Below are 210,774 nucleotides of genomic sequence, written 5' to 3'. Positions count from 1 at the left end.
AACTTTCTTTTCCTTTGTTCGTCTTGACTACATGCTGTTCTGTTTCCTTCCACCTCAGAGATCTCTGTTCTGCAATCCTGGCAAGTTGTATTCCTTCCTACTCTACAAAATATAATTGTAATTCAAATGATAATTTGGGCTGCCTGCTACTTCTGATGGTGATTGTAGCCATGAAATTAAAAGACGCTTACTTCTTGGAAAGGAAGTTGTGAAACGAATTGCCAGTCCAGGTTTGATGCATGATACAGGATGCTCGGGGCTGGTGTACTGGGATGAACCAGAGGGATGGGATGGGGAGGGAGGTGGGAGCGAGGTTCAAGATGGGGAACACATGTACACCCGGGGCAGATTCATATCAATGTATGGCAAAACCAATACAATAATGTAAATTAATTAGCCTCCAATTAAAATAAATAAATTAATAAAAAAAGAATAGATAAAAAAATAAAACCAGTCATTTTTAAATTTAAAAATAAATAAATAAAAGACGTTTACTCCTTGGAAGGAAAGTTATGACCAACCTAGACAGCATATTAAAAAGCAGAGACATTACTTTGCCAACAAAGGTCTGACTAGTCAAGGCTATGGTTTTTCCCGTGGTCATGTATGGATGTGAGAGTTGGACTGTGAAGAAAGCTGATCGCCGAAGAATGGATGCTTCTGAACTGTGGTGCTGGAGAAGACTCTTGAGAGTTCCTTGGACTGCAAGGAGATCCAACCAGTCCATTCTAAAGGAGATCAGTCCTGGGTGTTCATTGGAAGGACTGATGCTGAAGCTGAAACTCCAATACTTTGGCCACCTCATGCGAAGAGTTGACTCACTGGAAAAGACCATGATGCTGGGAAGGATTGGGGGCGGGAGGAGAAGGGGACGACCGAGAATGAGATGGCTGGATGGCATCACCGACTCTGTGGACATGAGTTTGAGTGAACTCCGGGAGTTGGTGATGGACAGGGAGGCCTGGCGTGCTGTGATTCATGGGGTCGCGGAGAGTCGGACATGACTGAGAGACTGAACTGACCTGAACTACTTCTGATACCGAAGGAGAAACGTTTTCATTCAGTTACTCAGTGATCTACAGAATTCCTAAACCACGTCTCTAGCTGTCACTGCCCCTCTCAGCTCCAGTACCTCCTGTCGGACACTTCCAAATGGACGTCTCAAACTCCCCATGTCTGGAGGAGAGCTCCACTATGCCCCCTAAAAGCTAACTTCTCTCAGCTCTGCCACATTTCTCACTGATCCTATCATTTTCTCAGTTCTTGGGATCTAAATTTTGAGTCATTCTCGATTGTCTCCTCTCCTCACATCACTGGCCCAGTTACCAACATACTATCAATCCTGTCTTTAAAAATTCTCTCAAGTCTGTCTCCTCATATTTCTTTCTACTGCCACTACTGTAGACACTTAACACTTCTCTCATAGGTACTTTCAACACTGTTTTTGTGCACTGTTTTACTGCAGTGCATGGGCTTTCTTTAGTTCCAGTGTGAGGGCTTCTCTTGTTGGGCTTAGTTACCCCGAGCCAAGTGAGATTCACCTGGACCAGTGATCGAACCCCCATCCTCTGCCTAAGAAGGCTGATTCTTAACCACTGGATCACCAGGGAGGTCCCTCCAACACTTCTGAAGCAAGTTCTTCTTTTATCAGTACACTAAACACTTTAGTTGGGGATACTAATCTTCTGAAACCTTTTTGTTGAAAGTATCATTTCCTGCTCAAAACTCTTCAGCTAAGTTCCAACCCACCACAGGATAAAAATTTAAATTTCTTAATCTGGCATTTAATATCCACCACTCTCTGTTCTTTGCTTGCTTCTATTCTTACCTCACACACATCCTCTACACAAATTCTCATCTCCAGCTACAGGGATCTTCTAATTGTTCCCCAAATAAGACACATCCTTACAGCCAACACTTGCATAATCCAGAGGGCTTCAGGCACAGAGACATAATGTGAACAGTGTCCCCTGGAGCTGGGCCATGGCTATCTTTATCCCCACATCCATGGTGGTACCTTTGCTCTAGATACTCTTGTAGAATGCTCTCCTCTTGGCTCTGTCAAGACCCAACTCAAGTTTTGCCAGCTCCGTGAACGCCCCATCAACTGCCTTACCCACATTTAAGGACTCCCTCCCCTTAATTCCTTGACCACTAGTCTATACACAGGGTGACCATATAATTTACTATCTAAACTGTGACGTTTGTGAGTTACAGAGGGTACAGTTACTCTGCAACAACAGGCATAAGCTGGGGCAAACTGAGGCGTATGATCAGCTACTTATATATTGCTCATTTAGCACTCAGTCTGTGTTGTCTGACAGGTTTTGTTTGTTTGTTAAAATGAATGGATGTATTTAAGCGTATGTGCTTTATCTCAAGACAGACAATCCTCTTAATACAAATCATGTATTCTCCCTCTTTGTTCACCTGCTGTCTGGCCAGTGTCTTACACATAATACACAAAGAATTGTCTGTTCATCGTGATGATGTTTTCACTGTTATTTAGCAGTGAAACTTGGGCGACGAGCGAATTTACAAAAGCTGTAAATTCACTCAATTATCATTCTGGAAGGGAGACAAAATTCTCTTTGTCCCTAGAAAGAGACAGTAACATCAAAAAATTTCTTCAAGATTTTGGTGAGGCCTGGGTCGTAGCCTCTGGCACATGATTCTGCCTTGTGGCCTTGTTACTTAGCAATGTCCTTGCTCTCTATCTTGACAGAATCTCCTTTCCATTGCTCTGTCATGATGCCACACAGAAGAAAGCTGACAGTCTCAACCAGAGGCCTTATGTAACTCACATCAAAATAAAACCACATCTAAGAAAATGCTGCTAACTAACCTGAAACCAAATATTTGGAAGTTTTGACCCTCTTGACTTGTTTTGCTTAATTAACATCTGCCCCCTTTTTAGCATCATCCCTGCTAATCTAGCAATAATCAAAAGAGGAAAAGACTAAGGCCTAAGAACAGAAAAAGGCAGCAGGCAGTCATGATAGCTTAGGTTCCAAAAATAAACCAGAATACAAACTGAAAAATGAAAGACAAGTAGAAAAGAAATAATTAGGACAGAATCATCTCTCAGGAGTAAACACATGACAGAGAGTCATGTTACAAAAGAGCATCAAGGCAAAAATCTATGGAGGTACTTCCCTGGTGGTCCAGGGACTAAGACTCCGCGTTTCCCATGCAGGGGGCCCAGATTCAATCCCTGGTCAGGGAACTAGATCCTGCATGCTGAAACTAAGACCTGGTGCAGCCAAATAAAGAAATATATATATATATTTTAAAAAATCACATGAAGGTGCACATGATGGTGTTAGGGGCTTTTGGAAAGCTCCTGAAAGGAAAACCATTTCATTCAAACTACTGACGGTTTGGATCTTACTAAAATGCCTCCTGCCATCTAGGTGACTAGTATCAGGCAGCATTCATCTGTTTTCAAATGGAATAATGCAAGGAAGTTTACTCTGGATTGCTTTTCTAAAATTTGGTTCTCAGAGAGATTTCATCTGTGAACCTTTGTCCTAACATTTTCCCTTCTATTGAGTAGCAATCTCTCAGCCCTTCCTGACATCAGTGGTCTTAAAAACATAATATTCTACCTGCTGCTGATAAGTCACTTTAGTCGTGTTCGACTCTGTGTGACCCCATAGACGGCAGCCCACCAGACTCCCCCGTCCCTAGGATTCTCCAGGCAAATAATCTACCTAGCGAGTCTCTAAGTGTTCTCTAAAGTTTGAGGAAGAGCTCCTTGGAAAAGATGACTCTCAAATATTCCCAGAGATGCCCCTCTTCCTTCTACTTAGGATATTTTTATATCTAGCCCTCTCTGGTACTGCTGAATATATAACCTCTTATTGTTCCCCAAACTTTCATTTCATTATCTCAAAGTCACCATCTCTTTCAGAAAGTTTAAGCCAGAAATAGGCAACTAATGGCAGATGTGCCTCTGAAATGTGTCTCCTATACCCTTTGTCGGATCATTCGGCTTCCTTTTCCCTTTCTCTCTCATTTCCTTTTTTTTCTGCTTGAGATTTTATTTTATTCTATTCCCTACCTCATCTTTCCTCAGATATACTTAGGGCCTTTGATAGCAGGCAGGGTCAAATACTGTTGATTTAAGCATTGATCTTCTTAGAGGCAGAGTTCTATGTTAGCTTCCTGACAGTCCTTTTTCCTCTGGCATACTCTGGGCTGCAGTTAACTACAATACCTTGATTACCGCCCACTTGTTCTTATATCTTTACTAGGTTCTCTGGACTCATTTTCATCAATATAGCTAACTGAGTATGGATATCAGACCTTATGCTAAGTAGATTATCTCTTTTGATTCTTCCAATAACTTGATGAGGTAGATGTAGTCCCAGTTTGCAAATGAGGGAAAAGGCACAGAGAAGTTAAATACCTTAAATATATGTCACAGCTAATAAGGGCCAGAGCCAGGACGTGAATCCATATCTGTACGTCTCCACACAACAAGTTGGGTGAAAAATGTGATGCTGATATATACACCCGGAAGAAAGGTGAGCAATTAAAAATGAATCACATGTTAACTTCCACCAGGGCTATATTATACATAATTATGAAGTTAGTCTTCCCTGACATTATGGTCAAAACTTTATCCTTCACTTGATTGCTGCGTACTTCATACACCAGCCTTACAAGCTTGTTTCCACATGCCTCTGTATCTTTGCACATGTTGTTCCCCGTCTAGAGAACATCCTGTCCAATAACCCCTAATGTCCACCCGTTCTTTCTTTCTTTTTTTGAACTTTTTATTTTGTATTGGGATATAGCTGATTAACAACATTGTTATAGTTTCAGGTAAACAGCAAAGGGACTCAGCTATACATATACATGTATTCATTCTCCTAGGTTGTGCTAGTGGTAAAGAATCTGCCTGCCAGTGCAGGAGACACAAGAGACACAGTTTGATCCCCGGGTTGGGAAGATCCCTTGGAGGAGGAAATGGCACCCCTCTCCAGTATTCTTGCCTGGAGAATTCCATAGCAGAGGAGCCTGGTGGGCTACAGTCCATAGGGCTGCAAAGATTCACATGTGACTGAGCACAACTACTAATTCTCTCCCAATAATGAAATATCAACTCTTCTGGATAATCTTTGCTGACACTGTGTCCCTTCTCTCTCCAGCCTCTCCCAGGGTGAGATGCTTGCCCTTTCTCTGGGCCCCAATAACATCCCTAAGAGCAATTATTACACTATATTGTGATAACTGGGTTTTATTTCCCCCCAGATCGCAAGATGCTGGTGGCTCAGACGGTAAAGAATCTGCCTGCAATGGGGGAGACCCAGATTCAATCCCTGGGCCAGGGAGATCCCCTGGAGAAGAAAATGGCAATCCACTCCAGTATTCTTGCCTGGAGAACCCCATGGACAGAGGAGCCTGATGCGCTACAGTTCATGGGGTCGCCAAGAGTCGGACACAACTGAGTAACTAACACACAATGAAGGCAGGCATGGGATAGGTACTCCAAACATTATATGAATGGAACCAAATTGAATCCCTGAGCTTTAATGTTATAATATTACTTCTTCCAGATATTTACATTTTGAACACCATTTAAAATTTTGTGACGGAAGGTTCTTTGATGTTAACATCTTAAGTATTAACTGAATTGGTGAGAGAGGACTAATGAATCATGCTGGTAGAAGTCACCTACTACCTTCAACCCAAATCAACAGACCATTGTGGATCTAATTACCTATAAAAGGAAAAGCAGTGTATAGAATCAATTTAAGTCAGAAAGACATTGTTAAATTTCCAGGAATGAGGTGACAAACTGAACTCTTAAGTTTACAGATCATTTCCTAGAGAGCAGCAATGAGGTGTTAAATTGAATGATATTGGGGCACTTTTCTTTTCCTTGTTGAGTCATCTGTTCCTTAGGCAGAATCTTCCTTTTGGTGGGCACAGCATAATGATATGACTTAGCAATAAATTCTTGGTGAGTAAAAGAAAAGGATATTAGACTTAAAAAAACTTTTTTAAACCAAAACTCCTTCTCTTAAAAAATGTTTCCTTCTCACTTTTTAAAATCATTTAAAGCAAATGACCTGGAGTGAACAGAGTGAAGTCTAAATGAGACAGGTGGAATGGTGACTGCTTTTGGCCGTGGAATTTGGTATAAGGTGGTAGGTGGGATGAAACTGTGTGTTCAGGTTTTACAACCAATCAAAAAACATTACTAAGCACCCACTATGTGTCAGGCATAATGCTAAAAGCTGGGAAACAGGCATCGTTCTCAAAAAGTTCAGAATCAAGTGATGACCGTGGCTTCCATACTGAAGAATGAATTAAGTGTGATTGTAAGAAACTAATATTCAGTCTTCTTAGAAGAGGTTATGTTCGAACTGCATCTGAGACACTGAAAATAACTCCAACAGGCAGAGAAAGGGCCATTCTAGGCAGAGGGAGCAAAATACAAAAAACTTGAAAGAAGACCTGGAAGAAGTTAGTATGGTAGGGCTATGAGAAGTTTGGGGAGACTACAAACAGGAAATGTGTATGATGAGGAAAGGACAGCAAAAGGAGAGGTGATCATGCAGTGAGAAAAGTAGACTGGGACCAAATTTTTAAAAAGGCTTTGAATATTGACGTAAGCAGCTTGGTCTTTATCCTGAAGGCAATAGGGAATCATGAAACTTTTAAAGTGACATAATAAGGCTGATTCGGTTACAGTCTCAGCGCTGACTTGCATGAAAGTGAAAGTCAGTCAGTCATGTCCGACTCTTTGCAACCCCATGACTATACAGTCCATGGAATTCTCCAGGCCAGAATACTGGAGTGGGTAGCCTTTCCCTTCTCCAGGGGAACCTCCCAATCCAGGGATCGAACTCAGGTCTCCCACATTGCGGCGGATTCTTTACCAGCTGAGCCACAAGTGAAGCCCACTGACTTGCATAGTTGTTTAATAATATGCCTCAGTTCCCTCAGACCTTGGGATACACTTTCTCATTAATTCTCAAAGATGATTTTTTCAAGAGAAAAAAGTACAAGGAACCAGCAATAGGGCTGGGAATTGTTGATTAGGTATGAACCCAAAGTAGCGCTTACACAAAAAGCTGCTGCCTCTTTGTAGGTGTGTGTCAGTCACTCAGTCATGTACGACTCTTTGTAACCCCACTAGGCTCCTCTGTTCACAGTATTCTCCAGGCAAGAATACTAGCCATTCTCTTCTCCAGGGGTGTCTTCCTGAACCAGGGATTGAACCTGGGTCTTCTGCATTGCAGGCAGATTCCTTAACATCTGAGTCACTAGGGAAGTGCCTATCTCTTTGGACCTTTAGGTAACTTTCTAAGACCGCTTTCTGGAATAGCCTTTTTGCTCTCTATTTCCTGTGATTTCCCTCCCCAGCACAATTCTTCCCCCACAGCGTCCTCTTCAAAGCAACATGCTCACTCAGTCTTTCCAAGTGCACACAAACCACCTTGCACAAATTAAAATACAGAGTCTCATACAATTCAGCTAGATATAGATTCACACATTGGGCAGGCTGTTGAAAGTGAAAGTTGCTCTGCCATGTGTGACTCTTTGTGACCCCATGGGTATAGTCCATGGCATTCTCCAGGCCAGAATACTGGAGTGAGTAGACTTTCCCTTCTCCAGGAGATCTTCCCAATGCAGGGATCGAACCCAGGTCTCCTGCATTGCAGGCGGATTCTTTATCAGCTGAGCCACAAGGGAAGCTGAGCAGGCTATTAGTCATTACCCATCCCCTTTTCCTAATTTAATATCCTCTCTTCTACCACCTTGTGCTTATGGCCAGAGTTCTTTTTCTTAGGACGCTTGAATCATGTGTATTTACTCATATATCTAAAACATTTGTGTACCATTTTAAAAAGCAATCCTGTACAGTAGTTATATTCATTGTTGTCATTATTTTACAGATAAAAACACTGAAGCCCAGCTAGTAAGAGACTTGCTTATGACCCTACTTTTATTAAGATAAGATTAGGACTGGAATCTAAACTTTTAACTTTATATCACTAAGTTATCTCCCAAGTATATCATGCAGTGTTTATGTACTCCTTCTCCATTCCAAGCAAGTCAAAACTACCCTTTTCATAGAATTCTCTGGTGGTCTAGTGGTTAAGACTCAGGCTTTCATTGCTTTGGACCTGAATTCAATCCCTGATAGAGGAACTAAGATCCCACAAGCCTTAGTGAAGTGAAGTGAAAGATGCTCAGTAGGGTGGCCAAAAAAACCCTATCTAAGCCTCTTGGTTCCTATGGCTTTTGTGTCTGCATTTCCTTGATGCAAACCCTTCCTCTGCTGGCCATTGTCCAGGGCAAAACAGGAGCCTCTTGGCTTCCCTTTCCTTACTCCCTTGACTTTTCTGAAAACTCCAAACTCATTGGCATCTCAGAGCTGATATAGGTAGCAGTGAATAAAAGTCTACTCTGAGACTTACTATACCCTTGGGGCATACATTAGAAATAGATTAAAATAAAAGCATATCTAATACCCAGTTACATAGATTTTGATTATTAAATCCATGTAAGATTTGAGTGATAATATTTTCCCGAAGGCTACTACATCTTAGATTCTGACATAAATCATGAAAATTGCATATGGAAATGATCATCTGCGCGTGAAAAGAGAGGAGAGCTGAGAAAAACAGAATAAAAAGAAAGAGTAGCTAGTCCCATGCTTTTGAATGCCATGTATTTAAAAGCTTGGGTTTATAACCTGAATAGCTATGAGAACCATAAAAGGAAGAAAGTCCAACTTGGCTACTGAGATTAAAAAAAGAGGCCAGCCCTGAACTTTCAGAAGCTCTGTTGTACCTGCCTTCAGCCAGGCTCACCTGGGCTTACAGGGTTAACCCAGGATTGCTGCTAATTCATTCATCCCAGGGAGGTGAAGTCAGGTAAAGACACCACTCCTATTTCATGACTTCCCTCAGAGACAATGGAAAGAATAACACATAACTTCACCCAGCAAATGAGCTCCTGCTTGGAGATGAGCTTCCCTCCACCTGTGAAATTAAGGCTCTGGGGTGCTTCCTTATCCCTTTCAACAAAGGATGAAGAGGACAGGCATGCTCAGCACTGCATCCTTGCAGCCTCTGGGCTTCAAGCATCATAAAAGGCAAAAGAAAAAAGGTACTAGAAAAGAAGGGTGTTAAAAAGAGATTCAATTTGCAGTCTTAAGGGAAAACTTAAATCTTGCCCCAGAAATGTAGTTTAGCATAGGAAATTGAACCATTTTAACATTTAATTTCCTAAATGGATTCCTTTTACCAAGAGATAATATCATGCATAAACTGCAACACATGGGCATGTATGATTTACATTATTGACATCACATATTTATTAAAGATTCTTGTGGGTATTGTCTCAGTGAAAATGCTATTAGAAAGTAACCCTTAAATTGTTATAGCAAACTTTATTTTATATAGTTAATGTAAAAGAAAACAAAATACATTTCTTTGCAACTGTTTTATTGTTTTGCTAATTTTATACCACTACTTGATCCATTCCTTTCAAGTGCTAACCTGCTTCTGTTTTGCAGTCTCTATTTTTTTTTCTTTCACCTGTCAATCTCAGAGACTTTCAAGTTCTATTACCATAATCACACTTCAGTTTCTGGTCCTGCTCACCTCCTCCCACCGGTCTCATTTGCTGCCTCTCTTCCCTGGACATAATCAGATTTGGATGGAAAACTTCACTGGGTGTGAAGCAGGAGATAGATGGGACTCAGGCTGAGCAGCTGGAGTCGGCCCCTGTGGACAGATACTCCAAGATGAAGCAGAGGAGGAGCTAGTTCAGTTCAGTCGCTCAGTTGTGTCCGACTCTTTGCGACCCCATGAATCACAGCACGCCAGGCCTCCCTGTCCATCATCAACTTCCGGAGTTCACTCAAACTCATGTCCATCGAGTCGGTGATGCCATCCAACCATCTCATTCTCTGCCGTCCCCGTCTCCTCCTACCCCCAATCCCTCCCAGCATCAGACTCTTTTCCAGTGAGTCAACTCGATGCATGAGGTAGCCAAAGTATTGGAGTTTCAGCTTCAGCATAAGTCCTTCCAATGAACACCCAGGATTGATTTCTTTTAGAATGGACTGGTTGGATTTCCTTGCAGTCCAAGGGACTCTCAAGAGTCTTAGCCCTGCCCAAATACAGACAACATATTTCTCATTCTTGAAGTCGAGAAGACCTTCCTAACTATGCATGTATAGACAGGCTCCTGGGAGATCAAAAAGGGAGTGATGTCAACCTATCTACAAGCCTCTTAGAATCCATCTTGGTTAAGAGATGCGTGCACACATATGCAAGCCCTGAGATAAATCACATGTGGATGCAGAACTGGGCTTCCCTGGTGGCTCAGATAGTAAAGAATCCACCTGCAATGCAGGGATTGCAAAGGGAGACTTGGGTTCGATCCCTGGGTTGGGAAGATGCCCTGGAGGAGGGCATGGCAACCCACTCCAGTATTCTTGCCTGGAGAATCCCCATGGACAAAGGAGCCTGGTGAGCTACCATCCATGGGGTTGGAAAAAGTCAGACATGACTGAGCAACTAAGCACAGCACATGAGGGCGTGACTCTCTCTCTGAGCTGGCCTGTGTGTCTATTCACATTTACTCTGCTTTCTCCTGATAAACACTTTACTTGTTTCACTACTTTCCATTTCTTTGTGGAAGTTCATTTCCTGCAAAACTGTTCAGACCTGGGTCTTGTTATACTCTCACTGCCGCAGTATGACTTCAGTCTCTGGCTGGGGAACTGAAAGCCTGCTTCAAGCACTGCAGGCTGAGACCACCCAAGATCCGGTGGATAGCCATCAGCTCTTGAATTTTTATGCCTGTGAATAAGATGGCCTTTTACTCACTTGTTCATTTTAGTAACAAGATACTATCTCACTCTGGGAAGGTAAATGATGCTGGTAAATATGAAGATAGTCTTTCATGCCTCAGAAAATTAGTTCACGCTAAAAACTGAATCTTTGAGATCTTTGACTGCAGCGTAATTTTCTATTTGTTAAGGTTTTTTTTTTTTAATCACGCGTGTTTTCTATTATTGATGAGACAGAAAGCTATATATCTCCCCCTTGTGGTTCCTGTTAGTGCCTGCCTTTCCATATACAATTTCTTCCAGTCCTAATCAACCCCAATAAAATGCTGCTAAAATAATCTTTCTAAATCACATTCTGTTATCCCTCTCCTGCTCATACTTTCAGTGGCTCCTTATTACCTGCAGGATAAAATCCAAATGCCTTGGCATGGTCCACCTGAAATTCATATACTAAAACTCTGCATTTTGAAATCTTACACATTCTTCACGATCTAAATTCCTCTTTCCCAATCCACCTGGAAGTAGTCTCTCCATTTTATGCGCCTACATCACAATCTGCCAGTTAATTATACGTATTTGTCCTCATTTTCTCTCTCAGACTCTCTTGTGAATACCTGAATAGTAGGAAAGAACAATGTATTTTTCAACTTCCTATTGTCCCCACCGGAGAAGGCACTGACGACCCACTCCAGTACTCTTGCCTGAAAACTCCCATGGACGGAGGAGCCTGGTAGGCTGCAGTCCATGGGATCGCTAAGAGTCGGACACGACTGAGCGACTTCGCTTTCACTTTTCACTTTCATGCATTGGAGAAGGAAATGGCAACCCACTCCAGTGTTCTTGCCTGGAGAATCCCAGGGATGGGGGAGCCTGGTAGGCTGTCGTCTATGGGGTCACACAGAGTCGGACACGACTGATGTGACTTAGCAGCAGCAGCATTGTCCCCACAATTCTTTGCATAGTGAAGGCATTCAACAAATGTCTATAGAACTGAATAAAATAGATACAGTAGTTAGTAAAATTGTTGGCATTAGGCTTTAAAAACAGATGACACATTTAAAAACGGATCAAGAGAGAACTGCATAGGCCAACCCCAAGTAGTAGAAATATAATGCAAGTTACATGTGTAATTTTCAACTTTTTAGCAGCCAGATTTAAAAAACAGGTGAAATTCATTTTAATAATTTTTTATTTAGCCCCATTATTTCAACATGTAATCAATATAAAAATTACTCATGAAATATTTCACATTTTTTCCATACTAAGTCTTCTAAAGCTAGTGTGCGGGATGTACTCACAACACTTTTCAGTTCAAATTTGCTACATTAAAAGTGCTTTTATAGACACACGTGGCTACTGGCTATTGTAATAAAAAGGCGCAGAGCCCAGGGTAGGAACCAAGTCCTATCTTGGTTGGCTGAGTAGCTTTGTTATCCTAGATGAGACCTTTAACCACTCATTTCCTTGGTTTCCTCCAGAGGGCTCTGGGATGGTCATTTCTTATCAACACTTTGTGTTCTTTTTAAGAGATTCTCTGCAGAGATATATCTGGAGAAGGCACTGGCAAGCCACTCCAGTACTCTTGCCTAGAAAATCCCATAGATGGAGGAGCCTGGTAGGCTGCAGTCCGTGGGGTCGCTAAGGGTCGGACACGACTGAAGTGACTTAGCAGCAGCAGCAGCAGAGCTATATATAAGTGGTTCTTCCCAAACAGTTCATTTATTGCTTATTCACCTGCCAAGACCTGACCTATCACTCTCACTGCCCTAAGAAATGGTATAAAAATGTATCCAAATTATAATTTCAGCTTTATGTATACGGAGTAAGTCGAGGAAGTGAGAAACAATTCCCTCTCGTGAGTATTGTGACTTGCCTTTCTGTCAGTCTAGCCTCAGAAAGGCACCTATTAGAATTTTGCTTGGTCCAAGATCCCTTTCCCCTTCCCGCCACAAGGTCCATGGTCCCTTCCGCTCCGTTAGGAAGGTTTCCTAAGTCCTTTTGGCTCTCAGCTGTCGTCTGAGAGACCAGACCCTGCCCTAACCACAGTTGCTAAGGGGCGGAGACTTGGAATTGGTTCCTGAGACCGAATTCTCCAGGATCTAGTACTGTGGGCGCATGCGGAGACCTTTTTTGAACTCTCGCGAGGTTTCGTCTTCCCGGAAGCACCGAAGGATCTTCGCTGTTAACGGCGTCGAGATGTGTGTGGACTGTGTGGAGAAGGAATATCCGAACCGGGTGAGCGAGTGGGCGCCGAGAACTGCCCGCTCCCTTGGCTCATGGCCGCCCCTGAGGCTTCTCGTACCCCTGGGAGATCTGGCGTGGGGCTGACTCAGCCGCTCCACCCCATCCAGTGACCCGGTAGTTGTATTTAGGCACCTGACTGTGGGGCCGGCCTGCAGCCGTCGTTTCCTGCAGATCCCCACCCTGGAAACTGGAGCAGCCGTCGCTTCATTTCTCTTGAGCTCTAGGGGAGGGGAAAACAAACAAACCCCTACCACCACCACCAACCCAGCCGAGAACAGAGGAAGCCCCCACCCCTGGTCTTATCCTCGACCTTGATTTGATGGCATTCAGTGCTCCTCCCGAATTCGAGTGCTAGAAAGGACCTCTGAAGTCATCTGTTCTAACCCAATTTTGCTGATGAACTTAATGCCTGGAGGCGGGAAATCTCTTGCCAAAGTTCACATTCTAGTTAGTATGAGAGGCAAGACTGGAATTATGGTTTCCTTGCTGTTAACTTTCTTTTAAATCTCTGTTCCTTTCAAGCTCCGGAAATTGCGAAGCTTGTTTACTCTCATTTCGTTCAAAGTATAGTTACTGAACATTACAGGGTCACGTGGCTAGCAAAAACTGACTAGTACCTAAATGCTATTAAGGTGTAGAGGAAGGGGGGAGGAATAGGAAATAGTGGTGTTCTCCCCAAAGAAAGGTGGAGTTCATTTGAGACTTAAAGGATAGTTGTGACTAGAGTGGAAAAGGAAAGGAAGAACTGAAGGCTGGGGGAAATAACAAGGATTCTTATATAGGCTGCTTCTGTCTCTAATAATTTGAGTAATAGTCTTTTGGGAGTGTTTTATAATACATCATGAACACTCGTATCGTATAACCTCTTTGAAAGTAAAGGTCTAGCATTACAAAAAATAAAAAGTTAAGTATCTTGAATTACCTGGCAGTTCCAATTCTAGAGAAATAAATGCATGTTCCTGGAGACTGGTATAAGAATGTTCGCAACAGCATTGTGGTGGTGGTGGTTTAGCCGCCAAGTCGTGTCCGACTCTGTGACACCGTGAACTGTAGCCTGCCAAGCTCCTCTGTCCATGGGCTTCTCCAGGCAAGAATACTGGAGTGGGTTGCCAGCCTGGAAAAATGTGGTGTGGTCATAGAATGGAACGCCATGAGTGAATAGAGCAGTGACTCTCAACTGGGAGCAGTTTTGCCTACTGAGGGACATTTGACAATAGCGGGAGATATTTTTGATTATCACAACTGCAGTCCTACAGGCATTTAATAGGTAGAGGCCTTATGCCATACCTTTACATTTCACATACTTTTCTGTATGGTGGTCTTATTTCATACTTTTTTTTTTTTAGTTTAAAGAGAGATTTTTGTGAATCCAGTACTGAAAACTGCACATTATAAGCACCATGAGGAAGATGTTTGCTGTGGATAATATATTAAATTGGGGAATTCCCTGCTTCCTTTCCACTTAAGGGGAAACAGGTGCAATCCCTGGTCCGGGAACTAAGATCTCATATGCCCCGAGGTGAGGCCAGGAAAAAATATATTTATTTATATATATATATAAAAGATTGGATTTTTAAGAGTTGAGCTCATCAAAAGACAAAAATTATACTGAAGTTTAGACTATACACTTTAGGCTTTGGGCAGCCATCCAAAAAAAAAAAATAATAAGGAAATGACTCTGAAACCTGCTATATAGGAAAGTGGATCATATGGTTGTATGTTGAGATGATGGGATGGGGGAAAATGTAAAAGGACAGCCCTCCAGAGCATTTGGGGAAACCAAATGGCAGCTATAATATAGGCATGAGATGATGAAGACGTCATATCAAAGAAAGAATTAACAGGACCAAACCAATTTAATGTAGGAGGGAAGAAGGGAAGAGCATTAATAATCTCAAGAGTTTTCTACCTAGGCAGCTTTGGAACTATTACAGAAGTTTGAGACATATGGGAAGGAGAACCAAAATTGGGGGAGCAAATGATCAGATTGCTTCTTTTTTTTTTTCAATCATGTTTCATCTGAGGTTGAAACTGTAACACTCCAGGAATAGGGTAAAAATATAGGAAGACAGTTTGGGTAAGAGACTGAGACAGATGAGTCAACCAAATAAAGGAGTCAGGAAGAGTTTGTTCACTTAGGAAAAGAATGTTAGAGAATCAACCAGTATCGAGAACTGAGCTTCAGGTATTAATTTAGAAAGTGAAAATAAAAGTATAGGAAGAAATAAAAGCTTCAAAGATTAAATTGATTTAGCAAGTGAAAATAAAAGTAAAGCTTTGAGGTGATTGGATAACCAGGAAAGTGCCTGAAGCAGTTTTCTCTGATTTTTATTCTGTTCTAAAGTGATTAAAAACTGTCATGAGGAAGGATTGGACTTTTATTTGAAATTCCAGAAGGCAGATTCAGAAATAATTAGTGGATGGATGTTAGTGGGCTATAGGCTTTATATCAGAATAAAGAACTTTCTAACAGATTTTTTTTTTTTAATGGAATGGATAACCTTAGAGAAATTGAACTCTTCCTTTCATTCAGTAGAGGCGAAATGATGTCTTGAAGTCTTAGGGATCCCTCTAACTCTGGGATTTTTTGAAGTCATGAGATGTTTTTAAGGATAGTAAAAGCAGAAGCCATTCTGCTTGAACCTAGCAAAGGAAAAGGTGCTAAGGTGGTAGTAGCAAGTATAGTCCACTTATTCAAAAAATTTGGCAGAGAATAATAATGGATTAACATGTTCAGTTCAGTCGCTCAGTCGTGTCCGACTCTTTGCGACCCCATGAACCACGGCACACCAGGCCTCCCTGTCCATCACCAACTCCTGGAGTTCACTGGGATTAACATGTTAGATAGGTCTAAATGTAGAATGAGTAGGTAATAAATATTTATTTATCTATCTTTGGGCTTCCCTTGTGGCTCAGCTGGTAAAGAATCCTCCTGCAATGCAGGAGACCTGGGTTCGATTCCTGGGTTGGGAAGATCCCCTAGAGAAGGGAAAAGCTACCCACTCTGGTATTCTGGCCTGGAGAATTCCATGGACTATATAGTCCATGGAGTCACAAAGAGCTGGACACAACTGAGGGACTTTCATTTCACTTGGTTTCCTAAAATGTCTGGACTTTGGTGGTGAATGTTTTTCACAGCCTAGAAGATTTCTTACAGAGCTCTGGCCCTCTTGTTTGTAATATTACACCAAGAACTTAAACTCAGACTTGAATCAAATTGGAAATGAACCATACTAATTTTTTGAATGCAACTTTTTTTACTCAACTATGCACCAGATTACTTTTTTTCATTTAGAAAAGCATTTAGCAATCCAGTTAGAACTAGAACTCTACTGCATTTTCTAAAATAACTGATTAGGCACAAAATTGTAATAAAACATTTCTATATCAAACTAAAAATGAAACCTATACTTCATATAGTTCAAGTTTCGGCTTTAACATTCTTAGAAATGTAGCAGCAGTACAGAAATAGAGCATAAATTTAGACTAATCAGAGGGAAGTAATCAGTGTAAATTAGTTACATGTTTAAATTAGAAATTATGTTTTATATACTTTACTTTAAAATTAAACTATGAAAGTTCATGTACTCAGATTGTTGTGTGCATGTGCGTGTTTGCTTAGTCATGTCTGACTCCTTGCGACCCTGTGGAGTATATAGCCTGCTAGGCGCCTCTGTCCATGGGTTTCTCCAGGCAAGAATACTGGAGTGGGTTGCCTTAGCTTACTCCAGGGAATTTTCCCCGACCCAGGGCTCAAACTTATGTCATCTCCTGTATTGGCAGGCAGATTCTTTACCACTGCACCACCTGGGAAGCCAAAATTGTTGTTTAGCATCAAACCATATTTAATTAAATGCTGAGTCTGATATATAATTTATAAAACAGTTGTACGGAAATGGATGCTTTAAAAATGATGTTCTGAATTTTAAAATGTCTATATTAAAAAAAAACAAACACAGGGGACTGTCCTGGTGGTCCAGCAGCTAAGACTCCTCGCTCCCAGCGCAGGGGTGTTGGGTTTGAACCGTGGTCAGGGAACTAGATTCTGCATGCCACCACTAAGACCTGGAGCAGCCAAATAAATAAATATTTTAAAAACAATCTGGAATCAGTAACTTAACTTTCCACTTTAAGACGGTGAGAAAGCAAGAGCAGACTGAACCCAAAACAAGCATAAGAAATGATATAGATTAGAGTGGCAATGAATGAAATAGGAGATAGAAAATAGAGAAAATCAGCAAAATTAAAATTTGGTTCTTTAAAAACTTTATTTTCCAGTTTTAAGTGCTCCCTGTCAGAACATATATACTGATGTTATACCATCTGAAATAATAGTTTTTTGAAAGAAACAAACTGGCCCAATCCTTGTCAATATATTTGCAGATTTCTCAAATTTGTAAGATTTTATCATAATATACTTTCATATTAATTATCATCATAGTATTTAACCATTTCTTCCTGTGTACTTGTATACCTTTACAGATCTTCAACCAGGATTTGGCTGAATCACATTTTCTAAAGACTGTTAACTTTTGACTTTTTTCCTGTCTTCTTGAAACTGTTACAGCTTACTATTGCTACTGCGGAGTTGATTTAGATTTTATTCTTCTCTTTCCTCCTGCTGTGAAACCTCAAACGTCTCTGAATACTGTATTCTTTAATTTTCTTTCCCAAATTTATACATTAATAATCTTGCTTCATCCAATAAAATAATTATGCCTCACTGATGAAGGTTACCCTCACTTTCAAATGACCTGGGCCCTTAGAGAAAGCCCCATCAGTTTCTTAGGTACTTTACTTGCATTTTCCCGTTTCAAGAATTTATTTCCTTACCTCACAACATGTACATAGGTATCTTTTCTCTTCCTTCAGTATTTAGAGTTTCCATTTGGCCTGCTTATATGGTCAGATTACAGAGGTTAGACTGTATTGTATAAAGTGCCTGTGTTTATATGTGCACTTCTGCTCAGAGTTCTGTTAATAATTTATTTGAACATGGTATCTAGATCTTTATTCTCTTAACAGTTTTTTAAAAATTCCTTAGTTTCTTGGAGTCTTTGACAGTCAACTTTTCTGGATTCAAGGCAGTACCAGTTCAGACCTCAACAGGCTTTTTGTCAAAGTTTATTAATTCTAGCTGAGCTGTTTAAAATCCTAAAAGATAATGCTGTTAAAGGGCTGCACTCGATAGGCCAGAAAATTTGGAAAACTCAACATTGGCCACAGGACTGGAAAACGTCAGTTTTTATTACAGTCTCAGAAAGGCAATGCCAAAGAATGTTCAGACTACCATAGAGTTGCCCTCATTTCACATGCTAGCAAGGTAATGCTGAAAATCCTTCAAGCTAGGCTTCAACAGTACATAAACCAAGAACTTCCAGATATATAAGCTGGATTTAGAAAAGGCAGAGGAACCAGAGATCAAATTGCCAACTTTTATTGGATTGTAGAAAAAGCAAAGGAATTTCTGTTTCATTGACTACACTAAACATCTATTTCATTGACTACACTAAAGCCTTTGACTGTGTAGATCACAACAAACTGTGGAAAATTCTTAAAGAGATGGGAATACCAGACCACTTTACCTGCCTCCTGAGAGACCTGTATGAAGGTCAAGAAGCAATAGTTAGAACCGGACATGGAGCAGTGGACTGGTTCTCAGTTGGGAAACGAGTGCGTCAAAGCTGTATATTGTCACCCTGCTTATTTAATTTTTATGCAGAGTACATCATGTGAAATGCCAGGCTGGGTGAGTCACAAGCTGGAATCAAGGTCGCCAGGAAGAATATCAACATCCTCAGGTGTGCACATGATACCACTCTGGTAGAAGGCGAAGAGGGACTAAAGAGCCTCTTGATGAAGGTGAAAGAAGAGAGTGAAAAAACTGGCTTAAAACTTAACCTTTAAAAACCTAAGTTCATGGCATTTGGTCCTGTTACTTCATGGCAAATAGTTGGGGAAAAAGTGGAAACAGGCAGATTTTATTTTCTTGGACTCCAAAATAACTGTAGACAGTGACTGCAGCAACAAAATTAAAAGATGCTTGCTCCTTGGAAGAAAAGCTATGACAAACCCAGACAACATATTAAAAAGCAGAGACATTACTTTGCTAACAAAGGGTGTATAGTCAAAACTGGGTTTTTCCAGTAGTCATGTATGGATGTGAGAGTTTGACTGTAAAAGAAGGCTGAGGACTGAAGAATTGATGCTTTTGAATTGTGCTGGAAAAAACTCTTGAGAGTCCCTTAGACAGCCAGGAAATCAAACCAGTCAATCCTAAAGGAAATCAACCCTGAATATTCATTGGAAGGACTGATCCTGAAGCTAAAGGCCCAATACTTTGGCCACCTGTTGCAAAGAGCCAACTCATTGGAAAAGACCCTGATGCTGGGAAAGATTGAGGGCAGGAGGAGAAGTGGGCAACAGAGGATGAGATGGTTGGATGGCATCACTGACTTAATGGTCATGAGTTTAAGCAAACTCCAGGAGACTGTGAAGGAAGAGGAAGCCTGGCATGCTGCAGTTCATGGGGTTACAAAGAATGGAACATGACTTAGTAACTGAACAGCAACAACAATCATCTAATTAGGAAAAGAACTTAAAAAACAATAGATACATGTGTATGTATAACTGAATCACTTTGTTGTACACCTGGAGCTAACAATTTAACAATCAACTGTACTTCAATATAAAATAAATAAGGTTAACTAGGTTGCTTATGAATTAATTAAGTTCTGAACAATTACTAGTAAGGCTTTAGCAAAGACCTCACTTGAGCCAGGAACATATGTTATTTACAGTTTCTTAGTTACAGTTTCTTTCTCTTAAATATCATGGTGTCAGTCTGATGAATTGCAGAAATTACCTTCTCTGCCTGAATCACACATATCCTAAGGACTGATATCTATAAGAGCTGAAAGTTTATTTCTCTTTATTTTCTGATGTTTTTAAGTCTTGAGAAAATGCTTGCTCAACAGTCAACTGAGCATCACATTGCATAAGATCATTTTTATTATTGGCTCAGAGTTTCCATTTTGATTAAATTTTCATTCTAGTTTTATGATACCTCATTTAGTGATGTTGGCTATTAGATTTTCTAACTTTTCCTTTTCATATGTTATGTTAAGACTTCATTAAGTAGTTTCTAAATATCCAGTTGTGTTTAGTCTTCTCTTAAACACAGTTGCAGACTTCAGAGACTTACAGCTCTTAACACTGCCTCAGGTTTATTTACTATGAATAATACTTCTAGAGGAAAGCTAGTAATTTAAAAAATTACTTGGCATAAACTTCAAGCAAATAAATTTTGGTCATGTTTTGCCTTTAGAGACTTTGTCTATTAATCATTTTTCTCCAAGGATTTCAAAATAAAATTAAATCTTCCCCCCCCAAAAAAATTAAATCCCTATTTTTCTTATTTTAGGGTAACATCTGCCTGGAAAATGGATCTTTCTTGCTGAACTTTACAGGCTGTGCAGTGTGCAGTAAGCGAGATTTTATGCTGATCACAAACAAATCTTTGAAAGAGGAAGACGGAGAAGAAATAGTTACGTATGATCGTAAGTAGACTCTTTTTTTAACATCTAAGTCTGTTAGTAAGATGTCATCTTTTGGGAACTAGGATGTGCAAAGTATTATGAGGTCTATATTACTATCATTGCAACACATAATCACTAGTTTTTTAAGAGGAGAATATAGGTAACATCTCATGTATCTGGCAACATCATATATTCCACATAAATGACTTGCAGATAGCTGAAGCTTATGATGTAGGCACCAGTTTTCTTTTGTTTATCTTTAAAGACTATGTCTTCTGAAACAAAATATAGGGACTTTTTTTTAAACTTAGGGTCATCCATGTGAATTTTCACCTTCTACTATAGTATAATGCAATGATATGCTTCAGCAGCTCTTAAGTGTTTAGGGCTGTTTGTCCTTATACTAGATAGCTCTGAGAAACTGCTTTTTTAAGTCTTATTTCTGCTTTTATATCTTTTGTCTCTTTTGTTACTGTCAGTCTATCATTTCTTTTGCTGCTGTAAGGATGGATGCCATCTTCATGTGCTGTTCCTCATCCTTGATACTGGGAAATGAAATAAATATGTATAATAAAAAATCAGTTCTGAGGTTGGCACTAAGAATATCTGAGTAAATTTACGTACATGTGCACTTTAGTATTCAGATATTGTGGCAGTTGTTTTAACTATTCACATTTTCTTTTTGATTGTCTCCTGATTTTTGGTATGTTCTGACTATATGAAATAAATGTGTAAATAATGATATTTTTATAGAAGGGTGTAAAAGACACTAAGCCTTTAGAATAGAGTCAGAAAATAGAAGAATGTTCTACATTAGAAGAATCTTCTTTCTTTTAGCATATTTTTATTTTTCTAGATAGAGGACAGTGGTCAAAAGCAAGGTCTCTGGAGTGAGAAAGTTTGGGTTTGAATTCTGGTTCCAACACTTCCTAACCAGGCATGCTCTTCCTAGTTACTTAAACACAGTGTGCTTTTCTTTCCTTATCCTTACAAAGGGCTTCCCTGGTGGCTCAGCTGGTAGGGAATCTGCCTGCAATGTGGGAGACCCGATCCCTGGGTTGGGAAGATCCCCTGGAAAAGGGAATGGCCACCCACTTCAGTATTCTGGCCTGGAGAATTCCATGTATAGTCCATGGGGTCGCAAAGAGTCGGACATGACTGAGCGACTTTTAACTTCACTTCACCTCACAAAGGTGATAAGAATAGTATCTACCTTGTTGGGTTTTTGAGAAGATTAAGTGAATATACAGATAAAAAGTGTTTAAAACAGAATCTGGCACACAGTAAGCACTCAATGTATCATAGTTATTATAATATTGTTTTTACTAGACTCTTGTTACTGTTAAATTCACTTTAATGTCTTGTGTTAGCTTTTTGTTTATGTTTGGGTAGTAGCACTGTTTCTATCATTCCTGAGAATAAAAGCTCCTATATAATTAGGTAGCTCCAGCTGGTTTAAAAAATACACATATCTGTTCATTGATTACCTTAGCTTCCAGTGGGAATTGCACATTAAGTCTCTGAGTTCAGGCCCTTAATTATGTAGTGTTGCTGTGTAATAGAGTCTATTTTTTTTTTATCAAAGGGGACATTACAGTGGGTTTCCTTTGTGTTAAATTTGACAGAGTTAAGACTCTTTTAAAGCAATACCATGCTAAGAATAGAAATTTTACTGTCTTCAGACACCATCTAAGATTTAATTATTTAAGTCTCTCTCTGTTTCAGCAGATCTTTGTAAGAATTGTCATCACGTAATAGCCAGGCATGAGTATACGTTCAGTATCATGGATGAATTTCAGGTAAATGTATATATGTGAGTGTGTTATTGAGGGGAAGGAGGATAAGAAGAGTATACTTGAGAAATCTAGGTATAATCTCTGTAAATGAAGTGCTCGCAGATGTTAGAGACAGTCCGTCTCTTCCACTTGTATAAGTTGAGACAGACACTTTAGATGTGGGTGGATCTGTTCAAACCTGTCTTCACAAGAGTCACAAAGCAAAATGCATGCCTTACAGATGATGTCTCTGTCCTGTCATTTTTGCTTATGAAGAAGAGCACCTTACGGCTTCTTGAAAGGTTACCATTGTGCCTCTTTTTTCTCTACCCAGTTATTTGATTGCATGATTGTTGGCTTTCAGTGTTGGTCTGCCCACTGCCACCATTCTTGTAGAGCATGGAAATCGTGATAATGAGATTATCTTTGTTTCTGTTGTAGGACTGTAGTCAGCAACTCTGTGGTCTCAATTTTGATAGGATATTTGAATATTATTTGATAAGTAAAATAACACGATAGGTGTATCATGGTTGGAGGAGAAAAGCTGAACCACTGAAAGGGTAGAGGATAGGGCTCTATTAAAACGTTAGTCCTTATACAACTGTGAGAGCGTGTGAAGAATTCTGCAAAATCCTACAGGCTGCTATAGGCCTGCAGTTGCTGAAGATTCACAGATCTAACGGTGAGGAAGAAAAGCTGGACAGTGGGGGAGAGCCAAGGACAAACTGGAAAGCCCAAGGACACACTCACCTGTGTCCGTCCCTCACTGCCTCCGCTTTCAAGGCTTCAGATTGAGTTACTTATTTCCTGTGAACTACATGTTCATAGGATATAAACATCAGGTAAGAGCTTTTTACTGTCAAGGGAATTTTTTTTTTTTGGTACTACTATGATTAGGGAAAAAATCTTCTACAGTAGAATCTTATAAAATAGTACAAGAGAACCACTTTCATTTTTACTTCAGTGTGGAAGAAGGCACTTAGTCACCTGTCAGAATCTGGTCTAATATCTTGTGGTCCATCTAAATAACATCCTGACCACATCTCCCCAGCATCCAAAAATTATGCCTCAAAGGTTCTTATATGATAGGTGTCTCTTTGGGCAAAATCAAGATCTCAGTGAATGAGTAGTGGCCACATAGGGGAGTGAACATGTCAAAGAAGCATCTCTCTCCATTCATGGGAGGACAGGTGTGCTTATAGCTATTTTCCAGTGGTTCCTGAAGCTCCTGTGAGGTTTTTAGAGTCCCTAAGTGAATCTTGAGATTGCCTGTTTATGCCCTAATTGAGCCATAGTCTGTCCCCACCATGAGACCACAGCCTAGCAGATTTTCCTTTATGACTGAGCACAGCCATTTTCAAAGCTGTCCCAGAAGTACTTTGGGGTGGGAAGAAGGGAAAGGAAGATGGCTGTAGTCACAATGCCTAGATAGTGTGGAATTCTCTTGGGAAAAACTCTTAAACTGGGCTCTACCTCCAGTCCTCTCTTTCCCAACATCCACTCCCTGCCACCCCCGTGTTCTTTATTTTGCTATCAGCATATTTGTCTTAAAATGGTGCTTTCAGACTACCTCTTTGGCTTTTCCAGAATAGCTATCTTTAGCTCCAGTATACTGTCCAAGCTTCCCATCCCAAGGTTCTCACTGGGTTGGCAGCCTCCCTTTCTCTCATTTCTCACTGCTCTCCTTTTGCACACCATTCATAGCATTGTCCCAGCTTTAGTCTCTCCTCCTTCCCTCCTGTTGTAGAAATTTTTATTTCCTCCTCTCTGTTATCCGTACAATGCATTTCCTCAGGAACTTCATGTTACCTTCTCTCCTCCTAGCTTTTTCTCGATGAGATTTAAAGGATTTTTACATTAAATATATTTAGTTCTTCTCTATTTGTTAAAAGTAAATTAAAATCCTTTTGTTTCACTCAGCTACTTCTTTGATTCATCCTCTGATCATCTCTCTCCTTCCTTTTGCTTCTTTACTTGAATAGCTCTTTACCCTATTTTCCTTATTTCCCTTTTTTCCTCCTAACAATCTCCAAATTGGTTTTCACTTTACTTTCGAATTTCAAATTTTGCTTTACTTTCAAATTTCATTTTTACTTTACTGAAACTGTTCTCTCATAGATTCCCTATAATGTAGCCAAATCCTGTGACCTTGCCTTCTCATCTCTCTTAACAGCTTTCTGGATCTAGTTTTGTTAACCATTGTCTTTTTGGAGCATTTTATCCTCTGGGGTCCATAGTGCTAGATTTTTTTCTTTCTTTTTAAATCATTTTGACAGTTCCCTTTCTTTCTCTGTGGTTTCCTTTCCTATTTCTCCCTAACATCTTTTCTCCTGAGCTTTGGTCTCTGGTCTAGGAACCTTCTCTTTACTCTCTCAGATACTGAGCACACATGTACTCAGTCTCTGATGAAACTATAGGGATCTCCTTCTCTAACCCTAATGTTCCCTCTGCCCTCCTTTCTCTCTTTGTTTCTCTCTCTTTTGTTTGGCTCCACTGTCACGCTTCATGTGAAGGACCATACCGCTCAAACCTAAAATACTGCAGCAGTCTCCACACTGTAGTCGTGCACACTGCCCTCAAATTAATCTTCTGGAAACACACCGTCCTGACACTCCTCTGCTACTCATGCGATGTACTTGCCCGGTTCCATATCACTGTCGGTATTCATGCTGTTTCCTTTACTTAACTTGTCCCTTTCACTATGTTCAAGCTAACTAAATCTTACCTCTTTTAAGCTGTACTTAAATTGTGTCTCCTTCTGCTTCTTAGTAATCCAGCCTTTTTTGGAACTCTTCTTGTATCTATTGCAGCCCCTGATTCGTGACTAGCCATTTGGTAACTTCCATCTCAGCCTGATGACCCCAAGGACTCTTCATTCTCAGCTGCTGTGACTTACTTTCCTCAACCTCCCCCACTGCAGTCCCCATCTTATTCCAATAGCATTTCAGGTTCAGGGTGGGATTCCCACCGTAATATTTTGCTTTGTTTGAAATGTCTTATGAGAAATTTAAATCTGAAGTAGGCAGACTAGGACTTGGGTCCTGTGGTTAAGACTCCGTGCTTCCACTGCAGGGGCCTCAGGTACACTCCCGGGTCAGGGAAGTTCTGCATGCCACGGGGTATGGTCAAAAGAGAAAAAGGCAGAATAGTGTATTAATCTTCAGTTCTCAGCTTCAGTTTCTTTTATTTGCACCTCTCGGGATTACTTTGAAGCAAATCCCAAACATTTACTACTTCTGTAAATATTTCAATATGAAGCTCTAAAAGATAAAGATTCTGTTTTTAAACAGATCCATTTTTAACAGTATTGTTAAAATAAGATTTTCTGATGGCAAGTGTCGAGGGGAAAGTAGAGACATAAGTACAGAGTTTAAATGGAAAATAAGTTGTAAGTGATTACAGGCATCCTGTATTTTTTATATCACCCTAACATCCATTAAAAGGGCTATATATTTGCCTCAGGAAATAAGAGGGAAACTGAGACTGCTTTTTCTTTGTCTGTGGACCAAAAAAGGAGAGGACTGAGGGTCAGAATTAGCAGGTAGTAATAGAGGGAAGAGGCCCATGGGACCCTCAGCGTAAAACACAGGATCTGATCTTGCCCAAAGGGGATTCCACCCATTTACCATTTCTTCCAGATCACTCCCCTCAGGCTTTGCCCAGGTGGAGCCTTTGAAGATCTCTGTGAATGACTCGGGGGGATTCTGATTCTCCTAACTTGGCCAATTTGGGTGAAAAGTGTCCTGATCCCACCATATTCCTGGCAGCACGAGAAGATATGTTCCTGGCATCCCAAGTGAGAATTCTAGACATATTTTCCCACAGAAACACTTCTCTGTGTTAGAGTCTATAGGACTTGTGCAGTATAAATTTAAAAGACTCCCTGGATTTCCCTGGGAACCTAACTGCTTTGTGTAATGTTACTTCTGTGGGAAACTGCTTCTGCATTCCAAATAATTGACCTGCAATGAAATTTGGATTCCAGACTGCCTATAAATTAAAGATTATAGGTATAATCAGTCTTACTGATTTAACAGTTTTTCTAAATTATACCATATGTTAGGTTTTTTCTTTCTGTCAAGTTGCACTGTAAATTTTGCAAGGTCAGACCTTGTCCTCGCCTTTTCCCATGTCTGCCATTGTACCCGGCATATTACAGAGCCTTTAGGCATTTAATGAAAACGTGTCATTGGGTAGGTTGGTTGAAAATTCAAGTAGTTGTATAGCTTCACACATTTTCCCATATTGGCTTTATTATTTTTTTCTTCTTCTTTTCCAGTGAGAGATTGACATTCTACTAGTAATGTCTAGTGAATGAAAGCAGAATTTGAAAGCAGTAAAAACCTTGGAGAGAGTGGATTTTAACTATCGTTGCTTCATGAGACTTGTATTTGTTTGCTGAGCTCTAGCCTCTATTTCTACTGTGTGTGTGGAATAGACTTTAAAATTAAATGTGGTCTTTTAAGAAACAGTCTTTCTACTACTATAACTAAGTCCTCCTACTGAACTCTGGCAAGAAATGGTAAGGCAGTTGCTGGTTCTGAGTCTTTGTACTGTAGTCACTGTTTACCTCTGTGACCCTCTGACTGTTCAGACCCATGAAACTCAAACTGCCTTGACTGATCAATTTCCAGGCAGCCAGCAATCTCAATGTCAGGTGTGGAAATACTAATAGACTTAATATAGATGCTTGTTTTCCTAAAGAAGATAAAAATTTTTAAGTAAAAGGTTTGAAAGAAATATGTTTCTATAGTTTATGACCATATTACAAATTCTAGAAAGGAACAGCTATAAAAACAGAACTTTGCCCTAAGAATTTTGCTTAAAACAAAATACCTTCTGTCGCCAGTCTGGACATTTGTTAAGCCCAGGAAACATAAAACGCCTTAAAAAGATCAAATTCTAGAAAACTAGCTATCTAAATATGAGACATGAGATACTAGTGGATTTAACATACTTGTTTATTTTTTCTGGAGTAGATAAAAGTAGCCTTTTGGGTTTGGAAATTTTTTCCCCTTTTTTGTTGTTTTAAAAATCGTTTCTGTTGCATATTACTGTTGAATATCTTAGAAAGAAACAGCTCTGAGAACAGAAATTTGTCCTTGGGGGCACACACTCAAATTGTTTCATTACTTTAAATAGCAGCACTAAGTAAGCCCAGTATATGTGTTTTCTAAATCCAGGAAATAGCCATGCCTTTCCAAGGTGACATTCTTGTATACATAGTAAATAGAGCATAGAGCATCAGCATGTGTTCAATTTGTATAAACAAAATGTGGGATACATAGACTAAACCTAAGACTTCACTTATAGGAAGAAAGTTGAAGAGATTGATCTACTGTACAGATAGTCTATCCATGACAATTTACAGAGGACAGGTTTACCAGAGAAAGTTATGAAGGCTGTTTCTGCTGGTTCCTCAAGGTAACTGTGCATTTTCTCTTGTTCCAGGAATATACCATGCTGTGTCTGTTATGTGGTAAAGCCGAAGATACTGTCAGTATTCTCCCGGATGACCCCCGACAAATGACTCTGTTATTCTAAGGATCCTTCTGCAGTTCTGTAATAACACTGTTGTGTTGGTTTACAATACAGCAAGCCTGATGATTTGTCTTAGTTTATAATGGAAATTATTTGCATATTATTTTTTGCTGCTTAGACTCACCTGTTGTTGAAAGAAAAAGAGTTCCCTGGCAGTCCAGTTGTTAGGACTTGGCACTTTCACTGCTGTGGCCAGGGTTCAGTCCCTGGCTGGGAAACTAAGACCCCACAAGCTGTGTAGTGCAGGCCCCACTGCCCCCACACAAAAAAAGTAATTTAGGAGATTGCTGAGCTCTTCTGCTAAAGTTCCCAGTGCATATCAGTGCAGCCAGAATGAGGCATCTTTGTTAGCTGTTATGTGGCTGAAAAATAACTAGGATGGAAAATAACTAGGAAAGCACATCTAGTGCCCAGATCTTGGTTCCAACAAAAGGAATCTAGGACTCCTTGGAAAAATGACTGAGTCTAGGACTAGGGCAGTAAATATACAAGATGAGCTTGGGAGTATTTTGAGCCACAAAAAAAGGAAGTACTCGAAGGGAAATCACAATGATTGGGAGTATTTCAAAGGGACAGGAGAAACCCCCAAAGAACCTCCCAGTGACCAAGGCTGGAACAATCTGAGCAACAAAATAAAGTAGTATTGGATTATAACCCAAACTATAAATATTCATGAGTCCCTACATGAATGACTGAATAAATACATACATTGGAGAGAATAGTTAAGTCCCCCACATAGGAAAATTTCAGATAATGTATGTAGATACTCCTTACTTCTTAACTATGGGTTTGCATGACTTCCTTCCAAAGAGTAGAGAATGGAAAGGAGGAAAAGTAATCTAACTTTTATTTCAACGAGAGATCTGATAGACACTAGCCTGGTGATCAAGATTAACATCACTGATGATAAGCCATGTTGATAGCATTACCCTTGATATGTGATAAGAATGACATGTTACCTTTGGAGTCTTCCTCCCCAAAACCCAAAACTTCAGTCTAATCTGAGAAAAACTTCAGACAAATCCCAGTTGAGAGAGCAATCCCAATTGAGGAAAATACCTGACCAGTACTCCTCAAAACTGTCAAGGTCATCAAAGAAAGGAAATCTGAGGAGCTCTCACAGCCAAAAAGAGCCTAAAGACACATGACTATTAAATGTAATCTGGTATCCTGAATGAGATCCTGTACCAGAAAAAGGACATTTGGTAAAACTAGGGAAATCTGAATAAAGTACAGACTTTAGTTAATAAAGTAGAAAGGTTTCAGTTGCTTCAAAGAGATCTTACCTTGCATAGTTGAAAGAACACTGGCTTGGGTGTCATAAAACCTGGCATTTAGGCCTCTGCCATTTGGTAGCAGTAAAACCATTAAGCAAAGCGTCATACTAGACTTTATTGTCCCCTTTCTATAGAATTGGTGTAATATAAATTGATACCATACTTCAAGGTATTGTTAGAAGATCCAGAAATCATCTAAATGTAAAATGCTTTTGAAGGCATATAAAGTACTAAATAGGATGAGATTGTTTTAGTTAGTTCTCATTCTGAAATCAAAACGTAAGGGTCAGGCATTAAAGCAGAATTGTTTCTTGTTCATATCTCAGACCCTCTGAACGGAGTGAGCCAAGTTGTTGATATCAAGGAAAAGCTTTGTTAAGTAACAGGAATAATGATAATAGCCAAGGTTTACTGAATACTTACTATGTGCCAAGGCCATTTAAGCACTTGTTTCATCCTCATTAACCATTCCATGAGGGTAGGTACTATTGTTACCCCAGTTTTAGACCCAGATAAACTAAGGCAAAAAGAAGTTAAGCAACTGAGTCAGGTCATGTAGTACAGTGATGCTCTCGCAGTCATAGTGAAGTGTGAGTGTGAGAGTCTGGCAAGGTTAGGAAGAGGTCGGGAATATCAGTGACAGCACTCTGAGGAATCTAGGCATGTCAGACTAAGATTTATTATTCAAAGTTAACGCAGCTGTTCCTTAGGGATCAGTTGTTTTATTCCTGGAAAATGTTTTCCACTTTCTGCAAATCTATATCTGACCTGCTGAGGAAATCATTTGGTGAATTGAATCCAGAAAGCAGAGAAAATGTTTCATTACTTTAAATAGCAGCACTAAGCCCACATTACAGTTTCTGAATTGTCCCTTCTTGGAGTTTGCTATTACTTCCAACTTAGGTCTTTTGGAGTTCAAGAGTATGAATTTATATGCCCTTCCTGATAGCCTCATCTCTATGATTATCTGTTTTTGGACAATATATTATAAAAAATTTAAACATAAGATCCTACCTATATATTTCATTATTATTAAACCAGCATTGTACTGTGTTTGGCGATCTTCCTTATATATCTTCTAGCATTTTTTTTGTGGATCTAATAGAATAAAGACCTCTTAAACACAGTTCTACTACTTCTATATTTCTCTGTTTAAGTAGAGGGGAACCAGGCAAAAGCATTTGTCTTCTTTATTTCCTTCTCTGAAATGTAAGAAGGAGAAGAAAGGACCTTAGTGGGAGTGTAGTGGGAAACATGAACTTGTGCTGGCATCTCATGCTTTCTTTCCCTGCTTCATGATGTACAGGTTGGGGTTGACCTAGTGAGGCTCTTGAAACTCAAAGCTCAGCATGTTTGCTATAGTTTTAATTTGCTGTATCTTACTCAAATGGTCTTGAGTTCTCCAAATACTAATTAATTGACATGTGATATAGTCTAGACAGAGTCAGATATGGTTTATTAGCTTGTAAGTCATCACTCAGAAGTATACATTCACTGTTCTTTATTTCAATGTAACAAGAATCCTTTTCAGTTTCATTCTTCTGTTTTGCAAGCAAAGCTAAGTTAAACTTGACTGAATTTGAGACTGTCAGTTTTAAAATGTATGTTTTCTTGACTATATAGTACAAGTCTCTCTTGTGAGATATGCTGTGGTTGGGTAGAAGGGAATTCAAGAGACCTGGGTTTGAAATTCACTCTGCCACCTGCTCATTGTGGGACATTGGGCAAGTCATTCTCTCTGTACCTTGATTTCTTCAGTGTAAAAGTAGACACAATCATGCCTCCTTCACAGTTTTAAAATCATGATCTAGTGTTAAGTGAAAACATCATTAGGTCGTACCGTGCTGTGTACAGGCAGCTGTCAGGGGTCTTAATGCAGGAACTCTGAGATAGAAGAAAGCACTGTTGTGTCATGGTTAATTGTAGAAGCTTTGGAGTCAGACTGACCTGGGTTTAACTTTCAACCCTGCCCCTCACTAGACCTTTGTCCTTGAAAAGTTTCTATCTCAATTACGTGCTCTTTAAATAGAGATAAATATTCCTCAGGATCAGTATGAGGATTAAGTAACCTAGGGTATAGAAAGTACTTAGCGCAGTGTGGGGGTATGGTATATGGTAATTTGGATGACGGTTGTGATGCTGATTATAAGAAATCACTAGATTTGAAATCATCTGTAAACGTTCGGCTTGGACTTTCTTAATCTTAAACTGAGGCGTATTTAGTTACAGGAACATAGTCATGGAAATAGCCATCAATTTCAGTCTATGTATCTGGGCCCCTAAAATCACTTATTCTAAACTGTATTTTTTGTAAGAGCCCTAGAGGAATGATTCTCTCTGTCCCTCCTCTAAAGTAGCATTATTGCAGCACTTCTGGGAAAGCCTGTTTATAGGACTTCTTGCTTCCTGAGTGCCCCTGGGGAAATTTGATTAAAGCATCATGTTGATCTAGGAAAGTGGGTGATTATATTAAAGTTTGCCATGGCTGTTTATAACAATAAACTGATAATTCTGAGGATGTAAAGGAGACAAACAAGATGAGGAATAAAGGAAAGGAAATAATTCCTCATTTCTGAAGCAAACAACATTTCCCTGCCCAAGTGAGTAGCCCTCTTCTAGCATCATGGCCCATTCTGACTCTCTCTGCAAAATCACTTATAGTGTAATTCATATTCCTTTGGGACTCTAAATAATTCTCTCAACTTGAGCCTCCTGGGGAAGACCCAAGACATTGTTCTGGCATATGAGGTCCCCAGTTGCCTATGGCATAGTGTCCGCACCCAGAAAAGCTGACTCTGCTGTTGGACATCACAGCAGGCAATGGCACTGTGAAGATGATGAACAAATCATGCCAGCATTCCACATGAAGTCCCATTTTGTTTCTTCAGGGAAGCAGTATTTACTCTAGAATCAGTGCTTAATCTTGCCCCCTACGAAAAAAATAGAACCCATACCCTAGCTGTTGTCTCTGACAGTAGAAATCTTAAAAGGCTTGAGTTCTCAAGAGTCAAGTTAAGGGTGACCTTAATTTAGCAGGAGGCCTTCAGAAACACGCCAGGGGATTCCCACTGTACCACTCAGGTTACCGTTTTGAAATAAAGCACTGTCGATGACATAGCTTTAGTAGAAGGTCAGACAGTGGGGATCCTTAACCTCTATCCCACATTTACTTTTCAGATGATGTGAGTGCTTGGAAAAGTTATGGGGAACATCCTAGAAAAGGCATTGTCCCCTCCGCATGGGGTTCTCAAACTGATGTGTCCAGCTGGGAGAACTGTCCCTGAGAAGTAAAATATTCCATATAGTGATCGAAGAAGGAAAGACAAAATGAGGTTTCCAGGGAGAGGTTTGTGGGACAAAGTGGGGGTCAGTGACTCGTCTTTTCGAGAGTGTGACAGAGCCTGGCCTCGGTGCCTTTAACGCCTGCACTCGGTGAGGGATCTAGGGCACCGTCCTTCCAGGCCATTCGGCGGAACTCTGTTCTCACAGACAACAGCTATCAAGTCAGCGGGTTATAAACAGTCTGACTGTCTGAAGGGAGGCTCTCTCCCATCCCTACCCTCACAGGAAAGGAAGAGAAACCAACCGTTCACGCCTAAACTTGCCCCTTTGGGGAACGTGGGAGTGTGAGAACGACAAGGGTGGAGTAAACTTTAAAAAGGAGGGAGGGTCCACATAACAATGGATCCAAAACAAACATTACTCCACAAGGTGATCAGGAGATGGGTGAAGTGCTCTGTTCCTGTAACTGCCCTCCACACCCTTGCTGTCAGTAAGTGGACCTAATTCACCTTCTTCAGGTGCAGATAACGTTTAGTCAGCCCAGTTCCCACAGAGAAACTGATGTCTTCCTAACTGGAATCCTCTGACCAGCTTCCCAGTGCTTCTGCCACTTCCCCTTGCTTCTCATTATCACCTTCTTTCCCCAGTCCTGAAGAAGAGCCACAAAGTAATAAGACAATTCACATTTCCCAAAACTCCACCTGCCACTGTAGACCTTGACCAGAGCTTGCTTTCCAGACGGGAATTGGGATGTCCCTTTGATCAGAGGCTCCCTCTCCTCAGCTTTCGTGTGCTGCCCAACCTCAGTTCTACCTGCAGTCCCACTGCCCCTCCCCACTTGGTCAAGGAAGAAGACACACAGAGTCTGGCTCTTTCCACACCCACCCTTTATTGGGCTCAGCCCACAGGCTGGCTCCAGGCCTTCACTCTTCTCGGACACCGCCCATACAGATTTAGGAAGGTGCCATCATTCTGTGAAGGCACAGAGCCCACCCACGTCTTGGAGCCTCAGGTTGAATCACCAACCGGAAGTTTGCGGGGAGGGGAAGGAAACAGGCAGACCAGAAAGGCAAGGCTCTTCAGTGAAGGGGACTGATCTGAAGGGAAAGCCTGGGCCCAGCAGTCTTCTGAGGGCACAGTGAATGCTCAGGAAAGACACTCGGGGCAGGAGGAAAGAGACCTGCTAGTGTCTATATGGCAACTTTGAGGAGGCGCTTGATGTCAGGCTCGATGTTGATGGTTTGGAAGGTGCGGCTGTAGCGGCGGAAAGGCTCCCCTTCCGGCCCAATGAGGAACTTCTCAAAGTTCCAGGACACATCTGAGCGGCGCACGGGGCTCCAAATGATAAACTTGGGATCGGTCATGAGGGAAAACGGGTCGTCATAAGGGTAGGGGAGCTTATCCTTCAGGTAGGCGAAGACAGGATGCTCATTCTGACCATTCACATCACACTTCTGGACAATGGTGAAGGTGGGCTGGAATCCACCCCCAGGGCGGACATACTTGAGGCTGTTCAAGATCTCTTCATTCTGACAGTTCTCCTGGGGGAGCAAAGAGACAAAGAGCTTGGAAAAGGCACGGGGAAGATGGAGGATCTACAAAGCCTTTCACTCTTCTGTACTCCCCAGGGTCATTCTTTCTAGGTGTCTTCCCCCTTCCAGAACTTCTTCATTCGTTTTGCCCTACTCTTGACTCAGAGTTTTCCCTCTCAGAGCTATCGTCCTGATGGTTTGCTGTCATTTCTGTAAGTTCTCCAAGATCCTAGTTTGGCTGTTCTTGTACTGAATGAAGATTTAGCGCTTTTGAGCTGTTGCTTCTCTCTCCGATCTACCCTTAGCAGTTCTTAGGGTTTGTCTGAATCTTCAAGGAACCTTCAGCTCAGGGAAGTAGAAAGAAAGGGAAAGGAGGCTCAGGTCACACTGCCTAGAACCCTTCTTCCACTTATGTAGCTGCACGCACACACACACATACACACAGCCTGCACATACACACATCCGCATGCACACACACACACATGCCTCCCACCACCTTCCCTTCCCTTCTGCCCTGATTTCGCCTCTCTTCTAATTACCTGTGAGTGTTGAATATAGCCTTGGCCTCTGCCCTACTCAACTCCTCAAACTAAAGGTGAAATTGAGGTCTAGAAGAATGGGATTTATAGCTTCTTCCTTTCATCTTGCCTCGTCCTAAATCTGAAGTACAAGTAGGAGAAAACTTTGATGAAGGAAAACCCCATCCAAGGAAGACTAGCTTTCAGGTGCCATATAAAGACAAAATAGGTTAGCACCACCAATGAATGTCCTGTATATGAAATTACTTCATGGCCACGAGGCATGAATTAAATAGGATAAAGGGTTTAGGCTTCTGGAATAGGCCAGGGGAAGGGGAAGTTAAGGAAATAAGTGCAAGAGGGCCAAAAGTTGTGCATGTGTAATTATGGTTGCTTCCACTTAGACCTCGCCCTCAGCTCGAATGCTTTAGCTCTCAACCTATTACCTGTCTTCCCTCCCTGCTGCCAGCCCTGTCTTATCCCTGCTTAGTATTCTCCACCCCTGAAAGCCCTCAAAGGCCCATGGAAACCCTTATTTTCCACCCCCACCCCCAAGTCTGAGAGTCAGGTATCTCTGCCTGGGAAAAAGTTCCTGCCTCTGACCTACTAGAACCGATTAGTACAGTCAGTTCCAGGCCATCATGACATCTTGAGCCCAGAGTTGATGGCTATTAAAGTCTTATCTCCTAATGCACATGGCTGGCTGGCTACTGGTACCTTATGAATTCCCTCCAGCAACTGGCTGACCTGAAGTGATGGCTGGAGGCACCTCTGAAGAGGTTTTGCCTTTTCTATCTCTCTTGTCCTGGCCAAGCCTGGAAACGGAATTGAGACAAGGAAGGTACAGTGAGAGCACTCATGGTTTGGGCTAAGGTTTGTCACAACCAATGACATTTCAGCCTTCCTGCCTGTATCTCTGCCAATCTCTTCCTTGCCTTCAGGCCTCTGTGAATTGAACCAAAGGGATTATAATTGGAGGGTTCACTTAGGGACATTCTGCCTGCTTGTGCTATTGAAATCCTAAGTGAAAACAGAAGAATCCCTGAAAGATAACTTGAGGTGTGTGGACTAAAGACCCATTAATCAGGGACACTGAGGAGCATATGGTGCCCAGAGGAGAAACATGCGCTTTACAGACCTTTTGCCTTCCCCCGCATTCACTCTCCACTTGGCTGGTTCCAAACAAACAAGCAAAACCTTTCAATCTAAATAATAAAGTTGCTTGCTTTTTCATATTACTTTATATTTTCCAAGTTACTTTTGTAGCTCTTACACTATCAACCTCACAATAATCCTTAGTGCCCAGCTCTTCTGACCCCATGGACTGTAGCCCACCAGGCTCCTCTGTCCATGGGATTTCCCAGGCAATAATACTGGAATGAGTTGCCATTTCCTTTTCCAGGGGGTCTTCCAGACCTAGGGATCGAATCCTTGTCTCCTACACTGCAAGCAGATTCTTTACAGCCAAGACACCAGGGAAGCCCTCCTATATGAGACAAGTGGTATTATCCCTAGTTTATGGATGCGGAAACCAAAACAGAAAAATTGAGTGGGCACTGACCCATTAAATAGCAGAACCAAGTCTAGTGAGAACAACGGTCTCCTGAGTCAGTTCAATCCTAATTTGATTCTTTATCTTCTGTTTCCTCTAGTCATTCATTCAACAAATATTTAATGAGTGTCTTCTATACCCTAGGCACCGAGGACACAATGCAGAGAAAACCAGACCTGGTACCAACCCTTAGGGAGTGTAGTGGGAAGACAAGAAACCATGACAATCCACATCTTTGGTGCGCTATCACAGACAGACTCACACTGACTCCCCCCTGGTACTCACCTGCACCCGTAGACCTAGCTTAACAAAACATACCCCATAGTTCCAGACACTCCAGCACACAGTCGTTTTCCCCCTCTCCTTAGTCCCCTAGAGCTATAGCAGTCCAACTCCAGGGACCTCTCACCTGATGTCCAAATTGATTGCAAGGGAAGCCAAGAACCACCAGGCGCCTGGGGAAGCGGCATTGCAGCTCGTTGAGTTGGGTGAAGTCCCGGGTGGTTGTGCCTCAAAGCGAGGCCACGTTCTCAATCAGCACTGCCCTGCCTCGGAATGTATTGAAATCTACCTTCTCCCCATCCAGGCTGATAGCACTGAGGTCGTAGAAGGACTTGGCAATGTAAGCCATGATGGACGTGCAGAGTGAGTGGCAGAGCCTCGTGAGCCCACGTAAGGGTCGATTAAAGGGGTGGGGAGGAAGGAGGAGCCAGGAAGGAACTCACAGTGGGGCTTTGAGCATCCCCAGGATGACTTAGCAAAAATAGTCGCCTACCTGTAAGTGCTGTTTGAACAAGAAACTTGCTCCTCCCATTTACAGACTCTGAACAAAGCCACCTCCCTGCCCCACCCCGCTGGCAACCTGGGAAGGGCCAATGTGGTATCTCTGAGTAGACATCAATAATTCACTGCTTGCAGGAAACCAGAGCCCCAGAGGTCGGAGAGGAGGAAAAAAGGGAGGGAGGGAAGCAAGACTGTTTGCCCCAGCAAGTGGTTTTCACTTGGCACAGACATTTATTGTGTGCTTGCTGAGTGCCAAGCTGTGAACTGTGCGATTGAGAGGCCAGGGTCTGCCGAGGGCTGAACGATAAGGAAGGGAACTGGGTGCATGTCCCCTTGACTCAGACTACCAACGAAATATACGTGTTACTGTTCACATTTCTCTCTCTGGCCATTACCTTCCACAAGCATAAAATCAAAGGGCCCCTTGGGAGGATGGTGTGTGATTTTCTAAAATAATGGCTTTTGGTGCTTCAGCTTGCGCCAGTCTGAAGAGGTGCGGCTATGTTTGTCTTGAAAAGTCTTTCAGTGAATGATGGTACTTGTCCCAGAGGGTATATCTCCCCTTGCCCCTGCTCTGGGCCATCTCCTCTAATATCCCTCACCCCGCTGCTCCCCAAGGGTCAGGAGGATGCAGTCAATTGTGGCTGGGATAACAGGAGTCAAAAAGCAGGTGGGTAAACTCAGGGCGGGGTTTACCTTTTTTCAGACAAAGGCTTAGGTCCTGAAGACTTTCCAGAGGCGGTTGTGCTGGCCGTTCTCCACAGAAGAAAGTGTGCAAGGAGTTGAAGCTGCTATGGTTTTAGACCCAGCTAAGCCACTCAGTTTTCAACACATCTGGGGACCTCCTAAGGGCTCTCAGGGGAGCAGAGCCCTGGAAGACCACATACAGGCCTAATACTTCACTTTATTCTTCCAAAGGCCCACGGATACAAAAAATCAGGGGTTTGTTTTGTTTCTTATTTATTTTTTAATGCCTGGATTTTTCCATCAGTAAAGCTGGCAATTAGGCTTTGCCTGGTTTGGGGATTTTAGGGTGAAATTTCAATAACAGTGCAGTTGTTTACTAGAGAGTGTGTTCACAGGTATGTGTCCCTTGGGAACCGTCTCTGAGAACAAGAAGAAACCAGGCTGGGGAGCAGCTGGTCTTGAGAATCTGATTTGATGGGAGGATGGAGCAACTCTCCAAGACTGCCTGGCTTTTCTGTGTTTTGTAGCCTATTCGTGGCTGTTCTTGGCAACAGGGAAACCCATATATCACCATGGTCTGCTCCCTACAAACAAGCCTGCATTACCTAAGCGGGGAGGGAATCTTTTGCCACTAGAAGAGGTGGCAGGAAACACAGAGAGAAGTATGTTTACCACTGAGGCTGGGTGGAATTCCTGGGAAAAACCAATAAACGTTCCCCCGAAGCCTCTGAGTCAGAACTTGGCCCTGACAGTGGGCTAAACTTTAACATGAACTTGCCAGTTTCACCTGCATGCCTGGCACTCCCCATGTACTCTTCAGGGCTTCCAGACACCTCTTCCTGACTGCCCTTCTGGGACCCTCTCCAGGAAGGCCATGCAAATCCTGAGAAGAGAGGTAGGGGTGCTCTCTTCCTTAGGTACACGCCATCCCTTTTCTCCAGGACACTTTGAGTCACCCGGGCTCTCACCTTACATGATTGGATAAAACTGATGAAGCTCTGCTAAGGTAGCTCTTTGTTTCCAACTTTCCCTCAGACTGGCCCCCTTTTCAGAAGCTTGTAATTTTGGACACGCACTAACACAGCTTTCTACAAGGACAGTTGTTGTTCTGGAAACTGCACTGGCTTAGTAGGCAGAAAGTCTCAGTCAGTGGCTCCCAACTCTGGCTGCAAATGAGAATTGCAAGTAGAGATTTTTCTAAATAGAAATGCCAAGATCCCCCTCCAGAGATTTCAGTTCCCGTTGGTCCTTTTCAGCTTGACTCTGCCACTGTTCCCTGGGGCCCCTAGGCACCCGTTCCCTTATCCGTTGAACCTGGGTAATCATCTTCCTTATCTCACAGAGAAGTGACTGTTCCGATGGAGGAGATAAAGGTTTATGAGTTCTCTGTAAATTGGAAAATACAGATTTAAGATTTTAGGCTACCGTTGCCCTGCCTTGTTTTACTCCTTCCTTGTTTTAGCTTTACCTCCAAACATTCTCTGCCTCTTCCATCAACTCCAGACCCCAGAGTATAGTATTCAACAACCCCCAGACCCCTAGACTCCAGATTGTCTTGTTCTCTGGGGGTATCCAAGCATAGTGAAGAAGTGAAGTGAAAGTCGCTCAGTCGTGTCTCTTTGTGACCCCATGGACTATACAGTCCATGGAATTCTCCAGGCCAGAATACTGGAGTGGGTAGCCTTTCCCTTCTCCAGGGGATTTTCCCAACCCAGGGATTGAACCCAGGTCTCCTGCATTGCAGGTGGATTCTTTACCAGCTGAGCCACAAGGGAAGCCCAAGAATACTGGAGTGGGTAGCCTATTGCTTCTCCCAGGGAATCTTCCCGACCCAGGAATTTGAGGAGGATTCTTTACCAACTGATCTATCAGGGAAGCCCATCCAAGCATAGGGCTAAGATGAACTTCTGAAAGATTACTTAATCCTGCCTCATGCCTTTAGGAAGACCTGTTCCATTCCAAGAGATGAGAACCTTCTTGGCTCTTAGATATTCAGCATTCCCCCCACTCCCCACCCCACCTATGACAACTCAATCTTATTTCTGCAGTGTGTGTCCACAGCAGAACAATGGGTGCTCTGCTTGGGCTCCCCTGCAGGTGGCATTAGGAGAGGCACCAAATGGAAGACGTTTGCTACCCACAATGTCCTTCTACCTTCCCCTGAACCACCAGGGCCCCATGGAGACCCACTCCTGGGGATTCACACAGGCAGTCACAACTGTGATTGGAAATATTCTTTATTTTGTAAACATCTGTGTTTAAAATAGATGAACCCTGCTCACAATTCCTCTACTGGACCCGAGACACAGCACACAAAAGTTCCCCCGTCACAAGGAGAAGGTGGGGCTCACGAGCAGGTGCCAGGGGTGGCGCTGAGTCTCAAGACAGCAGATGCAGATGTGGTCACGAGTCCACAGGCAGGCGTACCTGCTCAACAGTCTAAGGCCGGGGCGCAGGCCACCTCCTGGATCAGAGTTCAGGGATGAGAGGCCGACTCTGGTACCTGGTGAGCCTAGCTGCCCCCTAAAATCCCAGCGCCCCTCCTGCCCCATACCTCTCCCCAGCAGTGGCCCCGTGGATGCGGCTTCTCAGGCCATAGAGTCGCAACCCCAAGGTTTCCCTTCCAGAACCCCTAGGGCACATAAAAATATAGTCCCTTTCCTGAGGGGGCTAAGAGAGGAAGGCAATGGTGCTCAGCCAGATCTTCAAGGAAGTGGCGACGCTGATCCACAGACTGGAGCCAATGGCCAGCATAAACTCCCCCTCCCTCAGGTCCTGGTGGAGGGCACACCATGGGCTGGCACTGCCAACCCCCCACCCCAGAGTTGACGCTGCCTATGTTTAGACATTCTAGGAGTCAAATCCTCAAGGAAGCATTCTCAGCTGTGGTCGTGACTTCATCCTAGAGAGTCAGCTCTTTACATTTCTCATCAGCCGACAATTCTAATTACTCTTTTTCCTCCCAATATAACCTGTCCCACGTCCCTACATCCTGAGCTGCCCTCTCCTGACGTGGTATTAAGAGTCAGGAGGGAAGGTTTGGCGATTTCATCCCTCACCATTTTTTCCAGAGGAGTCAGTGTGGCTCTTAATCCTTCATACATGTGTGTTTGGACTTTAGTTCTTATTAACGACTGGTGAATATGCGATGCCTAGTTCTTTGTTTCGCTCCAGCACCAGCCATGCCTCACAGCTTATGACCGATCCTCCTCCCGAGGCTTCTCCCATCTTAGGAAGGTGGGGAAGAACCCTCCTAGAGCTGCTAACTGACATGTTTCCCCCCTCAAAGGGCCTCCTGCAAACTGCTCTGGACTGTATGGAGTTAAAGAAACTTCTTTCTGAAACAAAGGGCCCTGGAAGAGGGAATCCGCTTCCCCCCACCTGTCGCCACAGGGCAGTTGGCAAACCCATGAGCCTCTGACTCAGGAGCTCCAGGAACAAGATGAGCACTTGGTCCTGAAGGCTGAAGGGACAGCACCACGCATTTCTACCCAGGGCTCGCCTGCCTCCTGCCCACGTGCTCCCACCCTTCTTCCACAGACTCTGGGTCTCGGGAGAACCTTAAGGGCCAAAGGCTGGGCTCAATGAAAGACCACCAGCCTGGTTCTGTCCCCTGTCACCTGCCAGGGGGTGTTGGGGAAATGCCCTTCTTACATAAGAAATGGAAGATGGGGCCCCGGAATCCCTGCTGCCGCCTAATTCCCCTCTGGCTTGCAAACTGCTGTCCCAGCTCTTAACCTGCAGGAGCTGGCCCTTCTCCTCCAAACACTCCCCTTCCTGCAGCATGTGGTTGGCTCCGGGGTGGGGGGGCTCTCCTCACCCCTGCAGTGCCCACAGGCCTTGATCCACATCTTGAAATTCAGGAGCCCAGGGGGTACGGGAGGTAGAGAATGGAGGTGACTTTTTACCCCTGCCACCCCTCATCATTTGTTTTTTTCTTCTCTGAAGCACCTGTCTCCGAGCTCAGGTCCCCCAAGAGGCAGGTGGGTGGGCAGTCAAGCGCGGGGTAAACTGGGGTGGGGGGGAGGAGAGCCTCGGATGTGGGGACCACCAGTCAGGGCTTCCCTTCCTCCCTGGCACTCCTCTCTGCCTAGTCACCTGGATGGCAGGCCCGTGGCACAAGAAGGGGCGGGTGGTGGCCGGGGGAGATGGAAGCAGCTCCAGGGGCTGCAGGTGGGGCTTCTCCCAGGAGCAGAGCAGGGGGAGGGCAGCCCTGGGCCTGAGTGAGGAGGAAGGGGAGGGCGCTGCCCCAGCAGTGACGCGCGGGCGCGGGGAGGTAAGGGCTCCACACGAGTACGGCTGAGCAGAAGGGAGACCGAAGTGGGAAGAAGCGAGAAACAGTCAAGAGGAGACCAGACGCAGCGAGACGAGGAACCCACAGCGGCCCTGACTCCAGACTCGGGCATTGCCTGGGGCTCTGGGCAGTGAAGACGTGCTTGTCACACACGGTGGGGCTTGCAGCAGGCCTGTGGCTGGGGACACAGGCTGGTGGGGCCCCCCCGGGTGGAGGGCGGGGGGCGAGGCTGCTCCCCGGGGCCAGGCAGGGGGAGGAGGAGCAGCGGCCAACATGCCGCAGGGTCACCCGAAGGAGAGGGGCAGCGGGGCGAGGCCCAGGCTCCCTTGTGCCCGCAGGCCTCCTGCGGGGAGAGGGGGGTTGTGCGGGGGTGCTCCACGCAGGATGCTCAGCACCAGCAGGTTTTTGAAGAGTTTGCCGGGCCCTCAGGTTTGCCTTCATCCTCCTCCAGCTCCGCCAAGGCCAACTCGTGGTTAGCACGTGTCCGCAGACCTTCCAGCTCCTTCCTGTGGGCTTGCAGCACCAGCTCTGTCAGGCGCGTGAAGGACTGGGAAAGCAAGGAGCATAGTTGGCCAGGCATCTCCCCCTCTTCCCCAGCGCCCCTGTGGCTGCCCCCCGCCCTGCCCCCTGCCCAAGCAGGGCTCATCTGCTCTTGGCCCCTCGGCTGCCTCACCACTCCACTGGACTCAGCCCAGGAGTACTCACCTCTTTAATGTTGAGGTTGGTGCAGGCACTTGTTTCGTAGAAGTCCATGCCATACTCTCTAGCCAGCTGCAAGAGAAGAACATTCCTGAAAGGGAGTCAGCAAGGGGAGGTGCCCCGCAGCACCTGGCACATCCTTCTGCTTCCGCGCTCAGGGCCCCTGCTGTGTCGTGACCATTTCTCAGGAGATAAGTAGATCACTTCTCAGATGAGACTGGGAGCTTCGAAGACAAAGGCCAGCAGAGATCGGGAGAAGGTGCTCCATCCATGCACCCCCACTCCCACCCCACCCAGCTACACACAGGCACACGTACGCACACATCATGTATCAGGAGACAGAGGCCCAAAATGTTGTGGCGAATTAATGAAAAACATGGGCTTGTCGGTCAAACAGACCCAGACTTGAATACCAGTGCTGTCACTTAAGAGCTGGATGACAACTTACTGATTCCCTTTAAGCCTCCCAGCTTCGTCGTCTGCTCAAAGGGGATGAGTGTGTCGATCAACCAAGGTTGTGGAAGGATTAAATGCATCTGTCTCTAAGCACTTGCTTAGCACAGGGCCACACATACAGTACTCAACAAGTACAAATATTCTAGTAGGAGCTAGCTTCTACTTTCAAACTTTTCAATGAGCATGTGTTCTTTTTTATTAATATACTAAACAACAATTTTATTTCAAGGGCTAATGGATGCTATTGACTGAAGAGGGACAGAAAAGCTCCTGAGACCCCTCAGAGTAAGTGGGTGACTCTGGCCTCAGTGGCATCCATCGTTCCTCCTGTTCTCTGGGAGCAGGGTTTCCCTGTTTACTCAGACATTCCCTCAGTACCATCCTCCTGCCCTCTCTGCCACCGTGGCTTCTCTGACTGTGGGCCCTTCATTCCCGCATTTTCCTTCCAACCTCTGTCCAGGTGTCGGAGGACAGGGAGTGGGGATGGTGGTGGGGTGGGATGAGATGACTGTGGGACAAAGCTGCTCCTGGAGCTGCTAGAGAAGCAGCAACCTGAAGTCCTTCTTCCTTGTTGACGGGATGGGCTCTCAGGCAGAGGTAATCCCACTCTTGGGGCCTTGGAGCTGAGACAGGGCTTTGTTTCAGGATAGACCCCAAGTCACTGTCCTTAAGGATGGCAACTCACCAAATGCCTTAGGCCGCTGTGGGAGGTGGGATGGAGGGGTGCCCGATAGTGACTGAACCCTGGGCCCTACTTCTTAGGACTGGCCCTGGAAGCCCGTGGAAAGCCCAGGGAGGGATTCGGCCAGCTCGCTCCCACTTACCTGCTGCCCTTGTTCTCTTCCCACCTGCCGTTTCTGCTCTTCATCGGCCTTGTTCCCTATAAGTATCTTCTGGACACCTTCTGGTGCGTACTAGGGCCAGAGGAAGGCAGAGCCGCCAGTGAGTGCGGCCCCCCATCCCACCCCATCTCCCCACCACACAGCCTCCATGGGCGTGCATGCCAGCACCAAAGTTCAGAGCCCCAGGGACAGAGTGGGCCAACGGGGTGCGGGCGCCAGGCTCCCCCAAGTACCACGGCTGACCCCAGGGGTCCCAGAGGGATGTCATGGGGCCATCGAGGATAGAAGACACTGGCGCTCCCTTGGGTTGGACAGCTGGAAAGGATCCTGGACTTAAGTCCAGCCTCTCACTCTACAGATAAGGAACTGGGACTCAGAGTTTCAGAGCTGTGGTGGCAGAGCCAAGACTGGAACCCCAACCTCCCAATTCCACCTGGTCCTGAGAGTTCGGGTAGAAAATTATGCACAGGGGAGGCTCTGTACTAACTCGTTTCTGGGGAAGACACAGCCATGGACGCCTGGCAGGGTTCACAGCATGAGGGCATGGCTGCTGGGGACTCACCCCCGTGTCTTACCCACGGAGGCGGCAGCCAGGGCTGCAGAGGAAGGGGAGAGTTCCTGGTAGTGTCTGCTTGCCAACTCTGACCACCTTAGCCCTTCCCGTGTGGGCCTCGCCATGCTCTCCCCTCCCAGTACCCTTCCCCGCCCTCACCCCCCACCTCGCCACAGTGAGGCCGCGCGTCCTACCTCATCCACATCACTGACCCACTTCATGATGTGCTGGTAAGAGCGCTCGCTGCTAATGTCGTAGACTAAAAATATTCCCTGAGAGAGAGGAGAGAGAGATGGGGGAGGCAGTGCCCAGGGGGGCCAGAAGTGGGGGGGGCACTTTACATGCTGGGTCCCCGTCTCCTCCTTCCCTGCTTAGCATAATGAAGACCCATAAGCACCCAGAAAAATCTCCTTCTCTCAGCCCCCCAAAGCCACTGCTTCCTAGATCAGAGCTCTCTCAGGCAGGAAGGCACATGGGTCTTTGGCCGGGGGAAGAGGGTGGAAGTTGAGGGTGAGGACCTGCCTGTAGTTGAGTGCCCACAGAGGAGCTGATGAACGAATAAATGATCAATAAGTGACTGAAAGACTGCCCTGAGCCCCCCTGCCCCACTCCCCAGGAGGTAATCCGAGGGCCCACTTGGGGATCAGTGGCACAGATCTCAAACGCCCAGAGCCAGGCATGTGGGTGGCAGCATTCTACTTCTAGACCCTGAGAACAGTGTCTCACCTGGGCCCGTCGATAGTACTGCTTTGTGATGGTCTGATATCTCTCCTGCCCTGCCGTGTCCCTGAAATAGAAAGGCAGCTGGTCAGAAAGGCAGGGACCGTGGAAGCTGGTGGGGAGGGGAGAAACAGGAGCTGGGAGACCCTGTGCCTTTGCAGGAGAAGCTAGAGAGCTGCAGGGTGAAAAGTCAGTGGAGCTTTGGTCCCCAGGTAGATCCAAACGTATCTGACTCTACAGGAGAGAGGACTGGTTATAGGTGCTGGCGGGGCTTGTGGGGCCTTGTCAACTATACCTGCACCAGCAGCCACAACCATACGTGGGCCTTGGAGGACTGTCTCTAGGATCGGGCCACTGTGGACAGACTGGTGGGACGGGTCCACCTCCAGTCCCTGCGGGGACGTCTGAAGGCAGCGCCCATACCGCTCTGAAATCGCAAGGCTGCTCCCAACGCTGGGAAGGCGGTGCTTCCAAGAGCACCAGGCTAGAGTCACAGCGGCCCCCGGTGGCTACTTGTGGGAACTTCACTGTGCTGCGGTGAGGAACTCTCACGCAAGCAAGGGGAGTAGCCCTCCCTCCTTCTAATCCTACCGCAGTGCAGTGCAGTGCGGGGCTTGGCCCCAACGGAGAAGCTCTATTCGAAGACAAACACACGGTGCTTAGTTTGCCAATTCCTTCTAATTCTTGCTTTTTGGTGACTTTCAGTCAATCCCATAAAGTTTCTTAAGAAAGAGATGAGATGGACTTCCTGGTGGTCCAGTGGTTAAGACTCTGCTTTCATTGCCAAGTGCCTGAGTGCAATCCCTGGTCAGGGAACTAAGATGAGAGATTAAGGCTCGTGGGAGCAGGAGATGGGCTCTGAGATTCCTGCATCTTTCCATCAAAGAGGTGGCCAGTGTCTCCAGATGAAGCCTTGGGGCTGTGCACAGACAGTTCAGGTGCAGCCCGGGGCCTTTCCTTCCACCCAACTCACCAAATCTGTATCCGCACTTTGATGCCATCTACCTCTATGGTCTTCATCTTAAAGTCGACCCCTGGGGAAAGGAAGCAAGCAAGGAAGTTAGCAAGGGTACCTGCTGAGACCTGAAGGAAGGCCCAGGGTACTCATACCTGAAGGTTCTCCTTTTGGTTTAATTTGGCAGAAAGATGGCATGAGGGAAAGGCCTTCTTGAACCAAAAACAGACCCTGGGGAGTGTCCATGGCTTTGAATGGGGATTCCCTTCCTACCCGAGCTTTGAGTTGCCAGGAGTAAAGGGGCTGGGACACACAGCCAGTCAGAATCCACTCCATCGCTGTCTTACGTTGCCCCAAAGCGTGTCGAACTCTACTCCCATGAGAGGTCTTCCTGTCTCTACTTCTGCACAGAACCACCTGTATGCATCCTTCCTGGAACGGTGTTTCCTTGGAACAGTAGTCTACTTTTTGCCTGGGTTGTTTCTCTCTCTGCTGTATTAGCAACTGGGAGGGGTTAATGGCGCTGTCATGAATGTAGAAAAGGCAGAGATTGGGGCAAAAGAGGACTTTCACCCATGGTGAGTATGAAGCTTCTGGCACCTAGCAAAGGCCCGCCAAGGAGATGGCCCAGTGCACGCGTTGTTGAATAGGCCTGGCCACAAGAGGCACTGCTGTTTACCAGAAGGAGAATGGGCTTGAACATCAGGCCTGCACTTGAATCCTGACTCTGACCATGTAATTCATAGCTAGGACCCTGGGCGTCTTGCTTCTCTGAGCCTCCATTTCCTCATCAGTAAAATGGGGACATTACCAGTCATTTCAGAGAGTCACTGAGAAGACCAAATGACATCCTGTGCCTGGCACCTGGTGGCCATTCACTCGGTCACAGCTGTCACTGCACCGAGGACAGGCCTGGTGCACACAGGTGCTCCTGGGTGACTGCCAGTGACCGTGTAAAGAGGCAGTGGCACAGCACAGATTCTCACCTGCCCAGGGGCTTGAGGAGCTAAGCTGCCACGAGACACAGGAACGTAAGCGGTCTGGCAAACCAACCCAGGGAGGAAATATATCCGGGGATTTTTGCGATAGAAATCAGTGCCACCAGCAGCACGCAGGCATCAATCTGGTGACAGCAGAGATGGGGTGCCTCTCCCCAGCCCTAATCGTGTGAGGTGCTGTGCCCAGTGATTCAAGGGCTACGTCTAGTAAGGTGGCTAAGCTGCGGTTTTCGTGCACTCCCTGGAGACAAGTCGGGAAGGGGCACCATTAACCGGCAGTCAGGTGGGGAACAGGGTGAAGGCTGACTTCTGGACCACAGTCCCTGGGCTTTACAGCACAGCCCCAAAGTGCTGAAATCCCCAGCGCCATCCACCTCGGTATGAATACTTCGCTTATCCATCCTGCCCCAAACACAGACAGATTAAATTCAGCATCAAGACCAAGCATCATTTAATGAAAAGGGAGGAAAAGACTCAGACCAGACAACCTGAACTAAATCAAGTTGGTCGGACATGAATCATTTTTCACCTGCCCAAGCTGATTCATATCTATTGAGCTGTACTTTTCCGAACGTGCGACATCTGGCAGCAATTCTTCCAAGGGTGCCCAGAAAGTAGAAAAGCAGAGGGAGAAGGAAGGAGAGGGGGCCCTTGGGCAGGGGGGTGGTGCACAGAAGTGTGCTCACCCGCTCCCTAAACAAACAGTTGTTAAGAATTTGCTTCTCCGCAACACCTGCATGGAAAGGAATCAAGAAACCTTTGCTCTTTCCTCTTACAATGCCTTCTTCCTAGGAGAACAGGTGATGCTGTTCATTTTATAAAAAAAACCTGGCTCATCCTCCTACCAGCTCCGTCCAAGGACAGTGCCTTTCGCAAGTGGTCACATAGGTGGGGCTGGTGAGAGAGAGGGGTCTATTTCCTTTATTCCACAAACTTCCATGGGAACTTTATGCCCTGTGCAGTGCTAGGTGCAGACAGACTGGCCAAGAAGACAGATGGCCCCTGCCCGTCCAGAGTTTACTGGAAAGGAAACAGAGGCCAGGGAGGTGAGATAAGGAGTCCCAGGTCGGCGCAGCAAGTAGTCAGGGCCTGTTTGAGGGCAGGGCCCTTGCGCTGTCTCTCGGGGAAATGAGAGGAGAGCTGTGTGTTACCCAGGCGGAGGGGTCTTACCAACGCTTTTCTGGAAAAGCACTCAGCGAGGGGTAAAAGAGGACTTTAGCCCCAGAGCCGGGACGCTTCCCCCCGAGACTGAAGGCAGGTCTGAGGAGAAGCAGGGCTGACAAAACAGGGAGCCGCCCTGGGAGCGAGCACTGGGCTTGGCCTCCTCCTCTCTTCCTTCGCTTCTCAGCTGCGTGGCCAGGGAGCAAGTCTGCAGAATTCTGGGGGCTCCCAGCACCCCCCCCCCCCCACCCCACCATCTTGCAACCAAGGTCTTCCTGACCACCTATCAAACCTGTAACACCTCTGAGAAGTGAAAAAAAAAAATCAGCTCTTCCCTGCAGGAGGGAAGAAAGAGTCTATGCCTTCTGAGGGGTCCCCTCCGCCTTTTTAAATGGAAACAGTAACAGCCCAGAGATCTTCCAGGGGAATCTGCTCCTCTACTCTGTTCCCTACTCCCTGTGCCTTCCACCATGTCCGCCTGCAGTCAGCCCCGGTCCCCTGTGCCCGCCCGTGGCCCCTTCCTGTCCCTGTGTGGCTGCTGGCTGTTTCCACCGCTGAGCACTGCTGGGCAGAGTCAGAACGCTGGCCTTGTTCGGTCACCCAGCAAATCATGCCTTGCCACCTCAGCCAGCCCTCGCTGCTGCTCAGAAGCTGTTTATACGAGGTGGTTCGCCCATCACATCCCTCACAGCCACTGTCCTTCATGCTGAAGGGCTCGGCCCCGGTCCACCCCCACTCCCCTCCCCGATCGCTGAAAGTATCCAAGAGAACACCTTGTCCACTGTCTTAGGGGCAAAGTGACTGCTGCCCGATGAAGCTTTCTTCTGAGGCCCACGTCATTTCCTCAGGCCATCCTGTCGTCTACACCTTCCCTGGGGGGAGTCCTCTATCCTTTTCGGGTCTCAGCTGTCCTCAGCCCCCTTTGGGAGCACATCCCAAGTTTCACCTGTGTTGCATCTTCAGCCTTTCCTGGGAGAAGACAGATTCTTTATCTGCCTCCACCCCCAGAGTGTTCTCACTCTGGCTCGGCTAAAGCAGCACTTCTCAAGCTTTAAAGTTTATGCAAATCACGTGGGGACCGTGTTGAAATGCAGATTCTGATTCAGTCGGTGTGAGATGCTTCACAAGCCTCGGGATGAGGACGATATTACTGGCCCACGGATCACACTTTTGACAGCAGGCTTCTCAGGACAGTGGTTCTCAAAGTGTGGTCCCCAAACCTCCAGCATCAGCCAGGGCTTGTTAGAAATGCCAGCTCCTCAGATCTCTAGCATCCAAAACTCTGGGTGGGGCTGGATATGAATCTGTGGTTTAACAAGCTCTCCAGGGGATTCTAGTACATACTGAATGAAGACTGGGGATTCCATCTGAAATAAGCTTTGCATGTGAGGCATTCCCTTTGCCACAAGGGAGGCAGCACAGGAATTCTCTGATTGTCAAGATCAGCTACTCTGCAGCTCAGCTTTAGAATCACCTGAGGTGATTTTTTAAAAACAAAACGACACTAGTGGGTAGCATAAGATGTTAGGAAAAATCTGAATGAACTTTGTGGCCAATCCAATACTTTGATTTTCCTAGACCTAAAGAATCAGAATTTGAAAGCAAGGGGCTGAAACTTGTATTTTTAACAGGACTGTGAGTGATTTTATTTTTAAATTATTTATGTACTGGCTGTGTCAGGTCTCAGTTACAGCGTGTGGGATCTTTCATTGTGGCATGCACGTTTCTCTCTAGTTGAGGCACACAAACTTGGTTATTCCGTGGCGTGTGGGATCTCAGTTCCCTGACCAGGGATCAAACCTGTGTCCCCTGCATTGGAAGGCAGAGTCTTAAACACGGGCCACCAGGAAAGTCTCATGGGTGATTTTTAGATAGAGGAAAATCTGAGGCTTCTAATTTAGTGGAAAAGCTATCCTTGGCACTGGAGTCAGAAAGACTTGGGTCTGAATCCTGATTCTGGCACTTGCTGTGTGACTTTGAGGAACTTTCAACTTCTCTGAGCCTCAGTTTGCTTGTCTGTAGAAAGCAGAGACATCACTTTGCCAACAAAGGTCCATATAGTCAAAGCTATGGTTTTTCCAGTAGTCATGTACAGATGTGAGAGCTGGACCATAAAGAAGACTGAGCACTGAAGAATTGATGCTTTTGAACTGTGGTGTTGGAGAAGACTCTTGAGAGTCCCTTGGACTGCAAGGAGATCCAACCAGTCCATCCTAAAGGAAGTCAGTCCTGGGTGTTCATTGGAAGGACTGATGCTGAAGCTGAAACTCTAATACTTTGGCCACCTGATGCAAAAAGTCTACTCATTGGAAAGATTGAAGGCAGGAGGAGAAGGGGACAACAGAGGATGAGATGGTTGGATGGCATCACCGACTCAATGGACCTGAGTTGGAGCAAACTCCAGGAGATAGAGAAGGACAGGGAGGCCTGGAGCACTGCAGTCCATGGGGTTGCAAAGAGTCAGACGCAACTGAACAACAAAACAAGAATGATAATACCACTGGCCTCCTAAGGGTTGGTGTAGGATGTAAATTAGATAATATATGTGCACCTCCTAGTAGATAGAAGATAGTTCCCTTTGCTAAATAAAGGTTCCTGGGGAGGAGCCAGAAAAACAAACCCAGAACACCCTTGTCAGGAGAGACAGCACAGTCTAATCTCTTGCTACTCCTCTACGTTTGCTTGTCTGGCAGCAGCCTGGAAGCATCAACATCACTGGGGAACCTGTTAGAAAAGGCAGTCTTCTGGGCCCCCCAGACCTACTACTCCTAAGGCACACTAATGCTTGAGAACCAATGTCTAGCCCATCTCCAGGCAGAACCACATGCACGGCTCACAATACTGCGAAGCATTACAGCCCGGCCCCTGGCTAGAAGACCCAGAGCCCGTGGTTCTCATACCAGGCCTAGAGAGGAGGCAGGGTGGGGATTATCAGCGTGGGGCACAGAGAATCCAAATAACTTGCTCCTGTTCCCACATCCTATGGCCGAGCCAGAACTGCAAATCGGTCTCTTAAGACCTGCCGGGGGCACCTCTCCTGACCAGCAGCTTCCCAACCCTCCAAGGCTGTGGAATCTCACTGCCTTTCTGTCTCATCCCCACCTTCCCCACACCTGTTCTGTATCACGAGGTGTCTAGCAGTGAGGCAGTGGGCACACATGGAGCAAGCCCACCATAACCTATTTTCAAGGAACCCCTTGCTCCTTGAGAGTTCGTGATTCCATTTTAAGCCCAGAGGCACCACCCTGGACAGCGCCACCTCAGAGTTTCCACAAGCGGGCCGACGTCCCTTCCTGGGCACAGGGGACACTTGGGTGTGAAGGAACTAGCAGCTCCCTCCACAGAGGTTCTTGGAGACCGTGGGGTCTGGGGAGAAGAAAGTCAAGAAGATGTGGTCGTCTCCCACCCAAGGGTCCAAAGCATGACAAGCAGCTCACTGTCTCCTCCTGGGACCTCAGATCCATCAGTCGTGGTATCTGCCACACCCAGCAATCCGTTCTGGGTGGAACTGCATAGCCTGAAGCCTCCGCTCGGGGAAGCAGGGCTAGCTGCAGCATATTCTTTGTGGAGAAGCAGCTCCTGCCTGGACCAGCGTGGATGTATAACCCCAAAGAGAGCCATCAATGGGCTTGCTGGTGACCCACAGCATGACCTGGCCGACAGGGGCAGGGGAGCTAGCTTAGCCTATCAAAGCAGCACCTTCCAGGTGGCGCAAAGGGGACCAGGCAGCTGGCCCCAAGAGGAGCAGGAGGCAGACAGATGTGTGGCCTCCCTGCAGAGCCACCCGTCCATGCCAGGCTCCAGGTCTCAGCTGGTAGGTCTGCTCATACCTCAGCCCCCTTTCCTTAGAGCACATCTCAGAATGCCAGAAGAGCCTCAGCCTGTGCTTGCCCACAGCTCCCCTAGGCTGGCAGTCTTCTCAGCTACAGGCCTGGGAACAGATGATGTACCCTGCTCCTCACCACCTCCCGCTTCTTGTCTTCCAGCCCCCACTAGATGCACAGTACCTATGAGGCAGAGGAGAAATTTTGTATTTGAAAAAATTCTGTGTCTGTTTTCAAAATCTCCACCTGCATCCCAGCTCGGTGCCAGGCATAAGAGTAGCAATTCCATTAGCAAAATCTCCCCCTGCCCCAGAGAGTAGAAGGAGGGGTGGGTGCCCATGGCTCAAGAGCAGGGGTGTGTGTCCTGCTGTCTGAACACCCCTCAGTCAATGACAAGAAAACGCCTCAGTGAAGCGACAGTGCCAGGTCCTGACGTACCTGTGATGGTGGTGCCCTCACCACCCTCGTGGCCTCTGGGCTCCTCCCGGGTCCCTGGCTGTGGGGCTCTCTCCCTCAGCAGGAACCTGCAGTGCCTGCCAAGCCCCACCTGAGCCCAGGAACACAGTCACAGCACTGGAGGCCGTGCTGTGAGGACTGGGGCTCGGAACAGAGGGACCAGGCAGGGGACATGGTGCTGGCACTGCCCCCACTCCTAAGACAAGCTTAGGAGCTTACTGCCAGCCCAGTCTAGCAGCGGAGGGCCTGTGAAGACCAGGGAAAGGAGGGGACAGGGTATATCCAGGGGACCAGCACTCCTCATCTCTGTCTGCCTCTAGAGAAAGCCCTGGAAAGCACAGAAGGAGTGTGCAGCTCAAGAAACAGACTGGCAAGGTCATTAACAGCACAACTGTGGGGCCAGAGTTTGGTTCCAATCCTGCCTTTACCACTAATTACCTCTGTGGTCTTGGGAAAGCTACTCAACTTCTCTTTGCCTTCGTTTTCCCACCTGTAAAATGGGGATGACATTCCCTATTGTCACAGGATTTCTGTGAGGATCATGAGATAAACCCACAACAGAGCCTAGCACATTGAGTTTTATTAAATGTTAGTTGAGGAAGCTATCGGTGTCCTGGGAAGGGGATGAGATTCGGTTCCTGGCTTGGGGGATGGAAAGAGCGCTAGAAAGTTGGAAGGGGCTCGTGTTGGGACAAGGAAGGACAGAGGTGCAAAGACGGGGGTCAGCCACCCTAAGCCGCAGCATTTCAACAAAAAGTGAAAATGCTGCCCGCCGTGGGAGCTAGATGGCCCCCGGAGTCTGGCTACAACCTGAAGTCCGGCAAAGTTAGCTGTGCCTGTTGGCGGGCCAGCACCTCATGGGTTAATGTCAGGTGCCAGGTTGTATGCCCGCCCAGTGCCATGGGCATCAGGTGGAAACAGGGTTTTTCTGTGCCAAATGCTATCACTATGATCAACTGCAGCCCAGAGGCCCAGCAGCCTGGGGACCCGAGCCTTCTCAGCAATGTGACACCACCACAGGAACCACTTAATACACCTGAAACCCAAGGCAGACACCCAATCCCTGGAGCCACGGTGGTTCCAGTTACGAAGCTCGTCCTAGGAAGGCCCCCAGCCCCGTCCCCTGCAGCAAACCAGCATGTGCTGTGTGCACGGCGCTCTCAGGGGACAGGGCAGGAGGTCACTCTGAGAAACCCCAACGCCGTCTGGAGGAAAGGGCAGACCCTGTGGGGCTATGGCTTTCTGATTTTGCCACCCAAACAAGGCACCAGAGTGATGCCCTTCCTTTAAGAAGACAGCAAAGTGTAACGCCATGTCCCTGCCAGCTGAGGGACAAGTGAGGGGAAGAACAAGGAGACGGGGAAGACGAAGGACAGCTAAGAGAAAAAGCTCGAGAGAAGATTCCAGACAGAGGCTCAGGCCACACGACGGGCCTCACACCAGTCAGGTGAAGGGCAGGGAAGAGCGTTCTCTGCCCCAAACCTGCCACTTGCTACATCCTTCTTCCTTCTTCCCTTCTGTTTGGGGACTTCCAGCCTCCCTGTCTGTGGGGCTGCATGCCACTGACTTCCCCTTATCCAGATCTGGGATGCCTGTCCCTCTTGCTGGGGAAAACATGTCCCCAGGCTCTCTGAGAAAGGGCATCAGGCATCATTGGAACCATCGCACTCTGGGAGGGGTGGGAAGCAGGGCTTCTGGCAGAGCCCTGATCCTCTAACTCCCAAGGCTTTGATTCAACCTGAGGTCAAAGGCCCTGGTTCAGCTGTCCACCCACCAGACAGACGGGTGATGTCAGAACAACATTCCCTCTCTCTTTTCTAAGACACAATCAGATGCAGTGCACGTGATGATAGGGGGGACAACTCTGGAGGCTACTATTTTCACAACAGATCTTGAGATTCTCTGGAGACGCAGGAACCCAAGGGCTGTTACCACACAGGAGGGTTTCCTGGTCAAACATGAACTTCCGTGATGCTGGGAGGAATGCGTGCCCCACTGCTTGAGCCCTGGGAGCTCCTACTGCAGAGTCCTGGAGGATCACTTCAGCAGCCTGGCTGAGCTGCTGGGCGTCGTCCGACACCCGCAGTGACCCTGAGCAACAGGCTATACTGACCTTAGTCTAAGACACTGACCGCTCACGTGTGCGCTCACCAGAGAGGACCCCACTCACACAGGGATCACAGGAGCTGCCTTCTTGCTCCCTGCTCTGACTGAGCTTCTCCTGTGGCACGTATCTGAGCAGAGAACTTACCGGAAACTGTTCACCGCTGACAGAACTCTCCCCATCTTCTCACAATCCCAAACACACGAGTACAGAGTGAGTTTCTTACTGTCTGTGAGTCCCCAAAAAACCAGTGCCACTTGCAGATTCCCTCGAGGGAAGTCCTACTGTTCATTCATTCATAACAAACTGTTACTGTTAGTTCGTGTGCCAGGAACTAATAAGCCAGGGGACACAGCTTGAATTACACAGAAATATCCTTGACTTCAGTGGGCTTCTATTACAGTGTGGAAGACATAATAAATAGGGAAACCAGTCATTCCAGACAGTGAGAAGTGTTGAGGCAAAAGCAGAATCATGGACTAGAGGGTGAGGACACCCAGGTACGGCCTGCTCTAGCTGGCTGGTCAGAGAAGACCTTTTAAAGGAGGTGACACCAGAGCTTAGGACGGGATGACAAGACACCACCAGCCGGGAGACGGTCTGAAGGATCACGGCCCCATGCAGGGAAGGCGGCGAACATCCGTCAGGCTGGAACACATTTCAGAGACACTCACAGTTCCTCAGAAGAGGAAAAGTACAGGGGCCACGTCATTCTGTTCTATTATAGAGAAGGAAAGCTCGGCAAGGGGGCTCCTGGGGACCCACCCTCCTCAGGCACATGTGCGCACACACCTTCACATACACAGGAACTCATCTGGAGGCTCTACCTGAAGGATGCACTGAAAAACCCCTCAAATGCTGGCAAGGCCCACTTGGAGACTCCTCACGCCCACTTTATGATGAGATTTCTACCCGAAGGGCTCGTGTGTGTAAAGTGCCCCGTTCCTGTGCAGAGGGGGTGCTCAGGAAACACCGGTCCCCTTGCTCTCCCCACGGCTGCATGCGCAGACCCCCACAGGGCCTCCAGGCCATGGGCCACGTGCTCCAGCCAACCCCATCCTGCCCCACTCGCACAGGACCTGGGCTTTGCTCTGACAGCTGACTGCCTAGTGGTCGGTGGGTACTGCTGAGGCAGCCAAGGTCTGCCAGGCTTCTGACCACCCACTCCTCCACCCTCTGCCAAGCCTCTTGCTGGTTGGGCCTGTCAATGTGGCCCAGAAGCAGAGGGCAAAAGGGGGAAGAAACAAGGGCCTGGAGCCTCAGGAGCAAACATCTCAGAGGGGACAGGGTCTCTAGACATGTCTGTTCACACACAGAGCCCACAAAGCAAACTCTCAGCAAGGGTCTAGTTGACAAAACCATGACTAGCCACTACCAGCTGGGCCAGCCGGACAGAAGAGTGGCAGCCCCAAGTCGTGAGGTGTTTTCCACACACCCTTCCACCACCCCTCATCCTTTTGGAAACTCTGCTCAGTTCAGAGGCCTCACTCAAAGGCACTTCTGTGAAGCCTTCACCAATTAACGCAGGGGGAATATATCACTCCTCTGTGATTCCAAAGCATCCTGATATTGCTTTTGCATGATATTCTGGTTGTCTATCTGGATGTCTGACTCCTCAACAGCACTGTGAGCTCCCAGAGGGCAGCACAGCATCTTTTTCACTCTATTCTCATGGCCTGGCAGAAGGCAGATACTCAGTATACATGTGTGTGCGCGTCAGTTGCTCAGTCGTATCCAACTCTGCGACCCCATAGACTGTAGCCCTCCAGGCTCCTCTGTCCATGGAATTCTTCAGGCAAGAATACTGGAGTGGGTTGCATTCCCTCCTCCAAGAGATCTTCCCGACCTGGGTCTCCTGCATTGCAGGCAGATTCTTTACCATCTGAGCCACCAGGGAAGTCCACTCAGTATGTATTATTCAACAAAATTGAATAAATGAAAGAAAAAAAACAAGGATACGTAGGTGAGTGAGGGAACAAATGAGTGAACGAATGAAGTCACTACGTTCTGGGAGAAAAGATGAGTAGAGAGGAAATTTTAATCCGAGGAGAGGGGTCAGGCAATGACCCGTATTTCATAGCCAACTGTTGGCCCTCTCTGTGGAACAGGGGGCTCCAGTCACTGAGTTCTCCATAAACATGTTCTCAGAATAGTAACACGAGGGCAATACTCAGATCTCAACTTCAGAGGTGCCCCCAGCCAGACTCCTCAACCATGGCCCCTGACAGTCCCCCAGACTCAGCCAACAGCAGAGGCGCAACTGGCCCTCCAGCCTGGAGCGCTCAGAGCAGGTGAGGGAAGCACTGTTGTCCCCACTTTGGCTCACAGGAGAGGCTCTGCTTGGCACCTTTGGAGGGCCTTCTGGGGTGAGCAAGGGCACGTCCAGTGCAGTTTGGGGCAAGTGGAGGAGAGGAGATGGTTCACGTTGGGGTCACCTCCGTGTAAGATGTGAGTCATCACTTCTCTCGGGCCTCAGTTTTCCTAGTAGTAAAATAGGGTCGATGATTCATTCTTTCCTCCTCAGTGGGAGGAATTAGGTGTCCAGGAAGCTCTGTGATCCGCTTGACAAAGCACATCGCCCAGGGCACAACAGCCAAGGAGAGGTCAGAGGCCTGTGCAGAAAACTGGCAATTTTACAGGGGAAAAGGCACAAATATTAGATTACAGCAGAAGGCACTCTGAGAAGAGCTGGCAAGCAGGGTGGAAGGGTAATGGCCAAATATCGATTTGGACGTTATCAAGCTCATCACCCAGCTGTCTGGAAAGCAGGCAGGAGGAGAGGCGGAGGAAGAAGACGGCGCCGGGGCGCTCGAAGCCGTGGGTGAATCTGCAGAGCTGTGCGGGTGGTACAGGCGCAGAGAGCAGCCGAAATGAGGGTTTTCGAGCCAGGCTCAGGGATCGCGTCCTTGGGGGAGGGGGTGTGTGCAGCAGGGCCAGGGAGCCGGGCAACACGTGGCTGAGGCCGGAGCCTTAAGGCAGAGCCGCCCTGTCCCCTCAGGTCACCTCTCGCCCCACTCCTCCACCTCCCCAAGTCCTCACAAACTCACTCTTCCTTCTCCGCCGCTGGCTCTGCCAGGGCAAGGGGGAAACGGATACCAAAACTGTAATAAAACCCAGAGCCTACTCATGTGCTCCCCAGTTCCTGTGCTGTTCACTGGTGTCCCCCCAGCTCCTCGCCTGGCTCCTGGCTTGGAGCGGCGGGTGCGCCGCAGACAGTGCCTGAATGAGGGAACGCGTGAGTGATGGACAGGAGGGCCTCAGAGCACGTATCGCTCATCTCCAACGTTCCTGTGAACTAGGAATAGTCATAATAAGACAATGAGGACAGCTGCCATTTTTTCTGAGAGCTCTGCCAAGTGCTTTGTATCTGTTAGCCCCTGTAATCTTCACAACGAGCATTAAGGCAGATTCTGTTACTATCTTCAATTTACAGATGTGGACATTAACGACAGAGACGTTAACTGTCTGTAACGCCATGGCGAATCTCAGGCATGTGCTCTTTTTGTCCGACTCAGCTTCTCATCTCGCCTTCTTCAGGGTCTGGGGGAGCTGGGGGGCATAGAGACCCTCCTGACCCTGCCACAGTTCACACAGCATGTATACACAGCGCCTTATGGTCTGGGGGCCCAGAGACCGTGGGACTGCGGTGCCCAAGCATCGGCCCCATGTTTGTTAGGCCATTCGACAGCAGGCTCAGATCTCTCCCTGCTGGTTCTTCCCCAGTCCACTTTCCCCTCTTGAGTTAGCCACAAGCCCTTGCCCCAGGCAGGGAAAGAACAGAACTTCCTGAGAAAGATGATACGGCATCAGCAAACCCAGCTGAGGAACCAGGCCCAAAGCCACAGCCATTCAACCAGTCAAACCAGAAAATCATAGGCCAAAGCCGCCTATGAGCCCAGAAGGTGGCCTTTAAGACGAAACAGTCTCAAGACCAGGTGACAGGCCTCCTCAGGGAAGACCAAGGACTGGAGGGAGAACGCCAACTCACGGGCCATTCCGACAGCCTCCATGCCTGGCTGACATGAGGCCACCACACAGAAAGGAAGTCAAGGTCCCTGCACGGAGATGTCCACTAGGATGGGACATTGTCTCCCTGCTGGGCAGGCAGCGCTAGCCACACGAGGCCTCTCGGAAGGGGCCAGGTCGATGGATTTGAACTACTCCCCAGTTCTGGAGGGAAACAAGAACAGGTGACTGTGTGGGGCTCCAGAACAGGTGTTGAAGCCACAGGATGGGCAGGTGGGGGGAAGAGAGAGAAGGGATGAGCTGAGAGGGTCTGACGTGTCCAGATTCTACCACTGGTCTCCCCTGACTGGTTTCCCAGCCAACATCCTAAATGCCATTTTCTCCCTTCTCCCTGTCATCACCCTGCTCAGAAACCCTTGACACCATTGCGAAGGGGCTCAGGCAGCTCCTCAGCCAGGGCCGCGGTGGCCCCTGCCGTCCTTCCTTCACCAGTGTGACGCTGACGGACAGCGTGCCTGGCCCTGCACTAGGACGACGAAAACAACGAGGAATGAGGTTTGGTCTGACCCTCAAGGCACCTGAACCACAGTTTGGGAGACAGAGAGATAAACAGAGGAATGTTCTCACTCCTCCCCTCTCTTCGGTTCCAGCCAGACTGCCCAGAGTTCCGTGAACACCCACTGAATTCCCACCTCTGTCATCTCTGCTCCCATCACTCCATCTGCTCCTTCCCTTGCAGGAGGAACTGAGAAGCAGCCCACACTCAAGGCCTCGCTCCAGCCTCCCCTCCTCCCTGAGCCTTCCTGCCGCTTCCCATCCACCGGGCCTCCTCTCCTTCTGCGACCTCCTCCATCGAGTGCTTCAGGGAGCATCCGCACTTGTGCACGGGCCCCTCATCATTCACGGGCTGCCTTAGGCAAGTCTTCCAGGGTTATTCAGCTGCTGGTACCGAATGTCATACTTTCATTACTAATATCGATAAGGATCGTCATGCCTCCCCTATATTTGAAGAATGCTTCACCACGTGCTCTCAGATAGATTCTCTCCCTGTGACCAAGGCTCTTTTTTGGCCTGTGTTGCTTCCCCAACGGGATCACAGGCTTCTGTGGGCAGGCAAAGGTGGACTGCAGTCTGTCTCTAACACACCTGGCACTGTACTTTGTGGTGAATGCTTAACGAATTGGTTTAACAGGTGAAGAAATAGTAGGGAACATCGTGGCACTGGCTACCCTCCTCTGCGTGGGCCCCCTTCCAGGTCAGCAGAGCTGCAAGGGCAAGAAATGCCAGCCCAGGGCCACCTACCCACCTGCGGACCAGAAAGAGGAGTGGCGGTCAGTGCCTCTGCCTGCCTGGGAGGTCTCCTCACCACCCCCTGCAGGTTCTTCTCTGGAATGTCACACGCTCTTACAGTAAGTGACCTCAACAGTGAATCACAAATCGACATGGTCCAAGAATCTGAACTCCGTCTTGGCAGTAACTGGAGAATTGCCCCATTTCCCCTATTCACAGAAGCAGCCCTGGGAAAGGCGCCAAGATCAATGTCCAGAATGGTAAGAGAATGTGTCTTAGACAAGGAGCAGCGTGGGAGAGGTGACGCCGGGTTTTATTCATCTGAGAATCTTCAGGGCGCAGTGTTGACCCTAGTTACAGGACACAGTTTTTTGGCAGGGAGCGGGGGGCGGGGGGGAGGGAATGGATAAACTAATGAATAGGACTTGGTAGTACCCATCCTTATGGCCCCTTGATTTGTCTCTTGACTGCCCCTTCCCATCTCCCTGAGGACCTTTCTGTATCACAAAAGGGAAAGCTTTTCTTGACCATCCAACTTTTTCCCTAGGTTCTTAGTTACAGCTGAAAAACATGACCAAGACAACGCAAAATCAAAAACGCAACAGTAAGCTTTAAACAAGAAAGCATTCAAGAAACCCAGTGGGGTGGATTTTAAAAGGCTGGTGTGAAGAAAAGCAGGTTTCTTTCTCTTCCATGAATCCAAACTCCTATACAGTCCTCTGCATCCTAGGGAAAGGCAGGCCGAGCTGTGAGTACAGAGGGAGTCCTCACCTGCTGCAACCTGTCCTCACATCCCATCTGGTTCCTCAGCCACCCTCAGGCATTTCCCCAACATCTCCTCTTCCCTGAGCCTTCCCCAGAGGCCTGTAGCCCTCCCTTGGCCTCCAGACCCTTCCCATTCCTAAGATGTCTCTCATTCAAATAGCAGCCCAGCCCAAGCTCCTGGACATCCAAGGAGCTAGGCTAACAGCTCCCCTGAGGAAGATGAATGCACCTGTCCCCTGACCCTGAGTCCCTTGAAGATAGTGAAGCAAAGAAAGAATGAGATCCTAGGAGCTCCATGATGATGCCAACAGTAGTAATGACCAGCCTTTTCCAGGTTCGGTGTCTGACTGCACTAAGTGCTTTTACAAACATCACCTCATTTAATCTTTACAACACCTGGAGAGGCAGGAATGTGTTATCCTCCCCATTCTACAGATGAGAAACTTACCTGATATTCAAGGTTGCCCTGCCCCAAAGTGAGTGAGCGCCCCATGTCTGTCTGACAACAAAGACTGCCTCTAAACCACGGGGCTCTGTTCTTCCTGGCTCTACCTGCCTCCTCTTCTCTCTTGGCAAGGAGTGGGTGTGGGGAGGGAGGGTGGAAGTCTCAAGTGGAAGCCGAGTGTGGGGCCCTTCCTGACGGGAGAAGGACCCGGTCAGGGCTGAGGCCACTCCAGGGCGTCATCGGAGAACTTGCTAGATGTGGGTGAAACGCCCTCAACTCAGGCCTCTCAGAGGTGGCGGCCACTCAGGGCCCAAGAGTGAAAGACAGCTCAGAGGGGAGGCCACCCACTCCCTCCCAGAACGAGTGATTCCATAACAATCCTGTCCAGCGTATGCCACAAGGCCTTGTCCCCTCTAAGCACGGGCTCAGGCACTGCCGGAGCAGAGATGTATTCTGAGTCTGGCCTGCCTTCTGAGTCCCTTGCCTCGCAAGTAACCCTCCTGGCCCTCAGCCCCCTCAGCCTCCTTCAAAACAAACGCCTCCACTGAGGTTTTTGGGGAGCTGGCTAGCCAAGCCCCATTGCCCGCACACTGGCTCTCACCTTACCTACGCCCTCCTCCGGGTGTTTTCCACCTCCTGGCTTACCTTCACAGCGGCGCCCCGTCAATTCAATCCCTTTGGCCCCTCCCTTCCTCCTCTCGTCCCCGCTTTGGCTCCACACTGGGTCACCCCTGAACTGAGGGGTACCCAGTGACTCGGCTCCCCCTACTCTGAACCCCCTCACCCTGAGCACAAGCTTTCCTTCCCCTCCCCCTCTGCACCTGGGGGTGTGGGGTGTCATATCGGTGGCTATGATTCTCCACTGCCCCAGCTTGGGGTGCCCAGGCCTACGCCACCCCGTTTTCTCGGCTTCTGCGGGGAGGCGCTGCAGCCTGAGGCCCGAGCGCCTACCCTAGTCACCGACAGCAGTAGGCGGCCTGTTATCTCCAGGAACCCAGGCTTAAATCCACAGCCGGCGGCCCCGCACCCTGGGGCTCATCCCCGCGCCCTTGCCTCTGGAGCCCCCGCCTCTAGCCGGAGGGGCGGACCCTTGCTCCCGGACAGGTGGAGGCGGCGGCGGCGGGCAGGGTGGGGCGCCCCCCGGCCATCGCCCCTTACCGATGGTGGAGATGTGCGAGGAGTGGAACTCGTTGTCGGTGAAGCGGCACAGCAGGCAGGTCTTGCCCACCCCAGAGTCCCCGATCAGGAGCAGCCGGAACAGCACATCGTACTGTTTCGCCATGGCTGGGCCGGAGAGGGCCGGGGGCGGCGGGCGGCGGGCTCAGCCCTGCTCCGCCGGGGCCATCGCGGCGCGCGCTCGCCCGGCCGAGAACGGCGCCGGCGGTGGGAAGGAGCGGGGCTGGCCGCGCCGCCTGGCCGCCGCCGGCTCGGGGCTGGGAAGCGTGTGCGGCGGGAGCGCGGTGGGAGGAGAGAGCCGGCCCCCGCCCGCCCCTTCCCCTGCGCCGCCGCCGCCCGGGGAGGAGGCGGGGAGCGCGCGCCGGGGAGCCGACCCCTCGGCGGGGGCGGGCGCGAGGCCGGGGCCGGTGCGCACTCCCCGCCCCCAGGGCGCGCTGCCCCGGCCGGGGCCCGACCCCTTCCCGCCCGCTTCGGGCGGGGATCCGAGACGCAGGGGTGAGGGGGCTGGGGAACGTTTTTGTTTTCCTGTAGACCTTCCGAGTGGACTGGGAGGCTGGGATGCCGCGATGAGCTAGCCAGCCCACCTCCACCAAACTCCTCCCTGGTCCCCCAGTCCCATCCGGAACCTCCTGATAGCTCCGCCCTCCGCGGGAGTTTACCCGGCCCGGGGAGAGGGGCCGAGAGGGACAGTGGCTGGTCCTCACCTGGGCTCACCCCGGGTCGGAAGGCCTCGGTCTGGGTCTGGATTAAAGCGCGCGTCTTCCCTTAGAAGTCGCGGCCTCCAGAAACCCTGGAGAGTATTGCTAGAATTCTCCCTCTCTGCCATCTGGCTTCTCCATAACCTTGCGCGACTGGGTCCTCCCTCCAACCTCCCCCTCCCCCACTAATCCCAGCTTTTTTTTAAACGGGGGAAATGTCTGCTGCCCTTTACCAGGCTGAAAAGACAGCGGATCATAAAAACACTTCCGAATGCACAATCCTTCGGAAGTGTCGCGCAGGCAAATCTCTGTTTTGAGTCTAAGCTGCTTAGGGTCGGCGCTCAGGATGCCAACATATTACTCCAACCCACTGAGTATCTCTGCTGGTGCACACGGCTCCAAAGAAAGAACAGACCTCTGTTCAAGACCCAGTTTACTGCCGCTGACCGTGTTAGCACCAGCGAGAGGCAAATAAATGCTCGCTGGAGCCTAGAGAGTGGCCTATTCCTGAGGATGAGTACAAAGGGAGAGCACGTCTAGCCCGTTAGAGCTTTGAAAAGTGATGAAAAAGAGGGTGTGTTTGACTGTCTTCAGGCTGAGTATTGGAGGTGAATGTGTTTTTCAGTCGTAGGTCAAAGAAAGCAGTAAGTCCATTTACTTGGCTTGAAGAGCTATATTTCAGGCAAAGGGTATAAATTTATAAAAAAGAGGGAAAAAATCCTGAACTGACAGTTACTTGCTGCTGCTGCTGCTGCTAAGTCACTTCAGTCGTGTCCGACTCTGTGTGACCCCAAAGACGGAAGCCCACAAGGCTCCCCTGTCCCTGGGATTCTCCAGGCAAGAACAGTTACTTAGATGGCATTAAAAGCCAAGGAAACCTATGTTGCGGAATCCTCTAAGATGTCCAGGTGTGATTCTCTTCACTGGCTTTACATTGGGCTTCAAGTACATGCTGCGGGCTCTGGAGTTGGGCCCACTTGGGTTCCAGTCCTAGCTCTTCCCCTCACCAGCTGTGCAGTCTTGAGCATGTTATTGAACCCCAGTACTCAGTAAATGCTGAGGGATGGAAATCACCCTTCTTTGATTTCCCTGTGCGTATGTGTGTGTTTTTGTTAGTCACTCAATCTTATCTGACTCTTTGCAACCCCATGGACTGTATCCCACCAGACTCCTCTGTCCGTGGTATTCTCTAGGCAAGAATACTGGAGTGGGTTGTCATTCCCTTTTCCAGGGGATCTTCCTGACTCAGGGATAGAACCCGCGTCTGCCGCATTGCAGTCAGATTCTTGACCATCTGAGCCACCACGTAGGTGGTAAGCATATCCCACAGATGGTCAGGGATGGTTTCAAGGCACTACCGTCGTCCTGCTGTGATTTTCACCCATACCACCATACATGGCCAGGGGGAAGGGTTCAGCTCAGCCTGGCCCTCTCTGGGCACTGCGGTTGCCCTCCCATCGATGGATGGGCACCTTAATGGTCAGTACTTCCACAGGCCTCCTTACTGGGACATTAGTGGCTCTCTGCTTGCTTCTGTAAAGGGAACGGGAAGGAAAATGAAACCTGAGGTAAGTTCCTTGTCCAAGAAGAAACTTCGCTTTGAAGGAAATGGCTTTGCATAGGTTAAGACAGGCAAGGGAGTGTGACTTCTTAAACAAATCCAGGGAAATGAATGCCCAGACTCATAAAAAAAAAAAAGAAAACAAGAGATTTCATCATACTAGGCTGACCTCAAATTCGGTAGCTTACATTTCTCTTTTAAAAAAGCAGAATCAATAGTGGAATAGTCTCGAAGCCTAAACTTCTAGCTCACCTATTTTCAGAGCTGTCATAGAGAGATCTCTATTTTCTGTGTGTGTGTTTACACATGGGCATGCACCCTAGTGCACACACTCTGAGGTGGAAGAGCTGAGATTTGGGGACAATGTTAGGAAAAGAACCACAAAACTAGTGAAGACAACAAAGCTTGCTTTAACCATGGTCTTTGTAAGAAAATACTTAATTCTCCCCTTATGCAATCACTCAGTGGAACATTCTGACATCCTCTCCAGGGGAAGTCAGTTTGGACTGGGGCAGTCTTTAGCAGAGCTGGGCGACATCCGAGGAATGGTTGCTGGATGTCCCTCCTGCCAAAAGCCTCTAAGAATCAGTCTCTCAAGTACATTGAACTGATTCTTTTACCAGGGAGACAAGTGCCTTTCCTGCTCCCCGCCACCTCCACCCCAGCCACATTGAGCATGCTCTGTGTTTAAACAGCCGGCAAGGGCACCGCTGTGGGATCTGTTGTAACAGCGGCTGAGTTAACTGGAGAAACGAGCCAAAAGGCAGCCCGCTGCCAAGACTCAACGCAGGTGGGCCGTGGGACTCTAGGTTAGCAAAATCCCATGCCTCTTCCAGACTCACATTCGGGTTCCCAACTCTGGGTGAATGTAAGTACTGTGCTTACCTAGCGGAAGGATGTCTGCCTTATCTCGGGATCAGAAGAAACAGACCCCATACCCCCTGACTGTCTCGGTACCGTCTTCTGTTCACATCCTTTTTCTTCTCTGTGAGAAATAGAAAAAGGAAGAGACTCTGAAATTACAAGGGAAAAGGGGACAGGGCAAGCTAAGCTGTCAGAGACAAGTGCATATACACCTAAACCCCCTCTGAGGTTGCCTTGTAGATGGCAGAGGAGGAGGGGCTGTGACACTTGGGAAGGGAAGGTGAAATTTTGGGACATTCAACAGATGTAGAAGAGTTGATCCTGTAGTCACAAGTTGTGTGCTCAGTCGTTCAGTCATGTCTGACTCTTAGGCAAGAATACTGGAGAGGGTTGCCATTTCCTACTCCGGAGGATCTTCCCGACCCAAGGATTGAACCCATGTCTCTTGTGTCTCCTGCATTGGCAGGAAGATTCTTTACTACAGTGCCACCAAGAGAGCTTGTAGTCATAAATTGCTGTGCTTAGTTGCTCAGTCATGTCTAACTCTTTTCAATCCCATGGACTGTAGCCCACCAGGCCCCTCTGTCATGGGGATTCTTCAGGCAAGAATACTGGAGTGAATTGCCACGCCCTTCTCTAGGGGATCTTCCTGACCGAGGAATCGAACTGGGTTTCCTGCATTGCAGGCGGATTCTTTACCAGCTGAGCTACCAGGAAAGCCCAGTCATAAATTAAGCTTCAAAAAGGTTGTTTGGAAGGAGTGGTAATATTAATACACATTTGAAAGAAGTCACAACGTTCATCCAGAAAATAATTTTGAATCTATTTTACCATTATCTAGTGGAGTAAAACATGAAGATCTCTTTGTTAATTGAGATGTTTAACTTTCTAGGGAGGGCCTAGAAAGTTAAAAAAAATCTCAATTTTAACAGCCTAGGGAGGGCTGCCCTAGGCATCAACCCCCTGCTCACAGAGAAGGGAAGAGAGGAAACAGAGGGTGAGAAGAAGGTGGTAAAGGGCCAGGCCTGGATGTGGTGGATGTTGCTTTTGCCCATGTTCTGTTGGCCAGAACTCAATTAGAAGGCTCTGCCTGCGTGCATTTGGGGACTGCTGGGCTGTCACTTTGCAGCTGCAGTGCCCGCTCTGGAAGGGAAGCAGGACTCTAGTGAAAAGCCAGCATTTCTGTCACATAAAAAGAAGGCTGGGGTGGCTCCCAACCCTGCCTGTGTATCAGCATCACGTGTGGAGCTTTAGAAATGCACGTGTCTGGGACCCAGCCGCAGAGATTCTGATTGGGTAGGTCTGCACAGATGCCCTGGAATATCTGTATTTTTAAAGGCACAGATGATGTTGAAGGTCTCTTATTAACTCTGGAGCTTATGTGTCTGGCATTGCCTCTCAACAGTTTTTAAATGTGAACAAAGCTAATTGGCTTCAATTCTGTATGTGCTGGTAAAGTAGTTTTCACCATAATAAATCCCAAGTAGGACTAAAAGTCAATACTTTTGTACAGGCTTTCAGTAGTAGAGTCTATGTAATGATTAGTAATATATAATGTAGTTAATTTTGCCTCAGTATTTGACACGATGATGCAAGTATGTATAATTGATGATGTATTGATTTCTGAGAAGCTCACAGTTGTTCTCAATGCCACAAAATCATTGTTCAGAAAGCTGTTCTTTTTGGAGTGATTTGAAAAACTTTCTGCCCCTCGTTGCTCCCCTTCCAAAATTTCAGAGAGTCGTAGGTGCAAGCATCTGCTGGGGTAGCGTTGTTGCTGCAGATGGAAAATCTAGGATGGAACAGAGACCAGGCAGAAGTTAGAAGGAACTAGGAGGAGGGAGGGGGAGCGGGCATGGAAAGGTGAGTGCAATAATCGTCACCGAAGAAAGCAAGTGGCAGCGTGCTGTAAATAGAATGACCCCCTCCTCCCGTCCTTGCTTCCTTCTTTGATTGAAGCATAATTGGCAAATAACATTATATTAGTTTTAGGTGCACAGCAAAACAGCTCAATATTTGTATGTGTTGTCTGCATGTGTGTGTGCTAAGTCGCTTCAGTCATGTCCGACTCTTTGTGACCCTAAGGACTGTAGCCTGCCGGGTTCCTCTGTCCGTGGGATTCTCGACCCAAGGGTTGAACCCATGTCTCTTGTGTCTCCTGTACTGGCAGGTGTATTCTTTACCATGGTGCTGCCAAGGAAGCTCGTAGTCATAAGCTGCTGTGCTTAGTTGCTCAGTCATGTCCGACTCTTTGCAACCTCATGGACTGCAGCCCACCAGGCTTCTCAGTCCATGGGGATTCTCCAGGCAAGAATACTAGAGTGGGTTGCCATGCCCTCCTCCAGGAGATCTTCCCAACCCAGGAATTGAACCCGGGTCTCCCACATGGCAGGCAGATTGTTTACTGTCTGAGTCACCAGGGAAGCCATATGTTGTATGAGCTACAGGAAATAAGAGTAAAAACTAGAATTTCACAATTTCCACATTTTAATGTAACTATTTAAAATATTTACCAGAGAATACTCTATTGAAAATATAACTAAACACTAATGTTATATATTAAAAGGCCATCTTCATAGATTAGAATGAATCATTCCTTTCCTATTTTATTTCACTGAATTCTGTGTGTGTTATGTCCTATTTTATGTCTATATCTATATATTTTATGTTTATATTTTGTATGTTGTTATTTATATTTATACAGGTTCTGTATTTATTAGCTAGTGAGCTCTTGGAGCGTAAGACTAGTATAATATTATGTCCATTGTCATCATTTTTCACAGTACGTTACACAAATAAGCACTCAAATGTTTATTACACTGACTGGAAATCATTCGAGTCATTGAACTTAGTCAGTGCCTTTTGTGTTCTAGAGAGTAAGCGACGAACAATATAAAAACCCGTGTCCTGAGAGCTCACAGTTTAGTGGGAGGAAGACAAACAGTACACAAATGCGGAAAGTATAGTTTGTCAGCTGGTGATGTGTGCTCTGGAGAAAAAGAAAACAGGAAAGTGGGACAGAGTATCAAAATTTGAGTGAAGAGCGGAAGTGAGACGGCAGGCCGCGTCTACATCTGGGGGGAGCGTGTGCGGGAGGCGAGAGCAAGCACCGCCCTCTGAGGCTGGCCCGGGTGTACACAGAACAGCAGGAGGCCAGTGTGGCCAGAGTGAGCGGCCAGACAAGTGCAGGAAAAGGCCAAGTCGTGGGGCCTTCTAGGCTGGGATAAGAACCTCGAGGTTGACTGAGATAATCAGAAGTCTTCAGATGAAGGGGTCATTTGCTTACATTGAAGAAGTTCAGTCTGGCTTTTGAGTTTGTTTTAAGCTGTTGGAGGACAAGCGTGGAAACAGGGAGCACAGTTAGGAGAGTAAGAATCCGAGTGGCAGGTGGTGGTGGCTCGGCCCAGGACCTCAGCTGTGGGATTTCGTAAGCCGGGGTTAAATTCTGGATGTATTTTCACTAAGAGTTATGGGGAATGAGTGGAAGAGAGGCATCAAGGATGGCTCCAAGAGATTTGTAGGAAAGTGGGAGGATGGAGTTACTTATGGTAATTGAGGGGAGAAGGCTGAGGGCACGGGTTTGGAAGAGAAACCAGCAGCTCTGTTGTGAACACACTTACCGTGCTAAGATGCATGTTAGATCTAAGAGGCAATGCAAATAGGATGTCAGACAGAAACGCAAATTCAGGAGAGAGATCCAGGTTGGAGATATAAATGAGGGTGTTTTCCATCTACTGGCAGTATTTGCAAGGCTGCTCACAGGTGAGTGTAGACAGAGAACCCCAAGGGACTCTGAAGTTACAGCATGAGGGAGATGAGGAAATGGAAAAGGCCAGTGCTAGACATTGCAAGAAGAAGGCATCTCAAGGAGAAGGGAGTGATCAACTGGCCCACGTGCTGCTAGGAGGTCAGTAGGAAGACAGGATAAAAGCTGAGACTGGCCCTTGGATTTAGCAATTAAAAGTTTAACGGGGACTTGACAAGAGCCAGTGGGGAAGCCAGATTGGAATGGGTTCAGGAGACAGGAGGAGGAGAGGAACTGGAGCCACTGGTAGAGAGGGAAGGAGGAATGGGGAGTTAGCTGAAGGAGGAGTGGAATCAAGAGGCTTAAAAGTGTCTTTTTCCCCCCAGTGAATGGAGAAGTAGCCTGTTTGTGGGTGATGGACATGATCAAGTGCAGGAACAATTAGATGTCTTAGGAGAGGTAAGGGAGGATGGGCATGTGGCGAGAGGGAGGGTTTGGCCCTAGGTAAGAGCTGGGTAACCCTTTCATCCAAGGAGACAGGAGGCTAGGGACAGGGAAGGCAGAATAGGAGACTGCAGATGCTGGGAGAGAAGTCACTGTGGGGGAGAAAATTACCTAGCAGGATAATAGATGAGTTCTTTCCAAAATATGTATTATTACATAGATTTGCAAGATATTAAAAGAAACAATTTATGCTGACATATGGGCTTCTGTGAGTAATGCAGTGAGAGCAGTTTTAAAGCTTTCTCTGGAAGCTACTCTGGGAGAAGGCCACGGCACCCCACTCCAGTACTCTTGCCTGGAAAATCCCATGGACAGAGGAGCCTGGTGGGCTGCAGTCCCTGGGGTCTCTGCGAGTCGGACACAACTGAGAGGCTTTACTTTCACTTTTCACTTTCATGCATTGGAGAAGGAAATGGCAACCCACTCCAGTGTTCTTGCCTGGAGAATCCCAGGGACGGGGGAGCCTGGTGGGCTGCAGTCTATGGGGTCGCACCGGGTCGAACACGACTGAAGCGACTTAGCAGCAACAGCAGCATCTGGAAGCTACTCTAGGGGCAGAAGCGCCCTCTAGTGGTTCATTTAGACCATTAATCTTTTTTCTTATTGCTCTAGATAGAAGTATTAATACAAAAGCCTGGTTGGCTGCCGTCTATGGGGTCACACAGAGTCGGACACGACTGAAGTGACTTAGCAGCAGCAGCAGCAGCAGCAGCACTATCTACATCTTATTTTTTAAAGAAACAATTACAATTCACAGTTTAATTTAGAAGAATGTCATACATTTGAGTTAAATAAACTCAAACCATCTGTAGTCCAAGTTGGAGTTGCTATTATCATTGCTAAGACTTTCTCCTGTAAATACACCATTTTCTGCCATACTGCCAATATTTATGTACATTCCGCCTCTTGAACAAATAGTTTTTACTAAAACTCAGAGGAAAGATGACTTGTAGGCTATCGCTGATCCAAGGCTGAAAAGTCTTCTCAATGCCATGTAGTGTATGAACTCCTCGTATTTTCCATTCCTTGTTCCACTTGATTTTGTTGCCACTGGGTTTCCTCTGCCTGGGATTGTCCTCCCACCGTCATCATTTCCTCATGGTCTTCCAGACTACCTTCAGTCTCCCCTGCCATGCAGTCTCACCCTACCCTGTGCTTTTTTCTCCTCATGCCATTTTCCCCAACTGCAATAATAATAGTCAGTTCTGTAATGATTGTTTGATGTCTGTTTCTTCTGGTAAATCTTGAGACCCATAAGGGCTGAGCACGTGTGTGGCTTATTCACCAGTCTCCTCAGCACTTAGTTCACTGAGCAGCACATAAAGACACTATCCTGCAGGAGGCTCTTGCTTCCTCCCTATTAACCTCTTTCAGATCCCACTGTGGAGGAGACTGCGTTCAGAAATAGATTTCTATTTCTTGAATACAGTTTGCAATTGCTTTAGGTGCACCGGCAACAGATGTTATAATTTGTTACAGAATTGTTCCAGTTACTCTTCCAGTAGCTCAATTTAAATTTTTAGGTAGCAAAACAACTCTTTACAAAGATGGTGGAGTTCTTAGATTTGACCCAGACCTTGACAGATCACTTTTTCCAAAACAGAAATAAAAGGCAATAAGATGCTAATACAAAGGGAAGAATAGAGACCATTTCATGTTGTGCAGCTATATCCATGACTCTAACCCACACAAGCCTACTTATTCCCAGATTTAGAAATATTCTGGCACCTCCAGGACTTCACTTAACAGCAGCACCTCTACAATGGACATGGTGATAGTGTTTGCCTACCTTGGGCCTCTGGGCCACCCCGGCCTCATCTTTAGACACTGAGAACAGGTGAATGGCTGGTTGTGAAATATACCACAGTTTCCTGGGTCCTAGACATGTGACTTGGAATTGAGTGGGAAGAGTAAAATCCTCTGAGCCGGAAATGGATCTTGTGTCCAAGTCTATCTGGAAAGTCTGTTATCATCTTGTCATCTCAAACCCCCAAGCCCCCACCCCCACTCTAAATAGTTTAACCTCTTGGTATTTTAATTTTTGGAGTAGTCTTTTTGTTGTGGGTCCCTGAAAGAGGGTCTCTTCTATCGCTTGCCCAAAGGTAGCAGGGTTTTCCTAAAATCACAACGTGAACATTTAATGGAGACATATATGATGATTAACCCCACTTAAGAGGAATTTCTTTTATTTGGAACACCTTCAGATTAAATATCAGATTGAATATAAACACACATGAGCATATTTATTGCATGTTCTCTCAAACTTGCTGTTCCTTTCTCTTGTGAGGCTCTTCTTGATGTTGTTCACGTGGACGGCTTCTTGTCATTCTTCAAGTCACTTACTCGGAGAGGCTTGGCCAGACCAGCCAGTCTAATTAGTCCCCTCCTCCTTTACTTTCAGAGATCCTGTTATTTTCCTTCATACAATTTATCACAAGTCTTCATGTATTTATTGTGTTCACTTAATTCTGTCAATTCTACCAGACTGTAAGCTTCCCAGGGGCAAGGACCTTATTTGTTTTGCTCACTTTTGTATTTTGTATGTCACCTGACATATAGTAGGGACTTCATTTCAAATTTCTAAATAAATTAGTGAATATTTCTTGGTTGTTTCACTTATATTTGTTCCTTCTACTGCGTTTTAGTTTCTGCTACTGCACTGTAACCCCAATGAGATAGGAGAAAATTATAGTGCCCCTTCCCTCCATCACTGAGTGCTGAGATGGCGATGCCTTTGTGGAGAAGCTACTTGCTGGCTTCTCCTGGGAGGCTGTCATATACCACCCAAAGGTGAACAATAATTCTATTCGTAATAGCATGATTAAGACAGTCAGGAGAGCTGTCAGAAATGCTTTAAGAGTTACACTCATTGGGCTCTTGGGCACCCGCAACTGCAAACTACTGACATAACAATTAAGTGAGAATAAGCAGAATGTTGAAAAGAGGGGTGTGTGTGAAATGAAATTCGAAAGTACACATTCTTCTCTGCCGCTAGGAAACTGAGCCTCTTGCAGCAAAGCCTCTGCCCAGTGGGGGGCGGCAGCATCCCACTCCCTGAGGATGTGTAGGTGGCAGGAGCAATTGGCGTTCAGCTTCTTTTGACTCTACCCGCTCACCGTAGCGCCTTAGCCCGCTCGAGTTTCAATGCGCGTTGTGGTTTGCCGAAGCTGAGCCCTATACACCGCCGGCTGCTTTCCGGATCATGGCTTCTCCGGGTTCCTTCACCTACTGTTGCCCTCCATCTTCCTCCCCTGTTTGGTCAGAGCCGCTGTACAGTCTGAGGCCAGAGCACGCGCGGGAGCGGTTGCAGGACGACTCGGTGGAAACAGTCACGTCCATAGAACAGGTGAGGTGGCTTGACTGGGCGAGGCGCCCGCGCGCGGGCTTCTGGGAGCGGGAGTCCGGTCCTCAGGACTGTTGGGGCGCGGAACTCACCTGGGAACTACAGCTCCCACGGTGCACCGCGGCGCTTGCCCTTTGGGAAGCTCCGGGCGCCCAGGCTTGGGCTGGGGGAGTGGAGGTTTTTTGGCCCAGGTTGGGGAGGGGTCGATGTCAAAGCTGGAGCGAGAGAACAGTACCTAAGCCTTGGGGAGCAGAGAAAATCTTGTTCTGTACCTGGAGGACTGAAGCAGCCCAAGCGGATTTACAGCCCACTCCTTTCTGCCTGACATTGGGAGGTTCTCTGATGGAGAGTTCACTTTCTACAGCCTGACTGCAGTTGTGGGACAAAGAAGGGGAAGAGAACTGGCCAGAATGTGATCATGACGTTCTGTTGTAGAAGGGGGAAACTTTGTAGGGCCTGATAGTGGGCTTTTGCCTAACACTCGGAAATGAATTGTCTAAGGAGACACGTGTGCTGACAGAGCAAGAGACTTTACTGAGAAAGGGGTGCCTGGGTGGAGAGCAGCAGGGTAAAGGAACCCAGGGGAACTGGCCTGCCACGTGTGGCTTAAATTTCAGGTTTTATGGTAATTGGGTTAGTTTCTAGGTTGTCTCTGGCCAATCATGTTGCTTGGTTCATAGCCTAACTCGGGGTCCTTTTTTGGCATGCATCTCTCAGCCAAGATGGATTCCAGGGAGAAGGACTCTGGGAGGTTGGTCTTCTCTATCGTTGAGCCCCTCCTGAATTCTCCTGGTTAGTTTTTGTCTGAAGCACCAGGTTCCTTATGGGGACCTCTTGTTGGCCAAGGTGGGTGATTTTGGTCAACACTTACCTAACTCCCCTGAGACACTTTATACTCAAGATACTTCTTGGGAATTGAGGCAGAGGTTTCTTTCTTCTGTAACTACTTCCTATTGAGAGTGGGCACCGTCTTATCTAGTAGAGTAGAAATCTCTCTCTGCCTGATCTAAATCTAGGTATTCTGTGTCTAAAACTGACTTCCACCCTTATAGTAACTATTTGGCCTGAAACTGTTGGTCTCTGTCAGAGATAAACCTTGTAAGCAGATGAAACAGGGCCTAACAGGAGGCCTAACAGGATGTTCGTTGCAGGGGGGCCCAGAAAAGTAAGGCAACACTTGGGGTGAGGGCTGCAGAGTGTGTGACTTTCTTCTGATTGGTGGGTGGTGAGGTATGGTGCTTCAGAAATCTTGGGCTCAGCCTGAAGTTACCATCCTCCACTTTGGGGTGTGTGTGTGTGTGGGGGCAGTTTGTCAGAAGAACTCAAAGATACAGTTATGCATGCTCCTAGAGTAGGAACCAGGACCCTGCCCCAAGGCTGTCCCACCACTTGGCTGTTCCTACCCTGTTTCTGCATCCTCTCCCTTCCCTGATTAGCAACTGTTTGAATCTGTGCTTTGGAACTCAGTGAAGGTCAAGGAGCCTGAATGAAACCTGTAACCTACAAACAGGAAACACAGAAAGGATTTGTACTCAGGAGCCCCACAGATTCCTGCTCAGTTTCAGTCCCCTCTTTGATACGTCTCAGTCTTTCAGGGAATGGGACAACAAATAGCAGTGGCAAATTCCTGTTGAAATGGGGCATAGTCTTGTCTCAATTTAGGGACTAGACACTGAATTGGAAATGTTTCTGAGTTCCAGGTACTGGATCTGAGTCTCTTATTATTAAGATCTCAATCCTTTGTTCCACCATTTTGGTGTAACAGACTTAATTAGAAGTAATTAGAGGAGTAAAACCTGGAATAGACAAAATAAATCTCATTCCCTGAGGTATTTAGAAGAATAAGCTTGAAACCCTTTCTGAACCTCGCACCTTTGGGAGACTTGAAACCAGTTGTCTAATTGTACCTAAGTAAGTTTTAACTTCTGATGTAGCATTAACATAACAGGAGCTATTGGCCACTACACATGTATTTCTCCTTTTTGTTAATATCTGATCTAAAGCACTTTCCTTTTTTAGTTACAAGAGGATACCTTGAAACCATAAGGTTGCTGCTACCAGTCACCAGCGGACATTGTTTTGAGAAATGCTGGTGACATCCCACGTCTGACACAGCTCAGAAAACTCAGGTTCTCATCAATACATGGCCTTGTCTGAAATCACGTCCATAATGCCTCCTAGTATTAATAACCTTAAATGTCTCAACCACAGCTACTCCATTTTGACTTTCAGTTTCATTTTTCTCCTTAATTGGCCAAAGCAGATGTCACTGATAACAATTTTAGTGTTATCTAGGTATGAGATGATGTAAGAATTTGGACTCATAAAATCGCTTGAAACTATAACTATCTGAAGGCCTGTTCTGTCCATTTTTCCAGAGCATAGAGCACCTCATCCTTGATCTCCACACTGAACTCCTTTCAGGATGTGTTGAAGGTCAGTGGCCACAGTGCCCAGTGACCTAATTGTTGCAGAGGCAGATGGCAAGTGCCAATTTTCAGTTGGCAGGGCCCCTTCAGGGTCATAAATTCGACCATAGTTTGGGGGGCATTTCCTGACCGTTTTGTCTCGCAGTGCTTGGAATGCTCATGTCCAGGTCTGGTGAAAATTTCACTGGTTGGCCACTCAGTGTGCTCTTACTGGACTAGGCCTTATTAACAGTGGCCAAAAGTCTCTAGACTGCCTTAGTCTCTTATGGTTCAGGAAAATATTCCTTCTTGTTGCTTCTTCCTGTATCTACAGTTATGCTTTTATAATCATTGATCTCACATGGAACTATGTGTCATCATTTTATCAGAGGCTCAGTCACACATTTGAAAATGCAAGAAACAACAGTTTTGTAAAACAGGCAATAAAAAAAAAAAAATAGTACAGCTAGCAATATTAGTTGGAGAAGGCAATGGCAACCCACTCCAGAACTCTTGCCTGGAAAATCCCATGGGCGGAGGAGCCTGGTAGGCTGAGCGACTTCACTTTCACTTTTCACTTTCATGCATTGGAGAAGGAAATGGCAATCCACTCCAGTGTTCTTGCCTGGAGAATCCCAGGGACGGGGGATCCTGGTGGGCTGCTGTCTATGGGGTTGCACAGAGTCGGACACGACTGAAGTGACTTAGCAGCAGTGGCAGCAGCAGTATTACTAAGGTCACAAATTAAAATTTAAGTCAGGAACTTCTATTAGGTGCAGCCCAGTATATCCCAGGGCATCTGATTTAATCTGCTTTGTATCAGTCTTTATCTTCAAGGTAAATTATATACTGGCATTGTCCATAAAGCACCCTGCCTGATTTCCTAGTATTACTAGTCTGGTTATCCCTAGCAGTTTGGTGGTGCGTTGTGTGCATGCTCAGTCGTGTCCAACTCTTTGCGACCCTATGGACTGTAGCCTGCCAGGCTCCTCTGTCCATGGAATTTTCCAAGCAAGAATATTGGAGTGGGTTGCCATTTCCTATTCCAGGGGATCTTCCTGACCTAGGGATCGAACCTACATCTCCCACGTTTCCTTCATTGGCAGGCAGATTTTTTATCACTGCACCACCTCAGAAACCTTTAATTGTTACCAAAATAAGGGAGCCTTTACATTTAAATGACAAATAGATGGGGAAACAGTGGAAACAGTGTCAGACTTTATTTTTTTGGGCTCCAAAATCACTGCGGATGCTGATTGCAGCCATGAAATTAAAAGACGCTTACTCCTTGGAAGGAAAGTTATGACCAACCTAGATAGCATATTAAAAAGCAGAGACATTACTTTGCCAACCAAGGTCCGTCTAGTCAAGGCTATGGTTTTTCCCGTGGTCATGTATGGATGTGAGAATTGGACTGTGAAGAAAGCTGATCGCCGAAGAATTGATGCTTTTGAACTGTGGTGCTGGAGAAGACTGTTGAGAGTCCCTTGGACTGCAAGGAGATCCAACCAGTCCATTCTAAAGGAGATCAATCCTGGGTGTTCATTGGAAGGACTGATGCTAAAGCTGAAACTCCAATACTTTGGCCACTTCATGCGACGAGTTGACTCCCTGGAAAAGAGTCTGATGCTGGGAAGGATTGGGGGCGGGAGGAGAAGGGGACGACAGAGAATGAGATGGCTGGATGGCATCACTGACTCGACGGACATGAGTTTGAGTGAACTCCGGGAGTTGGTGATGGACAGGGAGGCCTGGCGTGCTGTGATTCATGGGGTCGTGGAGAGTCGGACACGACTGAGCGACTGAACTGAACTGAACTGAACCTGATGTTAACCTTCTGGTTGCAGATCATGGAACATCTTATCATCGTCCAAAGATAGATTACTGAGTTAAGCTTCAGAAACAAAGTGTGCCTTTTGAATAATTCAATTAAACTTTGCAGCAGTTTAACATAACAGCAAGGAATTATCTGATAAGTGAATCTTATCAGATTCACTTATTGAATATAGGCCTCAATAAACAGAATTTAGTATATATTGGAACATCTTTTTCTCTAAAATCACCCTCATTTTTATCAAATATAGCCAAATCAGAATTAATTTGTCCTCAAATTAAGTCTGATTCATTGATAAAAGTCCTCCCGAGGCCAGGAAGGCCACACCAAAGGCTTTGTCACAGATTTTGCCTGGTAGATTTAAGTGAATTCCTCCGTTTTTGAGGTCCACAGAATACCTTGAGATTCCTACACCTGTTAGGAGGTTGCCTTCCTAATTTATCTAATGAAGTTGCTAGGAACCTAAGAGTTTCCAGTCTCCAGAGAGCTCAGGTAGAGAGAAAAGAGAAATGTTTTAATTCTGCTTATAAAGGTATAATTTAAGAATTTGTTGTAAGTCATAATTAGTTTGAAAGGGTTTCTTGTTTTTTCGTTAATTTATTTTTGATTGTGCTAGGTCTTATTTGCTGTGCTTGTGATCTCTAGAGCACAGGCTCGGTTGTTGTGGCACATGGGCTTTAGTTGCTCCATGGCATGTAGAGTCCTCTCGGACAAGGGACTGAACCTGTGTCCCCTGCATTGGCAGGCGGATTCTTATCCATTGTATCACCAGAGAAGTCTGAGAGTGTTGCTTTGTATCTGGAAAACAGATTAAAAGCTAATAATGTTTCAGACAGAAACCATAAAAATTATCACCATGTTAATTAGTTTACTCAAACCTATGTAACTAATCCTTTTTGTTAACTTTTTATGAAGCCATCAGATTTTTTTTTATTAGGATTTTTTTCTGTTACCCAGTTCCCCTGTATAATCTGAGATTTATCAGAGTACAATCAGTTCAGTTCAGTTCAGTCGCTCAGTCGTGTCCAACTCTTTGCGACCCCATGAATCACAGCACGCCAGGCCTCCCTGTCCATCACCAACAATAGCTGTCTATAAATGAGAGAAAGACTTAAAAAGTCATGGTTAAACATTTGATCACAATGTAATTGATGAGAGAAACTTAGTTACTGCTGTGATACACATTTTAAAATAACAGCTTAAATCATAACATGATATCAGGACGTTGTGCTAAGCCACTTCAGTCATTTCTGACTCTTTTTGACCCCATGGACTGTAGCCCGCCAGACTCTTCTGTCCATGGGGTTTTCCAGGCAAGAATGCTAGAGTAGGTTGCCATGCCCTCCTCCAGGGGATCGTCCATACCCAGGGATTGAACACACGTCTCTTACATTGGCAGGCGGGTTCTTTACCACTAGCACCACCTGGGAAGCCCGATATCAGGACATACCCAAATTTAAAAAAATTATGCAATTTTTAGAATGTCTATATTAATAATATTTATACATATAGTATATTCTAAGTAGGTTTATCACTCATGTGATAATGCTCTCCATGTAATCTAATATATCAAATACTACTAGTTAAATATTTCTTTCCGAGATGCCTCAGAGACCCTCTAAAATGTCCCAAAGTTAGCTGGAGGTCAAAAGAACTTTAATCAAAATTTAGTATTTGGGAAGTTTGTCAAAAATTTCAAAACACTTGGTCAAGTAAGAGCATAGGTCACTGGGAGATAATATTTATTTCATAACCAAAGTTGCAAGAGATCTCAACAGCAAATACAGGCTGCTTAAAGGCACAGAAACTCACACAACCTGTTATCAAAACAGCATTCAAAGGAAACTTTGTTTTCTTAATAGAGAGTGAAAAGCAAATCTCATCTTGCACCAGCTTGCCTTTAACAACAAAATTCAATAAACTTCAGTCTAAACGTAGCCAATCCTGACCATCCTCAGGATGGTCTGTATCCCCATGGTCTGTATCCCCCATGTTAGTCTGCTCTTCTCTGTACAGAAACAACCAGCTGTAAGACAGACTCACTTTCTTTTCCCCTGCTGCTGCTGCTGCTAAGTTACTTCAGTGGTGTCCGACTCTGTGTGACCCCATAGATGGCAGCCCACCAGGCTCCGCCGTCCCTGGGATTCTCCAGGCAAGAACACTGGAGTGGGTTGCCATTTCCTTCTCCAATGCATGAAAGTGAACAGTGAAAGTAAAGCCGCTCAGTCCTGTCCAACTCGCAGAGACCCCAGGGACTGCAGCCTACCAGGCTTCTCCGTCCATGGGAGTTTCCAGGCAAGAGTACTGGAGTGGGGTGCCAGTGCCTTCTCCGTCTTTTCCCCTAATAAAATGCAATTCCATTCCTCATACCTTGTTCACTGAAAACACACATCCTACTTTCCTACTATATACTGAAATTCTTCCCTAATTACATATTTATAGAGTTCCCAACTCTTAAAAACCTTAATTTCTAGTGAAAACTGAGAAGGTAACCAATTATGATGTCTTCTAAATTAATATTCTGTAGATTGGTGAACATAAATGCCTATGATAGTTTCTAAAAACTTACTTTTTTAAAATAGATATTTTAAAATATTTATTATATTTATAATATAATATAAATGTTTATATATATTTATTATAAAATAAATAGATATTTATTATTTATTTGACTTCTATCAAACCTAGGTACAATAAGGGCATTATACTTTAATTAAAGACTTGTCTGTATTAATTAAATCAACCAACAAGGCTTAATACCAGATACTAATTTAATACTGAATATTTCCCAGTTCTTGTAAACCTGAAATTAATTCTGACCAGTAATTTTCTGTATTTTTGAGAATTTACATAAACACTTAATTTTCTTTAAGCCAATTAAGTAGAGCTCTTTGACAAATTAATTTTGATAATACTGTTTGATAATTTGGATGGTATTTGATAATACCATCCAAAGGTAAGGACATATATATAATGTACACTGACATTTAGACAGATACAACCAGAGAACTCATAGATTCATTTTTTAAACTTAGTCATGAATCAGGTATTACAACATAAAATTCAGTAGCTTCTTTCCTCTTTTTTTTCCCCCTAAGTTTCAAGAATTAGTGATCATCTAGATAAGATAGATAATCCTGAGAGCCATGGTCTCAAGGCACAGGATGAGAAAAGCAAGTTCTCCTAGAAGAATTTGTTCCTGCAAAGTCAGAATTCTGAAAAGATGTTTCATCAAGCTTTCTTTTTCTAACCATATATACAAAAATAACCAGTTCTGGAATTTTAAGAGTTTCACCTAAACCAGTTCTCTGGAGTCTGAAGGATATTGTGGCTACACAGGACTATAATAAAGTATCATCTTAATCTCTTAATAAAATATCTTCTTCTTAGGCTCTTAGGTAAAATCCTTCTAGTCAGACAGCATTCATCTAAGAGGGCTCTGCTGTGGACAGAACCAGACTTTCCCATGTCACAAAGCAGAATGGCCATCATAAATCACAACCCAGGACACAGAGTAGAAAACACACATAGGCACAGTTTTGTAATCAGACAGTTCCTTCATCACAAGATTTCAATCTCTCAGCAAACCTCCTACAGAGACATAAAACTTCAGATCTCAGAAAACCTCCTACAGAGACACAGAACTTCAGTACTGACAAACAGTAAATGGAAATATCTCAGGTTGTCAAAGATTTCAAAGGGAGGAAAGGAGGACAGATTGAAAGAGGGAAGGAGGCGGGACATAAGGCACGGTGGCCTTATGGACTTCTCCTGACACCTACAGATGCCCAGGCATTATAGGAATTTTTCCTGGGCTTATAGGAAGGAAGGATGGGAACTTGGCCCTATCAGAAACCAGATAAGATCATTGGAGTTCTCCGCCCACCAGAGGTGATCAGGCTCTGTCCCTCAGCTCAGGCTGAGGCCCTTCAATCACACTTCTGTGTACAGTATGAGGACAGAAGAAAGGAGGGTAGGATAGGAGGGATTGAAAAGAGAAAAGAGAGAGGGAAGGGAAAAAAGGTCAACAAAGTCTCTTGTTTGTTACCTGGTTGGGGCACTCTGGCCAGTCATCTGCATCAGGGGGAGACCGGGGACAAAAGGGCTCTGGTAGCAGCTGCTGGGTCTGGTTTGTGGGTGAGTGAGCTGGTCCCTGAGTTCCCTAAGTGGTCAGGCTGTCAATCATAGCAAAGGGGTCCCACCAGAGTTGCCTGTTGTTACAGGAAGGGGAACCCCTTCCAGGGCCTGAGAGTGGACTCTTGTCTAACACTCAGAAATGAATTGTTCGAGGAGGCACATCTGCTGACAGAGCAAGAAACTTTATTGGGAGGAGGCATCTGGGTGGAGAGTAGCAGGGTCAGGGAACCTGGAAGAACTGCTCTGCCACGTGCCTCGCGGTCTCAGGTTTTATGGTCATGGGATTAGTTTCCAGGTTGTCTGGCTAATCATCTTGCTTGCCCCATAGTCTGACTCAGGGTCCTTCCTGGTGGCACTTGCATCTCTCAGCCAAAATGGATTCCAGGGAGAAGGACTCTGGGAGATTGGTCATCTCCTTCCTCTTTTGACCCTTCCTGAATTCTCCCAGTTAGTTTTTGGTTGAAGCACCATGGGACCTCCTTTTGTGAGACAGCTTGGGCAAGTGGGCTTGGGCAAGTGGGCTTGGCCAAGGCGGGCGGTTTCGGTCAACAGTTCCCTAACAGTTCCAGGTTCTGTTTAATTTCTGAGCTGCAGTGCCAGATTTAGGCCTGTCTCATGGGTGGGCATTTTAGTAGTTTTTCTATCATATGGGCACCAGCAATGTGTTGGACAAAATATTGAATGCTGGAAATACAAAGAAATAAAATAGTCACTGATCTTGAGCAGCTGCAGAGCCCGGCTAGGGTAGACAGACTGGAAAATAATACAGTTTGGAAAGTAAGACTGTAATAAGAGTATGAATTTTGGACTTCTTACCATTCACTGAAGCCTCGAAGTAGATGGAACCTGTCACTTTGAAATGTATTTGGGGAATGAGTAGTGAACTATGGTTTTGTTTTTATTTTCTCATTCTCCAATTGGAATTGTCGCCAAGTTAGTTATTGTGGAAATACTTACCCATCTGTCACTAGAAATGATCAGAACGATTCTTTTTAGCACCAATAGAATATTAAAAAGCAGAGACATTACTTTGCCAACCAAGGTCTGTCTAGTCAAGGCTATGGTTTTTCCCGTGGTCATGTATGGATGTGAGAGTTGGACTGTGAAGAAAGCTGATCGCCGAAGAATTGATGCTTTTGAACTGTGGTGCTGGAGAAGACTGTTGAGAGTCCCTTGGATTGCAAGGAGATCCAACCAGTCCATTCTAAAGAAGATCAATCCTGGGTGTTCATTGGAAGGACTGATGCTAAAGCTGAAACTCCAATACTTTGGCCACCTCATGCGTCGAGTTGACTCCCTGGAAAAGAGTCTGATGCTAAGAAGAATTGGGGGTGGGAGGAGACGGGGATGACAGAGAATGAGATGGCTGGATGCCATCACCGACTCGATGGACATGAGTTTGAGTGAACTCCGGAAATTGGTGATGGACAGGGAGGCCTGGTGTGCTGTGATTCATAGGGTCGCAAAGAGTCGGACACGACTGAGCGACTGAACTGAACTGAAATAAGCATCAGGCTGCTTACTAAAAATAAGATCTCTTAGTAACATTAGTCTCCTGGCTTAGCCTTTGATTTTCATACCTGAGTTTGGAAGCCTCAATTTTGGTAAAATTAGTAATGATAAGTATTATATTGTATTGACTATGATAACAAAACAAGGGTTTGAATACACACTTATACATTCAGTAGGAGAGGGAATATTTTAACTGGAGATCTAAGCTTCATGGGTTTTAGGGTAGAAAGGGAAGTTACCTTTTGAATCTAGCATCCCAGGTTAGTTACCCACCAGTGTATCCTTCTACAGAATTCTTGCAAAAGATTGCAGAGAAATCTCCCATCAACAAAAAAGCTCCAGGATCTTGGCAGTATTCCTCAGTAGTGGATTGTTGAATTGATCCAGGTCAAGCCTTTTTCTTTTTATTTGACCTAAGACTATAGGGTCACCTTTTGTGCAGTTAATTGAATTGACCCAGCAGATAAGATGTTAGTGGAGAAAAGGGAATCAGAATTTGGTCTAATTTACAGAGGAGAACAGAGTCGTCCAGGGTTAGAGGAGTAAGTCAAAAAAAGGAACATTATCAGGACCTTTACTGATCTGTTCTTTCCCTTTTGTCTGCACTACTTTTTTTTTTTTTTTTTTCATTTGGGCCCCTGCTTAGTTTTAACAGGGAAAATCCAGCACTTACATTCTAAGTGCTTAGGTATACTGAATGATGCAGAAATGGATGCTACACAGTACTGGTCTACAAAAGTGTTGGCCAGTGTCTGGACCAGGTGTGGAAACTAGGTTGTGATATGGAACACTGGTACTATTAGGATGTCCTTCAAATCTAGGCCCAACTCTGTGGAGGAGAGTAAAGCATCTGCCATTTCTTTTCCATGTTATTTTTTCAGCTCACATTTTAAGTCTAGGATAAACAGTTCCAGATCATGGGCAGATAACAGCATCTCATTCTCATAGCTGCCTCAGTTCAGTTCAGTTCAGTCACTCAGTCGTGACCGACTCTCCGCGACCCCGTGAATCACAGCACGCCAGGCCTCCCTGTCCATCATCAACTCCTGGAGATCACTCAAACTCATGTCCATCGAGTCGGTGATGACATCCAGCCATCTCATTCTCTGTCATCCCTGTCTCCTCCCACCCCCAATCCCTCCTAGCATCACACTCTTTTCCAGTGAGTCAACTCGTCGCATGAGGTGGCCAAAGTATTGGAGTTTCAGCTTCAGCATCAGTCCTTCCAATGAACACCCAGGATTGATCTCCTTTAGAATGGACTGGTTGGACCTCCTTGCAGTCCAAGGGACTCTCAAGAGTCTTCTCCAACACCACAGTTCAAAAGCATCAATTCTTCGGCGATCAGCTTTCTTCACAGTCCAACTCTCACACCCATACATGACCATGGGAAAAACCATAGCCTTGACTAGACGGACCTTGGTTGGCAAAGTAATGTCTCTGCTTTTTAATATGCTATCTAGGTTGGTCATAGCTTTCCTTCCAAGAAGTAAACATCTTTTAATTTCATGGCTGCAATCAGCATCTGCAGTGATTTTGGAGCCCCCAAAAATAAAGTCTGACACCGTTTCCACTGTTTCCCCATCTATTTCCCATGAAGTGATGGGACCAGATGCCATGATCTTCGTTTTCTGAATGTTGAGCTTCAAGCCAACCTTTTCACTCTCCTCTTTCACTTTCATCAAGAGGCTTTTGAGTTCCTCTTCACTTTCTGCCATAAGGGTGGTGTCATCTGTGTATCTGAGGTTATTGATATTTCTCCCAGCAATCTTGATTCCAGCTTGTGCTTCTTCCAGCCCAGCGTTCCTCATGATGTACTCTGCATAGAAGTTAAATAAGCAGGGTGACAATATAAAGGACAGAAATGGTATGGACCTAACAGAAGCAGAAGATATTAAGAAGAGGTGGCAAGAATACACAGAAGAACTGTACAAAAAGATCTTCACGACCAAGATAATCACGATGGCATGATCACTCACCTGGAGCCAGACATCTTGGAATGTGAAGTCAAGTGGGCCTTAGAGAGCATCACTACGAATAAAGCTAGTGGAGGTGATGGAATTCCAATTGAGCTGTTTCAAATCCTGAAAGATGATGCTGTGAAAGTGCTGCACTCAATATGCCAGCAAATTTGGAAAACTCAGCAGTGGCCACAGGACTGGAAACGGTCAGTTTTCATTCCAATCCCAAAGAAAGGGAATGCCAAAGAATGCTCAAACTACCGCCCAATTGCACTCATCTCACATGCTAGTAAAGTCATGCTCAAAATTCTCCAAGGCAGGCTTCAGCAATACGTGAACTGTGAACTTCTAGATGTTCAAGCAGGTTTTAGAAAAGGCAGAGGCACCAGAGATCAAATTGCCAACATCCGCTGGATCATGGAGAAAGCAAGAGAGTTCCAGAAAAACATCTATTTCTGCTTCATTGACTATGCCAAAGCCTTTGACTGTGTGGATCACAACAAACTGTGGAACATTCTGAAAGAGATGGGAATACCAGACCACCTGACCTGCCTCTTGAGAAACCTGTGTGCAGGTCAGGAAGCAAGAGTTAGAACTAGACATGGAACAACAGACTGGTTCCAAATAGGAAAAGGAGTATGTCAAGGCTGTATATTGTCACCCTGCTTATTTAACTTATATTCAGAGTACATTGCTGCCTCAGGAGTTTTAATAATCATTATAGTGTCCATTTATTGGGCATATATTTTCCATACCCAATATATCATTCCGTTCTTATGCATTTTATAGATGAGAAGACTGAGTCTTAGAGAAGGACCAGGTTGGTAGGTTAATGATTATATAGTCATAGCAAAAACAACCTTGCTAGGAATTGTTTGCAGAAGATTCTACTGTTATTCCTTTGGTTCTGCCTGAAGATTCCATTTATACTTAGGGATTTACTGACAGAGCTCAGTTTTGTGCCATTGCCAGTAAAAACAAGTCCTTGTCACCTGCTTCCCATCTGATTATCAGACTATTTGCTTAACAATAATTTGATAATATAAGTTAAACTTCTAAACAGTGGAAAGAGTCCTTAGCTCTGGGTTTTTCATTGCATTCATTCATTTTTTTAATTCACCCAACAGATACTTGAGTGCCTTCTTTGTGCCAGGCACTATTCTAGACGCTGGGCATAAGGGAGTGAACAGAAGGAGCTGAGCTGGTGCCTTTATGAAACTTTTGTTCTAGGCTGGGAAGGCAGTAAATTAAAAAGGAGAAAAAAAAATGTGTCCATCCATCCATCTCTATCTGCTGTTAGAGAGAAGTGCTGTGGAGAAAAATAAAGCACCATAAGGGAGATAGAATGTGTCAGGGTTGGATAGGGTAGGAGCAGGGGAGGTTTGTATATATGGTGGTAATAAAGGAAGCTGCTGCTGATGTGATGTTTCGGCTGAGACCTGAAGTAGGTGAGGGGACAAGCTTTGCCTGTATTTGGGGGAAGAGCATTCTGGGCAGAGAAGGCAGCAAGTACAGGGTACCTGAGGCAGGGGTGTGCCTGGTGAGTGGAGAGCCACTGAGCAGAGAGGTTAGCAAATGGAATAGGAGCTGAGGCTGAATCTTGTCTTTCAGATATTCTGGTTGAGATGGGAAGCCATTTCGCTGAATAGCTGCCATTTACTTCCCCAGAGTCACTCCACCCTTTTCTAACCTGCTCTGTAGATGTGCCCCAGGAGACGGACCTGCACTGACAGGCAGCCGCTTTCTGACTTCTGGTTTCATTTGCCCACAGGGAGTATTAGTAGGGGATGCGTGAGAGAGAAGGGTGAGATGGGCCTATGTATTCTCTTCTCAAAGAATTGTGTGGGCGGGACTGTCTCTAGGCTTAAGGTCAATCCCTAATTAAGTGTCTCCTCCATGGAGCCCTCTCTCTCCTTCTCCACTCCTTGTCTTCATCCTTCAGATCTAGAAGGGGGTGAAGTACCCCTCTGCTGCTAGCCCCCGTGTCATGACAGGAATTCGCCTCAGATCACCCACTTTGAATGTGCCATCTGTTTCCTGCCAGAGGTCAGACTGATCTGTAACTGGAGGATTTTGCCGCAATCTTCTGAGCATGTCAGCAGGCCCATTTAGGTCACTGTCAAGAGCAGACTGAGGAGGCCAGCGTGGGTACAAGGAAACCAGTTCGGTGGCTATTGCAATATTGATGGTGGCTTTGCTCAGGGCTGTGGTGGTGGAGGTAATGAGCAGTGCTGAGATTCTGGCTATCTTTTAGAGGTCTCTGTCTTGACAAGCTGTTTTACTGCTTGACAGACTGATGAACTTGATGCTCAGAGGACCTTTTATGACCACAAAGCAAGCTGTTGTTGTATTATTAGTGATTGTCTTCCTTTTTGTGTCACCTGCAGCCACCCGATTGCAAATGTTCCATAATTCAGGTTGGTAGGGTAATACTGGTACAGTCTCAGAGGTAGCAGGCTTACCAAAAACATTTGTTACTGAAGATCTACTTCCATTTCCTTTCAGACAGCCCCTGAACAGAGGCAAAAGCATTCTTCACTTGAAACGGCATTATGTCATTAGACAACATTCAGTCAAGTTACAGTCAATTCTGAGGGAAATCTAGAAGAATTATTTGTTGTTGTTCCATTCCTCGGTTGTGTCCAACTCTTTGCGAACTCATGTACTGCAGCATGCCAGGCTTCTGTCAGTTCCGTTCAGTTCAGTCGCTCAGTTGTGTCCAACTCTTTGCGACCCCGTGAACTGCAGCACACCAGGCCTCCCTGTCCATCACCGACTCCCAGACTCCACCCAAACCCATGTCCATTGAGTTGGTGATGCCATTCAACCATCTCTTCCTCTGTCATCCCCTTCTCCTCCTGCCTTCAGTCTTTCCCAACATCAGGGTCTTTTCAAATGAGTCAGCTCTTCGCATCAGGTGGCCAAAATATTGGAGTTTCAGCTTCAACATCAGTCCTTCCAGTGAACACCCAGGTTGGATATCCTTTAGGATGGACTGGTTGGAGTCCTTGTAGTCTCCTTGCAGTCCAAGGGACTCTCAAGAGTCTTCTCCAATACCACAGTTCAAAAGCATCAGTTCTTGGTGCTCAGTTTTCCTTATAGTCAAACTCTCACATCCATACATGACTACTGGAAAAACCATAGCCTTGACTAGATGGACCTTTGTTGACAGAGTAATATCTCTGCTTTTTAATATACTGTCTAGGTTGGTCATAACTTTCCTTCCAAGGAGTAAGCATCTTTTAATTTCATGGCTTCAGTCACCATCTGTAGTGATTTTGGAGCTCAAAAAAATTAAGTCTGACACTGTTTCCACTGTTTCCCCATCTATTTGCCATGAAGTGATGGGACCGGCTGCCGTGATCTTAGTTTTCTGAATGTTGAGCTTTAAGCCAACTTTTTCACTCTTCTCTTTCACTTTCATCAAGAGGCTCTTTAGTTCTTCTTCGCTTTCTGCCATAATGGTGGTGTCATCTGCATATCTGAGGTTGTTGGTATTTCTCCTGGCAATCTTGATTCCAGCTTGTGCTTCATCCAGCCCAGTGTTTCTCATGATATACTCTGCATATAAGTTAAATAAGCGGGGTGACAATGTACAGCTTCCCTGTCCTTCATCATCTCTTGGAGTTTGCACAAACTCATGTCCATTGAGTTGGTGATGAATTCTTTTCTCTTAGAGAAAAAAAGAATACTCCTGAAGCAATCATAGAATGACGCACAAGACCGTATAATGAAGTGCTCAATTCTGACTGCATTGCGTGAGGTTTCAGAGAGTAGAAGCTCATCTGTTGTGGGCTGAGGGAGTCAGAACAACTTCATGGAGGATGTGGATGGGGTCAGGCTGTAAAGATGGAGTTTGAGGGGCAGCCATGCCAGCTTGAGGAGCCCTTAAGAGGGAAGACTTACCAGGTTGGCTGTGGTAGGGAATTAGGTCAACTGGATGGGGGAGGCTGATCTAATGATAGATGGGGAAGAGGGGAAAGTAGAATGGGATGAAGAGAGCCAGGCCGAAGAGCTGGCTGCAAGTGACAGGCATTGCACTACTGCACATCCTGAAGGAGGGAGCACTGGGAATCCAGGAATAAATCCTGAACTCCTACTGATGACTTGTTTCAAGTTCTCGTCTCTGAAAGATTATTAAATGGAAGTGGAACAAGTTCCTAAAATATGGTAAAACTAACTAGTTTTTTATGTTTCTGATAAAAGGGACCAAAGCTTTGCTTGTTAAATGCTTAGTAGGCTAGTTATGTGAATCAATTTTATTTTATTGAAACTCAGCATATGTCGCTCAACTATAGGAAAGTGCAAATATCAAAATCTCCCAGTTTTCCTTATAAAAACCTCCCTAAAGTGCTTTTTGGAGTATACTTGTATACACATACTTGCAGGAGCTGAAGCTCCTACTTTGGCCACCTGATGGGATAAGCCAACTCATTGGAACAAAGCCTGATGCTGGCTGGGAAAGATTGAGGGCAGGAGGAGAAGGGGATGACAGAGTATGAGATGATTGGATGGTTTCACTGATGCAAGAGACATGAATCTGAGTAAACTCCAGAAGATAGTGAAGGACAGGGAAGCCTGGCTTGCTGCTGTCCAGGGTGTCGCCAAGAATTGGACCCAACTTAGCAATGGCAAGCTACTCCAGTACTCTTGCCTAGAAAATCCCATGGATGGAGGAGCCTGGTGGGCTGCAGTCCGTGGGGTCGCTAAGAGTTGGACACGACTGACTGACTTCACTTTCACTTTTCACTTTCACACATTGGAGAAGGAATTGGCAACCCACTCCAGTGTTCTTGCCTGGAGAAGCCCGGGGACAGGGGAGCCTGGTGGGCTTCCGTCTATGGGGTCACAGAGAGTCGGACACGACTGAAGTGACTTAGCAGCATTAGCAACAGGACAACAACAAAACAAACCAAAAGCCTACTGACAAGATTTGCATTTTAAATTTAGGTATCTATACTATTTAAAATCACAGTATTAAAATCACACTAATTTAGAAATATTGTTCTTTCTCCTCCTCATATTCATAAAACATTGTCTTCAAATTCTTCATATCCATCTTTGACCTTAATGTTTTTATTATTATTGAAGCTGCATCTTAGATCTATGAATATGTTTTTGCAGACCACACTTTTAGTTTTTCGAGATACATCCCTTTTGAATATGGAAAAGAACTGAATATTTTATCACAGGCTACAATTATTATTATTTTACAGTGTGTCCAGTTGGTGCATATCTTTGATCTTCACAATTTAAGCACTTTAATTAGTTAGTTAGTTCAGTTGCTCAGTTGTGTCCGACTCTTTGCGACCCCATGAATCACAGCACGCCAGGCCTCCCTGTCCATCACCAATTCCCGGAGTTCACGCAAACTCATGTCCATCGAGTCGGTGATGCCATCCAGCCATCTCATTCTCTGTCATCCCCTTCTCCTCCCGCCCCCAATCCCTCCCAGCATCAGAGTCTTTTCCAGGGAGTCAACTTGTCGCATGAGGTGGCCAAAGTATTGGAGTTTCAGCTTTAGCATCAGTCCTTCCAATGAACACCCAGGACTGATCTCCTTCAGAATGGACTGGTTGGATCTCCTTGCAGTCCAAGGGACTCTCAAGAGTCTTCTCCAGCACCACAGTTCAAAAGCATCAATTCGGTGCTCAGCTTTCTTCACAGTCCAACTCTCACTTTATTATTTTTTAAAGGGATCTTTGAAAGAGTTTACAGTGGCAGTTTACACATGGAAGTGTGAGCTTATATCCCCAGGCATTAAATCTGTGTTTAATTTGTCTTCTTTCATTGATACCATCAGCTGACCTGTGTATGCAGCCAAAACCAACCTTAACTGGGGTTCTTTTAGGCTGATGTAGCAACCCCAACCGGAGAAGGCAATGGCAAGCCACTCCAGTACTCTTGCCTAGAAAATCCCATGGATGGAGGAGCCTGGTGGGCTGCAGTCCGTGGGGTCGCTAAGGGTTGGACACGACTGAGCGACTTCACTTTCACTTTTCACTTTCACACATTGGAGAAGGAATTGGCAACCCACTCCAGTGTTCTTGCCTGGAGAATCCCAGAGACGGGGGAGCCTGATGGGCTTCCGTCTATGGGGTCACACAGAGTTGGACACGACTGAAGTGACTTAGCAGCAGCAGCAGCAGAAGGCAGCAACTCTGCTTTCTGGAATGGGCCTTCTCTGGGAGAGAGGGGGAGATGTAGGGAGAAGATTAGTGATGATCTATGATATGAAAGTTGGTGCAGCATGAGATTTGCTTTAGATAGAAGCTGTGAAAGAGAAAGTACCAAATATATGAGTTGTTTTTTTTTAACCACTCAGCTATGAATGGAAATTATTCTGTGCTTCCGATTGAACTTCTAGAAAAATTCCATGAGCTCTTTTAAACAGAGCTGTCAAGAATGCAGGCAGATGGCTAGATCTGCATTTGTATTGCCATGGCACCTAAGTCTTGGGGACTTGGGGGCAGTCACTCCATCTCTGACTGCTAGATTGTCCCATAGTTTCTCCATTGTTGAAAACCACAAACTGATACACTTATTAGTTTATATCATGTACATGGACTATGCATGCACACACATATATATTTAATAGTTCATATTATATAAAGTTACATGTGCATGTACATCCATTTAAATATATAGTAGGGAAGGAAAAAATCTTTTCCAGTACCCAGCTTAGGTTCTCCAGATGGGACCCTGTAAATTAGATTGATCAGAAACAAATTAACAAGAGAAAAATAAATAGAAATTTATTGACATGTGCATTGTGTATGTACATAGGAACACCCATTGATGGGTCCCCCAAAGGGTAATTACATGCCCTTTTATGTAGGGTTTAGGGTTTAAACAAAGAAAGGGTTTTAGGCTTTGGGGCTGGGGAGACAACTCATGGGAATGATCCAGGAAAAGTATGGTAAACAAGAGTTGTTTAGTTGGGTTTGCTGTTCAGATTTAAGTCAGTGCCTTCTCCATTGATTAGAGTTGTTAGGAGTCCTCCACTCCCTGGTATGGAGAGGGAGACATTTTTACGAAAGGAAACTTAATGCCTTGTTTTTAGAGCTTTTTCTTCATCTCCTGGTTATCAGTGGCCTTTAGCTTATAATAATCCATATACCAAAAAGGCCTGTTTTGGGGTGGCATATTCTGGGACTCCTCAATATGTGTAATCAGACTTCAGTAAACTTAAAACCATTCTGTCCGTATAAACACCTAGCCTGTGCTCTGTCAGAAGCAGGGGTAAACTTTTGACAAATGAGTAGACTTAACTCTGAACTCTTGTGTTCCCTTTTTGCCATATCCTAAGTGACCAATTGCCTCCTGACAATGAGGTGAGAGATGTATTCTTAGGACTAAGTTATGTTGTACATTAAAGAGGTTTGGGAGGGCAGACAAGGGTTTCTCTAGGTATAACTCCATTGCAGAGTTAGAATTGCTGGGTTGTAGGATCTGTGTCTTTTCAGTGTTATTACCTGCTACTGTGTTGCCCTCCACAGTGGCTCTAGCAATTTAAGCATTGATTAGTGGTGTACTGCAATTAGTGGGACTTCCCTGCTGGCCCAGACAATAAAGCGTCTGCCTACAATGTGGGAGACCTGGGTTCCATCCCTGGATCGGGAAGATCCCCTGGAGAAGGAAATGGCAACCCACTTCAGTCCTCTTGCCTGGAAAATCCCATGGATGGAGGAGCCTGGTAGGCTACAGTCCATGGGGTCACAAAGAGATGGACATGACTGAGCAAGAAATTAGTGGAGTTGTATTTTGCCATCACCCTCTCTGAGACTTTATTGTCAGCAGTCTTAATTTGGGAAAAATAGTATCTTTTATATATGTTTCAAATATCTTCCCCTAGGCTCTTGTTTGCCTTTAATCTTGCTTATTTTTATGTTCTTTGTCTTTTTCCTTATAGTTTGGGCTTTTAGAAGAAATCTTTGTCTGTCCCAAGAATATAAAGATATTCTCCTATATGCTGTTTTAATCACTTGACTCAAGTTTTCCATGTTTGAGTTTAATCAACCTGGATTTTACTTATTTACTTTTAGGATGTGAGGTCAGAAGGCAGTTTTTATTAGCGACACTTACTGTCCATGTTTTTTCCTTTAATATTGGATTTTTCCCATCTCTGCCTTAAACCAAGGTTTCATATGTATATGGGCTGTTAGGAATTCTTTAATGAAAAATGCTGCTAAAGGAACTTCCCTGGCGGTCCATTTGCTAAGACTCTGTACTCCCATTGCAGGGAGCCCAGGTTCAATCCCTGGTCAGGGAACTAGATTCCACATGCAACAGCTAAATATAACTAAGACCCGGCATGGCGAAAAAAAAAAAATATATATATGCTACTAGAGGACATTTCCTGAACATTATAGCACAGTAATGCTGTGCACCTGACCTTTGAATGATGCAGGTTACTACTGATAACATAGCTGTGGATCTGTGAGCCATTGGGAACTCTTTTCTAGTGTTCATTTTTGTTTATGATTTAAACTTAATTTTCCTTCATTACTTCTGGAAGACCTGATGTTAAAACAAGGTTTTCTAAAAAAGGAATTGGCAGTGAGGGCAGTGGGTCTCAAACCTGGCCGACCATTAGAATCACCTGGGGAGTTTTGGTCTCCCCATCCCCTCCTCCAGGGTTGTACCCCCAACCAATTAAAACAGAACCCCTGGAGGGTGGGACCCAGGCATTGGTATTTTTAAGCTCTTCTAATACTTTGGCCACCTCATGCGATGAGTTGACTCACTGGAAAAGACTCTGATGCTGGGAAAGGTTGGGGGCGGGAGGAGAAGGGGACGACCGAGAATGAGATGGCTGGATGGCATCACTGACTCTGTGGACATGAGTTTGAGTGAACTCCGGGAGTTGGTGATGGACAGGGAGGCCTGGCGTGCTGTGATTCATGGGGTCGCGGAGAGTCAGACACGACTGAGCGACTGAACTGAACTGAACTGAATAGGCAGCCAGGGTTGAGAACCCATGGTTCATAAAGGATTCGTAAAGGATCTCAGCCTTGATAGAGAGGGACGCCAGCTGGTTACAGAGACTCTGTCAGCCCTGACGGCCTGCTGAATCTTGTCCTCAAAGTATTAGGATATTTGTTCAGAGGAATGTTTTACCTTGTCACCTTTGTTTAACTTTTACTAGTTAAGAAGAAGAAAAGTGTGGTGAGCAGTTGAAAAAAAGATAGTTATAAATTAAGAAAGTCCTATTTGGAGTCAAACTCAAGCATCAGCCTCTGAGCTGAAATCCACCATGACTATTAAAGAAAACCTTTTTGATCTATCAAACATAAGCATGCGTCAGAATCCTCTGGAGGACTTGTTAAAAAGAATCCTCTGGGTGGGCCCCATCCCAGTAGTTTCTGATTCGATAAATCTATGACCTGAAAATTTATATTTTTAACAAGCTCAGCTTGGTTGCAGGTACACTGCCTCTGAGCTACTTGCTCTAAAGGTTTCTGTTGTTGGTTTTTGTTTTTTTTTTTCTGTTGTTCGTTTTTTAAATCCATTCTCCTAATGATGGACAACTGGGCCATTGCCAGATTTGGGATATAATGAATAATGCTGTTATAAACATTCTCATAGAAGTCTTTTTACGATCATGTGCTTTCATGGGTTAAAAACCTGCAAGTAGAATTGTTGGATCACAGGGTAGGTGTATGTTTAGTTCTAAATGAAACCACTGGCCTTTTCCAAAGTGATCGTACATGTTACACTCTCACCAGCAGTGTGTGAGGGCTCTGGTTCCTTGAGACCCTTGCCAACATTTGGTGGTGTCCCTCTTTTCAACTTTAGTCATTCTGCTAGTGGATGTGGAGGGGTATTGTTAAAGAAAAAATTATTCATGACACATGTTAAAGAAGACTTTATTCAAGGAGGACTACTATGATGGTGTTTTGCAGTGGGGGAGAGAGATTGGGCTCAAGTCTGAAAATAGTGAGGATAATTTGGACTTGATAGCATTCTTTGGCATTGCCTTTCTTTGGGATTGGAATGAAAACTGACCTTTTCCAGTCCTGTGCTGAGTTTTCCAGATTTGCTGGCATATTGAGTGAAGCACTTTCACAGCATCATCTTTTAGGATTTGAAATAGGTCAACTGGAATTCCATCACCTCCACTAGCTTCGTTTGTAGTAATACTTCCTAAGGCCCCCTTGACTTCACATTCCAGGATGTCTGGCTCTAGGTGAGTGATCACACCATCATGGTGGTTATCTGGGTCGTGAAGATCTTTTTTGTATAGTTCTTCTGTGTATTCTTGCCACCTCTTCTTAGTATCTTCTGCTTCTGTTAGGTCCATTCCATTTCTGTCCTTTATTGTGCCCATCTTTGCATAAAATGTTCCCTTGGCATCTCTAATTTTCTTGAAGAGTTCTCTAGTCTTTTCCATTCTATTGTTTTCCTCTATTTCTTTGCATTGATCACTGAGGAGGGCTTTCTTATCTCTCCTTGCTATTCTTTGGAACTCTGCATTCAGATGGGTATATCTTTTCTTTTCTCCTTTGCATTTAGCTTCTCTTCTTTTCTCAGCTATTGGTAAGGCCTTCTCAGACAACCGTTTTGCCTTTTTACATTTCTTTTTCTTGGGTATGGTCTTGATCACTGCCTCCTGTACAATTTCATGAACCTCCATCCATGGTTCTTCAGGAACTCTATCAGATCTAATCCCTTGAATTTGTTTGTCACGTCCACTGTATAGTCATAAGGGATTTGATTTAAGTCATACCTGAATGGTCTAGTGGTTTTCCCTACCTTCTTCAATTTAAGTCTGAATTTGGTGATAAGGAGTTCATGATCTGAGCCACAGTCAGCTCCCAGTCTTGTTTTTGCTGAATGTATAGAGCTTCTCCATCTTTGGCTGCAAAGAATATAATCAATCTGATTTTGGTATTGACCATCTGGTGATGTCCATGTGTAGAGTCTTCTTTTGTGTTGTTGGAAGAGGGTGTTTGCTATGACCAGTGCGTTCTCTTGGCAAAACTCTGTTAGCCTTTGCCCTGCTTCATTCTGTACTCCAAGGCCAAATTTGCCTGTTACTCCAGGTATTTCTTGACTTCTTACTTTTGCATTCTAGTCCCCTATAACGAAAAGGACATCTCTTTTGGGTGTTAGTTTTAGAAGTTGTTGTAGGTCTTCATAGAACCGTTCAGCTTAAGCTTCTTCAGCGTTACTGGTTTGGGCATAGACTTGGATTACTGTAATACTGAATGGTTTGCCTTGGAAACAAACAGAGACCATCCTGTCTTTTTTGAGATCGCACCCAACACTGCATTTTGGACTCTTTTATTGACTATGATGGCTACTCCATTTCTTCTAAGGGATTCTTGCCCACAGTAGTAGATATAACGGTCATCTGAGTTAAATTCACCCATTCCAGTCCATTTTAGTTCACTGATTCCTAAAATGTTGATGTTCACTCTTGTCATTTCCTTTTTGACCACTTCCAATTTACCTTGATTCATAGACCTAATATTCCAGGTTCCTAAGCAATATTGTTCTTTATAGACTTTATTTCCATCACCAGTCACATCCACAACTGGGTGTTGTTTTTGCTTTGGCTCTGTCTCTTCTTTCTTTCTGGAGTTATTTCTCCACTGTTCTCCAGTAGCATATTGGGCACCTGCTGACCTGGGGAGTTCATCTTTCAGTGTCTTATCTTTTTGCCTTTTCATACTGCAAAGATGGACACAGAAGTACAAGAGTCAAGGCCTGATTAGGAGGAGGATTCAGAGGAGCATAATTAAAGTTTCATTAAGTAGAGTCTCTTGGACAGCAAGGAGATCAAATCAGTCAGTCCTAAAGGAGATCAACTCTGAATATTCATTGGAAGGACTGATGCTGAAGGTGAAACGCTAATACTTTGGCTACCTGATGTGAAGAGCTAACTCATTGGGAAAGACCCTGATGCTGGGAAAAATTGAAGGCAGGAGGAAAAGGGGACAACAGAGGAGGCGATGGTTGGATGGCATCACTGACTCAGTGGACATGAGTTTGAGCACACTCCAGGAGATAGTGACCGACAGGGAAGTCTGGCATGCTGCAGTCCATGGGGTCGCAAAGAGTTGGACACCTCTGAGCCACTGAGTAACAACAAGAATAGTCTCTGTCAGTGTTACATTGTAGAATATTTGCTTCTAAATTGACAGAAGCAGTCTCTAATTGATTTCAACATCTATTTAACTACTATACATATAAATACGTGTACAGTGTGTGTGCGCAGATGTGTTTGACCTTTCAAAAAAGCAGTTGTAGTGAAATTTTGGTGTGTGCATGCTAAGTCACTTCAGTCATGTCCAACTCTTTGTCACCCTATGGACTACAGCCGTCCAGGCTCCACTGTTTATGTGATTCTCCAGGCAAGAATATTGGAGTGGGTTGCCTTGCCCTCTTCCAGGGGATCCTGCATTGGCAGGTGGGTTCTTTACCATTAGCACCACCGGGAAGCCCAGAATCTTGATATTAAGTGTTTTGTTTTAATTCTTAATAATTTCTAACTTTTTATTATAAAAATTTTCAGATATACAGAAAAATTGATAGTATTTGTTTGCCTTCCACCTAATTTCCCCAACCCCCATAAACTGTTCAAGGATAAATTTTAAAAGATGATAAGATCATGACTCATACAAATATAAAATGAGCACATGTCTAAGATTTTATTTGACTCATGAACCCAGTACTTCAGATAAGAACTCAACATGCCATGCATTTATAGTCAGATAGGAATGCGGAAATAGATTTGCAAATGGATGCAAAACTGGTCAATAGTCATAGAGTGATAGTTTCACTTTACTGGATACAATTTGCATTTCTGTGGATAGAAATTATTTGTATTACTGTCAGTTTTCTGCAAATTAACTTCTACCTCTACAGAGTGGTGAGATAGTCTAGTCTCACAACTAGACTAGAGATAACCTAGTAGAGATAACCCAATAATGGATCATACAGCCAGGACACAAGTTTTCCTTGGGGGTTGTGTCTGAATGTTTACATGGTGTGTGCGTGCGTGTGTGTGTGTGTGTTTGTGTATGAGTCTATATGTATATGACTATTTTTTCCCCTGGATTTTGAAAGAAGATGAAGTTATTTTGACGGTTAACCACTAAACAATAAAGCATGCATCTCTTAAGAATAACATTCTACATAAAGACAATAAAATCACACCTAAGAAGATTAATAATCAGACAATCAGATAATCACAATGGTGTGATCACTCACCTAGAACCAGACATCCTGGAGTGTGAAGTCGAGTGGGCCTTTGGAAGCATCACTATGAACAAAGCTAATGGAAGTGATGGAATTCCAGTTGAGCTATTTCAAATCCTAAAAGATGATGCTGTGAAAGTGCTGCACTCAATATGTCAGCAAATTTGGAAAATTCAGCAAAGGCCACAGGACTGGAAAAGGTCAGTTTTCATTCCAACCCCAAAGAAAGGCAATGCCAAAGAATGCTCAAACTACCGCACAACTGCACTCATCTCACATGCTAGTTAAGTCATGCTCAAAATTCTCCAAGCCAGGCTTCAGCAATACATGAACCGTGAACTTCCAGATGTTCAAGCTGGTTTTAGAAAAGGCAGAGGCACCAGAGATCAAATTGCCAACATCTGCTGGATCATGGAGAAAGCAAGAGAGTTCCAGAAAAACATCTATTTCTGCTTCATTGACTATGCCAAAGCCTTTGACTGTGTGGATCACAACAAACTGTGGAAAATTCTGAAAGAGATGGGAATACCAGACCACCTGACCTGCCTCTTGAGAAACCTGTGTGCAGGTCAGGAAGCAAGAGTTAGAACTGGACATGGAACAACAGACTGGTTCCAAATAGGAAAAGGAGTACATCAAGGCTGTATATTGTCACACTGCTTGCTTAACTTATATGCAGAGTACATCATGAGGAACGCTGGGCTTGAAGAAGCACAAGCTGGAATCAAGATTGCTGGGAGAAATATCAATAACCTCAGATATGCAGATGAATGGCAGAAACTGAAGAACTAAAGAGCCTCTTGATGAAAGTGAAAGAGGAGAGTGAAAAGGTTGGCTTGAAGCTCAACATTCAGAAAACTAAGATCATGGCATCTGGTCCCATCACTTCATGGGAAATAGATGGGGAAACAGTGGAAACGGTGTCAGACTTTATTTTTTGGGCTCCAAAATCACTGCAGATGGTGATTGCAGCCATGAAATTAAAAGACGCTTACTCCTTGGAAGGAAAGTTATGACCCTCCTAGACAGCATATTAAAAAGCAGAGACATTACTTTGCCAACAAAAGTCCATCTAGGCTATGGTTTTTCCCGTGGTCATGTATGGGTGTGAGAGTTGGACTGTGAAGAAAGCTGATCGCCGAAGAATTGATGCTTTTGCACTGTGGTGCTGGAGAAGACTCTTGAGAGTCCCTTGGACTGCAAGGAGATCCAACCAGTCCATTCTAAAGGAGCTCAATCCTGGGTGTTCACTGGAAGGACTGATGCTAAAGCTGAAACTCCAATACTTTGGCCACCTGATGCAAAGAGTTGACTCACTGGAAAAGAGTCTGATGCTGGGAGGGATTGGGGGCGGGAGGAGACGGGGACGACAGAGAATGAGATGGCTGGATGGCATCACCGACTTGATGGAGGTGAGTTTGAGTGAACTCCAGGAGTTGGTGATGGACAGGGAGGCCTGGCCTGTGCTGTGATTCATGGGGTTGCAGAGAGTCGAACACGACTGAGTGACTGAACTGAACTGAACTGAACTTAATATTCACATTTGTTTATCAATTTCCCTAATTTCTCAAGATTCTTTTTATATCTTTCTGGTGTGCTTTGAATCTGGAGCCAATCAAAGATCCTTTATTTCAGGTTGTTTAAAATTTTTGAAGAGCTAATCCCTTGGGATTAGATTTTCTGATGACTAATCCTGATGACCTTTCTTGTAACATTTCATGTAGCAGTGTTTCTGAAACAGATGCTTTCGGATGTCATCCTCCTATGAAGGAGCCAAATCACTTTCATTAACATGGTCACAAACTGTGTGCTTTGTACTCAAGGGAAATGAACCTTGGGCTTTTTGCTGTTTAAGCAAAAAGAGAAAGATTTTAAGAGAAAATCATCTCTTATGTCGGGCTGTTAATAACCTTTTGTCTTGTAGCCATTTGGTAGCTGCCTTACCTGTGGGGCTCACCTGCTGAAAGGAGAGATTAACTAGAACAGAATAGTCTCTTGCTTTGAGATAAAAAGGAGAGATGGAAATTCAAGATAAAATTCAAGATAAAATGAAAGGCCAGGGAAAGTGGACATGCTTAGCATCTCTATATTGAAGCTGAATCTTCCTTCCTTTCTTCTTTACTGCCTCCCTTCCTAATTCTGACTTGAGAGCTATACAGTGTTAGAGTTCCTCATGATTTAGGTAACTTTCTTTTTAAATAGTTACCCTCAATTCTCCTATATTTAAAGTGAGAATTTTGATAAAATTTTAAAAAGGAATTTAATTATATTTCTTGTTTTATAGACACTATGCAGTTGTTGTGACTGCTTTTCTTAATTCTGTCCCAAAGGCTAAATTTCTAATTTTACTAATGTTTGGAGGCCCCCAAGACCACTCTTAGGTTCACTGATTCACCACTAGTTCAGTTCAGTTCAGTCACTCAGTCGGGTCCAACTCTTTGCAACCCCATGGACTGCAGCACACCAGGCCTCCCTGTCCGTCACCAACTCCCAGAGTTTCCTTAAACTCATGTCCATTCAATCGGTCATGCCATCCAACCATCTCATCCTCTGTTGTCCCCTTCTTCTCCTGCCTTCAATCTTTCCTAATATCAGGGTCTTTTCAAATGAGTCAGCTCTTTGCACCAGGTGGCCAAAGTATTGGAGTTTCAGCTTCAACATCAGTCCTTCCAATGAATATTCAGGACTAATTTCATTTAGGATGGACTGGTTTGATCTCCTTGCAGTCCAAGGGACTCCCAAGAGTCTTCTCCAATGCCACAGTTGAAAAGTATCAATTCTTTGGCACTCAGCTTTCTTTATAGTCCAACTCTCACATCCGTACATCACTATTGGAAAAACCATTGCTTTAACTAGAGGGACCTTTGTTGGCAAAGTAGTGTCTCTGCTTTTTAATATGCTGTCTAGGTTGCTCATAACTTTCCTTCCAAGGAGTAAGCATCTTTTAATTTCACGGCTGCAATCACCATCTGCAGTGATTTTGGAGCCCAAAAAGTAAAGCCTGCACTGTTTCCCCATCTATTTGCCATGAAGTAATTTGACCAGATGCCATGATCTTAGTTTTCTGAACGTTGAGCTTCAAGCCAACTTTTTCACTCTCCTCTTTCACTTTCATCAAGAGGCTCTTTAGTCTTCTTCAGTTTCTTCCATAAGTGTGGTGTCATCTGCATATCTTGAGATTACTGATACTTCTCCCGGCAATCTTGGTTCCAGCTTGTGCTTCTTCCAGCCCAGCCTTTCTCATGATGTACTCTGCATATAAGTTAAATAAGCAGGGTGACAGTATACAGCCTTGACATACTCCTTTCCCAATTTGGAACCAGTCTGTTGTTCCATGTCCAGTTCTAACTGTTGCTTCCTGACCTGCATACAGATTTCTCAAGAGACAGGTCAGGTAGTCTGGTATACCCATCTCTTTCAGAATGTTCCACAGTTTGTTGTGATCCACACAGTGAAAGGCTTTGGCATAGTCAATGAAGCAGAAATAGATGTTTTTCTGGAACTCTCTTGCTTTTTCCATGAGCCAGCGGATGTTGGCAATTTGATCTCTGGTTCCTCTGCCTTTTCTAAAACCTGCTTGAACATCTGGAAGTTCATGGTTCACGTATTGCTGAAGCCTGGCTTGGAGAATTTTGAGCACTACTAATGTTACCTGCTTGATGGACATGAGTTTGGGTGAACTCCGGGAGTTGGTGATGGACAGGGAGGCCTGGAGTGCTGTGATTCATGGGGTCGCCAAGAGTTTCCCTCTTGGTGGATGTTGAGCCAAAAGACACAGCCAAGTCAAAGATTGGAAGCCGGAAAGATTTATTACTACAAATAGGGAGAACACTGGGGAATCTTTCCCAAGGCAGTGTCTCCCTTAACAGCAAAGCTGCTGAAGTTTTAAGCTAGGGTACATGCATATTCATGATTCGGCTTGAGTCCAAGCTTTAGTTGATTAAAGTCAGAAGGGTCAGTAAAGGTCAGCATCATCAGTGTTTTGGTTCCACTAGATCTGGTGGTTGAGGCCTCAAGCTACTCTTTACCATTAAAAGAAAACTAGGAATTTTCACAACTGATGTGTTATCTTTGCTACTGTTATTTTTCTTGCCTGATAGTTTCTGCATTCTTTGATCTCTTAAGATCATTGATTACTAAGACCTGTTCAAGGGCAAGTATTGTGGCCAGGCTTAGATCCCAGAATGGCTTAGGCCAAAAATGGCTTCTCTCATGTCAGGAAAGTCATGTCTGGTTTTGTTTCTCTGGGGACCTCTACCTTTTCTGCTTACACAAAGATTCAGAGTACTCAGAATATAGCTGTACTCAAGGTGATGATTTATTATAGCAAAAGGCTAGAAAGCAAATCAGCCAAGGGAGAAGGCTCATGGGGTGAAGTCTGCAGGAAACTAGGACAAGTTTCTAAGAGTCCTCTCCCAGTGGAGTCACAGAGAAGGAGTTTAATTTCTCCAGTATCAAACTGTGACCACACATGCAGAACTACCAGGGAAGCCCATTAGAGACTTGTTGCTCATGGTTTTTAGTGGGCCTGGTCACTAAAAACCAGCACCCTCTTTTCAGAATAATTCCAGGCTCTCAGAAGGAAAATAGCTGTTCAGCATAAACGACCTTGCTTATACAATTTAGGCTCAGTGAGCTAGTCTTATCAGCTCTGGTAATGGTGGGAACCCTGGCATGTTCTAGGCTCTCAGACTCCAGCGAGGATCTGCCTTTCAAGGAGGCCTTCCTAAGGATAGCAGTCTCAGGAGTGCTGTGTTAACTCTTTTATATACAACTAGCTTTTTTCCTTTCCTTCTGCTATGCAAATCAGAACATTGAAAGAATGCTTGTATCTTCCCAGTGACAAAATTACTCAGATTTATGTAACACTGGCAGATGACATGCAAAGAAGGGGAAGCAGAAAAGGATGTTGCATGCTTTGATGATTGCTTTCATTTTCTCATCCTCAGATGACTAGTTTTTACTTTCTGTATTAATCCACTACTATTAGTTCAAAAAACTGTAGGCTTATTGCTAGTACTATTTTAAAAGTTGTACTCTGAAAATCCTACTTTGTGCTTTGAAGTGATTGTTTTCTCTTGAAAAATACACCAGTTCCTAAAAGCAACCCACAGAGTGGGAGTAGGAGGGAACTTGTATCTGGAATACATAAAGATTTATTACAGTTCATTGATAAAAGACAAATAACCCAGTTTAAAAAATGAACAAAGATCTGAATAGACATTTCTCCAAGCAATATCTACAAGTGTCCAATAAGCCTGTAAAATGATGCTCAACATCATTAGCCATCAGGGAAAGGTATTCAAAACTATAGTGAGTTACTGCTTCATAAACACTAGGATGGCTATGATCAAAAACACATAATAGCATGTTGCTGAGGATATGAAGAAATTGGAACTGTCATATACTGCTGATGGGAATATAAAATGGTATGACTGCTGTGGAAAAGTCTGGCAGTTCCTCAAATGATTACACATTAATATATCATATGATCCATCAGTTCCACTCCTAGTGATGCCAAAAACTCAGCCTTTGGGCACTAGGGCCAAATCAAATCTCAGAGGCAGAGTTTTGGGTGAAGTAGAAAATAATGCTGGGCTGGATGAATTACAAGCTGGAATCAAGTTTGCTAGGACAAATATCAACAACCTCAGAAATGCAGATGATACCACTCTGCTGCTGCTGCTAAGTCACTTCAGTCGTGTCCGACTCTGTGTGACCCCATAGACGGAAGCCCACCAGGCTCCCCCGTCCCTGGGATTCTCCAGGCAAGAACACTGGAGTGGGTTGCCATTTCCTTCTCCAGTGTGTGAAAGTGAAAAGTGAAAGTGAAGTCGTTCAGTCGTGTCCGACCCTTAGAGACCCCATGGACTGCAGCCTACCAGGCTCCTCCATCCAAGGGATTTTCTAGGCAAGAGTACTGGAGTGGCTTGCCATTGCCTTCTCCGTGATACCACTCTAATGGCAGCAAATTGAAGAGGAACTGAAGAGCCTCTTGAGGAGGGTGAAAGAAGGGAGTGAAAAAGCTGGCTTAAAACTCAACATTCAAAAGATCATGGCATCTGGTGCCATCACTTCATGGCAAATAGATGGGGAAAAAGTGGAAACAGTGGAAACAGATTTTATTTTCTTGAGCTCCAAAATCACTGCAGATCATGGGGTGACTGCAGCCATGAAATTAAAAGACGCTTAGTCCTTGGAAAAGCTATGACAAACCTGGAAAGTGTAGTAAAAAGCAGAAACATCACATTGCTGACAAAGGTCCATATAGTCAAAGCTATGGTTTTTCCAGAAGTCATGTATGGATATGAGAGTTGGGCCATAAAGGTTGAGTGCCAAAGAATTGATGCTTTTAAATTGTGTTGGAGAAGACTCTTGAGAGTCCCTTGGACAGCAAGGAGGTTGGTTCAGTTCAGTTCAGTAGCTCAGTCATGTCTGACTCTTTGAGACCCCATGGACTGCAGCACACCAGGCTGCCCTGTCCATCACCAACTCCTGGAGCTTGCTCAAACTCATGTCTGTTGAGTCGGTGATGCCATCCAACCATCTCATCTTCTGTGGTCCCCTTCTCCTCCTGCCTTCAATCTTTCCCAGCATCAGGGTCTTTCGGATGAGTCAGTTCTTCCCATCAGGTGGCCAAAGGATTGGAGTTCCAGCTTCAACATCAGTCCATCCAATTTCAGGACTGATTTCCTTTAGGATTGACTAGTTTGATCTCCTTGAAGTTCAAGGGACAAGAGTCTTCTCCAACACCACAGTTCAAAACATCAGTTCTTCAGCACTCAGCTTTCTTTATTGTCCAGCTCTCACATCCATACATGACTACTGGAAAAACCATAGCTTTGACTAGGTGGACCTTTGTCAGCAAAGTAATGTCTCTGCTTTTTGATATGCTGTCTAGGTTAGTCATAGCTTTTCTTCCAAGGAGCAAGTTCTTTTAATTTCATGGCTGTAGTTACCATCTGTAGGGATTTTGGAGCCCAAGAAAATAAAGTCTCTCACTTTTTCCATTGTTTCCCCATCTATTTGCTATGAAGTGATGGGACTGGATGCCATGATCTTAGTTTTTTGAATGTTGAGTTTTAAGCCAGCTTTTTCACTCTCCTCTTTCATTTTCATCAAGAGGCTCTTCAGTTCCTCTCTGCTTTCTGCCATAAGGGAGGTGTCATCTGCATATCTGAGGTTACTGATAGTTCTCCTGGCAATCTTGATTCCAGCTTGTATTTCATCCAGGCCAGCATTTCGCATGATGTGCTTTGCATATAAGTTAAAAAAGGAGGGTGACAATATACAGCCTTGACGTACTCCTTTCCCAATTTGGAACTAGTCTGTTGTTCCATGTCCAGTTCTAACTGTTGCTTCTTGACGTGAATACAGATTTCTCAGGAGGCAGGTCAGGTGGTCTGGTATTCCCATCTCTTCAAGAATTTTCCACAGTTTGTTGTTATCCACACAGTCAAAAGCTTTGGTATAGTCAATAAAGCAGAAATAGATGTTTTTCTGGAACTCTGTTGCTTTTTCTGTGATCCAACAAATGTTAGCAATTTGATCTCTGGTTCCTTTGCCTTTTCTAAATCCAGCTTGGACATCTGGAAGTTCTCACTTGGTACTGTTGAAGCCAGCTTGGAGAATTTTGAGCATTACTTTGCTAGTGTGTGCAATGAGTGCAACTGTGTGGTAGTTTGAACTTTCTTTGGCATTACCTTTCTTTGGGATTGGGATGAAAACTGACCATTTCCAGTTATGTGGCCACTGCTGAGTTTTCCAAATTCGCTGACATATTGAGTGCAGCACTTTCACAGCATCATCTTTAAGGATTTGAAATAGCTCAGCTGGAATTCCATTACCTCCACTAGCTTTGTTCTTAGTGATGCTTCCTAAGGCCCACTTCACTTCAGACTCCAAGATGTCTGGCTCTAGGTGAGTGATCACACCATCGTGGAGATCTTTTTTGTATAGGTCTTCTGTGTATTCTTGCTACCTTTTCTTAATGTCTTCTGCTTCTGTTAGGTCCATTCCATTTCTGTCCTTTATTGTGCCCATCTTTGCATGAAATGTTCCCTTGGTATCTCTAATTTTCTTGAAGAGTTCTCTAGTCTTTTCCATTTGTTGTTTTCCTCTATTTTTTTGCATTGATCACTGAGGAAGGCTTTCTTATCTCTCCTTGCTGTTCTTTGGAACTCTGCATTCAGATGGGTATATCTTTCCTTTTCTCCTTTGCCTTTAGCTTCTCTTCTTTTCTCAGCTAGGAGATCAGTGAATCCTAAAGGAAATTAATCCTGAATATTCATTCATTGACGCTGAAGCTGAAACTCCAATCCTTTGGCCACCTGGTGGAAGAACTAACTCATTGTTAAAGACCCTGATGCTGGGAAAGATTGAAGGCAGGAGGAGAAGGGGATGACAGAAGATGAGATGGTTGGATGGCATCACTAACTCAATTGACATGAGTTTGAGCAAGCTTTAGGAGTTGGCGAAGGCCAGGGAAGCCTGGCGTGCTGCAGTTCATGGGGTTGCAAAGAGTCGGACGTGACTGAATTGAACTGAACTGAGATAGCACCAGGACCCTGTCCCAAGGCTGCACTGTCGTTTCCTGGCTAACCCTCCCTTATCTCTGCATCCTCTCCCTTGCCTGATTAACAACTGTTTGAATCTGCCCTTTGGAAATCAGGGAAGATCATGGAGGCTGGTGTCTGTTCCCTACAAACCAGGAATGGGTAAAGGGTGCTGGCAGAGAAAGGCTCCTGTGCCCGGGAGGCCCACAGGGTCCTTCTCAGGTTCATGCGTGCATGCATGCCAAGTCACTTCAGTTGTGTCTGACTTTTTGTGACCCTATGCACTATTGCCCACCAGGCTCCTCTGTCCATGGGATTCTCCAGGCAAGAATACTGCAGTGGTTTCCAGTTCATACCCCAGGGGATCTTTCCAACCCAGGGACTGAATGCATATCTCTTACGTCTCCTGCATTTCCAGGGAGGTTCTTTACCACTAGCGCCACCTGGGAAGTTTCACTAGGTATATACATATGAAAACATATATCCATCCAAAAACTTGGACAAGAATATTCATAGCAGCATTATTCATAATAGCCAAGAAGTAGACGCAACCTAAATGCTCGTTAACTGATTCCATTTATATAAAATATTCAGAATAGCCAAATGGATAGTGAAAGAAAGTAGATTAGTGATTGACAGGAGCTGAAAGGATTGGGGGTGATTGGTTAGGGGTGCGGGGTTTCTTTTTGGGGTAGTGAAAGTGTTCTAAAATTGATTATGGTGATGATACGCAGCTCTGTGAATATACTAAAACCCTCTGAATAATATACTTTAAATGAGTGAATTGAATGGTATGTGAATTATATCTTGATAAAACTGTTGGAAAATGTACGCATTCTTAAGAGAAAATCAAGTGAATTATTTGTTCATTATCATGAATAGCTGATCTGAAATACTCTGGTATTTATTAGAATTTATAATGTATATTTTCGGACACAAGTCAGTTACTAACTTCATTGGACTATCACTTGTTCATTCTGAAGAGGAGTGATTAGGAAACCAGAAGAGAAATGAGACTATGTTGGGAATGGTTTAAGCAATTTCTGCTTTGCAGGTATGACATACCTGTGTTTCTGTTAGGTGTCTTACTTTAGAAATAAACCTCAGTTTTCGTCAGCTGGTTCCTGGCTGCTTATGTTGCCCAAATGGTGACTGATGGCAGGACTTCCCTGAGAAGTTCTTGGCTGGAAACTTTGCCTCCTGGGGGCCTTAAGTGTCAGTTAGAATGCTCATCCATTAGCCTCTGAATATTATTAAGTCATATGGATGTGAATTGATTTGTGTTTAGGTACAGGAAGTGAGTTTTCCTCCTACTTGCTTTTTGTTTTATTCAGAATTCATCAGTTCACTTGAACTATAACAGTATATTATAAAAAAACAAAACAACAACCCCCCAGTATATGGTACACAAATCTTTTTATTTAATGATCTTACTGACATATGTTTCTTTCTTTATTATTTTTTTTAATCTTGTACAGCGTATACCAAGGAAGGCATGACTGACAATGCAGTCTGTGTTCCACCGTGTCTGGTGTTTTGCATTAGTCCCCTATCAGTGTCTGGCAGGGAAAAAGAATCCTGAGGAGTCTGGGACAACTTTCTTACTCCTCGTGAGACAATCTCACAGTGACTTCAGTCTGTGTTTTGAAGTATTGTAAATTCTTAGCCAGACAATCCCTCAAACTCACGTTCAAAGGCAAATACCAAAGCATATCCTAAAACCAAATATAAGCGAATTTTAGATTGGCTGCCGTTTTAGCTGATACACATCACTGCTCCCCTCATCCTGATTCTTGCACACTTGTCAAAGCAGCTGGAAGCTCTGACTCAGTGCGTGTTTCAGAAATATTAAATAATGCATTTTTAATATTTCCCAAGATGGTTAGATAGCATCACTGACTCGGTGGACATGAATTTGAGCAAACTGTGGGAGATAGTGGAGGACAGGAAAACCTGGCGTGCTGTAGTCCATGGGGTCGCAAAGAGTTGGACATGACTTAGTAACTGAACAACAATAACGAGAGGACATTATTACATATCTTGTAATCTCAGCAAGGACAGGCCTCACAAAGCAAGGATGGCTGTGAAGGTGGAACCCTGTGTCCTGCTGGCCAGCCCCCTCCTGCACTACTGTGCTCTTTCTTATAGAAGCTGTGCTGGTGACCTCAGCATGGTGTGGTCTTCAGAGGAGAGTGGTCATCTCATTTCCTTTGTGACTTGACTTTCTGAGACGCTACGTTTTATGGGACTGTGGAGTTGCTGTGTGACACAGGTCTAATGACCAGATGTGCTGTTTCTTTGGTGTTTCCACAATCGCTCTTCTTGTAAATCCCTTCAGGAATGTTAATACTGTTCAGTCTGTATGTAGATTATTAAATCTGACAGTAAGAAGTAGGACCCTTGTCAGAAATTGAGTATTTGAGAATGACCAGTTAAAGGGATGGGGGAGCCTGGTGGGCTTCCATCTATGGGGTCACACAGAGTCGGACACGACTGAAGTGACACAGCAGCAGCAGTTAACGAACACCTAACCAACTTCATAGAGTGGGCAAGAACAGATCCCAAAAGGGATCTGTCTTTATCCCCGAGTAATTGGTGTCGGGATGCTAAACCACAGAACTGCCATTAGTTTGGATAGTATGGATTAGTTTACTGGAGAAGTGGGTTGTGATGTTAACATGGTACAGATCATTCTTTATGTCCTTGTCCCAAACCTGTCATCCTGCAGAGCTCCTGCATGCAGTCATGTCATGCTGTAAGGTACAAAGCCACACCAAGGAACTCCAGCCAGTCGGCATTTGTGGCAAGAGGAACAAAAAGTTGATAAAAGTCTTACCTGTTTTTGTTTTCTCTCTCCCATCTGCTACATCCTTACCAGGCAAAAGTAGAAGAAAAGATCCATGAGGTCTTCAGTTCTTACAAGTTCAACCACCTTGTACCAAGGTAAGCTGTGGTTAGCAGTCTGAGTGGATCTGGGAAATACCATCTCCTCTGAGAGCCTTTCTTCTTTCCTCCTTGAGCTTGTCCAACCTCGGGGTGTTGTAGCTATGAGTTTGGTGTTTCCTCACCTTGTGGCTCCCTGAAGATGCTCCTGACCCCAGCTCCTGCCACTATTAGAGTACTGACTGGAGGAGTTGTGCACTTGAGCTGAGCCATCAGGTGTTACATGGGGATCCCCCTCAGGGCCTGAACTCTGAGCGGTGAAGATGGAGAGAGAGAAAAAGTTTGTGATCCTGTAGCCTAGTTCTGACCCGCTGCACTGGTGTTCAGAACTCTCAAGTTTTTCTTTTTCACGTAACACTTTGAAACAGATATAGAGTCAGGGGGATGACATAGAATGGATTCCTTTGGTGTATGTTATGACTTGACTAGGAAAATGTCGGACGTTTGAGCCTCTCCTAGCCAAGCCCTTGTTGGTGACTGTGCAGCAGAATCTCAGGGCCACACTTTAAGTGAGAAATACAATGCCTTTTGTTTTTTTGGTGTTTAGCAAGTTGAAGCCTTCTGAGCTCTTTTGAGGCAGAAATTCCAAAGGGGGATTATAAACAGAAACTTACTGATTTGAACCTTCATTTTCTCTTTTCCCCCCAGTTTTGTAATGTATCACACTGGAGTTTCATGAGGGCCCTTCTCTTCTAATCACAGATTGCTTCTCTGAAACCACCCTGTGCGATCTTCCTCATCAGTAGATCAAGTTGTGTTGCTCATCGCTTTATATTGATGTTACAGTACTTTTCCTAGACAACCTCTCAATATAGAGCAGTTGGGCCGCTGGCTGGTTCTCTCTGGATGGGAAGCTTATGGCTCTAAAATCTGGCCCCATCTTGTTCACGTCTCCCAACTCTCTGACACCTCCTCACACACTGACTCCTGGCAAGTCAGTCTCTGGGTACTTTTACTTACTGGAGCATTACAAATATTTCTAGCCTCAGTTAACTTTGTGTCTTTGTTTTTTGTCCCGATTTCCCTAAAAAAGAAGTTTTGCTAGAAAACTCTGATTCGCCAAGACAGAAAAGAGTCAGAAAAAGGGAAAGCCAGGTGGAAAAAAATCTCTTCATCTTCCTTCCCTGGAGAAGGAAAGCATCAGCTAACCAGAGAAGTCTTTTTCCAAACTGCTAACCTAAATCTCTGCATTAACCCAAATCCCCAACCTCAGAAAATGAATTATTGCTCTTGTCATGAGTGGCAGCTGGAACTTAGCAAACGACACCATTTATGTAGACAGCTCGGGGAGAAGGAGCCCTCTGGCCAGTATAGGCTGTTTTCCCGGAGGTGGTGGGACTTGGTGTGGGGCACGGTGGCTTCAGGAGGGGTGTGTGGTTAGAGTTGCGCTGTGGTGACTCGCCTGTGTTCTCTGAGCCTCTGTCCACTGTGAACAAATGACCTCTGTGTTCCCAGGGGACCTGTGATCATTTGACATTCCATTGGCACCCACCATAAGAGTAGAGGCCTTGGGCTTTCCTTTTATCCTTACTGAGATGGGAGGGAGAATGGGAGGTTATAATCTGAGAAGAAGCTGTGTTTGGGGAGTGGTAGTGGAGGACAGTAAAAGAGGGAAATCCCTTGACTCATAGGTCTTTAGGTCAGATGTGGGTAGAAAATTTTAAAATGTTCCTCCTTTGTGGAAATAGAATACATCAGGGCTCTGGGTTTATTTCAGGAATCTGACATTTCCCATTTTATCATTGTTGCCTATGAAAATGAGTGTTTTAAAGGATGCTAATTAGCATCTTCTGTCACAGCATGCTAATTAATATTAGAGATGTTACACATTGTGGGTGAATAACTGAGAATGTAAATCAGCTTATCAATAGAAGGCTGGAGCCTAAAATCTTCACTGTGGAATGAATTTCTGGGACATAAGAAGAAATATGAACATTTAATCAGCATTTTAAATTGCTATCACAATTATAATATTTAACATTTCCTCAGTCAAATTTTAAAATTTTGGTATTATATTGCAGGAACAAACCTTCCTTGTTAGTTAAAGTGAATATTCAGATATTAGTGATTAATCTAGGTGACACAGCTCGTTTGTGTCTCTGAGGTCATGATGTTGATTGGATGTGATAGAAATACACACACTCCTGAGACCACCGACTTTGCCCTGGTCCAGGGATGTCAGGAATGATGCTGAGGAGGCATCCATCTATTCGGCCTTTCAGAGCCACTGCCAAGTAGAAGATTTGGCTGAAATTCAAGGCTGAAGCTGAATGTTGTTACATCCTACCATTTATTCCTCATCCCAGAAATGGTTTTTCTTGCTCTCAGACTGTGAAACATGCATCCTCTCTGGAGTGAGGTGTTTCATCCCAAGAAGCCTTTGGACCATGTTTTGAACAGTTTTGTCTATCAGCATCCTGCTATCCCATAAAAGTTAATTTTTCCTTCCCTCAGGTTAGTCATTCTCAGTGTTTCACATGCTTACAGATTCACCTTCTTCCATGTATTATATATTAGCTTTAGTAACAAACTTGAAATGCATGAACCACACACACACTCACATAGTCACATAACATTTTTCATTTGTTCCATGGTGTTCCATGGTGACCTAGTGGTTAGGATTCTGGGCTTTCACTGCTATAACCCAGTAACCCAGGTTCAATTCCTGATCTGGGAACTGAGATCCCTCAAGCCGTGTAGAATGGCAAAAAAAGAAAAACTAGAAAAGAAACCCCAATTTTTCTGGCGGGGGATGTAACTTTGTGCTCCTTGGAAGGGGGAAATAATTGGTAATGCTGACAGAGCACTGAAGCTTAAGTATTGGCAGTGTTTCTGGATCCAGAATACTCTGGGTTAAGCTCTCAAAGCAGCTCTCACATGGGCATCTGCTCAGCGTCCATGTTTTCTGCCTCTTCTGTATGTGATGCTGCTTTAGCATTTCCCAAATCCTGCACAGTTAGAAGATGTGGTCCTTCACACGTTGTTCTATCCAGGGTCCTTACAAGTTAAGTTCATCTTTGCTCCCACTCTCCCTTGAGTGACTTATTACTTATGTGCCAGAAGTCTACTTTCTGACTGGAGAAGCCCCTGATTTTAGTGGGTTCAAAACCCTCCCAGAGGCCAACAGTGGACCAAATCCCTGTTCTCTCATCTGTCACAAACAGATTCTCAGGGATGGTCCAGGTTTAGGGGGAGGGAGTGTGTTTGCTATCAATCAGTCTGCCATGTTCATGTAAAGTCGTTCATGCCTTCACCCATCTGGAAACAGTTTCTAGGGGGTCAGGACCTGATCCTGCTGGGAGCAAATTCTGGGCTCGCCCTCACCTGGAAACAGTTTCTAGGTCAGGTCAGGACCTGATGCTGCTGGGAGCAAATTCTGGGCTCGCCCTCACCTGGCTTGGGCTTCTCATTCTCCTGTCGGTTCTCCAGGGAGTCCCCACCTGCTCCGTTAATGGTCTCTTGCACCCTCCTGGTTTTTCTTGTCCACCACACCCATCCTGGCCACGCCTGCATTACGAGCTCTGTCAGCAGTGTGCCGGCCTCATTCCATTCCCTCCCACCTCTGCCTTTCCACTCTTCACGGATCACCAGCCCTCACCATGGCACTGTTGCTGCTTCTGTTAAAGGGTCCTCGCGGGACTGCCACGAGAAATCATTCATCAGTGCCTCCTGCATGGCTTCATCAGCAGTTTTGTGTTCCTCAGCTTCAGCTGGGCCTCCCCTCCTGTCTATCATTCCTTATTTGTCTTGGGTAGATTTCCTAACACATTCCCCGCGATGACCAACCCCACTCCCCCAGGGTCTCGCGTCCTCATCCATGAGAAAACTGAGGCATCCCACATGTTTCATTGGCGTCTCTATTCCCTACCTCAGCCTCCTGTGTCTGGCTTCACACTCTCCCGTGGATTCTGAGAATGGAGCCTCATTCATTATTGTCAGGCTTACCTTTCCTCTCCTCCTGACATCCTCATCTGATTATACTGCCAGTGCTTTAAACCCCACCTCTCACCCCGGACCTCCTTGAAAAAAGAAATTGGTTTCTTCTGTGTGATCTGGAACCTGCCCTCCCCACTCCCCGAACTCTCTTGACGTTTACCGGCCGCTCTGGAGTGTGTCCTGTCCTCCGTCTCGCCGCAGCGCCCGCCATGGTGACATAGCCACGCCTCCATGAAATGCTCTGCGCCCGCTCTGCCTGTGACCCGACCCTGCCTCGCTCCTTCCCCTGCTCGTGTGCTGCGCTTTACTTCTCTCCTCTGGCTCCTTGTCCTCCAAAGCCCTTACAGATGTCGTCTTCCCTCAGCCCTGCCTTGAAACTTTTCTCTCCGTCCTGTCTTCTACTTCTGCAGCATCACCTGTCACCTGTGTGCAGATAAGTGGTTCCCAGGTCATCTGTGCCACCTGGATCCCTCTGCAGGGTCCCACGTGTGTCCGAGTGCTTTGAACAGTCAGCCTGTCCTGGGCACTGTGGAAGAGCTAAGTTCTTCCCACCTGGTTGACTCTTGTTTGTTTGTTTTTAAATTTGATTGGAGGCTAATTGCTTTACAACGCTGTGTTGGTTTCTGCTGTGTAACAGTGTGAATCAGACATAGGCGTACGTATGTCCCCTCCCTCTTGAACCTAGCTCTGACTCTTAACACGGTCTCACCCTGTCTTCCTGCTTCATCTGTTTTCCCACTTGGTGCTTTCATCAGTCCAGTTTGTAAACACACCGAATCCCTAGTGGGGTCAGATAATTTTTCTAAAGCCATGATTCTAGTTATTTTTTTCTCAGCTGAAAATCCTCAGAGTTTTCTCATGCCACTTTTTTTAATTGAGGTGTAACTGACCACACTATATTCATTTCAGGTGTGCAGTGTAATGATTCAGTTCTTGTATATGTCCAGTTACCATTCAGCACCATGTGAAAGGGAAAGCCCCTCAGTCGTGTCCGACTCTGTGCAGCCCCATGGACTGTAGCCCACCAGGCTCCTCTGTCCGTGGAATTCTCCAGGCAAGAATACTGGAGTGGGTAGCCATTTCCTTCTTGATCTTCCTGACCCAGGGATTGAACCCAGGTCTCCTGCATTGCAGGCAGATTCTTAATCATCTGAGCCACCAGGGAAGCCCATTCAGCACTATATATACTCACAAATTCTTTTTCTTATGATGAAAAGTTTCAACATCCTCTCTGGTAGCTACTTTCAAATATGCAATGCAGTATTATTATTTAAATTGAAAAAAAACCTTTATCTTATATTGGAATATAACTGATTAACAATGTCGTGATAGTTTCGGATACACAGCAGAGTAACTCAGCTGTACATACGCATGTATCCATTCTCCCTCAGACTCCCCTCCCATTCAGGCTGCCACGTAACAAAATACAGTATTATTAACTAAGGTCACCATGCTGCACATCACATCTTCATGACTTACTTATTTTATAACTAGAACTTTGTACCTTTTGACCCCCGTCACCCATTTCACTGCCATCCCCTTCCACCTCCCACCTTAGGCAGCTACCAGTCTGTCTTCTGTATCCATGAGCTCAGGGTTATTTTGTGTGTGTGTGTGTGTGTGTGGAAGCCCAAGAGTGTCACATACAAGTGAGACTGTGCAGTATTCATCTTTTTGTCTGACTTACTTCACTTAGCATAATGTCCTCCAAGTGTCCCCATGTTACTGCAGGTTCCCTTTGAGCGTTCAATTGAGTTAAATTTCTCAGCTGGCATCCCAGATCCCTTCTTGACTATTCCTCTTTCATTCCTAACAGCCAGGCCAAGTCCCCAACTTGTCACTTCCCCTGCATGCTTTATATTCATCCGTAGGATGTAATAAAGCTGTTAGCCACTTGTACCCATTTAAACGTAAATCAACAAAGTTTAAAATTTAGTTGCTCAGTTACAGTAGCCACATTGGGAGTACTCAGTACCCACATGTGGCTTGTTGCTACCTATCCAACAATACAAAGACTCTTCCGTCATCACTGAAAGTTTTCTTGGATGGCCCTGATTTGGTTCCTTTTGTTTCTCTTCCTTCTGGCTCAACTGTCTTCCCACCATCGCTTCACCTCCTCTTCTCCTCTACCTGTAAAAACATTCTCCCTCTTCCAGGGCCCCCACCTCAATTCCACCTGTTCACGCAGCCTCCTCTGATCATTTCTTTCTGAATGAGATGCTTCCCTCAACCACTTTAGAGCCTCACTAACATTTTATATGTTTTTTCTTTATGAAACCTACCCTTTTTTCTTTCATCATCTTGTAGCCACTTATGTCGTTATCTCATTTCCAGTGCTGAACTGGAAGCCTTTTTGAAGTAAAGACTCCTTATTCTGTGCTCAGTACCGTGGGAGTTCAATAAACAATTGTTGAATTGAATACCTAGGGAAGAGAATGCTTCTGCTTTCATTTCTTTTCTGGAATCAGCAAGCACAGTGAATGTCTCAAATTCTTTGCTTTTTTCTTTCCTTCTATAACCACACAGACAGACCCCTTCTGTAAGACCCAGCAAAAAACACAGCCCTCTGCCCTTCGCCTGCCTGTGCCAGGTGGTCACGGCAGACACAGTCCATCTTAGAGCCAGTGCTGCTGACATCAGGGCCAAGGAGAGCGACTGGCTGCAGCATAGACAGGACCCTCCCACCAGGACTGCAGGGCAGCACCTGGAGGTGGAATGTGTGGAGGGAAGAATAGACCGAGGGCTTCCCGGTGGCGCTAGTGGTAAAGAACCTGCCCGCCAATGCAGGAGACATGAGAGATGCGAGTTTGATCCCTGGGTCGGAGGCCATGGCAACCCACTCCAGTATTCGTACTTGGAGAATCCATGGACAGAGGAGCCTGGCGGACTGTTGTCCATAGGGTCACAGAGTTGGACACGACTGAAGTGACTTAGCACAGCATAGCACAGTAACAGACGGATGAGTGAGGGGCAGGCAGAGTGCAAACCTCAGGCCTCAGAGAAGTGACCCCAGAAGAAATGACTGGGATGACAGAGGTGAGCCAAGTCAGGGACGCGGCGAGGCTCGCGATGGAGAGCCACAACGCATCCGTTCTCAGCTGGACCCTGGAGGAACTTCCTGGGTGGTTTCTTGCTGCCTGGCTAAGTGTGCTTGTGGTGATGTTTCTCGCCCAGAGCTACCAGCCACAAGGGAGAAGATCCCCCCTAACATTTGTCAGCATGATTTGCAGGGGCGTTCAGAGGCTGGCCTCTTTCCTCCAGTGTAGGTGTCCTGGGAGGCTGAACAGGTCGCTGGTTTCTACTCATTGACTGTGGGGGTGACCAGGAGGTGAGAGTGTGTGTGGGTGTGAACGTGCGGTGTGCCCATGTGCACACGTGCGTTCTGTGCTGGGGGAAGCAGGGGCTGTGAGAGTTCTTTTACTAAAGCGCTTTGTCTTTCCAGGCTTATTTTGCAGAGAGAGAAGCACTTCCATTATCTGAAAAGAGGCCTCCGACAGCTGACAGATGCCTATGAGGTAAACTCCTCGCCCAGGAACTCTATCAGATTAGCCGCCTTAATCTTTTTTTTCTTTTTTCTGTTTGGATGTTAGAGGCATGCGTGGGCTTGACCTGTTGCAGGTTCACTCACTGTCCACGTGGCTCTGGTAGGATCCACAGAGCTGGGACGCTTACTTCTGAAAGGACAGAACTAGAGCTCCTCTAGGCTCTCCTTGCTTAGAGCTACTGGAGCCCCCAGCTCAGGGTGGGGGGACTTCCTTCCACCCACATCGTGACTGAGGGGTGTTCACGTGCGTTCTTCTAGGTGCTCTTTGACCATTAGCTAAAAGGCAGTCTAGATATCCTCGCCTGTTTATCCTCACCGCATTGCCCTATAAGCAAATCTAATTTCTCTACTGGCCAAAGCACCAGTATATAAGTCCCAGAGAGTACTCTGCAATTTAACATGGTAAAAATGCCCAGACATGAAGTGGGTTTTAAGTCAGTATTTCTTAGAGTCCTCGGGGTCCACGGAGGGGCTCAGGGGAGGGCAGCGGAGGTGGAGGGGAAGGGTGTTGGGACTAGGGGCTAAGTGACAGGCAGAGGGTAAATGTGAGCCAGAGGCCGCAATCTTCCTGCCCCACTTTCCACAGAGCAGCTCTTCTTTTAACTTGCTTTTTATTTGGGCTGAATTTGATTATTTATGGTGGGAATTTGGGCCTATAAACTCAAGCAGGTGGCATAGCCAGCGATGTGGGCTTGGTTGTGGCGGTGGGTGATGGTCGGGGGAGCAGAACTGAGGCAAACCGGAGGACCATGCTTTTCCTCTGTTCTTGCCAGTTGCTGTCAAACAGCATTGTAGACCCAGGATTGCCAGATCTCTTCTTGTTCTTTGAAATAAAGCCAGAAATTCAGATTTCTCTATGGATCTCTCAACTTGTAGCTGTTACAACTAATTCTAATTAAACAAACAAAACACTACAGGGAACAAACAGAACACATCCACGGGCTACATCTGGCCTGTGGACTTTGAGTATTCAATCCTCAATGGTCAGGGTCAAGTCAGTCCTGATACAGTTAATACCATGACAGCTAACAGTTTACCGAATAGTATGTTAAAAGTTTGTCATTCATTGTCTCATTTAATCCTCACAGCTAGTCCAGGAGGTAGGTAAGTATTTTTTTCTAGATTAGGAAATAGGCTTAGCAAGATTAATTAATTAATTTTCTCAAAGGCATATAGCTAGTGAGGGGCTTCCCAAGGGGCTCAATGGTAAAGAATCCACCTGCCAAGCAGGAGATGTGGGTTTGTTGCCTAGGTCAGGAAGATCCCTTGGAGAAGGAAATGGCAACCCACTCCAGTGTTCTTGCCTGGGGAATCCCTTGGACAGAGGAGTCTGGTGGGCTACAGTCCATGGGGTCACAAAGAGTTGGACGTGACTTAATGACTAAACCACCACCATTCCATTCCGTTCCGTTCAGTCTCTCAGTCGTGTCCGACTCTTTGCGACCCCGTGGACTGTAGCGCCTACCAGGCTTTTCCATCTATGGGATTCTCCAGGCAAGAATACTGGAGTGGGTTACCATTTCCTTCTCCAGGGGATCTTCCCGACCCAGGGATTGAACCCGGGTCTCCCGCATTGGAGGCAGACACTTTAACCTCTGAGCCACCAGGGATGCCCCTGAAACCCATAGCAACGTCTTCTGTCCGCACACAGCTGTGCCTAGGTGGTGAGCAAGTGTATTTATGTGCATGTTTATAAAGAGGGCAGCTTAGGCCAATGAAAAGAGCCCTGGATTGAGAGTCTAGAAACCTGGGTTCTTCTTTCTTACATTTACTGTCTTTGTCATCTGGAAAAAGTTCATCTCTCTGGATCTCATTTATACACCATTTATACACTTTAGATTCATAAAACTGGGTCTATAATACTACCAGCCTGCCTAGGCTTGAATGCTTGAATATTTATGGCTTGAATGAGGATCAAGACCTGTTCACAGGTCACCACTGGAAACATTTTCCAGCTGCTCAGGCAGAATTAACCAGTTTCTTCCATGTGCCCGTTATAGCATTTATCCAGCTCTGTGTATGCACTTGTTTTGTTCTGCCTTATTCCAGAAACACACTAGTACTTCTGTGTCTGTCATTCTAACCCAAGCACCTCAAGAGAAGGAACTGGATTTTATTCATTCTTGTGCCCCTAGTGCTGGGCATGAGGAGATACTTATTAAATATTTGTTAAATCAGTAAACGAGTTAATGCAGGAAATCCTTCCCTGTAATTGTGGCTCTCCGTGGGTCTACACTGAGAAAACAGTACCACTTGAGTTTCTGCCATGTGAGAAGTCCTATGCTTGGCTTCTTTCAGTGCCTGTCAGGGAAGGACCTGTTGGGCTCAGGTTAAACGCCTCTGTCCTGTTGTCCTTTGCTCACATATGGCCACTTCAGCTCCGGGCTAAGGCCTACAGGCAAAGTGTCCTTCATCCCTCTGAGGTGGCCCTTCTCCTTCTTGCCAGGAGGCTGGGAGGGAGACAGATGTCGCCTTGTCAGCAGGGTTTTGAAACGATTCTGAATAAGGGGTGTGTTTTCTGCCCTGCTCCTTTCACAGTGTCTGGATGCCAGCCGCCCATGGCTCTGCTACTGGATCCTGCATAGCCTGGAACTCCTGGATGAGCCCATCCCCCAGATGGTGGCCACAGAGTAAGTCTGGCTTTGGGGCACCCCAGGTGTCCCCTGAAATTGGGTTTTGAGTTCGGGAGTTCTTTTTGTTCAGTTTCTGTTCTATTTATTTTGAATGAAAAACACAAGAGTGCTGCAAAGAAAACCGTTGCCCTTCTCTTGACCTCCAGTAACTTCCTGAAACTCCTCCACTTCAGAAGCCCGTTGTGTGCTCGTGGGTAGAACAAGACTTTGAACTTCCAAGAGAAGGATTCTGTTTCTTCTGTGGCCTTTTCTCTGGGCTCTTGCTCTGATCTTTGAGAAGAGTCTTCATCAACGCCGGAGTAACCTGATTTTTCCAGAAAGTACAGTATACATTTGAATAGCTTCTGTGGGAAAGCACGTGGCAACCCAGTGGACAAAAATGCCTTTGCGTTCCATAAATCCCTGCCCAGAAGTCCCTCCTCACCAATGCCTGGGGGATGGTATGGCTCCTGATGGCAGTGGATGTGTTACCGGCTTGGTGTACAGATGTCAGGCCATCGTTTTCCTAAACTTCTCCTTAATGATTAGAGATCTAAGCAACTATTGAATAAGGTTCTTCCCAAAGCACTTCTGCAGAGGGTGTCCTCATTGTAGCTCCTCATCCTTAGAAGTTCATCACACTTTATATATATTTTTTAAAAAGATTTTATTTATTTTTGGCTGCACCGGTTGTCTTCGTTGCTGCACATGGGCTTTAGGCTCCAGTGGTTGCAGCATATGGGCTCAGTAGTTGCGGCTTGTGAGCTCTAGAGCACAGACTGAGGAGTTGTGGCCCACAGGCTTAGTTACTCCATGGCATGCAGGATCTTTCCGGACTGGGGAGCGAACCAGTGTCCCCTGCGTTGCAAGGCGGGTTCTGAACCAGTGGACTATCAGGGAAGCCCCACATTTATATTTTAAAGAAAAAAACTGATCATCCCTCTAGTCTGAGGGGTACCCGAGGATAGTAAGGGGCTGCCAGGAATTGGCTCTGATACCCTAGTTCTCACTGAGAGAGAGCACCTTCTCTCAGTAGCATCTTGACCTCAACTGCTTCCTCTGCTGCTCTGAAGGTAGAGGGTCAGAGGGAGGCCTGGAGCCAGGTTTGTCTGCCTGCAATGCACGGGGGCAGCTGTGCCAGGATGCGTGGAGGCCAGCCTGTGCTCCTCCCTGGCCACAGTCCCTCTGCCTGGGTCATGCTGTCAGGTCAGAAGAACAGAACCACACATTGTCTCATTCATTCTGTCTTAACAATAACCTCTCATTCTTGCCTTCCTGGGCAGGGTGTCTTGTGATGAATGTGGATAGAAAAGATAATGAAGAATTAGGCCGTTAACCCTTGTGATGTGTACAGTGCTTTCAGAGGGAGAGGAAAAATACGCATTGTCTTCCACATCACAGAGCTGCTGCAAGCCTAGTTGCTTCTAGCTCTGGATGTAGAGTTGGACACAGTTTCTGCAGTAACAGGAATTTAATTGTCAAAATAAAGGCCTGTGTGTTTTTGAAATACCAGTTGGGGGTTGTGGATTGTTTGGGAAGTTCCCCCCACCCGTCACATACACAGTCAGGATAGATGGAATGGGAAAATCGGATGTGAGAAGACAGAAGACTGGAGGAGTCGGCGAGAGTGAAGTGCAGACGCCCCCTAGAGGAACAGCGGTCTGGAGCAGGCAGGAGGCCCCCTGTGGATGTAGACCATCGGAGGTGGGAAAATGACAAAGGGCTTCCTGAAGTGGAAGAACTTGGGTCAGTTTTTTCTAGGTTGTATACTTGGTGTTGTATGTTGTTCAGTTGCTCAGTCGTGTCCGACTCTTTGTGACCCCACGGCCTGCAGCGCAGCAGGCTTCCCTGTCCTTCACCATCTCCTGGGGCTTGCTCAAACTCATGTCTGTCGAGTTGGTGATGCCATTCAACCATCTCGTCCTCTGTCGTCCCCTTCTCCTCCTGCCTTCAATCTTTCCCAGCATCAGGGTCTTTTCTAACGAGTCAGCTCTTCACCTCAGGTGGCCAAAGTACTGGAGCTTCAGCTTCAGCATCAGGCCTTCCAATGAATATTCAGGATTGATTTCCTTTCGGTTTGACTGGTTTGATCTCCTTGCAGTTCAAGAGACTCTCAAGAGTCTTCTCCGACACCACAGTTCAAAAGCATCAATTCTTTGGTGCTTTATGGTGTTGTGTAGGTAAAGCTTTTATGAGGAAATAAATGTTGGAGCAGCTTTTGTGGCAACATCAGTTAGGAAGAGAGGACCCCGTTGAAGGGCTTTTCACACTGAACAATTGGAGACAACCTAAATATCAACACTTGGGGATGCCGTAAGTGTAAAGTTTAGGTGAAGACTCTATGGCGTGATACATACAGTGAAATATTATGCAGCCACTTAAAAATTAAAAAGTTAGCTGGTGTTCGGTAGGCCTATGATGATCATTTCACAGTATACACAAATGTCAAATCATAACATTGTACACCTGAACCTAATATAATGTTACGTGTCAGTTGTACCTCAATTAGAAATTTGTATATATGCATAATTGTGTGTATTTATATATGGACTTCACTGGTGGCTCAGACGGTAAAGAGTCCGCCTGCAATGTGGAGACCTGGGTTCGACCCGTGGGTTGGGAAGATCCCCTGGGGAAGGGAATGACGGCTACCCACTCCAGTATTCTGGCCTGGAGAATTCCATGGACTGTATAGTCCATGGGGTTGCAAAGAGTTGGACATGACTGAGCAACTTTCACCATACTGTACTATATTTATATATAAAAATGTGTGTGTTTAATAGAGGTACTCATGATTTAAATGAAAAAAGGTAGTTAAAGATTCATTTTTTATAGATTAAAATTAAAGGTGGTTCTACGCATAGGAAAAAACAGAAGGATGTATATATACACATGATAGGAGTTATTTGTGTGGATGATGGGGTTAAAGGTAATTTTTTTTCTTTTCTAATGTTATTTGCATTTTCTAAAATTTCTACAATGAATCTATTGTTTTGTAATCAAAAGAATGTTTTAAAATTTAGAAGCTGATTTGTCCTGATTGCAAGAGCCACTTGATAGTTAATGACTGAAATTTTCTGTTTCACAGCCACCTTCAAAGCTTTGCCTGTGGTTCTTCTGAACATTGATTTAACAGACTTTTAAAGAATTACTTAGACTTTCCAATAATAAACTTTGTTTTATGCCTGCTGCTGCTGCTAACTCACTTCAGTCGTGTCCGACTCTGTGCGACCCCATAGACGGCAGCCCACCAGGCTTCCCCGTCCCTGGGATTCTGCAGGCAAGAACACTGGAGTGGGTTGCCATTTCCTTCTCCAAGGTATGAAAGTGAAAAGTGAAAGTGAAGTCGCTCAGTCGTGTCTGAGTCTTAGCGACCCCATGGACTGCAGCCTATCAGGCTCCTCCATCCATGGAATTTTTCTAGGCAAGAGTACTGGAGTGGGTTGCCAGTGCCTTCTCCTAGGTGCCAATAATATTTGTTATGAACTGAGCCTAGTAGCTTGACTTATAAGATGATAAACTCTTTTTAGTAAGAAATAGAGAAATCTTAATGACTTCTATTAAAATATGGGGACTTTTTTTTTTAAGACTACCTAATTTTGGAGATTGCTTTTTAATTTATTTTGCATAGGGAGGAGAAATGCTTTGAAAATGTAGTCAGGTTTTTTTTTTTCTTCTTCTTTATACAAATGTTAAGGTGACATAGAGGGTGTATTTAGCTCTGGAGTTTATTTTTCTACTGTCCTCTCTCCTGGCTCCCCAATCTTGTGTGCAACACACACATATTCACACACATGGGTTTCTTTCTCTTTCCTATTTTGTTCACAGTTTTGCTTCTATTTGTCCTGGGAACAATATGACAAGCTGAGGTCCCTCTAGTGGACAAACCAGTTTTGTCGGCTCCTGTGACTGCTGACCAGAGCCAGCAAGGCCAGGCTTTTACTGCTGGTGTCAGACTTTTCAAGAATGGTGTATTCGTTTCAAGAATAATATATTCAATAATAATATATTTATAGGAATTAAGTGTGCCCTTCTTAAGAGATTGTATTCATAAATTTATATGTATGTTTGCCTCAAAGAAATTAACATTTTGGAGCCACACTAAGTACATTTGCTTTGTTAATGACTTTAGCACTGAAGGAAGCATTTTTTTAAAAATGAGAATCCCTTGCTTCGTTATTGAAAGCTACTTAATGAAACACATGGAGTAAAATGAATACCACAAGGAAACAATGGCAGTGTTAAGTTAGGTCTTTTAGTTTCCATAAGATCTGAAAATTATCTTTAACTTAAAAATTGTTTTAGGACCTTTCCATTTGTAAAGTTTTCCCAAAGATTAAATTTAAATTTTCATGTGCCAGTGTTTTATTTCCCTTTAGAAAGTTTATCAGTAGCTTGTCCCTTGAATAGCTCCTTAAATAGCTCTCCTTTTAATTTTAAATTTAATCCATCTGTTTCCTTATCTTTCAGTGAAGATAGCTTATGTCTTCTTTTGTCTTCTGGGCATTTTTGGCCAGGTGCTGCTGGCATCTAGTAGGGAGAGGTCAGGGATGCTGCTAAATGTTCTCCACAGGACAGTCCCTACAACAAAGAATCGTCCAGCCCAAACTATCAATAGTGCCACAGTGGTGAAACTCTGCTCTGAAATAACCAACCTCAGTTTTTCTTAAATCTAAGGTAAATTTTTCTTATATCGAAACTAAATTCTTCTTGCTACAGAGTAGCTTTAATTCTCATTTCTTTACTGAAAATTTGTGTAATTATCCTTTGTATTTTTTATTTTTAAAGTCGTTCAGTTGTGTCCGACTCTTTGCGACCCCATGGACTATGTAGTCAGACGGGCTCCTCTGTCCATGAAATTCTCCAGTCCAGAATACTGGAGTGGGTAGCTGTTCCCTTCTCCAGGTGATCATCCCGACCCAGGGATCGAACCCAGGTCTCCCACATTGCAGGTGGTTTCTTTACCATCTGAGCCACCAGGGAAGCCCTATCCTTTGTATACTTGAGGTACTTTGCTGGGTTGCTCCCTCACAGTGGTATTCTGTAATAGTAAGCCTTGGAATCACTTCTGTATTGAGACATTTTTACAACTTTGTTCTCAACTTCCTTTGAGTTGGAAAACGGAGTCTTGGACCAGTTATAGTTCTGACCAATACTGTGTTTATGATGCTTTTAAGAAGCATTTTCATTATTGTTCACAACTCATGAACCCAAACCTCTGGTCCTTTTTCTGCTGTGTTCTTTGTTATTTCCCCTTATATACGTTGTTCGTCCCCCCCTCCTGCCACCCCTAAGTACATTACTTGCTACTTATATCTGTTTCATTTGTTTCATTCTCTATTTATTATTTTTGGCTGCACTGGGTCTTCCATTGCTGCATGTGGGCTTTCTCTAGTTGCAGAGAGCAGGGGCTACTCTTCGTTGCAGTGCAGTCTTCTCTTTGTGGTGGCTTCTCTTGTTGAGGAGCACGGGCTCTAGGGCATATGGGTCTCTACAGTTGCGGGTCATAGGCTCAGTTGCTGTATATCCTCTTGGACCAGAGATCAAACCCGTGTCCTTTGCATTGGCAGGTGGATTCTCACCCACTGGACCACCAGGGGGCTCCCTCATTTGTTTTATTCTTGTTGACTTCTGATTTGTTTAATATTATTCTGGACTTCCTCTCCTTAGAGATTTCCCTGCTTGTTTTGATTATTTGCTTACATGCTGTGCATGCTTTTAAGCCCTTCATCCACACTGGTGACAGTGATGTTCAGAATCAACCACTTTAGATCTGTCCTTAATCATCCCCTAAAAGTCTGAGTAAATCGTTGATACTCTTGCTTTGAACTTGATCCTCTTATAGGTTTTATGTACTTTTTAATAGCTGGATGTTAGAGCGGCAGTGTCCAATAGAAATGGAAATGTTTTATGTTTTGTGGCAGCCACTCGTCCCATGTAGCCACTGAGCAGTTGCGGCGCGGCTTGTGTGACTGAGGAGCTCAATTTTAATTAATATAATTAAAATGTAAATAGCCTCATGTGGCTAGTGGCTACCTGTTGGACAGAGCAGATGTATCACATTGCTACCCAAAATGTGGTCCCCGGACCAGCAGTATCTCCGTCACCTGGGAACTTGCTAGACATGCAGAATCTCGGGTCCTTCTAGTTCTGCTGAAATAGATCTGCAGTTTGATGAGATCCTTGGGTGGCTTCTGTACACACTCAAGTTAGAAAAGCACTGAAACCTGGCTGTACACTGGAGTCACATGGGAAATTTTTAGAACTGTTGCCACTTGGGCCCACTGTCAGTGATTCTGATTTAATTGGTACTAGGTATGGCCTGGGCGTTGGGATTTTTTTTTTTATAACATCCCCAAAGTGATTCTAATTACACAGCAAAGACTTGTGGTATTCAAACTTTGTGTATGTCCGCATCACCTGGGAATCTGGTAAAAATACAGGAGCCCAGCTCTCCTGCTTCAGCAAGTCTGGGTCCCTGTGTTCTTTATTACAGTGATTCCAGTATACACATTTGGGGTTTACTAAGAACCCCGATCTAGAAGATCGTTTCCCACTTTGTTGGACATTGTCATGTAAGTGAGAATGAAATGCCTTGCTGACTTGAAAGAAAATTGATCTACTAGATTGTTTAGTCATGTGACCGAACAAGTGATTTATGAATACTTGTTTTTCACAAAGTGTGCCCCTCTTGGTGTTGGCTCAGTGTTTTCTGCTTTCGATTTTTTAAATTAAGTTGGTGAATTTCTGGTCTCTAAGATAAGTTCTTTTCCTCCTTTGAATAGTTAGAGTGTCATTCACATTTTGCTTTTCAGAATTGCTCGGAGTTGTGCCCACGACAGCTGGTAGCTTCGTGGTCAGTCTGCCAGTTCCTTAAGGTACAAGTTGGAAAGCCCATGGATCAAAATGTTCTGTAGTTCGGAAGTGCCTCTGAGTTCAGAAGAGCCGAGCCCAGTTCCCCAATACAGCCCTGGAGTCACTTAGATGTAGCCTGTCAGCTGGGGACAGTTGGTGTGGAGCGGTGATTTAATGACGTCTCTGGTACATTCAGATCCCAGCCTACTCCAGACTTTAGGCTACAGGGTCAGGAGTATTGCATTTGGTGTAATTTTGTCATGGGAGCTGGGGAATGGAATGGGTAACTAGATGACTTTTCCTTTTCTTTTTTTAACATGTGCTGTTTCCTATCAGTCAAAACATTTTGTTTTTGTGATACAGAAAACTTTTTGTGCAGCCAACTTTTGTTAAACTAGGAGTTCCTTTGCCATTTGTTTCTGGGAAATCGGATAAGAATTGATGAAGGTTTGGGAAACGTTAGTGACAAGCTCATTTTCTTTGCAAAAATTAACTGCTGTTAAAAACATGCCACAGAATTGTCTTCCTTCTCTGATCAGCAGCTTTAGTTTCAATTTGTGTGCTTCCTACAGTAAAATTGTGGGTGGAACATGAAGTGAGTGTGTATTGCATTTAACCTGTGACAGTTTCAGGGCTCTACTAGGAAATCAGCAGCATTTTCTGTGGCTGTCCCTGCCCAGGTGATGCAGCAGGTCCGAAATAAAAAGTAATCAAATATGACCTGGGAGAGCAGCCATTAACTCATGTCTTAGTTGAGATCATGGAGAAGGCAATGGCAAGCCACTCCAATGCTCTTGCCTGGGAAGTCCCATGGATGGAGGAGCCTGGTAGGCTGCAGTCCGTAGGGTCGCTAAGGGTCGGACATGACTGAGCGACTTCACTTTCACACATTGGAGAAGGAAATGGCAACCCACTCCAGTGTTCTTGCCTGGAGAATCCCAGGGATGGGGGACCCTGGTGGGCTTCCGTCTATGGGGTCACACAGAGTTGGACATGACTGAAGTGACTTAGCAGTAGCAGTAGCAGTAGTTGAGATCAAGAAGACTGTGTGATCTCTTTGGCAGCATGGATAAGAAGGAATGAGATGGAAAAGCCCATGGAAAAGAAGGCTGTCTGAGCACTAGAGGGACTGAGATTTGCCCCTGGTTCTCTTAAATGAGGGACTTCCCAGGTGGCACAGTGGTAAAGAATCCTCCTGCCAATGCGGGAGATGTGGGTTCGATCCCCAGATCTGGAATATCCCCTGGAGAAGGAAATAGCAACTCACTCAGTATTCTTATCTGGAAAATCCCATGGACAGAGGAGCTTAGAGGGCTACATACAGTCCATGGGGTCACAAAGAGTGGGATGCAGCTGAGCTTGCATGCACGCATGCTCTTAATTGAGGTCTTGTCCCAGTAGGAAGCTGGGATCCTGGTATGTTGGGGAAACAGCTTGAGAACTCTCCTGGGGTCTCCTTTCCGATGAACTTCAGAGGACCTTCTGACAAAGAGGGGCTCTCTTGGTTTCATCTAAAGCAAGAAGATAACTTCTGGGCAAACTGACGCCATTCTTGGAAGGAAGGGCTTAGAGGGCAGTCCTCAATATAGCAGTTTCCCACAGTGAAGGCACTGGAGTTTCTGAAAAATTCTTCAAAAGCCCACAGCTGGGGATACCTTCTTGTTTTCTCTTATTTTGTTTTTTGAAAAGTATTTGCTTGTTTATTTGGCTGCATCAGTTCTTAGTTGTGGTCTTCGATCTTTAGTTGTGGCATGCAGGATCTAGTTCCCTGACCGGGGTTTGAACCTGGGCCCCCTGCATTGGAAACATAGAGTCTTAGCCACTGGACCACCAGGGAATTCCCTGGCATGTATTCTTGTGATAGGAGTTGGCAGTGCTTAGATCTGCCACCGTGCGCTCAATGTGCAGAAGCCCACCTCTCATTCTCCTAACCATAGAGGCAGACTCCATTGGAAGCTTGTTTCTTGTCAGTGATATGAATAAATATCAGGAGCCGACTGGGGCTTAGGCTTCAATGAGAGTGAGAAGGCACCTCTTTAAATATTTCTCATAGGCCTATATGAGGGCTCTAGGCCAGCATAGTTAGTGGGGGAAAAAGTAATTGAACATCACTACGATTTCGGCAAAATCCAAAACCTCGGAGCTACCCCAAAGGCAAGGAGAAGGGACTGGTTCCATAGCCCTGGGGTGGCAAATTGCGAGAAAAGTATAGGAAGGACTGGGTCAAGAAGCGTGAGACTCACTCCAGTTCTATGAAGGGCCATATGTTTCTGCCCGGCCTCCTGTTCCTGGCTTCACAACTGGGCAAATGCTTAACTACAAAGCTCAGAAAGGAGAGCATACAAAGCTGATCAAGGCAGGGTAGAGAATTAGGTCCTTTACAGATGTATTCAATATATATTCACTAGGTGGGAAGGGTGTTTCTTCTCTTTGGGAAGGGCGGAGCCTTGGAAAGGCCTGGACTCTGGTAGAATTCGGTGTTTTGGAATTAATGCTTTCTTTGTTTTTCCCTTTGGCCGTGTACCTAGCGTGTGTCAGTTCCTGGAGTTGTGTCAGAGCCCAGAAGGTGGCTTTGGAGGGGGCCCTGGCCAGTACCCACACCTTGCTCCCACGTATGCAGCGGTCAACGCGCTCTGCATCATTGGCACCGAGGAGGCCTATGACGTCATTAACAGGTACGGCCAAAGCCAGCAGGGCTGGACACCCAGCCGGGCTCCCGTCTGCGGACACTGCGCTGACCATCACCTCCCCCTCTCCTCAGAGAGAAGCTTCTCCAGTATTTGTACTCGCTGAAGCAACCCGATGGCTCTTTTCTCATGCACGATGGAGGTGAGGTGGACGTGAGGTGAGTGGGGTTTTTCTCAGGCTGCTGCATCAGCAGATTCTCAGGCTTATCTGCCATCAGAGATGCCAAACCCGGGGAAGGACACAGGAAATCGCCACCTTGTCTCACCAAATGTCACACAGAGAGACGTGTCAGTGACATGGTTCATAATCCCTGCAACCATGGGACAGATGTCCTCAGGGCTCATTGTCACTTGACTTCTTTTATGTCGATGCCAAATACAAGTAACCGAGAAACAAAATCAAATGCTTTTGTTTTAAAAATGAAAAATACATTCATTTGGCATGAGATGGTATACCATAGATGTAACTGTATAGTGTAATATAATCTTTCATCTCTCTGGTATGGGAAGGGAGGATAAGGCCCAGCGGGGACTTAGTAAATATTTTCTGAATGTATTTGATGAAAGCGTGAGAATGTTTAACACCTGTGTGAGAGCTGCTTTGGGCAATGCAGAAACCATTAGGGGCCAGTGGAGTCTATGAAAAACAGTGGCATTAACTGATTGGAACCAGTTGGCTCAAAATAATCCTTTTTTCTCAAGAACTGTCTGATGCACCTAGCAAATCCTTTGCTCACCTGGCAGGAGGTTCCCTATAAGATATCTCGGGAATCCACTGAATTAGTCATTTCTCACAAGCAGTGGATCATTGAGATATATACCAAATTATTATTGTTTAGTCTGGTAAGTTATTATGAGGTTTCTATAGCAAAGCCATCTTATTGCCTATTTGTAAATGTGCTGTCCTCTACAAGAGTTGATAAATACTCTGGCTTAGCTATTGGTTTGAAAATATAGGGCAAGAAAAAACATGAAGCACAAAACACATTGCAGATAAAAGGAGGTAACCTTTATCTGCAGAGACCTTAATGAAGGGTTTTCGTCTGTTTGTAACCTGTCTGTTCAGACCATAAAATAAGACTAGGTATCTGGGTACGTGGAAAACTGTTTATCTGCTCACAACACCTCTGACCTGAAATGTGGGGGTGTTTATCCTCATATTAATGACACTAAGTACCAAGAGTTAGCACAGACTCCACAGGTTAAGGGCTCAGTCCCACAAGACTGTCTGCGCTTCAGATAGCAGTCACAAGTAGTGGGTTCCCAGGTTAACCAATTCTGCCTGATTTGTAAATCAGGGGTCCCCATGACCCCCTTCTCCATTCAGTAATTTTCCAGGACAGCTCAGAGAACTCAGAGAACATTTTTTAATACCATTTATTATAGAGGATATCATAAAGGATACAAATGAACAGCTACATGAAGGGGCATACATATAGGATGAGGTCTGGAAAGATCCAGAGTCTAAGAACTTCTGTTGCCGTGATGTTGGGGTGTGACAACCTCCTGACAGGTACTTGGGCGCATCCACCAACCCAAAAGCTCCCTGACCTTCTTCATCCAGAGTGTTTTAATGGAGTTTCCATTGTGTAGGCATGATTGATTAACTGATCGGCCATTGGTGACTAGCTCAGTCTTCTTGGGAGTGGGGCAGAAAGTTCCAACCCTCTGACCCCATGGTTGGTTCCTCTGACAGCCAGCCCCCATCTTCCAGCAGTCACCTCAGTAGTATAAACTCAGATGTGGTTGAATGGGGCTTGTTATGAATTACGAGGCTCTCACACCACCATTACTCAGGAAATTCCACTAGTTTTATGATCTCTGTGCCGAAAAGACCAAATATATGTTTCTTACTATATCACAGTACCCCAGTATCTGTTGTTAAAAGATAAACAGGGGCATGTTAAAAATTTTATGAACTTATTTGAGCAAAAATTGATTCGAATAGGGCAGCATCCCATCTTGCAGATAGGAAGGAAGCCCAAGGAGAGCTGTGCACAGTGAGAGACTTCTGTAGGCAGAAGGGAGCAGGGACAAGGAAGTGACATCAGGTGCTTAAAGAGTGGGTTGGCCGCTGCAAGGCCACTTTCCTTGAGGGGACAGCAGGGGTCGACCGGCAGGGCATCTCAGTAGTGCTGATCAGGTGGTTCCTGAGTGACTGGCTGAAGATCCCATTTCTGGGAAAGCGGAAACCATAATGAAGTCTTGGTTTGGCGATGTGGAGTTTAGCATAAGGGACTCCTTTTGGGGCTTCTTGTTTTGTTTTTAGCACTGTGTATGCCAGTAAGGGCTCCCCGGGTGGCTCAGTGGTAAAGAATCCACCTGCCGATGCAGGAGATGTGGGTTCGATCCCTGGGTCGGGAAGATCCTCTGGAGGAGGAAATGGCAACTCATTCCAGTATTCTTGCCTGGAAAATTCCATGGACAGAGGAGCCTGGTGACTATAGTCTGTGGAGTCTCAAAGAATCGGACACAACTTAGCAACTGATCACGATGCCAGTGAAGCCAATATAACTATTGAGGAGAAGCAGTATTGTGTTGACATCTTTAGAAAAAAAATTTAAAGGATGTTTTTCCCCTCTTGGTCAGTACATTTTCATCCTGTTCTGCAGATACTCCAAATGTAGCTTTTTAAGGTTTCCTGAGATCATGGGTGAGAGCAGGGGAACACTGGCAGGATCACTTGGGCATTTCATCGCTTCCCTTTTTCAGATATGATTATTCTCTAGCTTATTCATTCCGGTGCCAGTTTCCTCTGTGTTCTTATTCATATCTGCCAGACAAATGTTAGGAAGTTCCTCCAATAAAATAGGTTTGCTTCTGAAGAGCTGTTTAACCATATGCCTCCTCTGGTAACATCCTGCCGTTTGAGCCATGCTTTACATTTACAGAGGATTAAAGATGCGAACGATGGGTGTAACCTAGCAGGCTGCGTCCCGTTCCCCCGCTCAGCATGGTTTCTCGTGCCCCAGTTCCATCGCTTTTCACTTGATTTTCCTTTAATTGTCTTTGCCTGGGAGCATCAGCAGTTACTCCTGAGTGCTGCCAGGTGGATTTGACCTGAAGAGAAGCAGCAGTTTACAGGGACACATCTGGAGGCTAGCCTGTCTCCTTCTGGGTTAGAACTGATCTCTTGATATTTCAGGCCTGTCGCAAGTCCTTATTTCTGAGATGAGCTTACTCAGGCATTCACAGCTCCCATGGACTGCCACTAATCCAAGTCAACTTGTAGCCAGCACTGTCTTTCCCCTCAGTTCTTAAGAAAGGAGCAATTATTTATTCCTGACCTCCTAATCTAGGTTATATAACCTGGAGTATCCTGGGAGGGTAGTGGGGAGATGGGGACCCAGCCTTTGCAAAACTTTTGGCAACAGAGTGTAGAGTGTGTTTGGGGAAGGAGGAGGTCAGTGTTGCTGAAGTGCAGAGGGGTGCAGGCAGAGAATGAAGCTGGCTGGCCAGGCTGGGAATAGCCTGAGGAGCACTGCAGTCTCCTTGAGAAGTCTGGAGTTTATTTTAAGGGTAGTGGGAAGCCACTGACAAATTTTAAGTAGGGAGTGACATGATCTGATTTGTGTTTTGTTAGAAGTTCTATGGGGAATACATTGGGCTTCCCAGGTGGTTCAGTGGTGAGGAAGCCTCCTGTCAATGCAGGAGACCTGGGTTCAATGTTGGGAAGATTCCCCGGAGAAGGAAATGGCAGTCCACTCTGGTATTCTTGCCTGGAGAATTCCATGGACAGAGGAGCCTGGCAGGCTACAGTTCATGGGGTCGCAAAAACATGACTTAGCGACTAAAAGGAACAAGTGAATGCATTATGGTGTTTTAGTGAAAATCCTCTGGTTTCAGGGCTGGAGGGAGGAAGACTGGACAGGAAACTGACCCCGATTAAGGATGACTTAGATTTGGGTGACAGCAGGAGACTAGAGGGCAATTTTCAAATTTGAGAGATATGACGACTGGATAGAGGGACAGAGGAAGCTAATGCTCAAGAAAAGTGTATTTTGTTCACTCATTGTCTCAGTGTGAGATCTGGCAGCAGGTCTCAGGTCTTCCATTTGTGAAACAGACCACACTGCTGACTGCCTCCCTACCTCAGAGGTTATATTCACATTCAAGAGCAAATACCTTTGAACCCCTTTGTGAGACTCAAGACCTGAGAGGAGCTGGGTCAGACTTTCGAAGTTAGCTTATGGTAGATGATAGCACTTGGCAGAGAGGACTCTTGCATCCTTCTGATGCCTGCTGGTTTAACTCAGCCTCTGCTGTGCCTTTGGCCAGTGTGAGCAGGCTGATTAAAATGCTGGGAGGAGAATAATACCTGCAGCTCACTGAAATGCTTCAGTGTGCCTGACTTAGTATTATGTCCATATTGAACAACATGGAAGCTAGGCTCTTCTCTCTCCTCTCTTTTATATTCCTTAGGAGCCCTTAGATAAAGGATCTTGAAAGAAAATTAGAACAAACAGGTTTGTCTTCAACATAAAATGAAGCTGAGGTGTTTTATGTTTGAAAAGACCATGTGCTCAGTCGCTTCAGTCGTGTCTGACTCTTTGCAATCCCATGAATTGTAGCCAGCCAGGCTCCTCTGACCATGGATTCTCCAGGCAAGAATGCTGGATTGGGTTGCCATTTCCTATTTCAGGAGATCTTCCTTACCCAGGGATCGAACCTGTGTCTGTAGCATCTTCTGCATTGGCAGGCGGGTTCTTTACCACTAGCACCACCTGGGAAGCCCATAGTGGAAAAGAAAAGACAGTTTGTAGATGTGTTCTATAATAGAGGGAGAAACTGAAATAAAATGTGTCCTGAGAAGAATTAGGGCTGGCAGGATGGAATGGCAAGAATTATTCCAAATCAAGTAGGATATGTTCTTTTTTCTATTTAAAGTGTGTGTGTGTGTGTGTGTGTGTGTGTGTGTCTACTGGAGGGGTGCTTGAAATCAAAACTCTTTTCTTGCTCTAGAAGTCTAAGGAATGGATCTGAGTAGCTCATCTGTTCTGGTCCCTCTTGCTTGGTCTGTGCAACCATGTGGTCTGGCAGCCTGCTTTGGAGGTTGTCTGTTTGAAAGAAATATGGTTAACCTTTAATGTGTCCATGCCATAAACATGGCAAGCCCTGGATCTAAGAACAGTAGTGACAGCTGAATGAATGAGCATCTCAGAAATACCTGAATGGCAGCATGGAATTTTGGAGCCATTGTAGGTCTTTGAAAGAAGAGCTGAGTTCACTGTTGACATAAATTGATATGGCTGTTATTTCGTTTGGTGTAGATTTGACTGTGTGGAGGTAGGGAGAATAGAATGTCATGTTCTTTCTCTGAGACCATGCTGTGAGGAACTTGATCCAAATGGAATGTCGGAGCTCCTGGTTGGAGACCAGGAGTGAGGACAGGTGGTGATTACAGCTTACGAGGCAGAGAACAATCCACCCAAGAAGTTCAGTGAGCCTTGTCTGAGCTCTTCCTGAGAGCGTGACCCTTGCCCCTCTATTTCTGTCCTTCCAGAAGCGCGTACTGTGCTGCCTCGGTAGCTTCGCTGACCAACATCATCACCCCAGACCTGTTTGAGGGCACTGCTGAATGGATTGCAAGGTGAGAAATGCTGGGATTTGTCCCATTTCTTAGACAGCAGGTGGTCAAGACTTCTGAAAAATAAAGGAAGTGCAGAAGAACCAGAAAGGAATGTAAAATTACAAGAGACATCTTATGGTTGAAAGATTTTACATTTCAAAAATGCTTTAAAAGTTTTCTTTTTTCCAGTTTTCTTTAATGTGATTGGCAGGGATCAAAACTCTGGGTAAACAGTATTAGTCAGAGTCTAAATGGATTTAAACCAGTTTGAAGAGAAATTTGGAAATATCTCAAAAATGTCCTTGCTGATGACCCCAGAATTCCACTCCTCCAGAAACTCACACACATGCATGAGAGAGACAAACATAGGACTCACTTATAATAGTAAATAAAGCTAGAAACGGGTTAAACGTTCATAAGCACTAGATGGATAAATGAGTTGTGATGTAGTCACATTGGAATATAATATAGCAATTAAAATGAATGAACTAAAGCTACATGTATCAATATGGGTGAATCTCAGAACACTATTGAGTTTAACAGTGTTAAACTAGTGTAAAAAAAAAAAAAGAATGTTAAGGAAAACCTGCAGATTAGCACATTGACTGGAAATTTGAAAACATGCAGAACAATTCTGTATTGTTTATGGGAAGAATCACATGTAGTAATATAAAAACATGCTGGAAAGAATAAGCACCAAATTTAGGATGGTGGTTACTTCTGGGAAGAAAGCAAACAAAATGAGATTACAGAAAGTCTGCACTTCTAGCCAGGCTTCCTAGATGGCACTAGTGGTAAGGAACCCACCTGCCAGTGCAGGAGACTCGGGTTCAATCCCTGGGTCAGGAAGATCCCCGAGAGGAGGGCACAGCAACCCACTCCAGTATTCTGGCCTGGAAAAGCCCATGGACAGAGGAGCCCGGTGGGCTACAGTTTGTAGGGTCGCAAAGAGTTGAACACGACTGAAGTGACTTAGCATGCACACATGCACTCTTGTACTCAGGAGACTTCAGTTGTATCTGTAACTGTTTATTTGTTTAAAATTAAAAAAAGAATCCTGAAATGCATGTGGCTAAATCAAAGGTTGGTGTTAGATACACATGTGCTCTATATATTATTTGCTATACTTTCCTGGATCCTTCCAATTATTTCATAATTTTTTTTTTTAAAAAAAGAAAGTATAGTAGGTTTATACGTACTATTGAGGAATTATATCCAAGCTGTATTGTTTTACTTTTAATAGCTTAATTTTTATCAAAGTAGTACTTACTGCTATGAAAATACAGTTTTCATTTAAACCAAATGGTATACTATGATCATATTTACTTTTTTTGTATGACTTTTTTTCCCTCTGGAATTAATCATTACCTGTTAATTCCCACATATTCTGCCAGAGCTATAAAATTACTCTCAATATGGTCAAACAGTTCAGGTAATGTATCAGTCCTCTCATGTATGTGTGTTTGTGTACATATGTGTGCGTGTGTGTTTTGAGTCGTCTACCCCTGGGCCTCTGCCCTCCTGCTTCAGTCTGGACATATTGATCTCAGTTTGCTGCACAGCAGGCATCCAGAAGCTTCCTTTCAGCATGAAATTCACTTCACTTCTCTGCTTTGTTAAAGCCCCAGTCCTCTTTTCTCCTGATTTACTTACTCATTTGAATGAATCGCTTATTTCAACAGATCCCAAAAAAGAGAACGTGGGAGATAGATTTTTAAGATTTTGCAATTATTTTTATTCTAGTCTCACACTTGATGGCTAGTTTATTTGGTTAGAGACTTCTAAATGGAAAACTGTGAATTGTATTCCTTCAGATTTTTTAAGCCTTGCTCCATTATCTTATGGCTTCCAGTGTCATTGTTAAAAAGGCTGATCATACTGATGGCCAACCTTTACTGAGGACTTGGTATGTAATACTTATTAGTAAGAGAGCTCTAGTTTAAACATTGAGAATATAACCTTTTGAGCTAGATGGCCTGGGTTTGGTTCTTTTTTATACCTTCTGTTTCTCAGTTGAGATTTCCCATTTTTTCATTCATTACAAGTATATTTTTCTTCATAAAGATAAATATAAAATTATAATATCTGTTTTAAAATTCTTGCCTGGAAATTTCAACATCTGGCTATCTTGGAGTTGACATGTCACCTTTTCCTGAGTGCCTGTGTCAAGTGGTGTTTGGATTGTACCCTGGACATAATGGCTTCCCAGGTGGCTCTAGTGGTAAAGAACCCACTTGCCAATGCAGAAGACATAAGACACATGGGTTCAATCCCTGGGTCAGGAAGATCCCCTGGAGGAGGGCATGGCAACCCACTCCAGTATTCTGGCTTGGAGTATCTCATGGATAGAGGAGCCTGGTGGGCTATGGTCCATAGGGTTGCAAAGAGTTAGACATGACTGAAATGACTTAGTTCACATCACTGGATGTTGTGATGTTATGTTGTAGAAACTGGAGTCATTAGATTGCTTTAAAGAGTGTTGGTCTTTTTCTTCTAGCAGGCAATCATCTTGGTTAGTTGATTGCAGTGGGCAGGGGCTCAGCTCTTGGGTCAGTTCTTAGTTAGAAACTGCTTTCAGTTTGTCCAGTGCAGGCGTGATTCAGGGTCAGATAGAAACTTGAGCGAAGTTTAAACGTGGAATTTGGTATTTTCCTTCTCTAACTCTCCTCTTTCTGGGATTCCTCATCAATTTCTGTCATTCTGGTTCTTCTTGCCAGAAATATGGGGCTTTCAGTTTCAGCTGCCTTCCACTGACCTGCTTGCCACTGTTGGGCAACTGTAGCCATCCTCAGGGCAAATCAAGAAAAAAAGAAAAGGGAGGAATAGGGGAGAGGAGGGACTGACAGTTCCAACTTTCAAATCCCCACCTTTCTTCATTTACTGAGACTTCAGGAAGTAGTTTTAGTGTGTTTTGTCCGGAGCATGTAGTTATTAATATTTGCAGGATCCTGACTGCCTGGGTTTGAAGCCCAGTTTTGTCATTTATTAGCTTAGTGGCCTTGGTCAAGTTGTTTAACTTCTCCATGCCATAGTCTCCATATGCATCAAATGATGGGATGTTGAATTTGAGTTAAGCTGAAATACAAAGGAATTTAAGTGGTAGAACTTGTTATGGTGTCCACTGGGCGTTACTGCCTCCCAGTCCACTGTATTCCCAATCCATTGTCTGTTTCTGTCCTATTTCTCTTATTCTAGCTGTTTGGAAAATTCATGATGATGAGCCACGATAGGGTTTTTGGTTGTTGTTCAGGTGCTGGGTGCTCAGAAGGTGTCTTCAGTCTAGAATTTCAGGTACTTTACTCCCATACATAATAAGAGGTTCCCTTACCTTTTATCTTCTAATCCTTCTATTGAGTTTTTATTTCTGTAATTCTATGTAAAATTTTTCAAAGCTTATTTTTAATCTCCATTTATATAAAAAACGAATACTTCTTTTTTATGTACTCTCTTGTTCTTATTTCAGGGATATTTTGTCCTTGCAGTATTTAAAAAGTTTACTTCTGCTCCTTATGTTATTCCCTCCAATTTATTTTTATTTGTTTTATTTCTATGTCATGTTCACATAAAAATCTCTTTCACGTAAGAGCCTTTGCTTAAATGTCTGATGTTCATATTTAGGAGTCAGGTGCTAGAAAGCTGATGGAGAGCTATGTTTGCCAGAGTGGCCTGGGATCCAGCCATTCATGGGGGAATTCTCATATATCAGTATCCATAGGATTTTTCCCTCGGGTTTATCGATTTCTGTGGAGAACCTTCCAGATTCCTGGTTATGGTATGAAGCTGGCAGCCAGCTTTGTGAACTCTAATAGGGGAAGGGGGCTTATCTGGTGGCTCAGCAGTAAAGAATCCACCTTCCAATGCAGGAGATGCAGGTTTGATCCCTGGGTCGAGAAGATCCTCTGGAGGAGGAAATGGCAACCCACTCTCGTATTCTTGCCTGGAAAATCCCATGGATGGAGGAGTCGGGCAGGCGACAGTGCATAGGGTTGCAAAGAATCAGACACGACATAGTGACTAAACAACAACAGGGAAAGGGGCTGGGAGTGCTTTTGCTCAGGTCATAGACTTCCTTCCACTTAATCCTCCTGCTCAGTATAGTACCTCCACCTGCTCTCAGCTGTGTTGGAAATCCTAGAATTCACACTTCTTGATTAATCCCCTGCAACCTCCCATCTGCTGGGTACCTGGAGGTCTAACTGAGTCTCTATCAATTTACCACCAGTCAGCTCACTTAAAAACCTTCCCACTTTAGGGGTAGCTTACGTCCCTCAACCTGTCATCGGAGAACATCACCTTGATTTCTGTTGCTTCGTCCCCCTTTTCCTTCCAGGGCTGGTGTAGGTTTCTTGGCTCTGTTAAGTCAGTTACTTCTTATCTTCATCTTTTTCCAGCTTTCACAATTTTCTTATCTCCTGTCTGTATTCATATCCTCTCCTAGTCTCCTCATCTTTATGGGTTTATCCTTTTTTTAAAATTCCTTTACTTTCATTTTACTGGGCTCATTTCAATCCATTATATTTAGCTAGAAGAAACTCCCAAAGAATTTTGCTAAATTGCTCTCATGCATGTGAAAACAAAGGGATGGAAAATGGAGTGTGTAAATAAATGCATATTGTGTGTGTGTGTGGAGAAAGAAACTGAGACATAGAAACAGTCAGTGGTTCCTGCTGGTGAGAGGAATGAAGAGTTCAGGCTCAGCAGGAGTCATAACTTTTTATTGTTCATTCTTTTATACTTTTTTTTTTAACCTCAAAAAAAATTTAAAGCTGAGTTAAGAAAAGTTAAGAAAAAAAAATTAAGAGGTCCTTGCATATTCTTCACTCATCAGACCTTTCAAACTTGAGCTGTTCCTATGCTCCAAGAAGCCAGATGCATTGGAAAGAAAATTTGGATTGTGTGTCTTTGGGTGGCCATGGGTTGAGGGATGGAGGACGCTGAAGAAGCTGTTCAGGGGGCAGCAGCCAGTTTTTGACTCTGTGCTGTGAACTCCCTGGGCCTCGATTTAGTTCAGTTCAGTCGCTCAGTCGTGTCCGACTCTTTGCAACCCCGTGGACTGCAGCACGCCAGGCCTCCCTGTCCACCACCAACTCCTGGAGTTCACTCAAATTCGTGTCCATCGCGTTGGTGATGCCATCCAGCCATCTCATCCTCTGTTGTCCCCTTCTCCTCCTGCCTTCAATCTTTCCCAGCATCAGGGTCTTTTCAAATGAGTCAGCTCTTCGCATCAGGTGGCCAAAGTATTGGAGTTTCATTTTCAGTATCAGTCCTTCCAACAAATATTTAGAACTGATTTCCTTTAGGATGGACTGGTTGGATCTCCTTGCAGTCCAAAAGACTCTCAAGAGTCTTCTCCAACACTACAGTTCAAAAGCATCAATTTTTCGGCACTCAGCTTTCTTTATGGTCCAACTCTCACACCCATACATGACTATTGGAAAAACCATAGCTTTGACTAGACAGACCTTTGTTGGCAAAGTAATGTCTCTGCTTTTTAATATGCTGTCTAGGTTGATCATCACTTTTCTTCGAAGGAGCAAGCGTCTTAATTTCATGGCTGTAGTCACCATCTTCTGTGATTTTGGAGCCCCCCCCAAATAAAATCAGTCACTGTTTCCCCATTTATTTGCCAGGAAGTGATGGGACCAGATGCCATGATCTTAGTTTTCTGAATGTTGAGTTTTAAGCCAACTTTTTCACTCTCCTCTTTCACTTTCATCAGGAAGCTCTTTAGTTCTTCGCTTTCTGCCTTAAGTGTGGTGTTATTTGCGTATCTGAGGTTATCAGCCCTCTCTGAAAAAGGCCTCTGAATTCCCAAGGCCTCTCCTTTAGTGAGAGGTGCCTGGAAGACAGGAAGTACTACAGATTCCTTTTTCTTCCACCCGGAAGTTGGATTAAGTGCTCATTGACCTGTACACATGTGAGGATTTGTGAGGAATGTGACCCTGCATACATATGAGTAGATCGTTGGAAGTCACATTGTTCTATATTATATGAAAATATACAGAAAGGCAAATTTCTTTATATCACAAATAAAACAGGTTTATTAAGACATGCAAAAAGAAAATCTAAAGTCACCAACCACTCATTTGTTTCTTATCTTTCCAGAATTCCAGAAAAATCATGCAGTACAGAAAAATCATGCAGTACATTATAATTTTATGACTTTTTCATGTAATGTATTTGGAACATTTTAAAGTATACTTCTGTAATGTTATTTTAAATGACTATGTAGTACATGTGTCTCTTTCAATTCTGGTTTCCTCGGTGTGTATGCCCAGGAGTGCGATCGCTGGATCATATGGCAGTTCTATTTCCAGTTTTCTGAGGAATCTCCACACTGTTCTCCATAGTGGCTGTACTAGTTTGCATTCCCACCAACAGTGTAAGAGGGTTCCCTTCTCTCCACACCCTCTCCAGCATTTATTGCATGTAGACTTTTGGATAGCAGCCATTCTGACTGGTGTGAAATGGTATCTCATTGTGGTTTTGATTTGCATTTCTCTGATGATGAGGGATGTTGAGCATTTTTTCATGTGTTTGTTAGCCATCTTTATGTCTTCTTTGGAGAAATGTCTGTTTAGTTCTTTGGCCCATTTTTTGATTGGGTCACTTAGTTTTCTGGAATTAAGCTGCAGGAGCTGCTTGTATAATTTGGAGATTAATCCTTTATCAGTTGCTTCATTTGCTATTATTTTCTCCCATTCTGAAGGCTGTCTTTTCACCTTGCTTAGAGTTTCCTTTGCTGTGCAGAAGCTTTTGATTTTAATTAGGTCCCATTTGTTTATTTTTGCTTTTATTTCCAATATTCTGGGAGGTGGGTCTTGGAGGATCCTGCTGTGATTTATGTCGGAGAGTGTTTTGCCTACGTTCTCCTTTAGGAGTTTTATAGTTTCTGGTCTTACATTTAGATCTTTAATCCATTTTGAGTTTATTTTGGTGTATGGTGTTAGGAAGTGTTCTAGTTTCATTCTTTTACAAGTGGCTGACCAGTTTTCCCAGCACCACTTGTTAAAGAGACTGTCTTTTCTCCATTTTATATTCTTGCCTCCTTTGTCGAAGATAAGGTGTGGACATGGAAGCAACCTAGATGTCCATCTGCAGATGAATGGATAAGAAAGCTTTGGTACATATACACAATGGAGTATTTCTCAGCCATCAAAAAGAATGCATTTGAATCAGTTTTAATGAGGTGGATGAAATTGGAGCCAATTATACAGAGTGAAGTAAGCCAGAAAGAAGAACATCAATACCGTATATTAACGCATATATATGGAATTTAGAAAAATGGTAACCTGAACCCTGTATAAGAGACTGCAAAAGAGACATAGGCATTTAGAACAGTCTTTGGGACTCTGTGGGAGAGGGTGAAGGTGGAATGATTGGGGAGAATGGAATTGTAGCATGTATATTATCATAAGTGACCAGTCCAGGTTCGACGCATAATTTTTCCTCTGTTCATTTCTTTGCATTTGTGCTTTTTTAATAAAAATACTTTTAACTGTAAAGAAAAAAAAAATGACTATGTAGTATTCTGTTATATGGATATATCATAATTTATATAACCAGTCCCTTGCTATTGAGTTTCGAGTTGTTTCTAATATTTCAGTATTATAAATGGGGATACAGTAAACATTCTTGTAATCTGATCTTTGAACACATTCGTACTTACACTTTGTAGGATTAATTCCTAGAAAGTGAAGAGTGAAAGTGAAAGTTGCTCAGTCGTGTCCAACTCTTTCCTACCCCATGGACTATACAGTCCATGGAATTCTCTAGGCCAGAATACTGGAGTGGGTAGCCTTTCCCTTCTCCAGGGCATCTTCCCAACCCAAGGATTGAACCCAGGTCTCCTGCATTGCAGGTGAATTCTTTACCAACTGAGCTATCAGGGAATCCCTTTAATTCCTAGAAATGACCCTAATATTGCTGGGCCAAAGAGTATTAAGTGTTTATAATTAGAAAATACAGTCATATTTTCTATATTATCTTACATTATCTAATTATCTTATAGTATAATCCCAATAATAATTATTATAGTAATAATTTGAAAATATAGGAATTTGTGATTTGGAGAAATAAAATTACTTTGGATAGCTATAAAGGTATATATGTTCGTTCTAGAAGCTTTTTGAAAACACAGAAAAATAAAGAGGAAAGGTATCAGCAATAGATTTGTATTAAAAGATAACCATAATTAGCATTTATTTTTCAATTTTATTTTAACCTGATGGTTATCACAGTGTACATATGATTTTATAACTCTTTCCAAAAAGTAATGATTTGAGGTTCTATGTTTGTTTATTAGTAGACTATGTTTCCTTTTTTTTTTTTGGAGGAAAGCGAGAAAGTCACCCAGTTGTGTCTAACTCTTTGCAACCCCATGGACTATATAGTCCATGGAATTCTCCAGGCCGGAATACTGAAGTGGGTAGCCATTCCCTTCTCCCTGGGATCTTTCCAACCCAGGGATCAAACCCAGGTTTCCCACATTGCAGGCGGAGGAAAGGCATTTCTAAAAGTTAATTAGCTGGCATCTTTCCATTCATAGTTGCAATTTTTCAAATAGAATTACAAGAGTTGATTTATAAGTTATGTTTCAGGTGTACAGCAAATTAATTCCATTATATATATATATTCTTTTCCATTATGGTTTATCACAAGATACTGAATACAGTTGCAGCAGTTTATGCCTTAAGCTGAGCCACTTCACTCTTTGCCATACAGGGTGCTCACTGGTTGACACTCAGTCGGGTTTTCTCGACCTCCTCCCAGGTGTCAGAATTGGGAAGGCGGAATTGGCGGGGTACCAGGAATGGAAGCCCATGGTGGCTACACGTTCTGTGGCCTGGCTGCGCTGGTCATCCTCAAGAAGGAGCGCTCCTTGAACTTGAAGAACTTACTAGTAAGTACTTGGTGATCTGTCTTCCCCTCAGGCCCCAGGCCCCTGGGATGTGACCGCTCAGACATGCCAGTTTCGGGGACGTTTTTCTGTGTGAAGAGCTCGCAGTTCCTACCTTGAGCTCTGGGCTGACAGTCCTGTATCAAAGCTTCAGATGCAGTTGTTGGATCGCCCAGCTCTGTTAGGAGAGCGTGCAGGGGGTGAACATCTGCTCTCAGCCTCGGCTCCCTTCTCCCTGCCTTTCCTTCTTCCTGCTCTGAACCTTCTACATCGTGTGTTAGGCCAACCCCAGAGCCTTCTTGAGTCCCTCAGACATCTGGGGAGGGCCACAGTACCTGCCTCCTACTTCTAGGAGAGTATAGCTTCAGTCTCTTAAAACTAGAGGTTTTCACATGTCTTAGAAAGATTCTCCTGGGAGAAGAAGTTATAAGAAGAGCTTTGAGGCATTTTGAAGCTGAGCTTTTATTACCCTCCACGCTATGTGAGTGTTTAGTAGCTACCTTTACACGAGCTGGTCATAGCTGAGAATACACGGAGCCGGTGGCCCAGGCATTTATGTCTCTACTCCAAACTCCTGCCCATTGTTCAGAGTGAACTCATTATCCAGAGTGCAGTCAGCTTCAGGAACTTGTTAGATTGTAGCTAAATTATCATTGGAGGCCTGGTATACACACACACACAACCACCAAGGAGCTGTCTTTGGTGAAGCTTTTATTCCCTGATCATGACCTCAAAGCAAATCAGCTGCAACTGACATTCATATCCTCTCCCTAAGTTCAGATGTCAGGTTGCCATTGTAGAAACTGTTGTGAGACCCATCATGGGGTCCTAAGAGAGTTTATATTTTGCCCTGTACAGATAATGACCAGTGGCATTTTGTCTTGGCCTTTAGGAAGCCTCCTATAGCATACTCTTCTTGAAGGTTCTTAAAGCCTGAAGGGTTTATGCCCAAATGGCTAACTTTATGCATAGATTTAGAGTTCATCAGGCATTTAAAAACCTGATCAGTAACAATGTGTGAAACATAAAAGCCCCATCTCCCAGGCGGAAATAAGAAATAAGCAGATGTCTTAGTTCCAGTAACAGTGTTCTGGATTTGAACCCTTTCTCTGCCACTTCATAGCCATGTGACCTTGGGAAAATTGTCTAATCTGTTTTAACTTCAACTCTTTTTCTCCATAAGGTAGAGGTAATAGTTCTTTGAAGGTCAGAGAAGATAATGTGCATAAAACAGCCTGGTATGCAGGAGGTGCATCCTTCTTACCCAAACTACTCCCTCCCTTCTGTTTGCTCTGGGAGAAGTAGGACCCATATTTGAAGGATTTTATGAATTCATATAGCCAAGGGAAACAGAATAAATCCATGGGCTTAGGCACTGAAAAAAATTATTTTGTCTGGCCTATAAACACTTAATCTGTGGGGTAAGCAAAAATGAAGAATGGACTCCCTACTGTAGTGCCTGTTTTCTTGAGTAATGCTTCGCCTACTTTCATTAGATGGCATCAGTCCTAAAGCACTGGTTCATGTAAGACTGACTGGGGATATATTAGCGTGTGTACCTGCAGTGCAGTTTTGTGTGTGTGTTTCTAAGAATTTTAGGATTGTGACTCTATGGGTGGTGTTGCTTTGAACAGGGATATAATCTAAACTCTACAATTGTTAATTAAAGGAGGGCTGGATTGGTTCTTCCAAAGGGGGTCCTCAGTGACTCGTTTCAGGAACTCAGTGTTGTAAAATGTAGGTCCAGGGGAATGCCCTTTCAGTTTGGTGAAGCAGCTCCTTGAGATCCTGGCTGGTGGCTGGAACGGTCCTGAGGGGCTGGGAGGGACATGGAAATATTATCTGCTCAGCCAGTTGGTCTGCTCATTCCTTGAGGCCAAGCCCTTGACTATCTTGATGTTCAAAGTAGAGTGTGTTTAGAAAACTTGGAGATAAGGGAGGAATGTATCACATGTGACCACTGAGTGACACCAAGATCCATTTTACAGGTTCACGGTAAAGGCTCTTCTGTCAGCCAGCCAGTTTGCCCTGGAGCAGCAGAGTGGCTGGAGTGCACAGAGCCATCCCCTGTTTCTGCAAGGGCCGAGGGCCGTGCTAAGAAACCTGGGGTGAATTTCCTTGCCAGAAATGGTGTGAAATCATCTGATGACCTGTAGCACAAAATTCCATTTATCTGCTTTTAATAAACGTCCCTGAGCAAGGAAAGTGAATAGAAACGAGCCACCGGTGGTCTGGCCTGAAACTTCCCAGTTACACCATGTTTATTAAGAGGCATTATTGCAGGTCTCCTTCCAGGCCAGGTTGGCCCCTTTGTTCTTTCAGCACCAGAACCCTCTTGGAACCCAGGACAGGTGGTTAGTTGTCTGTTAGGCCCTGAGCAGGAATTCATGTTGGTTGCCTCCAAAGGGTTAAACTAGCTGTTGCAGTGTAGAGCCCTCTGTGACACTGAGGGTGAGGAAGTCTGAGGTCAAAGCACGGGAACGGGAGCTGAGAAGCCAAAACCTGGGAACGCTCCCTCCCAGACTGGCCTCTGGAGAGCTGGCTGGATCACATTTTAACCTCTGGTGCCTCTCACTTCTCTGTCTCACGCTCAGCAATGGGTGACAAGCCGGCAGATGAGGTTTGAAGGTGGATTTCAGGGCCGCTGCAACAAGCTGGTGGACGGCTGCTACTCCTTCTGGCAAGCAGGTCTCCTGCCCCTGCTTCACCGTGCGCTGCATGCCCAAGGTGAGCCCGGGGTGCTGACGGGGCTGGCGGCTCCCCTCGGCTGCTGACTTGAGTCGGAGGCCAGGGTGCTTGGTTAGAGGGGTTGAAACTGGCTCTGTCCATCCTGATTTTGAGTACCCAGTGTGGACCCTCCCACCCTGGGCACGTGTGTGCCAGCTAGGATTTCGTCCTTGGGTTCAGAGGTCACTGCTGCTTCACACCGGCTGTGGCAGGTGGGGGAGGTGGGCGCCTGGCCACGTGGTGACTGTCACTTCAGCTGAGTGTGAAGCCACAGGTTCCGATGCAGAGCTTTGTGTGAGTCATGTCAGACTGAAAACCCACACTATGCACATGGTCATAGCAGTGCCAAAAAGGCAGAAAGAACCCCTGGATCAGAGACCCACCATGCCAGGCTGGTTGCGTGGTGGCTGCCATTAGAAGTGTCATATTTTAAATTCACTGAAGAATCCTGGATGCAGGTTGGTACTGCCTCCCCACCCCCGACCACTGGAGCAGAGACCTGGGTTCATCATCTCTTTGGGAACTCAGATGGGAATGCAAATCCAAGCAGGGAAATAGCAAATTTCTGGGAGCCTTCCCTTGTTACCTCTCAAAATCTCAGGCTGCCTCCTGAATCAACTTTCTCCTTTACTTCATGTGAGAACAGGAAGGAAGCCAGTGGGAGAGGGGAGGTCATGGCGGCCCTGCTGCATGCTGACCCAGTCTTGGAGTGTGATCCCTTGGCCCAGAAGGAAGCTTGCTGCTGCTGCTGCTGCTAAGTCACTTCAGTTGTTGGCGTATTCTTTGCGCAAATGTAGAGATACGATTCTTTTCTACTGCCTCCCATCCTCCCACCCACCCGCTTGCCGGACACACACCTTTCTCATTTGGCTGTTTCTTCCCGAGCTCCTTACATTAGTTTCTTATTTGAAGTAAACAGAGGCTCTCTCTTGTGTCCCCGACACCCCACCTTCCTTGTCACGGCCTGTCCTAAGATTCCTCTGCCTAGAGCCCTAGTTTCAAGGCGCTGAGCTGTGGCCTCCTGCTGACTCTGGAGCCTGCGTAGTCTCTGCTTTGAACACTGTAGTAGGAAATCTGAAATTCCCTGAGAGACCAATGTTTCAAAACAAGAAATAACTTGGGGTCTTAGTGATCTCTATTTTTGGAACTGGTGAGGTCAAACCTCTGGTAACACCCTCTGCCTTTCACAGGCCTGTCCCTGGAAGGGATAAGATTCAGTCATTCTGTAGCTGCCAGGAGAATCTGGTGAGAGGGTAACAGGAGCCCTACCTGCCCAAGTCTTCACGGGGTCCCTGCTTTACATTTTGCTTTTTATAGCACAAGTTCTGGAGGATTGGTCATATTTCCACATTTGCCTGTGGAAGAAAGTCAGTTGTATGTAAATTTTGGTGCTTCCAACTTGTTTCACTCCCTGGGAGGAGGCCCATATTAGGCCTGTAGCTCACTTCTCAGCAAATAGTGGACTTGGATCAGGCAGGGATTTGGGAGGAAGTTTTGAGTGGACAAAATACTGATGTTGGGAGTCAGAAGGAGATGCGATGTAGAAAGATATTCACACTATACTGTAGTCAAAGTTAGGTTTCAAAGCAGTATGTATGCAATTCACCAGGGAAGTCTCAGGAAACATACTTTTAAAGTTTTATATCCCAAGGAGATCCAACCAGTCCATTCTAAAGGAGATCAATCCTGGATGTTCATTGGAGGGACTGATGCTAAAGCTGAAACTGCAATACTTTGGCCACCTCATTGGACGAGTTGACTCACTGGAAAAGACTCTGATGCTGGGAAAGGTTGGGGGCGGGAGGAGAAGGGGACGACGGAGAATGAGATGGCTGGATGGCATCACCGACTCTGTGGACATGAGTTTGAGTGTACTCCGGGAGTTGGTGATGGACAGGGAGGCCTGGCGTGCTGTGATTCATGGGGTCGCGGAGAGTCGGACACGACTGAGCGACTGAACTGAACTGAACTGTTCAGTTCAATTCAGTTGCTCAGTCATGTCCGACTCTTTGCGACCCCGTGGACTGCAGCACGCCAGGCCTCCCTGTCCATCACCAACTCCCAGAGTTTACTCAAGCTCATGTCCATAGAGTCGGTGATGCCATCCAGCCATCTCACTCTCTGTCGTCCCCTTCTCCTCCTGCCTTCAATCTTTCCCAGCATCAGGGTCTTTTCAAATGAGTCAGTTTTTCACATCAGGTGACCAATGTGTTGGAGTTTCATTTTCAGCATCAGTCCTTCCAATGAATATTCAGGACTGATTTCCTTTAGGATGGACTGGTTTGATCTCCTTGCTGTCCAAGGGACTCTCAAGAGTCTTCTTCAACACCACAGTTCTTTTACCTTGTGTATTACTTTTATTTTAGTAAGTGAACAAATATGTTTTTCGAAGGTGATGATGCTGACACTGATAATTAAAACGATGATGTGGGACCAGCACACTGTGGCACGTGAACCCAGGCCATCCCTAACTCGGTGCGTGGTCGTCAGGCCGTCAGTAGTCCATGAGGTGGCTGCCTTAGGCACAGAAGACAGTATTTGGGTAGAAGAATGAATTATTATTAACATATTTAAAATGTCCAATGCTGACTAAGTCACTTTTTTTGTGTGGAGCAGTAAGACCGCAGCAGGCCTGTGAGTTTCTGTTTGGATTGATAGTTACTAGTTGCTGGCTTGGGACGTACTCCATAGTTGTCCACTTGCGAGAGTGAACTCCATGTGGCTGTACCTGTCAGTTACTGTTGGAAAAACTTTTGATTTCTCAGATAAAAGGAACCTTTGAAATGCAAAATGACATTATAATGGGGATCTGTATTTTAAGGGAGGGGAATAAAGGATTTAAAAGGCACAGTTATCACTCTGTAATCATATCTCCTTTTATCCCTCTGTGATTATGTGTGTTGATGTGCAAGTTCAGGATCTCAGGAAGTTCTTGTTGAGTTTATGAACTTTGAGGACTGCAACACTATAATCTATTTAATAATAAACAGTATTTTCTTCTCAGATTCCAATTATAGGGATCAGTTCAGTTCAGTTCAGTTCAGTCGCTCAGTCGTGTCCGACTCTCCGCGACCCCATGAATCACAGCACGCCAGGCCTCCCTGTCCATCACCAACTCCCGGAGTTCACTCAAACTCATGTCCACAGAGTCGGTGATGCCATCCAGCCATCTCATTCTCCGTCGTGCCCTTCTCCTCCCGCCCCCAACCTTTCCCAGCATCAGAGTCTTTTCCAGTGAGTCAACTCGTCGCATGAGGTGGCCAGAGTATTGCAGTTTCAGCTTTAGCATCAGTCCCTCCAATGAACATCCAGGATTGATCTCCTCTAGAATGGACTGGTTGGATCTCCTTGCAGTATAAGGGACTCTCAAGAGTCTTCTCCAACACCACAGTTCAAAAGCATCGATTCTTCGGCAGTCAGCCTTCTTCACAGTCCAACTCTCACATCCATACATGACCACGGGAAAAACCATTGCCTTGACTAGATGGACCTTGGTTGGCAAAGTAATGTCTCTGCTTTTTAATATACTATCAAGGTTGGTCATAACTTTCCTTCCAAGGAGCAAGCGTCTTTTAATTTCATGGCTGCAATCAGCATCTGCAGTGATTTTGGAGCCCAAAAAAAACAAAGTCTGACACTGTTTCCACTGTTTTTCCATCTATTTCCCATGAAGTGTTGGGACCAGATGCCATGATCTTTGTTTTCTGAATGTTGAGCTTCAAGCCAACCTTTTCACTCTCCTCTTTCACTTTCATCAAGAGGCTTTTGAGTTCCTCTTCACTTTCTGCCATAAGGGTAGTGTCATCTGCATATCTGAGGTTATTGATATTTCTCCCAGGTTATCATTTACCTTAAGGTAACAGTCTTTTATTTATTACAGGATATGAAATAAAGGTATATTTTATACTGATGTTTCATACAGTTAATCCTAAAGTTTGATAAATATGCTTTTTAAAATAACAGCTTTCTTGAGATATAATTTACATACTGAACAATCTACTGATTTGAAGTGTACAATTTAGTAATTTTTACTGTTTTCAGAGTTGTGCAACCACCCCTGCAATCAGTTTTAGAATTTTCACCCCCCCGCCCCCGCCGCACTCCTTGTGCCCATTGAATGTGCTTCTTAAAAGAAGAAATCACAAAGGAAAGATCAACAGTGTCATTATGGCATATAGGTAAACTATATTTATGTAATTTAAAAGACCCATTTAACCAAAAAGTAGAGCAAAAAGGGAGAAATAAGTATACCGTATGATACAGATAAAGGGTAAATATAGTTAAAAGTTAGATTAATAAAATTGACTCGTGTCTCAGAAGACAAAGGATACTTTCAAAAGGAAATACAACTAGTAAGCAAGTTATGAAAAAACTTCACCCTAATTAGTAATTAAAAGCAAGATACATGATTAGGTACTCTTTCTTTTTAACATTTTAAATGCTGAAAACTTGTTTCCATATATGATATTTTATCTTATTTTTATTTTGTACTGAAGCATAATTTATTAACAGTGTGTGTTAGTTTCAGGTATAAGGCAAAGTGATCCAGTTATACATATACATGTATCACTGAGAACTTTTTAAAAGTAACCAATGCTGGAGGTAGTACAGGAAAAATCTTAAATTTTACTGGCAGCTATATAAAGTCTCAAAGCAGTTTATCAGTATCTATGAAAAGCCTTAAAAATGTTTATTCTTTTTTAACTGAATCATTCCACTCCTTTGAATCTATTTCAAGAAAATAATCCTAAACATAGAGAAGATTCACAGAGGTGTTTACTGCGGCGTTTTTTCTGATTGCAAGGAACTGGAAACAGCCTTGGCAACAAGTACGCTAGAGAGAGGTCCCATCATATCTGTGTGTATCTCCTACAGTGCTGTGCTCACAGCTGGAGAGAGAACAAAGAGGAAAGTAGTTACAATACTGTGCGCACTTCAGGAAGCATGTGTCCTGGGCTGAGCACAAGAAGGGGGCCCTGACTGTGCTCCTCTTCCTTAGGCTCAGTCCCCGTGTGCCTCTTCCAGTGTGAGCATCTCAGGGGCCGGGCGGGACTTGAGTGTTGAAGATGAGTGGTTTTTGTATGTGGCCCCCAAACATCAGCCAACCGTGCTCGTCATCCAGGGCTCAACCTGGGAGATAGCAGTCACTTTCCGACTGCCCCCGGCTCTCCTCCCATCTCTCATTTAAGAAATCTGGAAATTATTATTTTTTGCAGTAGTCTATATATATGAATATTCCAAAATTAACTCTTTTTGGAAAGTTCTTTTTATGTACCACATTAGCAATAAACTTTGACGAATTTTTACCGTAGAAGATTCTCTACTCACATAAGTGAGAGTTTGGGTCCAGTGCCTATATTGATGCCATTACATGTGTTCACTTAATGAAATACTCTGTGGCTTTTCAGAATGATGGTTATGAAGGTTATGTAGCAGAACAGAAAAGTGTATGCCTCTAGAGTTAAGTGAAAGACATAAGATACGGAAATTTCATACCTGTATAGAAAAATGCATAAAACAAAAAAAAGAAAAATTAGCTTTCAGTTGCCATTTACAGGTTGTTCACTACCTTTGTAGCCCAGGTATCAAAGTATAAAATTGACCAAAGACTTAATGCACATCCTATATGTGTATTTCTGAAAACAATTCTCATATAAATGTTTCTGTGTGCATCTGCTGGGTGGCAATTTGTTCCTCCTCCTCCCTTGGTAACCGTGTCCACAGATTCTCTGACCACTGGTTGATATTCAGAGTGAAGAAGCTCGGTTGCTGGCCAGTACTTTAGTATTATCACCAGAATCCCAATTTCTGCTTAGACTATCATATGATGCAGGAGGGCGGTTATTAGAATTCTTCTTAGAGAAACTTTTTGAGCCAAGAGACTGGCTGGAGAATTCCCTTTAGAGATGGATTAAATTCAGACTAAGAGAAGTGGAAGCAACACACAGTATTACCCCTGTTGGAGTTCTCTAGGCTTGGTTGACAAGTTTCAGAGATGTGCTAGAGGAAAAGCCTTAAGAAGCCCAGGGGAGGAATTGCGAGCCCAGTCAGGCGCAGTAGCAGAGGTCAGTGTGGAAAGCCGAGCTAAAAAGCTCATCTGTGCCTGCAAGGGATGTGGTTTAGAACTGCCATCCAGGGTAAGGAAAAGGAGACGCTTCAGGTAAAGCCAAGTGCTGCTCTGACCTGCTGTTCTCTGACCCATTTTAAGGCTCTGGAGAAGGGGTGTGTCCCAAGAATGTGATTTTCAAGATTAGTCCAAGCAGAATGGGGGGAAACCTTGACTGTTCCTATTGGATCATAAAATACAAAGTAGTCATTGATCCTCTGCCAGATGTCTCTCAGGCCCAGGCCTGCACTGACCCTTTGTCTTCTGCAGGTGACCCTGCCCTCAGCATGAGCCGCTGGATGTTTCACCAGCAGGCCCTGCAGGAGTATATCCTGATGTGCTGCCAGTGCCCCACCGGGGGGCTTCTGGATAAACCTGGCAAGTGAGTGCCTTGTCTCTGGGGAGGGCGGGGTGAGGGGGCTGAGCACACAGGCCTACACAGACCCGGACGGGGCAGCCCTTTCCGTGCAGCTGCTTAGTGCCCGCATGGCGTGGGAGCAGCCGGGCACGGAGCAGCGCTGTCCACCATGCATCCATCCTGCGCTTCCAGCTCTCTCCTTTTCCCGGCTTACCTGCACCCCCTTACCAGTTAGGTAAACAGATTGCTGCGTGGGTAATGTTTTTTTCCTCTTTTATTTAACCAAACTGACCTAAATAGAACAGGATACAGGGTTTTAAAACTCCTGGGTGTCATGTTGCTGTTGTTCAGTCGCTAAGTCGAGTCCTACTCTTTGTGACCCCATGAACTGCAACACGCCAGGTTTCCCTGTCCTTCACCATCTTTTGGAGTTTGCTCAGATTTATGTCCATCGAGTTGGTGATGCCATCCAACCATCTTACCCTCTGTCGTCCCCTTCTCCTCCTACCTTCAATCTTTCTCAGCCTCAGGGTCTTTTCCAGTAAGTTGGCTCTTCACATCAGGTGGCCAAAGTATTGGAGTTTCAGCTTCAACATCAGTCCTTCCAATGAATAGTCAGGGTTGATTTCCTTTAGGATTGACTGATCTCCTTTCTGTCTGAGGGACTCTCAAGAATGTCATAAACAGAGATTATAATCACAGATTTCATAGAGTAGGTGACATACTAAAAGAAAAAGGGAAGCCAATCAAGTCCTGTTCCTTTTGCTGCTCACTCCCCTCATCCCCACACCCCGACCCCCTCCCTGCCCGCTGCACGCACACACGCACACACACACACACGTCCTGCCTCCTTCCGACCCCCTCCCTGCCTGCTGCACGCACACACGCACAGACACACACACACACACACATCCTGCCTCCTTCTGTATGCATCCAGGGGAAGGCTCAGCTGAAGGCTGGCCCCCAGCAATTTACCCATTTGTGAATTTTGACCCATTTGAAGAAAGAATTTGACCCATTTCTAGAAATGTTGGTGTGGGGTTTTTTTATGGCTATTTGTTGTTTTTTTTTTTAATGTACTATATGGATTTAGCAACACTACCCTGGAGAATCCTTCCTAGAAGGAAGTCAAGAGGACAGACAGTTCCTGCGGTCAGGCAGGGTGGAAGGATGGAACTCTGAAAAACGCTGCTGGGGGAAGCCAGGCTTCTAGGCATGTGGAGGGTGGGTTTGGACGCCCAAGTGCTTCCTGGGCCTCATCTATGGCCTTGTTGTCGGAGGCTGTGCCAGGCGGGTGGGGAGCAGAGGATACCTGCTCAAAGCTGCCACATCCTTTCAGGTCCCGGGACTTCTACCACACCTGCTACTGCCTGAGTGGCCTGTCCATAGCCCAGCACTTCGGCAGCGGAGCCATGTTGCACGATGTGGTCCTGGGTGTACCTGAAAACGCCCTGGTAAGGCGGGATGCGGCGGGATGCAGGGCGGGGCTTACCACCACTTCTCCGCAGGGCCCCCAGGACGGGGCTGGCAGCAGGGCAGAGCAGCCCTTTGGGGCCTCCAGAACCGACGGCATGAGTGTCCCCCATGGACGGGCTGGTGACCTCGCCGTCCCCACACCCCCTCTGTCTGCAACCCATTCCCCATTTGTGAGCACCTGACTGGCAAACTCGAGGTTCTAAGCAGGGATCCAGCCGGTGATGGAGGGTGTATGCCTGTGTCCCAGAGTCTAGGACCCAGACCACTTGTCGTTAGTCCCCATCTCCGAGGAAGCTGGCTCTGGGGCAGTGGTTTCTGCATCTGCAGCCCCTCCCCGTGCGGCTGATGTCTTCTCTTGGAGCTCTCAACGTGCAGTCCTGCATCCAGAGAAACCCTCTCAGACCACCGTCTATAAATGAGATGCCCGGAAACGCTCGGCCAGAGTGTGATTTGTGCCCCTCATAGCACCAGCACAATTTGTCATCTGTGTGTTTAACTGGGTTTTGCCTGCTTCCCTCAAAAACCATCAGCCCCTGTGGGCAGGCTGTTGACTGCAGCATCCAGCCCCAGGCCAGCCTGGCCACAGGCGATGCTTCTGAACCTAGTCAGGAGCCTGAGACACGACTCCAACTAGAACTGTCCATGGCTGTCAGATGATGGGCCCATGCAGACTGTCATGAAATATTCCAGCAGAAAAAATGCTGATGGCCAGTAGGTGGATGAAAAGATGCTCAGCCTCACTAATTAATTGAGAAAATCCAAGTAACAACCCTTCAGCTTTTTCATGTGTTTGCCTGCTGTGCAGCCCTCTTCCGTTCCTTTCCCTCCCTCCTTTCTCATTGTAACCCCGTCCTAAATTCATCACTGATCATGCCTGCACATGTTTTTGTGCTATCACTTCAGAGGTATGTATCCACAAATAATAGAGTTGTTTTGTGTGCTTTCTGTTGCTTTATAACAGTTATCTACTGCATCACTTTTTTCACTGACCATTGCCCTGAGGTTTAGCCGACTTCATGTATGTTGCTTTAATTTATTCATCTCAGCTACTGTATGGTATTCCCTTGTCTCAGTGTACCCCAGTTGAGTTTTCTAGTCTCCTGTTGGTCAGCATCGAGTTGGATTCAGCTTGTGCTGTGACACAAGGTGTTGCGGTGAACATTCTTGTTACAGTTTCTCTGGGAGAGACCCACCTTCATCTTCACTAGATGGCCCTGAACCATGCTCCTGTGTCATTGGGTTATTTTTCACTCACACACCACCAAGATGAGTTGTGCCGTAGTTAGATATTTCCTTTCTGCTAACTTGACCAGTGGTGTCTCAGGTTTGTTTTGCATTTCCCTGGTTACTGGTGAGGCTAAGCATCTTTGCAAACATTTTTTTGGCCATTTGTGTTGTGTCTTCTGTAAATCGCCAGCCACTCTCTTCCTTGGCTCATTTGCGTAGATTTGTAATTTTGTTTGCTCTTTTCTTATACATGTTGTAGTTCTTTGTGTGTTCTTGATACTAATTCTTTGTCAATGGTGTGTGTATGTGTGTGGTGAATCTCTTCCAGTTTGTGACTTTTGACCTTCTTATTAGTGTTTTTTGTTGAACAGAAGATTTTAACTCTGAAGTGAATAATTTTATTTGCCTCTTTGGCTTTCAAAGGTTGGGGAGGGGGCGTGGGGTTACTTAAGAAATCTTTTCCTACCTGAGATCATAAATATATTTTCTTCTAAACAATGTAAATTTTGCTTTTCCCATCTAATTTTTAAAATTCTCTTGGAATTGATTTCCATCTGTAGTGAGGGTTGGATATAATTTTATCTTTTTCCTGTTTTGGATACCATTGACCAGCACCATTTACTGAAGTTTACAATCTTTCCTACTGATGTGTATCACATGTTTGTTACATACTCAAGTTTCTGTTTATGAGTTGATTCTGTTTCTGGACACTCTGTTCCATGGATCTGTTTTATTATCTTCACTGTCTTATCAAATCTTAAATGCATATAAGCAAGTCTCACTCACCCACCTCATTCTTTTTTTTTGTTTGTTTTCATTATCCTTTGCCTTTTGCATTTTAGGATTTCCTATGCATTTTAGGATCAGCTTATTAAGTTCCACACAAACGCTAGTGGAATTTGTATTACATTGAATTGCATTGAATGTAATATTAATGGGAGACAACTGACTTTAATATTAAGGCTTCCCTTAATATTTTTCAGGTTTTTTACCTATATTTTAATGGTCTTTTATCATTTCCCACAAAGGACTAGCATATCTTGTTAGATTTATGTCTTAAGAAATTTATAGCTTTTGTGTCTATTGTGACTATTTTTTTCCATTTTATTTTGTAATTGGCTGTTATTAATGTATAGAAATGCTATTGATAATTGTAGTTTAACTTTGCACCCAGCAGCCTTGCTGAATTCTTTTTTAATTGCTCCAACAACTTATGGGATTATAGTTCCCTGACCAGGGGTCAAATCCAGCCCCCTGCAGTGGAAGCATGGATTCCTAACCACTGGACCACCAGGGAATTCCCACTGAATTCTAATAGTTGTTATTAGTTTGTCTATAGAATCGCTTGGATTTTTTTATTTAGACCGTAAAGTCATCTTCAAATAAGTACAGTTTTGCCATTTCCTTTCTGATGCTTAAGAATTTTATTTATCTTGCCATGTAAGATAATTTTATTTATCTTTCTATGTTGGCTAAACCCTCTGTGGAGTGTTGACCAGAAGTGGTAATAGAAAGTGTTCAGATTGTAATGGAAAGGCTTCTATAATTCTACCATTCAGGAAGATGCTGACTGTGAGGTTTTGATAAATATTTCATGTCAAGTTAAGGATATTCCCCCCTCTCTTTTCCTGGTCTGCTGAGCTGTTTTTTGTTTGAATCATAATCTAGTGTTAAATTTTATTGAATGCTTTTTCCACCTCTGGGTTTTCTCCTTTAATCTGTATTATGTTTTGTTAATACACATTGTGATTTAACTTTAGAAGGATAAACCCTACTTGGTCATAAGAGAGTTTGTGTGTGTGCTGGTTTATCACACTGCTGGATTTGCCTTGCTGGTATTTTTGGCTCATGTTTTTGTTTAGCATCTTCTTTTTTTTTTTTTGCATGTTCATGAGGAAGATTCATCTAAATTTTTGTTTTATGGTACTGTTCTTTTCCAGTTGTGTTTCAGAACATAGCCTCATAAACTTAGATAGGTATCTTCCTATGCTACTTTTGCTTTGGAAACTTTTGTGTAAGTTAGAGATTATAAGCCAACACTTGCTTGAGAAAACAGGCAGACCTAGTATTTAAAGAATTTCTTCTTGAGCAATTTTGAAAATCCATATTGTTCTATAAAGCTGCTCAGTTTATCAAAATTTTTATATTTTGGCATGACGCTGGTCATGGTATTTTCTTTGAAGTTTTTAAACCTCTTGCAATTATATCCCCTTCTTCATTGTCCCAGCGTGGAAGAATCCTGAATACTGGCCCAGGACTGTACCCTGTCTCAAACCAGAGTCTCTGTGGTGCAGTGGGATAAAATAATTTATATATGGCCTGACACATTTACTTAAATGTTAGGGTTGTGTACCTTTTTCTTGATTATAAATATAAATGCATGTTCATTGTTTTAATAATTAGGATATATATAAAAGTATAAATTCGAAAATTTTAAATAGTCATGTCACTACTCCTATTTTGGAATATTCCATTTTTGCCTATTCATATACATCACATCTATAAACACTTTAAAAAGTAAGTTTGGGCTATCACTCATACTGTTATTCTCATTTAATGTATTCGCCAATGTATCCTCATTTAAAGTATTTGCCAATGTCATCAAATATTTGAAAGCATATTTTTTTTAATGACTCTATAATTCCTTTGTGTCCCATGTGCTAGAACATGTTTTTAGCAGTACCCTGTTATTGAACCTTAGGGCCTTGTAAGATAAATCTCCATGTGCAGCTCTGATTTTTGTTATATTCTTACAAGTACATTTAATGGGCAAAGGCTGTGCACATGTCCAAGGACCATGGGGTGATTGATTGGCATCTGTTCTTCTCTTTGCAGCAGCCCACTCACCCTGTGTACAATATTGGACCAGACAAAGTGATCCAGGCTACCATGTACTTTCTGCAGAAGCCGGTTCCAGGCTTTGAGGAACATGCAGATGAGGCATCAGCAGAGCCTGCCACTGACTAGGGGACACGGGGTCCTGCAGCTCTGTGTTTACCCATCTCCCCAGTCAGACCAAGGTTTATACATGTCGATACATACTGCATTTTGTGCTGCACAAGCCTTGGCCGCTGTGAAGCTTGGTTCTTTGTCCTTTTTCGTTAAACAGAACAAAACTGATGGCTCTTGGTTTAGAGAACACAATGGTGTGGTTTTTTAAAAATTCTTTCCACTCCCGTCCTACCAAAAACCTACCAGCTGTGTAGCATCTGGACCCAGCTCTGGCCCGGCCAGGGTTGGTTGGGGAGCAGTGCATGCTGGAATACAGCCCGCCCCGCCAGCTGGCCAGCGCAACCGTCCATTGAAAGGAATGACGTCTGAGTATCACAGCATTCAGAGCTGTCGCTGCGATTCTCACGTGTGCGACCACTGCGTCACCAGGAAGATGGCCTCCTGTGGGTGGAAAGAAGTCTGCTGCATGCCTAGGCAGGGGCTTTGAGTCTCACCAAAGTGAGTTCTCCAGGAAAATAACGTGGTGGGGCTTCACTCAGAGGTGCCCAAGGTCCTCGCCTCCCAGCCTGGTGACTTGCAAGAAGGAGCTAGGGCTGGGGGAGAAGGGCTCGGGAGGTGTGAGTCCCTCCCTCTCCAGAGTGGGCACTGATCACACATCTCCAAGGCCAGCTTGCTGCATGGGCAGGATTTGCCTCGGCCCAGTTGTGGTAGCTTAGACCTGGGAACCAATTATGAGTGGAAAATGAACCTCTCGTTCAACTCTGAGCCAGAGGAAGCAGCCCCAGAGCCACCCCATCACGTGTCCCGAACAGCCCCTCTAAAGACTTGCAAGGCAGCGCCTTCATCCCTTGGCCAGGCTGTTTCTTTCTTGCCCTGACTCCCTGCTCACCCTTCTGAAAGACGGTGTTGTCTTCTCTCACCCCGAGTATTAACACTACTAAGTCTTTCACCTTCATTTCTGACTCAGGATTTATTCACATCCTGCCTACTCCAGGCTCAGAGAAAGAAAACCTAGTGCTAGATAAGCTGGATGCTGCCAGTGCAGGGCTGAGCGCTGCCCAGAGTGTTCAGCCTGGCAGGGCTCCTGCTGTCCACACAGAACAACCCTTTCTCGGTTAGTAGGGGTGGTGTCGGCTCACCTATCCACTCCGATGGTCACAAGCTCCATGTTGCTAGTCTGGCCTTCCTGTAAGCAGCCATGGGCTGTGGGCAGATGGGGACCCAGAGATGCAGCGTAAGGCTCATCTCAAAAACTCTGGCCATCTGCTGCCTCTAATTCCCTAGTGCTTTGGCGTATTGAGCTATGTATTACCTCCTTGAAATAATAAAAAAATAACCTTTTCTATGACGTCTCTCATTCGTGACCGGTACCAGGAAAACTCCCGAGTGTCCAGCGTTAGGAGCTCTCCAGTTGCTTGTGGGTCACCTGTCTCCGGTATGCAATTCCAGACCGGGCGAGTGAGTATTTACAAAGAGGTGTGACTTGGCTTCCTCCTGCTCACACCTTCTCCAGTCGAGGACAGGGAGGACCTGACAAGGAGAGGGAGAAGTTGTACGCCTCGGCCTCCCTGGAGCCCTTCAGTTTGTCCAGCATTCTACACACACAGGTTTCAGTCTGTGTCTGTCTCCTACACCTGGCTCTGAGCAGGGACCTTGCTCCCGAGTCCTCATGCAGGAACTCGGCAGTGGGTAACATCCTGGTGAGACGCAGGGCAGCTGTTGCAGGGGCAGGTCAGCATCATGCGGTCACCTGGTGTTCCTCACCTGGTCAGAGACCCTCCCAAGGAGCAGCTGAGAAGGTGGGTGCTCTGTGGCCTGACCCTCCGATGGGAAAGAAGAAGGTGCCCACAGAGGCAGAGCATCAAGCAGGTCCACATCCTGGCATGTGATTCTTGTCCCCGTGCTGTTTTTGCCAGGCTAACAAATGTTCAGGCTACAAAGCAACATGTTGAAATGCACCCTCCCATCGCTACAATGAAAGGCCAGCCTTCTAACACCAGTAGCCCCAGGTATTAAGAGATTAATTGCAGTAGTAATTGGTGTGGTTAAGAGACGGGATTGCTTCAGTCTACACTGGCTTTATACCAAGGAGGGAGGATTTGAGCCAGGCCCCAAGGGTAGGGAAATTTGGCAAGGTAGAAAAGAGAGGATCGTTCGCTGGTATTCTTACCTCAGGAGAGTCTATACTGGTGTATCCATGAGACCTCTCTCTGCTCCCATTTGGGTCTGGAGGGTTTCCTGACTTAAAGAGCATTCCAAGTGGGTCCTCAGATTTATCATGGATCCTTAAGTTAGAGGCACTTCCACAGCGTTCAAGGTAGGTTGCCCCAAATATTTCCTCTATCAGTAAAGAAATTGGCTACAGAGCTCTGTCTCCAGAGGGGCCCCAACACCCCCCTGGAACCTATCCCAGACCCACCTCGAATTGGGAAGCCTGCCAGACTATACTATGAGCAGAAAGGGGTCCTTGTGGATAGGCCAGCACAAACTTGACTGAAATGACAATAGGAATCAACAATGTTCTTAAACTGCCCTCTGGTATAATTTCTGAGAGGTTGCAAGTTAGATTATGGCCACTGTGCTGTAACAATGCAGGAGTGTCTTCGATGAAGCCCCTTCTCGGGAAAACCTCACACAAAAGCAGAGGCCATACTATTAAATAACATTTCTGTGATGGCCTTTCATGGAGGTCTAGTCTTGGATCTTGATATATTGACTCCTGGTGATTTAATTTAGCAGAGAAGTGGAGTTTATAAACCCCTGGCAGGGTGGTGGCTTACATGGCCCTGGCTGTTTTCATCAGTATTAACTATGCTGCACTTCTGGCAAGGACCTTGATAGCCGGGAATTAAAAATGGAGCTTCGAGTGCCCTAAGTGTGCTTATTGTTGGTAGACATGGAATCCGTTGGCTTCAAAAGTCAGATGTACAGCTAACAGTGCTGACATCTTAACAAAGACTCAGGACATACCATTTTGGGATAAATTTGGGAAACTGCTTTCCTAACGCTGGTGGTAGGGCTTGAATCACATGTGTTTTCCATTCTGTTCTGGAGACCTTTCCCCTTTGCTTTTTTTTATTATTGAAATATAATTGCTCTACAATGTTGGGTTAAGTTTCTGCTGTACAACAAGAATCAACTACATGTACACACATATCCCCTCCCTCCTCAGCCTCCCTCCACCGACCCCGTCTCACCCCTCTAAGCCATCACAGAGCACTGAGCTGAGCTTCCTGTGCTAGACAGCAGCGTCCCATGAGCTGTCTGGTTTACACACAGCAGGGTAGTGGGTATGTCAGTGCTACTTACTGTTTCAACTCATCCCACACTCTCCTCCCACTGGGTCCACAAGTCCATTCTCTACTCTGCATCTCTGTTCCGGAATAGGGCTTGATATGAATGGGATTAATGGCTCTGTGATTCAGGGCTATTCAGGGTTGCTTCCATCTGAGGATGTGGGTATTCATTTGGGGGAAGTATTTTGCTAATATTTTATTCTTCCACCATTTACACCAGGGGGCAGTTGCTCAGTTGTGTTCGACTCTTTGCGACCCCATGAACTGCAGCATGCCAGGCCTCCCCGTTCATCACCAACTCCCGGAGTCCACCCAAACTCCACTGAGTCCATTGAGCCAGTGATGCCATCCAACCATCTCATCCTCTGTCATCCCCTTCTCCTGCCTTCAATCTTTCCCAACATCAGGGTCTTTTCAGATGAGTCAGCCCTTCGCATCAGGTGGCCAAATGCTATTGATAAAATATTTTAGGCTTTGCAAGCAACTACTCAACTCTGCTCTACCACTGTAGTACAAGACAGCTGCAAAGTATGGCTATGTGCCAATAAAACTTTATGAACATGTAGTGGGTCAGATTTGGCTCATGGGCTGTATTTGCCTACCCCTAGATTGGGGGCAGGAGGAGAAGGGGACGACAGAGAATGAGATGGCTGGATGGCATCACCGACTCGATGGACATGAGTTTGAGTGAACTCCGGGAGTTGGTGATGGACAGGGAGGCCTGGCGTGCTGTGATTCATGGGTTCGCAAAGAGTCGGACACGACTGAGCGACTGAACTCAACTGAACTGAAATCTAGACTAAATCCCATCCATTCAACATTCTTTCACATCTCTCATGGCTGGGATGCTTTCCATGTACATGATATTAGTGTTAAATGACAAAATGTACTTGCTAATGTTCAGCCCAAATATTTTAACCACCCATGTGCATTGCTCAGGCCATTCACTGCCCTTGAACAGGAAGGAGAATTATATGATGTAAAGAACTGTTGCAACTAACAGAAAACCGGACCCAAACTGGCTTAAAGCAAAGAGGAAACGTGTTGACTCATAAACTGAAACGTTCAGGAATTAGCATAGCTTTGTGAGTTCATGCAAAGATGGGCTTGATAAAGGACAGAAATGGTATGGACCTAAAAGAAGCAGAAGATATTAAGAAGAGGTGGCAAGAATACACAGAAGAACTGTACAAAAAAGATCTTCACGACCAAGATAGTCACGATAACGTGATCACTGACCTAGAGCCAGACATCTTGGAATGTGAAGTCAAGTGGGCCTTAGAAAGAATCACTACGAACAAAGCTAGTGGAGGTGATGGAATTCCAGTTGAGCTATTTCAAATCTTGAAAGATGACGCTGTGAAAGTGCTGCACTCAATATGCCAGCATATTTGGAAAACTCAGCAGTGGCCACAGGACTGGAAAAGGTCAGTCTTCATTCCAATCCCAAAGAAAGGCAATGCCAAAGAATGCTCAAACTACCGCACAATTGCACTTATCTCACACGCTAGTAAAGTCATGCTCAAAATTCTCCAAGCCAGGCTTCAGCAATATGTGAACCGTGAACTCCCAGATGTTCAAGCAGGTTTTAGAAAAGGCAGAGGCACCAGAGATCAAATTGCCAACATCTGCTGGATCATGGAGAAAGCAAGAGAGTTCCAGAAAAACATCTATTTCTGCTTCATTGACTATGCCAAAGCCTTTGACTGTGTGGATCACAGTAAACTGTGGAAAATTCTGAAAGAGATGGGAATACTAGACCACCTGACCTGCCTCTTGAGAAACCTGTATGCAGGTCAGGAAGCAACAGTCAGAACTGTACATGGAACAACAGACTGGTTCCAAACAGGAAAAGGAGTACGTCAAGGCTGTATATTGTCACCTTGCTTATTTAACTTCTATGCAGAGTACATCATGAGGAACGCTGGGCTGGAAGAAGCACAAGCTGGAATCAAGATTGCTGGGAGAAATATCAATAACCTCAGATATGCAGATGACACCACCCTTATGGCAGAAAGTGAAGAGGAACTCAAAAGCCTCTTGATGAAAGTGAAAGAGGAGAGTGAAAAGGTTGGCTTGAAGCTCAACATTCAGAAAACAAAGATCATGGCATCTGGTCCCATCACTTCATGGGAAATAGATGGGGAAACAGTGAAAACAGTGTCAGACTTTATTTTTTTGGGCTCCAAAATCACTGCAGATGCTGATTGCAGCCATGAAATTAAAAGACGCTTACTCCTTGGAAGGAAAGTTATGACCAACCTTGATAGTATATTAAAAAGCAGAGACATTACTTTGCCAACAAAGGTCCGTCTAGTCAAAGCTATGGTTTTTCCCGTGGTTATATATGGATGTGAGAGTTGGACTGTGAAGAAAGCTGATCGCTGAAGAACTGATGCTTTTGAACTGTGGTGTTGGAGAAGACTCTTGAGAGTCCCTGTACTGCAAGGAGATCCAACCATTCTAAAGGAGATCAATCCTGGGTGTTCATTGGAAGGACTGATGCTGAAGCTGAAACTCCAATACTTTGGCCACCTCATGCGATGAGTTGACTCACTGGAAAAGACTCTGATGCTGGGAAAGGTTTGGGGCGGGAGGAGAATGGGACGACCGAGAATGAGATGGCTGGATGGCATCACCGACTCTGTGGACATGAGTTTGAGTGAACTCCGGGAGTTGGTGATGGACAGGGAGTCCTGGCGTGCTGTGATTCATGGGGTCGCGGAGAGTCGGACATGACTGAGCGACTGAACTGAACTGTGAGTGGCTTCAAAGGGTTTCTCTCCATCTTTCTATATCGGTTCTGGCCTCAGGCTCTCTCCACGATTCTAAAATGGCAGCAGCAATAGCTCCAGACCTTACATATCCTTAGGGTCAAGTTCAGCAGACAAGAGCAGCAGGCACTTCCTTCCCAGTGAGTATCATTGCATTTCACTGGCTTTGATCAAACCAAGTGCTTTTCTGAGACTCAATCCCATGGCCTGGAGACTACAGTTCACTGACTGACCATGAGCAGGAAATGGGGCGCCATAAGAAGCACAAAGACCAAGAATGGGGCAAGAATGAAGCCTCAGTACAAATTAGTGTGTGTGAAAGGAGCTCAGTTGTGCCTGACTCTTTGTGACCCCATGGACTATAGCTTGCCAGGCTCCTCTGTCCATGGAATTCTCCAGGCCAGAGTACTGGAGTGAGTAGCCTTTCCCTTCTCCAGGGGATCTTCCCAACCTAGGGATCAAACCCAGGTTTCCCACATTGCAGGTGGACTGTTTACCGTCTGAGCCACCAGGGAAGCCCAAGAATACTGGAGTGGGTAGCTTACCCTTTCTCCAGTGGATCTTCCCAACCCAGAAATCAAACCAGGGTCTCCTGCATTGTAGGCGGATTCTGAAAAGGGGGAGATAGATACTAGCGATCAAATCACTACGTTCTCCGTAATGGTGGATTCTAGAAGCCTGTCGTGGACATTGTGGGTTCCATTCCTTCCCTCCCCAACTGTGGCAGCCAAAAGGCTTGTGTGAGTCTTCCCCCCCACCCCCATCCAGGCCAGGTCCTGACTGGCCCAAGCCAATCATTTTAATTTATCCTTCTGCTTCAGAAACTTGTTCAGGTTTAATAATAACCCAGGCCTAAGCCAATCGGCATAGTTTGTCCTAGCCTCAGTGACTGATTTAGAGCCAAGGATGTGGCCTAAAATAGACCCAAGAGAGGGAAGCCCTGGACATCAGATGACAGGGGAAGCAGCTCTGTCCTGTTAGGGATGGTGGGCTGTGTGGCCTGGGGCTCCAACAACCATTTTCCTTCCTAGAAGGAAGCCTGTCTTAGAGGCCAGTCCACACAGACTCCCTGAGAGACTTACTGAGAAACACAGCCACAGCTCTGTCATGCTGCTCCCGCAGCCTGGATCTACCTCTGGGCTTTTCAGGTAGGTAAGCCAATTTGAGTTGGATTGATTATTTACTATTGCCTGCAACCAAAAGCATCCTGACACACACAAAACTCTATCCCAGATTAGCCCCCGAGTCACCAAGTCCTCACCTGCTGCCTGAAGAATGCAGATTGTCAGGGATTCCCTGGTGGTCCAGTGGCTAAGATTCTGTGCTCCCAATGCATGGGGCCCAGCTTTGACTCCTGGTCAGGGAACTAGATCCCACATGCTACAACGAAGGATCCCATGTGCTGCAACTAAGACCCAGGACAGCCAAAAAAAAAAAAAAAATGCTGATTGTCCTTGCCACCTCCATCCAAACAAGAACCCAAGGGAGACAGCCTCCTGGTCACTGTCCCTCGTCATTTGATGCTTGATTCAGTCTCATGAGGTGGGTGGGGCAGGTGTATTATCTGTATTTTACAGCTGGAGAAACAGGTCAGAGAGCTGGAGTGACTCACCCAGGGCTTACCAGCCATCAAGTAGTGGAGTCTGGACCTGAACCCAGGTCTGCCGCCTCCAAAGGCCACGTGCTCCCACCACTCCCAGTTCTGAAATGGGTGGTCTTAGGGGGTGGGCAGCAGACTAAACGTGCGTAAGTTTCCTCCAGGGTGGACGACCGAGGCCTTGAATGCCTACTCCTGTCTTTCACCAGGTGATAATGAAGAGTGAAGGCAGGCTCACCTTACCCTTCTGACCAGCCCCCTGCCACCCCTACCCCCCAGCTGTCAGTCTCTGGCATAAAGCAGCGTGCTCCGCACCATGTGCGGGCCACCGGTGCACATTGTGACGCTGAGTGACTCACAGGCAAGGCCGTGGTGAGTCAGTCTTTCCGGGAGCTGACCACAGCCAGCCTTCTCCACTCCAGCCCGGCACGCCTAGCTGGTTCCTGGACATCCTCTTTCACTTCCTCGCGGTAACCTTGGCTCTGCATTTTAGCAGCTGATGCGGGAGGTTCAGAGCACAGAGCCCAGTGGCTACTGTTCCTCATTCCTACTTGGGCACGTCCAACAAAACCAGGCAGGCGGGCGGAGGGCTCATCACCAGCCCAGGCTAATGGGACACTTTCTCTGCCCTCTGCAGACACACAGCTCTAAGAAAGAACAACAATAATACATTTTAAATAATAAACTTTCACAGAGTTCCCTTCTACCCTTTAGCCAGTTTCCCCTCTTGTTAATATCTCACATTAATATAGTACATTCATCATAACTAAGGGCAAATACTGATCTGTTAACTAAAACCCATACTTTATTTCCCCTGGAGAAGGAAATGTCAACCCACTCCAGTTTCTTGCCTGGAAAATCGCATGGACAGAGGAGTCTGGCAGGTACAGTTCAGGGGGTTGCAAAGGGTGGAACATGATTGAGCACACACTTTATTTGGAATTCCTTCATTTTTACCTCTGCCCTTTCTCTGTCCCAGGATCCCATTCGAGATACCTCATTTCCTCATGACATTTAGCTTGCTCTTGGCTGTGATATTTTCAGGCTTACCTTGCTCTGGGTGACCTTGACAGTTTTGAAGAGGACTCATCAAGTATTCTGTAGACCACCCACCCACTGGGATTTGTGTCAGTTTTTTCTCATGATTAGACTGGGTTTTGGGGAGAAAGACCACAAAGGTCAAGTGCCTTTTCATTCCATCCTATCAATGGTGCATGCTATCAACATGACTTCTCACTGATGTTAACCCTGGCCACCCGGCTGAGGTTTGTCAGGTGTTCCCCAGAAGGCTCCTCTTTCTTCCCCTTTCCACACTGTTCCCTTTAGAAGGAAGCCCATGCACACAGCCCAGAGGAGGGGTGGGGAGGTAGAGCCCACATCCTTGAGGGTGGAGTAGCTACAGAAATTATTTGCAATTCTTTTGTTTGGGAAGTTTATCTATGCTCTATTTATTTATTCATTCAATCATTTATATCATGATTGATTATTTTATACTTTGGGTTATATATCAATGTTTTAATACTGTGGTGTTTATTTTACTGCTCAAATTGTTCCAGATTTGGCCACTAGGAGCTCTTTCAATTGGCTCCTGTGTCCCTCTTTCATACCCATTCTTTCAATAATAATGCATTTTTCTATTCTTTTTCTTTCAAGAAGTATTGCATGTTGGTAATTGTCGACATTGGAAAATGGGTACTTTAGAGTTCAGTAGACTCCTTTCTCAATCTTTGGTCACAACTAAATTCTTTTCAAAATAAAAGGTACTGCGTGCTGGTTACCTTGGATGGGGGACTTCATGTTGCCATCTGCCCTACCTGTGATGGCCTGGGCCTACAGGCCAGGAGCCCGTGCAGGGTAGAGGCTCTGGCCCACCTTCCTTCCCTCCATAGCCTTCACCCTGCCCTTCTGCTGGCTGCACCAGGGGCCTGAGGCTGGCACTGTGGTGGGGAGAGGCAGGAAGGAGAGCACAGCAAGAGCTTGAGAAGTGATGACCTGGCCCTGTTCCCTGCCCCTACCACATGCCAACCCTCTCTGGACCGAGGGCCCCAGCCTCTGAACTCCTCTGGCATCTGTAGGCTGGACAAGCACCCTTGTGCCATGTGCATGAATCTGCTCTCCACCTACTCTAGGCTTCTTGGAGGCAGGGCTCAGGCTTCATCAGCTGCCCCGAACTTCCCCAGTGATTGACACAGTGCTGGGCTGAGAATACAGGCTGCTCAAACACCCATGGACTGAACTTATGCAGAGGCGACCCCAGGACTGACCCAACAGTGCTTAGAGATAGACATACATCAGAGAGCCGGAGTCCACTGGCCCACACACTTCTGTGTATGCATGGGGTACTCGTGACAGGCCAGGCATTGTGCTCAGGGTACGGCAGCAAACATGAGGACCAGACCTGGGCTCGTGGGAGCTACCAGGTGGAAAGGCCTGCCGAAAGGCTCACGGCAGCTCTCTGAGGACGGGGCCCTGGACTCACTTCCTGGTTGGAAAATAGTCAAGTCATTCGAACCAGAGTTCCTGTACCCGAAGTCTCCACTGCGGTAGGTATCTGCTGTGGACGTGACATTCCTCCTCTCAGCTGGCTGGCCTTGCTGTGGCCTTTTGGCCCAAAGCCTTTGGCCACTGTCCTTTAGCCCCAGATCTGTCCCTGCCACCTCCCAGCCGTTGATGCCTCGGGAGATACGAAACAATGAGGCTCTCAAGCCTTTGCGTGGGACCACAGTGCCAGCTGGACTCCTCTCTGCTGATGAGCGCCCGGGGGTGTGGGCGGCAGCTCTGCACGCCTGTTTGGTTATTTTCTGAACCAGACTCTGCGTGGCTCATGGAGGCCTTGCAGAAACTGTCTTGTGAAGGGCTTACCTTTCCCTTTGGGCCTGCAGTGGAGCTGTCAGCTTTCTGTTTTTCTTGGCAGGAGGCTCAAACCCTCACCATGTTCAGTGCTGGAGTGGAAGGTTCTGGCACAGATTTCTTAACATTGGATCCTTGATTCTTCGTTTCCTTTTCTTTCCCCCTCTGGCCTTTAATTTACTGGAAAAAATTAATAGCAGAGATTGTGCTGGATAATTTGGCCCAGAGGAGGCTGTAGGTGTACAAGGGCCCCACCCGTGCAATGGACATCAGAGGAAAACAACCCTAAATGGGGCCTGGCAGTCAGACCTGGGCCTGCTGGTGCGGCTGGCATCCCACATGGGCACGGGAGGGAACTGGCTCGGCTGGTTGTGAATTGTCTAGGCCCACCTGTTTGGCTCTTTTCTAGACACACCCGTCCTGCTGGGGGTGTGTGTGTGTGTGCACTCAGGGCACACACGTCAGCCAGGGAGAGTCAGAGCACGTGGGCCCTGGATCCAGTCATCAGACCGCATGGAGCCAGCAGGTGAGTCTGTCCCCACCTCACCCCTGCTCAAGGAGCCCTGTAAATACCAAGGTTCCACCCTTATCGTAACCAGGCCCCAGCAGGAAACATAGGGCAGGCACAGGATGGTTCTCAGTGTCTCTGTGGCTAGTTCAATGCAGGTCATCAGGAAGGCACTGCAGAAATATGAACTGAAACCAGGATGGAGAACGGGGTGAAGAAACCAGAAAGGTCATGGCTAATGGTTCCGACCCAGCCAGCAAGGGTGTATTTCATTTCCCAAGTTGAGATATTTTCAAATGATAGTAGACCATGTTTTGCTAGAGTCCCTTCAGAAATCAAACAAAACCTATTTGTTACCCTACCCTTTGGTATTCAACATGTATTTACTGCCCCTTCCTTGTGAGAATTTTAACATACTGAAGGAGAGAGCTGATTCACTCCGTACCTCAACAAAACTCAAATGGCTGCATGGCCAGGACCTATGCTGGCAGACAGATCTAAGAATTGCTAACGTGCGTGTCCTCCCAAAGTGCCAGACTTTCCAACTTACGCCTTCACGCCTCACAGCGGCGCTTTGTGCTACTGCTGTCCTCACGTCACGCCTCAGGAAACCATGGCAGTCATCCAGAGCCAGTCAGTGCAGACAGGTGGGCTCAGAGCCTGTGACCTAAACCAGCCAAGCACTGGTTCTGAAGCTCTCAGGCTCCGTGTCCCTAGCTTGACCTAACGGAGCAATGATGACACTTACCCACTGGGTGTGACGTCTGCGGGGAAAGCCTCCAGAAAATGCAAGCAGGGGCCTGCCCAGTGTCCACCTCAGCCTGCTTCTCCAAGCTGGTCCGGGAATGAGTTGGCCAATTTGATTCTCTACCTGAGAAATAAACTAGAAAATACTTTTGTTTATCCCCTTCTCAGGGAAAGTGTGGGGATATATTAATTAAGCCCATGCCTTTAGTAAACCCCAAACTATCGAGCCTCAGAATTGCAGGACACTCTGTCTCGCCCATTCATGATCCAGCAGAGTCAGAGGGTCCTAGTCCCTAACATGAGTTTTCCACTGTGCATCCAATGTAGAGGCTGGCAAACTCCTCTTGCCTACGTGGGTTTCCTCCTCAAGCCAAAGAAACTGTTTTGAGCAAAGAAAAGCTCTAGTTTCATGCTGTGCAGAACGGAGCCTGGCAAACGGGCCTGAGAGATAGCCTTGCTCCGGTTGGCTTATAAACCAGCTTGGTGACACAGGACAGTCAGTGTGTGGCATAAAAATGGGTGCTGCCCCATGATATCACCCTTGCTTGAGGCTTCAACAAGTGGCGAGGCAGCCCTCATGAGCATTTGAGCCTCACTGGGAGAAGGCAAACACCGTCAAGGTAGTTCTATCCATCAGACTTAGAACAAGAGTCTCTCCGCCCCCTTTCCCCAAGTCTTAAAGAGCCTGGACTCAGACCCACCTGGCTAATTCAACTCAGCTGACTCACCTGTCCCAACAGTTTCGTTTCCTGGGTTATTTTGCTTTGGGGAGTCAAACCTGAGTGCAGGAGAACCACCTTGTTAAACAGCCCGACTGGTTGGTGGGCCATGGTGGGCTGCTGGTCAGGGGAGCAGGAGCCTGAGAATCCTCTTAACAAGCACCCTTGCAGCGTGGCCCAAGGGTCCACTTTAAGTAACACCACCATGGTATTTCTGGGCAATTCTGCCAGCCAGAGTACCAAGTATCCCAAGTTTAAGAAACACCACTGAGTAGCAGAGGAAGGGGATGACAGCCTCACTTGGGGCGACAACAGAGCTAAGGTGCGTTCCCTGGTTTTGAACACTGGACTGTGTCCAGCTCTGGGGTCCCATGCCCTCTTTATTCACCCTGCCTTGTACGGCGAGCATCTCAGGGGCTGGAAGCAGTTGTGAGACACGGCCTCATGCTGTCCAGGGAAGACCTGGGGTTTTTGCATCTTGCAGATTCAGCCCTGGTCACATGTTCTGTGTAGATAAGGGCAGCTGGCACCTGAGTCTCCCTTGGTCCTGAGGTCAAGGGCATTATAAACATTATTTCCTCTGCTTCTCACAAGCACATTGTGAGGTTAAAGCTATTATTATCCTCGTTTTATATATGAGGACACTGAGCTGAGAGAAGTAACTTGCCCAAAATTACCAGCGATGAACAAGAGCCAGAATTTTGAACTCAGGCAAGCAGACTTCAGAGCCCAAGAGTTAACACACTACAGCTCTAATATTAGAGATTGAATTCAGCACTCTTCAGCCCTAGCTCAGGGCTATCATCTGCTCTAGTCTGCTTTTTAAGTCTTCCTGAGTTGATAGCTTTGTGAGCTTTAGGCAATTCTTTGCTGAAGTGGCAGCTACTCTACAGATGGGATTAGCATATTAAGAATTTTAATAACCAGGCCATTAATACCCTTGCCCTTGGGGCAAATTGTAAACGGAGGAAAATATCAAGCTCTCCCCATGGCAAGAGAAAGAGGTGGCTTTTCACAGGACCAAGTCCTCGGCAGTTTCTCTGGCTTTGTGCTGGGCTGTCCAGAGTGCAGTGCCTTGAGAACCAACCAGAGTAACCTGGAAGTGAACCGTGGTCACTTTGGTGGCCTGGGGGACATACACTGGCTTCCTAGACACACACACCGAAGGAACTTAGCCATGGCTTTCACCTGTTTCCCTTCAGTGAGCACAACCTCCAGCCCAGGGGCTCTTACCTGGTTCTCCTTTTCAGGCAGCCGCTCCCGGTAGCACCTCCTCCTCTCCACTGCCTGTGGGCACATCAGCCAGGTTTGGACTTTCCCAGGTGAACCCGCTATCCTGTTGTGGCCTTTTTCTTCCAACTGGTTTATGGGAATTTTGAGACACCTAAAACTCAACTCCTTTTCCAGCCAATATCCTGGAGCCGGGGACTGGATCTCAGGGACGTCACCTCTTCCAGGATGGCTCGACTGTTTGCTTCACCAACACTGCTGCACCTGCAGCTTGGTTCTAATGCCCACCCTGACCAAGCATATTGTGTGTAATATGGAATCTATAATTAAAAGCCTAGATATACCAAGGGGTGTAGTAAAGGGCAATAAAGGGGAAGGAAAGGCCTGAGGAAATCACCAGACTGCTCATTCCCTATTTTTTCTCCCTTATTCATGTCTCTTTGTCTTGAAAAGGAATGCCATTAATAAAAAGGATTCTGCTCTCCCCCTGCATCTTTGTTTTCCTTATTGAGATCATGGTTTTGAGAGTTGGCTTGTCACGTTACAAAATACCTCTTATAAATATGAATAAGAATATATATAACTGAGTCACTCTGCCGTATAACAGAAATTAACACAACACTGTAAAAATGCCTCTTAAAGAAACACACTCCACCACCTGTCAACTCCCATTAACCAACAAGAGATGCTACAGATTCGACATCCAACGGATAGGAGCCCTGGCACCACCACTCTAAAGAGTGACAAATCAAAAACTGATTTGACTTCTCTCCCTCCCTTGGTGTAAGAACAGCAGCATTTCCTGTCAACCAGACAGGAAAACCAAAGCTGAGCTGTATTCTGGCCATAAATCCTTTCTTTCAAGGTCAAACAAGTTCAGGCCAAGGTTGGTCCCTAGCCCAAGGAGAGCTAACTGGATGCTGTTGAAGCCTCTTTGACTTCCAGCCCATGGCAGGCCTGCTGCCTCCTATTACTGTGTTGGAACTCTCTAGAAACTGGAAAGTCCTAGAGAATACCAGTCACCCCTGGACTGGACATGACATTCATTACCAGAAGAAACCCAAAGCCACAGCTCTGGGCTACCAGTTCCCCAAGGGTCATCTATTTAGCTAGAGCTGGATCCAGAAATGTTGCCCTGGATAACCCCATCCCTGTTGGAACTTTCAAAGCTTCGATCCAATGAGCAAAGTCACCACCACTGGTTTATCTACCCCCCCGCCCTGCTTGGGCCAGGCTGAGCCCTTAAAACACAAAGGGAACCGCTGCGGCTATGGTGGCTCCCAGCCTGCGGGCTCCTCTCTTAGGCCCCCACACGGGCCCAGCGGCCTCCACCATCTTGGCCTTTGCCAGGGCAAGAAGACACCACCAGCAAGAAGGATAAAATAAGTTTTTATTTATAGTCTTATAGTAAAGGGGAAAGCCTTAACTTGCAAGACAATTCTTCAGCAGTATGTACAACATACTTTTTATTTCCATGGAATGGAATCAAACACGGACTGAGACTACAGAGTATACACTAGAAATCAGCAAATGCCAGGAACAGAGTAGGAAAAAGACAAAGAAATGAGGCCTAAACACACAAAACCCTTCACTGGGATCTGCTGACCGCAGCCAGAACCAGGGCTGGATCACATAATGGGGACAGGTTCCAGGACAGTCGGAAGGGGAGGGCGGGCGAGGGTGGGGAGGGGTCCGCACTGGGGTGCGGGTTTAGTACGAGGTGAACCGCTCTTGGTATTTACATACAAAATCAGTTGGCTCTATTTCTTAGAAATACACACGGAAAGAAAGGAAGATTTGATCATTACTTTATGAATCTGTCGCTTTGCAATACCGACGTCATCAGAAATAGGGACAATTCACTCAGGTTCAAATTTCAGTAGCAGGAAATAAATATCAAAACATCATCACTGGCCCTCAATACAAAACCTCTACCCCACCCGATCCTCCCTCCTTGGCCCACCCACCCCCACCACCCGCTGGCGGCTGCTGCTCCACTGCTGCCGTCCCCACGCCACACAAGCGTCACACGGCCTCCCTAAGGCTAGCTGAGAGAAGCAGGAGTAAAACGGGCCAAGACTCTGCGCTGCAAATCTGTCCCCACTTCCTTTTATACCACAAACTTCTCCAAGGATCTGGTCTTTCAATAGGAACGATAAATAGCCTTTTAGGGGAAAAAGAAAAATCCTTAAAAAGAAGGGGGAATAATTCTGATTACTCCAAACTAGTCATCTTCTGAAAGCAGAGCAGTCCACAGATTCACAAAGTCTATCAAACAGAGGTGAGGATGGCCCGGAAGGAGAGGCCTGGGGGGGGCAGGAGTCCCCCGGGCACGTGCCCGGTGGGGCTGGAGGAGCTGGTGGGTGGTCAGGACACCATGTGCTCAGAGGTCTGGCCGGCCGTCTGTCCTCCACAGAAAAAGCTGCCAAGTTGGGGTGTTTTGGTTTAAAAATTCCTGGTGGGGACAGGGAATCCCTGAAGGGAAACGTTAAAAAAAAAAAAACAAAAAAACAAAAAGTGGAAATGGGGAAGGAGAACGAGAGCTGTTGTCCAAGAGCTTCTACGTAAAAATAAAATTAAAAAAAAAAAGGAGAAAGAGGAAAAAAAAAATACAGAGTCTCTTAAATGGTTCTGAGGGTTCTAAAGATGAACTGAAAGGAGGATAAGACGACGGAGGAGACAGACAGTTTTTATTGCTGGCCTGCCCCGCGGAGCTTAACTGGCCTCCATCCGGAGCTTCTTCCTGCTTTGGGGCTCTTCGGGCTCCGACTCCGAGCTGGAGTCCGAGCCGCCATCGAAGGCAGAGATGGTGCTGCCCTTGGCGTTGGTGTAGAGGCTGCTGTCTGAGGAGGGGTAGTTGGTCTGCAGTTGGGCACTCGACCTCGCCTTCTCCAGTGCACGGACTGAAAGGCAACCAAGCGAGCGGGTTACAGCCTTCTGGAGACTAGGGGAGGAACTGAGTCTTGGGTTGGGGTCCAGCCTGTTCTTCCGAAGGGTATGCTGGCCCCCGAGGCTCAGGGTGGCTCATGAGTAACTCCCTGCTGGTGGTTGGTCCACCTGCACACTTCATTTCCCTTCACCTTTCCCGGCGACACAAGTGCTCAGTGGATATAGCCAGCCACTCTGCAATGCCACCCAACCCTAAGGAGAAGGCATGTGATGTCACCGTCCTGCCGTGGAAGCCCAGTACAGAGAGGAACACGAGCTCCCTGCGGGACCCAGCAGTGCAGCAACAGCGCCGCTGGCCCGGCAATGCCTGGCTCCACAAGGGTGTGAGGGTCACACGTTAGCAGGGAAAGATGACAGAAGATGTACCAGCCAAAGAAAAGTTTTGGCTTAGCTCTCATGTACAAGATCCACTTGGAAAGACAAGCTGGACACGTGGAAGCCAGTCACCAATGCACAGAGTACCTGGGTTTTCCAACACGGAGCCCCTACATGCAGGCTGCTCGGCCCGGTACCCAACCCACTGCCGCCTCCCGCTGCCCATCCCTCGGTTCAGCTCATCTTGAGCCTGGAAGGTCAACCCATTTATTTTGGTTTAGTTTATTTTATTTGAGATGGTCTAACCCAGATGGTTACTTGCATTTCCTTTTACTTGCATCTTCCATGAGGGAGGAAGAGAAGTGAATTCCCCAGGAACAAAGAACTTGATCAGCTCTCGCTTTCCCCTGTGGTTGTAGGAAAAGGCGGGTGTGAGCATTGGAGAACAGCATGGGCCTGGCCCACGGGCTGCCCTGAGTGGACTACCATTGACACGAGCGCTCACTGTCCCTGAACACCTGGAGTCTCTGGCACTGACACAGCACACTCCAATCCAAGGACTTCACAGCTCTTTTGAGGCACCTGAGGCCAGCTGCGATCCCTACTACCAGTGAAACACCTGAGCCCCAAGAAGGGGAGAGCGAGCAGGCCAGAAAAAAGTCTCCAGATGGCTAAGCCTTAGACTCCACTGTTCCCTCACCGAGGGCTCAGGCCCTTCCTCAGGATGGCTACACTCAACTACAGGCCCAAGCAGCAGGGCTGCAGCTGCTCAGGAGCATGGCTCCGTCACTGGTTCTGACTCTGCAGGCCCCGGCGTGAGGCCTTGATCTGGCTGGTGCACAGCAGGGCCAGCTGCCCCACGAGCTCCACTGCTCACCTTGCTGCTCCAGGAGAGCATTCTGCCGCTTGAGGTCATCAATATCTTGCTGGTGTGTGTGGTTTTTCCTTCGCATATACTGGATATACTCTGTGGCTTTGTCTAGGATTTGGGCCCGGGATGCCTGTTGCAATATGAGAAAAAGCAGAGGGGACAAAATAAAGACCTAGTCCATGCAGCGAGGAAACCATTCCTTTCAGCAAAGGCCACATGAGGGGACAGAAGCAGGAGGGGAAGGGCATGAAGCGCTAAGTGCTGTCGAGAATCTTCTTTATGCCGGTCAAGGCACCAGCTGCTTTCCACAGCTTACCTCACTGGCACTCTGAGAGAGATGGTTCTACCAGGAACTCGAATCTCAGAGAAGTTTACTGGTTTATTCAAAATCACCAGCTAAAGGGTGTAGAGCCTGGATTCAAACTCAGGTCTGTCTTAATCCTGAACTTGTTTCCCAGCCAGCCCCTTTGGTTCTTTAGGTTGCTTTCACATCTTCGGCCAGGCTGTTCTAAAATACTACTTAACTGAGAGCTAAGGTCACTCACTCTCTGCTGGGCCTGGCTATAGGCAGCTGGTCCAGAAAGACAAGATCAAGATCTCAGCCGAAGCTGGCTCAGGATGGGGATGGGTAAAAAGGTTTTCAACAAGGTCTGAGATTTCAGACAAGTGCTCAGACCGTTGTTAACTAGTTCCAACTAAGCCATGTGACCAAGTCACTATTTCAACCTCTCTGGCTAAAGAGACGTTTGTGAAAGCTGTCAGAGCTTGGTGTCAACACAGGAAGGGCATGAGATTGGGCCATTTCAGGAAGCAACCACACCTTTACCATGGCTGAGGGTAGCCTAGGCACTGCCCTGTCAGAGGAATAAGTTAATGAGCTAATAAAATGGATGTCAGGTTACTTGGCCCCTGGAGGTCAAACTTGTCTGGGAGATTCCCTGCAGGGTTGAAAACATGGCCTGAGTTACTCATGACCAAGCAGTCAACAGACTGAACTGGCAGAATGGTACAAGGCCCAGAGAACTGAAGCCCAAGATAAGCTGGTCTAGTAGCCGAAGTCCGGCAGTCATGCCACTGAGGCTCCTGAGCAGGAGCAAAGCTTCTTAAATGGCCAAGAAAACAGCCACATTTGGGCGAGCAAAACTATACCCACTTGTAGTAAACCCTGACAATCTCAACTCATAGACTCCAGCACGGCTGGGTATCACAGAGGTTTGGAAGACCTAGGTTTATTTACCAGTTCTCACAAGTATTAGAGTCTCCAGGCTTTCCTTAAGGCAATTTCCTCAAAAGGAAACTGTTCATATTCAACCATTTTTATCTGGTGTGAGTTATGTGTGGGGCACAGAGCAGACACTGTGGGGAAACAAAATGTGTTAGTCATGGCCTCTTTGCCCAGATCCTTACTTACTATCTAGTTGAGGAGATAAACATATCTATATACAGACAAATCACAGGGCAGTACCGGCAAGTGTAACTTGAGTAGTACAGATTACAAAGGCCACGGGAAAGATGGCTTTTGGCCGGGGTGGTCACCTTGTGTGTGCCAGGAATTGGCCTTGGCTCTGCACGCACAGGCTCCCATCTGAACCAGTGGGTCAGGGTGGGTTAGACTGAGGCAGAATGTGTGGGAAAGGATTGCTCTGGGTGAGGACAGCAGAGGCAAGGGCACGAGGGTGGGGACAGGACCAGGTCTCTGTGTTCAGCTGAGTGAGTCAGCTGATGTAGTGAGGGCACTACCCGTGGGGGCGCGGGGACGGGGTGTGCAACTCTCGTTACACGGCCACTTCAGAGGCTGTTGCCCATTTCTGCCAAAGGAGACTTATTAGGGTTAATTACTGGGTGATAAAATGGGGGGAAAAAAGGCACATACTTAGAAGGGACTAATTAAAGTACCCTGCCTCTCTGGATGCTAGAGAGGGGATAAAAACATGTATAGTAGGATAGGTGGCAGGATGGCAGGGTGGGGAGAAGTTTAGGAACCAGCAGATGGGTGCCTCCAGAGTCTTGTCCTTAATGTGCTCTGTGACCGCAAAGACAGTCTTTCTCACATGGCTATTTCTTATCTGACGAGAAACTCTCTGACCCCACTGAGCCTTCCAAATTCTATGCACTCCATCACTGATCTAATTGCCATGAATATTTACATCACAGCCTCTCTTTAAATTTGTCATTTTTTCCCTGACTAACTGTTGCTCCCAGAATGACCTTATTTCTCATTCGTATCTAGCACAAGGGAAAAAAGCAAAATCTCTGAACAGGAGAGCACTTGCAAATGCTTAGTGATAATTTTTAACAAATGACCATACTGAGTAGCAGCCTGAGTGCTACCACTTTCTTCATATGTTCATACATGAAATCATGAGGTGTTCATACATGAAATCATGAAGTGAAACGTGAGCCATGAGCATAGTGCAACAAACCAAAGAGAAAGATGCCGTGGAGAGACGGAAGTCTTTCCACCTCAGGGCAGTTTCTGGATGAAAATACAATTCATAGCTGCTCAGAAAACGGAATGTATTGGGATCAAGAAGTCTCCATTGAAGGAGAGATTGGAATTAACCCAGCACCCTCTAGAATGCTAACAAGCACCGCCATTCTTCCATACCCGCCCCTTGCTAAGCAGAAGTACCCAGGCCACTTCAGCTTGTCCCTGACACCACCTTAGCAAGTCCAAAAGCATGGTTCAGTTAAACTTTATTTTGCCTTCTTCAGTGTTCTCAACAAGTAAAATCCCACAAGAAAAAATCTGAAATACAAATGACAGAATTCCCCCAAATTTACAAGTGCATGTAGTCCAGGGAAGAAAAAGCGAAAGGTTGAAGGTAGAACAGGACAGGCTCATTGAAAACCCCCTCTCTACAAACCAACCCCCCAGTTTAACAAATCATATACGATCGTGTGACCAGCCACAGGGGGAAGGTATGGGCAGGACCTTGCCTTTATGAGTTTATACTATGAACAGTAAACATGAAGCCGGCAAGAATCCTGGGCCTCATGGCCTGGACTATGGAGTGGCCCTGGGCTTTCGGTTTCTGTTTTCTAAATGGTGTCCAGTCGCTGAGTCGGCAATCTTCACGTGAGTGTCCCTGAGCAGATAATACTTGGTATATCAACATGTCCACAGATCGACTGTTGCCTTTGGGTATCCAGGAAGGATCTGAATGAATAATTTTTACAATTAGAAGGCACTAATTCTTATTCTGCCTTTCTCAGCCGAAACAGAACCCTTCAATGGTCTGGACACAGTCAGAGCACAGGAGGGTCTGTGGCCGTGGGACCGAAGCAGCACCGGGACTTCTGGGTAGCTGTGAGTTAATGCACAGCAACTGAGGCTTCTCTTTCCCTCTGGGAGCCACGCGAAAGGACACTGGACAGATGGTGTTCCAGAGCCACGGCTGCACACAGCAGTATCAATGATCAGGATAATGGCAGCAGCTGAGGACTTACACAATGCCAGGCACCCTCACACAACCTTCTGATGTGTTCAGTTCAGTTGCTCAGTCATGTCCAACTTTTTGTGACACCATGGACTGCAGCATGCCAGGCCTCCCTGTCCATCACCAACTCCTGGAGTTGATTCAAACTCATGTTCGTTGAGTTGGTGATGCCATCCAACAATCTCATCCTCTGTCGTCCCCTTCTCCTCCCGCCTTCAATCTTTCCCAGCATCAGGGACTTTTCAAATGAGTCAGTTCTTCGCATCAGGTGGCCAAAGTACTGGAGCTTCTGCTTCAATATCAGTCTTTCCAATGAATATTCAGGACTGACTTCCTTTAGGATGGACTGGTTGGATCTCCTTGCAGTCCAAGGGACTCTCAAGAGTCTTCTCCAACACCACAGTTCAAAAGCATCAATTCTTCAGCGCTCAGCTTTCTTTATACTCCAACTCTCACATCCATACATGACCACGGGAAAAACCATACCCTTGACGAGATGGACCTTTGTTGTGTTAGTTCTGCTGTGTTAGTGCCCCTGTTTTATACATGAGGAAACTGAGGCACAGAGTTGTAACTTGCCTGATGTTAAATAATCAGTAGGTAATATAGTCAAGATTTGAACCCAGGCCTCTAGGACACCCTTATTCTGGGACCAGAGAGGAGGCTGCGGAACTAATGAAGATCAATAAAATCTGGAGAGTCGGAGAAGGAAGACGAGGACTACAAAGAATCGCCCAGTCTGTCTACAAGGACAGCAATGACGAGCCTGGTGAGGGAGGTTTCCTTCAAGAAGCGAGTTTAGGTAAACCATCTTCACATAGGTCAATGGGCGCAGAAGTGACTTGAAGCTGAAGCAAAGATGAAGACTGGTTTTTACAATGAGGTTGAAAAAGTAAGAAATGGAAAAAAAAGTAGTATATAATAATAGCAGCATAGAAGGAAGATTGTTTTTCTTTTTCTTTGAGAGGCAAGTGAAATCCAAAGAGTCTCCTAGCAGAGAAACAGCAAATATAGAGGAAAAGCCAGAAGATGCAAGCTAGCTTGAAGAGAACTGAGTAAACTTGGGCCGTGGCTGAGAGGAGATGCGGGCTCCCCACACTGCTCTGGCTTTATCACCTAAGAGGAGAAACCTAAAATGGATAGTGGAGACAACCCAGCATGGCTGGGTTCCTGGTTCCTGCCTCCTCCTGCTCATCCGCAGCTGCTTGCCTGTTTGCATCTGTGCCCAGAGCCGCAAGGAGATGGAGAAAAGGGCCACCTCAGCCTCCAAAGGCACCCGCATGAAGATAACTCTGCTTAGGGACAGAGTATACTCACCTCGTGTGCTGCAGCAAGAATCAACTACGTATCTCACCAGAGGCCCAAACCCAAGAGTTTGATTCTAATCTCTACCTTTTAAAGGTCCCAAGTGATCCTTGAAGTACTTAACACTGATGTTTAGAATGACATCCACAGTTATTAAATCCCAGTTAAGGCAGTGGCTCTCAGAATCTTTCATATAGGGCAAGAGTCCCATTCATTTCTGGAGCTGTACATCTTTGTGTTTGTGCATCAGCCCAAGTTGTTTTAGAAAGCAGGTGGGGAAAGAGGGGGAAGAGAAGAGTAGTACTAGACTGTTAACAACAGAAACATGCTGTTCCCTAGGGTCGTAATGCTGATCTGAGAAACAGTCATCTTGGCTGCATTTGTCATTTTTTCCTCCTGTCAAAATCAGATCCTACTGGGCTGATGCGACAGCTGCCCTGCTCTCCTAAAAACCAAAACCCCATATCCTGGGGAATGAAAAACTACTGGCTGACCTACCAACTGACATGTTTTATTTTGCACTAGTTATTTTAAAGAAAATAAAACCATTATTTTCTGAAACCTGCACGAGCTTTTACACGTGGGAAAGAAAGGGAGGGCAGGGCAAAGCTGGTATACATTTTCAACTGATTACGCCGTTTTCTGGAAACAAAAATTAAAGCACCCACACAATAAATCTGGGTCTGCAGTAAACTAGTTCATTCCAAAATGGAACCACCATCAGTGCCAACAAGGGAGGCTAGAAGGCTGTGGGGTCAGAACCAGCACAGTCGTGTGGCCCCTCCAAGGCCTCCTGTGCCAGCCCCTCCCAGCCCAAGGAACCATGTTCTCGATTACTAGAGGAGGCAAAGGTATCACATCCCATAAAGGACCTAGTTAAAGCTGGGAGCCAGACATCTGTTTAAGGGTCAACACAAGTCACGTTTCAAATCCTGTATTCTTTTATCTTGGGCCCTTGGTAGTTTGAAATGAAGGTGTGACACTGTCCCATCAAACTTCGATCACATGGGACAGGAGCACAGGGCTCCTCCAAAGAGGAAATACAACTAGTAAATAAACATGTGGAAAAGGACAAAACACAAAATTATTACTTATCCTTGGCTTACTAAATTAGTCACTCCCTTCCAAAAAAAAAAAAAAATCCAGTGATGGTAAAATCGGTACTTTCAAAGTAATACCAGAAGACTAATCTTTATAATTTACTTGAAAAAGAAAAGAAAGAACACATGAAAACTACCCTCCTGGAAAGCATTTTGGCAACACACAACAAATCAGGTGTTCTTACCACTAGACCCAACAACCCAACTTGTAGGAATCTATTTTATGGAAACAGCCACACGCACCAGGATATGCATCACTACATTATTTGTTAAGTTAAAAAACTGGAGGCAACCTAAATGGCCCAAAGAAACACGCCTGATGTCTAAATATGAAGATTCTATCACTTGGGGAAAGGACAGGTTATGTAAAAGCAACAAACTATAGCCTTTACCCATGTGAAGCATGCATATGAAAAGACCAGAAGCATACCATTTTAATCCTGCTTCTGAGACTCCACCAGTAAACACATGGATTTAATAATAGCAGCTTTAGGGAGAGAGGAAAATGGAGCCAGCTTTGTAGGACATCCACTTGGAGATGTCAAATTTCAGTCATAATAAAATGGGGTGTGGGATGGGGAGAGTGTATCTTTGAACTGCATTGTCCAGTACAATAGCCACTAGCCATGTGTGGCTAATGAGTACTGAAATGTGACTAGTCTGTACTGAAATAAGTATAAAATACACTGGATTATAAAACAGTGCAAGAAAACAATATAAAATCCCATTAGTAATTCTTAATATATTGATTACATATGGAAGTCATACTTATTTTTGTGTTGTGTTAGTTGCTCAGTCTTAGCTGACTCTTTGTGACCCCATGGACTGTAGCCCGCCAGGCTCCTCTGTCCATGAAATTGGTGGTATTGGTTTCCAGGCCAAAACACTGGGGTGGGTCGCCATTCCGTTCTCCAGGGGATCTTCCTAACCCAGGGACTGAACCCGGGTCTCCTTCATTGCAGACAGATTCTTTATTGTTTGAGCCACCCAGGAAGCATAAATAAAACATACTATTAAAATTAATTTCATCTGCTATGTTTTTTTTTTTTTTTACTATGTCAACTAGAAAATTTAGTTGTATTTAAACTATACTTCAAATGTACTTGTGGCTCATATTGAACTTTCACTGGACATCACTTATCTTAGAATCTTAGAATAAAGCAAAGGTTGTAGTTGTACTATAGGAATGGAAGGGCTGTTCCTCTTCTTCCATTTTCCCAAAGTTTTTTGCAATTTTATTAGAGGGGAAAAAAGAAAAAGAAATGCTAGAGGAAAGGCCTAGTAACCAATTCCTATCCTTTGAAGTCGCTGAGTTTCATGGCTCTATAGTCTTCATGTAGTGAGCCCTCTAGCACTGTGCAGCACAGACTTCCAGAAGGATGGACAAAGTTCCTGCCCTCAGGGAGTGCACCCTTCAGTTAGGTGATAAGACTGTTACACACAAAAAAAGGAAGACAGAGGAGAGGCCCCATGAAGGTCCACTGGGGTGACAGGGACCGTGATACCCAGGGTTCTCAAGGTGCTGAGGCATTTGATGTGGGCTGTGACAATGGGCAGGTGGAGACTGACTGGCAGGGGAGGCCCAGGGCAGGGAGAAACACAAGAAGGCACAAGAGCAGGAAAAGCAGGGAGCTGGGGAGTCCTTGTAAGTGGGTCTCCTCATTGTGAAACCCCAATGTCATCTGGGTGGTGAGGCTGGAGTTGGGACCTTGGTGGAAGGAGAATTCAGATAAACCTGAGGATGACATTCTTGCACAGAGGAGGGTGTGCACTGCTCCACAAGGGAAGCAGCAGAAAAAGCAGGAGGGCAAGCTGGGAATCTTATTTAGAGAACACGAATACCAGTCCTTACCTCGATGGGCACTAAAAAACCCTTGGAGGCTTTCGCAGTGCAGAAGTATAAAGAAGTCAAATACAAACTGTACATTTACAGTTACTGAGCCCAGAGCCTAAGGGAGATCTGGGCAACTGTGGACATCTTAAGATATAGAAATTTTAAGAAGAAATATCCAAGCTGGAGTCTGGTCAGGTACTAACTGATGGGTAATGAGGTGAAATGGGTGGTTTACGTTTCACTTAAAAGACAATCCTTTCAGCAGCTCAGATATGATGTAGAAATAGTGCCTGCCTCAAAGGGTGTCCACCAGAGCGAGCCCCTCCCAGTGGAACAAGGCCAGGTGGAGAGGGGGCTTCCTTTAGTTAATAAACACTCACTCTGCTTCCTACTGTGTGCCAGGCTCCAAGGGAAGAAATATGACTAAAGATATTCTTCCTGCCTTCAGTACTTACTGTGGTGAAGTATGGGAGACGGGTAGACAGCCATTAAGTAACTACACAAACACATGCACAGTTACACCTGGGATAAGTGCCTGGGCCACAGGGCTGAGTGAGTGTAGCAGGGATACTGACCTTCCGCTGTAAGAACTGTTAGGCTTCCTGGTATAAGGGAGCTATTTGATTTCAACATTTACCTGTTAAGGACACTGGGCTTTAATGAAGATGAAACAAATTAGCTCCATGTTCTGACCTCTTACTTGATGTTCAGCATGTTGTTAATTGTTGTTAGGTATAATCCTCTCCCCTAACAAGAGAGCTAGATCTCAAGACCAGACACCATGTATTCAACCTCTGCGACGCTCATATGTAAACACATGAGCACAACCATGCTGGCTGTGCTGTTTTCGTCAAAGAGCTGAGCAAGCCCACTGTTTCCTCTGGCTCTCACTCCTCAGCTCCGTTCTGGAGACCTACCACGAGCTGGAGTCTGTGACACGAGCTGGCAGAGGCAGTGCCTTCATAGTCTCACCCAAATAGAAAGGACTCTGACTCACTGCCTAGAAGAATTCTCAACTATTGAGCAGAAGAAACACTGTTTTTATTTCATCTTAGGTTATAATCTCTTTTTAACTAGCTCTATCCAAAAAGGGGAAATCCAGAGCACCACTGCCTAAGACAGCAATGAAGTATGATAAACAGGCATTTAGGGAGAGACTCAGAAAATGAGAAATTACTATAAACCGCTGCTTAGCTACACACGGCAATGCTGAAACAGAATCTTGTATCACTAAAGTCAACCATGCCAAGCAGACACAGACTGGAGTTAATCTAGACTCTGGTGAAGGGGCTGGGGCTAACTTACTGGGGGTGGGGGCAGAGTTAGGGTCCCATGAAAGGCAAACTCACCACCAGGTATACCACTCCCTGCCACCCCCTCACCCCCAACCCAGACACACACAACTGGGTGAGCTCAGAGCCAGCGAGCCACTGGGCAACACTCCCTAGGACCCAACTAAGGACCCTTAAAACAAAGAATAATTCTGTTCAAGAACTGCAGCGTCTTCCTTTGCAAAATGTGGTCACAGTTGTTTTCGCCCTTGTCTCCTTACTCCTGGTGGCTCAGACGGTAAATCGTCTGCCCGCAATCGCAATGCAGGAGACCTGGGTTTGATCCCTGGGTCAGGAAGATCCCCTGGAGAAGGGAATGGCACCCCACTCCAGTACTCTTGCATGGAAAATCCCACGGATGAAGGAGCCTGGTAGGCTACAGTCCATGGGGTCACAAAGAGTCAGACATGACTGAGCAACTTCACTTTCACTTACTTTCCTTACTCTGGTTAACCGGCTTATAGTTCTAATTCCATTCTGTCTTTCCTGTGGGCTCCAAGTCCAGCTGAAAAACTACGGGAAACAAGACTCAAGCAACAGGAGCTCAAGAGGCCACTTGCAAACAATGTGATCTATGGTAAAACCCAATTGGACTGCCAACTATAATCATCTATTTCTCAGAGCAGCAATATGGACCCAGACAAATTTATAAACTTCAGTGACCCTTAACTCTGCACTTCAGTGTTGCCTACATATGCTACTTCAGGGGAGAACATTAGTAGTAACCCTAGTATGGCACACTGCCAAGATACTGGCCCTATCTAGGGGAAGCTCCCAATATGAAGAACAGGTGTAAGAATTTAAGGAAATTTCTTTAAAATGTTCTAAAGCTGTCTATCCCTAGGGTGTGGTAGAAAGACTAACTTGGCAATTGGCAGTCCTGAGTTCTAGCCCGTCTAGCTATGGACTGGAATCATGATCTTGAGCCTGCTCCCTCATCGCTCATACGTAACAATGGCAGGAGCTGGCAGTAGTAACTGTCTAATTATGACAGTGTAATACTCACCTCAGAAAACTACTGTGCAGACTTCATCTTATATTGCAATACAGATATCAGTTAATATTGACATTTTATTTAAGCAAAAGGTGAACATTTTATAGTAAAATATAGGAAACAAAGGATAGGGTTTGGGTCTCACATTTAAAGCTGTTTTATTTTTTGGGGGGGATGTTTTTTAGTACAAGTATCCCCCATTCTTGGTTAGGATCCAATTCAATCAGTATTAGTTTTCTTTTCAAAGACAAAAGGCTTAGAACACGCAGGCCAAACAGTCCCAATACTGAGAGAGAAGTCACCTGGAACATACAGATGCACAAAGCAAAGGAGACTGGGGGCCTGCCCTTCAAGAAACTCATCTAAGCACCCCCACAACTCACAGGGCAAAATGATCATTTCAGGATTATTTACATAATGTCAGAACCTTGACTGCTGCAATCCAAATCAAGAATTAGCCAATTTCCTTTGGTTCAAATACCACTTTAAAAAAAAAAAAATTGCAACATTTAGTGAAAACTCGGAAGTCTGAGGGACCAGAGTATTCTGTGAGACTCAGCGCAGCACCTGTGAACAGTATCAGCAGACAAGGAAAATAATAAAGCTTGTGAAACTTAGTGGGAAAGGGCTGGGGTTCAACCAGAGGTAATAGCCACTTCCTTTATTCATGCTCAACACGAACATTTGGACTAGAACACACAGAAGCATCCTGAAATCGGGAAGGAACCTGGTAAACTGCCACTGGTGCTCTGTTCATCTGCTCCAAGAAACCTGGCCCCTTGACCACTCCTCTCCCCTATACCTGCTACTTCTCTGACTTCATCTCCTGCCACTATCCCTTCACTCACTCCATTCTGGCCACCCTGGCCTCTGTCTCCTTGAGAGGCCCAGGAATGCTCCCAGGCTCCTGGCCCTGGGCTATTCCACTTGCCTCCCCTGGCGTGGAATGCTCATCACCAGACAGATGCACAGCTGAAGTCTGTTGCCTTGCCAGTGTGTGTGTTTTTGGTCCACCCCAATGAAAACTGCAACCGTTCTTTCCTTGTTTAATTTTCTCGATAGCACTTATCTGACATAATACATATATATATTTAATTATTAGTTTGTTTTCAATCTTTTCCTCACCAGACTAAGAGCTGCTTTCACCTGCTTGTTCACTGCTGTATTCCTAGTATCTAAGACAATGCCTAGCACCCAGCAGATCCCCAGTATTTGAGAATGGAGTCAGTGAGTAAATGAATGGGTTACAATGAATGACAAGGTTATTTGTAAGGTTTGTAAGGCTACCAAATGCAAAGGGTCAACTTCCTTGAAGAAATGAAACAACAGGACTATGGTCATGTGATTTTTAAGGACAGAATGTTACAATACTTACAATTCTTCTTAAGGAAGAATGTTACAATAATGTAAAAAAGACTAGGTAAGAAAAAGGTAGAATTGAGCTCTTAAGAACGGACCTCTCCCAAAGTGCTCTCAAATTTAAGAATCATCTGACTGCTAGTTATAAATACAGATCTCGAGGCCTACCTCCAGAGAAGGCAATGGCAAGCCACTCCAGTACTCTTGCCTAGAAAATTCCATGGATGGAGGAGCCTGGTAGGCTGCAGTCCGTGGAGTCGCTAAGGGTCGGACAGGACTGAGAGACTTCACTTTCACTTTTCACTTTCACACATTGGAGAAGGAAATGGCAACCCACTCCAGTGTTCTTGCCTGGAGAATCCCAGGGAAGGGGGAGCCTGGTGGGCTTCTGTCTATGGGGTCACCCAGAGTCGGACACGACTGAAGTGACTTAGCAGCAGCAGGCCTACCTCCAGAAAGACAGACTCAGTAATAACTCTGAGGGAGGTGGTCTACTAGCCATTTCTTGGGCTATCCTGTCTCGGCACTGGTTAGATGTGAGACAAAAAGGTAGCTCTTGTCTGTTTACTTCACCAAAGCCATTTTAATTGGTATCATGGCACATGAATACGCACCTACTGTCAATAGTTCAGGTAAGCACAAGAGATAATCCTTTGCATGTGTGTACTCTGACTAAAAGGGTGGGCCTCTCTCCCCATCATAAAGATTTCCTGTGGTGCTTTGACAGTGTTGTACCCAGGAATGCTGTTATTCCAGGTAAGCACCTTGGACCAAGGCCATTAAGTCAAGTCTACACTAAGTAAGCCTAACCCACGGCAAATTCTAGTTTTGCAATACTAGGTATTTACATGGCCTGTTTTATGTTTTTCACGAGGTCAGACCCACCTCACGCTTCAACCACACAGTCACACCTTAGATAAGGTATACAGCACATGGCTTACCAGAGTGGCAGTATAAATAAAATGAAACCATCATGGCATCCAGTTTCATTGGCCCAAGTTTAATTCTGGATAACAAAACAAACCCGACTCCTACCACAGAGCTAAATCTGGAGAGCCATTCAAAGCACACCTGAGAGCAATGGTTTTTCTTAACGTGGCTGCTTCTTGAAACACTGTTTTACTGAACCAAAACAACCAAACAGACAAACAAATAAAAATAACAGGTCCTCTTCCAAATTTGCCACTTACACCACTGAACAGCTGCAGAGAGCAGCCAGTTATATTGTGTGTCAAGGATGGAACTAACTGTGCAAACACGTATTTTCTCCAAATTTCAAGGACTGACCCTAAAAGCTTTTTAGTTGAAGCTTTGGACTTTGTTTTTCAAACGTAGAAACAATTGGTGCCTACCTCTCCAGGGAAAACAGTTTCTGGAAGGCCACCAATGGGGTAGAGGGATGGAGAAAGAAGAGCGGTTATTTTTCTCTTTCATTTCGTGTGAATATGTCTCTTTACTCAAGTTCAGATTTAAAATACTCTTTATATATACACCTTTGGAATAACTACTCTTAGACTGGGAGATCACTGGTGTCCAGAAATTTACATACATTCCTGGGAGGTCTCATTTAAAATAAGTACCACTTTGAATCATATGAAAAGAATTCCCATGGAGGTCCAGAGAATCACTGACCTCAGAAATCCTTAGCATTATTCCAAACTACTGTATGCTTCTTGTTATAATAATTTCTTGAATGAGTAATTTATTATATGTAATATTAATTTCAAAAGATAGCTTCTACTGATGTCTTAACAAGCAGCTCCATTACATCTGACATTGTTTGTTAAGGATGAACTAGACAGTAAGTAAGGTGTGTGATGACTCCCCAAAGAATCAAAGATGAAGGAAACCATGTCACCCAAATATCCCAGACTCCATTTCTTTCTGGAAAGGTGAGCAGCCTGCTAAGCCCCAAAGCGCGTTCTTAGCTAGTGGTGGCTCATCAGCTTTCTCAATAAACTCACCTTCTCTCCTTGGAGTGATGGGACCGAGTCCCGCAAACTGTGAAAGCTGTCTTTGATGTGGTCCCTACGTTTTCGTTCCAGTGCATTATGATGAGCCCGTTTGTCAGCCTGGAAGAATGGGAAAAACAGCACGTTAGCAGTGTCACTCCTCCTGCCATGTACAGGTGAGTGGGTACAGCCTGGAAGTATATACTGTCAGCGCAGTCCCAGGTGACTGGACTGGGAAGGATTTGTCGAGGTGGGCAGTTAGGAGTCTCCAGAATTAGGCTCTGCTAAAGGGGGAGAAAGGGGTGAGCAAGGCTTGCGACAGGAACATCCAAAGTAGCTCGATGCATCCAGCTCATGCATAAGTAAAATAAAAGTTATTCATGGGGACAAAGTGTGACTCTCCTGTAACATCAGTTTTCTCCCACCACTTACTTATGTGACAGAACAGCTGCCAGTCCCATGGCTAGGAGGTGGCCAGGGAAAAGCTGCAGTGGGCCCCTTCATAAGAGGTGATCACCCCCACTGTAAGAGATTCCCCTCGGCGGGAACCCAGGAAAGGAGTCAGGTCACTGGTACAATACTTCTTTCATGTGAAAACATCACTATGAGTCTGCTCTGGTCTCCACCTTGCTATAAAGGGTACTAGTTTTAAGACCTGCTTGCCAAATCATATATGAGAAACTAAAACCTCTGGAAAACCCAGATGCATGAATCTGAGATCACCATGACAAAGCTGATGTAGACGCCAAATGCATTCTGAGCTCCTATTTTTTTTTTTTTTAAGTGCATCCAAGTCCTATTCTGCCAAGGCCTTCCCTTCACAGGCTGCCAGAAAGGTAGTTCTTAGACAGCAAACCTTCTGACACCCACATACTCTGAATAAATTTCTTCAGGCACCTGTGGCAGGTCATGCTTATTTGGCAGTAGCTAAATACCCACAGACCAAAGTCCTTAGCCTCTCCTGCTCAGAATCACAAAGAACAATCAGCTGAGAGGGACAGAGACAGCCAACAAATCAGGAACAGCAAAACACACTGGCTTCAGATGGAAGACAGTGCAGGTGAACGCTGCAAGGGAGCTTCGGCAGACTCCCAATACAGGGGCAGTCCCTCCAAAGGAGCACAAATGCTGACTTAACCTAAAGCAGGAACATCACATCCGTACTTCGGGAATTAGTGGAAATATTGTACTCTGAGAATTTACCCTCCAATACACGAGGCTGCACTGAGCTAACCTGAAGAGGAAGTCTGGACATAGGAAGTTCAAGTAGCTTTAACCTACCCAGACACAGAACCCGCAATTTTAAAAATGAAGCAACAGGAGTAAACAACTTGGCTTAGCACAAGAAAGCCTCAAATGAATCTTTGTACTAGACAAGATGTTCAGATAAAAGTCTATAAAGACAAGAGTTATGGGAATGAAAGGACTTGAAATTCTAGTATCTAATCCTAAAAGTCTGAGTCATGACAGAGGAAGAGGCTGGGAGCAGCTGTGGTAATTTTAGTCACTTCCTGGTATCTCAAGCACAACACCTCACCTACAGCTCTGTTGAACAGGACACATGGTTCCCATCACAGCCACAGTTCTCCATGGCATAGCGCTCGGTTTTAGGGCAGATGCCTGGAACACAGCTAAAGCTCTCCTAATCTTACGTCTGGATTCTCTGCAAAAATGAGTGTCTGCTGAACTTCAGTGATAATGTGGAATTTACGGGGAAACTGAGGGAATGACCAGATCACCTGAGGCTAGAAGGTATCATACAGCATTACAGCAAGAAAATTGCAGGTACCTTCTGTCAGTTATATGAATAGCTTGAAGGAATTAAACATATTTAAGTACCTAGTCCTTTTCTAAATTACCATTCCCTCTAGTCATCTGTTGATAAGGTAGTTAAGTTGGGCTAGTTCTTAGACCAAAAACTTAAGAGGGCTGAGAGATGGCATTTGTCATCTATCTGTCTCCCCTGTGTTTGCTACACACTCCCTAGGATGGTTTATTTACATGCAAATTAATTGTCCAGCTTTGGAATCCAGCAGCAGCCCAAGATACTCCTGTCTACTAAATCACCCTGATTTCTGGCCCTCCTCCCAGCTTAAGAGCTGTGCACAGAAGCAGTGACACCAGTTACCCACAATCCTTCTTGTTGATACAAATAAAATTCTAATTGTCTGTTTTCTTTCTGGGAGAGCCCTGCAAATCTCAAATGGCTAGAATCAAGTTGGACTTGGTTTCACTCAGGCCTGCACTAGAAGGGTGGAGCTAAGTATAATCTAACACCAAAATCATCCCCACAATGCATTACCCCCTTCCCATTCACTGAGCCCTGAAAGGACTCAAATGGACAAGTCTTTTGGTTAGAGGACTGTAAGTGAACTTGGCTGTGGACCATCAGCAGAAATCTTGGCTTCTCATCTGGGGAGCCAGCCAACTTTGAGAAGTTGGCTCAACAAGGAAAGGCAGCAGTCCACTGCCTGGTAGAAAGCCTGGGCTGGGGATCGTTGTTCTCAAAGCAGTGGATGGAATTTCTGTGGTGGTTCCAGGCCCCATTTAACCAGCAGAAGAGTGGAATCTTAGACCAATCCCTGCTGCCATGTCCATCCCCAAGCTGCTCCACTTAACCAGAAGCCATTTTAAAGCTCTCTGAGACAACGTCAATGATGTATATTTTCTTTTTCTCAAGCGTCATTTGAAAGAGCAAGTTAAAAACATGCAGAACTAACATGCCTAATGCCAGGCAACTCTGATTAAATAATACCTCTAGTGGCTTGAAAGACCATATGAAAAACCTTTACACAAGACTGAGAATTCTGTCTGGGAAACAATTTCCAAATGTCTAGCTGGATGAATTCCCCTCCCCTGCAATTCACCCAAACGGAGGGCCAATTGCCAGGCTTATCACTGCTTTGTTAACTATCTTCATTTGCTGGCAACCCTTTTTGAAAGGGCCAAGATTTCAGAACTGAGGATGAAAAACTGGGTGAAGATTCCCAGTATAACGTATCTGAGATTCTTCCACAAACTCAAACCTATTAAGAAAAAAAAAGGGGGGATGGTGGGAAAAGGCCAAACAATTGTGTGTCTTGAACCAATAAAGCTCAATTCAGATGATCCAGCTTTCTCTTACCTATACCGAGGAAGATGTTTGATAATGAAAACAAGCGCTAACAGACAAATTCTGGAAGACAAAAGAGGCATTCTTGGGCTGTACAGCAGGCCCCCAAATACCTCCCCTATACATCCTACAGGAGCAGTGGCTGGATGCTGTCACTCTTTAAGCAAGCTGGATTTGCAGTTTCTGCCAGACAAGCCCTCCTTCAGGGCATCCCAGGCTAACAGAAACACTAAAGGGCCGTGTGATACTGAAGAGTGGCCCACAGATGCTCAACAGGAACTCCAACACCAAATCGATTCCAGCTTTGACATCTCTGCCAAGGTTTTTATTCAGTCTCTCAGTATTATTTCCCCCAAACTTTCCATACTGGCAGCCAGAACACAAGTCTTCACCTACAATTTGTCCATCTCTGACACTAACAAGCATGTGTTATCTTAAGTGTTGTTAAATGTTGAAGGCAAACATTATTTCCTTAGCCAAGAAGTTACTAAACTGGCAGCAGGTCATTCAAGCTAAGGAAAGCTGCTCAAAACTGAGGGAATTTTAAAAAATTATTTCCTTCCAACTTACTGCATAGAGACTACATCTTCCTTTGAGGCGTTACATCAGACAGCAGCATTATTTCCCACAAGTTCTAGGGAGGCAAATTGCATGGGGAAATGAATGTTCCATTATGCAAGGATGCGTAAGGTTCTCCAGAGCAATTCCATCTCTTGCAGATTACCTGACACCTAATTCCGTCTATAAGGGGAATCTTCTCAAATCAATATAGAAAACTCCCACCATATATGGGATTAAGAGTTGCTCTGTAAACATTTACTGCCTTTAAGAAATTTAAAAGTTATATTTTAGAAGGAAGATAGTGTTGCTTATGATTACTTAATAAGGTATTCTTATTAAACATTAATGCTGGAAATACATAGGCTCAAAATTCTCATCAGAAAAGATCTATTTACTATTTCTGATGGGAAGTAGAAAGGATAAATAAAACTAAACTTCTAAGCAACTTAATTCACTTTAATCAACATGAGAACTGCAACATGAAATTATGGGCAGCTTGGATGAGAAACTCACTAAGGTCCTTAATAGGACATATAAATGGCAACTTCCCAACACCTCTTCAGTTTGAAGCCAACTGCCTGGTATACGTTTTTAATATCCAATACATATGTATGTTTTCCAGGCTATTCAAAAAATCACTTGGTGCCTTAAAAAACTTGGGAAACATATCATATAAATATGCCATCATTCTATAGCCATTTTCCTTGATCAAAGATGTTACTATTACTGGCATCTTGGAAAACGACTTAAATATAAGATCACCCTTTCATAAGTATTTTTAGGAACCAAACTTGGCATCCACATCACTGTGAACACTCTAAGCTGACACAAAGTACATGTATCATGTAGCACTTTTGCCAGGCAACTAATTCAGGGTAAAAGACACTAATTTCCTGAGGAAATTTCAATCTCAAAGGTGACCAACCAAGCTCATGCCCCTCTGAATACATTGCAATTCCTAAAAAAACAAAGAGCTCTGAGAGGTTAAAAATATTTCATACCAGAAAGGTCCAGAAACAGAATTGTACAAATCTGTTTCTAACCACCCCCCAGATAGGTATGCTGCAACTGAAACGTGCAGCTGTCATGAAGAATAAGCTGAAAAAGACCGTGGATTTCTAACACTAACCCGAGCCCTATGTTTCTCATATACTTTCATTCCTTCAAAAAAAAAAAGTCCCAAACAGAAATAAAACAAGTATTACCCTGCATGAAATATACCTGCCCCAGAAAACTCTTTGAAAAGCAAAATTTTTCCTCCAAAGAATAATAAAAATAAGATAATATCAGTGACATTCTGAGAAACAGTGAATTTACTAATAAAAATTACTGTTTGGGATTACTTCCTTTAACAAATCTTACTGGTCACCGGAGAAGTTGTTTTCCGTTTGCACTGAGGCAACAATAAAAAATACTCGTCAAGTCAGTTTCACTTTCTGTTACTTCAAGGCTCTGTTCTTGCTGAATATCCTACATTTCTTATGCAGTAAAGCCGTAGCTATTATAGTTACATTATAAAACATAAATGAATTTCTCTTTCTGTATTAGGACCCACAGGACCTTTTCAAAATAACTTCTTAAAAGTTCTTCTGTAGTCCTAAATATTTGGTTGTTCACAGTCCATATCCTTTTCTGAACTAAGGCAAAGCTTAATAGGTTCCCCCCAAATTAAAAAAGAATATTTATCTATACTAAATGTCAGAAGATAGACAAAGTCACACCCAGAAAAAAAATAAAATCCTTTTAACCCTATGTATTCACAATAATTGCTTGATATGCTATAAAATTTGTCTACTGCTTCTTCTCTCTCTGTTAGTGTGATTATCTTGCAACAGATAACATTTAAACATCTCAGCAAGTAGATGTGTCAAATTAAAAACAAAGGGTCAAACCCACTCCCTCTGCCCACCCTCCAACATCAAAGGGAAAATTCTAAGTACCTTAACATCAAACTTAAAATATCTAGACAAAACAATGAGATTGGAACTCTAGGAGAGTGGAAACATTTTAATAATTTAATAAAACAATTTATATCAACAGCCATGTGCATGGTTATTTTGAAAAGCAGAAAGCTCCAGAAACTATATGCCAAAATTTCATAAAGAAAATTTTTCTCGCAGTGGAAAGCTGATATAATTTCAACTTAAATAATAATTCTTCAAAGGAAGCCTAAACAACCCCTATTCTCCAATTCTGAACAAGCCCTAGGGCAGGTTTTATAACTGGAGATTTGGAGGAAAACAGACCAGATTTCAAACATCAAATTCCATGTTTACATTATTAAGGATAATAGTAACTGAATAAAAGAAATTTAATTTTCAAATATATATGGAGATACTCAGTATCTAACAATACTGCCAATATTCAAAATATTGTCTTCAAATACTCCAAGGAAAAATAAATTCTTTTTTACTGACTATTTGGAACAACTGCATTGTTGGATTTTTATCAGCTCTCAACAAGTACACTTTTTCTCAATACCTAACTGCTTTGACAACCTCAGAATTGAGCAGGTACAAGAGGGCTTGCTTTGTACTCTGTGATAAATTCTTAGACCAGAGGTCTCTAAGTGGCATCCTTGAAATTCTAACAAGCCCCTAAACAACTTGACTGTCTCACACATCATTTTAAAAATCAGAAAAATAACATAAAAATCTGGATTTTTAATCTTTCTTCCAAAATAGGAAGATAAAACAACACTTAGTCTGATTCTCACATAACAACCCACTGGACTACAGTGGCTGCCTTTTCAGAAGACGCACGTGTTCTTTAGTCCCCCAGTTCTCACCTTTGCTCTCTACTTCATTTCTGACTATCGCACTGCCTGGATCCTCTGGAAGCATCTAAATTTGGGGGCTCCATTCTATCCACTCCCTATTGCTCTCATCTGTCAAATGTTAGACAGCATGATTTACTTATTTCTCTTCCTCCCTGATTCTGATTTATTTTGTATCTATTCTTTTTTCCTTCCTCTGTTCTATTCATGGAACACCCATAATACTGTCTCAAGGACATGAAATTAGTGTCTATCTTAAATCCACAGAATCATCTACTGAGAAGATTTATAACAAAAGTTTGAGAAATTACTGACAACACTGTATAGTCTCAACCATCACCTCTGAGCAAACCTCTCTCTGCAATGCCACTATTTCTTCAACAATTCTTTTATTGCCTTTATACTGCTCCTTCAACTAAAATATAGTCACAATAAGCTGCTGAATGTGACACGTTCAGATTCAACCTTTGGCTCCTCTACATTTCCAATGTCTGCATTAGAATAACACCAGACTGTGTGAGATTCCATAGGTCTACAGCAGTCACATGACTTTTGGTTAAAGGTGATTACTGCATGTGGCTTCAACTTCACACAGCGATGGTTTAGAACCTACTTCTTCCTAAGTAAATCTGACCACTTTTCCCTGAAGTAATACTACAACTTACTTTAGCATGATGCATTTCTCATTTCCCACTTATATAGTGACAGCTAGAGCCCCCATCTGAAAACTACGGAAGGATTCATTTCCTTGCATACAAGTTCTCTCACTCACCTACATTCACGGAAACTTACCACCTGAGAATCCAAAACTAGGAGATTCGCAAACCACCCTCCCCCCGCCGCCACCACCTAGAACCCCAGAGCAAGGCCCCACCTCACCTTAGCGGTTAACAGGTGAGTTTACTACAACATTAAAAGTAACAGAACAATCTCTTTTTCTCTCCGACCCCAAAAAGGACTAGAATTGAACGGAAATGAAAATGAAATGGAGAGTAGGAGACGTACCGCAGATTGAAACCTCGGTTGCTCTTCCTGGAATAAGAGAGAAAAAAAAATAGAAAATATAGAAGTTATTTTTACACTTCACATTCAATAATAAGAAAGAAAATGCCGGCGTCAGAGGAAGCGGCGGGTGGGGAGTCAGCCCTACCCCCCTTCCCCATCCTACGCCCCCATCCCCCCTAGCGGGATCGGGCAGCGGGGCAGGGGGGTCTCGAGCGCCTCCCCTCCTTCCGGGATCCGACCCGGGACAGAAGGGCATCCAGAGCACTGGCTCCTCTCCTCGCACCCAGCTCATGGCATCTGGGCACTCCCAATCCCTCTCCTCCCTCCTTCATTCCCCAGGATCCGCGGGTCACGGGAGGAGGGGGTCGCGCGCGGACGGGGCAGGTCCTAAGCGCAGTCCCCTTCCCCAGGACCTGGACAATGGGATGCCCGGAGCGCTCCGTCCCTGTCCCCCGGATCCTGAACGGGACGGGATGGGAACGGGAGGGAGGCCGCAGCACCCTCCTCCACCGGGGGAGGTTGGGGTCCCAGAGGCCGCGTGTCTCCTCCCCACCTCCAGTCCCTGAAGGCCGCTCGGGCCAAGCGCCCGGAGAGAGCGAGCCGGGAGCGCGACGGAGGGGGTCCGGGCCCAGCGGGGTAAGGGGAAGGAGCGGCGGCTGCCCGGCCCCCTGCCGCCGTCGCCCTGCTGAGAACCCCGGCCGCTGTCCCCGCCTGACAACCCGCCAGGGAAGGAAGAAGCCCCAGGACTCACGTCGCTCTCCACCTCGATGTCATCGTTATCGCTCATTTCCTACGGCCCAGGGAGCGGCCACTGCAGCGGCGGCGGGGAAGGGGGAGGGGTGGAGGGGAGGGGGAAGTCACCGACAACAACAAGCCGAGTCCCCCCCCACACACACTCACTCACTCACTCACTCACTCGCTCTCTCACTCACACACACACACACACAACACGGGCGAGAACCACCTCCTCACTGCAGCACCGGATCAACGGCGGCACGCACGCCCGGTCGGCCCCTGCCACGTGACAGGGCTCGTCACGCTGGGGCCGCCGAGACTTGTAGTTCTTGTCCCGTTGACTTACGGCCCAACTAAGTCCAAAAAAACTACAAATCCCATAAGGAACTGTACTCAGTCTTCGCCAGCCCGGCTTGTTGATGGAGCCCAGAGCGCCTGCGTGCCCCGTGGAGGGGGCGGAGAGAGAAGCGGCGCGGTGCTTGCTGGGAGTCGTAGTCCGTAGACCGCGAGTTGTCAGGAGATTTTCCTCCAGAGGCGGCAGAGGTGGCTGCTGGGAAGACAGGACACGTGGATGGAGCTGGGGCTCCTGGAGCCCGGCACAGGCTGAGCGCCGGGCGCCGGGCCCAGGGGACAGGGTGGAGGCTCTGGAGGAGTAGCCAACTGCCTAAATAACGCTGCCTCTCCTTGGTGCGACTGGTTTTACTCTGTCTTCTGGATGACTGAGTCGCTCTGCGTTGCGCCCTGGGGCGTGACCCTCCTGCTGGGGGATGCTACAGCAGCGAATTAGGGGGTGCGGCTCCGATTGCCCACGCAGACCCCTGGGATCTGGCAGTGGGGAGGTGTCAATGGCAGGTGTTAAATGATGTCACAGGCGTGGCAAAATGACCGACCACCGGCCTCGCTGAGAAACCTGTCCCAGTCACGAGACTCTAGTGTCCATTCATCCGGGACTGACCATCTTGCTCCTCACTTGAGGGTCATCCTTTCAGACACCCGACCCTCAGCAACCGTTTACATGGAAATAAAAGCGCCTTCTAAATTTGTTGTAGAGTAAAAGGAAGAATTGGGGGTGGGAGGAGACGGGTACGACAGAGAATGAGATGGCTGGATGGCATCACCGACTCGATGGGCATGAGTTTGAGTGAACTCCGGGAGTTGGTGATGGACAGGGAGGCCTGGCGTGCTGTGATTCATGGGGTCGCAAAGAGTCAGACAGGACTGAGCGACTGAACTGAACTGAACTGAAGAAGTTTAGACGCTTTCTCCTTGGAAGGAAAGTTATGACCAATCTAGATAGCATATTAAAAAGCAGAGACATTACTTTGCCAACCAAGGTCCACCTAGTCAAGACTATGGGTTTTCCAGTGGTCATGTATGAATGTGAGAGTTGGACTGTGAAGAAAGCTGAGCGCCGAAGAATTGATGCTTTTGAACTGTAGTGTTGGAGAAGACTCTTGAGAGTCCCTTGGACTGCAAGGAGATCCAACCAGTCCATTCTAAAAGAGATCAGTCCTGGGAAGGACTGATGCTAAAGCTGAAACTCCAATACTTTGGTCACCTCATGTGAAGAGTTGACTGGAAAAGACTCTGATGCTGGGAGGGATTGGGGGCGGGAGGAGAAGGGGAAGACAATGAGATGGCTGGATGGCATCACTGACTTGATGGACATGAGTTTGAGTGAACTCCAGGAGTTAGTGATGGACAGGGAGGCCTGGCATGCTGTGATTCATGGGGTCGCAAAGAGTCGGACACAACTGAGCGACTGAACTGAACTGAAGAAGTTTAAGGAATGCCCCAGTTCAGAATACCATAATTAAGAATTGCAAAAAGTATCAAAATGGGAAACTGATGCATCTCCCTATCTAGTTAAAATCTTATTTAAATATTGTGGCACGAGGTGTGATCGTATCTATTTTGCTAATATTTATTGAACATCCAACATGTGCCAGCACGGAAATGATATAATGTGTAAGACTGGAATGGACCATGTCTTCATGACACTCACAGTTGTGGAAGCAAAAGTGAGACTGCCCTGCTGCAACTTTAACAGTGTACCTTTACAATAAATCCTTAATTTAAAAACCTTAGAATGTTTAAATTGTCGAAAACAGTTTGGAAATAGATTTTGTAATAAAGCTGTCTTCATTATATGTTAGGATTTGTTTTACTGCAGTGTGGAAAGAAAGATTAAGTAAAAATTCTTTATGGTCTAATGTCATCAATGGAGACAACTGAAAATTAAAATAGGATGGTTACATTACTGCTTTGGAAATAAAAACATCGCTAGAGGACTTTAAAAAAAAAGTGTACGTTAAGTCCCACAGGAGGAAGAGCAAGACACTTTCAAGCCTAAGAGTTACCAAACTACTCTTATGTCTGGTGTCTGAAATGAATGAAATCTTGAGTTTTCCCTATCAGTTACTGAATCTATAATGAGAACCATTTTATTCCTGACTTTTGAATACAGAAATTTGGAAATATGTCATTTGTGACATATCTCCCCATGTAAGCATACTATCTTTGCCTAAGAGATAAGTGTAAACATGGTAATCTTTACATTTTTCCTTTAAATATCTATTGTATTTGAAGTCTGCACATTTTTGCAAGTAAACTTATCTTTACTAAATACTTTTGTCTCAGTCTTTCTTTCACACCAAGTGGAGGAGATAGACATAAACAGATCATTATAAGAACTGCTGGACTAGAGGGAAACAGGGAAGGTAGGTAGTTCTAGGGCGAGTTAATTAGCTGGAACCTAGGACTAATTCATGATTACAATTATTGAGTGGCAGTTATGTGCAAAGCACTATAAGGCAAGCCAGGCTACAAGTTAAAATCACTCTGGGGTTTTACAAATTCTGATGCCTGGGCCACACTCCAAACTAATTAAGTCAGAACCTCTTGGGGGTGAGAACCAGGTAGCATGGGTTTCTTTAAAAAAAAAAATCTACAGGTAATTCCAACATGCAACCAAGATGGAGGACCACTGCTACAGAAGATGCCAAGATAAATAAGATGTTCTTCCAATGAATCTTATACTTTACATGAGTGAATTTTATGGTTTGTCAATAATTATAGTTCAATAAAGCAGTTATATAGAAACCAGGATAATCTTGGCTTACCTGGAATTTAAAAGCTGGAGTAAATTATGAACACAAATCATTGCAATGAAGACAGACTATCTAAGTGTTACATTAGCTACACAGGCAGTGAGTGATGTAAGAGCTCAGAGGAGGGAGGAAAGAATGGAAAAGACAAGAGATCTCTTCAAGAAATTTAGAGATACCAATGAAACTTTTCATGCAGAAACAGCATGGAACTAACAGAAACAGAAGATATTAAGAAGAGGTGGCAAGGATACACAGAAGAACTATATAAAAAAGATCTTCATGAACCAGATAACCATGATGGTGTGATCACTCATCTAGAGCCAGACATCCTGAAATGTGAAGTCAAGTGGGCCTTAGGAAGCATCACTATGAACAAAGCTAGTGGAGGTGATAGAATTCCAGTTGAGTTATTTCAAATCTTAAAAGATGATGCTGTGAAAGTGCTGCACACAATATGTCAGCAAATTTGGAAAACTCAGAAGTGGCCATAGGACTGGAAAAATCAGTTTTCATTCTAATCCCAAAGAAGGGCAATGCCAAAGAATGTTCAAACTGCCACACGATTGCACTCATCTCACACACTAGCCAGAGAAGGCAATGGCACCCCACTCCAGTACTCTTGCCTGGAAAATCCGATGGAGGGAGGAGCCTGGTAGGCTGCAGTCCATGGGGGTCGCGAAGAGTCGGACACGACTGAAGCGACTTAGCAGCAGCAGCACACAGTAGCAAAGTAATACTCAAAATCCTCCAAGCCAGTCTTCAACAGTACGTGAACCATGAAATTCCAGTTGTTTAAGCTGGATTTAGAAAATGCAGAGGAACCAGAGATCAAATTGCCAATATCCGCTGGATCATTGAAAAAGCAAGAAACTTCCAGAAAAACATCTACTTCTGCTTTATTGACTACACCACCAAAGCCCTTGACTGTGTGAATCACAACAAACTGTGGAAAATTCTTCAAGAGATGGGAATACCAGACCACCTGACCTCCTCCTGAGAAACCTGTATGCAGGTCAAGAGCAACAATTAGAACTGGACATGGAAAAATGGATTGGTTCAAAACTGGGAAAGGAGTATATCAGAACTGTATATTGTTACCCTGCTTATTTGACTTGTATGCAGAATACATCATGGGAAATGCCAGGCTGGATGAAGCAAATCAAGACTGCCAGGAGAAATATCAATAACCCCAGATATGCAGATGGCACCACCCTTATGGCAGAAAGTGAAGAGCAACTAAAGAGCCTCTTGATGAAGATGAAAGAGGAGAGTGAAAAAGCTGGCTTAAAACTCGACATTCAAAAACTAAGATCATGGCATCCAGTCCCATCACTTCATGGCAAATAGATGGGGAAAAAAACGGAAGCAGTGACAGGGTTTATGTTGTTGGGCTCTAAAATCACTGCAGATGGTGACTTCAGCCATGAAATTGAAAGATGTTTGCTCCTTAGAAGAAAAGAGATGACAAACCCAGACAGTGTATTAAAAAGCAGAGACATCACTTTGCCAACAAAAGTCGGTATAGTCAAAGCTATGGTTTTGCCAGTAGTCTTGTACAGATGTGAGAGTTGGACCCTAAAGAAGGCTGAGTGCTGAAGAACTGATGCTTTGAAACTGTGGTGCTGGAGAAGAATCTTGAGAGTCCTTCAGTTCAGTTCAGTTCATTTCAGTTCAGTCGCTCAGTCGTGAATCACAGCACGCCAGGCCTCCCTGTCCATCACCAACTTCCAGAGTTCACTCAAACTCATGTCCATCGAGTTGGTGATGACATCCAGCCATCTCATTCTCTGTCGTCCCCATCTCCTCCCACCCCCAATCCCTCCCATCATCAGACTCTTTTCCAGTGAGTCAGCTCGTCGCATGAGGTGGCCAAAGTATTGCAGTTTCAGCTTTAGCATCAGTCCTTCCAATGAACACCCAGGATTGGTCTCCTTTAGAATGGACTGGCTGGATCTCCTTGCAGTACAAGGGACTCTCAAGAGTCTTCTCCAACACCACAGTTCAAAATCATCAATTCTTCGGTGATCACTTTTCTTCACAGTCCAACTCTCACATCCATACATGACCACAGGAAAAACCATAGCCTTGACTAGACAGACCTTGGTTGGCAAAGTAATGTCTCTGCTTTTTAATATGCTATCTAGGTTGGTCATAACTTTCCTACCAAGGAGTAAGCGTCTTTTAATTTCATGGCTGCAATCAGCATCCAGAGTGATTTTGGAGCCCAAAAAAATAAAGTCTGACACTGTTTCCACTGTTTCCCCATCTATTTCCCATGAAGTGATAGGACCGGATGCCATGATCTTTGTTTTCTGAATGTTGAGCTTCAAGCCAACCTTTTCACTCTCCTCTTTCACTTTCATCAAGAGGCTTTTGAGTTCCTCTTTCTGCCATAAGGGTGGTGTCATCTGCATATCTGAGGTTATTGATATTTCTCCCGGCAATCTTGATTCCAGCTTGTGCTTCTTCCAGCCCAGCGTTCCTCATGATGTACTCTGCATATAAGTTAAATAAGCAGGGTGACAATATACAACCCTGACGTACTCCTTTTCCTATTTGGAATCAATCTGTTGTTCCATGTCCATTTCTAACTGTTGCTTCCTGACCTGCATACAGGTTTCTCAAGAGGCAGGTCAGGTGGTCTGCTATTCCCATCTCTTTCAGAATTTTCCACAGTTTACTGTGATCCACACAGTCAAAGGCTTTGTCATAGTCAATTGAGCAGAAATAGATGCTTTTCTGGAACTCTCTTGCTTTCTTCATGATCCAACGGATGTTGGCAATTTGATCTCTGGTTTCTCTCCTTTTCTAAAACCTGCTTGAACATCTGGGAGTTCACGGTTCACATATTGCTGAAGCCTGGCTTGGAGAATTTTGAGCATGACTTTACTAGCGTGTGAGATGAGTGCAATTGTGCGGTAGTTTGAGCATTCTTTGGCACTGCCTTTCTTTGGGATTGGAATGAAGACTGACCTTTTCCAGTCCTGTGGCCACTGCTGAGTTTTCCAAATTTTCTGGCATATTGAGAGTCCTTAGGATAGCAAAAAGATCAAACCAGTCAATTTTAAAGAAAATGAACCCTGAATATTCATTGGAAGGACAGACGCTGAAGCTCCAATACTTTGGCCACCTGATACGAAGGGTTGACTCATTGGAAAAGACCCTGATGCTGGGAAAGACTGAAGGCAGGAGGAGAAGGGGACAACAGAGGATGAAATGGTTGAATGGCATCATTGACTCGATGGACATGAATTTGAGCAAAGTCCAGGAGACACTGAAGACAGGGAAGCCTGGCATGCAGTCCATGGGGTCGCAAAGAGTCAAATACAAGTGAGTGACTGGATCACAACGACTGAGGTGGGGGCGGAGGTGTTGCTGACCAGATAAACCTCCTTAGACTGTCAGCTCCTGGAGGGGAAGGACTGGTTCTGCAGAGACCTGGTCGGATTTTGGTCACCATGAATCCCAGTTGGATGGAAGACTGGGCAAGTTGGAGAAGTGAGGAGAAAAAACTTTCCAGGTAGAGAGAGAATGGTGCTTTTAACAGATTTCATTTTAGTAATTTATAGATTATGAAGACCTGTCAAACCCAATTATTAACTTTGACCTAATAGACATAAAGCCTTGAACCCAATTACAGAACATGTTCTTTTCAACACTCATGGAGCATTTACAAAAATTCATCATGCTCTGAGTGAAGCAAATAGCAACAAATTTCAAAGGACTGTGATTTTAGCATGTTCTGGAGCCTAATGCAATTAAAATAGAAATAATAACTAAAAAATCCTAGTAAGTTTTAAGTGACCCAAATGGAGGGACTTTCATGAGGATGGCACATATACAGGAAAGAACCAGACATAGGAGTGTAGAAATTTCCTCTTGTTTTCCTTTTTAGTATTTTTCTGATGTGGATAATAATGCAAGACCTTAAGAATTCATTTTTATCAGTGTACACGTGAGTGTCTTTGGTAAGACACTCATCAAGATTGGGCCTTGACACTGACTCGGCAGCCCAATCTACCTCCTTGCTACTTCAAGTTTGGTTCAGTGCTATCCATATCACCAGGGAGCTTGTTAGAAATACAGAGCCCACCCCAGGCCTACCAAATCAGAGCTGAACTGTAACAGTATGCTCAGGTGGATTTACAGAGATTCAAACTCCATAGGGTCTGAAAAAGCTCTGATGAGGGGGGGAAGGGGACAGCAAACTGGGGAGCAGACCACCTCCATTTCCTCCTCAGCTCTTTTCAATTTGGCTTCCACTCTACCACTTGACTGAAGTCACTCTTTTTCTTTGTTTTACCACACCATGCTCCTTGCTGGATCTTACTTCCCCAACTGGGGATCGAACCTGGGCCCTAGCCGTGAAAGCACCGAGTCCTGAGCATGGTACTGCCAGGGAACTCCCACCTAAAATCACTCTTTTCCAGGCTGCCAGCCAGCTTTTTATTGGTAAATCCAATTTCTTACCTCCTGTGAGCTGATAATAGCCTTCTTCACTGTGGACAGCCCCTGTTTCTCAAAGGCCAAGAACTCTCCGGCTTCCTCTTACCTCCCTTAGCTGCTCCTTCTCTGTATCCTTCGATTCTTCCTGCCCTGTCAGTGTTCGAGTTCCTGTGGCTCTGTGGTGGCCCCCGTCTCTTCCCCTCCTACTCTCTGCCTGACAGGATCCTCTGCCTCCTGAGGCTTTCATGGCTGTCTTTCTTCTCTCTGATGGCAGCCCCAAGACTTGAACTCTAGATTATCATATTCAGTTTGTTTCCCAACAGGTCTGCTGGAATCATCCACAGGCAATTCAAAACCTGAGGCTTATGAATGAGAAAAAGTAGGTTTGGCTCAGCATTTGGAGTAGAATTCATTTATATAAAGTATGTATGTACAGAGAAATATGTAGAAGAATATTGAGCAAAAATGTTAGTAGCATTCGCCTCTGGGAGGTGAGGTTTCCGGAGATTTTTCTTTCCTTTTTAAGTGAGCAGCATCATTCTCACCCAAACAGTAGGGCTATTAAAAGATAACCATTATCTCAGTAAGTTGGTTATCTTTCCTAAGCAGCAAACTTCTCAAGCCATAATCTCGAGGAAGAGGCCTCCTCCTTTTCCATGCCACTTATGCTTGCTTTCTCTTTATTTGCAGGGGAGAAGGAGGGTGTAACCACAAAGATACCAGCAGGAACCAGCTGGCATACTCAAATTAGGATCATTTGAGGGGTTATTAATAACAGAGTTGTTTACAAATATGTGGGCAGGGTGTAAAGAAACTACAAGGAATCACACAGTACCGTGGGGACTCTGTGCCCACCCCTTGGCCTGCAGGGAAGAGGGAAGGAGTGGTTATTGGAGCTGGGACAAGGGCTGCATGGAGAGGGCCCTCTGACAGGAGCTCAGAGCTGGGGCCCAGGACAGTTTGATGTCGAGGGCCAAAAGGAAGATGACACAGCACAGCAAAGGACCCTTTCCTCCCTTTCTCACTTTTTCAGAGAGCACTGAAGAATTGCAATCCTTCTTCTGTTTTCTGCCCTCCAGCCAGTTTGATCTAGGAATGGTATATCTTCACTCTCTTCATTAAACCTTTCTATCTCTCTCTGGTGGCTCAGATAGTAAAGAGTCAGCCTGCCATGTGAGATACCCAGGTTCGATCCCTGGGTTGGGAAGATCCACTGGAGAAGGAAAGGGCAACCCACTCCAGTATTCTTGCCTGGAAAATCCCATGGACAGAGGAGACTGGCAGGCTGTAGTTCATGGGTCACAAAGAGTCGGATATGACTGAGAGACTGAGCCAGTGATCCCTCTCAATGCCCTCAGGATAAAGTTTACACTCCATAGTTTGGCACATAATGCTCTTCATGATCTGGCTTTTTTTGCCAGCTTTATCTCTTAGCTCCTAATCTCTTACCCTCTATACTCCAACTGTGCAGAACTTTTTGCCTTTACCCCAAAGGACCATGTTTTCTTTTGCCTCCAGGAATTTCTACATTCTGGTATCTCCACCAAACCATTCCCACTTATTCTCCTTTTCTTCTCATCCTTTGGGACTTTCCCATCACCTCCTCCAGGAAGTCCTCCTGGATTCTCCAGAGCTGGATTAGTGGGAATGGAGTGAGCCACAGGCAATCAGTTTCTTCTCTTGTTCTCCAAGCTGATGAGTCACTCCTCCTCTAGGGGGTAATAAAAGAGGAAGCACAGAGCCACAGTATTCCTACTATATTTTTTTCTCTCTGCAGAATAGAATAGACTGTTCAGTACCTTGAACTCACAGCCTCTAGAACCAAGAGCAATAGAGGTCTGTGGTTATAAACCATCCAGTCTGTGGTATTTTGTTACAGCAGCATGAATCGACTAAGACAATCACCATCTGTTTTTATTTGATGTTTGCTTACTTGTTTATGGACTATCAGAACCCCACTAGACCATAAACTCTGTGAGGTCAGGGACCATGCCTATTTTACTCTTAATCATATCCCTGGCATCTAGCATGGTAGCTGGCCCGTGGCAAGTACACAATAAATAGTGTGGACCTGAACCTAAGAATTGTTTATTTCAAGGCCATCATACTTTATAGACTCCATCAGTCAGTCAGTTCAGTCGCTCAGTCGTGTCTGACTCTTCGTGACCCCAGCACGTGACTGCAGCACGCCAGGATTCCCTGTCCATCACCAACTCCTGGAGCTTACTCAAACTCGTGTTTCCATCAAGTTGGTGATGCCATCCAACCAGCTCATCCTCTGTCGTCCCCTTCTACTTCTGCCTTCAATCTTTCCCAGCATCAGTGTCTTTTCCGATGAGTCAATTCTTCTCATCAGGTGACCAAAGTATTGGAGTTTCAGCTTCAGCATCAGCCCTTCCAATGCATATTTAGTACTGATTTCCTTTAGGATTGACTGATATGATCTCCTTGCAGTCCAAGGGACTCTCAAGAGTCTTCTCCAACACCTCAGAACCCATCAGTAAATGTTAATTCATTCTTAGAAGTATCTGGAGAAAGAATTATGAAAATGATTTCATCTTTGCCAGAAAGCTAAGCAGAGCTTCCCTACCTGACCTGAACCCCTGAGGCTGATAGAAAACAAAGAGCCTATCTGTTTGGGTTTTGCTCCACACATTATGCTTTGCAGGGCAGTCCCTGCTAATAATGCCCTGCTCTGAATTCTTCTCAAAATGTGTTTCAACAATTCTGAGGACTTAGGGGTCAGGATGGAGAGGAGGAGATTATGTCAAGGGCCAATAAGTGTTTAGTCTATGCCTTACTTGTAGTCCTTGAACTAATTTGACTCCTTTGTCAGAAAAGCAAAGGCATCTGTTCACAGCTTTCTTAAGAAAGGGCCCGCAGAGGATGTTTTGTTTGATAGGGTTAGTTTCCTTATAGACATTGGTATTTGTTCCTGCAAGTTGTTACGCTGATCACTTTGGCTTCTGGTATGGTATATGAATACAATAGTTTATTAGGTAGGAGAAATTTTAGTATAATGGAATAATATTTCTCATATGTTTGATCATGTGATCAAAGCTCAATTTAAAAAGAGTAAACAAACAGAAATTACAGGTCTTTCGTGGAGATGTTTGAGGTTGAATGGGACAACAGCTTTTATTTTAAATAATAGTTCAATCAGAGTCTTCATTGTGAGGCTCTCCAAAATGAAAATGTGCTCCTCAAGGCAATTTGGAAATCACGACCAAGCATCAATATAACAGATTCTGCAACTTTGATCCAGCTTCTTGCTGACTGTGGCAAGAATATTTTGCCTACCAACTCCAAGTTCCTTTTACATTAGAGGAACATGTATGCCCCAGGGCACGTGGTTTCTTCAAAGAGATGTCCTTTGTCTCCTGCCTGTGACAAAACTGGGGACCATGGAAGGAATATGTCTCTCTGAAGCTTTGTGGAATTTAAATAGCCACCACCAAACAAATAAATTGATTAATTCTTGGTGTTATTTAAATGGATGGCTCAAAACATTAGACATTTATGGAAAAGGAAAGATGGGAGAAAGAAGTGACTGTAGGGGCTATTACCCTGGAGTCCCCCACAATCAGAGTGGATGCAGTTAAGTAAAGGGGTGGTGTCCTGATTATACTGGAGCTCCAGGGCTTCTACAAGCCTCTGTCCCAGAGCAAACAGGAGAGAAACTGCCCTAGGGGATGGGACTATGCAGATAAACTGAGATTATGCATGTGCCAATATTCTCTTTAGTTTTTTAAGAATTGAGGTATAATTTATATAAAGTAACATTCACTTTTTAGTGTACATTTCTGCCAGGTTGACAAATGCAGACCGTCAGGCAACCTATCACCACAATCCAATCAAGTACAGAACTGTTCTGCCATCCCCCCAGATTCTTCTGTGCCTTTCTAGTCAACACCCCCCATGACCTCAAGCCTTTGAAAACCACGACTGATCTATTTTCTATATCTATAATTTTACCTGTTCTAGAGTATCACAGAAATAGCATCATACAGTATGTAGCCTTTTGTGTCTAGCTTCTTTCGCTTTGCATTTGGGATTCATCCAAGTTATTGCATATGTTACCAGTCCGTTCTTGTTACTGTGAGGTGGTATTCCATTGATGGATATACTAGTTTGTTTACCCATTCACCAGCTGAAAGACATGTGGGTTGTTTCCAGTTTTTGACAATTAGGAATAGAGCTGCTATAAACATTTGCATACAGGTTTTTGTGTGAACATAAGTTTTCATTTCTCTTGGATAAGTACCTAAGAGTGGAATTGCTGGGTCGTATGGTAAGTGTATGTTTAATTTTATGAGAGACTGTCAGGCTGTTTTTCAAAGTGACTGTACTATTTTGCATCCCCAGCAGCAATATATGAGTTTGTATGACAATATTTTGAAAAATCAAAATTCTACACATCACTTTTAAAGGCAAGTATAAAGTAACTTTCCCCATATTGGAAGGAATTTTCAGAGACAACTCTAAAGTCTGTTTGCCAAACTAGCAAACAGAGGCCACAGAAATTAGCTGAGAAGGTTGACTGAGTGTTTGGAGCAATTTTGCAAAGGAGAGTGTTTATTTAGAATCCCAGTTAATATGGACAGACATCTGTTGAGCACTTTCCATGTCCTGGACATTGGGCTTCCTGTTTTACATGCATTTTCGCAAGAACTGCTGTTACGATCCCACCTTACACGGGAGGACATGAGGCCCAGAGAAGGTAATGACATACCAATTACAGCCTAGCTCATAAGAGACCTCACAGGCAATAAAATCCAAGTGTGCTGAATTCCAGACACTGTACCCTTTTAACTGCTCCCCTGTGCTAGCCTCTTAGCTGCTGAGAGTTACTCCTAGTTATTAATGCTTCTCAGATTGTACCTTCTGCATTTCTTTGCACACAGACACCAAGCTGGAACATGGGCAGATATGAAACTTTTTGCCAGCTAATCCTGAGCTCTGCTGCTGTTCCTTCAGTCCAAACCCACAAGTCTACCCTGCCAGGCTGTGCTCCCAACTCTCAGACTTACTGGCTTCCTCTGAATCATGTTGTAAGCTGCACATTGTGTCTTTGGAGAAGATTTGGAGAATATTCTAGGAAGAAAGCCTCCTGCCATTGAATGTGGGGAAGTCCAGTGGAATGACCTTTCTTTTCCAGTTTGAGAAGGTCAGGCTGAGAGTCTGCTGCCAAGCACGGGTCAGGTTCTTTCTCTCCGGCTCTTGCTTTGATGTGGGTCATTCCTAACACCACACAGAAGCACAAAGAGACAGAGTTTTAGGGGGCTTATCTTGTGCTTCAAATGTTGGGTGCCTCAGAGTGCCTTAGAATCCTCACTCCTCAGATCCATACGGTGTGATTTAGAGCTGACAGGGACTCTGTT

At 45.2% G+C, this 210,774-nt stretch overlaps 5 protein-coding genes and 1 long non-coding RNA gene across 10 annotated transcripts; 3 read left to right on the top strand and 3 right to left on the bottom strand.

Annotated features, from left to right (window-relative positions):
* The first annotated feature begins 12,901 nt into the window (after positions 1–12,901).
* Positions 12,902–30,253, top strand: CHURC1 (churchill domain containing 1). 2 transcript variants are annotated; one of them, XM_055436394.2, is made up of 4 exons: positions 12,902–13,060; positions 20,493–20,628; positions 22,336–22,406; positions 27,834–30,253. In XM_055436394.2, exons 1-4 carry the CDS (start codon positions 12,941–12,943, stop codon positions 27,924–27,926), a joined length of 420 nt encoding a protein of 139 aa, XP_055292369.1. In that variant the 5' UTR covers positions 12,902–12,940; the 3' UTR covers positions 27,927–30,253. The 2 variants fall into 2 exon arrangements, with proteins under 2 accessions (XP_055292369.1, XP_055292368.1); XM_055436393.2 differs by having other exon boundaries at positions 12,906–13,060; positions 22,333–22,406.
* A 3,101-nt stretch (positions 30,254–33,354) lies between these two features.
* Positions 33,355–36,870, bottom strand: GPX2 (glutathione peroxidase 2). The gene is made up of 2 exons (XM_055436389.2): positions 36,494–36,870; positions 33,355–34,023 (listed from the first exon to the last, which is right to left on the bottom strand). Exons 1-2 carry the CDS (start codon positions 36,713–36,715, stop codon positions 33,673–33,675), a joined length of 573 nt encoding a protein of 190 aa, XP_055292364.1. The 5' UTR covers positions 36,716–36,870; the 3' UTR covers positions 33,355–33,672.
* Positions 36,871–39,773: 2,903 nt separating this feature from the next.
* Positions 39,774–62,570, bottom strand: RAB15 (RAB15, member RAS oncogene family). The gene is made up of 7 exons (XM_055436388.2): positions 62,241–62,570; positions 46,092–46,152; positions 45,125–45,185; positions 44,593–44,670; positions 43,828–43,917; positions 42,554–42,619; positions 39,774–42,395 (listed from the first exon to the last, which is right to left on the bottom strand). The coding sequence occupies exons 1-7, from the start codon at positions 62,362–62,364 to the stop codon at positions 42,237–42,239; spliced, it is 639 nt and encodes a 212-aa protein (XP_055292363.1). The 5' UTR covers positions 62,365–62,570; the 3' UTR covers positions 39,774–42,236.
* Positions 58,547–62,326, top strand: LOC129562907 (uncharacterized). Of its 2 annotated transcripts, XR_016038172.1 has the most exons (6): positions 58,547–58,806; positions 58,993–59,137; positions 59,322–59,498; positions 59,775–59,991; positions 60,092–60,132; positions 60,420–62,326. It is a non-coding gene; the product is annotated as an uncharacterized LOC129562907 (long non-coding RNA). The 2 variants fall into 2 exon arrangements; XR_016038171.1 differs by having other exon boundaries at positions 58,993–59,498.
* A 10,157-nt stretch (positions 62,571–72,727) lies between the features above and the next one.
* Positions 72,728–159,856, top strand: FNTB (farnesyltransferase, CAAX box, subunit beta). Its single transcript, XM_055436387.2, has 12 exons — positions 72,728–72,976; positions 109,465–109,529; positions 116,908–116,980; positions 119,548–119,639; positions 129,005–129,151; positions 129,238–129,321; positions 134,667–134,753; positions 143,505–143,634; positions 146,226–146,358; positions 152,735–152,846; positions 154,162–154,276; positions 158,361–159,856. The coding sequence occupies exons 1-12, from the start codon at positions 72,833–72,835 to the stop codon at positions 158,490–158,492; spliced, it is 1,314 nt and encodes a 437-aa protein (XP_055292362.2). The 5' UTR covers positions 72,728–72,832; the 3' UTR covers positions 158,493–159,856.
* A 13,715-nt stretch (positions 159,857–173,571) lies between these two features.
* On the bottom strand, positions 173,572–198,105 carry MAX (MYC associated transcriptional regulator X). 3 transcript variants are annotated; one of them, XM_055436390.2, is made up of 5 exons: positions 197,854–198,105; positions 197,103–197,129; positions 189,661–189,768; positions 176,340–176,463; positions 173,572–175,101 (listed from the first exon to the last, which is right to left on the bottom strand). In XM_055436390.2, the coding sequence occupies exons 1-5, from the start codon at positions 197,887–197,889 to the stop codon at positions 174,914–174,916; spliced, it is 483 nt and encodes a 160-aa protein (XP_055292365.1). In that variant the 5' UTR covers positions 197,890–198,105; the 3' UTR covers positions 173,572–174,913. The 3 variants fall into 3 exon arrangements, with proteins under 3 accessions (XP_055292365.1, XP_055292366.1, XP_088695659.1); XM_055436391.2 differs by lacking the exon at positions 197,103–197,129; XM_088839533.1 differs by lacking the exons at positions 189,661–189,768; positions 197,103–197,129; positions 197,854–198,105 and adding an exon at positions 175,785–175,869 and having other exon boundaries at positions 176,340–176,360.
* Between the last annotated feature and the right edge of the window lie 12,669 nt (positions 198,106–210,774).

The sequence above is a fragment of the Moschus berezovskii genome, chromosome 9 (assembly GCF_049115385.1).
Source record: "Moschus berezovskii isolate FMDL1 chromosome 9, NW_MosBer_1.0, whole genome shotgun sequence".
Lineage (NCBI taxonomy): Eukaryota > Metazoa > Chordata > Mammalia > Artiodactyla > Moschidae > Moschus > Moschus berezovskii.
The sequence above is the reverse complement of the archived record's forward strand: the minus strand, read 5'-3'. Positions and strand labels throughout refer to the sequence as shown.

Bases quoted from the DNA above. Each gene is read 5' to 3' on its own strand.
- MAX (XM_055436390.2), bottom strand. From the start codon at position 197,889: ATGAGCGATAACGATGACATCGAGGTGGAGAGCGAC. The intron at 176,464-189,660 runs GTGAGTTTATTG...ATATTGCAACAG, and splicing joins CATCACTCCAAGGAGAGAAG to GCATCCCGGGCCCAAATCCT. The intron at 175,102-176,339 runs GTGAGCAGTGGA...GTTGCCTTTCAG, and splicing joins TGCTCTCCTGGAGCAGCAAG to TCCGTGCACTGGAGAAGGCG.
- CHURC1 (XM_055436393.2), top strand. From the start codon at position 12,941: ATGCGGAGACCTTTTTTGAACTCTCGCGAGGTTTCGTCTTCCCGGAAG. The intron at 13,061-20,492 runs GTGAGCGAGTGG...TTCTTATTTTAG, and splicing joins AGAAGGAATATCCGAACCGG to GGTAACATCTGCCTGGAAAA. The intron at 20,629-22,332 runs GTAAGTAGACTC...TCTCTGTTTCAG, and splicing joins AGAAATAGTTACGTATGATC to CAGATCTTTGTAAGAATTGT.
- RAB15 (XM_055436388.2), bottom strand. From the start codon at position 62,364: ATGGCGAAACAGTACGATGTGCTGTTCCGGCTGCTCCTGATCGGGGAC. The intron at 46,153-62,240 runs GTAAGGGGCGAT...TCCTTTCCCCAG, and splicing joins CTCGCACATCTCCACCATCG to GGGTCGACTTTAAGATGAAG. The intron at 42,620-43,827 runs GTAAGTGGGAGC...CTTCTCTTGCAG, and splicing joins GAAGAGAACAAGGGCAGCAG to CTGGCTAGAGAGTATGGCAT.
- FNTB (XM_055436387.2), top strand. From the start codon at position 72,833: ATGGCTTCTCCGGGTTCCTTCACCTACTGTTGCCCTCCATCTTCCTCC. The intron at 119,640-129,004 runs GTAAGTCTGGCT...CCGTGTACCTAG, and splicing joins CCCCAGATGGTGGCCACAGA to CGTGTGTCAGTTCCTGGAGT. The intron at 146,359-152,734 runs GTGAGCCCGGGG...TGTCTTCTGCAG, and splicing joins CCGTGCGCTGCATGCCCAAG to GTGACCCTGCCCTCAGCATG.